General features: G+C 36.5%; 7 protein-coding genes across 17 annotated transcripts; 5 read left to right on the top strand and 2 right to left on the bottom strand.

The window, feature by feature from the left end:
* The first annotated feature begins 1,637 nt into the window (after positions 1–1,637).
* Positions 1,638–43,843, top strand: col19a1 (collagen, type XIX, alpha 1). Of its 3 annotated transcripts, XM_026277700.1 has the most exons (15): positions 1,638–1,859; positions 3,472–3,596; positions 5,576–5,584; positions 5,824–5,895; positions 8,101–8,200; positions 14,945–15,068; positions 15,223–15,498; positions 15,724–15,804; positions 17,295–17,414; positions 17,784–17,846; positions 37,643–37,696; positions 40,326–40,361; positions 41,646–41,675; positions 42,571–42,597; positions 42,928–43,843. In XM_026277700.1, coding segments are annotated over exons 1-15 (1,239 nt in total). In that variant the 5' UTR covers positions 1,638–1,857; the 3' UTR covers positions 43,048–43,843. The 3 variants fall into 3 exon arrangements, with proteins under 3 accessions (XP_026133485.1, XP_026133486.1, XP_026133487.1); XM_026277701.1 differs by lacking the exon at positions 5,576–5,584; XM_026277702.1 differs by lacking the exon at positions 40,326–40,361.
* Positions 43,844–74,602: 30,759 nt separating this feature from the next.
* LOC113112280 (collagen alpha-1(XIX) chain-like) lies at positions 74,603–141,452 on the top strand. Its single transcript, XM_026277698.1, has 37 exons — positions 74,603–74,642; positions 80,752–80,787; positions 88,908–88,970; positions 89,086–89,121; positions 95,687–95,722; positions 96,166–96,210; positions 96,571–96,606; positions 97,123–97,167; positions 97,670–97,723; positions 98,615–98,668; positions 99,989–100,078; positions 101,845–101,886; positions 102,460–102,537; positions 103,057–103,092; positions 104,972–105,016; positions 105,155–105,208; positions 105,445–105,486; positions 110,301–110,405; positions 110,798–110,851; positions 111,170–111,223; positions 111,686–111,739; positions 111,863–111,916; positions 113,049–113,093; positions 113,903–113,953; positions 114,058–114,102; positions 116,324–116,350; positions 118,321–118,374; positions 119,189–119,233; positions 120,192–120,236; positions 120,335–120,397; positions 127,696–127,731; positions 130,078–130,122; positions 130,546–130,689; positions 133,847–133,913; positions 134,938–135,072; positions 138,720–138,797; positions 140,517–141,452. Exons 3-37 carry the CDS (start codon positions 88,911–88,913, stop codon positions 140,627–140,629), a joined length of 2,067 nt encoding a protein of 688 aa, XP_026133483.1. The 5' UTR covers positions 74,603–74,642; positions 80,752–80,787; positions 88,908–88,910; the 3' UTR covers positions 140,630–141,452.
* A 4,267-nt stretch (positions 141,453–145,719) lies between these two features.
* LOC113113207 (collagen alpha-1(IX) chain-like) lies at positions 145,720–157,150 on the bottom strand. The gene is made up of 12 exons (XM_026279377.1): positions 157,085–157,150; positions 156,709–156,762; positions 156,429–156,482; positions 155,830–155,885; positions 155,434–155,632; positions 151,902–151,973; positions 150,245–150,393; positions 150,046–150,052; positions 148,977–149,031; positions 147,248–147,436; positions 146,523–146,568; positions 145,720–145,906 (listed from the first exon to the last, which is right to left on the bottom strand). Exons 1-12 carry the CDS (start codon positions 157,148–157,150, stop codon positions 145,903–145,905), a joined length of 951 nt encoding a protein of 316 aa, XP_026135162.1. The 3' UTR covers positions 145,720–145,902.
* A 12,132-nt stretch (positions 157,151–169,282) lies between these two features.
* On the top strand, positions 169,283–192,406 carry LOC113112279 (protein FAM135A-like). Of its 2 annotated transcripts, XM_026277696.1 has the most exons (22): positions 169,283–169,591; positions 169,992–170,047; positions 172,447–172,573; positions 178,514–178,593; positions 179,458–179,597; positions 179,708–179,778; positions 179,945–180,118; positions 180,369–180,495; positions 181,022–181,175; positions 182,198–182,275; positions 182,673–182,722; positions 183,410–183,568; positions 186,238–186,311; positions 186,409–186,563; positions 186,709–188,455; positions 189,591–189,751; positions 189,846–189,937; positions 190,106–190,203; positions 190,402–190,553; positions 190,660–190,770; positions 190,853–190,966; positions 191,192–192,406. In XM_026277696.1, exons 3-22 carry the CDS (start codon positions 172,497–172,499, stop codon positions 191,395–191,397), a joined length of 4,020 nt encoding a protein of 1,339 aa, XP_026133481.1. In that variant the 5' UTR covers positions 169,283–169,591; positions 169,992–170,047; positions 172,447–172,496; the 3' UTR covers positions 191,398–192,406. The 2 variants fall into 2 exon arrangements, with proteins under 2 accessions (XP_026133481.1, XP_026133482.1); XM_026277697.1 differs by lacking the exon at positions 182,198–182,275.
* A 2,425-nt stretch (positions 192,407–194,831) lies between these two features.
* LOC113112278 (FERM domain-containing protein 6-like) lies at positions 194,832–211,188 on the top strand. Of its 2 annotated transcripts, none has more exons than XM_026277695.1 (14): positions 194,832–194,978; positions 200,909–201,106; positions 201,359–201,449; positions 203,235–203,314; positions 203,641–203,717; positions 204,581–204,776; positions 205,131–205,286; positions 205,802–205,867; positions 206,897–206,965; positions 207,165–207,339; positions 207,938–208,201; positions 208,524–208,655; positions 209,501–209,568; positions 209,649–211,188. In XM_026277695.1, the coding sequence occupies exons 2-14, from the start codon at positions 201,029–201,031 to the stop codon at positions 209,898–209,900; spliced, it is 1,704 nt and encodes a 567-aa protein (XP_026133480.1). In that variant the 5' UTR covers positions 194,832–194,978; positions 200,909–201,028; the 3' UTR covers positions 209,901–211,188. The 2 variants fall into 2 exon arrangements, with proteins under 2 accessions (XP_026133480.1, XP_026133479.1); XM_026277694.1 differs by having other exon boundaries at positions 203,638–203,717.
* A 1,059-nt stretch (positions 211,189–212,247) lies between these two features.
* Positions 212,248–228,086, top strand: LOC113112277 (probable methyltransferase TARBP1). The gene is given in 30 exon segments (XM_026277693.1): positions 212,248–213,011; positions 213,013–213,277; positions 213,356–213,453; positions 213,738–213,807; positions 213,912–214,057; positions 214,205–214,257; positions 214,339–214,436; positions 214,574–214,709; positions 215,125–215,221; positions 216,110–216,199; positions 216,309–216,474; positions 216,676–216,933; positions 217,006–217,103; positions 217,302–217,460; positions 217,557–217,756; positions 217,903–218,122; positions 218,403–218,591; positions 218,675–218,874; positions 219,382–219,453; positions 219,728–219,848; positions 220,027–220,137; positions 220,895–221,047; positions 221,282–221,368; positions 221,462–221,664; positions 222,319–222,400; positions 222,538–222,709; positions 223,613–223,792; positions 224,922–225,046; positions 225,532–225,668; positions 227,616–228,086. Coding segments are annotated over 30 exon segments (4,761 nt in total). The 5' UTR covers positions 212,248–212,399; the 3' UTR covers positions 227,779–228,086.
* Positions 228,087–232,052: 3,966 nt separating this feature from the next.
* Positions 232,053–281,745, bottom strand: LOC113112276 (putative thiamine transporter SLC35F3). Of its 7 annotated transcripts, none has more exons than XM_026277686.1 (9): positions 281,580–281,745; positions 279,899–280,113; positions 240,203–240,545; positions 237,579–237,621; positions 237,402–237,512; positions 235,980–236,105; positions 235,455–235,647; positions 235,157–235,246; positions 232,053–234,347 (listed from the first exon to the last, which is right to left on the bottom strand). In XM_026277686.1, the coding sequence occupies exons 1-9, from the start codon at positions 281,669–281,671 to the stop codon at positions 234,109–234,111; spliced, it is 1,452 nt and encodes a 483-aa protein (XP_026133471.1). In that variant the 5' UTR covers positions 281,672–281,745; the 3' UTR covers positions 232,053–234,108. The 7 variants fall into 7 exon arrangements, with proteins under 7 accessions (XP_026133471.1, XP_026133473.1, XP_026133470.1 ...); XM_026277688.1 differs by lacking the exons at positions 279,899–280,113; positions 281,580–281,745 and adding exons at positions 249,180–249,353; positions 252,668–252,774; positions 253,616–253,751 and having other exon boundaries at positions 237,402–237,621; XM_026277685.1 differs by having other exon boundaries at positions 237,402–237,621.
* Positions 281,746–283,348: the final 1,603 nt, after the last annotated feature.

Raw genomic sequence — 283,348 nt, 5'->3', positions numbered from 1 at the left:
TCTCATTAGCCGGCTTAAGGTGGTTGTTTCTCAGTGGTGGGACATTCTTCAACAGAACACAGGGGACGGTATGGTGCTATTGTTGCAGAAATGCAAGTCAGTATTGAATCACAGCTGAGACGTCTCATTGATTCCTTGAAACAGCTGTTCTGCAAGCAGCTGGGTTGGGGGATGCATGGTAATGTAGAGACACACTAATAAGGTCAATACAAACACAATCCTAAAAATGTGTCTCATTATTCATCAGTGTTGAGAGCCTTGGGTAAACACAAAAGTGGTGGTCAGAAGAGTCAGAAGGTCAGGTGAGATATCACAAAGTGCTGCAACACCATGCTTCAAATGAACTGTGCTTACAAAAGTATTAGATTTAAAGCATCCACAGGAATAAACATGTTGTAGACATTTGGATAACTCTACAGAGACTCACATTTGGAGCAACACATGTAGCATTAATACCTCAACAAATCTCCCATATATTGAAGATTTGTGGTATAGGGTGATTTGCCCTAAAGTGGGACACTGCCTAATGTGGGACAATTAAGGTTTCGTGTTTGTAGCTCCCCCATAAATACATGAATGCCAGTGAAACTCTGTGTTACCAAAGCTGGGGACACATCCTGTTTTTTTTTTTATTTTTTTATTTTTTTATTTTTTTTAAATGGTATTAGTTGTTGATTTGGAAAATCTGAAATGCAAAAAATCCCTATCCCACATTAGGGCAATTCACCCTATGCATTGGAGATCTGTAGTGTCAAAATCAATAATTTCAATAAATTTTGACTCAGATCATATTTATTTTTTATTTGTTGCAAGTATTGTGTATGCTTTCAATTCATAATTTATTGAAATGCATATCATTTTTATTTTTATTTTGTTAAATAATAATTCTATGATATTTGTATTTAAAAAGAATTGCGGCATGCATAGAGTGCAACATTCAAAACACATTCAAAAAGTGAACAGACAAGAAATTGCATGCAAAAAAAGAGCCATAAAAATAGGGCAAAATGTACTGTAATCTCGAAGAATTGTCTGCATAAATTGTCACAGGTGTTTTATTTGTATTTTGAATTTTACTCTGGATTGCACTGTGCATAAAATTAATGGATAATGCCCCAGTAATAAGCAGTTATTTTACAGATGTATCATTTATACAGTGCAATATACAAAAGAAAAACTATACACACTTCAGAAATAAAAGACAAGACTCAAATATGACACAAAACCCCGTCAAAGTTTTTACATTTAGTTCAAATATTTGTCAGCCAGAACCCCGGTTCCTTTTTCTGTTGGCTTAGAAATGTCTGTGTCTTGTGTATCAAAAATGGTTTCACTAGCTAAATATTTTTATTTTAAGACTTTTATAGTATGCGCTATGAATCATCCTGAGAAATATTTAATAAAGTAGTCAGCATGATAATAGTATAATATTTACATTATAATATTATATTGACAATATTAATATCATATTTACTGAAATATATAGACATACAGTATATAGACAAAAAAGTGCCTTCTTTTTATATGAAAGTTTATCTTTATATTTTGTCCTCTAATTTGAAAGAAAAGTTAATGCCCGTGCGATTGGTGAAGTACCCTGTGTAGGCTACTGTAGCGTGTTCCACAGGGAGCCCCTCAGAGTGTCCTGTCCGTCCTGGTGTGTGCTGCTCTAATGAGTGAGTGGGTGGGAGGGTCAGGCAGTGCGACAAATAAGGACACGGTTCCTGCACGAGCTTTCATTCTCACTTTTATTTGCAAGTGTGTTTTGGACCCACAGCTGCCTAAAATGCGCTAATTAGCCAAACGGGATTTGCTTTTGCGGTGTTTTTACGCTGGAATAATAAACTTTCTCAGCAAATGTAAGTAGCCGGTGTTCACCTGTCTTGGTTGCTGTGACTTTGTAGCTGTTTTTGCAGCGTAGCCTATGTGTTCGGTGTCATTTTTTTAATGATCATGTTTGATGTCATTTGAGTTGAACGCGCCACTGCGTGTGAATCCTGTGCTGCTGTCGTCGTTCGTGTACTTTAGAGAGAGAGAGAGACTGTTCAGAGAATGTTCAGCACTGCTGATTTATCATCACAGAAATTGCATTAAACAGTACCTCCTGACTATGTACATGACACATTTGGCAAGCAAATGTGGAAATTAAATATTTGTATGTATGCTTTTTATGCACACTAATGAGGCCATGTGGTGTTTTATTGTTTTATAAGTTTTAAGAAGCGCTTTTGGTTATATTGTATTTAAAGGGATAATTCACTTACATTTGCTAGTCCCCATTGACTTGCATAGTGTTTTGGTCTTTTTTTTTTTTCATACTATTGAAGTCAATGGGGACCAGCAACTGATGGTGTTTTAGCACTGTTATTGATGCATTAATATGCTGATATCAAATATTGAACACTCAAGTTTAGCTTCACATCACATCGAACACATAAAGAAAATGATGTACTGCTTCTTTTATTTGGATTAAGTGCAGATTAACTTTTCATAATCATGTTTTTAAGTCTAAATGTGTATGAAGAAAGCAAAGTGTTGTCTTTGACCACTTCAAGTAAACTTAATCTTGAGGAAAATGTCTTTCTTAAAACTACAAACATTAGACAGCACAATTCGAATTGGCACGTGTGACTTTTATTAATCAGTAAAGCCTTTAAAAGTGGGTGAAAAGTGCAATGAACTCATGACTGCTGGATGAAACTTTGATTTGACTTCATTTTTATTTAATTTGTGTTCTTTTTTCTTTTCTTTTTTTTGGTGTTCAGTCACTACCTGAAATTGTGTAAAACACAATAAAACATGCCTAGAATAATAAATTCTATTTACTAAAATATTTTTTTTTTTTTGCCTTAGAGATCTTCAAAATATATATTTGATGTTCATTTGAAAGTTCAAACTTTGAACTTGAGTGTGATGTTCCCAGCAAACCAATTTAGCACATGATTATATGCAGAGATGCACTAATGATTGTAGCCTACACAACTGCATGAGTTGCAAAACTCCATAGCACTAGTGTTTAATTATTTAGCGCAATTTGTTTGCCCTGTTACTTAAGAGCTCAATAACAACAGTCAGCGGTGGGTAACGGATCATATTGGTTTACAGGAATCTGGCACTGGGTCCCCAGAAGCACCTCATGCTGGAAACTTCCTCTGGCCTGCAGTTTATTCTGAGGAGTGAAATGTCACACCTGACATTTTGCTTTAAGACGTTTCACCACATAATTAAAGCGCCACCCAGATTTGACAAAACTTGATATTTTCCTACATGTTCTTACATAAAGTAAACCGTATTCATTTGATACTGAGTGTGCTTGAATATAGGACTTTAAAGTTAGTTTAAATCAGCTGTTCATGAGTAAAACATATTAAAATTGTGAGGTCAGTCATCATTCAGACAGTGACAAGTGTTATTGTGTTACACAGAAGAGCATCAAAGAGTTGTAAAAGTGACGTTGTTTTCTATTTCTAGGTTTTCAAGGGGCCCTCTCTCATGTGCCAAAGACGACATGATTCACTGTCTCAGATGGACTGTTTTCCTGTGGATTGTAAATACCATTCCTTTTACTTCAGGAATGACAGTGAATGAGCGAATAGGTTTGTATGCTGTCACCGAAAGGTCCGCTCCAAGATGTTTGCTTATTCTTGTCCGTTTACAAAAGGATTGATTAGAAGCGATTACATCTGTTTGGTTTTTCGAGCCTTGTTGGTCTCGGTGGTGACTTCACCACTCTGGTGCAGAGCGCCGCTGTCCTCACCTTTAATTAGCGCTCTGTTTTAGATTTCTTGTTTGGAATCCTTGTATGCAAATAAACTGTTTGTGATGAAAGACTTTGCACCCTTCTTTAAGAAGCAGGGACTCTTGCACAGCTATTTGAAATTCCCGCTGGCAAGGACATGGCGACAAACCCTTGACCTGGGTGGCATTAGCAAGAAGGCACAAGGACACATCCGGCTCTGGTGTTATGTGTCCGATAGAATTGCTTTATTGGCCCCATTCAGATTAACCTTAAGGAATATTATTGCACAGTGCAAATGCCCACGAATGAGAGCCTGAAGAAGAAGAGGACAGGCAGGCAATATACTTGCCAGCTGAGTGAATTGCTATCTCCTGTGATCCACTGTGCAAGCGTGACATCCAGGAAGAGATTTAGAGAGGATTTGCAGCATGTGTCCCGTATCCTTAAGGGTCGGCAGTTTGCCAGCAGATGTACTGATTTTTGGAATTTTCTGATAATGCTGTGCGGGTGTTCGGCTGTGGAAGCAGATATGTTTGTGTGTTTTTGCATTTTTGTCTGTGTGAGCATCCTTTTTTAGTGGGGGGATAATTGTTGTTGATAAGGCAGAATTCATCCTTCAGAAATATTTGGCTGCAAATGTCATGGGAGGGGAAAATCATAATGGTCGATTATTCCCTTGAAATTATAATTGCAATTATTAATTACGATTTTTATATGAAAAGAAACAAGCTGAAAACGCTCTAACTTAAAGTGCTATTCAATAGTATTAAGCCAAATAAACATCGGATTGGTTTCTTCTTTAAATGATAAAAAAAAAGTACAATATATGAATGGTATTATAATGTTATACTAAAACAATAGAAAAACCCTTAAGATGACATGTAGAAATAATATATATATATATATTTTAAGCTTGCAGAATAACTTAAGTGGACTTTAAACGATTAATTGCCGCTTTGAACGATTACGTAAATGTGGCATCCATAACTGAAATCGTGAGTAGAAATTCGATTAATTGTGCAGCCCTACTCCAGTGTCATTTTTGCTCGATATTACTTGTTTTGAGGTGGATTTTTACTGACATTTTGAATTGTGTTCTCCTGGCAAATGAATAGGTGTTTTAAAGATCAGACTGGGGCAAGTTGTCACATTTGATTAAAATTAAGTTTTATAAGGTTTATTAATTTACAACATCTGTCAACCAAAGCAGTGGGAAGTAAAAATCCTATTAATTTTCTCTATAGGGGAATTGATTTTTAACTACGACTTACAAACTGTTAAAGATAGAACTACTGTGAGTTATGAGGTTGTTAATTAATTAATGGTATATGCTTTCGCTTAAGCTATAAGCCTGTATTGTTTTAATTAATTTTTTGTTGATTCATAACAGCATAATTTCAGGTGAAAAAAAGGCATTACCCATAATTCTGCAAAAAAACCTCCACCACTCAAAGAATTGAAACAAGCAAATCATGCCAAAAGCTATTCAGATTATGTAATACTTTCTACGCTCTGAATACTTAAATATTTGTATATATATATGTATATATATATATATATATATATATATATATATATATATATATATATATATATGCATGTTTTACAATAAATGTAAAATATATTGTTTCTATATACATAATCTTTGATCATTTTTGTTCCGACTGTTATTCACAATGCTTGTAGGTGATTGTATTTATTTGCCTCCACTAAAAGAAAAGCCCTACACAAACTTACACCTGTTTTCTTTTTGCTTCAAATTCTTTCTTTCTTTTTTTGTGCCTTTATATGTGCCTGGATGGTTTGGTAATTATTTTTTTTTTTTTTAATTTCCAGAAAACAAAGGTGAAGAAAAAATTGAATGGGCGCAATTGCGCTTGAAGTCATGTGTCACAGCTTCCAAATCCAAATGCTTCATCAGATCACAAAAGCAAACAAAATACTGTCCTGTACTGTACAAAAAACCTAACCTTATTCAGTGGAGGAATAAGTGTGACACTAGCTGTTGTCTTCTTTATACATAACCAGTTTTTAAAAATCAATTCAGTTGCTTCATTGACACATAATATTCCTTTCCTCTGCAGATCATACATGTCCACCCATGAAGCTGGAAGACAAGTGGGATACCAATGTGAACATTCACAGAGAATTCACAGGTATAAACAAAGAATACTGTATATACAAATAGAAATCAAGCACAGCTTGTCCTCACGCAGTGCTGTTAAACATCAAACTGGTTGTTTAAAACATCCCTAACGTTGCACATGGCTGAAGCTGACAGAGCAATTTATCCAGCTAATTTAGCATTTCCTGAAGGAAATGCCAGTTCTTGTAAATCAGCTAAAGAATACTGTCAAATTGTAGGTAAAAATGTGTTTCTGTGAAATACAGCGTGTTTGCTTTGTGTTGGCAGCACACAAGAATCATCATCACTTGTGACAGGTGTAAAGATGGATGTACCATATCAAAAATTTGGGGTTAAGATGTTTTTAAATGTTTTTGAAAGTCTCTTATGCTGACCAAGGCTGCATTTATTATAAATATTATCTTTTTGTAACCTTATAAATGTCTTTATCCTTCCTGAGTAAATATGGATTTTTAAAAGAATAATCCCAAACCTTTGCACTGTAGTGTTAATAGTTAAATGGATAGCAAGAAAGAAAAGGCTATTCTCTATAGAGCATCACAGTCCCGCCCACAGCCCGAGAGAGCTTTGTTGCCGGAAGTAAATTTCCCATTCATTTCTCCTATTGACTTTCGGAAAAATCTGTATCTAAAGAGTTTTAGAGCATGTGTGAGGATAACCAGCTACGGCTGAACTCATAAGCATATAACATATCATTTCGAGTGAAAAAATGTCAAAGGTACAAGACTGTGTACATATTTTCATTTCGAGCGCAGGAACTACTCATCCCATAAACCACCGCACCTCACTGAATTCGACTGAAGCCACAACCGCGAACGAGCCTTTTGAGCGACTTCCAAATCTGATGACGGCCGCTCGTGCGAACTTTTTCCTCCAGTGAATTTTATTTTATATAGTGAATGTGCAGTAATAGCAGTTCTTTCATTATTAATCGTGTAAATAATTTGTGTTTTATATAGTTATTGTGTATTGATTTTTATATTTATCATCGTGTATTTTATATATTGTGTGCGTGTGTGAAAACGGTTAACGATAACGTCAGCAACATGGGGCAGTGCTTTGTACCTGACTGCAATCACCACTCAGTCGTCAACACATGTCGTTGCCATTACAGAAATGTTCAGTAAATGCACAAAAGGGTATGCCTAGGCTAAATATTGTTTTGACAGTGGCATTATAAAATGCTTGATATGACTCATACCATATGAAGACTACATTAGCCTTGCTAAAGTGGACGATAATGCTAACTAACGTTACCAACCTCCCTGCAAAACTCTCATAGCAGCCAAGGAGATCATGATTGCACTGATAAGTCTACCATGCAAAAACGCAACACAGGTTTTTATTTTATTTTTTAATTAATGATCTTCAGTCTTCACGGACCTTCGCGGGGTTTTACCAGACGGTTACACGAGCTCCACCAATCAGATGCATCACTGTGGGATTGTGGGTAATGAAGTAATTAGCCAAGACATCGCGAATAAAAGGCATTTATATCAAAACAAGGTTAGTGCCACATGATCCTTTTGCGCTTATATGAGCATATACTATCGCTTAGTACAGCCGTAGCTGGTTTTAAGTCTAACATGTATGGTTACATTTTTATGCCTTATACCCCAAATGTCAATGCAGAAATTGCATTGAATTTTTACTTAAGGCACCAGCTGTGGGCGGGACTGTGATGCTCTATTTCATACACAAATGGATGAAGGAAAATGACCAACCACAATTTGATATGTAAATACCACAATGCCATCATCAGTGTACTGTAGGTTAGATTTGAATGCTAATTCCTGTCAGTGCTAATTCTGTCAGACACTAGGAGATTGTCACTTTAGTTTAAAAAGGTATTTATGAAGTGTATTAAAAACAGTTCACCTAAGGCTAATAAAAAAAATAAAAATAATAATAATTCTTATTCTAAGTGCAGAAGTTTAGAACAAGCCCCAAACCAACAATAGTGTTGCCTTGCTAAAACTAATCATTCCACATAAAAGACTACACGTGTGTTCAACAGTTTGTAGGGGACAACATTTAATGAAAATTTCTTTAGCCTAAAGCTAATGTTGTTCCTTTAGCAGGAGGTAACAGCGCTAAGGTCATGTTCTCAATTCCCCAAATGTTTACGCAATGTAATGTAAGCTGCTTTGGATAAAAGTGTCTGGCGAATGCACCAATGTAATGTATGTTTGTCTTTTTCTTCTCTTGTTTACAGGGTTTGATTTAGCTGAGAAGTTTCTTCTCAGAAAAGGCACGGTGACAGACAACAGGCTGTTGTTGAGACTGGGGAGTAAACCGTTGTTTAAACCAACAGAGTAAGTTCCGCAAGTGTTGATGTGGTTTTGATATGGTGCCATTTATTTTCCACTCGCACATCACTCAGAGGATTGCTTTGTCTGAAAACAATGTTAACTAAGCTGAAAGTTGTTGCAGCAAACGTGGGCATCCATATGGATGTTTATGTAGTTTGGACGTGATCTACGATGTGCAGAATTTTCTAGCATCTGGAGAGCAGAAAGTAGGGCAGTTCCTTGCAGAATCACTGCTGTGATTAGCATGTTATTATTGTAGTTTAAATTAATGCCTACATCCACATGTTGCGTGTTTGGGTTAGCATTCCTGTCAGCTTCTCATATAAATTTCTGTACGGGACAGAGCGTGGGTTACCTCACCGAACAACTGCATTCTCAGAGAGGTTTGCATGAGTTTATACCACTCAAAATTTGAAAATATGCCAGCCCGTTATTGGGTTTCTTGTGATGCAAACCAATATTTTCCCATGCTTTTTATCTTGCTTTCACTTTAACTGACATCCGGTCAAAAACTCAGGAGATGTCTTGTATGCTTTTAATGGTGTGTTGACATGGAATGACTCAGAAATCACAAGCTTGCTGGGATAATTCCACTCGCATTGGCTAATAAGGATAAACTGTGAGGTGAGACATGTTGAATAATTTGGACAAAATTAATTTGCTGACCATGGGCAGTGGGCTCGACCAAGGACAAGAGAGGTGACTGTAATGGAGTACTGCCTAGAAGACAAATCAAAAAGTAATGGGGAATCATGTCCTGTATGTTAATTGCCTTAAAATGACATTAATAATTTACAGCTCAAGGGTGACACTGAGTTCAAAGAAGGCTTCTGTGTTAGTTAGACTTTTCAAATATGTTTTATCTACGTCTAACAGCCTTGGACATGTACCGTTATGTAGGCCGTGTTCTGTCAAGGTCAGCTGTCCAAGCCGCATGAACCCACAGCATATTCATGAGTCCAAAGAGCTCAAATTGATGCTCAAAAGAACTCTTTTGTATTTTGCTGAAAAGTGGGATTGTGGCAAGTTTCAGACTAAATCAAGGGTGGGAAGACTAGAGTTGAAATTCCCCACTTCCGACCTCAAAGCATTCCGATCAGTCGTACGTCACAGTAAAATGTAAACAAAATAGGGTGGTGCCATGACTTATGATAATTATGTCACAAACATAAAAGTGTGGTGTTTGTACTAAAAACATCTGACAAAAAATAAATAATAATAAAATAAAACAAGTTGTCATTACATTCCTGTACCTCAGACGTGGTGCTAGCAACGCCTAGGGTTGGATTTTCAGGAAATGTATGAACTGATAGTTTAATGTAATGCAGGTCTTCAGATACAAGCGTCTGCTAAATGCATAGCCCAAATGTAAATTACATCAAACACAATGACTTCTCTTCATTGTGATGCTGTGAACATTACTAATTTCATATTTTTTGGCTATAATTATTTTTAATATGTCCATATTATATAATATATAATATATATTATATATTATTATTGTTATTATTATTATTACTAAAAAGACTAAAAAGTGTTTTGACACAATATATCAAACCTAGTGACATTAATTTAAGAAATACAGCACAGGCACGTTTCACATGCAGAATGTAAATGTTGTAAACACTCAAAATTCAGAAAAATTTGCTAAATTTAAAAATAATGGCATAAAATACAATCTATTAAACATTTGGGACAAGAATTGTATTGTATTGTATTGTATTTTTTCCATGTTTTTGATGAACCTTGTTATTTGATGAAAAATACAGTGACACCACTAAAATAAAAGTATTTGTAAAATGTATGTTTGAATATATTAAAATAAAACAGTAATAAAAAAAAAAAAATGAAGATTGTAAAATCTAAATGTATACTTGTGGTGCCACAGCTGAATTTTTAGCAGCCATTACTCCAGTCTTTCGTGTCATACGATCATTAGGAAATCATTATAATGTGCTAATTTGGTTCTCAAGGAACATTTCTTATTATAATCAGTGTTGAAAAGAAAAACGTTATGCTGCTTAATATTTTATTAATATTTATATTTTTATTTTATTATTTTTGTGGAAACCGTGATGCATTTTTCAGGATTCTTTAAATGGGAAGTTTCATAGAGGCAGTTCCAAAGTGCAGAATTTATTTGAAAAAATAATTATTTAATAACATTAAACTGTTAATGTCTTTACTGTCTCTTTTTATTGATTAAATGCATCCTTGGTGAATAAAAGTATTAATGGATTTGAACAGGGTTTTTTTTTTTTTTTTTTTTTTTTACCTTTTCCTGTGATTAAAATCACTGTCCCACACAGCATCTCATTACTTATTGCTTTTAAGATGCTACTGTAAGCTTTTGGACACTTTCAGTATGTTTCTAGTTAATGTGATGGGCTACATCTGTGTAAACTTGAGGAGAACTGACTACATAAATCCATTTAAAATGTCCCTGAGACCAGTTAGTTAAATGTAATCACCAGAAGAGGCTCTGAGAAAAGTTCCACCGTAATTTGTTTTTGCAAATGTAGCTTGGTTTGATCATTTGTTAATAAAATTAATCCATTTTTTAAACGTCCAATATTTCGGGGCCACTATTTACACTGTATAAGTACACTGAAGTAATACATTGTTAAACGTTTGTAGGTCATTTATTCCTTTGTGTTTCATCCTAGTCTTTAGTTCAGTCTAACTGATTATTCTCTGTGGTTTCAAGCACACCTGCTGGTTTGGCCGTAAAGATTCGGCCTCCACGCATTTCACCAGTGAAAAATAACACCTAGTCATCAGCACTGGGAAAGGGAGGATATTTTTAGCTTTTTTTATACAACTGTAAACACACTGTTTGCTCCACGGGAGGGACGGGATGGGTCACAGATGATTTGTGATCTGTTGCTCTATCTGACTCTTGTTGGTCAGCGGCCTACTTTGGGGCCTTCTATCTTCTGCTCAAACCTGCCCTCAGGGACAAACTGTGAGTCTCTTTGGCTGGAGATGGAGTGCACTTCTTAGAGATGAGAATGACTAGTTGTCTACATGGACCCCCATTCAGACACACACTCGTACTAACCACTGCCAGACCTCAATTAAGCCGAACTCTGACAGGTGATGGCATTAGTCAGCTGGATGTGATGGGGGGTGGAGAAGAGGTCATAGAGCCCCCAGCACAAACTCCAGACATCTCTCACTTTACTCGCAGGAAATGCAGCCGGGCCCCATCGTCATGTTGATAAGGTCACATGGAAAGAGAAGGCTCCATTCCTCCAGACTATTTTCCATTCGTTGTTTCACAGATGACTCTGCTAAGATGTGCTAATTGCATGTTTGGTATTGATTTTTGTGAGAGGCAAGAGTGTGGGGACAGTCTGAAAAGTGTTGGGGGAAGCACAATATAAAGTTGGGATATTAATTGTGTGACATAATGTTTGCCTGGTAGTCCTAACTGAGTTGTTGAAATTAAAGGTTGATAAACAGGCACTAATAGGTCTATCTACTGTATAAATTCTGCCTTTTCTATTTGGCTGAATTATTTATATATATGTTTGCACTATGGACAAAATAAAACTCTGTGCACCACTACTGGCACAAAACCACCAAACACAATTGCAGTCAGTTTGTTTGGAGAAAATAATGCTGGCTAAAGTTTGGGGTAGCATTTCCTGTTTTCATATTGCTATTTGTTGTTTGCAATGCTGTGATGTGCTACTAGAGGTGCACAAATTTCAGGCTTGACTGAATAATTATATTTTAATATCAAATCTTTTTTTTTTTTTTTTTTATCAAGTCACATCACATCACACCACCAAATTGTGGGGGACAAACTTTAATTTATTTGTTAATTTTAAACTAAATATATAATATAATATAATATAATATAATGTAAAGCATGGGGGAACAAGCTTAGGCCACTGTGGGAATGCAAAAAAAAAAAAAAAATGGAAAATCAGAAATGGCACCATTTGTTTTCTTATTAATCTGTATGTTTGAGATTAGTTTAATATGGGCTGCATTAGAGTGTTACATCCCATCCTATTTGGCATATGGCTTCTGATGTCCCTATTTAACAGCTCAGTGATGAAGTGAATTGATATCATGGTGCCCAGGTTGGTGTGCTCCGAAACACTGCACTCACTTATGAGGTCTCACTCCACACAAGTCCATTCCAGCGCCTGGTCATATCAAGTCTAATTTAAGGCTTCATTCATTAAATATGTTACTCAGCAATTCCAATAAAGTCTTTATTCTCTCATTTTCTACCTGTTATTGCCTCTTTCCTTATAAAGATAAATGTTAGATTGAATTTTTATAGTATTGTCAAGCCCTTCCAAGAAGACTGACTTTCTTGTATGGAATGCAAAGGAGATGCTTTAAGAATATTCTTTAATTTTATGAACATGCCATATCTTCGGAAGCCAGATAATATTTTTTGGAGAAATTCACTAAATATTTTCACCATCTACTGAATTATTTGTTCCACTGTCTCTTGAGCATGAGTAAGTGATGACTTGTTTTTTTGACCAAATATGTTTGAAAACTGTGTGGTCAATATTCCGGCCATCACCCTGTAATACATCTATTTTAATTTCCCATAAGCCTTCATCTTATCCAAAAGCATTTGATTTTGCCAGTATGTACATGTACATATACTCTGACTATATATCATTTTAATAATGTGCATTTTCCCCACTGTGCCTGTGAAGGCAGGGGACCTGCTATGCAGGCGTTCCTAGAGAGAATAGAGAACGATATATGTGAAAAGAAGCTTATTTTCAACATGTCTCTTGCAAGTCTGATCTCTCTCTTTCTTTTTCCCTTCTTTTCTGTCCTTTTAATGTATTTATAATCGAGATTTTCCCATTGTCCGTTTTGCTGATTGTGTTTGATGAAATGCCAGTAAATTACCAAATAGCGTGTCAAAGAAATGTAAAAGGAAAATGGGAGTAATTATTTCTGTAACACTTACAGTGTTAGGAGATTCACTTAAAAATGTAATATTACTCCAATATTACTTCAAGTCACTGATGCAGTATTTCATTCAGATGAGTGAAAACATCTTATTGGTTTCAAACAATAGCCAATGAGCTCTATTTATGAAAGGACACATTTACAGTGTTTTCTGATAAACTCATCTGATGAATCTTACAGGAAAGACTAAAGAGGGAAAAATACAGAGGAAAATAATGATGCAAATGCACTTGGCTTGTTGAAGTGTTTAAATGAAAATAGCACTTCTAGCTGAATTAAAGCAGTAATTGAACATGTTTTTCTAGAACATTCTTGTTATTCTCAAATGTAGCGTTAATGGGGTCATATGATGCAATTTAAAGTTTTCCTTTCTCTTTGGAGTGTTACAAGCTGTTTGTGAGTGGAAAAGATCCCTAAAGTTGCAAAGGCTAAAGTCTCAAACCCAAAGATATATTCTTTATAAAAGTTAAGACTCATCCACGCCCTCCTAAAACACCTCGTTTAAACATGCCCCCACATGTCTATGTCACTATGTGGGAAGATTTGCATAACGCTGCCCAAAAGTTCACGCAAAGAAAGAAGGCATAACTCTTATTTTAGTTGTTGCCGCTGCCGCCATGTTGTGGAGACGCTGAAAGACTTTGTTTGGCCTTCCAAAAGAGGACACAACTACAAATCAGTGTTTTAGTTGTATTTACAACACCGTTCCAGAACAGTTCAACCCATATATTCAGATATGTGCAGCACATTTTATGAAGGACTGTTTCCTGATACTGGGAAAGAAGACTACAGTGCCAGCTGTTCTGACTTACAGTATGTAAGTATTTTAACATGTGTAAAGAATTTGTCACTGATGATTCAATGCAGCACGTAAAAAGACAATTAAAGTTATTATAATCCGGAATTACATCCCCACTGGATGCTGCAAATGCCTTGCTTTTAATAGGTTTTATTGCCGTTGTCGCGGCGGTGTCGTCAAGGGGCCGTCACATGCATGAGGTATTCAGCCAATCACAATATAATGAATAGCTGGCCAATCAGAGCGCACCTTGTTATTCAGACTGATGAGTTTTGTAAAAAATCAATGCATTTCAGAAAGGTGGGGCATAGATGAGAAACAATAATGTACAGTATGTAGGAAATAATGTGAACCTTAAACCGCATAAACACATTTCATTACACCAAATACACAAAATAATGTTCTTTTAAGCAACATCATATGACCCCTTTAAGAAGTTTGATTTGTTTATCGAGTCATTTTGTTTGGACTAGTCATGTGCCAGTTCTAAAACAATTCACTTATTCATTTATTGTCATTCATTTACTATTATTCATTTATCCATTTCTTTCTATATACATTATTGTTCAAAAGTTGGGGTTAGTTGGACCCCAATGAGGATACTTTTATTTATCAAGGAATCTTAATAAAATGGATTATAGTTTCTACAAAAAAATAAAAATTAAACAGCACAGCAGATTTCCTCATTCTCAGTAATGAGAAATGTTTCTCAAGCAGCAAGTTGGCATATTAGAATGATTTCTGAAGGATCATGTGACATTGAAGACTGGAGTATTGATACTGAAAATTCAGCTTTGCTTTACAGGAATAAATAACATTTTAAAATATATTTAAAAAGAAAAATGCAGTTTGAATGTTTTTACCTTTTACTGTGACTTATTCAAATTAGTGCTGCCTCAACTGGTAAACGGTCATGCACTTGTTCTATTGTTCTACTTTTTATTTTGATCAACTTTAATTGTAGATGTTGATGTCGTGTCTCTTTTCTAAAGATCTGTGTTCCCAAATGGAATTTCTCATGAGTACTCCATTATTGCCACGTTCCGGCTCAGAAAAACCACAAAGAAAGATCGCTGGTTTGTTCTGCAGATCTTTGATCAAGATGGAGATACGCAGGTATGTGAAAAATCGATGATTTTATTTAGATCTGTATGTTCAAAACCAAGAACTCCTGCAAGACTGGAAAAATGATCATTATATAAATGGTACTCTCTTGCACACAGTGATAGCTTCAGACTTCAAGTCCATCCCTTCTCTCTCCTTCATTTAGGTCTCACTTATAGTGGATGGAGCTAAAAAAACTGTTGAGTTTTTGGCTCAGGGTTTTCTGAGAAACAGCCTCCTCTACGTGTTCAAGAACCGAGACCTGCATGCCCTTTTCGATCGACAGTTCCACAAGCTGGGTGTTTCTGTTGAGAGCAATGCGGTCTCTATCTACCTGGACTGCAAACTGATTGAGCGTCAGGTGACAGCTGAAAGGTCTGGCATGAACGTGAGCGGACGCACATTCATCACCACTCGAGTGGAGGATGGCCGTCCAGTGGATGTGAGTTGTGGGCGCAGGTTCTCATCACTTGCTAAATCAGAGTATGAATGCAAAGCTTAGGACTTTTAGTGATGATTAAAGCCCTGTCAAACTATGGTGGAAACCACTTATAGTTTGAGGGAACTTCACTAACTTCATGTCTGAACCTGATGCAAGTGAAACTTGAATGGTGTACTCATTCATTTACAAGTGTTCATGTTCATAAATGTCAATTTACCGTCACAGATTGAACTTCAGGAGATTCTGATCTTCTGTGATGCTAGAATAGCCGACCTGGACAGATGCTGTGATTCTCCTGGAGTTACGGTAAGATGTTCGGGTTTATGTTAATGAAGACGCGATGATTCTTCCTAACCAGCCCGTAATTTTACACTAAAATTAGAGGCTAGACATAATTATCAAATAAAATCTGGACAAATAGTACTCCTGACACAACTGAACAATTACAAACTCAACTCGTAATTGATTTTGATAGAATTTGTTGTTAACATATTGCTCAGCAGATCATTTGATATATACGAATAAGCATAAAAATACATTGTGCACAGAATTGGATTAAGTACATTTTGTATATTCAAGTTTCCAAAAGAACGTAGAAAAACACTATAAAAGTAGTCTATTTGCGTTCTATTCCATATTTTCTGAAGCCGTATGATAGTTTTGTTTGAGAAACAGACTTAAGTTTTAAGTTGAATCATCTCACTGCAGTGCATCATGGGATTTCCTTCTCTGCAAAGGATACTTGCAATTCTGCCTTTGAATTTGGCCTTTTATTCTACCTTTTGAACCTATATTAAAATGCCATCCACGTAAGCAAAGATGTAGATTTTGGAATAGAGCCATAGCATGTATTGTTCTTGGATCAATCTTTTTCACTGTGGACAAAGCCCTTGAGGCCATCCTTTAAGCTCGAGTTGCTCTGGTCAATAATTTCTGATTAATTAAAGGCAACATTCTGTCTTAAACGAATGGATTAGAGAAAATCCACATTCCTGCTCAGTGCTGTAATTGATACATGGTCTCTACAGTTGTGTGCTAATCCCCCTCTTAGCATTTGAGATAATGTTTCCTTAGTATTTTCCACATGGAAGTGGAATGGTCCAAATGGCCATTGGGGTGGTCGCGTAATGCCACCCCAATCTTCAGGGGCTGCAGTTTATAGTTTGCAATCAACTTTTTTCAACATTGATGATAGTAAGAAATGGTTCTTGATCAATACATCAGCATATTAGAATGAGTTGTGAAAGATCGTGTGACACTTAAGAAATGGCTGCTGAATTTTTTTTTTTTTCAAAAAAACGAAATTAATTACATTTTGAAAAGTATTAAAACAAAAACTTATTTTAAATTGTGATGTTTCACAATAATACAGTTTTTACTTAAATAAATGAACCCAAACTTTTGAACGGTTGTGTATTTTTGCAATTCTTGACAGACTTTTAAATTAATTTTCTTGCACTTTTGGTTCACCAAAAGTATTTAAACAAATTATGCTGAAGAAAGTTTGCAAATGCTGCTGCCAAAGTCATTAAAGTTGAGCTCTAATGCAGTTATTTTTTTGCCCACATCTTTGATCATATTAATAACTTACAGAACCAAATGATATATGTTATGTAGCTCAGTTTGCCAGAGTTATGGATTTCACAAGAAGATTTGTATGCGTATATTATGCATGCATAATGTAGAAAATCTCCATAAATCCCATCTTCAAGGAATTCCAAGTGGATAATTGATTATCTTGGTCTATATTTTAAGACTTTAACAGTAGTCCATGTTTTTATTTTTAATCTGACCAGTGTGAACCTGTAGTGACCCACAACCCCACAGCGGCCCCAATGGTCACAGGATACCTCCACAGAATGCTGTCAATGCCAGCCCAGCTGCCCACCGACCAATGCCACTGTCCTACTCTGAAGGTAAAGTTAAACCATATAGGCATTTTTTAAATGAGCGAGTTAGTGCTCCACAATGGATCCTGAGGTAATGCCGCATGCAAAATGAATGGCCAATTAAAGCACATTTATGGCAGTCTGTATACCTGGATGACAGCCAGAGGCAGAAATAAAAGCTTATTAGAAGCAATTTAGCACAAATAAGGGGGTGTTTGGGCACAGACATGCACTTCATCAGTGGGCGACGTTCAGCTAATCTCTTCTGAAGTACAAAGAGCCAGAGTTCAGGCTTTAGACTGCTCTTTGAATTTTGATCACAGCATTTTAGACCTGATACAGAGAGCTGATTTAACATATTAACATTGCATAATGTGACTTATGTGTATTTGAAAGGGGGATCAAGGGCTTCCGGGTTTGGCAGGACATTCTGGACAAAAGGGAGATAAAGGAGACATGGTAAGGAATTGGTTTCATCAACGTCACACATTGATTTTATTTTATTATTATTTTTTGTTCTTTAATAACACAAAATTGCTTAGTTCTTTGTTTATTGACATTTCATAGATTTTTCCGAGTGCATGTGCATTACAACGTACACTCTGTTTTTTTTAGAACAGGTTTCTAAAATTGCTTTATGGCAGTTTTCTTCTCATGATTTTTCAATAACTTTAAATGTTCGCCTATATATAATTTGTAGTAGGCTTTAGTTTTTGTTGTTGTTTTTTGGAAATTATAATATAATGTTATTATCCAGATTTTTGGCTTCTCTGTAAAGCATGCCATGTTCCCTTCCTTGTGTCACATAGAGATTCAAGCCACTGCAAGAATGTTTGGAATCCATACAGATGAACAGCTGATGATATGTTTGTTGAGGACAAATGGTCATTAGCCTAATTAGTTTGTTGTGTTTTGGAATAGAGACATTTCTTGACAAGAAGCTGTTGCTTAGTTTGGGGTGGAAACTTCAGAATACCTTTTGAGAAAAAGCAGCCAATAAATGAAACTCCTATAGGACTATCTTCTGCTTTTCTTTCTACATAATTAATGCAGCTGCTGCCAAAATAGTGCCCCCCCCCCAAATCCAGCAGGAAATGAGACTGTGGTTTTATTGATTTTTTTATTTTTATTATTATTCTGCACAGCAGTTGCATTACCGTAGCCTTTGTTGAAACTGGAATAGTAGACTGCATATAAAAATTGATCAGACAAATTTCTTTTCTTCACTTAATTGCTCTGTTTGAGCAACAAAGCTTATTGCAGTAGGTGTTAACCCATGAATTCGTGTTGTGGCATTTGGTGTTGCCTGCTGCTTCAGATGTCAAATTGATTCCCGTGGAAATGACTGGTCAATGTCAAACTAAATGTGTCTTGCATTAATTTATTGACCTCAAATATGATGCAGTATTTTCTTTATCTAATAGAAAATGGAACTAGTAATTACTTTTGGAACAAGAACATGACATTTTATTTCAAGGACATATTGAATTTATGATGCATTTCCAAGTCATCGTATCAGTGCTACGAATGCAACATTTTAATAGAGGTCTGCTGAAGGTGAAAGTGTATTGTATTGTTTCGTAGGGGCCTCTGAGTTTGATAAAATCATTTTTTGGGGCTAGTGGAATCTCAAGTATTGTTACAGTTGACAGGCTGGATAATTGGCTAATTCAGCATTTCATGACACTCTAGGCTGTTGTTTTCCTTCTTTGTGGCTCACTATAGATGTTCATGCTCAGGTTCTCATGTTGTCAGGGTTGGAATGCTACACAGCTCCTGTGGAATAAGTGGGCAATCCCATGGGATATTCTAGGATCAGGTTTAACGCTTGTCGGAGACTCAAATCTCCATTTGCAGTAGTTTAAAGTCAATAGGTCATCACAGGGAATTTTGTTTTCCATTGTACTATTTTAGAATGAAACATTCTTACATATCTGTCTTCTGACTTTCGTCTTGTCATGGTAGGGCGGTTGTTAATCAGTGCTTAGTGTCAGAACTGTCTGGACACACTTAATTTGTTGCCTATGTAAGTGATAGTATAAGGCAAAGGGACATTTTCATTCTAGAAAGCATTTAATTGGACAAAGAAACTACATTGTTTGCAGTGAATAAGTCATTTTGGTCTTATAAAAGCTTATGTCAACCAGAGATGGGGACTCGAGTTTGAGACTCGGACTCGAGTGCGACTTAAGTCGCACAAACAGTGACTTGAGACTCGACTTGAGACTCGTCCTCGAAAGACTTCAGACTCGACTCGGACTCGAGCGCCGGGACTCGTGAACAATGTTAATTTTTAGTAAACGTCAGATGAGCTCGCTGAGTTGTGACGTTCGCGAACGAACCGATTCTTTTGAACCGCTCATAAACATGAATGATGGGAGCCGAGTCACGGCTGGAGGGGAGCCGTTCTTTCTGTCGCTCTTTTTTCCTATGCGTGTTTCAGAGCGCGTGTTTCACACAGATGCACACAAATGAGCTCCTCCGCGAGACAGAACAGTTATAGGGGGAGGGGCGCACCCAGCGCAGGCCAACCCTTTATAGCGTGATGATATTAGTTATTAGTTGTGCACGCATCCTTCACGTGAGTACTCCAGTGGAAAAAACCCTGCGTGCCTCTGTCATTGGGTAGGAGCGGAGCCATGACGTTTTGCACAGATATTCATTGCAGCCCACTTTGTTATTGTTCATTGACTTGAAGGGGCTGATGTCCTATTTGCAAAGTTTACAGTAGTAATAGTATGTAGACATTTCCATTTTATTTATTCTAATTTTATCTACTTTAAATATTTTTGGTTCTCTATCAAAATGTTCTTGTGTGATAACAATGTTCTTGTGTGGAAGAGTTAGTAGTAAAAGCTGTTTTGCACAGAAATTCATTGCAGCCGGCTTTGTTTTTGATGTTTATTTGTGAGTAGGTATTGTATGAATAACATAAGTCAGCGTAGCTTTGTTCATTCTTAAGCCAGACAAGAGGTGTGCAGCTATACAGCCAGGACAGACAGAAGGCCATTACTGAATCCATAAATGCAAAATACAGATATTAACTTAAAAGTAAAGCATTCTTGGTGTTTTTGTCATGTTGCAATAGCCTGTTTACACTGATTATATACCAAAATCAAAGTTGATATTGTATGCTAATAAATAGAGTTGTCATAATAACATATTACATGCTTTGAATTCCTTATATATAGCTATGCAGTGTTCTAAGCAGCTTGGATGGGTCGCTGTACGTGATGCAACATTTATTATAACCAGAGACTTGACTTGGACTCTAGCTCAGAGACTTGAGACTTGACTTGGACTCTAGCTCAGAGACTTGAGACTTGACTTGGACTCTAGCTCAGAGACTTGAGACTTGACTTGGACTCTAGCTCAGAGACTTGAGACTTGACTTGGACTCTAGCTCAGAGACTTGAGACTTGACTTGGACTCTAGCTCAGAGACTTGTGAGCATCTCTGATGTCAACTTTTTGGAGTGTTTTAATCATGCTAAAGACTTTTAGACAATTATTTTGATGGCATTTTCTCATCTAAAATCAAATATTCTTGCATATTTGTCCATGGACACAGTAAAGTGCTTACTCTGGACAAACTTAAATGGCCTCAGAGCTCACAGATATGGACTAAATACATTAAAACTTGATTTCTAATCACATGGGGTCACATGGGGTTTTATTTTGTTAGCATTTATCATCTAGAATCAATTGTTTTTACATTTTTGTATTCTAGCTGTTGTCTTAGCTCATTCATCAGTGTTCATTGTCAAAGCAGACTGGACTAGGGCTGTGCATTGCCAAGAATCTGGCGATATGATACGTATCACGATACAGGGGTTGAAATACGATATATTGTGATACATTGCGATACTGTAAGCAATGTGATATATTGGGATATTTCTTATTTTAGGAATAGTATATTTTGTAAGGAATGCTGTCATTACACCACCATATGCAAACCTTGGCAATAAATAAATAAAAATTGTTTAACCAGAACACAGTGGGATCTGCATTTGCAGTAGTCAGTCCCTGTAACATTCAATGTTATTGAACCACTTTTTTGTGCAGTATGGCTCAAGGCGATAAATTAAAGTGCTTGCAGGATCCTTTAATAAAATAAACAATGTAAAAACAATAAAAGCATAATCTAAAAAACCAAGCCTTGTGCATTATGAAGAATATAATACAGTTGGCTTGATACCTTTATCTCAAACGATGTCAGATTAATTAATTTAAGTGGGTACAGTATATAAAACAGTTGAAAAATATGGATTCAATAATGTATATAAAAACGAAGCCTTGTGCATTATACTGAATAATATTCTGTATATGTTACAGTTGGTATGATAACATTAGTGGCATGCTCTAATACTAGAATTTACTGTCACTCAGGTTTTTTTAGCGATGAAGGCCATCTAGCGGTCGGGAGATAAACTTGAAACTAAGCAAATGCCATGAATCTTGAATTATATATATTTTTTAAATATCGATATTCGATACATTTTTGAGAATCGATACAGTATCGGCAAACAAAATATTGCGGTACTAACGTGTATCGATATTTTCTTACACCCCTAGACTGGACACTTCATTTATTGTCCTTATTGGTATTCAATTTGCTTGTAAGACTTTGCTGAATGTTTACTGTGATTAAACACCAATGAAAGTGAAAATACCATGAAGGTTTGTTGATATAATTAGTCTAATATTTAGTAGCTGTGCACTACCACTACCACAAGACTACGTGGGCATTTAGTTTTGTACACATTGTAATGAATATCTGTGCAAGCTCATTTTAACAACTTATTTTTCATTTTAAGACCCCATAAAACTGTTTGACAAATGCATTTTTTCTGATTATATAGTCAATATCCTTTGTTTAGTAGTGAACTATTTGCTATTTGCTAATGCTAGCCAGTTTCAGATTAATCATTTTATTTGAAAATAATAATAATAATAATAATAATTGTTTAGGCTCCAGTAAAGTCATTTTATTTTAGATTTTTTTTAAAGCTAATTGATGGCATAAAAAAAAAAACATGAGCTATAAGTCACAAAACTTAAATTTTCATCATGTGTCTTCTTTGTATAAAAAGTTGTGGTCACATAAGCCTGTTTTGTGCATTTGCCACATTTACATTAAACTCGTAATACAAAAGCTTCTGAGAATCTAATCCCCATGTTTCTGACATTACATTTAAGCCAAAAGGCTCATCTCCAGCACTGAGAGAAGAAACTGACCCACATTTTTTGGATGTTGGAAACTAAAAACGCATTACAGATAAACGAAGCACATGCATTTTAAGGCTGGTGATTTTTTTGGAGTCTCCCGCTGGTTCTGTTCTGTTATTGCTTTCTCAAAGAGAAACATCTGAATATCATAGACAAGCAAGCTGGGTATCAAACAGACATTTTAAGCTTTATGTTGGCAATGTAATGTGTCAACAGCACACTGTTCTTGGTGATGGTTTTTTTTTCTTCGAATAAAAGAAATGCAAAATTATGGAGGCATGGAGGATCGGTGAGTCAGCAGCACAGTGAATGGAAAAGGGGGGAAATGATATATTCTATTTATAGACTGCATTCAAACTTATTTACTTACTAAAGTTACCAAAAAACTGATAAATTTAATAAATTGTCTGGTAGTGTTTCTTACTATATTGAATTACTTGGCTTGCACTGCTTCTTGTATATTGTTCCTTTGTACTAAAGGGTCTGTATTTAGTTGATAAAAAATAATATTTATTTATTTCATGCACTCTGGAAGTTATATATTATCTTATAATAATAATTGTGCTGTTAATAATAATAATAGCTAACATAGCTTATATATATATATATATATATATATATATATATATATATATATATATATATATATATATATATATATATATATATATTTAAATATATTATTATTATTATTATTATTATTATTTTTATAAAACAGTTATGCTTATCTTGAATTTTCATAATATGTTGCATAATAAAACTTGACAAATGTGATCCAATTGTTTGTGAACTATGTATTTCAACCTAATTATCTTAATTGAAATGTGGTTCAATATAACATAAGGTGTATAAATCTGGCCAAATCTTAATGTTGTAATACTACTAACCAACAACCATTCAAGTGTAATTACAAAAAGCTTTAAATAAAAAAATAATAATTACAAACTTTGGTGATTCTAGCCAGGTGATTAAATAGATAAATTAGTAATGTGAATTATATCTGTTTGAAACAGAAAGAGAGTCATAGTCTCTGACTGTGAACATGTTGACCTTTTAACCCCAAAAGAGAAAGAGAGTATTAAATGCTTCCAATTTGCAAGGTCGGGGCCGACCATTACAGTGTTCTGAGCTATTAAGCTTACAGAATGTCACCCAAAGGTTAATTGCAGTGACTTACACAAGAAGCCTTTTTGTGGATCAGTTCGAACATGTCTCTTGAAAGAGTTTGTACCAAGCGATGAAAATTGCAAGTCGCAATCATGTTTCATGGATTGAGGGAAGGGGATTAATCGCATGAGGTGTTCTGTATAGAGTGAACCAGCGTTTCTAGATCCTTAATACTAGTTGATGCACAGCATGTACAAAATGCAATTACCTGGGCTGGTTTTATTCTTATGGAGATGTAGACCTAGACAACATCTAGAGATTTCTAGATCACATTGCCTTCCTAAGAGCTTGCTTTCCTTGTAATCCAAGATTCAAGTAGATACCGAAATGACATGAGTGATTTTTGGCCAGCAAACCTGAATTTGGGGATCACCAGCATGCCTGAATTATTTATGAACTGGAGTAGTTATTTTAATGGCCTCACAATTCATTTAGTCTTACTAATATTCTTTGTAAACTGATTACAATCTAGGAAGTTTCAATGTTGATTTTTGGTGAAAGCGTCAGTCTGGTTTGATTAATAGACCCCATAGTTTAAAAAGGAAATAGGAAGTTGTTTTTTTGTATTATTTAAATGTATTAAATTGATTACATTTCTTTATTATTTTATATCATTTCTTTCCTGCCCCACCTCAGTTCAACACTCAAGCCAAATACTTCCACTGTAAAATACTGTATGTTTGGCACATTACAAAGTTAAAAGAAAACACTAGATTATCTTAATTTTTTTATTAATTATTTAATTATAATGTTATTGTTATATTGAATATATTTGTATTTTAAGTGTGTATATTCTTTTGTTGATCTTCTTAGATTATTTGTTTGTTTACTTATTTTAGTTTGCATTTATTTGTTTAATAAATAAAACCATAAACTAATAAATAAAATCATAGTTTTAGATTTCATACTAGTTTGTATTATTTATTACATTTTATTTTAATTTGTAAAGTAGTTTTGATTGATTTTAGTTTGTGTATATTAGTTAATAAATAAAACCATAAACAGATAAATAGTCATAGTTTGTTTATTCTAGTTTGCATATTAGTTTATGTATTACTTTCTTTATTTATTAGTTTATCTTAGTTTGTGTATGTTTAGTAAATACATTTTGTATAGAAAATAATCAGCCCCCTTTAATATTATAAATGTTTATTTAAAAAAAAAATATCCAGCTGTATTTACTCTACTGTTTGCAACTTACAATATCCAAGTGCAAGATATAACACCAACTGTCAGAAAAAAGAAAAATTAAAAAAAGAATTGAGTTGGAAAAAGTATCATCTCCCTCCTAAAAATGACTTGTAAACTCAGTTGTAGCTACTGTACTCACCTTCTCATTGGCTCACAAAAAGCCATTTGACTTTCAACCATGATCAGCTTGGTCATTAATCATTTTGATTAGTTTAGCATGAAAATAGATTTTCTGAAGCATTTCAGGGCCTTTGTAGTGCAACTGAAGCAAACTAAAGCAAACAATCAACTATGAGTGGCAACGCACTGTCAAAAGACCCTGAGATAAAGTTGTGGACAGGCAAAAGATGGATACAAAAACATTTCAAAGACTTCATCAATGCCTTGAAACACAGTGAAGTCTGTTTTTAAGAAGTGGAAGGTATTTGGCACAACACTGACCCTCCCTGGATTAGGACCTTGCTCCAGACTCCATCAAAAAATTCTCCACAGTTGTATGGGAGGGTTGCAAGAAAAAAAAAAATCTACAAGAAAGACCACATGCAGTCATGACTTGAAGGTTCTGAGGCAGAAGTCATGTTCAGAAGTCATTTAGTCATGAGACTAAAATTGCATTATTTGGTCTCAGGACCAGACAATGTGTCTGTTAGAAATCCAGTACAGCTCACCATCCAAATAACAGCATTCCTCCACTAAAGCATGGAGGTGGTGATATTCTGTTATGGTGGTGTTTCTCTGCAGCAGGGACTGGAGCACTTGTTAGGATAGAAGGAAACATGGATGGAGCAAAAAAATTGTCAAATTCTTGATAAAGTTGTCAATGGGAAGAAGGTTTACTTTCCAACATGACAATGACCCAAAGCACTCAGCAAAACTGAGCACACAGTGATTGAAGGAGAAAGATGTGTATGTCCTTGCATGGCCTAGTCAGAGCCCAGACTTTAACCCCACTGAAAATCTGTGGAATGACTTGAAGACTGCAGTCCACAAATGCTCACCATCAAATTTAAATGAACTTGAGCAGTTCTGCAAAGAAGAGAGGGTAAATATTGCAGTCTAGATGTACAAAGTTAGTAGAGACATCTCCCAACAGACTAAAGTCTGTAATTAAAGCAAAAGGTGATTCAACAAAATACTGACACCAGGGGGTGAACCTTTGTCCAACTCAGTGATTCTGTTTTTTTAATTATTATTATTATTATTGTTACATATTGTTGTTATGTCTTTCACTTAAGTTGCGCTGAGGAAATACAGCTTGATAAAACAAACACTGTGTCAGTCTTCATTTCAGGCTGCAAAGCAACAAAATGTGATTATTTTAAAGGGGAGTAATTCTTTTCTATACTGCAAAATCATAAACAATTAAATAAAGCCATGTTTTCTGTTCATAATTTAGTTTTGTATAGTAGTTTGTATTATCTATTCGATTTCATTTATTTATTCTAGATTCTATATTAGTTTTTTTTCAATAGTTTGTATTATTTATTTTATTTTAGTTTGTATATTAGTTTGTGCTTTTCTTTATTTTTTATGTATTTATTTGTGTTCTTTATTGTAGTGGGTCCCGTCCTTGCTCAAAGACAATATCCCACAGCATCCTCTGAATATTCCTGCTAGTACTACACGTGGACCACAGACTTGCAGTAGTTTTACTCTATTAACCTTGACTCTAATGTTCTCAGGCAAGTAAAACAAGGTTACTGTGGGTCTTGAGCTTGTAGCCTCCCAATTATCAAGTAATTTTATCCGGCTCTGCAGCTGCTGGCCAGTGTGTTACAAAGAGCCCCAGACAGCTGCAATGGTGTTGCGGGAGTTCGGAGCACTAGACCTCAAAATCCACTACTTAATATGTCAATACGGGATTGTCCTCCAACACACCTACCTGCCATGTCTTCTCTGGGGGGATTCAGGAAAAGACAGAATGGCCGTTAAGAGAGAAGGTATGGTATTTTGAGTGGCATGGCTGTGGTGTGAGTATGTTAACGGAGGCTTTCAGCTCTATCCCGCTCTAAGATTGATGTCACACTAACAGATTTGTATCATCTCAATGTACTTGAGAAATCATTAGTCTATCATTAGTTCATTTCCAGTGTCTTCATGGGTAATAATAGGTCCACAATCTGCAATCGTCACCGTTAGACTTTTAGCGTAACATGCAGGGTGTCATAAATGTATTTCAGCAGGATAGCTGCAGAAATTGCGAAAGCATTCCTGTGAATTTCACTGTACTGTGTGACAGGTGGTAAACGAATTCTGGTATTACGCTGCAGATGTTTTGTAGCCTTGTAGATCTCTCATGAAATAATTTTGGTGAGCTGTAAAACAAGTGAGCTGTAACACCCTACAGGATAAGTCAAACCACTTGAAAATAGCATCTCTAGAAGTGTAAGTAATCAGTGATATTTCACTACAAAACGGTTTTAAAAACCCAGTGAAACAGTTATTTAAAGATATCATCTTCATGTCAGTGCTGCCTTCAAAAATACCTTATTTTGACTAATATTCTTTGCATATAGCAGTCCCAGGTTAGGGGCTCAGTGAGATTTAAAAAAAAAAAAAATCGTTTTTGAAAGTGTCTTATGCTCACCAAGGCTGCATTTTTGTTTAATAAAAAAAAACGGTAATATTATAAAATATTATTACAAGTTATATGGATTTTGGCTATATTTATTCAAAGGAGGCATATGCATGTATATTTACAGAAACCACACAGAGAGCCACTTCAGAAATGTGCGTGGCGTGGCTGGAATAAACAAGCATTGACTAGAGAGACCGCAAACAACTTCAGTGGTCATATCAGAGCCACACTGCAACACAGATGTGTGCAGTGTAAACTGTCTAAGCATGAATGGTAGGGAAAGCCTCTTATACTGGAGAGTGGCAACGTATGAAGTGTTTCTTGGAGGTTATATTACATTGAAGAATGATCACATAACTTTTTGCATACGCCATGTGACCTGTAAATGCAAAAAATAATATATATATATATATATGTTTTTTTTTCTATTGCAGTTTTGCTAATTATTCCTTTTTCGCATCCTCATGCAAGCGAAAAACTTTTTTTTTTTTGCGAAATTGATGCATTTCCATTTCAGCGTATTTTCAATTCGCATTTTCAATTTGCAGAATTTGAAGTGTTATGGAAACAAGCCTACTGATGAACCGTGAGAGCTGTATTTGTCCAATATTGCCACAGCATTTGGTGTTTTTTCTGCTGAAAATGAAGTCAGTTGCTTTCTTCTGGGTGATGGGGGTATAGCTGGATCTCCTGATCTTGATGGTCTTTCTGGCAGCAAGATGAGTCTGTGTGGATAAATGTTGTTTTTGAAATTTTTGAAGAGAGTGTAGGTTGTCTAGAAGACTTTGAATAGCATCTTAGAACTAGTAAGTGGCTTCCAAATAGAGTTTCTGTTACTGTTCTAATAGGTTCTTCACATATATTATAGGTCTGATAGCTCACTTCACAGTGCTATTCCATTCAGTTTGAGGAGACATTTCATGAAAGCATGTTTTTTGTCTGCCAGTGGATCTTCACAGGATGCATATAATCTGCTTGAAAGGTTTATTTTATTCTAGGGTGTCTCAAGAGACCTGAAATTAGATTACTGTGATAGTTTTTTTTTTTCCATCAGTCATTTGGGATTAGATGCTGACAGACCACAGGGGACAAAGTGTGCAGATTTGTGGCGTCACATGCTTTGTATCGGACTGAGCTGTTCACTTCTAGAGTCTTAATCGAAGTGGTGCTTTGTGAGAGAAAAAGTTTTGATTGAAGGGAATTACTTACTGGAATTGCTACAGCTGCTGGAGATGGGCTATGCAGGTTGTTTGAAGTTTAACCGACTCTGACTGAAGACATCTGGGAGTTTAGGCTGTCAAAATATTAAGGTACTAAACTGATATGATCTTTTGTTTAGTAGAAATCGTTTTTTGGGGGGGGTTTAATAGTTCATGCAAGGCAATACTGAATTGAAAATCTTTTTTTCTTCACTGCCTTTATTTAGCTCGAACTGTTTAAGTTTTTTTTTTTAGATCATTTCAGTCTTTGAACTCTCTGTATTTTATATATTATATTTTAAGGCTGTCGAGTGATTGAACGTTTTTAAGCGAGTGAATTAGACAATATGCTTAGTTCTAACAAATCGTAAAACCAGCCTAGATAATTAAACATTATGTACATTTTTATAGTAGCATAAAATGGGACATTTGAATTTGTTTACTGTGAGAAAAAAAAAAAATCTGTTGAAAAATTTATAATTTCCATGCAGAAAATTACTGGTTTTCCATAAAGTTTATGGACATCTGTGAAAATGAAATACAGAAAAGGTCCTAAATATTAACATGGCACATTGTGCTGTATTTATTATTTATTTATTTATTTTTTACAAACTTTTCTTAGTGTTTTTTTCTTTCTTTCATATTTCTGATCATAGTCATTAGGTTACAGTTCACTGCAATCCACTGAAAAATAGTATTTTTCTCTTTTTTTAAAGACGTCATAAAACGTAAAACTATTAAAAACAGTAAAATTTATCTCAAAACATCTTTAAAAACCATGAGCATGGCATTTTAAGGATTCAGTCACTGTCAGTCACTCTTACTTAATTTAAAAAAAAATTTTTTGCAGATCCAGAACCTAAAATATAAGCTTTCCTTAAGCCTTAGCACTATTATTTTACTGCACTGCCAGCACTGGAAAATGTATTTTCTCAAAAGTGAATCTAGTTTAGTTTTCGTCTGCTGAATGGGTAAACCTGGCCTGATGGGAGGGCACTGCAGGCGAAAAGGTAAACAGCTTCAGTTTATCACCTTGAACGCAAGGAGAATTCACAATTTGATTTCCATTTCGTGCTATTAATATATGGTTTACTTGCAAAGTCACGGTTACAGTGGAGTCTGGGTCCATGCTGTCAGTACTTCTAAAAAGCAAACACTTCCTTTTCTCCTACGTTCTCTTTGATTGTGTTACGCGTAAATAAACAAACACATTTGCATAGACTTGCTGTAGCTTGGAAACCAATGCAGCTTTGTTAGGAGTTTGCAGTAGCAATGAACTGCATGCATAATTATCTGCGTCCCTTTATGCAGATGAGCAATTTAACACGCTGTAATTACGAATGTCCAATTCTTAAGCATCTCACCATGATTAGACCAAAGAAAACACAACTGACTTGAAGAGAGAAAGAGAGAGAGTTTGTGTTGCTTTGGCCCCTAGAGAGCATAGGGTGGCACTTTGTGCATCACAGAGAGTGAACTGTAATTATGAGCTGATGCAGAACCTCTAAAACAGTTTATCTGAATCTCATTAGTGAACAATGGGCTGTCTTGGTAAACCCTCACACAGAGTAGCTTACAGTAAAGAACCAGAATTATGCACTGTGAACTAGATGTTGCTAGAATCATGCATTATTTGTTGTAGCTGAAACATGTAACATATGGTGTGTTTTTGGATATATTATTGATAATATCTAATTGGTAATACATCCTTATGAATATTTAATGTTTGAAATAACACTTATTTGTGTAAATGTTTTTAATTACAATTAAAACTTTTAATTGATTGAACTATGCTATACAATTTTGTAAATAATTAATTATTATAAGAAAATATTTAACTATTTTTACTTGAGAAATTGATATTTAATTCAGTGTATTATTTTTAATTTTAATTAGTGATGGAATTGTGTTTCTTTGAACGTTCAAATTTTTTTTATGTCCATTTAGTTTAAGGAAGTTATCTGAAAAGATTGTGGTGAAGATTTTGTGGTGGAATTAGGTGATTGATGTTAGTTGTTTGTCAATGTGTGTACAAAAATCATATTTAACAATATCAGAGTTTTATAAAAAAGCAGACTTGATGCTTTTATATGGATTTGTCGCTCAACTTCATTAGTTTTGTACTTGGTTGTCACTCCTAGAATATTTTTTGAATTTCACTGAATTCAACCTCATGAAATTCAAATTTGGCATTGCGTGCAGCTTTGCAAATTCACTTTAAATTCACAGTCTTCAATTGAAAGGCAGCCAGTTCTCACATTCTATTTGTCCGTCCCGGTACAGAATAGCATTGTTACACAACAGTGAGGAACCAGAAATGAAATAGTTTGGATCGGATCCCCAATGAATCAAACGTAACTAAGAGTTGTCGTGACATGTTGTCGAAACCAAATGCTCAGCAAGGTGCACATATTCTCAGTCATTCTCACTGCTGTCACATATTAGCGTCTTCTGAGGTCAGGCATGCATCTGTCAGCCTCACCTGCTAAACCGTAAAGCATATCTGATCCTTGGTTCACGCTGGTATGTCCAGTTCAATTGTAAGTTCACAGAAATATTGCCAAAAGACACGATTATCGAAGAGTTTTTTAGAATGAAGCAAATGAGACTATTGCCATAATGTAAGAATGCAAAACTCTTAATGTATGTAGTATTGCTCTGATCATGTCGTCTTAGAACATTTAGAAAAATATTAAAGTTTATATTGCTTTGGTTTGGCAGATATTACCACAGCATGTGAGTTTTGAGATCTGTTCTGAAACCTTATTGGAGACATATATTTTATTCAGTCAGAGACAGGAATTCTGTTACATCATGAAAAGACTCCAGGCTATCATGATTTTTTTATATTTTTTATATATTATACATTTAAAATAATAATAATAATAAAAACACCTTCTGACTTATTTTAGAAAGTCTGCTAAGACTTGTTCTTGGGAGGTTTCTTATAAGTATCGGTTTTATTTTTTCTGTTAATATTTTAAGACTTTAACAGCTGGATTAACAAACATCCTATGAATTATAAAGAGATGTGTTTTTTATTTAATTATTTTTTTTTTTACCTTTTTTCTAGAGAATACTACATTTAAAACCAAAATGTGTTTCAATTTATTTTTTTTGTTAAATGTGTGCAGGAGTTTCAGCATAAGACTGAAGTATAAGTAAAATCCCATAGTCGATGAAAAGAGGAACTCAATGAATCATTAAATGGCTCATAATACAATAAAACTTAATGCATTCTCATTTTCGAAACGCATTTACTGCAGGACATAAGTATAAATATTGTACCATGGTGTTTTTTGAAAAGGGGTTACTTGTTTTTTTGTTTATAATTGTATTTTTATTCAAGAGCATAGTTCAGGACCGAGCACTTTACTTTTATAATACTTGCATATGCCTGTTTTCTGGACAGCTTGTATATAATGGATCCGATGAGAAACTGAGAAAGTGCTTGTGATTTTTTTATTTTGTAGACTGTCAGGTTTTTTTTTTTTTTCTACAGTCAGGGACATTGGCAAGGGTACAGTGGCCCCATCCTTGATTATATTGCAGTGGTGACAGGCAGTTTTACAGCCCGTCTGATAGATTTAGCCATACTTTTGGGAATGTGTTTAGACTGAACAGCCTCCCATGTCATTCAACTGGCAATTGAAGTGTCTCAGAAACACCCATCATGGCCAATTCTGATCAAGATTTGATATGAAAATAAACTTTTACCAGACTGCTGTTCTCACTGATTGATGTAATGGTGGGAAGAGATTTTCGCTCATTGTAAGCAACAACTTTATGATTTCTGCTTCTGTACTAAAACAGGGCTGAATGTATAGATCGTCAGATCTGGTTTACATCTTCTCATGATGAAAGTATATTGCTTTCTTTAGGAGGCCCTTCTCCATTGGTTGTTTGTCCTGAATGTAATGTAGGAATATACGTAACTGTCTGTTACGTGACTCTGTTCCCCTTAAAAAAGTATCATATGACCCCTTTAAGTGCACAACTGGTTTGAATCTGGCAGAACACACATTTCTGTACATAATTATTAGTTCCATTGTTATCAGTGAAATCTGTCTCATTAGAGAGTCATTTATCTTTGTAAATGCATTCATAATTTTTTTCCACTCAGAAATGCTTTATGACAGATGTAAACTTCTCAGCTTCGCTTACTTGACGTTGGAAATAGACATGTATCATCGGTTAGTTCACAGCTGTGAGATGATCAGTTTGTGCCAGTGTTTTGAACGGTTTGTTGAGAAATCAAGGGCAGAGGCGTGGATTCGATGCAGTGGTATTTATATGACGTCAGTGTGAGAGTTGCAGTTGTTTAAGAATGCGAGTGTGCGATATCAGATGTGAGACACAAAGAATACTTTTGACATTTCATTGGGAAAATCCTTACTGTAGTAATGAATGGCTATTTCATAAATATGATTGGCAGATAGACTGTAGATAGCATCGGCCAAGACTTTCAAGTTACTTTCACTGAAAAAGGCGCACTTGAATGGATACGGAAGAACAGATAACTCTCTTTAACAAAGCTACTGTCAGCTGCTGTTTGAAAATGTGCTGCATTTTCTCAACACAATGGAGACATTTTTCAAACTTCAAACTTCCCTCAATATGATTGCTGAAAAGTCAGAACTTTCTAGTTTCCACGCTTTCCTTAACTATAAAGTGCTTTCAAATCACACATTAATTGAGCAGTAGCCTTTTTTTGTACAGTATGTTGACTGCAGATAGCCAGACCGCTAATGTGCACTAATTTGTTATTGTCTGCAAGTGATGAAGGCACTGCACACGAAAAATTGATCTGATTCTTCGATTAATCTCAGAAATAGTCTGTTAATTGTCTTGGTAGTATCTTGTGGCACTCAGTCTTTGTGTCTCATCACTCTCCATTCAGACTGCAAAGCCACAACTCTGCTAAAACGTCACTTCTTTTTCCATGGAACTGTTGTTTCAGTATGCTGTGTATCATTACTCTGATTGTAAGGGTGAAAAGGCAGCAGCTGGAGAGCCCGTTCCTGCGGGAACACCTGGAAAAGATGTAAGAAATTTGATTACTCTTCTGTACCTCAAGACATATGGCATTATTCAGAGTCACCACCCTGAGTCAATACATTCTTATTGCTGACTAATTTAAGTCTTTTAAATTCAATACCTGATATCTAAGGCCCATAGGGGTTACATGAGAGCGTTCAGAATGGAATGTGCATGAAGCCGTGTATCACTTGTCTGTTGAGACACTCAGAGCAAAACATGGCATGTTAGTTTCACTATCCTTCTGAATATGACAGGTTACCTGTAGCGTTAATTTAAATGTCCTGTGCTATGAAAAGAGGCAAATTTGTTTTCGATATTTGACTGCAAAAAAATTCATATGACATACTTAAAAATGTTTATTTGAAAGGTAGAGTTCAGGTGATATTAATGATAGACAGATTCCAGTGGCAGTGGTGAAGAAGCCCAGCATGTTTTCCTAAATGAAAGTTTGATTCAGATAGTATCATCCTGAGTGCTACTACTTCAGACGCTTGTAGCAATGAATCGCTGAGCAAATGGAAACTCACAAGAAGCATTTCCTGGCGTAACCCCATTGGCATTTGTGGGCAGCACTTGAGATATCTCTGTTACTCCACTGGATCTTGTTCCAGAGGTCTTTGAAGGCCTGCCATTCAGCATATCAACAGGTCTCTCTGCTTAAAACATGCATGCCTCTGAGATGGGCTGTGTTCATTTGAATTAAAATTTGATCTCAATCAAAAGCTGGAAAAATGCTGTCGAAGTCTGTTGCTGCACATTAAATGTTAAATGTTAAAAACTGAATCAAGTGGCAGCTCCATACACATTTATGCTAAAGCTAGTGTAAGAACTAAATTTTATTTTTAAACAATTGGTGTCAATGTGAAGGTTTGGTTGGAATTTCCATGTTGGGTTTTGGTTTGCTTAGTATTTGTTTTGTTTGGTTCCATTTTGTTTTGTTTTTATTTTTCATTCAGTTTCATTTGTTTATGTTTGCTTGGTTTCGTTTGGTTTTGACTGGTTTTGTTTTGTTTGGTTTCAGTTGATATTGTTTTTTTTGTTTTTTTTTTTTTTTTTGGTTGACAGTGTCAATGTATGTAAAGTCTTGCAGGTGTCCTAGCAGAATAACCACATTTATACTGAATTTTCAATCTACTGTTTTATAATTTTAAGCCTGTGTAAGCCTTTTTATTTTAGCCAATTGGTGACAATGTTATTTTGTTTTAAATTAAAATAATAATAAACAAGTGTAAGAAATAAATGTTGAAAATTTGAAAGAATAAACAGTCACCATTTGATTTTTATTTTTTTTATTTTTTTTACTACGAGGTAGAAACATGCATCCATATGAAAACCTTTTTGTGAAATGTTTTAATTGTGTTTTAATATTTCTTTAAAACAAAATCTTAGCCTCTTGATTTAGTATTTCTAATGTGATGATATTCATATATTAAGTGCTGCTACAGTGTCCAAACACTTTTTGGGACTGCTCTGCGTGTGTGCCTCTGTATTGGGAAGATGCCAGATTGTATTGTGACCTGGCCCGTTCTGCAGCCAGGATGTTCTGTGCAGCACATAATTATCAGGCAAGTGAGCATAGATCCCTGCGGCATTTTGACCTCACACTGGTGTGACGTGACTGAGAGAGGGACACAGCCCTGATTTTAACCCATCCTTCACCTCCCCGCTTGTGCTGAAATGCCCCGGGGCGAGCAGAGGCTAACTATGTAGTCAGTCTCTCCATCCTCATTCCCGAGGTCGGAGCAGCCTGTAGGCCTGGAGCTCAAATCAAGTCCCTCTGAAAAGGGCAAATGGAGCTGTTCTTAACTGGGGCTGCTCTCGGGATGTGGGACAACAAAGGAAAGGTGCACTGGTTCCCTCAAGGAGTCATTAGATTGTGCTGAAAGCTGGAAAGGAGTGCTCTCTCCAAAGACCCCTCTGAACATGCATCATTTAAGAGCAGCCGAGGTCTAACCTCCATCATGCTGTCCAATGCGAGCTTCCCTTCACTGCAATCCTGATCAAGTTCAAGTGCATATTGTTTCTTATATTTATGTTTGATAGCTTCACCCGAAGTTTATCGCTTGCTGGATTGAGGATATATTGAGAATGGAAAACTAACTTATTGAACACTGCACGGTATACACTGTATATGGCCTATTTTCTTTATGCATTATGCAATGGTGAATGCTTCAGATTGTGGGATACAACATTGTCACTTAAAGGGGACAATGGATGTGCATTTTCCTCACTTTGGTACAATTCTTTTGAGGTTTTCATGAAATGTCTGTAAGATATTTTGGTTACAATTTCTCAATAGTCGTGTAAAATAACACCCATTTTTACCGTGTCAAAAATAGCTCTGTTTATAGCGACGCGTTTTGGTGCATGTGTCTTTAAATGATAATGAGCTACTCCCTTTTTAATTATATTTAAAATTACATATTGTAATTTGTCAAATATTTTATTTATTTTCATTCATATTAAGAATATATATATATATATATATATATATATATATATATATATATATATATATATATATATATAAAGAGAGGAGAATATCTCAGTGTGTGTGTGTGTGTATGATTTTTTCTATTTTATTATGTGTTTCATATTTTAATATGTTCTATTATTTCATATTTTATATTTTAATTGAATTTTAATGTTATTTTCTGTCATTATTATTATTATTATTATTATTATTATTATTATTATTATTATATTTATTTAGTTTTTTTCCCCATTATTTATTATTTGTATTTTTATCTATTTTTTTACATTTTTGTTTTGGTTTTTTATTTGATTTTCATTGAAATCTGCCTGACCAATTGGCAGGTTTGTGCATGGTCCCAAATAGCATGCATGTAACAATGCTCTCTTGCAATTTCATTGCCTATTTTTAAAGAGAATGTGCAAGAGAATGAGAAGTGCTGAAATCACAGGTTTGCCAGATTTACACATCTTACTGTATTTGTATTGATCTTGTTTTATGGAGAAGGTCTCCAGATTAGTGCTCTCTTAACCGAGCTTTCACTCAACTGTCGTGACAAGCTCCACCATCATAAGAGTAAATAAGTTGCATCTCTATCCATGAGCTTGGAAACATGATTTAAAAAAGGGCAAGGTGCTCATCTGGCCCTGATATAATTCAGTATTAATAGTCTCACTCAAAAGCCTAACTAAGACAAATTGCTCTATTTTGAGGGCCAGCGTTTCTGTCTCTCTAGTACCCTCTGACTTATTTCAGAGTTCTCTCTCTGCCGGTCTTGATGTGTCACACCTAACAAGAGCTGCTGTAAATGTAGTCTGTCAATACTTGTCAGGCCTCGTTTATCAGCCACCTCTTCTCTGCCGGTTTTTCCTCATCCACCTTCCCCCCCCAATCATACCTGTCCTTTTCAGCACAAGGAGTTTTGACGTTGCCTGTGGTTTTGCCTTATCTCCAATCAGATTCCCTCTCACAAAGCCCTGGCAGGCAGGTGATGGGAATTCTAATCCCGGCTTCAGCCAGAAGGCTTGAGAAAGAGTGTGTGTGGTTTTGTGTTTATATTAAGGGAGTGCTATTTGTGCAAATCATTCTCTAAAGAGCACAGAAGTGAGAAAACAGATTTGTCATTTAAATGAGGCCATCTCAAAACCTTGAGACACTCATTCTTCCCATCAGTGTGATAAGCCGCTGCGCTTCACCAACATAATTTTTACTAAAATATGGCTGGAGCGGCTTCCAACTCGAACTCCTAGCTTGGGGGACATCAAACTGATACACTGTCTGCTGACTGGAAAGATTTTCACCCTAAGTTGTTCTGTCAGGATGCTGTGAGGAGACCAACTCTGTGATTAAACTGGTTCCTGTTCTTTGTGTCTCCTCAGGGTTTGAAAGGTGATCCTGGACCTCAAGGCCTACCTGGTCTCAAAGGTGATAAAGTAAGTCACCATGCAAGTTTGATTTCTTTACCAACCTTTACAAACTACAGCTCAGAGAAAGATAGAGGCAGAGTCTCTGTTTTTCAGCGGTGAGCTTTCCATACATTTTTATATACCTGTACATTGCAAGCCACAGAGGTCTATATGTGAGTCATTCTTAGGAGACTCTGCCATTTGCTCATTTTAACATTTAAAAGTTAAAAAATGTCACTACTAAACTTTCTAGAACTCATATTTTCCCTCCTAAGGCCCATTGTACCAGGGCCATACTACCAGAGACGCCTCCAACCAATATTCAGATTAGCGGCTAACGGACAGCCTTGCAAAATATCAATAGTTATTTGTTAGAATTTAGGAAATGTCTGCATAATAAGGTTGAACAGAAAATGAAATAGAGTATGAACATTCTTTTTTTTTTTTTTTTTTATCAGAAGCTGGAATTTTAGAAAAAAAAAAAATATTTATGTCCGTATAACTCATTAAAGTGCCACTTTTATGCCATTTTGGGTGGCCAATCAAAACAGACTTGGCCAGCTGACCAATCAGAGAAAAGTAGGGTCACAGAAGGAGGAGTTTAGAGAGACAAGCTTAGAACTGCTTCGAACAGATAATTTGAGGGTAGTTGGAAAATGAGATGATATTCAATGCATATTTAGAGAAATTTAAAGCATGTTTTGACCATGCATGCGTGTAAACTTATTGCAGAATGCTTCCAAAACAATATAAGGAACCTTCAAAAACAATGACATAATAGGAGCAAATTATGTATATTACATTTTGTATGTTACAAATGCAGTGATGATGAATGGACATGCTTTGGCTGATGTTTTGAGTAAAAAAGTCATACTTTCAAAAGCTTGGGATCTTTATGATTTGGGGATGACTTTATTTTTTTTAAACTTTAAGTAGTTAAATTCAACATTATGTCATACATTTTATGTATAATGTAGTTCAATATTTCAGCCAAGACTGAACACAAACCTTTTCTCTGCAGTAACTGTTTGAATCAGTTATTAGTTGCGGATTGTAAAGACATCCTTTTTATATTATATTAATTTACTAAAAAGAAGCACAATCACTGCTGGTACAAAGAAACATGTCTATTTCCAGTCTCTGATCATGCAGCTTATATTGCTTGTGCTGAGTGTATCATGCAGTAAATGTCTCTGTAAATCAGACTGATGAAATGCTGCTCAATTTTGTGGGATGTGGGAATCAATTTTATTACTTGAAGTCACATATGTAGTGACCGGGAAAACCATAATGTACACTATGTGAGAACAAATAAGAAAATAGAAAATGCAGTGTGACTAGTATGTGATTATTGAAGGAATATTTCCAGATCACAAACAGGTTAAGGTCTATTGGCAGCATACGTGGCATGCTTCCGATTACTGCAGACACTAATTTCAATTCGTTTGTAAAAAGAATGAACAATATGATTTTTATTAAAGCATCTACCATGGGAGTCTATAGAGCAAGGCATTCCAGAGGGTTTCAGAACAGAGATGTGAAGCTCATATTTTTGTAAGACATATATTGTAATGACAAATAGTTTCAATATTCTCAGAGAACATGTCTTCATAAATCCCCCTAAAATATTAATGTATAAAACAAGACAAAAAAACATTTTGCCAGTCTGTTAAAATAAACATTAAATTAAATTAAATTAAATTGTTACATTCAAAATAAATTATTTTGCTAAATTATTTTAAATGGGTAAATATTATGTGTGTTTTTTTTTTTTTTGAAATTTTGTAGAGGATGTTTTCAATGGAAGTTCCAGTGCAATGCTTTTAAGCGCATCACCATACTATAAACACTATTTTTGTTTGTTTTCCACAAACACGTTATTTTCTGTGGTAACAGAAGGCATGTCACAGATGTGGTTAGTAGAACACAAATCGCCTTTAATCTAGAACTTTCCTTTAAAATGCCTTCCAGAATTTCCAGCTCATCCAGACAGACCTTCACAGCAGGGAAGATGTGGCTTCAATGAAACAGAATGTAGAAAGAGCTTCATACTCTGATATCTGATTCCCCAACACCCCGTGCACACAGACCACAGCGGGACTGCCTTTCAAACAATAGATCAAATGTTATTCTCTAATTAGCTGCCATATTACCCATTGTCTTTTACAGTATTGGGGTTCTTTGTTTGCACGTAATTGTCAATGCAGTGTTTTCAAGCCTTGAAGTTCTAATGAGCTCCTCTGCGTTAGAGCAGAGAATAACCAGCTTCTTTTCATCTCATCTCCCAGTCAGACAGAGGGAGGGAGGAAACCGTTAGTTTGGATTGAATCTGACAGTCGGAAAGACACGTCATGCTCTTCAAACCTAGAACGACTCTGTATATCTTCAAACAGGCCAGCTTTAGGTGTTCACAACTTTATATTCCTGCAAACTTTGATGTGGAGTTTCTGTGGACTTAAATTGAATTTGAGGAAGGCTGTGTCTGTTTTTGTCAAGGGCTTTTGACTTAAACTGATATCTCTGCTTGTATTTCATAACCCTGAATATATGAAAGTCGTTCATTTAAGAGCAGATAAGCACAGATATAGGGACAACCTGGTCGATTTATTTATTTTTTCAGATATGCCTCACAGACAATTTCTTGTCTCTGCTGCAGGGGGAACCAGGTCTGCCAGGTCTGGGAACACTATCGGTACGCATCTCACTGCATGCTTTTTCAGAGCTCAAAGTAGAAACGCACTCTTTTTAATCAAAACCTTTAGTGAAGCATGATCTGCATTATTAATAATATGCAATAAGCACTGAAATTAGGTTTATGGAAAGTCATTGCTTAGGTTTTAGGAAAAGGTTTACATGACCAATCGCTGGCACAGATGTGAGAAAGGTGCTCTAACGGTGTGCAATGATACGTACAGTCTTTATACGATAGTAAACAGAATTTCAAAGCTTAGAGAGAATTCACAGTTTTATCACCGCTTCGACAAGAAATATTAAGCAACACAACAGTTTTCAACTCTGATAATATAAAATGCTTCTTGACCACCAAATCATAATATTAGAATGATTTCTGCAGAATAATGTGACACTGAAGACTGCTGAAAATCTAGCTTTTTTTTTTTTTTTTTTTTTTTGCTGTATTACATCTGAGTAAATGCAGTCTTGTTGAGACTTCTTGTAAAAACAAAAACAAATTAAATACAGTATGAAATGTGTTGTGATGCTTCATGTTAATTTTAATACTAAAAATACTGCATTGACTCTCTTTATCTTCGACTAAAGAAAATCTATTAAAATCAAAGAAGAGCCCAGATATGCTCAGTCAGGGGCAACCAACAGCAGTGTGGAACGACTGTGGAGGTTAGACGTGTCCTGCAAGTAAAGCGCATGTGATTCCACACATCATATCAGGGACACGTCCACTACATCTCATAAGACACCAGAATGGGGTGTATGCTTTTGTGTGAGGATATAGTAATACAGCTCTGCCTCTTTATATATCATGAACATTAAACTACCCCCAGCGGAACTATATCAGGGTGTAACAGTTATTTACTCATGCTAATTTTACATTTTATGAGGACAAGCAGGAATACCAGGGATTCACACGTGAGAGCCGACAACACACTTGCCACATCACCACTCCCTCTTGTAGTCAAGTTGTAAATCTCTCAAGACTAAAACATTTAACAAGCTTTAGCAGCTGAAATTCTTGAAGTAAAAAAAAAACAAAAAACATTTAGCCAGTATTTTTGAGGATGCCAGCTGAAAGATGACACCACAGTGTTTTACTCTGCATCTGAAAGGCTGTCTGTGTGTGTCTTGTGTATATGTGACCGGTGTGTTTCGTCCTTCCGGAGGGTCATGTGATGTAATGATATGTTTTCCTGACCTTTGTTCTAACAGTGTTAACAGCTGAAGTTAATTGCTGTCTTTCTTTGATGAGACACATGGTAATTTGTCCTCCACTTTCTCCTAGGTTGAACAGCAAGCTCAAAAAGGGGACCAGGTAAACATTTCATTTTTTATTTATTTTGCCATGTAGCAGTGCATATTTGACAGATTTGTCTTGGTAATTTTATTGAAGTGCTTGTAAGGCAGCACTACTGAAATCCACCTTTTTCTTGATTTTATTTGAACTTTGATGATTCATAGCGAAAGCCTGTTTTTAATTAAACACAGCTATAAAGATCTGATGGTGCACCTTCTGAAATTTCTGTAGCTATTACAACTAAAACTCCTCAAAATCTTATGTAGCTAATTTCAGCTAAGCTGTTTTAATTGTTAGAATGTTCAGCAGTCAAAATGTATTCAGAAATGATGGCATCATTGTAACCGTTACGTTCAATATTGTGATTGGTCTCTCCTATCTATTTCTAAAAAGACAGTATTGTGTTATGCATTTTCTTACAGAATTATTCTTTAAGAAATGATTCAACAAGGATGCAATAAGTTGATCAAAAGTGAAAGTGGAGGGATTTATAATGCTACAAAAGATGTATATTTAATAAAAAAATGCTTTTGAACAAAAAATTGTTATGAAAATTATTAAGAAATGTTTCTTGTGCACCAAAAGGATCATGTTACATCGAAGACTGCTTGAAAATTCAGCTTTGCATCACAGGAATAAATTATGTTTTAAAATATTTAATATTAAAACAGAAATCTTATATTTGAATAATATTTCACAATGTTACTGCTTTCACTGGATTTTTTTTTTTTAACAAATGCAGTCTCTAAGCTTAAGACTTATTATTCAAAAAATATTATGAATCTCAAACTTCAACAACAATACAGATAAATAAAGCTTAGCCTGAAAATGTTACTTGGAGACAAATGTAAGTGATTTAAAATATTCTGAGAATCTGTATTTCTTTTGTGTTTGTGTGTGTGTGTGTGTGCAGGGTCCCCCAGGAATTCCAGGAGAAAGGGTAAGCTTATCAACAACATTTTCTTGAATTTATTTCATCATTTTATTTGGTTGTCTTCCATAATGAAGTTCACCCATGAGCTGCAACATGCTGTTTGAACATCTGTCTCTCAGCACTTTAGTAAGTGCGGGCATGTAAACCCGTCCAGGCAGAGCCAGCTGCTATGTCCTCATATTTAACATAAATGCTGCTTCTGGATGTAATCATGTCTTGGGGGGCATTAATGACCATGGACATGTGGAAACCTAGATCTGGACCAGCCTGCTTTAAAGTATGTGCTGCAATTCCTTCTGAAAACTGAAACCCTGATCTTTTACCCATCATCCCCAGGGAGATGCTGGCCTACCCGGTCAGCCAGGAGCACCAGGGAAAGAGGGCAAAAGGGTGAGTAAACCAAAGCAGGTCGCTGCCTGTGTGGGCTGGATCCATGTTGCATATATGTATTTGTGAGAACGACCCATCAGCGAGACAAGCCGAAGCCTTCGGGAGTGACCCTGCAGCAGCTGGATCGAGAAAAAGATCATGGAGCTCTGTGTGGGCTTGGTCTTATGGGAATGATTCTGAATATTCAACTGTAAGGTCAGTCGCGTGTGGCCGACCCCAACAGGAAACAATCTTAAGGGTGATTTACAGTTCAATCGTGACATGCTCGAACATATTGAGAAAACGATACCGTTTCATTATTGATTTTATCTTTAGTTTCTCAACCCCTCCTGCCAAGGGTTAATTTGTTGGTCTGCCGATGGCATGAAAGCTTTATGTGAAATTTGACTGCCTGCAACAAACTGCAGTTGCGCGTTCTGCTTATTTGAATTACCTAAGCCGTTGAGCCGTTTCACTAGAGGCACGCTAACACCTGTTAACGTGAATGTTATCTCGGCTCCTCGAGTGGTTAATGGTCCTGAATGCCGTACAGTTGTTTCTCGACACCCTTGAATGTGATAAAAAGTATAAAAAATGCATGCCACTTAGATGGAGGAGAATACTTGGGTCCGCCGCAGGGACTGTAAGAACAGCATTAAGCCCATTCAACAGAATGAATGAATATTTATTATCCTCTGCAGTGATGTTCACTGGAGTGTTATCATGACACTTTTCATGACTTTATCATGGCATTTTCAGTTCAATGATGGATTGAGTGATGCACCGTGCCATAGACATCTGGATTTTGTCCACACTGGTTGGACGCGTTTCCACTCAGAATGGTAGTACAATTCCTTCATCAAGTTCACAATTGGTGTTTGTATTCAGGATGCAACTAAAATAATTACTATATATATATAAATATATATATATATATATAAGAAGTGTACTTTCGAGGCACAATGATATATGCATTTTCTACAGTCAGTTAAGCATTTTATTAAACTTTTCTCCGAAACGAGCACAATGTTGTAGCCCTACCTTCAGTGAGATCAAAAGGCCACTACAAGCCCAAGACCTTTTGTGGAAAATTCTGAACATAATGTCAGCTTCTACCATCATGATTCCTCTTTAATTGGTTGTTGTTATAGAAAAAAGCTGTTTAGAATCCATACACTGTGTTCTAATGATCTTGTGGTTGGCTCCCCACGAATTCATTAAATTCTCTGTGCTCGCAAGGGATCGCGCTAAAGTTTACCACCCACATGAGTTAGTTTGCCCAAAGACTTGCTAAGACTGAATTCTTTTCCGTCTGCCATTCAAATCAGTGTCAAGTATGTTGTTTTGTTGCTGTTTGGCCCTATATATAACTTTTGCTTTGATGACTGCAGAGCTTCCCACAGTGAGCAGGGATGTGGTACGGTTTCGGGTTTTACTTGGCGAGTCACATGCAGCCGGGTAACTTGTTGAGCAGGACTGTGGTGATCTGCAGTCTTGGAGGCTATTTGGGGAAAGGAGGGACAAAGGTCATTATTACTGGTCTTTTAGATGAAGACAAGGCTCTGTTGGCAAGAGATTCACCCAATTAGCAGCTCTCATTTTCCCCACCAGAGTCAGTTTTACACGGCTGTCATCTTTGCGGCAGTGATTTTTTTTTTGCTGCAAGCAAGGGTAAACTTTTGCCCTTTGTCACGTCAAGTATTAGCATTTATTTGCATGTATTTTTTTCGCCAGTCAACCAAGACTTTACGTTATTGACAATGTACATGCAAGCAGTGCAGTGTTGTGGAAAAGAAACACAGTTAGCATGATTTTTATTACGTTTTGTGAAAACGGCATTTATAATGGATAATGTATTGACGCTTGTGCAGGCTGTGTGTGTGTGTAAGATAAACCAAAGACTTAAACTACTTCAGTCTTTGTGCATTGAATTTATTAAATACACGGGTTTCACAATTTGAATAAGTGAAGTAAATGAACTTTTCCATGACATTCTAATTTATTGAGATGCACCTGTATATATGTTTATAACACCAACCTCGTAACATTATTTATGCTGTTGTAATTGTGCAGCGTAAATGCATTCATGTTACATTTCAGCTTCATTAAACTTAGGGATGCACCGAATCCAGGATTCGGATTCAGATTCGGCCGAATACTGGGCTTTTTGACGGGGTTCAGTTTCGGCCGAACCTTAGGTTTTTTTTTTCACCGAACCGAACCCTAGGCTTGCACTAAGCTGGTCGACGTCATGCGGCCGTTGATTGCGTGAAGGTGTTTATATGAGGAGGAACAAGGCCCGACAGTTCGCTCTAAACTAAACTGTTCAGGAATCTTGAGCGCCTGGGACGATTTAGGGGCCGTTCACATATCGCGCCTAAAAACGCGTGGAAAACGCTAGCCGCGCCGCTTTTCTCCTCCTTTCCAAAGCACTCGGGCAGTTGCGCCCCTGAGGCATCTGCCTTTGCTACGCAACCATGACCTGCTCTCTCCATGAAGACGCGGAAATTTCAGCAAAGGATAAATGGATTTGCAGCTGTAAAAATCGCTTGCAGTAGCTCTGCTACTAAATTTATTTCAAAATGGCAATCCATATACAACTATGATCAGCTGTTTCTTCATCTTGGCTGATCTTTCAACGTTGTTACGGGAAAGGATGAATCTGATTGGTTAGTTCTTGTCTCATGACCGCTGTGCGCTTGCAACATTCTGAAAAGTTTAAATGTTTTTAACTCGATGCGGTGCGGATGCGCCTGGAAAAAATGGGCGCGTCGCACCGCGTGAGCGTCGCTTCCATTATGAGTGCGAATGCCGCACGCTTACATGGGAAATAACGAACTTGAGCGTGCAAAAGACGCGATATCAGAGCCAGCCAGTCACATAGGGTGCTGACGTGGAGAAAAGGGTTTTTTTCAGTGAGCCTTTGATTCCTCTTAGAGAGGATCCTCTTCAGTGGTGGAAGACAAACCAGCAGCGATTTCCAATGCTGGCAAAAATCTACCTCTGTGCCCAGTGAAAGACTTTTCAGTACTGCTGGGGACATTCATTCCAACACTCGCAACCGGCTGTCACCTGTTAATGTTTTTTTTTTTTTGTTTTTTTTTTATTAAACAAAAAAGTTTTTCTCACTTGTCATCCTGGCATGATCTTGCCTATTCTTTTTCTCTTTTTTACAGTTAAAATAAAATAAAAAAAAAAATACATTGCTGTGGACGTTATTTGCTACATTAATGTGTTTTACTGTGTTAATGGAATAAGGATACGAGTAGGATTCGGTATTCGGTTTCGGATTCGGTATTCGGCCGAACCCCAAAAATCTGGATTCGGTGCATCCCTAATTAAACTGTCTGTAAATGCATCTAAATGCCACTTCAGCTGCTTCTGTTACTTCTGTAATGCAAAGACCACTTTTTGTTGTTACTGATTTAATTTGCTTGGTAACAGCCCTATAGTGTAATATTATATTAAGTTAAGTTATTAATAAAATGTAAGATCTTTATTTGAAAGGTGATGCATGCATTTAATAAGGAATAAGAAAAAAATCCCTTTATATAGGCAAAAATGAACTGAAAATCAATTGAAACAATTTTTTATTTGTATTTTAATTAAATGTGTTAAATTAATAATTTAATGTAATGAAACGTAATCTATTTGACATCCAAATAACAGCATTCCCCCAGTAAAGCATGGAGGTGGTGATATCCTGTTATGGTGGTGTTTCTCTGCAGCAGGGACTGGAGCACTTATCAGGATAGAGGGTGAAATGGATGGGGCAAAATACCGTCAAATTCTTGAGAAAAATCTGCTGCCCTCTGCCAGAAAGTAGTCAATGGGAAGAAGGTTTACCTTCCAACATGACAATGGCCCAAAGCACACAGCAAAACTGAGCACACAGTGATTGAAGGAGAAAGATGTGAATGTCCTTGCATGGCCTAGTAAGAGCCAGACTTAAACCCCATTGAAAATCTGTTGAATGGCTTGAAGACTGCAGTCCACTGATGCTCACCATCAAATTTAACTGAACTTGAGCAGTATGAGTAGGCAAATAAAGTCTAGATGTTCAGTTAGTAGAGACATTTCCCAACAGACTAAAGGCTGTAATTAAAGCAAGATGGTTCAGCAAAATACTGCCATAAGGGAGTGATCATTTTTCCATCTCAGTGATTTCTGACATGTTGGTGTTATATCTTTCATTTGGGTGTTATAAGTTGCACTGAGTAAATACAGCTGGATGAAACAAAAACTGTGTCTTCATTACAGGCTGCAAAACAACAAAATGTGATTATTTTAAAGGGATTATTTTCTATATCTGCTGTGCCCGTGTATATATACAGTATATATGTATGTATGTACGTATGTATGTATGTAAGTAGCTTTTTTCACTGATGGGCTGTTTATGCATACAGAGTATAACAGGCCTTAGCCTTTAAAAGTTCAGAGTTATTGGAAGAGATCACATTATGGTTACCTGCCTTCCTCACTGATTAAGCAAATACAATATCTCTTATAATATATTCAGGAAATTTGAGACGTGCGGACTAAATCAATGTTCATGGAAGCAAGCCGGAAAGCCTTTCTCATAGATTTCTTGGTTTAGGGGTCAAAAGAGTCAGCCCTCCTGCCATCTGACTGATGAAGTTTAGTTAATAATGTCTGAATGTCAATATCTTTAATAACTCAAGCATATAGCAATAAAAGACACCAAAATAACAATGGAATGGATCTGAGCACCCATGGGATAAAAGCTCATGTTAATTATGAGATGGAAGATCAGAGAAAAGGCGAGAGTGTTCTCACACTGCAGAAAAATCATTTAATTAATTGCTATTTTCCTCAAGTCTTCTAGTAGAAAATATCCAAGCACCCTTTAAATAGGATTAATTAACTTGAGAAGCAAAGTTGCATAAGACTTGCTTTCAGACAATATAATTTTCTTTTTTTCCTAACCTCTTAGGTAAATTTTATTTTAAGAATAAACCTTACACAATTGTGTTTTTATACTTAAAATAAACAGTTAAACACAAAGGTTAGAACTTGCCTGGTTTCTATTTATATAGTGTCATGCTGGGTAGTCCTGCCCACCACACGGTTTAATGTGTCCAAAATCTGTATGTTAAATTTCATATATGTTCTGATTGGCTGTTATTGTTCCTTATTAACTACCAAATTGTGTCAGACGACAGCTTTCCACTGGGAACACTAGTTTTTAATGTATTTTTAAATGTAAATATCTATAAATACTAATAATACATTTCTTTTTTTTTAGGGATAGCCCTAAATATATAACTGTTGTTATGTTTGTAACATTTCTCACAGAATTGTGAGCACATATGGCTGGGCGTCTTTGCACAAAGACTTGCACTCTTTGTCTTTGTGGCCCTTCTGTGCCAATTTCATGGCATTGTTCCCACTTTCCGTTCTGCCTGCCCGCTTTTTTCATCGAAAATGAATTTCTACCTACGGGGAACTTTTTTTGAGCTCCCAGCTCTGTACTTCACCAACCTCTTACACCTTTGATGAAATCTGTCTATCTGCCCATTGGATGAAAAAAAGTTTTCACCTACTGGAAATCGCATTAGCGTCATTCAGTCTTGTTAAAGGGGTAAGTGATGCCCATTTACCACAAGTTGGTATGATTCTTTAGGCTCTTAATGAAGAGTCTCTAACATAGTTTGGTTAAAATTTCTCAATGGTTGTGTACAACAACTCGCTTTATACCCTGTCAAAAACAGCTCTTTTCAGAGCAAGCTGTTTTGTAACATTTTCCTTTAAATGCAAATGAGCTCTGCTGACAGACCCCCAATATATATATATATATATATATATATATATATATATATATATATATATATATATATATATATATATATATATATATTACATTTACATTTTAAGTTCAGAAAACTGTTTTTTGTTGTTCAAAGTAATTTTTGAATGTTCAAGGACAAATCTGAAAAAATTATTAAAATGCTGTATCTTTGAAATAAAACTTTTAAGATGTCATCCATACCACATCCTGAAATGTATTTATAAATTTAAGTTGGACCCATTACTGTCACGTTCACAACACGCCATAAGTAAAAACTGGCTCAGCTCACCCCTCTCTCCCCTACATTTTTATATACATATATATATATATATATATGTGTGTGTGCGTGTGTGTGTGTGTGTGTTCATTCATTAATTTAATCATTCATTCAATCAATCAACAAATTCATCAATCAATCATTCAGTTAATAATTCATACCATAAGTATTTAATAAAAATTTATAGTAGTTGTAGTTTGAATTATTTACTTGCAGGCAGCTTTGCATTGAATGGCACTAATGGGCTAAGCCTCTGAAGTTATTTAAGTTTAGTGATGCCCCTGCTAATGAGACCACTTTGGTATGTGTTTACATGTGATTGCATGTCTGAGTGCATTTAAATGACAGTCTGTTTGTGTTGGAGTGTGGCATCGGGATCGGTTTAATTTAAATAATAATGTGTTGCTGAATTGGAGAAAAGGCATGAATAGTAATGCAAAGTGCTTGCTTTTATCCATTATGGATTGCACTAACACCACATGATGAGCAAAACTGGAGGACTTTGGGACCATGTGACATTCTACAAGAGATCAATCTGGAAGCATAGAAGCACCAGCAGAAGAAAATCTCTCTCCTTCTCGATGGTGGCACACTGAAATATTCATCAGTGCTTGAAATGGGGTGCAAAGCTCTGTGCTGCTTGCTTTCTGCACAACAGGACGTAGAAAAGCACAGGCACGCATGCCATGGAAACGAGACTGCCAGTTTATGTTACACGTATTCAACTGGCAACTTCAGCTGACATACATTTGCGTAATTAATAAGAATTGAGTTGGAGAAAGGCTACTTGTGCTGCATGTGTATGTAGGAGTTTGTTTGTGTTTGGGTGTTTGTGTGTGCGCACACTTGGGTAAACAGAAAGGGCACAAACCTCTGTAATACACCCACAGTAAATAGACGGTTTTATTATGGTTTTATTAGGAGACAGAAAAGCAACAGCCCACACTTAGGTATCACAGTGCACTTGCCCCGAAGCCAGAACATACACGGAGCATGTTATTGTTTAATGTTCTGCCAAGTTCTTCAGCGCTCAACGTTGCCCTGGCTGGCGTACAGTCATGTGTGGGTTCAATATGTGTGTTCACCTCACACTCTCATAATGGTGTTCGTCGCCCGTTTAGCTGGTGGGATGCAGAGTATTATCAAATAGGAGCTTCAAACTCTTCACTGAGCGGCTAAGGACATGGAGAGCTCACTTGTATCTGTAATGGACAAATCTGATTTTTGCAGCACTGAAGACCTGTACGACTATGAACATGAACAAAATTAAATCATAAAATGTTTACATTAAATTATTCTTTTTTTATGGAGCAACTAGCATTGCAGTTATATCTCATTGCTAGCATGTTTGTTTATTTTCTTAGTGTGATCTAAAATAAAGACCCCAAGAAACCAAGAACTTATACTTATACGAATAATACTACAACACATGAATTTATATAGATGGGTATACGTAGATATAGATGTAGATATTAGGGATGACCCCGAATAGTCGACGAACCGATGCTTTGATTCGAGGAGCTTGATCAATCTAACAGAAGTTTTGCTTCTGAAACAGCAAGTTTTGAAGTTTTGAAGTTTTGCTTCAGAAACAGCATTTTTGATATCACCCCACAAGTTCTCAATTGGATTAAGGTCTGGAGATTGGGCTGGCCACTACATAACATTATTTTTGTTGGTTTGGAACCAAGACTTTGCCCGTTTACTAGTGTGTTTTGGGTCATTGTCTTGTTGAAACAACCATTTCAAGGGCATGACCTCTTCAAGTATTTTAACATATGCAAACTGATCCATGATCCCTGGTATGCGATAAATAGGCCCAACACCATAGTAGGAGAAACATGCCCATATCATGATGCTTGCACCTCCATGCTTCACTGTCTTCACTGTGTACTGTGGCTTGAATTCAGAGTTTGGGGGTCGTCTCACAAACTGCCTGTGGCCCTTGGACCCAAAAAGAACAATTTTACTCTCATCAGTCCACAAAATGTTCCTCCATTTCTCTTTAGGCCAGCTGATGTGTTCTTTGGCAAATTGTAACCTCTTCTGCACATGCCTTTTTTTTAACAGAGGGACTTTGCGGGGGATTCTTGAAAATAGATTAGCTTCACACAGACGTCTTCTAACTGTCACAGTACTTACAGGTAACTCCAGACTGTCTTTGATCATCCTGGAGGTGATCATTGGCTGAGCCTTTGCCATTCTGGTTATTCTTCTATCCATTTTGATGGTTGTCTTCCGTTTTCTTCCACGTCTCTCTGGTTTTGCTCTCCATTTTAAGGCATTGGAGATCATTTTAGCTGAACAGCCTATCATTTTTTGCACCTCTTTATAGGTTTTCCCCTCTCTAATCAACTTTTTAATCAAAGTACGCTGTTCTTCTGAACAATGTCTTGAACGACCCATTTTCCTCAGCTTTCAAATGCATGTTCAACAAGTGTTGGCTTCATCCTTAAATAGGGGCCACCTGATTCACACCTGTTTCTTCACAAAATTGATGACCTCAGTGATTGAATGCCACACTGCTATTTTTTTGAACACACCCCTTTCAACTAATTCAACTAATTGCCCAATTGCACAGCCTTAAGAGCGTGCATATCATGAATGCTGGGTCTCATTTGTTTTCTGAGAATCTACTGAACCTACTGGTAACTTGTTTGCCACGTAGCAATAAAAAAATATACGAAAAACCTTGATTATTCTGGTTAGTCACATTGTACTGCTATTATTTTGAACAATACTGTATAAATCTGTCTTATCAGTTATACCCATAGCTTCTGCATTCTAAGTCTTGCATTTAATTAGGACACACACAAACCAGGATGAAGATGAGGAAGCCGACTCTAACAGAAAAGCAAGCAATTTGGATGTTAAAAGAAAAGGGGAAGTCAATTAGAACTATAGGAAAAACAAAGGGCATGGAGAAATCAAGAGTTTGGAAACTAGCGACATCAGCAACCAACGACGACCTGATCAGCTGAGAAAAACAACAGTTGTTGATGACTGACAAATCATAAAAGCTGTGAAAATTAACCCTAAAATACATGTGTGTAAAATCACCAACAACCTCCAGAAAGCTGTGGTGATGCTCTTTCAATCTACAGTCCACAGGAAAATTTGACACAGAATTACAGAAGCTACACCACAAGATGCAAACCTCTGATCAGCACCAAAAATAGAAAGGCAAGATTCTTCACAAATGTGAGCCAGTAGAGGTTTGTAACTGATTTGATGGACCGATGAGACAAAGATGAACCTTTATCTAAGTGATTGGAAAGCAAAAGTGTGGAGAAAAAAGGGAACTGCAAATGATCCTAAGCATACAGCCTCATCTGTAAAGCTTGGTGGAGGTGGTGTCATGGCATGGGCATGCATGGCTGTCTTTAGAACAGGACCTCTTAATTTTAATGATGATTTAATGTATGATTGCAGTAGCAGAATGAATTTGGAAGGGTTCAAAATTATCTTGGCTACCAATATTCAAGAAAATGGCGCCAAACTCATTAGAAAGCACTTCATATTGGATCAGGACAATGACCCAAAACACCCTGCCAGTTCAGTCAAGGACTTTATCAGGGCAAAGAAATGTAAAGTCTTCAATTGTCCAAATCAGACTCCAGATTTAAATCCACTTGAACATTAATTTCACCAGATGAAAAGGATTCTAAAGACAGAAACTCACAAAAGCAAGCAACAGTTGGAATTGGCTGCATTAAAGGCTGAAGAAAAAAAAATGCATAAAACAAATTGCATTAAAGGCTGAGAAAAGCATTTCAAAGCATAAGTCAGAGAGTCGGTTGATGTCTATGGGTTGCAGACTCACTGCTCTGATTGCATGCAAGGGATCCGCAACTAAATATTAGCTTTTAATCTTTTACATCTGCCTTAAATTCAACTGTTCCAATACTTATGCTCACATCAAATACTGGGATGAACTCTAAAAGTGCTGTCCTTTTTATTTGTTAAACGTGTGTCGAAATACCTAATAATCAAATGTGACATTCTGTAGTTTTGTCACATGTTCATACTTTAATCATATTTGCAAATGTCTTGACTCTACATCAGAGAAAGCAATTTTGTCTTTACTGTTCCTATACTTATGGAGGGCACTGTAGATGAGTAACTACATGCAGATGATTAGATATAGATGTATAGGAAGGAACCAATATAGATATATGGATGGATAACTATGGATAATGATTGATAGAAATAGATATAGATTTAGATATAGATAGGTAGGTGTAAATATACAGTAGATAGGTAACCAGTATAGATATATGTGAGTATTAATGGATAGCTATATACAGTAGTTGTAGATATATAGATAGGTACAAATAGATGTAGATGGGTATAGATAGGTGCAGATATACTGTAGAACGATATACATTAATAGATAGAAATGTAGATTTAGAGAGATGGATGAATGTAGGGCTGGACGATTATGGCCTAAAATCAAACCCTCGATTAATTGAACATTTTACTTTTTATAAATATAGATCAAATAAAGATAAATTAGCACAGTACCAGTACGAGTGATTGCGTGTGTGAATTAGTCATACTGTCTCTATATTATTGTGAAGCTGTGGGTTGTAAAAAGCATAGTTACTTCAAAAGTAAAAAAAATATGCTATAACAAGTTTTGAGATTCTAAGCTACTTTAGTGATAAATCACAGGACTGCGCTGACAACTAGTTTCTGCGTTCCTCTGTGCCCACGATCTTCACAGCTACTGTTTATATGAGTGTCCATGCCACAATGCAACTGTGCGGACATGGGAGCTCGAAATAATAATACACATCCGACCGTCTAATCGCTTGAATGTCCAAACCATAAAACAAATTCAACTGACAAAGTTTAGTGAAGATGCAAGGCTCACCGCTCACGCGCCATCAGTATGTGTTGAACCGGCGTTCATCTCTGTGTTTTGCTTTTATGCCACTGAATGGAGAGCAGAGTCCTGTGGCTACACACGAGCTAGTATGCTTTTAAGGGGGAAGTATTCACAGGATTAAAAAACTGAAATAACCGACATGGGAAAATTAAGTCGATTAGAGGTTCTGAATTTCAGTTTCAGTTACTTTTTGATTAATCATCCAGCCCTAGATGGATGATAGATAGATAGATAGATAGATAGATAGATAGATAGATAGATAGATAGATAGATAGATAGATAGATAGATAGATAGATAGATAGATAGATAGAGGTAAATATATAGAGATAGGTACAGTATAGATAAATGTGATTATAGATATATTGAGAGATATAAATGTGTAGGTAGTGATGGATAGAAGTGTGGATGGATAGATAGGGTTAAAATGATAAGTAAAGATGGTAGCTATATTTATCAAGATCTTTATATAGAGCTAGATATAGATGGGTATATATGGATGGGGATAGTTATATATACATATATTATAGCGGTAGAGATTTTGTACATGTTCAAGTATGATCAGTTTGTGTGGTTGCACCATGTTCTTCCGATTGAGTTACTGGAAGGTTTTAAGGTTTATTCCCCTCTTCACAGCAGATGAACTGTGCGACTCCGGCTGCTATGTGCACATAAAAAGCCGAGATACTGACATGTTGTATTTTCCGCTGTGAGACTAGAGCGGTGGGTGCAGGCATCATAATTGCTCCTTTTATCTTAGCAAAAGTGTAACTCAGAGAAAAAGGATTATAATGAATCCGCTAATTGTGGTGATGTATGTAATTAGTGACTCTTGGGCTAATTGTAGTCGAGTCAGAATGTTAATGAAGATTGAAGACTGCAGCAGTAAAAAACGAGCCGTTACAGTAGCTTGCCATGTTGCCAGTGCTGTAATACCTCATCCGTACTGTTCAATGGCAGATCCATTTCGGCATCCATCTCCAGTCGTCTCTAAAATGTCCCGACATGCTCAGCCACAAGAGCAAAGCACTATGTGAAGTTACCGTATACCACATATTCAACCCCTATATAGACGCTGTAAAACTACCTTTACTGCTTGAAATTCTACATCCAAGTCATTCTTTTTCTTTCTCCTGGTAACCACTGGATGGGTTTAGTTTCAAACCACTGATCTGTTTAGCTTGTTCTCTCTAGAGATGTGGATCAGATATTAGTTTGCAGTATACTTCATTACTCAGATGCTTCACCGAACACTTAATTAATCCCCGGATACTGATATCTTGTTCACTCAGGCAGAAGTGTAAAGAACATATCCACCTGTCCGGCCATCCATTTATTTACTAATCAACGGGATTAATATACATGTAAACCCTTCAAACCTCAGCATTTTAGCTTATTATTTATTTATTGGTGTTTTTGTCAAGCCAACATTTAAAGTTTATCTTGACAGTCTTTAAGCCTTTCCATGTTAAAAAACAAAAACAAAACAATTAATAGTAAAATTAATATTGAATTTCGGTTCCTTTTTTATGTTGTTAAAGTCAAATTGTAATTCTGCATTCAATTTGCTAGCTCAATTCAAGTTTAATTAAATGTGATGACATTCCAGATATTCATGTTACGGAAGGATTTTAACCAAATGTAAGTATTTATCTAAAACCAAAACCATGGGATTTTACGCTTAGTTATATTAATGACAATATTTTATGTTACCTTCTAATGACACCCAAAATCTTGCCATTACATTATTTACTTATATAATTAGTTACCCTTTTCTTGCCAAATTAACTATGGTTTGAATTAGTGAATTACATTTTATTTATTTACTCCTAAAACATTTGGATCTTATGCTTCATTATGTTAAGGGCAGTAATTTATGTCACACCAAATATCATACTATTAGCTCCGACATATGGTATGTGTCTGGGTCTCCATGGACCTCAGCCGACATCAGCAGGTGCCTAGAAATGGTTAGCCATGTGATACATGCTATAAAACATGAGGGAATGAAATCGGAGTGAGTACTAGTATATAAACGAGTGAGCGTGTTACTAGGTCACTCTGTGTCATGTCATGGAAGTTTTCCCCAGCTGTTGGAGGTGGATGACCGCAGTAAGAGAATATAACCTCGTAACCAGAGGATCCAGCAGCAGTGATATCAATTTGTGCCCTTTAAATAATTGATGGGAACCTCGTGCTGCAACGTGCAGAGCGGATGGCCACAGTCAGATAGTCTCGGTTTCGCATAAGTCATTTGACCTGCAAATTTAACAGTTTAGTATGCTGTGAAAATGGATTGCAATCATCCGGACATTTCCGTAAAGCATCACAGATTTTGTATTGTCATCGTATAACATATTGCATGTGTTTTCTAAACAATAGAAAGTAATTGCATTCTATTCTCAGCAAGTGATTACAATATAAGCAGACAGTAGATTGTGAAGCTCGGTGGAAAAACAATTTTCTCTTATTTAACATACAAAGCTGTCTCGAGTGGTACTAAAAAATACATTTGCATACGGCAAGGAAACTGTAGGTTAATTTAAAGTGGACACCCTGCTGTTTGTGTAAGAGAGGGAATGAATGGTAATTGTGTATATGTACACTGACACAAACGATTTCCAGGGGACCGTTTCTCTAGTGACAGCTCTTGCTTGCGACTGCAGTTAAAGTTTCCACGCAAGGCTAAGTTTAAGTTAAATTGTCGTTTTTATTTTCAAGTTTCCACTTTTCCAAATGACTCCCACTGTTAGCATCAAATAAATAACTGCATATTGTCCTGAAGTGTTTCTACAACCATATACCTTGTTCCTTTAGACCCTTTAAACCCTAACCCTAAAATATGGAGTTTTGTGGATTCTACTTTGTGTCTGTTATTTTTGAGGGAGTTTTACATAATTACTTAGTAGGTGAGCCAAGTAGTATGTCTGAATTCATAATATTCGTAAAACATTAAGTGTATATCTGATGGTCACTTTACTATCCCATAAGGCTACAGGAGAGGATTTGTGAATGGCAGTGAAGTGATGCAACTGGCAGATGTATTGCGTCTGAATTTCATTCATACTACTCTCATTCATACTTTATAGAACATACTTTTTTTTCATGGACACAAAGCAAGTTTCAAACAAAATGTAATACCTACTATGCAGTATAAGATTAGTGTATGCTAAGCTTTTGCATAAATTCCTTTTTCATTTAAAGTCCTTATTGATGACTTTGAATTGAATAAACTGAATGAATTTTTGTCCAATTAGATAATCACATCTTTATAATAAAATGTTCTACTTCATCCGGCTGCATTGAAAAAATACAAAAGCATTTATTGCGAATGAAGGTAAATTTATAAAATAAAATAATTGAAGCTGAAAAAGAAAAACATGCAAGTAAAAGTAAATAAGTTGCTGGACAACTTCAGGAAATGCCTAAAAATTTTGTAATAACTTAATTGTTAAGTAAGGGAAAAATGTAATGATTTTTGTTTTTGTAATATTAAAAAGTTAAGGAGTTTGACTCCTAACCCTAGGGTTGTGGGTTCGAGTCTTGGGCTAGCAATATCGTAACTTAGGTGCCCTTGAGCAAGGCACTGAACCCCCAACTGCTCCCTGGGCGCCGCAGCATAAATGGCTGCCCACTGCTCCGGGTGTGTGTTCACTGCTGTGTGTGTGCACTTTGGATGGGTTAAATGCAGAGCATGAATTCTGAGTATGGGTCACCGTCATCGTACTTGGTTGAATGTCATGTCACTTTCTTTCATTTTCTTAAAGACCGTAAAAAAAGTAAATAATTAGCTGAACAACTAATTAGTTCAATCATTTTGAAATAAGAACCGTTTTATTTTCCTGTGTTAGCATATTTCCTATTAAAACAGAAACATCACAGCTCATCAAACACAAATTTGACAGCTTAAGGAATAGATGACAGCAACTTTAAAAATGAAAAAATTCCAGCCACTTTAATGCAATAAAATATGAACATTGCTGTACAACCAAAGACACTAATGAACTATGATTTTCTACTTGTAGAAAGTCGCATGGTGATATTTGCAATATTTTTTTTTTTTCGTTTTGCTAAATTAGAAATGTCAACTTTTATTAGTACACTAGCATATAAACAAGCTTCACTTATTGGATAATGCATTCGGTGTTGGATTTTTTCCAATATTTTCATCAACTACATCTAAGTGTAAGTGGACATTTATACATGTTTCTGTAAGCACGGTTCTTTAAATCAAACTTTATTTCCCTTCATCAAATGATGGCTACAGCCTTGCGTCGCAGAGTAACAAGCGTTATGCATGTTTTTCCTTTCCTTTCTCCATAACCTCTGAACTCTCTGCGTGCGGTCAAGGTGACACAAGGTCACCGTCCCCCTTCTCTGTAAGTCTCCTCACACCTTTGCAGATTCTGCGACTACGCAGGCAGAACAGTGATGAGCTTTTCTGAAACCTCATGTCATGACGATCTCTTAACACTCAGTGTCTCCCAACTGGGCTATGTGGTCAGGAGCCAGATCTCGTTTTACAGAAAACCTCAGGTTAAATTCTATATACTACTAGCAATCCTTGTTTTTGTGTTTTTTTTACCCAGGCTTTGACAGTAAATAAAGGAACGGTATTTGTCTTAGCACTGATGTTGCTAATAATGGATGCCCTGTGAATCATTCCGTGTGTGCATTGCTGGTGTGTCCTGTCAAAGACAGACAGCAGGAGAATGAGATGTACCAGCGGGATGTGGACCAGTTGGCAGTGTTTTTCATTGGCTCGCTGTGTTAGATTAGGCTGCACACATCCCGGTGACCTCTCGATGGGCACCTGTAGGGTGAGGTTATTGGCCAGCAGACTCCTGATGTGTGTTCACCTCTCTCTGTTTGGGCTTGCAGTGGAGGATTGCCAGAAGAGTCTATGTAAATGCCGGTTAATTTTACCTTGGTATGAGTGGTATGAATTTTAAAGTGTAATATTGAAGGAATATTCTGGGTTTAGTAAAAAGTTAAACTCTATCAACAGTACAGTATATGCAGCGCTGATGTAGTGAAATGTAGTCTTCCATATAAAAAATGTAATTTATTTGAGTTGCAAAATTGTTCTCTGACTACTTTCTTTGTCTGAGACTTTTTTGCCTTGATGTTAACGTGATGGACGTCTTTGTATTGCAATTATCATCACAATTTCCGTGAGTGGAGTTTGCTCCATGTAAATAGTACTTTGCTAATAGTTATGTCACGTAACTTTCTTTTGCATACAGTATTTGACAGTTGAAAGACTGAAAATAACATACTTATTTATAATGTTGTGGAGTCTTATTTTAACCTTTTTAGTATACTGTTTTAAGTGCATATCAGTTCAGTGCATGTTTCTCATTTTGAAGTGTTTATGATGTTTAATCCAGTTTGTTAGTATTATTATGTCACTTTGTATTATATTTATGTATCTATATAACTTTTAAACACAAAGAAAAATTGGTCACACTTTATTTTAAGGTCTAATTCTCACTATTAACAAACCATTAACCATGACTTTCGCCTCAATAAACTCCTAATGTGCTACTTATTAATAGTTAGTAAGGTAGTTGTTAAATTTAGGTATTGGGGATTAGGGATGTAGAATATGGTCATGCATAATATGTGCTTTATGAGTTCTAATAAACAGCCAAAATGTTAATAATAGGCCTGCTAATAAGCACCAATTTAATAGTGAAAATTGGTCTCGAAACACTAAGAACTATTTTATTTTTTTAAATGTATTTTTATTTTATTTTTGCTGCATTGGATAAAATCATCTCAGCGGTTGTATCAGTGAAGTATCTTGTAATGGAACTAATGCATGAAAAAAAAAAGCATGAAATGGCATGTGTGTTTGCCACCTTTATCTTTGTTTCAAAACTTTATTTAGTGGATATGACATTGTCTGAGTCCTTCTCTATTTATATCCATGTAGGAATACCCCAAGCACGTTTAGTTTTCCGGGCATCTATTTTTTACTGTGTAAGAAGCACACACATCTGTTTCTGGTGTTTATGTCTCTGTCCTTCAAATTAGCATCTCAAACTCTCTTTTTTTTCAAGTTTCTATATTTGATTGTGATTGTGTATTTATACGTGTGGATGCTAGCAAGTGGAGAAAAATTCTACTTTCTGATTATTACATTATGGTACTGAATTATTAACATATTCATATATAGTATAGTAATTTTGGCACTGCAAGTTACTTATAAATTATACATTACTCCTAGTACATTACACACTATAGCATTGCCTAAGAAACCTGGTAATGTCTTATAGTACATATAGGTGTTTTTTTTTGTTGGCGAAACTAAGTAAAACATCTGTGTTTATCTACCATCTCACATTCTCCTGTGATATTTGCATTGTCCTAAAAAAAGAAAAAAAAGGAAAAAGATATTGCTATGATACATGTACAAAAAACATGGTTGCACCATAGCATTTTATCCAAAAACTCCTACACCATTACTGTATACCATGGCCTTAATTTTGCCCTTGAAATACGTAGGTGGCTTATATTTATATGCAGTTACTTCCATAGCTCTTCTTTGTTTTAGCATAATTTTCATTTCAGGGAAATAAAACACTGGAACAAATTCAATCTGGCCTTATGGAGATTTCAAGAGTTGATGCTCTCACAGCGGGAGTTTACTCCCTAGATTTATGCCCTTCACAGGTAGGCTGGCTTCAGTTAACTATTTGTGGTCTAACATTGCGGAACCCAGTGCAGTGACCTTGTCGTACGGCGCTATTATCTGAGCAATAGATCTGAGTATGTAATATTAACCTATGGCAGCAGCCTGTGGAAGAGTTAGACAGAGACAAACGTCCTCACCCAAAGGAAAAGAATGGAGTCTCCGATGAGGAGAAATGAAGGGAAAAAGAGGGAAAAGTGGAGAGAGAGGGAGGATGGATGGGCGCGACTGGGGACAGATGTGCCGAGTGATGATTTATCTGACTGTCTCAGCCTGTTCCCAGGGTGCCTCGGTGTAGCAGGAGCCACGCTTGCATGGGATAAACACATTAAGCGGCCAGTTAATTAAAGGGGCCACTCGGGCAACCTGAGACCTTGAGGTTTTGATTCTGCTGGTTACGGACTAGATACAGTATGCAATCAGGATGTGTGTGTATGTGTGAAGGATGGCGTGGTGAAATGAACTCTCTCTGTGATACTGTAGATGGGTAATGTAGGTCAGAGCATTTAGCTTGAATGAGAAGGAGACTTGCTCAATGGCCATGATGGAGTCTGGAGTCTTGGACTAGTTCTCCTAAAAATTCTATTAATTCACCAACAGATCTGTAGGGCTTTTTTTTTTCTTCTGTGAATCACAAAGATATATTTTGAAGAGTGTGCTCCTCCAAATTGACAAAAAACACCATGAGTGAAACATCAAACTAATTCTTCACTCATATGCTGTATTTCGAGTCTTTGTGTGAGGCGCAAACAGGAATTCAAATCATAAGTAGTGTTCCCTAAACTGTAGCTTTCGTTTGGTTTGGTTTACATTCATTAATAATAGTTGTAATGCTGCCAAAATATCCGACCTAGCATGTAGTTTGTAAAAGCACTATATTTAAATCCGTGCACACAATGAAGGGCATTATTTTCAGGGATTTCTGGTCTAATGTCATGGCGCTTGTCATGGCACTTGTATACTGTTGTTGTTGTTCTCTTGTTGACCTGACTGCTTCTATTGTTCTCATTTGTAAGTCGCTTTGGATAAAAGCATCTGCTAAATTATTAAATATAAATGTAATGTTCTTTCCAAGCTCTCTTCTGATTTCGGAAGAAGTGAATTTAGCCATATGAACTACTTTCACAGTGCTTTTTTGTAGCAGTTGACAAAATATTGGCACTTTATTGGTTATTGGCTAATAATAGCTCTCAATTAGTTCTCAGTCTTTTTTCTATTCAAAGACTGAACTGCAAGTTCTTTAATAAAAACAGTTGTCATTGCTTTTATATATATATATATATATATATATATATATATATATATATATATATATATATATATATATATATATATATATATATATATATATATATATATATATATATATATCAATGATAATTTATTAATTTAAATGCTTTTGAGTCATCATGTGGTTACCTTGTTTTCTGCAGCCCCCTATTTGAGAACCGCTTGTTTATGATACAGTGTATTTAATTCTGCACACTCATTTCCAACTTTTAATGACATTGCTAATTAAAAAAAAAAAATAATACTAATAAAAATTGCTTAAATGTAATATTTTGCATAACTAACCAATACAATCTGTCTTTCTTAGTTTATTTAATTAGTAACAGTCTTGCAGACTTTTAATATTGGCCATGACCAGTAATTTTTGGCTTTTTATCGTTGCCCACAATGTTGATGTCGGTGCATCCCTACTTTTTTAGAGCTCTGATCCACCATTTTCATTATACTGGAAAAGGTACATTTGGATGTAGCTTCTAAAAAAACTCTTCGAGGTCCTCGGAGGAAAAGAAGTGAAATGGGTCTGGCATGACCCATTGGTTAGCTCTCTCTTTAAACACCAACCCAGAATGAAATGAGGCATTGCTAAAGAGAACAACAATTTTAAAGAGCAGCAATTTTTACGCTTCTCCTGTCATGCACATTTGCTGACTGATGTTTGTATACAGTGAAGTTAATTGGCTAGATGACAGCAAATTGCCTGATTTGCATTTCGTCTTCTTTCATTGAGCATTTGGACCTTCTTTGATTACAAACTACAAGAGCAGTTGCCACACTAGTCTGCTGTGTGACTCCACTGCCAGACCTGGTTTGTTCAAGCTGCCCGAGGCAGGAATCCTGGACCGGGTGCTTCAGTGGCACCAGGCTTTGTTCTGTGGGGTCAGCCCAGTTGCTGTCCAGTAAGGACAAGGGGTAAAATGATGTGACCTCATTATGGTTTCCATGCTAACATGGGGTTTGAAGACTTTTGAACCCCATGCTTTCAGATGTCTACAGACACGTGTGGAGTCTGGGCATGTGGCGTTGGACTGGTGAAGGTCAATCAGGAGGAAGACCCTCTAGCCGAGGGCAGGATTGGTGTAGACGGTGTTATTCGTGTAGTTCTTTCCTTAAACTTTCTGTGAGGTCAGTGAATATAGAAGTTTACACTTCTATATGGTGACATGTTTATAAAGATGTAAAGTAGCCAGTATAATCATTTATTCATGCATTAATGTCATTTTATTAGTGAAAGTAATATACTGTAGAATAAATGTTGGATTGGATTTAGACCTGCTAGTTTTGCTAGTTTTTTTATACCACATACTTCACTGGTTCAATGCCAGTGTACATTTGTGCCTTTGTGCTTTAAACAGTATGCCACTGACTGGCATGAGACGTTCCCCAGATGGTGTGTGTGCTCTGCTCTAATCTACCCTGCCCATCCACTCGTTTAAGACCTGGAATACAATACATCCGGAGCTTTGAGAAAATCTCTAGTAATTTGAACTGAATCTGGATTCATAAAAAGTGGTCTTTTAAATGCACAGTGAGCTTTGCTGGATGTCACTCATCTACGTTTTTAGTGCAAAGTGCATTAAAGGGTTAAGCTCCAAGGCCCCTTGTAAGTTGAGAAGACAGCCAATCTCAAAAAAAGGGCACAACAGATCCACCTGTGAAATCTCTAAGAGCCATGACTGATTATGACATGCTATAAGGTAGGAAAACATTTTCAAGACGCTCACGTTCGTGCATGGACACGTGCACACATGTATTTCTACACGTTTACTTAGACGTGTTATGCCATCATTGCATGGAGGCGTTATGAATACGATTACTCAGGAATGCATAAATTATGATGTAAATGTAAATGGAGGTTTTGCCATTTTACTCACCTTTGAGGACAGTTCTGTCCCCAAAATATAACTAAGCAGGGAGGAGCAGGGAAAATCGACTCAACACTAAATATAACATTTTTTGTTATATATTTTCGTACCACATAAAAAAAATATAACATTTGCATAATGACATCAGCACAAGTTGTTAACTTTGAGTTTTTAAATGAGATACTGTAATGTCCTTCTTAAAAGTGGCATTAAAACCCATTCTGGGTGCGAGAAAACAGTATGCATTGCCATGTTTTGAAAGGAGGTGTGTTTTGGTGTTGTAATAAGAAATGTGGCTCATTAATTTATTTTTTTATATCCTCCATGACTCATTGCCAGCACAGAAAAGGCTCACCCATGCTGGCCCGCTCTCTACATCTATTTACCATTTGTATATTTAGTGTTTTTTGTGTTTTTAACCTTTCCACGGTTAAAGGAAAGCTTGTACACAACCTGTTTCTCATTTATCTCTAATTCTACACTCGTGTCCATTTCTTCGGCTTGCCATAGTGTGCTTCATTCACTCTTCCCAGAACTTATTCATGGAACCAGATCGCCATCCAGTGGTCAACGGCAGAACAGTTTTCCAGTTCGTCCTGAAGTGATCTCTGTAGATTGGATCCAAGGGTGACAATGACAAAATCATCCATATTGAGCCTGAAGACGCAGAGAGCGAAATGTTGGAGCTCCATTTTGGCCAGAGTGAGCTGAAGCTGTACTCTTGACTGGCAGGCGTCTCTTTCTGTGTGTGGGGATAGTTAGATGTTTGGAGGCTTGAATAGTTGCATTGTGTGCCACTCAGAACAGGGTGAAAGTTAAGCCAGGCAGCTGTCAGCTTTGTGCTAACTATCTCTCTCTCTCTCCTTCTCTCCCTATACCCTCAGTAAACAACTGGAACAAATCCTGTTTTACTGAAGTTTTGCATTGTGACAATACTGTGGGCGAGCTTTGCTGATTTGCATGTTTTTAGACCATAAGTACTTCTAATGTTTGTTAAAGTTTATTGCATCAAAATATAGTAATTCATCTTTAGGATGTTTTGTTTGTGTAAATGACCACTGTTCTGATTGTGAATTAAGCTGATAGTTTAAGGTAAGCCAATTGTTCATCAGAAAAGTCTATAAGGTGCTGAATACTGAGTAGGAATTGATATGTAAATGTTAATGCATTCATGAACTTGATGTCACAACCATGATAACATTGTATATTTTTGCATTGTGGCTCTGTTCCAATCTTTCTCTGTTACTGTGTGAGCTGCCTTGTTTTCTACTGCATGCATAGGCAGCATCCCTGCATCCTAACCAACCTGGAACCCTTATTAGTGAAAGATTTGTAAGCTCTACACAGGGAGCATTGTTATAAGAGTCAATGTGTTGACAACTTTAAGGTTAAATATTCTATTTCAAATGTACTGTTAGGTTATGTTTTTATTAAGAATATTGTATTTAGTGAACTTTCTTGCTGTAATTTACTGTTATTTTATCTCTGTGTGAGAAGAAAGCAAACCCCAAAAATGTAAGAAAAAAAAACATCACACATATTGTGAATGAGTCTTAAAATGTTTTGATTATAAATGTTACGTATGTTTTATCTAATAAAGAAAAGTATAGTAAAACAAATTCACTATTTTATATGCATTTTTATGCAAAATAAACTATTACATGTTTAGCTTTGTAGCATGCTAATGTCATATTAGGGAGACCTTACATCCTGGCAGGGATTACTAAATTGTCTAAAATGTCATGGTTTGGCTTTGTTTTCCTATTGTTTTCAGACTTGCTGAATGTAATAACTGAAATGTAGTTTGACCAAAAGCTTGCAGGCAAAAAATTAATTAGTCTTAGTGTGTGAGAAGGTACGATGTACAGAGATCAGTCAAAGCAATGCAAATGCATGCACTTATAATGTATGAGAACTGTAAAGAGCATGTTAATAGGAAAACAAAACCAGAACCGGGACATTTTAAGCATTTTAGAAATTCCAGCCTGGGCTTGTCAAGTCAGCTTTATTTATATAGCCTTTTATACAATACTGATTGACTCAAAGCAGTTTTACAGTGTCAGGAAAATAGTTTGTCAATAATGCGATAGGAAAATAACAGAAAGTCATTTATTCCCAGCTAAAGTCAGTTCATTGATAATTCAGTGATGTCATCCTCCAGATCAGCTCCCTTCCAATGGTGTGTCTGTGCAATCAGTCAAGCATCCCCAACTAAGCAAGCCAAAGGTGACAGTGGCAAGGAACCAAAACCTTGCGAGAAACCATGATCAGTTGGGGGCCAGTTCTCCTCTTGCCAGACAAAACCAGCATGGTGTAGTTTAATTCCAGGCTGCAAAACAGGTCAGATTTTGCAGAGGACTCATCTGGTTCCTGTGGTCTTGTGCCGATCTGTCTCTGGGGCACATGTAGTTAACATGGTCTCCACCGACATTCAGGGCTGTAGAGGTCATCTCTAGATGCTGATCCACCATCTGGTCTGGATACGGACTGGATCTGGGTGGCTACAGTGAACACAGAATTATAATGATACAGACTAATTTTAGCGTAGATGCCATTCTTCATACAATATTGCGAGTACATTGTGTGTAATGGGAAGTGTTCCTGGTTCTGGTTGACCTTATTAATGCAGCCTAAAAATCCTTTAAAGGATATATATATATATATTTATATAACTGTTAATAGTGTATTATGTGTATGCCAGGTTAAAGAGATGGGTCTTTAATCTAGATTTAAACTGACAGCGTGTCTGCCTCAAGAACAAAACTAGGTAGATTGTTCCAGAGTCTGGACGCATGTCTGGGAAAAAGAGGATGCATTGTCACCATATAGTCGTACTATATTAGTTACTATAAGTCCCTATAGATAATATCTTCTGTATTGTGGGGCAAATCCAAGTGAAGCAGATTATTTAAAAAGAAAATAATGTAGGGCAGGATTTGGTTCTATCCAGCATTTGTTGATGCGGATATTACCTTTATAGTTTGGATAAGATGACGCTAATTGAAGAAAGTCAGAGCCAGTCTGCAGATTTGAGTTGGAAGATTTCATTAAAAATCAGAAAGTGTGTGACGGTCACAAATTCAGATTTTTTGGCCTTCACACTTTGATTCCATCCAGATTTTGGGGTGTCCGAAATTACTTGAAAGTCTACTAGTGTGTGATCTTTCGTCATTTAGTGTACGATGCCCAGTTTTTCCTCTGTAATTATGAAGTCGGCAAGGGTATGAAATTTAGAATTAAGGTTTTATCATATCACAAATTTAGGTAACGCATATAGTTGTTGTTTATTAGCGTGGGTAGTTCAGTGCTTCAAGTTGTGGTGTTGTAATCAGTACGCTGTCAGTTCTTTTTGAATGCTAAATGCTTTTTTTTTTTTTTTTTGGTTCATGAGCTAAAGCAGTACTGTTATTATCACTGTGCCTGAAGCAAGTCACTTCTGCTCAGTTTTCTCCAGGGTGACTGAACCTTCCAGTTGCTTTAGATAAGAATGTATCTGCTAAAACACTTTACTGTATTTGAAATAACAAGATCTTATTTGACTGTAATTCAGAGTTTCAGAAAAGAGCACATTCAAGGCCTTATCAGATCGAAATCCTCTGCTCTCCTTGTCAAAAACCACACTACCCCCAAAGGTTTGTGCACAGCAGCGCTCAAATGTTCTCTGGGATGAAAACATCTGCAGAAGGGGGGAAAGACGACATTTCGGAATTAATCTTAATTACAGAATTAATTAGCTATGTTTGGCTGCTGCTGGTAGACAGTTGAGGTAATTGCAAGTGTCTGGCAATTATGAATGTTGAGCTGGGAAAGGTTAGCGTCTTGTATTCTGGTTTGACCGAGAGGCTGAGGAAAGGTGTGTGTTGGGAATGTCTCACTCTTGCCAGCTTTTCATCAGTCAAAGGCCAGACATCAGTCGCATCAGTTCCAGATAGGGAGGGTGCCATGGCAGCCTCTGGGATGCTGTGAAATGATGCTTTATTCTTTGCTCACGTATGTGTATGTCCATATCAACTGCATAATTTCCAGTGATATAAGGGGTGTTGGTGTGTTGGTGTAGGTGTGTGCCAATGATTTTGTACACTTCAAAATGTGCTCTAGAATCCTATTGGAAACCCTGTCCTGATTTGGAGTCCATCCTAATAGGAATTTTCTTTCAGGATTTCACAACGAGATTAAAAAGACATTAAAAAAAGCTCGTTTCCAAACAGCACTGTTAAGATTCCCAATAGGATAAAAGCCATCGTTGGATATCAAAATGAATTTAAAGGAATGACTTTCAGCATTTTTAAATCGGCAGCAGCTCCTAGAGCAATTTCTTTGAATGTCCCATGATGGGACCTTGTTGCTGTGTCTTGTGTTACAATACCAGTAGGGTTCTGATTAAGATTGCATAATATAGCATCATAAAATATTGTAGGAATTTCCATTATATCCAGTGGGATTTTGTTTAATTCATACAGGATTCTTTCTTACTTCCTTTAGAATTGTTTCCAAAATACATCAATTCCAATAATCCTGTGCACATCCATTGATTGATTGATTGATTGATTGATTTGCTTACCTACTTACATTACTTACCAAGATAATCAACTATAGAATCCACATTTATTTGGGGTGTGACAAGACACTTATCCCACAAGACGAGACATGAGACTGGGTTCACAAGAACGAGACAAGACGAGATTTTAATCTTTTATTTTTAAGAAATCCTCAATGATAATAGTCTTTTGTTCAACTGAGAAACACTAAAGGCAAAAAAATGTAGGTGCATTTTGTAATCAAATTGTACTTTATAAAATTAAACAACATGTAAACACTGCAAAGGGTTTTGCCACAAACTCAATGGACAGGCCAGACAGGTAAATTGCACAAAATTATAAATAGTGCAAATAAAAATAAATAATAACACAAATAGTATAATTCCGTGGCATTCCACGCTAAACTGTGAATTCTGTGTTTATGACTGGATAAAGACTTCAATGCGTAATTTCCCGCTTATCTTTGGGTTGAGTTACACTAAATATTGCAAAAACAGTAGTATAGTGAAATATAACATTTCAAAATAAATTTTATTAATTTTTAAATTACTTACTATAGAAAAATTAACTATAACTATATTAACTATATATGCTAATTTGAATGAATGGCCAGCAAACAAAAGCACTTGTGCTGTTTCAGGATGACTCCCAGTGACACCAGTAGTGGAGCACAGGATCAATTGGGACAAAAGAGACTTCAGTTCATCAGACATCACTAGACGAGCAACCTGTAGCCATGGAGACAAGACACTGGCTGGTGGCTGTCATGCCCTGTAGCGTCTGTTTCACGAGGGTTTCGCATCGCATTTGAGCACTGCAAAAATATCCCTTTCCTCACCCAAGCCTGTACAGGCAGGCCTCTTCAATTGTGCCTATACACACACACTTACAAAATATTGTGGGTAGGTTAACTATAATGAGGGACAAGTGCAAAACTGCACGAGGTTTTATTGTTTGCTGCTTGTTCTGCAAATTTTATCTACACCAACTACAGAAAAGACACTTTATTTCCAGGATGTTCTGAGCTTGACTGTGAGTGGAAAGAGAGAGTACAGGAACAAGACTCCATGGAAATACAATGAAGAAAACAGACCATTACTGATTGCTGGCAGATCTTTAATGCTGTGAGCTGCATACATAGACAGTACATATATATATGTGTGTGTGTGTGTGTGTGTGTGTAGAGGATTATATGCTTTAATGACAGACATTACAGGCTCTCTCTGGCTTATCATATGAACTCTTCTTGGTAGGAGAGTGCGTGCGTGTTCACAGAAGATTACTGGAGCTTTTGAAATGCTAGATCTGCCTTTATGTCCGTCATACCCTCCTCCTCGCACCCCCATACGTCCCTTTAACACATTTACTGTAATCCATGGCACCTGACCCACGCGGGGTATCAGTGAACTGTTGACATTTCAGATCAGGATTAGAGCGCTGCTTTAAAGATTACCCAGGTCGATGTTTGTTTGCTTTGCTCCTGGCGAGACAGAAGTGGGTTAGATGCAAGCTCATTTCATCTTAGTGTACTCCATCCAGCGGGTACACTGGCATTCTCCAGGCCCGTCTGTGGAGGGCAGAGTTCAAATGAAAGATTAAAGCACATGGTAAAACCATCAGAGACGGCTTTGCAAACTTCTGTCCTGTGTGTGGAGATATCTTGTGTTTGATTTAATTAGCAGTTCAGTGATGTCTGAATTCCTCCACCAAAATTTGAGGTTTGGTTGTTATGAATCACATAAGGTTGGTGTAATGAATCTGTGTTGAATCTGTGAGTTATCATTTAAACAAACTCCTATTGTTATATTGTGTTTAATGCTTGTAAGAATGTCAGTGTGTGTGTGTGTGTGTGAGTGTATACATGTATATTGATCGTGTTACTGACTTTACACATTGCTTCCAAATGCAAATTTTTAACTACCACATTCCTATTGACGATCATTCTGGTTGCACATGAAGGCAGCATTAGTGAAAACAGGCTTAGTCGATGTTAGCTTTAGCAACATTAGCCTTACAGTGAGCCAAGAATTTCTTTTGGAAAACAAAATATGATGCGTGATGCTCACTTTTTCTATAGTCTGGACATTTGCGCACGAAGCGTTGGTATCGATTCTTCTTTCAGAAACAATCTTCATACAACTCCGGCGCTGAACTGACCATCGTTTGTGAGGCGGTCAAGTCCGGTGTAATATGTTAGCACAACGTATAGGACTTTTCCATTATTTCTGGCATATTTCCTTCGAAAATAAAGTTAAACACCGTGTCCTCAGCATTCTATGGAGACTCCTATGTTCGATGGTGCATTCCAACACACAACACTTTTAATGGCGCTTTTGCACTGACATTGTATCTCCAGCAGCAAGAGAACAGTAATGGTGGACCGCAGCTTCTCACTCAGGGCTGTGTATAAGCTAATAGAGCACAGAGCTTCACAAATGGGCGCCACTTTCACCAACTATGTCATCATAGTCTGGAACTGCTCATGTGGAGAGACAGTTTATGATTTTTTGAATTATAAAACAAAGAGTGAGTGGATTTTTACCATTATATGCTGTTTGTTTTCACACACTGCGGCTACACAACTATGTTCAAACACCTTATAAAAGTGATCTCTGACATCTTCCTGCTCTCTAATGTATATTTGTGACCAAAACTTTGCCTTCACAGAACTCAAAAAATAATCAATGCCTCGGATGTTGTCAGATTTACAGGCCACTCTGTTGCATAGCAACAGACAGAGCAGCAGTGAGTGAGGAGAGCATGTGCATTTATTGAATGAGCACTGTGCTATGTCCGAACTGATTGCACTATATTTTCACTGTTTTATTTTATATAAAATCATTTTCTAACTGTTTTTAAATTGATTTTAAGTAAACGTTTTAATCATTTTAAAAGTTTTAAAATTGCTTGTTTTATTTTTTTCTTATTTTTCATGATTATTTTACTTTCTTTGATGTAAAGCACTTTGAATTAACATTGTGTATGAAATGTGCTATATAAATAAACTTGCCTTGCCTTGCCTCTGACCAGGTCATCCACATACATTTCTATTTATACATTTATTTATATATTTATATGTATCATAATTTATATAAATACCCGGTCTGGAAATAAAATAATTATTTTAATCAAGCTCTAAGCAATCAAGTTGTTGTCAGTTTATTTAGATAATCAGCTAAAGTTTTATATTTTAGCTTTTTTGTAGCAATTCCCATAGCTTTTCAGAACCTTATAATCAACAGCTCAAACTTAATTTCATCCATCCATAAAAATGGTCCACCATTGAATCTATAAGTACTTTTACCTATTTGAACCATTTTCTTTGCCAGTGTCAGATGTGATTTCTCTTAGAAACTCTGTCTGAAGGCCAGCAGCATCTTAGAGTCATCTCTGGGTCAGATAATGCTGACGGTAGGCTTGTAGTTTTCAGTGAAGCTTCTAGCTGAGCACCAATGAAACATCTGTTTCTCAAACTCTTTTTTTCAACCACTCTGATGTACTCGTGTTGTTGTGCATCTGGGATGTCCACGTCTCTCTCTATCAAAATCCTGGTTGGATCAAGTTTGCTTGCTTTTGTCAAGACAGTAGTGTACCTTCATCTATCAAGAAGCAGGGCAATGTGTTCCCAGAATAAAAAATAAAAAAAGAAAAACAATTGTGTTTGGCCAGATTTTTACTTAAAGTGTAAAGTGCCTTGCAAGAATACTTGCAAAGTGTACTCAGTACTTCAGAAATGTCAGGTTTCACACTTAAAGTACCAAATCAGCACTTTATAAAGATCTTTTTTTTTTTCATTGCAGACTATTGGCTGCTGAAAACAGACCATTTACATAATTATATTATATTATATTATATTATATTATATTATATTATATTATATTATATTATATTATATTATATTATATTATATTATATTATATTATATTATATTATAATTATTTGTTTTGATTTGATTTGAAAATTTAAATTATAATATTTTAATTGATTAGATTTTTTAATAAAAAGAAATAAATATTATTTGTACTAATTTACAGTAATATTAATCTACAAATTCTGTTTATCTATTTTATTGTATGTATTTTTATCCAAAAACAAAACTCAGACCACCCCTATAATGATATTAGTAGGGTTTGCAGCACCAATTATTGATAATTATTTAATGGTTTTCCGACTTCTGCATTAGTGCAATATGAAACCATGCAGAGTGTTCAACATTCCGAGTCATGGTATTGTAATCTGCAACTTTTTACTCACATTTAAATATTTTTCTGTAATGCGTGAGGTTCATTAGGGCATATCTTAAGGCCACCAATATATTAGTATTCACAGAAGAGCTTAATATATTTTAAAGTCAAAAGGAAAATGATAAAAAATACATTATTCATCATCAGTCTGATTTAATAGGATTAAGAAAAATAGTCCTATTTTTATTTTTTCATATAGCTTTTGTTGTCTTAAGACACCACAGGAACCGGAACAAACCGTTAATTGACCTGTTTTGCAAACTCTAAGCCGTGTTAACATATCATTACTGCTGATAACAACCTGCTTGATTTTCACTGAGCAGCATAATCAGATGATGAATCAGATGACAATTTTCACAGTCATGAGAATTACACATTACAATTTTCTCTTTACTAGAGGGACAGGCAATAAACAACCACCTAGAAACAGCCAAGCAACTATCCACTGCCATCCACCATATCATATCATTTTAATACATTTCTCAAGTTCATAAGAGTGTTCCTGCATGTGCTTCTTGAAAAATACAGTTGTCAGATATACTCTTAAAAACCTTGTTTGTTATGAACTAAATTACAGGCTTTGGTTATCTGATTGATCCCAGACTGATAAACCCAATGATAAGCTCAGTAATAGCCTTTTTTGTTTTGCATTTGCTGCAAATTACTGTAATAGTCATAAGTATGTACTATATATAACTAGTGTTTCATTGTAATACTTAATATTTAAAACAACCTAATATATTAATTAATCATATTACCTTTTTGGGGATTTTAGACAAATTGATGGTAATCCTAACCATAAAGGCTATTTGCAATGATTATTAGGACGATTCTTTTTAAGGTTTTGCAATCTTAAGAAAAAATAACATTCTTAAGAAGTATTTTTTTTTTTTTTTTTTTTTTGGAAATAAGAATAGCAGTTAAGAAGAATTTTATTCTTGAGAGTGTTTTGTAAATCTTGCCCGAGGCCTTAAAGAGAAAAAAAAAATCTGTGCAGGGAATTTCAGTCAATGTCCTACTCAAGGATCTGCTGAGATTCCTTCTAGTTATTGTGTCATCATTAAGGTTAATGTTCCCTTATTGCTCTGAAATTGACAGCAAACACATGCACACACACATTCAAACAGGGCCTGCTGATGAAAGCGGTTCATTCATCGGGAGTTCTTTATGTTGCAGGTAATGAAAATGATAAACCCCGGCGAGCTCGACATCATCAAATCAAAGACTATGTAAATGAACCGTTCTGAGGATAAAGACAAGACACTGGCTCTTGTGTGCACGTTCCACTTCCTCTTTCATCCAACCATGAACAGCGATCTCGCAAACACTTTCCACATAGACAAAAAAGACAAAAATCAGTCTGGTCCTCCACCTCCCCCTGCTGAATTCTTAATAATGGTGTACATATTGCTGAAATTGCACCATGCGCTTTTATATAAAACATATCCATAAAATGTATTTAGCAAAGAAGATGCAGCCGTCAAAGAAACGTCCGGCTTATTCATCGAGGGACAATGTGGAAACTAATTTCCCCGAGGTTGCCACACCGGCTGTCTTTATGTCAGTTTTTCCAATATACGTGTGTCATCATGCCGTGCCGAAAAATTAAAAAGGTGACTGGCAGTATTGACGGCTTTCATTGAGCTCACTTCGTGCACTTTACCTTTTCATGTGTTTCGAACATATGAAGTGAAGGCGCTTATTATATTTGTGTATAGTCCATTATGTCCAGACGAGCAGTTGGGGCCGTGCTCAGGACCCGTTCTGTTTGTCACAGAGGGTCTGTTTTTGATTGATGTGGCTGTGGTTTGTCACAGCTGGAAGGCAGGTGATAGACCTGGGTGGTGGAGAGAAAGGGATGCACCACACAGAGCTCTGCAATTAAGCTGTTTTCTTTCTGTTAATTAAAAGCAAATTAGTCACTGCAACAAGAGGAGCTGTCGTCTTCTAATTACCACCCAGCTTTGACAAACATGAACCTGTTGTTGAAATGGTCTGTCTTTTTTTACTTTCTTATTTTCTGTGTGGCAGGGTCGACGGGGGAAAACAGGAGAACGAGGGGCTCCAGGGCCACCGGTAAGAATTATAGTTTGTTTGTGGAGCTTTACACCAACAAGACAAAAAAGTGACCACGTATTCAGTATTGAGGGAGACCAAAAGTGAAAAAAACTGGAAGGCCTGCAGCCAATCATGAGCTTAGCGATGCAACAAGAGAAGACATTAAACTTCATCCACAATTTGTTCTGTTCAGTCAAGCTTTATTATTAGGGGACATGGGGCTAAAGGACCACCTTAAGAAAAAAATTGCCTGCAAAGATTCACTGCACTTTAAATGTATAATTGCAGAAAACTTTAATAATTTATAAATATATTTTATTTTTCAATAAATATACTGTCATTAAAAATGTTAATGTAAAAAAAGTTGACGAAAAAAAACAGAAATAAAAAAGTAAAGATTCTGAAAGTATTGAAGGAGATCCAATAATAATTGAATATATATATATATATATATATATATATATATATATATATATATATATTCTAGACATGGTGATTATCTCTAATATGGACACCCAACATAATATATGATATTAATCTGAATCTAATGTCATGTCTACAAATGGTCAGCTTTCTATTTATTATGAAGTGCACCATTAGCCCTAACAGCAGGGATGCTTTTTACCCCAAAATACCATACTTTTACATATTCTTTCATTATTTAAAAACTGTTGCTTTAATTATCTTAAACAAAACTGAATATCATAAAGAAGACCTTTGTCTCAAAATATATGCATTAATGTAAGTGATTCTCATTTGCTACTTAAATCTAAAACATTTTAAAAAACATAAAATATTAGAACAAGTAAGCACAGAATCAACTTTGCACTGCTGCGTGCAACTGCGTCAAGGTTCAGACAAAAATGGACGTGCATCTTTAAAGGTTACACCAAATACACAAAATAATGGTTTTTTTTTAGCAACATCATATGACCCCTTTAAAAATGTCTCACTTTTTTGAGGGTATTGCCTTAAAATCAAGTTTTTTTATCAATGCCTTTATAACTGCTTAGCAACGTTATTTTATAAATGAGTTAATAATGAACACTTTTAAAATCCCTGTACAAAGGTTACCTTAATGTAAAGTGTTACCATTTTATTTAATTAGTGAATAAAGTGCATTATAAAATAAATTAAAACTTTGTTTTATACCTGTTGATGTCAAATCTGGTATATTATATATTTGGTATATTAATATGATCAGACATTCTCAGGCCACATACTGTAGCATCTGTGCCCATAAAGCTTTGCAGGAATCTCTACACCTGCCATTCACAAAGATTTAAACCCTGAGTATCTGTCTATTACACATTTATTTTAGTGAGATATTTCAACTACTAGCGAGTGTAGATGTTCAGTTTTACCAAATTTGAATCCATGCTCCAGCTTTCTGCAAAATTTCTTCTAAAGATGTAAATGTAATGTTTACATGGACAAAAGTATATCAACTTTAGAAAAGTATTTGTTCCCAAAATACTATGTAAAACAGTTCATTTTAATTAAATGAAACAAGTTTTTTATTTTGAATTAGACAATAAATAAATATTATATTTAGGAAAAATAAATGTATATATTTGAATATAATTTTTGAGCTGCAAATTTCATTTATATCACTTCTACCTAATTTCGTCCCCCTGCAATTCATAGTCTTTTCAGATTTAGATATTCATCCCCTCCAGATGAGTTTTCTTGGTTTTTGCATTGGCTCAAGTAAAATCTCAATCACATGCGCTGTGTGGATCAATGTTTCAAATTACGAGTTCAAGCAGCCCAGAGGGCCATATTAAGAGCAGTCACATGCATAAGTGTTATTGAAGATCCTGATGAGACACTCAAAGGGGCCCTATAGTTTACTGCTTGATAAATAGTCATCTCATCACAGCCGTGGCATCAGTATGGAAATGTGTGTGAAGTAAAAATCACGCACACTTCAGGCTTTGAAATGTTTGTTGCATCAGAAATTTCTGGCATATTTACATTGCCTTTGGCTTGGTTGTACCCACATAGAGCTGGATAAACATTGGCAGCTTTACTGAATCTCTTATAAGTGGGAAATTAGTGATTAATACATAAATTGAATGGAAAAAAAGAAGGACATTACTTGCTCTCTTTTTTGTTCAAAAACAGTTTTACATTTTTTTGTTCAAGATTGTGTTGGTTACTTTTTTCTATGCAATTACTATAAATAGGAATTTGAGTAGTAATATGATAGCTTTGTGTATGCAACAGACTGACACTGAAGTAGTTTTTCACTACTAAACTTTACCTGTGATTGTGTTAACTACTTTAATGTATGGTGGTACATTGCTGCCACACACATATTATTTTTTCCCACTCAATTATGTTGTAATAATGAGATCTTATGTCATTTTGACAACATCTTTTTTCATAATAACGAAATGTTATGTTGTTAAAACTACATCTTTTTCCTCGTTAAAATGACGTCTTTTTGCATAATAACGAGAAGTTTTCTCATTAAAATGACATCTTTTCTTGTTAAACCAATGTAATTATCTTATTAAAATGATTTTTTTTCTCGTAATAACATATTATGTCATAAAAATGATATGTTGTTTCCCATAATAGAAGATGGTTACATTATGTGAGCAAGCTACTCAATTGTTCATGCTGCTGTCTGTATATCCAATAATTGCACTCTGGTCTTGGAATATTTATTTATTTGAATGACTTGATGTACTACTGAGAAATAAAGATAAATGACGAACTAGGGCTGGACAATATATCAAACAATATAATCATGTGCATCTCGTCAGTAAAGTCGGTTCTGTGATTAGCAGTAAATTCCTTTCTCCTTCTTTCAAATGGAGCGGCAGTTAATACACAGATGAGAAGCTACACTATATTGAGTTCATTATTGAAGATTCGCTAATGAACTGGATATAATCTAGCTTGTTAGTGAACTATCACTCTGTGTATAAATTACCGCTCCATTTGAAAGCAGGTGATGGGGATTTACCGCTGCGAGATGGGATGCACATGATCATATCGTTCGATATATTATCAAGCCCCATGACAAACGGTTTGATATACTGTATTTTCCGGACTATAAGTCACACTTTTTTTCATAGTTTGGCTGATCCTGCGACTTATAGTCAGGTGCGACTTATTTATCAAAATTAATTTGACATGAACCAAGAGAAATGAACTAAGACAAATGAACCAAGAGAAAACATTACCATCTACAGCCGCGAGAGGGCGCTCTATACTGCTCAGTGCTCCTGTAGCCTACACTGAGAACATAGAGCGCCCTCTTGCGGCTGCAGACGGTAATGTTTTCTCTTGGTTCTTGGGTCTAAATAAATGCGACTTATAGTCCAGTGCGACTTATATATATGTTTTTTTTCCTTGTCATGACGTATTTTTGGACTTGCGACTTATACTCAGGTGCGACTTATAGTCCGAAAAATATTATTATTATTATTATTATTATTCATATTTCGTTTTGTTTGAGAAACAGAAACCCTGAAATTAAGTTGTTATTTTTTGTATTTTTTGTTTGTGGGTAAATAAAAAAAAAGTTTAAGTTGTTTTAATAGCCTATTTGTTTCAAATGGGTGGGTAGCCCTGAAATGCCACTTTTCAACTCAGCCTGTCTTTACTGTTTGTCCCATCACGTAGAATAAGAGTTCATCTGATGTACTGCTCTGCTCATTAGTCACAATAATGTTTATTCAAACTGTTTGGCTGTTGCATAGGCTACCTATCTTGCAAATATATATCCAACATTGTGTAAAACTGTACTTCTCGGGTCGGCGGCGCTGACGCAATATCTTGCATTGTGATATCAGTGGAAATAAATTTTAATGTCTGCTTTATTTTGTTTACACCCACAAAATGTTACAAATTGCTTTTCTAAAATAAGGGTGCGCTTTTGCCATCTTGTGAACTTCTTTCTCAAACGCGCCTCCAAAATTAACAGAAAAGTTAGTAAAAATGATTATAGAAAGCTCGAAAGGTGTACTTCTAAATGAAACAATCAAAAACAAATATGTTGTGTTTATTTAATTCATATAAATGCAATGAGCTGTAAAGTATTTGCCATCTGAGCTCATTATCTATATTGTGCAAGCCTATTCATACAGTAGAGCCTGGAACGTACTCCAGTAGAATAAAGCTTTGGAACTCCTGGCTTCATTCAGCTAAAGATGTAATTTCTAAAAGTAGCCTAGATAATTAATTCATATAATCAGAAAAAAATGCATCAAGGCCACCTATGCATGTAAAACAAATATTAAAGCATGATCTAATTTTTTAACCAACAAAATGTTGATTTTTTTTTTACCCACAAACAAAAATAAAAAATCTACAAAATGAAATAATAATAATAGGAATGAAAATGGCTCTACGATCAACTCAAGCTTACAATGCTTTTGGGAAACGCAGCCTTGAAATGTTAGCAGATTCGATTATAAAAAAATAACTGGTTTGATCTGATCATCTGAAACCATTCATATTCTGGGTCTGAGTGGAATTATTGAATATCATTATATTGTAGACAGACTGGAGATTAATCTTAAACATGCCATTACAATAAAAACAAAAACATTAGAATACATTTTATTATCCACTTCAGCAGTGCGCAGACCCTTATTATCGCAGGACTGTGGCGAACGCAGTGCTGACAATCGCTTAGCTTGCTCACATAATTTAACCATCTTCTATAACGGGAAACGACACCATTTTTATGACAATATGCCGTTATTACGGAAAAAAAAAATATGTTGTTTTAACAAGATAATCATGTTGTTCTAATGAGAAAAGATTACGTTTTAACAAGATAATTATGATGTTTTAACGAGAAAAGATGTAGTTTTAATGACATAACATATCCGCTACGAGAAAAGATGTCGTTTTAACTAGATAATTATGTTTTTTTAACGAGGAAAGATGGCATTTTAATGACATATCTCGTTATTACAACATAATTGAGTGGTAAAAAAATGTGTGTGACAGCAATGCGTCAACGTATTAGTGAGTCTGATTTTTGAACGAATCATTTAGAGTTGTTTTGTACATTAAATCAACTGATTCATTGAAAAGATTCAAGTAAAGTCACCTTAATTTATAAAATGTGTAAAAAATACAGAATGTTCAAAAGCATCTTCTAAGTAATAAACAGGAAAGCAACAGAATTAATGACGCAAACTATATCAAATATGAGACAAATTGAAATTCTGCTCTAGAGCAGCTCTAAAAAGTCAGGACAGTGTTTGTTCAGATTTAGTTCTGTAACTGTGTAACAGAGTTATGAAACTTGATTCAGCTTTCAAGCATCTCTACAGACATTCTGTGCCAGATAAGAATAAGGGGCTCTTTTTCACACAATATATATTACACACAATATATTATATATTACACACAACATATTACTTCAGAAGATGGAAATATGGGTCATATGGACCAAATTTATAACATTTATGATATCTTTTCAACCTTTTGAACACCCCATTCATTGTAATCGAATTTCCTAAAAAAGTAAATGTTGTCTAAGTTTTCATTTTTGGTTCAAATGTTTCTTTAACGATCCACAAAGTGGCAAAATGAACTGCAAATGTTGCCTGATCTGCTCTGCATACTAACATTGACTGCCACTTTAGTTTCACACATGCTGCTGTACATTTCTGTCACATTCCATTACAGGAAAGTCATGAAATAGTGAACACAAAGTCACAAGAGTCGGGAGGGAAGTGGTTTCGAAGAGTGACATTTTTAAATGGCAGTGTCCCAATAATTTCCGTGGAATGTGCCAACCTTGCTTCTGTCCTCGGGAGCTGGCATTTACGAGTGGCCTGTCGTCAATGGTGGGGAGGAGAAGGGCCAGGAGCCCTTATCTGTCTGGATATTTAGTTGAGCTGATGTGTCTAGTGACCTTTGTCAAGGATGTTTGCAGGTGTTGGCGACAGAGGCTAATATGCAGTGAATGCTTTCCTGGTTGCAGGGTTCAGGCAGTTAAAGCTAAATTTACATTTTATTTTGCCTTTTACAAAATCAGGTTTTGGGTTTTGATTATATAAGCTTCCTTGGCCAATACATTTTAAAATGAGCTTCCAAATGCAAGTGTAATTGATTTGATTTACTCATATTGAGAATTTTTTTTTTAACACAGGGTCCACCTGGAACATGTGATGCTGAAGCTGTCAAGGTAAGATTTCTCATTTTTTTTTAATTTTTAAACATTTTGTGTATTTTTATATATATAAAAAGAGGAAACATTCATAGGTTGGTAAGTGTAAATATTGTGGCAATTTTAAAACATACACCACAATGTTTAAGAAGCCCGATCGGCCTGGCAAAGCAACATTAGCTCAACCAATGGCATTGGAGTGACGCTTTTTTTGTTGACCAATGGTAGGCAGGAAAGTGTTCAGGATGTAAAAAATGTTTCATTCTTTTTGTAGTTCTGTTTGGTGACTTTAATGCCAGTTTTAATTAGACAACTAGATGCTTTTTTTATTGACATTTATTTGTTTATTTTTTACTTTTATTGCAAGTTGAATGTTGTTTATTACCAATGGCCCTGTGCTTTAATGTGCCCTTTATTTGTTGAAATCTAAAAGAACATAGGTTTGTACCAAGCGGCAACCTCCCGCTCTTTCTTGTGAAGCCCATACGGATGTGACTTAAACTGTAATTCATCAACTGGACGCTAGAGGCTGGCTGCAAAAAGGAGTCAATCCCATAGACTCCACATGTTAAAAAAAAATTATAATAAAAAAATAAAATTTACAGCCTGGTTCTAAAAATTATTTTGGTCTATATAGCTAATTTTACCCCTCATGACAACTGTGAGGGAGGTGAATTTTTTTTATAACTCATCCTTTTAAATAATATTAAGCCTTAAAGTTCTACATAATTAAGGGTGTGGCCACTAGAGTGACAGGTGGATTGCCACTCCTGTCATGGTCGTCGAGCTAGGTGGGCATGGTTTCAGCAACCAGCTGCCACTTTGCCCATTTTCGAATTATCCAGGAGTGACGCATGGTGACGCGCTGCCAAGATGGCGATGGCCGCTTTTGGCTTCAAAAATGCTCTTTGGAAACCTATTGGTGACGTTACAGTCACAACGTCAATGTTTTTATACAGTCTACGGTTTGTAACACTTGTTTCAAGATTTTGAAGGATGCTCCAACCAGCTCCAAATCACACCTGCTTGGAAGTTTCTAGTAATCCTGAAGACCTTGATTAGCTGAATCAGGTGTGTTTGATAAGAGTTAGAGCTTAGAGCCAGGAATTGAGTTTGAGACCAATGACATACAGTAAGGGAGATATTGACAAACTCTCAACTGTAGTAGAACAACCTTTGGAACATGTAAATAAAATGTTTAGTACATTACTATACTTTTTTTTTTTTTTTTTTTTTTTACATACTGTACAGTGAAGGATGTATTGGCAAAATTTCACTGTATTATTATCGTTGGAGCATTTAAAAATATTCTGTACACTGTTACACTGTACAAAGCTTTCTCTGGTTTAAATCTGCTTCTACAATACATGTAGGCGGTTTATATATTTTTTTTTTCATGTCTATATTAAGTGGTTGCATATTGTTAAAACCAATTGTGTTATGTATATCTTTGAACAGTGGCAATGTCCATTGAAAATCAAACCTAATTCTAAGTTTACCACGCTATCATATAGACAATCTGTGTCTGTTAACGCACAGTCACAGTTAATGAGTTCTGATGTAGCCAATAAATTATTGCATGATCAATTGAATCATATTCTTACACACAATGCGGTAGCACTGGTTCCGCTGCTGGCTGTACGTAGGCTAATCCAACCACCCCGTCTCTTCCCCGGGCGGTAATGGGATTGACCAACCGCGAGCACAAAAAACAAAAAAAAATTACTAATCAGAATATTGAGTCATGTTTTGGGTTTGTTAAAATAAAAATCTTATTCGGATGCAACAACCTAAACTTGTAGAATCGAAAATTAAATGGAGAGACAATTATCCGTTTGTGAGATATAAAAATAAAACGGAAATTGAACCTTTTGAAGTCAATTTTTATCTGGTTAAGTTTGATGGTGCAAATTGAACAAAAAACTGCTAAGGGTCACATGGACCGATACAGTGTATACTGCACTAAGTAGTAAGCTAGCATCACATTCTGAACATAGACATAGATATCTGAGTAGATATCCTGTGAGGTCAGTGGAAACACATGCACCATTGTCAGTGACCTTGAAGGCTGTTTTGACACATGTGCTGTCTGTCCGTCAGTAAGGTGAGATGAAGCATTTATTCAGTGCTGTCCTCCAGAGAACAGAGAGGGAAGGACACGCTTGCATCCTACAGATTGGCTTCCCTCAGTCAAAGCTAGCTGTCTGCTCAGCATGTTAAAAAGCTGCACACACACTCACACACACATATCCTGCATCACTCCTCAGACTCCAGCCTGACAGATGGTAATTATGAACAGTGCTTTTGCAAAAGGTCTGCAATAATTCTCATGAAGCCCAGGGGTGTCAGATCTCACCAGGGGCAATGGCAGTGGATGAATATAAATTTACAGTATATAAATATATATATTAAACAGAGCAAGAGCGAGTGTTTACATGCAGCTCCTTAACTTGCCAGTTCACACTCACGGCAGACACACACAGTCGGGTCTCAGGGTAAACCGTGTGCCTGTCTGACCTTTAACCTTCTTCTCATATGTTAACCATATTAGTTACCCTGTTTGCTTACTGTTTGACTTCTGGTTACCTGTTTTTTCTGGTGAATTAATTACAAAGCATATATAGCTTATTTTTTTATTATTTTTTTAACCTGTTGTCAATTTTTCTCTTTATTGATAAACCTTGCGATTTTTGAAATGGTTTTTTTTTTTAATTATATATAAATTTATATTAAAAATACATTTATTTGGTTATGGGATAAGAAAAAACATATTAAAATCTTTATCTTATGCAGTCTTAAGTAAATTGTTCTTGTTTTGTAGATATCTATTGATATCATTTTTGTTTTATTTTTTAATATGCAACTAGTGATTTAGTAAATGATCTTTTGCTGTGCTCTTGCATACCCAGTGTTCTGGATCTGTTTTTTCTCATGCTCATGAGTTTATATCACACCAGAACTATGCTTGGATTCCTTCATTAATTAAAAAAAATTATAATTATAACCTACATTTTTCTTTTCCAGTCAGTTTGATACAACCTGTTTCAATTCCCTCCGTTTGACAAGAACAGTAATTCAAGTGAGTTAATTGTATATTTCAGATAGTGTGATGTCTGAACACTAGATTATTTTTGAGTTGTTCTGCTTTTCATGGCCAGTTTAGATCAAATTAATCTATCTTTATTTCCTCTTAGTGACGGTAATTACTGTTTCAATTTAGTCAAATGAACAAAAAGTAACCAGATGCGATGTTTATCTGATCCCAGACAAACCCACCTGACATCTAACTCGGGGCAAATGATTCAGGCTCGGGTGTGATTAAATGAATGTTCGGGGTTAAAAGCAGGTTAAGGGCTATCAGCAGTAATTTTGACGTACTTTTGACTGCCACAGAAACAAATTTCATCTCACCTGCCGGTTTTGTAAAAACAAAGAAAAACTGCATTTACAGCCATACAGTTAAATTATGGGAGTCTATGGGGCAAGTCCTTTCAGTCCTTTTCAATGCAGAAATTGCAAGCTTATTTTAAGGAAGTTTAAGTGAAAAAGTAATTGAGAAAACAGCGGCGCATTTCTGCTTTTAAACCCTCCGAAATGCCTTAGCATATAGAATTTAATTTTAACTGGAAACTGGCTGGAGTCAAAACTATTTTCTTGGTTTTAAACCTGGAGCATTAAAAAAAGCTAAACGGTTTATCAAGGAATCTGTGCTTTAATTTTGGAAGGCCTTGAAGCTGTGTATGTGTTCAAGTACAGGACATGCCATGATTCAACTGTGCTAAGGCTCGAAGGGACACAAGGACAAGGACAAACAATGTAGGCCGATTTATTGTTAATAAATATAGAATCTGAGAAGTAGTTTATGACGTAAAATGAGTCACAGTTGTATTCTCTATTTTTGTACTATTGTTCAGTTTTAAGTGTATTGTCTTAGCAACTAATGACAGCCAGCATGCCTGCATGCATTAACCAGTTAGAAAACATTGACGTCATGTCATTTTTAATGATTTGGGTTTTGTAGAGATGTGTAGTCAATACATTAGATATATTTCTATACAGTAAGGCATGCTGTGATCCTGAGACACTCAATTAAAGTGAGTTTTATGTATGAAGATGCAAACAAACCAGACCATTGTGGAGAGAAGTTTATTTTAACCCTGAGCTGTATTCAGAGATGAAAGGTGGTGCTCTGACCCTTTGGCTTTGTATTTAATGTCAGTCTGTATCATAGAGTATCAGGTCCGTCTGTCAATGTTTGACCTTCTTGTGGTCCTTTCATAGAACAAAATGCCTCGGGGTCTTTGGTATTTTTGCGGTGCTCATTAGGAAAACAAACACATCAAGAGAGCCAATCAAAAAGGCTGCTCACTTGTTTCAAAACTACTGCAGAAACACTTGTTTGTTGGTTAAATCCTTTGCACACCCCAAAGACCCTTTGCATCACACTAGACTTAAAGCATGTGAATTTTGTAATAAAAACCAACTATTCCATGTAAATATTTTTACATATTTGTAAAAAATACAAGAAAATTCTTAACATTTTAAAATCATTTTAAACTTTGAAACTTTCAAAATGTCAGTGCTTATTTAGTAAAAATACCATCAATATTACGCAAATTAAAATTATAACTATCAGTTTTGCTGTGTTTTTCACCATGACCATGATTTTTTTTTTCAAAAATACTCTCTGTGGGTAAAAATTATTAATTTATCTTTTATGCCAAAAATCATTAGGATATTAAGTAAAGATCATGTTCCATGAAGATATATAGTTAATTTCCTACCGTAAATATATCAAAAATGTATCATCATTAGTAATATGCATTGCTAGGAACTTAATTTGGACAACTTTAAAAGCAATTTTCTCAATATTTCTATTTTTATGCACCCTCAGATTCCAGATTTTCAAATAGTTGCATCTCGGCCAAATATTGTCCCATCCTAGCAATTTGTATATATGTTTAATTCTAGAGGGGTTTTGAGAACTTGCAGCTGGTTGGATTTGTCTGCACAGTTTGAAATCTCTTTATAAACGATTTTATTTTTGGCAAAATATATTACTTTTACATGAATGGTAACTGCCAGTTGTGGCATCATTTCCACCATGGAAATTATTTTTTAAGTTAAAAAATTGATTTCCAGCATGAAATGTTCGTCAAACAAAAGTTGTGATAGAAATAACATTTGTTGGACAAAAAAAAAAAAGAAGAGCAATTGTGCTTTCGAGCTCTTAGTAGAGCTATTCAGACTGTCCGTTCTGTGTGGCTTTTATTACTGATCACGAATGACCGTCTATCATCAGCTGGCCGTAAAAGACACTCTCTTCCCTCAGCGAGAACATTTCCTGTAAATCTTCATGCAGGGATTCAGGATTACACAGGAGTTTGGTGAGGGAGCTGATGCTTGACTTTTGCTTCGCTGCACCTTTGAGCTTAGACAGAAGGAGAGTGTGTATGCAGTGTTCCCATTTGCTCTTGTGATGGCAGTGTGTATGTGTGTCATCTCCACTCGTTCACACAGGCACTAGACTGTGACCGGGATCTGAGAAGAGTGAGAGGGCTGTGTAGCATCTGCATACGTTTGTCCTGACAGTGCAAAGAGACTCACACTACAAGAGTTCAGAGCGGAGTAAATGCTGCTGTTTATTAGAGAGTTGTTCATGGTCAATACACAATACACTGTAGTGTGCTTAACATACTTTTGATCTTAGTGTCCTGCTGCAGGTACATAAGTCAGAATAGAGGGATACCTACAGTACATCATAACCACTCACATTTCTAAAATAGGTTACTTTGTTTGACTGAGGACACTTTTATTTAAATTCTATCATTTGTCACCATTTATAATCACCGGTTTATCAACCTCCATTGGTCACCCCCAAGTGTATCACTCTTTCGAATCACTAGTTCATTTTAAATGACCCTGTGGAGTGGCGAATACATTTTTCAAAGTACAAATATTTAATGAAGTATTAATATGGGGCTATGAATATTGCATGTGCAATAATTATAATAACATTTGAAAAGTGCTGCATTGAATTGATTCAGCGTGCCACACAACAGGACCATTTAAATAAACTTTTATAGCGGTTTAAAATGCCCCCCCCCCCCATTGTTTATTTTAAAATGTCTTTAATCTTAAATGTTAGTTAGTTAGTTAGTTAAGATGATCCTGGATTTCTCTGATTAGATCTCAAGTTATATTAGCTGTGCCAGAAAAAAAATACTTAAAAATAGTTAAAAAAATTTATGAATTATATTTTTTATACAATAAAGTTCAAAGATATAACACTTTTTATTATTTATTTGAACTCAACACCAAAATTATTAATTAAATTAAGTTCTTATGTGCTATATAACACTCTGGACATAATGTAATTTCAATATTTCATTCAAAATTGCATCATGAAATTCGAACTTACTCAGAAAGTTGATCATAAAAATACACCAAAATTTGTATTAATTCCAAAATATTATTGTTATTTTCATGAAACACAATGAAAACATATGTCAAGTTGTCAAATACAGCTTAGAGCTTTTGATGTTTTTTTTTTTTTGAATTGCTGTAGTTCAGAGTTTCCAAGATGCAATCCAAACGGATAGCAATCTGATCACTCAGGAGGTGGTTTGGGAGGTGGCAATCACAGAGAGGAACGACACTGTATGCCTTGGCATTAGACCAAACACTGCTGTCTTTTGTGTGTGCTTTGTTGTGCTTGTAAGCAATATTATGAAAAAGAAAAAAACTGAACATCTTTGGGGGAAACGTCTTTTCCAGGTTGGGTAGGCAAATTGTATAACCTTTCCACAGAGTTCCTCTCAGGAATTTTAATGTACATACAGTGTTCAGTCAAGTCTGACACCGCTAAAGTCAGCAGAGGGATGTTTTGTGATGGTCCCTTCTCTCCTCATCACTTCCTCCAACTCTCTCATCTCATCTCATTGAGAGGATGTTTGTTTTGAAAGAAAATAGAGCATTCAATTCTAAATCCGTCATATCTTTGCATCATTTAACTATGAATCCTATGTGTTGGAGTTTCTGAAACTACAAATAAATTCCAGAGTCAGTATATAGACAGTAAATGCTCAGCGTCCGTCTGCCAGCATAAAAGATGCTCAGTTTGCATTGTCTTGACAGAGGACAGCATCTTAAAATGGACGTGAGTGAGTGAGACAGGAATTTATCTTCAGTGACAAAGTGCCATCTATCGGCCGATAAATTCCTGTCCTATCTGTGCGACATGATGTATGTACTATGGTGACTTACAGAACATTGATTTCATGTTTAGTGGCTGTAATTAAGTGGCACACCAGCATGCGTGATGTATGCAAACCCGGGCACATTTGTGTAATGGAAGTTAGATTAAATAAGGCTACAGAGACCAGTTTGACATTTAACACTTAAATATTCTAGTACACCACCACATCACATCAACACTACCAAAGAAAAATAAGTGTGAGATGTGCGGTGCTGGATGCTAGACTCCCAACATGCATCACAGCATGGATGAATAATGTTTATTACAGCCTCATTGCTTTTTCAGTGTTTGAAACAGTGTTGTTAAAATATATATATATATATATATATATATATATATATATATATATATATATATATATATATATATATATATATATATATATATATTATAAAATAAAAAATAAATCAATAATTAAATAATATATTTTTTATTTATTTTATTTTTTTATACACAAAACCAGGATAAGACATGTGTAATGATATCTTAAAACTCAGCTTTGGCACTACACATATATTATTATTATTGTATTTACATTTAAATTTAAATGTTATTTAAATGTAAAGTTTTTATTATTTTTATTATTTATTTTTATTAACATTTTATGATTTTTACTGCTTTTTTATCACGTAATTGCAGGCTTGGTGAGCATAAGAGACTTCTTTCAAAAATGTAACCACTAATAAAATAATTATAAACAATAATAAAATAAAAAAATTGAATAACATAAAATAACAATAAAATAAATACATTTTTAAATGAATCTCTTGTGCCAGTGGTTTCCCGCTTTGCCCTGTTACAGGTTATTCATCCCTAGACAATAATATCTATGTGTTCATATGTTGTAAGCATATGTGTGACTATTTATCATTTTTTCCAGGGGATGAAGGGTGACCCGGGTGTTGCAGGAAAGGATGGACTGAAGGGCGATAAAGGGGATCCTGTATGTAACATCTCAGAGCTCTGTTTGAAAATCTCATCACAGACACAGCCATCAGATTTTTGGGTGATCATTTACCTCATGATACATTCTTCTCTTCTAACATCTCACTTCACAGGGTTTGCCTGGCCTGGAGGGAGCCAGTGGAATAAAGGTGTGTAATGCATGTTTTATTTGCTAGTTCTGTGCATGTGTGCTGGGAGGAGGTGGGTCTGTTCACCTGTCTACCAGTTCTGTCTAATAAATCTTGTGTAAAAAACCTTCAGTCAGAGATTTTGATGCATACAGATATTCTGCATCACATAGTAACACACACAAGGCACTACATTTTACAGAGCGTCAATTTAAACAGAAAACTTGCAGGTCTTTGATAGACACATTTATCTTCATTTCATGAAAGACTCCACAGAGATGATTCAAGTCTAATAAATGATTCAGAGTCATTGCTGTAGGATTCATTTTAAACCTCATTTTGAATTTTGCATTTATATGCTCAAATCATAATATTGTAAAATAAAATTACAGTTAAAATAACTCTTTTCTATCATAACATATTCTAAAAAGGGAATTTTATTTATGACCACAATGCTGATTTGGTGCTTAAGAATCATATCTTGTTATTATCAATGTTGAAAGCAATTGTGCTATTTCAGAATGTTTTGAAAACTTTTTTTCAGGATTCTTTGATTAATAGAAAGCTCAAAATAACAACATTTGTTTGAAATGAAAATAGCAATGTTTATATATGTTAAATTTGTAACATTATAAATGTTTACTGTCATTTTTTGTCAACCCTGCTGAATAAAAGTGTTAATTTCCTAAAAAAATAATTGATTTGAACAGTAGCATACTTGGAAAACAGCAAATTGAGTTAATGTATATTCTGCTTATCAATTAGAATTTTGCTTATTAATACACATAGCACCTACCCACATTTCATTAGAAGGTCAACATCACCTGAATTACTTTTTTTTTAACCCTGTAGTAATCAGTGATAAAAGTTTATAACAATTATAACAATGATTACACATTTTAATCGCAATTAATCACATTATTGTCTGTGATTAATCGCAATTAATTGCATTATAATGCACAAAACGAATAATGCATTCAAAAGCAGTGTATTATGCACTTTTTTCATTTAAAAGTAGGCCCACTGCTATTTGAACAAAAGTATAATAACATTTGGTTTACAAACAGTTTAAACAAATACGGTGCATTTTACAGCAGTATTCCTTTTACATAGTAGCAGTTAACATATTTATTGTAGCCTAAATCTCAACTTATAACAGTAATGTCATTAAATTAAATTTAAAACAAGCCAATTTGTCTCTGCCAGGACATTAACGTTTTTTTAGAAAATATTGTATGGTTTGTTATAGAAAAACAAGTTATGCTCAGAGTGCAGTGCGGGTCAACACTTGATGTGCGTGTAAAGACTGGTGTGTGCGAGATTCGGGAAAATAATGAAGGTGTGCTCACACTAGGCAATCTTAACCCAAAGCCTGGTTTGTTTGACTAGTGTGTTCCCGGAGTGCAGATCTTCTGATACGTGCTGCATGATTGCATGAATATTTCTAAGCGCCAAAAGCTATAGATGTGTACAGCAAAATACTATGAGAGGAACGTATGTGTTACCGCGTCTCATATGACTCAAAATAATAAACCATCAAGTTAACAAACAATTCACTCCAATGTGTTGAGCGAAAGCACTTCTTTGCTGTCTTCATGTGCTATCGGAAACTTCCTATTTCCAACATGATTTCCAGTCATGATTACGAGCTTGTTGCATTGTTTTCTGTTAAAAATAACAGTGGAAAGTGGTTTATGAATGCTGATGCTTAGCCTAAATAATTTGATCAGGAGCATCTCCTCCTGTGACCCATGAATTACCTATATGTGTATTCAGAGCCAGTGAGCAACGGACTTTCATAATAATAAAAACTGCGTTAACACCAGTGGTGGACGAAGTACACAAATCAAGTACTTGAGTAAAAGTACAGATACGTATAGTAAAATATTACTCCAGTAAAAGTAAAAGTACTCCTTTTTCAATCTTACTCAAGTGAAAGTACAAAAGTACTCAATTTTTTATGTACTTAAGTAAAAAAGTACTGAAAGATAGATATTTGCTATTTTACATAGGCTACTTAATTTAATGTTATATTAGCACATATTTTTTTATAATCCTACTGCTCAAAATACCTGGGATTTTTTCCAAAATAACCACTATATGGAGTCAAGATATATTTTTGTTGTTGATATGGACTACACTGATGAGAGTGATGTTCACTGTGAAGCTTACACTGTGATGTACCTGAGAGAAAACAAAGTTGACCATCTGTTTTTGAAAACAGAGATGACCATCTGTTTTTCACCAGTAAGAACAAAGTATTTTAAAGTTTGTTGTACAGAACATCAAAGTTACAGTACAGACCAAAAGTTTGGACACACCTTCTCATTCAAAGAGTTTTCTTTATTTTCATGACTATGAAAATTGTCGAGTCACACTGAAGTCATCAAGGGCTATTTGATCAAGAAGGAGAGTGATGGGGTGCTGCACCAGATGACCTGGCCTCCACAGTCACCGGACCTGAACCCAATCGAGATGGTTTAGGGGTGAGCTGGACCGCAAAAGGCAAAAGGGCCAACAAGTGCTAAGCATCTCTCGTGGAACTCCTTCAAGACTGTTGGAAGACCATTTCAGGTGACTACCTCTTGAAGCTCATCAAGAGAATGTCAAGACTGTGCAAAGCAGTAATCAAAGCAAAAGGCGGCTACTTTGAAGAACCTGCAATATGACATATTTTCAGTTGTTTCAAGCTTTTTTGTTATGTAATTCCATATATAATTCCACATGTGTTAATTCATGGTTTTGATGCCTTCAGTGTGAATCTACAATTTTCTTAGTCATAAAAATAAAGAAAACTCTTTGAATGAGAAGGTGTGTCCAAACTTTTGGTCTGTACTGTAACTTTATATATGACATTATAATAAGGCCTGAAGTTAGGAAGAACATTAAGGAAACTATAATTATATTTTCATAATGATTTTTTCCTTCTCAAACCTTGTCTATGGTTTAAAAACTACCCTGGCCAAACGGGGTGCATCTCTTCCCACTTTAATAATTGCTGTAGTTACCATGTTCTGAACATCACATCCTTTCTTTTCTACCCAGATGTAATCTATATATATATATATATATATATATATATATATATATATATATATATAGGTGGTTGAATAAAAATATTTGGACATTATTTATAAAAATTACCTCAACTTAGCACCAACAAGCTTGTTAGCTAGACAGTTAGCATCAGCTAACAATATTTACTTTTTTCAGTACGGTTATGAATAAACATTCATGTCTGTCTACTCGTCTAGTTAATCCAAACAATATAGATATGTATAACGTTACTGTTGATAAACAATATAAAAACAGACGTCACATAGGACATTTTAATAAAACTGTTAACATTATGGCAGCGTTGAATTTGAACGTGCATGAGTTATTGTATTTAATCTGTCTTATTTAAAGGTTTTTTTTTTTTTTTTTACCTAAAATTGATGTGTCTGCACTCGAGCATTTCAGTGGGCTTAAATAGATCACTCTTTACAACGGATTTAGTTCCCAAACAACTGAAAATTTTGACCTAAATGTGATTTTCAGTTACAATAATTAATCCAATATTTCGACATAAATAACTTACTTTTAGCAACATCAGACGCACGCGCGTTCACAAGATCTCCCGGTTCTTACTTCTGTAGACTCGCACTAAACGGTTCATTTGAATCAGTGAGTGGTCGACTCCAGAACAGCTGCAATCGGATCATTCTAATTCATAAACGAATCGTTTGGTGCGATTTGCGATCCGATTTAAAGGTTTATTTTGAAAAGACTCAGTTAATTCATGATGCATCAGACACCGCTTCTCCGTTTCGGAGCACGTGATATATTATAGGGAGTAACGATATGTTTTATGAAATGTAGTGAAGTAAAAAGTACGATTTTATGCTTTGGAATGTAGTGAAGTAAAAGTAAAAGTTACTCAAAATAAAATTACTCAAGTAAAGTACAGATACTTGAAAAATGTACTTAAGTACAGTAACGAAGTAAAGCTACTCCGTTACTGTCCACCACTGGTTAACACGCAAGAAAATAATTGTCACCATTAATCAATTAACGTGATAATAAATCGTTTACTTGCCCAGCCCATATATATGTGTGTGTGTGTGTGTGTGTGTGTGTGTGTGTGTGTGTGTGTGTGTGTGTGCGCTCTTGTTTTTTGTGTCATATCAGGACACAACTCTGTATAATGGCATGGCTATGACACAGGTATTACAAGGAGAGGGGACATGAGGACATGTCCCCATTTTTCAAAACGCTTATAAATCATACAGGATGAGTTTTTTTGTTTTTTTTTTGAGAAAGTAAAAATGTATAAGGTTTCCTGTGAGGGTTAGGGTTAGATGTAGGGTTGGTGAAGGGCCATAGAATATACAGTTTGTACAGTATAAAAACCATTACACCTATGGGATGTCCCCACTTTTCACAAAAACAAATGTGTGTGTGTGTGTGTGTGTGTGTGTATAAATATATAAATTATTCTACATTTAATTTAAAGTCAGTGTAGTCTTCAAAAGACATTATTGAGGAGAGAATTTAGGGGGAAAATGAGAAAAAAAAAATTATTGTTTGTTTTGCATTTTATGTTCATCAAAGCTGAAGTTACAGTAACTAGCACCACCAACATCTTCTGTCATATTGAGAGTAGAGTACACTGTATCAGCTTCATCTCTGCTGACTGGATATTAATAAGAGAAACTTTGAGAGCCCAGAAGCCAAAAGCTTTTTGGTTGCACTAAATTTGCAGGTTTGGAATAGCATTCCATGTGTCAATTAAATCAAAAGGTGGAGAAGAAAGGTGCGATTTGACAGCAGGGCACAAAATCAATGATGATGCCTGCTGGGTGAAGCTCTAGCTAAATAGGAGAAGGTAGATGACTGTTGCCCCTTTAAACCAGTTTACAATGATTCATGAAGCCTGGAACACCTAACAATTTGATTTTGCCGGTTCTGAAACAGCTAATTATGATGATGGGTGAAACAAATATAAACTGGCTTTTAAGAGTTCTATTATTCTCTCATGGTTTCCTCTTTAGTTTGTGATTTGATTGTAGCCGGCTCTGAACGGAGCATGGTGTTTAGAGCTAGCTCTGTTTTAATTAAGAATGTATAATTAATGGGGGGTTTTCTGTCCAAAGAAAAAGAAAATGTTTGAACAAGTGTAACATAAATCCCATTTCAAGATTTTAATTACATTCTAGCTTATATAATGGTAAGTAGTTGTTTATCTGAGCTCAGACCAGAAATCAACTGATTTCAGTGCTTTGTGTATTTTTATATATATATATATATATATATATATATATATATATATATATATATATATATATATATATATATATATTTGCTTTTGATTGTAAAGCACCCAATTTTTCTTTCTTTCTTTTTTAATATTTAGCAGAGATAATTCTGAAACAAAATATCTTGGTTCCCACAAAAATATTAAACAGCGCAACTGTTTTCTACATTGATAATGATAAGAAATGTTTCATGAGTACAAAATCAGCATATTAGAAGGATTCCTGAATAGTCATGTGACACTGAAGACTGGAATAATGACTTCTGAAAATTCAGTTTTGCCATCACAGGAATAAATGACATTTTAAAATGCATTGAAATAAAGACAGTTATTTTAAACGGAAGAATATATATTATAATATATAATAAAAAATAATGTATGATGCCTAAAACTTAGTTTAAAATATTTATTTAATATTTAAAAATAAACTAAAAGTTTATACTCCAAGATCAATTTATCCAGTATTATGCAATATATAATTGTGCAAAGTATTGTGCCATTAGCAACATTCTAACACTAAACTAAATGTTCACAAAATGTTTCAATTCATATTCCATTTCACCTAGGATGACGTATTAATCGGAAACTCCCTGTGAAGGAAATATAAAGTTTTGGAGCAGAGCTCATATATTTTACATGCATTTATTCAGCGCAATGAATAAATGTACAAAACAGGAAAAAAATCTACAATTCATTCTCTAGACCAACTTTGTCTTGAAGTTACATCAGGCCTCCTGTTTCATCTTGATTCATGAACTTCTGTTTTACAGCACATGAAATGCTTTAGATGAATTCAGGGATACATCAACAAAATGATCTGTCTTTCACCACAGACTGAAAGCCTCCAGAATGATTGACAGGCTATTAAACCTGCTGGTAGTTAATGGGTAAATGGAAAGCTGTAAAGCAGATTCAGAATCCACCTCTGTGTGGCAGACCGTGATGCCCTCTTACTGCAGTGAAAGGCTCTTGCCGTTTTAAATGTCATAAACCCTGGATTAATGTTAATCTCTCGCATCGAGGCTGTCCAGTCAGCTAAGAACGAGACAGGAAGCTTCTGTTTCATGCTTTTGTGGAGATGTTGAGGTTATCACTGAACTGAGAACTAAGCGCATGAGAAAAGATTAAATCATAAATGATAAGGTCTTTCTAAGGATAATTCCATAAGAGCATGCAGGTCCTGGGTTCCTTCATGTACCCTGCAAATGCAAATGTCTCTCATGGTAGTTTTCTGTAACAGTATAAATTAACGACAATATTAAATAGTCTTTTTATTTTTTCTTTATTAAGGTGATGACAGCACATGGACTTAGACTTTCTGGAACTGTAAGTTTAGAGTCCATTTGAAATATATTGAAGTACTGATACATCTGAGACCATTGTTTTTTTTTTTTTCATTTAATTTACAATTACAATTAAATTTTAGCTTGAGACTGTTTATTTTTATTTTATTTTTCCAAATGCAAATCCATGATTCAAAACAAATCAGACGGAAAATGTTTTCATTTATTCCGTGTTTATTCATTTACATCATAACATTGCTTTTTGTTATTATTATGATTATCAGTATTTCATCACTTTAATACATTTGCAATGTATTTGGAAATTATTTTCACTCAGATGTGCTGTTTAAATAACATACAGTACATAGTAAACTGACTCCCTCAGTGTGCTTTTTTTTTTTTTTGTGTGTATTGTAATCATGCATTTCCTCGATGAATAATCTCCGTCCATTATTGTGTTTGTTTCCTCTTTCTATAATCCATGAGGGGGAAGGAGGTGATAAAGGCCAGAAAGGAGAGAAAGGAGACCAGGTTAGTAGCCACACATTAGCATTGTTTGTCATGCATCCACAACAGATTGTACAATCATTAAAATTTAGAATTTATGCCGAGAAGTTTTTAAAAGTCTGTTTTGGCAGCCTTGTCTTGAAATAAAAAGGAAAATATGAAAGCTGTGCTGAATCAGTACAATGGACAGTCAATCAAAATGCTCAATCTGGCTCTCTTTAATCTGTAGATGTTTTTAGAGACACAGAGGTTTTAAAAGGAAACATTTTGAAAGCACAGGCACATAAAAATATATTTTTCGACCTTGGTCTCTTGTTTTACTGTAGGTCCTCTTGAAAATGTGATTTCATGCATTGCAGTCAGCATTTTCTCTTCTTTCACCAGGGTGAAAAAGGTTCTGAAGGCTCAAAAGGTCTACAGGTAAATAAAGTGCACAAAATGTTGTGCAATTTTTGGCGTAATGCAAAAAAAAAAAAAACCCTGATTGTACAGTGCTCAGCATGTTACAGTATCCATGTTGAAAGGCTATCAGCTTTAAAAAAAAAAAAAAAAAAAAAAAGTGACCTGTCTTTATTCTGGCCATTCCAAGAAAATAAATAGTGATAGTGATACCATTAACAATTTCTGGATTTTGTCAAATCGTTTGATAGATTTAACTATATTTAGTGTGTGTGTGTGTGTGTGTGTGTGTCTATTATAATAAATATAATATAATAATATATTATGGTTATAAAATATCTTTATTTATTTTTACACTTTGGATGTGAAGTAGGTTAAATCGTATAGTTAGCTCTAACTTTTTCAGATGAAATGATACAAATGTATTCTGAAATGCTCTGGTAAATGCTACCATTTTCCGAGAAAGATAATTTTCTCTCTTTCTTCTCTTTTTCTTAATGCTTTCTTTATTTCTTTCTTTCTCTAACTCTGATAAAGGGCAATAGTGGATTGCCTGGACTGACAGGGGCTCCAGGACTTGAGGTATCAACTTCCTGTCTCCATCAACCTTCCACTCTGGCATTGTATGATTTGACCAAGTTAGAAAGAACATTAAAGTCATCCTACATTAGTGTGATGGAATTATTGCTGACCTTGTCAACGTGGTTGACCAGCAGAATAGCAGCTCTGTCGTGTTCACTCTGATTTACTGACCAGTGGCAAACGCTTTCTTACGGATGGCTTGTTCCAGTCAGTTCTTGCTGGGTTAAATGGGTTGTGAGTATGTTACCAGGTCACAGAAAGCATCTGACTGTGAACTTCATTTTAGTTAAGGACACCGATATGGACTTCTCAGAATAGCAAGCTGTTAAAATGCTACACAGCTGGTAAAGAATCAGTACCTGAAGCAATAGTTTTCAAAGCATGTTTTCATTAGAGTTAGGCACAAACTGATTTTACATTTAGCTAATGACATAGTTTCAAACCTGAAATAAGGTCATGCTGATTAATTAAAAAAGATCTGAACCTGTTTGTGTTCTTATAGGGAAAGCAGGGTCCAACTGGTCCCACTGGCATTCGTGGACTTCCAGGAGATCCGGTAAGCAGAAAAAAGTATATATTTGCAAGACAATACATGATGAAATACTGTAAATGAGAGATAATTAGGGACCAGAATATCATACGCTATGAACTAAATGGTATGAACTAAAAATGAAAATGCCATCCAAGATATAGATGAGTTTGTTTCTTCATCAGAACAAGTGTAGAATCAGTTTCTTATTTCTTCATTGGAAAAAATTGGAGAAAGCATTACATCACTTGCTTACCAAAGGATTCTCTGCAGGTATTGGGTGCCGTCAGAATGAGAGTAGATTTTCAGCAATTTATTTTTTAGGTTTTGGGTGAGCTATTCCTTTATGAATTAAGGTTCCAAAATGGAGTTTTTGCAGTAGTGCTATATAAGAACAGTTTTGTGTTCCTTAGTTTGAAGAACATTTTGATATCCTTAAGAACAACATGAAGAGCCTATTGTGAAATTGAAAGATCCTTCACAGTACCACAGAGATTTCCATGGGCAAAAACCACATGAAAATGTCAAAATCTTGATTTAATTTAATCACACTCTCCCCATCCTTTTAATTTTTACCACTCACTCACTCACTCACAAACACAAGAAAGACAATACACATATAAATAACAGAGGCAAGGAAAACGAAGAATGCAGAGATGTAAATTGTTGCACAGACAATCAGCAATCAATCGGTAATCTGAAAATTAATTTACAGGGACGTGTACATCTGAGTTCTCTACATGTGGGAAGAGACAGCATCAGCATCACAATCTGTTCTCGGCACCTGCTTCTGCTAACGAGCATCTGCCTTTATTCCAAAAAGATGGGAGCACAGGGATGGGGGGTGTTATGGATCAAATCAAAAATGAAAAGCGGAACAGCTAAAGCATGTGTCTTATCTCTCCTGTTTTTTTCCAGGGCTCTCGTGGTCAGCCAGGACTGCCTGGAAAAGATGGAATGAAAGGAGAAAAGGTACACAAGAGCACTCCGTGACTGGGGCTGCATGTTTCTAATATGATGTTTACTTGGTTTTTCCATATGTTGAAGCACTAGACCATGTTCAGAAGAATTTGTTCACAGTTTGCACCAGCTGTAAGCAGATAAAAAGCTGTATGCTGAAATAGTTTCAGAGTTAAGATAGATAGTAGGGTCACTTGAGGTATCCCAAGGAATTACTTCTTCCTGTTTGTAATTTATTGTGGTCCTTTGGACGGCAACATGTGACATGCCTGTAGAGATACTGGAAAGTATAATGAAACTGGAAATCTTGTCTAAAGCACACTACTACCTCTGATCTGAAACTAGACCTACAGCAAATTTGATCTTTAGATGATTTATAGAACTAAAAAATGGCTATACACTTACAGATTTAATTTAAAAATTCTCCTCATCAAGTAACAACCTGAGGACTTAATATTAATAATAATCAAAATATGAGTGATTAAGTAAAAATATTTATATATACATTTTATACATTTTACATTTCATTATATATTTTCATTTTAGTTTTAGTTTAAGTATTTTTGTGCTTTTGTCATTTTATTTATTTATTTATTTACAATTATATATTTTTAATTTTACTTGTTTATATAAAATATCACACTGTTCTTTTAACACAGTGTTACAGTAGTAGCATCACTGCTTTAGTTTTCCAGTTTCTCAGTTCTTGTTTCTTCTTATCTGGCTGAAATTGAGTCTTATGTAAGTTCTGGGAACATGATTTAAAGATTTATATTTATTTTATTTTTAATTTATTTTATTTTAACACTTATTTTTAACAAAATCATCTATTTTTATAATATTTTAATTGCCAAAATATTCTAATGTTAAATTCATTTTTTTTTTATCTTAATTTTATTTTATTTCTAATATGTACAGTATATATTCCAATATTATTAATGTTGTTTTTAATTTTAGTAAGACATTGCATCACAGTAGGAAATATATATTGTTAGACAAATAGCAATATATTGTTAGACAAATAAATTAAAATTATTGTGAGAAAGTCGACTGGCAAAAATGCATTGCAATATTCACAGATCGCTCCGTCACTACAGCATCTTTAATAAAGTGAGCATGTTCAGCATAGTGGATGTTTCGAGTTCTTTTTTAGTCTCTCGCCTCATCTCTGAAGCTGCATGATGCGATATCTAGGTTGGTGGCATTTGCCCCAGATGTCTGTGATATTTACGTCCAGCTTTTATTTTGTATGTGCGGTGCTCCTCAACCTGTCAAATGACAAACCTGAGGTGACAGCAACTCTAAATGCCAGCTGTCGGTGTGTGTTTGCAGGGTGATGCAGGCGGAGCGCCGGGACCGATAGGACCCCCGGGCCTCAAGGGTGAACCTGGTGAGCCCTGCTCTGTCGGAATTTGCAATGGGGTAGGTACACTACACCATTCCTGTCTTTCTCTTTCCCTTCACCTCCATTTCCCCCACTTAATATCTGCTCTTTGGGCACCACTTATAGACAAACAGAATATCACTCAACACGTATCCAACATCCCGCCGCTTTGATGACAGCTCAGATTTAAGAGGCACACTGACAATGATGTTATGCACCTGTAAATCTGTGACACATTGCCACACATGCATTCTTCCTCTGCCAGCAGCCGGGGTTATTGATGACAGCTCCTTGTTTTCAGCTTTGACAATGAAATACTGTTCATGCTAATTCACCGCTTTGGTTAAACTATCTTTAAAAACGCCTTTGCTGTACCATCCTGACGGTACACCTGTCAGCTGTCCTGGAATGTTATAGATTGGGTTACATTTCTAGTATGTAATGTAATAGTATAAACAATATATAAACAATAGTTTAAAGACCGCATGAAATTGAAGTTGTGGTCATCTTTTCTTCCCTGTTGTGATACATTTCTTAGAAAAAAGAAAAAACTGCAGAGCAGGACATGATTTGGTCCATCGGGAGAGGATTGGATCATTGAATAATTATTTGCTATTGTGTCTTATTTCTTGCTGACTTGCCTGCGGTTTCCATGTTAGTTAGGTGCCAGCTGAACTCTGACCTTTTATGTTTTGTTTGCGAGGGAAGGAGAGAAACTGCACATTAACTGTAAAGTCGGTGAGTCATCCAGAATGTAGGTATATAGACAGATGGGTGGTGGGCAGACCGGGCACTTGTTGATCAGCTGAATGATTTGCTGGATGGAAATCTGTATAGCGTGAAGTCAGCCACCTTTATTTCCTCGCTTTTAGTGGGAAAAAAAAGAGAGGGACATTTATTTAAGTGAATGAAAGAACTCAAAACTGACAATTTGTATACACTCCTGGGGCTCGTTTTGCTCTTTATAGTAGCTCAAGTGGTAGAGCATCGTGTTAGCAAGTGCAAGGTTGGGGGTTTGAATCCCAGGGAACAGATGTCAGGAGAAAGTTGTTGTAATTTGCTTTGTATAAAAGCGTCTGCTAAATGCATTGATTTAATTTAATTTAATTTAAATGCCTATTATTTTTATTATTATTATCCAATACTTAATTTGACATAAAAATGTGGGGGGAGAATTTATATAATAATAATATTAATAATAATGTAATTATTTAAATTGAAGAAAAAAAAAACTTTGTTGTTGTTGATATCACTTTAAACACCCAATTTTTTTTTCGTTCAATTTCTTTCTAAGGCCTTACTGTATTTAATCAATTCAATATAATAAATGATTCTATATTTTGAAGTCATAGGGTTCAAAAAGGATGTTTACCTTCCGTCTATGGCTGTTTCTGCAATGCGAAAACTACTTGCTAATCTAATTCTTGCTGACCACAAAAATCTCACAGAAAAAAAAATAAAAATAAAAAATAAAAAATTTGCTGTGAATTGCACCGAACTCAAGTGCTTGCAGTATTTGGCAGTGTTGAGGGAGCTTCTTGAAATTGTGTCTTGTCAAGCTGCAAGCCACTGATTCAAAGTGGTTAAGAAAAAGTGGATTATTTTTTTACCTGTTTATATAATATATGACACTGTTCTTTTAAAACGGTTTTCATAGCATCATCACTACTTTAGTATTCCCAAAACACTGTTCCTATAAAAGTTTCTAATTTCTTGACTTGTGTCTTCTTATCTGGCTGAAACTGAGTCTTATGTAAGTACGGTATTCATTTGAGTTGGTGTTTCATCTCTTGCTTTGCACTAGGAGGAGGTCGTGTCTGGTCTTCGGGGGTCGCGGGGCCCTAAGGTAGGTCACTGCGAGAGATTCTTTTTGAAGTATTTAGTTTAATTTTCTATAAAGGAACACCCCCACTCATATTTCCCTGTGCTGTGCTTTGTCTTTTAGTCTTTTTTTTTAATGGTGTGATAAGAAATGTCAGCATTATGAATAATGTTGCTAAACTACAGAAAACAGTTTTGACTCATTCCCAAAGTTTAAAACAAAGCAAATTGTGTGGAATACAGTTTTCAAACTGGGTTAAAAGTCGAAATTGTCTGTGGTAATAGAGCTTAACTTGTTTTAAACCCTGAACAATTATTTAAGCCAGTTACATGCTGTCATAAATGACTAGCTTATGCAGAATGCTCTGTTAAAGCTCTTATTTTACTGCTGTGTAAGCATCTGTTTTTAAGGGTTTGGTTTTAAATGTATTACTACATACTCCCTGAAGATGTTCGTGATGTTGATATGGCAACCATTTTCAAACCACAATAATTGTTCAGCAAAGCCTCATTGTCTAAACTTGCACTACTTGACAGTGCTCTATGTATTTTGTAGTTAATTTAGTTTGACTGAATGAACTTTTTTGCCCTCTACCAGGGTGAGCGAGGTGTACCTGGAGTACCTGGAGATGCTGGAGAGAAAGGAGAACCTGGCTTTGGAATCACTGGACCCCCTGTAAGTACCTGTTCAAGAATTATAACTTCATTTAAAGGGTTAGTTCACACAAAACAGAAAATTCTCTCATTTACTCACTGTCATGTTGTTTCAAACTTTCTTTTGTGGAACACAAAGTTTGACATTTCAGTTTGTTCCTCACACAGTAATATGGTACAGCATCAAAAGAGTTGGAATATATTGTACAAGTCAAATTAATAACTGTTATGATACATTTTGTCAGAATTGGAGCTCGACAACTGCTTTATTCTTTTCCACTGAGTCATACAGGTTTGCAATGACAATGACTTTTCACACAGATATACACAGTCTTCATTATCGTTTCTTCATCCCACATACTTCCCGCAGACAACCACAGAACTTATATCATAAGTTCACACTATATAATATATAAGCATTTCAAGTAGCTTTAGATCTTAGCATTTATAATTTTTTTGTATATCAGACTGAAAACAATATTTATATGACAAGTGTCATAATTAATAGAAAATTAATTAATTGTTAATTTATTTTCTGTAGGGTTTGATGGGAGCTAAAGGTGAACCAGGAATTCAGGTAAAAGATCAATTAACATGCAGAAATCAACAAATTACATGTAGACCTAGCATGTAAACGAGATATAATTCATGTACTAAGGGTGGGAGAAGATATTGATTTTCCGATGCATCGCATTCTCTCTTCAACGATTCTGAGCTTAGTGTTTCACACGTATGGCAAGTGTGTGTGTGTGTGTGTGTGTGTGTGCACTAGACTAGTGACAATCGCGGTGGGCTTCATTGCAAGGGATATCTGCTGAGACACTTCCACCCGCCGTTATTTCAGTTTTACTTTAGATATGCTTTCATTTATGCAGTTTTTTTTTGTGCAGTATGTATTAGATGCAGGAAACTCATGTACTGACAGATTTTCACTTGCGCTTTGTTTTTGTTAATACAATAATTTTGTTGTGTATTTAAGGCGAGACACTGCAGGTGAATAGGGTAAAAAAATAACCAATAGTTATTACCTTACTTACCCAGTTGATTGATTACATTGATTATTGCATTTTTTTTTTTTTTTTTGTATTACAAGTTTTCAAAAATGTTATGTGTAAATATGCAAATGAGGCATTTTTTATTGAAATATGCGCTAATTTGCATAAATGTCTAGTACAAAAATCTGAACACTAGATGAAGTCAGTTTTAAAAAATTTTTTATATTTTTCTGACATACAGTATTAGAGTCAAATGTTTTTACAGAGGGAATTCTGGGTATCTTTTTTTTGTCACTCCATAATTCAGAAAATACTTTGAACAGCCAGAAAACAATATATTTTCACAATTTTGGGGGGATTAAAATGTTATATATAATCAAGGAAAATATATATGAACAAATCCCTCTGTGAAAACCTTCAGAATATAGACAGGAATAAAAATGTAAAGTTTAGTGTGTGTAAGTGCTACTGAAGTGGAAATTTATGGCTCAGTGTTGGAGAAAAAACTGTGTTTTTGCCTGCAGTGTCTCACATTAAAGGACTAATCCCCCTATGGAGTCAATATAATGTCGCATATACTGTATATTCAAAAGAATAAATGCAAATGAAAATTAAAGTATTGAGAAAAATAAATGTGCTTTTTGCAAACAAAAATAAAGAGTTGCGAAATATAAATGAAACAGTGCAGTGTTTATCACTTGTTACTTTATTACTTTATATTTGCTTGTTTAAAATCTATATTTAGTTATATTTATATTTAGTTGATTATCAATTTAGTTGACTGAAATTTTTTTATTAAAATATAAATGAAAATGTAGCCATGTGCAGTAATGTTTAAAATTGAGGATGTGACGCATCACAATGCATGTGAAATCGAATGAAATCGAATCGTTGACATGATAACCGTAATCGAATCGTGATTCGAAAGATTTACACCCCAGTAGTGTACTTATTCATTGATATTATATATTTTTTAAGATGGTAAAAAAGTTAACACAGAAATTGAATCTAGATTGTGTTTAAAATGTTGAACCAAGTGAATTTATAGTATGGTGTTATTGTAGGGCTGCACAATTAATCAAATTTCTAATTGTGCTTACAATTATGGATGCCACAATCGTTCAAAGCGGCAGTTAATAGTTCAAAGTCCACTAATGTTAGTCTGCATGCTTAAGATATGTTTTTTTTCTACATGTTATCTTAAGGGTTATATATTTGTATATTTGACTTTTGAGGCTTAATACTTTTAATTAAAGCACTAAAGGATTTTCAGTTAGAATGTTTTCAGCTTGTTTATTTTCATATAAAAATATGGCATACAGTTGCATGAAACAGTGGTATAAACACCATGCAATGTAAATTGGGATAATCGTAATTGATAATCATAATTACAATTTCAAGGGAATAATCGACAATTAAGATTTTTTTCATAATCATGCAGCCCTAGTGTTATTTTCACAGGGTCCTCGTGGACCTGCAGGATCAGTTGGAGTGCAAGGAATTATGGTGAGAAATGCTTTTATTACTTTAAATCCCAAATAAATATCAAAATAATTATATGTGAGAATTTTTTTATATAAATAATACTTAAATACCTTAAATATTCTTAAATGCATATATTTTTTTTATGTCTTTATCTGAAAGGGACCTCCAGGCCCACAAGGCAGACCAGGACCCCCTGGACCCCCTGGAGAACCGGTTTGTAATTATTTATTTTTTTAACTAACATGCTGATATTGCCTTTTTCTGGACATTCCTAGAAACAAAGTTTATATCCAGGTACACACGATGTGTTTGTTTTTGATCTGCAAATGAAAATAGTTGAATTACGATATTGACATAGCACTCCATGGGGAATAAAATAAATATTTGTTTGTACAGCGTCTCATTTTCTAATGTTGTGTCTAATGCTGCTCTAAATGGTTCTTTTTCAGACAGCACTACCTATTGTTGGAGATATGGGGACATTAATGAAGGTACTGTTTCATCCAGCTATCTAGTCTAATGGATGCTAACATTAATAGTATGAATTATAATGAACAGAACTAAATAAAATAAAGAAAAAATGCAGAATTTACAGCAAGGTCTTATGCACCCAAAAAGTTTCCTTTGAGATGCATATCAGCAAGACTTTTGCAGACTTTGAAACCTTTCATCTCAAACTAAAGGTGTTTAAAAATCTATTTTAAACTGTTCGCTTCAGTCAGATCATGGGTGGATCTTAAGACAGATCTTACCCCATGTAACCTAGAAGAAGCTTTTTTCCCCTCTATTAAACCAGAAGATTTCAGAAACATTGCCTTTCCTATTATACACAATATTTTAGTAACAAAACACAAGCGGAGTTTATACAGTGGAGATATAAAGCCCATTTTGATCTGAAATTGCTTTGAAGAACTTTAAAGCATTTATAATTTATTTAATTGTCCGCTATTTTGCTCTCTTTCAAACTCTTTAAATTAATGTATATTCAGCACTTAGAAAAAGAAACATTCTTTGAACTTTCTCTCACTGCTCTCCCTTTAATTTTTCTATACAAGTACTTTTTGTTCTGTCATCTCTATTCATCTGAAGTTTCTCTATGCGACTAGAGAAACTTCAGACAAGATAAATGTTCAAAATACTGTTCAAATACTGTTCAAATACTGATGCAGTGAGATTCTTAGGACTGAACTGTCAAACACAACAACACAGAGAGCTACTTAAAGTAGCTTATGCACTGTAATTCATCTCCAGTTTAGACTTGATGTGTTTTCATATACAAAGAAAAGGGGAATGCATTAAAACATACTTAAATGTCAAAAGAACAAGCAAGTTAATGACTTTTGTCTACAGATTTTGAATTGGGTCATGTCACGCAATAAAAAATAAATATTCTTTTGAGGGCATTCTCTCTTCTACCTAATAAAAAAAAAATAAGGAAAAATATTACCAAAATAATTAGCTGTGTACAATAATTATTTTGTGTAATTACAATAATAACCCCCCCCCCCAAAAAAAAAAGAATAAAAACAAAATAAAAATAAAATGTAATCATATTCAAGCCATTCCTTGAATATGATTTTTTTCTTCTGTGAAACACAAAAGAGGATATGCAAATATCAACTTGCTCTTTTGTTTTACACAACAAAAGTACTGTAGATGATTTATGTACTTGCAATTTCAAAAAACTCCAAAAAATACTACAAAATCACAGCTTGTCTATGATTTACAATTAATGAAAAGAAAAAAAAATGTGTGTGTATATATATATATATATATATATATATATATATATATATATATATATATATATATATACAGTATTGTTCAAAATAATAGCAGTACAATGTGACTAACCAGGATAATCAAGGTTTTTCGTATATTTTTTTATTGCTACGTGGCAAACAAGTTACCAGTAGGTTCAGTAGATTCTCAGAAAACAAATGAGACCCAGCATTCATGATATGCACGCTCTTAAGGCTGTGCAATTGGGCAATTAGTTGAATTAGTTGAAAGGGGTGTGTTCAAAAAAATAGCAGTGTGGCATTCAATCACTGAGGTCATCAATTTTGTGAAGAAACAGGTGTGAATCAGGTGGCCCCTATTTAAGGATGAAGCCAACACTTGTTGAACATGCATTTGAAAGCTGAGGAAAATGGGTCGTTCAAGACATTGTTCAGAAGAACAGCGTACTTTGATTAAAAAGTTGATTAGAGAGGGGAAAACCTATAAAGAGGTGCAAAAAATGATAGGCTGTTCAGCTAAAATGATCTCCAATGCCTTAAAATGGAGAGCAAAACCAGAGAGACGTGGAAGAAAACGGAAGACAACCATCAAAATGGATAGAAGAATAACCAGAATGGCAAAGGCTCAGCCAATGATCACCTCCAGGATGATCAAAGACAGTCTGGAGTTACCTGTAAGTACTGTGACAGTTAGAAGACGTCTGTGTGAAGCTAATCTATTTTCAAGAATCCCCCACAAAGTCCCTCTGTTAAAAAAAAGGCATGTGCAGAAGAGGTTACAATTTGCCAAAGAACACATCAACTGGCCTAAAGAGAAATGGAGGAACATTTTGTGGACTGATGAGAGTAAAATTGTTCTTTTTGGGTCCAAGGGCCACAGGCAGTTTGTGAGACGACCCCCAAACTCTGAATTCAAGCCACAGTACACAGTGAAGACAGTGAAGCATGGAGGTGCAAGCATCATGATATGGGCATGTTTCTCCTACTATGGTGTTGGGCCTATTTATCGCATACCAGGGATCATGGATCAGTTTGCATATGTTAAAATACTTGAAGAGGTCATGTTGCCCTATGCTGAAGAGGACATGCCCTTGAAATGGTTGTTTCAACAAGACAATGACCCAAAACACACTAGTAAACGGGCAAAGTCTTGGTTCCAAACCAACAAAATTAATGTTATGGAGTGGCCAGCCCAATCTCCAGACCTTAATCCAATTGAGAACTTGTGGGGTGATATCAAAAATGCCAAAACCAAGAAATGTGAATGAATTGTGGAATGTTGTTAAAGAATCATGGAGTGGAATAACAGCTGAGAGGTGCCACAAGTTGGTTGACTCCATGCCACACAGATGTCAAGCAGTTTTAAAAAAGCTGTGGTCATACAACTAAATATTAGTTTAGTGATTCACAGGATTGCTAAATCACAGAAAAAAAAAATGTTTGTACAAAATATTTTTGAGTTTGTATAGTCAAAGGTAGACACTGCTATTTTTTTGAACACACCCCTTTCAACTAATTGCCCAATTGCACAGCCTTAAGAGCGTGCATATCATGAATGCTGGGTCTTGTTTGTTTTCTGACAATCTACTGAACCTACTGGTAACTTGTTTGCCACGTAGCAATAAAAAAATATACTAAAAACCTTGATTATTCTGGTTAGTCACATTGTACTGCTATTATTTTGAACAATACTGTATATATATATATATATATATATATATATATATATGTGTATATTACATTTACATTTATTCATTTAGCTGACGCTTTTATCCAAAGCGACTTACAATTGCTAATTATGTCAGAGGTCGAACGCCTCTGGAGCAACTAGGGGTTAAGCATCTTGCTCAGGGACACATTGGTGCCTCACAGTGGATTCGGACCCTGGTCTCCCACACCACAGACATGTGTCTTATCCACTGCGCTAACACCACCACCCCAATATAATTGTCTATAATTGTTATTTATAATGAAGATCTGATTCACAGTTTAATGCCAAAATCAAAAAATGCCAACGCTCTTTTTGTTTAGTTTTGTAGGTGTTGAAAGCCTTTTTGAATGTGTACGAATTTCCTCTTTTCTCCTCTAATGTTATACCTCCACTGCTATGTCGGTTACATTCAATTTGCTAATTGTTAGTCTTGCACAAACGACACAAATATAAATGTGGTTCCTGAATCACCCTGCACTTATTGAGCAGGTCGGACTAATGCACTAGCAAATTACTACCTTCAGATACACGCTGGTTCCACGTACGAAAAGAGAATCCAATGTGAAATGTCAACGCAATCCTTACAACCCATTACGCTAAACCACTGATTACGCTTTGCAAGTATACAGTTTCCCTCTTAAAGAGCACAAGAGAAAAATGCTGCTTATGTAGCTCCGGAGTTTCAAAACCGCTTTTGAAAGCACCTTTGCTTCTGCTTTTTCTGTTTGTCTCTGTATCAATGGGTAAATCTATTGAGGTGAATGCATCAGGCTGGCAAGGTTAAAATCTCGGGGGAAAAGGCTTTGAAAAAAAAAGTGCTTCCATCATGCATGCCTTTTATCATTTTCTCCATGTGAATTGTTTTTAACTTTGGGTTTGACCTTTAGCGTTTTTAGCTATGTGCAAAGCTAGATTGCCGTGCCAAATGTGTCTATGAAAGCTGGTAAAAGCATAAATCTAGATTGGTAAATATGAATCTTACACTAATGCAATAAAGGTCAGAAGCAGATAAACCTGTCTAGAGCTCATGGGCACACAAAAAAGACATTGGAGTCCGTAAACTGTGCCATGTTTTACTTAAGATGTGTTTTAGAAGAAATGAGATGGAGGTAAAATTCATCCTTATATTTCAGAATATCTACTATAAAAATTATAAGGAAGCATTAATGACATAATCATAGAAATATAACTTCTCGAAATGTCTAAACATCGTCCGAGTCAAGGTGCAAGTGGAATCATTGGTGAATTTTTAAACCATTAAAAAATAACCATGAATTAGATCATTTACAAATGCACAGTATATCAGAACTTCAGTTTGTTGCAGATTATTCAGGACTTTCAAATTCAGCTAAATAGGTTTTATGTTTTATATTAATATTTCCTGCATTCTAAGGCATACCATTACTCTTAGTTGAGCAACTGACACAACTTTAGCATTTGACACAGTTTAGTCCCCTAAAAATATTTCTGTGCTACCATTTTGCTTCATTTTACTTGTTTTTAGAACAAAAATGTTCTGTTTTATACATAAGCAAATCACAAGATGTATGATATGTATTTTAAAACTGGAAAAGTCTGCATTTTAAAATAGAACTAATTTTACCTGCCAAATTCTTAGTTTTATATGCTGATTGTTTCAGCATTAGAGAAAATCCTTAATTTTTTCTCATCTGCATAATTTAATCACATGCAGCTGTATTTGATGGATCCTTTCTGAATATGTTGACCTTAAAAAAGCTTAATTTTGAGATGTGTTGCATCCTGAGCTTATCTGACCAGAAGGAGAGTGAGATTAAAAGAGAGAAAGTGGGATTTCTGCACCTTATATTGTGTGTGTTTGTGATGTTGGCAGAACGCCTGCAGTGTGTGTCAGAACAGAGTGCCAGGATTGCCAGGGCAGAAGGGAGAAAAAGGTTCCCTTGGAACTCCAGGTATCCCAGGAATGGATGGAGTAAAGGTACAATTTGAATCTCCTCACTAATTAATATTCTGTTCTTCCACCTGAGATTCCCTAGCACTGCTTTCTGTCATTTCTGGCTGATGCAATTAACTGATTGTTTATAGGTGGCACCATCGTAGACACAAATACACCAGACATTCCTGCAGTCCAGTCATTTGATATGAATGTGTATATAATATGAAACAGTGGTTTTTAATCCTGGTCCTTTTTTGAGTTTGTGCTCTCATTCTGTAAAATGCATCCTGCTTTGTTTGATATTTAATTATTTGACATGATTACATTCATACATTAACTCTGGCCAAAGTGTTCAAATACTAGGCTGCACTACTGCATATTCTTGTTTCTGTCTCGTGGATCTGGCTCCTTATGTTCTGGGTTGGCTTTGACAGGGGGATCAGGGACTTCGGGGCCCAGCTGGTAATCCCGGAAAAGAGGGTCCGAAGGTAAGTCGCCCTAAATCAGAGATTAGAGAAGAGAGTCGTGTGATTGGCAGACACATGAGCTTTAGCTGTAATTCTGGAAGTAAATTGCCTCTGTTACAACAAGGTGAATATATTACACATGGTGCAACAATTGTAGGAAATAATGGTTTGTATTCTTGTTCAGTCGAGTGCCTGAATGTGAGACATTCAGTGACAGGCAAGAATTGAAGCCAAAGATAAACATTAATAATAAATGAGAGCATTCTTAGTGAGAAACTAAATCAAAAGATTGTACTTACTGTCTCAACTATTTTCCATCTGTCCATCGTTGTGTTGTAGGGAGTGAAGGGTGAGAGAGGCTTCCCTGGTCCGATGGGGGACAAGGGTGATGAGGTGAGTTATCAGAATTACATGGTGCAATGCAACAAATCGAACTAATCCTGTTACAGTTAGTGGAGTTGTCTGATGCGTCATAGTTGACTACTGTACTGCTGCTTGTGTAACTAAATCTTTCAGACTCTGGATCTGAAATGAAGTGATTTTATTTGTTTGACCAGTTTGCTGTTTGCATAGGTATTTAAATGTACTTCTGGCATATATATCGTCAATGTCAGGTTGTTTTGTATACTTTTGCATTTGAAGTAATGCTAACATTGTATAGAAATGTATTTGCTACTCTACAGTTGGGCCAAAGGATTTTTATTAAAAAAAATAAATACATAAAAGGTAATTTTCAATTTTATGCTGTTGAAGTTTAGCCTCAAGCTTACAGTTAATTGGTCCAAGGTTAAAGAATGCATTTGCATACAATACAATTATTACTACAATGGTATTTGTCTGTTTCTCTATTCCCAGGGGTCCCAAGGTGTGCCAGGATTGCCTGGGTCCACAGGCCGCATGGGTCCACAGGTGAGAATTTTCCAATAAAAATAAATGTTATCATGACTTCTTAATTACTACGTGGCTACTACATTTTTTTTCTTGCGATGTATATAATCATAAATAACCTCATGCATAATCCTCTGCATTTAGGGACTTATTGGCAGACCAGGACCTGCAGGGCCCCTAGGACCAAAGGGAGAACGGGTAAGTGTAATCAAGTGATAATATCTGCTTTAAGAATTTAAAATAATATTTAGTACCTTAAAAAAGATAGAGTTATTTCAAACCCAGACATACAGTACTATTAATTATTTGTGGAACAAAGTGAGATGTTTGCAGACTGTTCACGCTATATTTTTCTATAGAATATACATTACAGACATATGGATAATGTCAAGTACATAAGTGAACACTAGATTTGAGGGCTGCTGTTGAGAAGATATAAAAAAGAATAATGTATTTAAATTTGGACCATTTCTTTCACAAAATGATCATATGTTCTCAGAAGGCCTGAAATATAATGCCAATGGACTACTTTCGTGTATTTTTTTTTACATCTTTAAAATGGTTAATTTTGCCCGTGCCGATAGCCTTGTGGAGAGCATGCTGGCATAACAGCGCCATTGCGCTATGGGCGATCCGAGTTTCGAGTCCCAACTCAAGGACCTTTCCTGATCCTACCCCCCATCTCTCTCCCATTTTGCTTCCTGTCAGTTATGATCTGTCCTATTGTAATAAAGGTTTTTTTTTTTTTTATGGTTCATTTTGTATTCCACTTATATACGTTTTAGCATACAGGTTTAGCACAACACGAGAGTGAGTGTTCATTAGTTATGTATATCATTTTAAATGTTATGTTTACACATTCCAGAGTTAAACAGAATTTTAGAGTGGGATAAAATCAAAATGTAAGGCACATCTTTTTCTCACTTTTCTGTGACCCATCTGCTTCTGTATGAGTCACACACACTGCCTGATAAATGGCTGGACTAATACTCGGTTAGCGGGAGATGAGTGAATATGCTGCTTAATGTGTTCAGCAAGCCAGTGGTGTGCCCTGCAGTGTGCAGATATACACTAGAAAGGGGATAGAGGCATTTTTCATCGGTTTTCATCAGCTGGTCAGCTCCACTGAGAGCCAACCCAATAGAGCCAAGGGGCACCAAGTGTATCCTCAAAACTTCCAAATGCTCTATCTGACACCTGTTATTATTCACAACATTTGCTAACACTGCAGTGTGGTGTTTCGCCCTGACTCTCAATGCAATCACATACTTTGTTTGAAGAGGCAGTTTGTGTTATGCATGTAAAGGAAATAAATTTATTTCTTTTCCAGGGCAGCGAAGGACCGCAAGGCAGACCCGGACCCCCTGGACCCCCTGTAAGTTCTGAATTAAAGTGTGCATTTTCTACACCACTAGGAATTGCAAACATAATTGCATAAATGACGAATACTTTCCTACAGGTTTCCCACTGTCTGTCATTGGTCGCCAAATAGATATCTCCGCCCCAATCTAGCATTAAATGGTTGGAGTTTTGAATACAACAAGCAATGTTTTGATAGTGCAACAGTATTTATCCTTTTTGGGAAAATCAGCATACATGTGGTTTATTAATAGTTCTGTGTAAAAATGGAATGGGAACAACAATTTTACATAGAAAAAAAAATCAGCTTTCAAAATCAAAGTGTGCTTTAATCAAATAAAAAAACTGTATTTGAATACTTGTAATTGTAGTTTCATACAAGCTCAGACCTGAATATTAGCTTCAGCATCCCACGTAACCATGTGGTTGTCATTTCGGTGAACAAGAAATATGCCAAATCTATTTTCTTCAACACTCTAGCTCATTTCAAACAAGCATAAGAAATGAAGAACTGAAATGTATACAGTATGCAGTGCTCTGATACATTAAATTGACAGCCATAATTTCATTACCACTTTAGTGACCCGAGAAATCCAAGCGAAATGACAATAATAGACTCATATTTAGTTTGTTTCCCTTAAGATTGCATAGCTTGCTGAATGATAAATAAGGAGAACAATCTCATTGACTTTTGTTTGAAGGAAGAAACTGTGTCATATCTCGAAAACATAATATCCTATTGATTTGGGTGGATTATTCTGACTTGAGCTAATAAGCAATCACCTAGCAGCATACTTAAAAACCTAGTAAACTTGTTCTTTTCAGGGTGTCCCATATGCAGAGGGCAATGGGATGAGCAGTCTCTATAAGCTTCAGGTAAAACTTTAACCTGATACTAAAACACACTCACAGTATTATGTAACATATTTGTCATATTGTTCACACTTCATAAACGGCAATAATCCTTTTATTATTTCTAGAATGGCGCAGCTAATACAGGTCAACCCGGACCACCAGGGCCCACGGTATGTGTCATATTTTTTAAATGATGTACCAAATTAAATAAATAGCTCTTTGACAGTGAAGTTGAATGTCAATACACAAAGTTACATTGATTTGGGAATCTGTATTCGGTTTCGCCACTGATTTCAAGAGGTTTACACAGCATGAATTGAAGGACGGATCACGGCCACACAGACAAAAATCTGAAACCCAGACAATGAAAGTAGCCCACAGGGAGGAGGTCAAAACAAACCCATCACACATACTCAACAAAGTAGCTGTTGTAAAGAAGGGGTAACTGAAAAGCAGCGCTTTTACAGGAAAAAAAGAGAGAGAAATATGTATAAAAGAGCTTTTCTGCCCTAGTGGAATCATCCGATTAGCTTATCAACACAGTGACACGCACACTTATCTAGTCTGTATGTAATGTGTCCTTCCTTTCCATGAAGAACAAGAGTGTATTCCCTCCTGGGCCATCTTTACCAGACCGCCCAGAACTCTGGAATTGCTAAAACCTTATCAGTAGGTCTGAAAGAGGACACTCTCCAATCTCCCTCCTTACTGCGATAGACTCAAGGAGTTGCTTACAAGTCCCTGGGGATGCTTTGTTTCGGTTTATCCTCAACTGAACTTGTTCTAAGTGGGACGTGGCACCTCCTGTTAATGTGCCGCAGCTGGAGAAGACCACACTCAGACAAAGCACACTTAAAATTCAATTGAACTTCATTTGAACAATCAAGAGGCTTGTGATTGGAAGAGCGGATCATGTCATAGTGTTGTGTTAGCATGCAGAGTCATGATATATTAGCTCTCTTGTGTGCTAAAGGGTAAAATGATCTTTTGAATGTAGTATTTAATCTCATTTTATTGGGGGAAATAAGGAAAATTGGAGGCACTCTTGAACTGAAAAAACGGGTTAAATTTGCCTCAATTTACTTTAGTGTTTTTATTTTATGTCTAATGCAGCTCTGTTTGGCTTTGTTGCTGAACCTAGCATGCTTCATCACTAAGTATGGTCTACGAAGGGAGCATCCTAAGCATTAGTTGGTTTGAAACTCTACATAGGCATAAACAGTGACACATGCACAGCACACATCATGCCTTAAATTCTTAGATAGATAGAGCACCATTCAGAATTCAGTTAAAGATGCCTTGAAAAAGCTATTTAATTTGCTGAATTTGAATTGAGGTACTGTATTTAAATAATTGGGTCAGCAAATGGGTATTCAGAATTGTAATTCAAGTTCACAAATTTTAATTTAACTTAACCACGTTTCAGCTAACAAAAAAAAGAGAAAGGCATGACCAAACTAAAATATTTAATGAAGCCTTTGTTACATGTTATATTCTTGTAGTCTTATTTGAATGAAGACATTTGTCAGTGGAAGGGGAATTATGAATTAATACAGAAAAAAAATATATGTTTTTAAGGGCAGCTTTTGTATTATGCGTTTAAATGTGAATAATAAAGTTTTGCATTTTTTTCTCATTCAGCTTCTTTTTAGTTTCTATTTGCTGAAATTAAAATTACAATACGTAGTATATATTCATCGAATATATATTAATTCATGATATCATTATTTGTTTAACTGTGTTGGAAGAACCCCTCCCAAAACATTTCCCAAAATACCTCAACATCTTAACACAATTATATAATCAGTAGATTCAAATGATGTCAAATATTTATCTGATAACATTGTAGTGGACATTTTGTGGTGCTCTGTTGCAAAATTATAATCTCTGAGTTGGCTGAATAAATCATACTGAACTGAGTTAATATTTCTAATCACTCGAGTAAAAATGTATTCTAAATGTGAATTGTTAATTACATGATGCAATGGTTTATTGTAAACTTCCTAGCCTTCCTTTCTTCTGTGATTCAAATTTCTTTGAATTACAACCCACTAAATTCTACTTCCTGTCATACCCATTAAACTTCCTGGGGTGTGTTGTCAGTTTAATTCAAATTCACATATGCAATGCAAACGATCCAATTCTTAAATTCTGAGTTGTCCTCTACCCTGTTAGACTGACAGCTCACTCAGCTTTGGAACAGAAATCTGTCAGCATAATTCCCTTGTGGGTCTTTTGTTTGACAGTCACTTGATTGTGTTACTGTTTGACAGCAAATCTAAGCAGATGTCATCCAGCTAATTACACAGATTGGATTAATTGCTAGCACACATAGCAGTAAGGTCAAATAAGGTCAGTCTCACAGGCTAATTTTGTGCTTTTGATTTCCAGGGGCCCAAAGGAGATGAAGGAAGGATGGTGAGTTTTGCGTCTCTGTGATTTGTATTCAATGGTCTTCTGTCTTTCTATGTCTATAGATTTGAGGGAAACAGGTCTGACCAGCACTTGCTTTCTGGCTGGTCTCCATTAATCACAGCTCCTGGCTCGGAAGTAGCCCGCGAGCAGCCGACCATGACAGTTTAGTCACACAGCATTCTCAACAACAAAAGAAGTGATCAGGAACGGCGCCTAAATCAAATTGTCGCTGCATATTTTTCTGCCTGTGGGAGATTTGGGGAACGCAGTACATGCACAGTCTCCAACAAAAACACATGCACGAAACACCAGACAGATCCCTACAATAGCAACAATGCAGCTACAGCAGCCAAAAAGCGGGCACTTCCTGTTCTCTCGGGTGCAATTTTGATATTTTTATTGTTTCTTTCTTTGCAAAATGATTTTTCAGGGGCATGCTAATTTGACATTTGAATAAATGGTCCCAGCAGTCTCCGGCACCGCACTAGAATTGCCCCCATCTGTCTCGAGTCAATCCTCTTTCTGGTCCCATGTAGGTCTGTGCTCTGTTATACACAGCAGTCTACATGTGCGACAATTACTGCTACAATCCGTCTCGGTTGCGGGGAACGTTAACATGGCGCATGCTACCGTTCGTCAATAGCGACTGAGCCATGAGACGAATGTAATATACGATGCATTTTTCAGCACTCCGTGGACGTCTTCAGTGTGGAGAAGCGGCCAATCACTTTTGATGTATTATGAGCTCTGTTTGCGGCAAAGTACGTATGATTTATTAACACGGCAGGATAAATGAAAATGGAAGGAGGAAAGTAAATGCTTTGTCAGGAAGGTAATGCGACAGAATTAGAGTCAACTTGCCGCACTTGTCAGGATGAAGATAAATATGTGGGTTTTAATTGAAATAATCAGTGACATGCTGGAAAAATGGCATTTGGTGTTTGTTGAGCTGCTAAAATACATTACACAACCAGTCTGGTAGCTACGCTGTTGTGATCTGCTCCATCAGTTGACCTGGAAATACATTTTGAGTTCCACTGAAGGAAACAGGAAAGTCACAGCTTTCTAAAGATATCATTTTTTCTACTCCAAACCATTGCTGTGATATAATCTTTTAAGAGTACTTATTTAAACTTTGGCTACTTTTATGGCCCAAGGGTTGATTTTTATTATATATGTGTTTAATTCTTATATGTGTGTGTGTATGTGTGTGTGTGTTTGAAGGTAACATTAAATTTGACTCGGAAACTTTTTACCATGCTTTCGTCATTTAGCTTTACTGCTTTTCAAATGCCATATGTATAGATTTGATTGTTTTACTTTTGTCCCAGAGCCAGAAAATCCAATTTTCAGAATATCCAGCTAATCCATCATAAAAATATATATAAATATTACATTTTGAAACTATTCAATTATAAATGAAAAGTAAAAATGAACCATTTTAATATTTGTGTGAAAATGCTGGATCATGCAACGCATTGTAAAATTCATGAAAAAATGTACATATAAAAGTTGTGAAAAAAATTACATATTAAAATATTTTAAAGTAGAAACAGTTACTTTTAACTGTAATAATATTTATAATTTATGTTAGTCTTATTTACTGTATATTTTAATATGAAAAACTTAGAACATAGAATATTTGAGATGCATTGAAAATTACACTGTGATGAAAATTGTCGTTACATTTCTAAAAGTCCATAGGGCTAAAAAAAAAAAAAAAACTGTTTTTTGTTTTTGGAATTTTGAGAAAAATTTGAGTCCGTATTTGTTTACTCAAAATTACCATTTGTGCACTTCTCTTTAAACAACTACATTTTCAATCCCAAATTCTTCAATTTGCATTGAAAAATGTAGTGAAGTTAGTTGCACTGCCACTTTTACTCACTCTCTCCTCAACTCTAACACACATACACAGACTTTCACACATGAAGGTGTCCGTGCTGAGCTGGAATGTGTTTCTTTTATTCCAGGGTGAGCCGGGGCTGATGGGATTACCAGGTCTAGAGGGGATGCCAGGTGCTAAGGTAAGTGCATTTAAATGAATCGTGTCACTGGACGCTCTCTCACCCTGTCTGAGTGTCCCAGATTACACACAGCTTTCACCAGCTCAGCCAGCCGTTCCACTCTGTACCTTCACGATTTGACATGACATTGCAGTTTTGGTGTGTACGTGTGTGTGTGTGTGTGTGTGTGTGTGTGTGTTTGACAGACAGAGAGAGAGATGGAGGATGGTGGATAGACATTCATAACTGATTCAAGCATTGTTAGTATTCTAATTTCAACGCAGTGCTTAGTCAAATCACTAGAGAATTCAAAAGAAAGACCATGAATATGAGAATACTAGAGAGGGTAGATATAATAGGCTTCATTAAATCGAGCCCGTAGAATGGTCCAGACCCAACCACCCCCCCTCAAACTGTTTCCTCCAGCACGTATTAGAGCGCTGGTGCATGGAGACTCTCTTTCCTCTGTCTGCCAGAGCAGCTTCCTCCTTTGAGCGGCATTAAACTCGCCCACTCTTCTCAGGAAGGACTTGTCAAGATGTAGTCGCAGCATTTTGTGAGCTCGTCGACTCCACAACAGCCACGAGGCTGCCTGATCTCAAGCTGTTTATTTGCTTGCTGTGCCCCAAAACTTAAAAGCAGCTCATTAATTCCTAAAGCCAACAGAGCGCATATGGAGGAAATAGAGCAACTCAAACACACACAGAGATACTCAGAGAATGATTTTGGAGGACATGTCAAGCACAGTTGGTTTGGAGAACAGAAAGAAAAGATGTTCTCAGGTGCTTCTGCAGTAGATTCGTCACCTTACGTGTGTATGTTTGTGTGTTTGAAGGGTGATCCTGGCCTACCTGGTCCACCTGGTGTTCCTGGCCCTATTGTAAGTTATTCTGTTGTTATTTTCCTGCTTTCAAATCACTCTACAACACATAAAACTATTTATTATAAGTAAGTAAATAGCACAAAGCACAGCAGATGACCTGCCACCCCTTCAGCCTTCACCGTAGTCACAATTTTCACAATATTAATGACAACAATTGTCGTGAAAACACTGTTTTATTAAATAAAGTACATTTATGAAGTGCCAGCCTTCTACTAGAATAAGGATTTTCAATTGAGAGTGCGTCAGTTATGGTTTGATCTCAGACTAATTTATGTGAATGAATATATGCTGAAGCAAAATACATTATTAAGAGATTATTAAGATCGCTTATGCTTGTTTTCAATATTTTTATGTTTAGTTTACCTTTGCCGTCATCTATATTTAAATTAATAACACTATTAAATGTAATCTTTAGCTAACCTCAAAATAAATATCCAGTTTTCACTCTATACATTAAATTCACATTTTAATTATTTTCTTTTTTTATCTGTTTATTCTTTATTTACTATTTTATAGAAATGTATACTTTATGTACTAGTTTATAATAATTTATTTTCTAGTGTTTTATTTATTTCCCAGTGGTCATTTATTTTCTAGTGTTTTTTATTCTATTTTATGTTTTATTTATTTATTACCAGCTTATTTGTATCGATGCAACCCTACAGTATATTATAAACTAGAAGATATACTTCTGTCTCTGACATGTACAATACTAGGCTAAAGAATAACTGATATCTTCTTTTTAGTTGAGTTGGATAAGCATATTTAATTCAGTAGTTCACGTGGTATTTTGGTATGGTATTGTTTAGTGGTCACAAGATAAAGGTTTCATATGACATATGAATTTTTAGATAAAAGTAGTGGATGTTTTAGCCATGTTTCCAGCCTTCAGGTGGTTTAGATGGACATCAGGTTTGAGGTCTAACTCTCTTCTTCCTTTTCCTGTAACTGATAGGGAAAGCCTGGTCTGCGTGGTGAGTCAGGGATCCCTGGAGAGCCGGTGAGATTTGCTTTGTTGCTTGTTAGCAGCTGTCAATCATACAGCAGGTTTTGGCAACTGGATAATGTGAGACTGACGGTGTCCCACTTTCCACACAGGGAGAACGAGGGCCTGTGGGAGAGACTGGCTTCCCTGGACCTGAAGGGCCTCCTGGATTCCCTGTAAGCATTTGAAGCATTCACTACACCTGTAATCTGCAGTGTACAGTAATGAACACCTGCCTGTAATCTAAAGCATGTGTTTTCAATCCTCTTTATGATAGGACCCCCAAATATCATAATCCTCTTGTGAAGAACATATTAAAATATAAATGCTTTTGTATATTTTCATTACCCTGTTACCCAGTTAAAAATGTATTTTATAGAGAGAGAGAGACAGAGAGAGAGAGTAAATAGAATAAACCTATATGCACATTGTTGTTAAAATATATTCTGGAAATGTATTTAGTTATTTATTGTTTTAAGAACAACAACATATATATATATAAAGAGAGAGAGAGAGAAACATTAACTCATATTAATAATATAATAATGTGTGTGTGTGTGTGTGTGTGTGTGTGTGTGTGTGTGTATATATATATATATATATAAAGAACAACAACACTCATAATAATGGAAATATAATAGTGTGTGTATGTGTGTATTTGTGTATTTACACTCACCGGCCACTTTATTAGGTACACCTGTTGAATTGCTCATTAACATAAATTGCTAATCAGCCAATCACATGGCAGCAACTCCATGTATTTAGTCATCTAGATGTGGTGAAGACGACTTGCTGAAGTTCAAACCGAGCGTCAAAATGGGAAAGAAAGGTGATTTAAGTGACTTTGAACGTGGAAAGGTTTTCGGCCAAAAATAGAAAATATTCAGTAAACGACAATTGTGTGGATGAAAATGCCTTGTTGATGTCAGAGGTCAGAGGATAATGGGCAGAATGGTTAGAGATGATAGAAAGGCAACAGTAACTCAAAAAACCGCTCCTTACAACCAAGGTATGCAGAATACCATCTCTGAATGCACAACACGTTGAACCCTGAAGCAGATGTGCTACAGCAGCAGAAGAACACACCGTGTGATGCTCCTATCAGCTAAGAACAGGAAACAGAGGCTGAAAGTGACAGTCCAGATCTCAATGAGATGACAGTCCAGATTTCAATAGAGCAGCTTTGGGATGGGGTGGAGCAGGAGATTTGCATCATGGATGTGCAACCGACAAATCTGCAGTAACTGTGTGATGCTATCATGTCAATATGGACCAAAAACTCAGAAGAATGTTTCCAACACCTTCTTGAATCTATACCATGAAAAATTAAGGCAGTTCTGAAAACAAGGGGGATCCAACCCGGTACTAGCAAGGTATACCTAATAAAGTGGCCAGTTAGTGTGTATGTATGTGTATATATATATATATATATATATATATATATAGAGAGAGAGAGAGAGAGAGAGAGAGAGAGAGAGAGAGAGAGAGAAAACCTGAAGAGAATTAAACTATGGAATTTTTAGTCAGAAACTGAAGCTGTCAATGTAATAGTGTAATTGCAATTTTTTTTTCCAATAATTGCTCATATTTTCTGTGGATCTCTTTGTGGGCCCTGGGGGGTCACTGGATCTACCTGTTCTATTTATGCTGCACCTGGCTTTGATCTACACCCTCTATAATACCATTTGGTTCTCATTTGTTTCTTTCCTCTGTTCTCAAATCTTTGATATTATAACAGATTGATCCATGGTTTGATCCATCCTTGAATTGCAGACCAGACTGATTAATTAACTGATTAGTCTGCTGATTGATTCACAGTTCGACTCGCTGTTGTTGTTTTTTTTTCCTCTGATTCTTGATTTCTGTTCACTGGCCTATAGCTTGAGTCAGAGTCTGGGCTGTTTCTAATTAGAGATCCCAAAATGCTAAACAAATCACTGTTAACAAACTTCAGATACACTACAGAACAGGAACTATACAGGATTAGATTGGCTGAATTACTCTGATTGACACAAATTTGGTGTGATATAGCAGCATAAAGCAGAGCTCTGTGTCAGATTGTTCTCTTCAAACCACAGTGACAGTTTTTGCCTGTAATATCTCACTTCATAGCACAGAGTAATCTCCTCAAATTCTTCACTGTGCTGTGGTGTTGAACCCGGCTGATGTGTGCTGTGGTAATGAGTGCAGTCACTGAGGTAAATGCTTGATTGGCTGTCTCAGTGACGGAGTACTGCCGCTGTACAGGTCTCATATAATTGCTTTGTTATTCGTACAGCAGTAATGCCTTCAGCAACTTCCTTGAATACACAGAATTTCCTGGAGGAATTCCTGTTTCTTCCAGGTGATATTTTCTGATTTATTACTAGTTTATCCAGCATGAGTCCTAATTGTTCTCACTTAACCTTTGTGGAACAATGTGCGCTAAACTAACTACAAGTACAGACTAGACTACATCAAAGTGCATGTAGTATTTGCATCACATTTTACCTTTGTAATGTGATGTATACTAGCACCAAGAAGTGTGTGTACTGTAGTAGACACACTTAAAAATATATGAATGTCATTACAGTTTATAGCAAAATCGCAAAGAAGCTAGCATTTATTTCTAAACAAAACAAGGCATTTCACAAGAATTTGAAAACTTTACATTTTTTAGAGATGGATGGATGGAACGATAAAATCACAGCTTGAATCTCGTCATGGGATTGCGCATAATTCTACTGATTCACACAGTTTCTGCGCTTGTAATGCAGGAAAATCCCACAAACATTTTAACGTAAAAGACGCTCCGGACAGATGACGGAATGTATAATTTGCACATGCTTTTGAGTCTTAACATTTTAAACATTGAAGTGCTCAAAAAAAAAAAACCTTTCTGTGAGCTCACACCCAAAGTGCACGCACACACATCTGGGAGTGTGCAACTATAAAATTGAGTTTTTATTGTTTGATTAATTGTGCGTAAACGGCCCCCTAATAACACCCACCAAAACGGGGGGAATTCCACCCATTTTCCAAAACAAAATTTAAGCCTTGAGGATGATGGATGGATAGAATGATGGATGGATGGATGGATGTAAGGATGGATTGATAGAATAATGTATGGATAAATGTATAGATTATTGTCACATCCACACAAGGAGAGGAGAAGACGGGTAAGTACTTTCGTGAAGCTTTATTAACATAGGATTTCAACAGAGCTGGTAAGTGTGGTCACAGACGGTGAATCTTCAAGCACTGATCAATAGGTGAGTTCAAGTACAAAGCTAGGCCTGACAACAAAGAGTCACTTCCCTTAATCGCTGTATCTGAATCTCCACAGAGTCACAATACGGTCCACAAGAAGCAGGCAGAAGATCCACAAAGAGCGTCCATGTAATCTTGATTCCAGCCGGTGAGTGAATGAGTGAGGTGAGTATTTAAAGGTGTGGTGATTGCTGGTGCAGGTGCAGGTAATCAGTATTCAGGTGACGGTTCACGTGAGCGGTGCATGGGAGATTGAGTGGATGGTGACTGGCAATGGTGACTGGGGCTAAGGGAACGAGCTGAGGGTGTGACACTACCCCCCGCCCCACGGGTGACTCCAGGCATCCTAGAGCGGCGACGGGGACGACCACGACCTCTGGGAGCCGGGCGGTCCGGGTGTTGTCGGTGGAAATCTTCGAGGAGAGCCGGATCCAGGATGTCATTGCGTGGTATCCACGACCTCTCCTCGGGACCGAACCCCTCCCAATCTATGAGGTATTCCAGGTGGCCGTTCCGCCGCCGGGAGTCGAGGATCTCTTGGACCTGGTAGATGTTGTCTCCGAGGATTTCGGGTTGGTCTGGAGGGGGAGGCGGTTCTGGTTCTGTGGAGGAAGGAGAAACTGGATCAGTGTGACGTTTTAGCAGTGAGACGTGAAACGTGGGTGAGATCCGGTAGTGTGGTGGTAGGTCCAGGCGGTAGGTGACGGGATTTATCTGAGAATGGATGGTGAACGGCCCTATGTAGTGGGGACTCAGCTTTTTGCAGGGCAGTCGGAGGCGGATATCCCGAGTGGAGAGCCAAACCTTGTCTCCAGGTAGATAGACGGGATTAGGCGATCTGCGTCGGTTAGCGGTCTCTGTATGTCTCCGAACTGCCCGCTGGAGATGGACGTGAGCTGAGTCCCACACCCTCTCGCTCTCCTGGAACCAGTGATCTACCGCGGGCACTTCAGAGACTTCTCCTGACCAGGGAAACAGCGGAGGTTGATAGCCTAAAACACATTGAAAAGGGGTTAAGCCTGTAGTGGTTTGGCGAAGGGAGTTTTGGGCATACTCAGCCCACGGCAGATACTGGCTCCAGGTATCCTGGTGTTGGGAGCAGTAAGTACGGAGGTACCGTGAGATCTCTTGAATCTTCCGCTCGGTCTGGCCGTTGGTCTGAGGGTGATATCCAGAAGATAAACTGACGGATGTTCCGAGGAGTTGGAAGAACGCTCGCCAGACCCTGGAGACAAACTGAGGTCCTCTGTCCGAGACAATGTCCTCTGGAGTGCCATAATTCCGGAACACGTTGGTGAAGAGGGCTTCGGCGGTCTCGAACGCTGTGGGAAGACCCTTTAATGGGATTAGTTTGCAGAATTTAGAAAAACGATCAACAACAACTAGAATGGTAGTGTACCCCCCTGAGGGGGGAAGGTCAGTGGCGAAATCCACCCCTAGATGGGTCCAGGGTCGGCGAGGAATGGGTAGTGGTTGTAATTTACCCACGGGAAGTTGACGAGGTGTGGTGGTAACGGCGCAGACCGAGCATCCGAGGATGTACCGGGTAACGTCACGAACCATGTTAGGCCACCAGTACTTCTGCTGGATGAGCGAGAGGGTTCGCCTGCTGCCAGGGTGTCCTGAGCCAGGTGACGTGTGCGTACTTTCCAGTAGGGGGAGTCGCTGGTTGGTGGGCACGTACATTAGACCCGTGGGTACCTCCGGAGGTGCAGGCTCCTCGAGGGTGGCGGCTCGAATTTCCTCGTCGATCTGCCAGAGGATAGGCGCGAGGAAAACGGAGGGTGGTAGAATTGAATCAGGCTTGTTGGTGTCTGGATCTGGTGAGTACATACGGGACAGAGCATCTGCTTTAGTGTTCTTGTGACCGGGTTGATACGTGATCTGGAAATTAAAGCGAGCAAAGAAGAGTGACCACCGAGCCTGACGAGCATTGAGTCTTTTGGCATTCTGCAGATATTGGAGATTTTTGTGGTCGGTGACAACAGTGAATGGGAACTGAGCTCCCTCTAGCCAGTGCCGCCACTCCTCAAGGGCGAGTTTAATGGCCAACAACTCACGGTCTCCGATTCCATAATTGCATTCGGCAGGAGAGAGTTTCTTAGAGAAGTACGCACACGGATGGAGTGAGCAAGGTTCACCAGACCTTTGAGACAACACGGCTCCAATGCCGTGATTGGCCGCATCAACCTCTACGACGAACGGCTTGGACGGGTCAGGATGTCGAAGAATGGGTGCCGAGGTGAAGAGGTGTTTAAGATGGCTGAAGGCCTCTCGAGCTTGGGGTGTCCAGCGCAGCCGGCGTTGACCTCCTTTTAGAAGGGATGTTAGAGGAGCCGAGTGCAGGCTGTAGTTCTTGATAAAGCGCCGATAGAAATTGGCAAAGCCAAGGAAACGTTGGAGTTCTTTCACCGTTGTGGGCTCCGCCCAGTTGGCCACAGCATCTACCTTGGCTGACTCCATCTGAACTCCCTCTGCAGAGATCACGTATCCGAGGAAGGAGACGGTAGTGCAGTGAAACTCACACTTCTCAGCTTTTAGGTAGAGGTGGTGGTCTCGGAGTCGTTGTAAGACGTGGCGGACATGGGTTTGGTGTTCTTCTATGTTCCGGGAGTAGATCAGGATATCGTCTATGTAGACAATGACGAATTGGTGGAGATAATCACGGAATATTTCGTTCATGAAACTCTGGAAGATGGATGGACTGTTAGCAAGCCCATAGGGCATAACCTGATATTCGTAGTGCCCGGCAGGGGTGATGAAGGCAGTCTTCCACTCGTCTCCCTCTCGGATACGGATCAGATTGTAGGCACTGCGGAGGTCGAGTTTGGTGAACACCTTGGCTTCCCGCAGTTCCTCCAGAGCCGCCGGAACGAGTGGTAACGGGTAGGCGAACTTGACGGTGGCGTCATTTAGCACTCGGTAGTCGATGCATGGTCGAAGTCCGCCATCCTTTTTGGGGACGAAGAAGAAACTGGATGCAGCTGGAGATGTGGACGGCCTGATGAACCCCTGATCGAGAGCCTCCTGGATGTATTCCTCCATTGCCACCTGCTCAGGACGGGAGAGTGGATATATTTTCCCATGTGGTAGCTTGGCACCTGGCAGCAGGTCGATACAACAGTCCCAGGGCCGGTGTGGTGGTAATCGGGTGGCTTGTTCCTTGCTGAACACATCGGAGTAGGAGGAGTAAAGGGCAGGTCTACCCATGGAGGTGGAGTGCAATTGAAGGTGCGGCGGCGCAGACTGTGAATTCTGGACTCTGATATGAGGTATGTGAGATACAGATGGGGTAATGGAAACTGTACTCACCATTGGGCGAGGCGGACGGACCGGGCAGGCGTGGATCAGGTGAGTGGCCTCGCCACAGTATAAACATAGCCGCTGCTGAATGCGGCGTCTCCGTTCAGAGGCATCTAGGCGGTAGGAGTCGGTGTTCATGGGTTCCTCCTGGTCTCGTTGGGGCGAGGGCGTTAACATCCATGGGAGATATGAAGTTCTGTTTTCGGGGCTGGAATCCTGTCACATCCACACAAGGAGAGGAGAAGACGGGTAAGTACTTTCGTGAAGCTTTATTAACATAGGATTTCAACAGAGCTGGTAAGTGTGGTCACAGACGGTGAATCTTCAAGCACTGATCAATAGGTGAGTTCAAGTACAAAGCTAGGCCTGACAACAAAGAGTCACTTCCCTTAATCGCTGTATCTGAATCTCCACAGAGTCACAATACGGTCCACAAGAAGCAGGCAGAAGATCCACAAAGAGCGTCCATGTAATCTTGATTCCAGCCGGTGAGTGAATGAGTGAGGTGAGTATTTAAAGGTGTGGTGATTGCTGGTGCAGGTGCAGGTAATCAGTATTCAGGTGACGGTTCACGTGAGCGGTGCATGGGAGATTGAGTGGATGGTGACTGGCAATGGTGACTGGGGCTAAGGGAACGAGCTGAGGGTGTGACAATTATCTAATTCTCAACCATTCTGATCTGTTTTTCATATTTACAACATTATATCTCACAACTGCAGAAAATTTGATTAAGAAAAATTGCTTCCATTTTTACGTCTGTGAAACTTTTAAAAGAACATTATGAAAGTGGTTTTCTAATAGCATCTCAACATTTCTGCTCATTGGGCTCACTGTGGCTCATGTATTTATAAATGGAAATTATGATCAATGCAGAGTTGCTTTGAACGTGAAGACTGATGAGAATGTTCTGTCTCTTCCACAGGGAAGGCCAGGAAAAGATGGAATTCCAGGCTATACGGTATGTTTGTATACAGTTTATGAATGAGAGAGCTTTGGCTTTGGCTGTACTCTGTGTCTAATATGATAATGTTAGTAAAATGTTTTTAAGACATGCATCATGTGATAACTTGTGCTCTAATATTTTGTCAGCGAGTTAGGGGATAGTGGTTAGACTCGGATCCGTGCAGGTCTACATTTATCTCTGTCTCACTCGATTTCTTTCTTCCCCAAGCAAATAAAAACCCAACACCAGTCATTATTCTTTTAAAATGTTAAACTCCCTGCTATTGCTCTACAGTGTGGATCAAATCCTGCCCATGAGCCATTAAATCATGAATAATGCATGTGATCTCTAATTAAATGTCCCTTACAAACAGGGTTTGTAGTTTCGAAAGCCTTGCCACGTCAAACAAACAATGTTTCATTCTCTGATGCCTTGTCACAACAGAACGCATATCTACAGCAGAACTGAACTGTGTAACAAACCGCACTTCTACACTTTACAGCAGTGAGCAGACACATCAGAGAACACACAAACTCACATATAGTCCTCCGTCACAGACAGACAAACATGGTAAATACAGCAAACATCTGCAGATCTTAATGAGGTGAGCGAGAACAAACAGAGTCAGAAGTCATTACAACAAGGTTACGATGGTTAGCTGGCCCAGTTTGCCTCTAATGGCTGATGTTGTAACTACAACATATGGCTATAATAATCAATGTTATGATTGTTACAATGCTTATTAATATTTTGAATTAGTTAAAAAAATTATTTATACACATTTCATTCTTATTTTTAGTAATTTTGTTATATGCTTTTTTGTCTTTTTTCAGTTTTATTAATTTTAGTACTTATTTTGCTTCAGTTATCTTCTAAGTCAACATTTTTTTATTTCAACTTTTTCAATTCATATTTATTATAGTTAAATAAAACTAAAATCATTTCAAACAAAAATTGTTACTTGAAATAAAAATAAAATATTTTATTTTCTCATTTCTCATTTTTGTTTAGTTTTACATAAACTAAAACTAATAAATACAATAAAAACAAATATAAAAATACAGTCTAATTCAATATATTGACACAAACTGTAACAGTATAGTAATGATGCTTAACACCGTTTCAGTTAAAAACATTTATAGCTAACTTGCATTTTATTGGTTTAGCTTGATTGGCTCAAGCAGAACTGAGCAGCCATGAGTCAAGAAGGTGGATATTAAACCAACGAGGAGTTCACCTTTTCCCACTTTATACCGTCTCTGGATGAGTCAAGGTTCAAATGGGTGCGGATCATCGGGAGGAAGTTCACTGGCTTTATTTTCGCTTTCATTCACGTCACCATCTTCTGAAATAGCACGACTGCGTGTTTGCGGGTGTTGGACCACTCTGAGATGTCCTCTATTTTCTTTTCTTTCCCCCCTCCCTGCTTCTTTCACGGATGGCCGCCTATCTCTTTCAGTGGAGCAACAGTGCCATCTAGCAGGAAGTTTCCCAATCCTCTCCGTTTCATACTTTTCCATCTCTTTATGGCAGGGGCTGAGGGAAACACAATTCAGTGGGCACGGTGATGGCTTTAAACTCTCCTCATCAGGAGTCTGGGAAAAGAGAGGAGGAGAGAGAGTGTTCAACATTGATGGGGGTTTGGATGAAAGCAGATGGTTGAGGATGCTTTCACAAAGTGCCGCTCGCTTTAGAAACGCAGGCTAGATTGCGTTTCTCTTTTGCTCGGCTGCTGTAATCCAGCAAGAGAATTTGATACCGAGATGTTCCCCGAGGAGCTAGTGGGAGCCATGATGCGAGAGAGGAGCTGAGATAGATGGGAAAGTGAGGGGAGAGAGAAATGCAAGAGTGGTTTTGGAGTACAATGAGAGGTGTTTTTCTAGAGAGCCCTCTCAGAGGAGATGAAGAGAGAGGTATAAGAGAAAGAGAGATCCAGAGGTTCATGGCTTTGATGAGTTTGGGGAGGAAATGGTCATTTGTAAATCCTCTGAGCTTTTCTGTTTTGCTCTCGACTGAATAACTGGAAAAGTTGGGCCATTAAAGCAGCCAAATAATTCCATTGCACTAATGCAGCTTGGGAGCTGCTATGAAAAATAGTGCAATTTAGCCATCTATATGTAGGGGATATATGGAGGGATAACTTCATGGACCAAAAATAAAAAAATGTGCCTGGACGTTTGCTAGATCTGACAAATCACCCTTTGGATCCATTCAGGTGGCTCCTCAATGATAAAAATTCAAAAAAATAAAAATAAAAATAAATGATAATAAATTATATATATATATATAATCCAAATATCTGATGTATATGTCCTGGGATACCTTCATTTCTTGGATTTCTCTCTTTTTGTATTTTCACAGGGAGCCACGGGCAGACCTGGAGACAGAGGTACTAAAGGAGAACGGGTAAGATATTCATATTTTGATTTTAACTTAAAAGGGTCAGTGTGAGTTTTTGTACACCTGTTGTAAGAGGAACATGTTTTCAATTTATAAATATGTTATTGGTGCTTTAAAACTTTGTTCATTAAATCAAAGTCCCTGTTGTGTAATCAGCATGCAAGAAGCCATTTTGTTGTTGTGACTAGAAAAATATAAAAAGGAAAATGAAGTAGAAAACATATTATTAGACATATCAATAATCAAAAATAAACAAATGTAAAATGCATTGGTCTTTTACCAACTACACTTATCTAACCGCCATGTAGTTACTTTGATTATTTGCGTGGTGCATTTAATGTAATACAGCCAGAAAGGCTGATGCAGCTCATAATAGCCAGATTGTGTCGTTTATATTCTGGTATTTATATTCCGGCTTTGCCTTTGCAGGGAGATCCGGGGATTCCAGGAGAGAGAGGAGTACAGGGAGAAAGAGGCAAGGCTGGAGAAAGAGGGGTCATTGGTCCTCAAGGGCCACCTGGACAGAAAGGAGAACCTGGATCTTTAACAACACCAGGGACCGTCAATCTGTTGGTATGTATATAATCCTACAGTTCCGAGCCATAGAGACGAGTCAGAATATAGAACTTATTAAATCAATGTTCTGAAAGGCTTTCCATCTTCAAGACTTCACCAAACTCACAGAAATATTTGAGGTTGTGTTGGCTTTCTTTAGGCTTGGTTATACTGACACCAACATACATACACTACCATTCAAAAGTCTGGGGTCAATCTTTTTTCTTTTCTTTTTTTATGCTGAATAAAAATATTAATTTCATTCAAAAAAGGACACATTCAGTGGATCAAAATTGACAAATATGTTGTAACATAAATTACTTTATTACTAAAATGGTAAATGTATTTTTTAACTTTCTATTCAAGAATCCTGAAAAAGAGTTTCCACAAAAATACTATTAATAGTAATCATTTAACATTTGAAAATAATGAGCACAAAATCAATAGATTTGTTTTTTTTTTGTTTTTTTTTTGTGTTTTTTTCTGAAGGATCATGTGACACTGAAATGGAATAATGGCTACTGAAAATTCAGCTCTGCCTTCACAGGCATACATTACATTCTCTAATATATTAAAATAGAAAACAGTCCTTTAAATTATGATAATATTTGACAATATTGCTGTCTTTACAGTGTTTTTGGTCATATGAATGCAGCCTCGGTGATCATAATGTTATTCTTTTAAAAGCATTAAAGAAATCTTACTGGCAACTTAATAATAGTGGCAGTATTAATACTGGGAATTTTAATAATTTCATAAAACCTTATAATGATAATGCATCAAATGCATTTAATTTTCCTGACTATTATTTCATATATTCCTGTGTCAGGCTTTAAAGGGTTAAGGAATGATCACACCAGCAGAGATTTACTGCATTAAAGCAACCGGCAATCATCGGTTTGGAATTGATGGTTGAAGTTGATGGTTTGAGTTGATTGTTGAAGTAATTTGAGGCAACATCAGTGATACGTGAGCATATTTTTTTGTGTCAAATAAACAGATTCAGTGTCAAACAGTACACCAATGCCACTGCCTGTAAAATAAACCATAGGGCATTCATCAGCATGAACACCCACTACAATCAACTGCCACTCGATAACCTCTAGCAATAAAACCACTGTCAACATGAACCCTTTCCAGATTACAGTGACTGCATACTCCTCTGGAGGTGGATCACATCTTTGACCTCAGTAATGATCCAGTTGCTGGCTTTCTACCAATCTGCACCAGCCTCCTGGCCCCCAGCCCGAATCCATAACCGCAGGTCGCCCCACGCTATTCAGAGGGCAGCCGTCATTGATTGCTTTGTTGTGCATAACACATGCGTGAACACTTCAGAATAAATAATTAGTAGCACTGCATAACAATAATTACCCACACGTGTTCACAAACCCCATCAGCCTCTGAAAAGCACAAGCTGCAGCAATGAGCCGCCCGCTGCGAGGACTGTATCCAACACTCTCGCTCCCAATCAAACAAACTCACAACCGTGTCACTCACGAGGGGACCATTAGAAGTGGATTGTGTGTTTCACAAGGGTGGAGCTTTAAACCACACACAGACAGAAAATGGACAAGGGATAGTTAGCCCAAAAATGAACATTATGTCATCATTTACTAACCTTCAAGTTGTTCCGAGTTTCTTTTGCCTGTCGAATGCAAATGGTGGTATTTTGAAGATTTTTAATAACCAAACAGCGTTTATTCTTTCCATACTATGGAAGTGAATGGCTATTATTAACTGTTTAGGTGAACTATTGCTAAATTCCTAAAGGATGACAGTTTTTTATGGATTGAGAGAGATTAAAAGGGATATTTCACCCCAAAATTAAAAAATAGTCCTGAAGTTATATGCGACCATTCAAAAAAAAAAAAAAAAAATATATATATATATATATAAATAATGTTATTCACAAAGTATGCATTAAATTGGTCAAAATTTGTAATGTTACAAAAGAGTTATATTTCAAATAAATGCTCTTCTTTTCAACTATCTATTCATCAAGGAATCCTGAAAGCAGCACAAGTGTTTTCAGCACTGATAATGTTTTTTTGTGCAGCAAATCAGCATATTCGAATGATTTCTGAAGGATCGTGTGATATTGAAGATTGGAGTAATGATGCTGAAAATTCAGCTTTGCTGTCACAGGAATAAATTATGTTTCATGTATATTAAAATAGAAAACTGTTGTTTTAAATAGCAGTAACTTTTTAATAATATTATTGTTTTTGTACTGTATTTTTGAACAAATAAATGCAGGGTCGGTGAACCTAACGTTTGAAAAGTCATTTACAACAGCTTTCTATGCGGAACAGATTAATTTTTGAGACTTGATTTTGTGAACTGGATAAACTCATTCATTGAAATGATACGACTCAAAAGTACTTTATGTCATGAATCAAGCATCACAACTTCCTCAAAATGTTTTATGAATGTGCCATGATAATGGTCCAGACTTGTTTTAGTTTATAGACAGAAAATGATGCTAGACTCACCAAGACCATCTCAAAGCAACTATAAGGGCTTCTTATTTCAAGTTTGAATGCATGCAGGCATTCGCTTTCACTTTTCTGTACATTTTGCACTTTGCTGCTACCTAGCAACCTTGTAAAGCCGTCCTTCCGTGATACTGTCTGAAAAGCTTTTCATGTGGATCTCAAAGTGGTCTTTGACGCTTGTGTTAGTAGGTATGTTGGAGCCCCGACACAAGTCATGTTATAGGGCTTTAGACTGATAGCTGAATTTCCACACCCTGAATATGCATTAGCCCATGTCCTTTTAACCCTCCACAAGCATTCAGGAGAAGATGCTGTGCATGCAGCCCGAGGCACAGAGCTTCGCAGGAGCCTCTGAGCATCTGACAGAATGGCCTTGAACTGCTAAATGTATCTTTTTGATTGGAAGGAGGTTTGTTTTCCTGCGAGATGTTCTTCAAAAATTCAGGCCTCGTCCTGTGTAGAGCAGTGATCATGAACGGCAAGATACTTTGAGGAGAGATGGTGATTACGCCATTGTGTCATCCATCCCTTTATCTCTGAGAACTCCATTTCTTAGCATGAATAAAACATGAATCGCTGCCATTTTGTAGCTGCACTTTTTAATCTGCAAATCGTGTGGTGCTGATGTTTGTTTCCCCTGTCTGCCTTCTTTTTTCTCCTTTCATTTCTTTTTGCAGGGCGATACAGCTGCCTTGGAGGAAATTAAAACATTCATCCGAAATGAAGTATTGCGTGTATTTGAAGGTACATCTCCTGCCGCTACCGAGGTGTTTTTCTTGTGTCTCCACCAGTAGATGAGGATTTTTTTTAGCTTTCAGTTCTTTGTGTTTGTGTGTTTGTGTGTGTTCTTGTTTTTGTGACATATCAGGACACAACTCTGTATAATGACATGGGTATGACACAGGTATTACAAGGAGAGAGTGACTTATGAGGACATAACCCATGTCCCCATTTTTCAAAACGCTTATAAATCATAGAGAATGAGGTTTTTTTTTGAGAAAGTAAAAATGCACAAAGTTTCCTGTGAGGGTTAGGGTTAGGTGTAGGGTTGGTGTAGGGCCATAGAATTACGCCTATGGGATGTCATCACTTTTCACAAAAACAAACGTATGTGTGTGTGTGTGTTTGAGACAGGATAAGTTAGGATAAAGTGTTGTGACTTTTAATGTTACCAGCTTGTGTTTTATTGTTCACAACCAGGAGAAAGATTTTATTTTATTATAAAGATATATTTTTCTCCTTATTTTTGTTATTATTAGTATTAATAATATTTTATTATTATTATTATTATTATTATTTTAATAAAATTATTTTTATTTTTTACAAATTGAAGGACAAATAGATTTTTTGTTAACTGACTGTTCTATGTTCTGTTTGTTTTATGTTTTTTTTAAGTTATAATATAATACATTATAATACAGATTCTTAATTCTCCTTTTTTACATATTTTCTTAAGGATATATATATATAAAACAGCTGTCAATATTAACAGTATTGCAAATGAGCTCTTTACCAGAGAAATTGAGGAACAAATTGATTTTTCTTTTTACTGTAACTGTTTAGAGTTTTTAACTTATTTTTCTGTTTTTTATATTATATCTATATTTAAATTTTTATTTATTTACTTTTTATTATATATATATATTTTTTTTTTTTTACAAACTGAGTGACAAATTGAATTTTTTTTAACTAACAGCTCTGTTCTATGACTTCATAATAATATATTCAATAGTAATGTAATGCGGATTCTTAATTCTGCTTTTTTCAGAGAGGTATTCAGACAGTTACGCCTCACTACAGAAGACACCAGCAGCTATATTAGCTGCGCAGGGTCGACAAGGCCCTCCAGGGCCACCCGGTAATGATGGCTCCCCAGGACCCCCCGGAGAGCCAGGTCCACAAGGTAGGAGCCAAAACCCAAAAGACTGAACATGTTATAGACGTGTTTACACCGCTCCTACAATGGTCTCTGCTCACACAAACACCCAGATGCACAAGACTGGTTTATTTATATGACTCCTCTGTTTCCCCAGTATTAAGCTAAGTTTTTTTTTTCTAAAAGGATTCCATTTTTTCCCTCTCTCTTTTGGTGGAAAATAGTGTGTTTATGTGTATGTATTTTTAGTTAGATTGACTGTGTCAGTTGCTCCTCAGACTGTTGGTTGAATTACACTGAACAGAGAAGGTTGAGGTCATTCTGCTCTTTTGGACGAGTCATGTTTGGAAACTCAAGTTCAAAGTAATCTAGCTCAGAAAACTAGGAAATGAGCAAGACGGTCCAAACTAAAGGCATGCAAAAATGGCTGTTGAATGCGATATTGTGTGTAAGGGGTTCACAGGAATCTTGCTAGCTATGTCAGACAAGAAAGAAAGCAGATAGCTGCGTGACAAAGTGGCATATGGTGCCGAGAGCCTGGCGGGACATATGAAGACGGATGAAGAACCGACCCAGAATAGGAGAATGTAATATCACCCTGGACAGAATTGTGAGAGCAAGAAAGATAAAGAGAAGAGAAGAAGTTAGCAGATGGAAAAAAGCCACACAATATCTCACTTTGTTGGATTAAGCCCAGCAATAAAACTGAAGGGGAGTGAGAAAATAAGCAACTCTGAACATTCATCAAAGACTGGCAACTAACATACTGCTCCTCTAGCGTTTCTTATCAATTATGACTTGCAGTTCAGTTCTGCTTCTTCCGTCTGAGTTCTTATGAACCCTTAACCAATAGGACAATATGTTTTTCATGCTATAACACTATGTTGTGTACATTTGAACTCTAATAATTGCTGTCCATTCAAAGAAAATGAGTACTTTGAGTAAGTTTGCTTTTATGTTTGGTTGTGGAGATTATTATTTTTATTGATATCCAGGTTGTTTTGATGCATTTTCAACAGAAAAGCCAGTTTGGATCACTTTGATGTGTACAAGATGTGTGTTGTGTGTCACATTTTACTCTGGATTGTACTTTGGAGATTGCTGGTGAGGAATGTTTTTCTACAGGGACAAATCCAGGGTGAGGAGAAAATTACAACCTCCTGCTAAATCAGAAATTCAGCAGCGTTTATTTATTTATTTTTTTACTTTGTCAATGTTGATATTGATATGGAAGCCCGTTTCCACCACTGAAAAAAAAACGTTATTGCAACTTTTTATCTAACAATAATTTTTTTTGCAAATCTGACTTTTTAATCTAAATTGTGTGATATAAACTCACAATTGGGTAAAGTCCAGGTTTTTGTTTTTGGTTGGGGGGGGGTGCTGATATATTCTAACAATTGTGAGTTTTTATTTCACAATTCTGACTTTACAACTTGCAATTGCGTGGTATATTGCGAAAAGGTCATAATTGCGAGATATAAACACACAATTCTGAAAAAATCCCCCCTCTCTCTTTTGGTGGAATTGGTGTCCGATCTGTGAGTTTATATCTTGCAGTTCTGACTTTATTTCTCAGAATTGTGACTTTACTGTATGTGTATGCAATTCTGACTTTTTAATTCAAGTTTATATTACGCAGTTCTTTAAAAAAAATAAAAAAGTCAGAATTGCGAGTTTGTATCATGCAATTATGAGAAAAAATTCAGAATTGTGAGATAAAAATTTAAAAAAGAAATTACCTTTTTGATTTTTTTTATTCAGTTGCAGAAACTGACTTCCATATGTTTATGATAAAGATTGCAGGTAATATTTCCTCATTATTTTGCTCCACTGGAATCTGTCCTCTTTTGGAATCCTCAATGCAAAAATGAATAGTTTATGAAGAAAAATATCTCTATAATCTTGGTTGTTTTACATGCCCGAGTCACATTAATTCCACTCGGGGTGAGTTTTTTTTTTTTTTTTTTTTTTTTGCAAGATATATCAAGTTTGATATTGTTTCTTAAATGACTTATGCACATGAACCACACATATATGGTTCATGCGATTTGAGAGTCGTATAACATCATAACATCTAAAACTACTTGGGCAACTGTTTTACAAAGCTAAAGTGTAATCAGCCATGCTTTTGTATAACAAATTTTTGCAATAACATTTTTTTCATTTATTTAAAGCTCCTAGGTTGATGAAATCCTCTAACTTGGTTTTATTAAAATGTATCTAATTATTTTTTTTTAAGTTGTACTTTCCTGCATGCAAAGAACATACCCAATTATACTTATTGCTGAGTGTGCAGTTATTATATTAATGTTAAATAATGTAATTTAATGCAGAGAAATATACCATGCTTTTTTTTAATAATCTCAATGCAACATTTTAGAATATATTTTACATTTACTGCTGGTTTATATGAGAAAATCTGCAAGCTTATGGAAATACAAATCCATTTTAAGATTAAATTTACATTTAAATGTAAATATATTTATATATAATATTTAATGTTTTCATTCTCATTTTTCTTTCTCCACAAGGTTTTTATTTTTTTCTTAGTATGAAAAATGACTTTAAATGTAAGGTCTTAGAAAGATGACAGTTTGTAGATGTTGCTACAGGCTGCATTTCGCTAGTATTGTATTGCAGCTCCCCCTGCCGCTATTTTTTTTCCTGTTATAACTGTGCAGTATGAACTCCCCCTCAAGCAGGGGGTGGTAATGCAGTGATTGTGAGCGGCCACAGGAAACCATGATGTGATGCCGCAGGTAGAGTGCCGTCCTTCCATGGAATGCCATTGCACTGGATGAATGCATCTGAAGGTGTCCGGATGCACTTTAGTTAATTAGTGTGTTTGCTTGTGTAAGTTGCACATGTAAAAATTGGTACTGGTGACACTGACGATTACTGCATTATTTGGCATCTCTTGGGTATTTTCTTTTTCATTAACTCCTACAGTGTTTCTCTCTTAGGTTAGACTTGATCTGCCTCGGAGGAAGTGCATCACTAATGCATGTTTATTTTGACTGGAGGCAGTTTTCTGCATGCCATTATAAAGATAATCTCCGGAGTGTTTTTTTTTTTTTTTTTTTTTTTTTTTTTTGTGTGTGTGTGTGAAAACAAGACTAAAAGATCAGCTTCAGCTAATGTGTTTTTATTTGTTTGTTTGCCTGCCCGCTTCGTGCAACATGCCGTCCAGCACTGTCAGCATTTATGGTGCTCCTTAAATACTTTGAAAGCGTCTTTCTGATGGATTTGGCATTACTCTTGAAGGGCTTAGAAAACTTTCTGAGTTCTGAAGGATCTGAGACTAATTGTGTAACACAGCTGATTTTTGGTAGGGCTTCATGTTGCATTTCAACCTGGTACTTTTGGGAAGTGCACCACTTTACTGGAAATGTAAAGTCTGAGATCAACTGAATCTAGAAATGAATCGTTTGGAAATGAGGTCTCAGCTAATCTGTTAAGATAAAGTATGTCAATGATTATTTATTTTACCAGTAGTGTAGTGATAACTAAATTCTGCCTATTAGTCAAAGATGGTAAAGATGGAATACAGAACAAAGAATTATAAGTAAATTATCACATGACCATTACATGTTACGTCTGCATAGATTAATGAAGAATAATATATGTTCTGCATATCTCACACTGTGTTTTTGTGTGATTTACTCCTGCAGGGTATCGAGGGCAGAAAGGGGAACGGGGTCATATGGGGATGGGACTTCCAGGACCTTCAGGCCCCACTGGCCCACCAGGTACAAAACTCAATTTCATTTTTTGCCATTTTGCCATCGCAGCTTTGCTATCACAGGAATAAATTACATTTTAAAATAAAAATGTCAAAATAAAAAATAAATAAATAACACTTTTTTTTTTTAAATGGTAGTAATATTTCACAATAGTACAGTTTTTACTGTATTTGTAATCAAATAAATGCAGCCTTGGTTAGCATAAGAGACTTCTTTCAAAAACATCCCAAAAAAACTTTCTTCTTTCAAAAAATCTTACCGACACAAAACATTTAGACTGTAAGTCGTTGGGCTGGGATGATAAATTGATGCAGAATTGATTCGTGGATCGATTCTGAGATTTTCGGAATGCATCGCGATTCTGCTGGAATCGATTCTGAGATTCGTTTTAGCAGCAGATGGAGATATAATCTAGTTTTTATCTGCAAACTCAAATGCTCATGAAGAACAATGCTAAAGAGCGCTTGTGCGTCCAGCTATGTAACATTAATTTCACCTCGGCTCAGAATGCTTTTATGACGCACTATTAATGTAATTAACACCCTTGTAATTCACTTCAACCTTTTCGAATTTTATGAATGATTATTTAAGTGTGTGTAAGGATTTGGAAACAAGCAGAGTACGGCTGTTTCTAAAGCATGCAGTGCCATCTGCTGTTCAAAACTAAGCTCACAATCGACTCCAGAAAGAATCACGATGCATTCTCAAAATCTCAGAATCGATGCTGAATCATTTCTCAATTCGCGATACAGAATTTTTTTTTCTAGCCCTTGTAAGTTGTTTTTGCTATAAACCTTCAATGGTGTCTTTCCCTGTAGGTTTCCATAGAAGAGCATAGTTTGTTTTTTACAAAATGAGGGTTAAATTGATTCATTTTGGGACAGTATGCCTCAGATGCTGCCAGTGGACCTTAAGATGTATTTAACCCAGAATATTCCTTTAATACATGAGCCGTGCCACCACTTAATGAGTAGAGATAATAAAAAAAATAATGAAAAAAGATCTTGTTGGTTATTGCTTTTAAGACTGAGAGCTACATTATCTGTTATATACTGTAATAGCATCTGTTTTTAGATCAACCTCATATGTAAAACAATAGGAAAATGTTGCTTTTTGGCAGGGTCTAGAAAGGCCTTCTGTGCTTGTAAATACATTTCTGTAATAGGCGTACTTTACACTTTGCTTGCTCTTGAAACACACAGAGTGCAGTCATTTTTTCAATTGGTGCTTTAATGTTTTGCTTTCTAAAAGCACAAGCAGATAATGGCACTAAACTAATGACATTCTTTAATAAACGCCTCTTTTATAGAGGTACAAAAGTGCTCACTGATTGTTCTTCAAATGCAAAAACACAAAAGAGACTTTAACTGGGGGTTCTTTATAATTACACGGCACACTGTTATCGTTGTATGCTGTGATTTCCTTCTTCAACTCATCCTCTGCAGTTATAGGGTAACAAGCCCATACAAAAAAGTTTTATGGATTTTATACACTGCACCATTCTGTCGTGATCACTCAATGGTAAAAGTGCCTTTAAATAACAGTGTATACAAAGGCAAACATCATTATCATTATTATTATTACTGCTCAGACAAACTAAACACCAGAAATCACCAGAATACTAGTAAATCCTCAGTATCATGTTTCACACAGGCGTTTTCTTCAGAAAATCTAACATTTCTAGTTTATTCTGGTTTTTACTATTTGTTCTTGATTCGTCTACAGGTTCACCCGGAATAGGATCGCAGGGGCCCCAAGGTCCCCCGGGGTCCCAAGGTCCAGAGGGAAGATGTAACCCCAGTGACTGCTTCCATCCACACACCAGACGGGATGGGTAGAATCTGACACATCCTCATCAAACCTGGACACCAGTGAACCAGCTCATCTTCACAAGCATTAAATGCTATTAAAACAAACCTAGGATCCCTGCCGGAGGAGAAGACACGCAAACGTCTTCCCCATAGAGCAGCCATTACTGGTGATGTCATTTCATCATTTAGCTCCGTTTCATTTCCCATACTTGTGACCAATGCATTTACTCATTTCCAAAGTTTTGTGAGTATAACACGAGAATTCAAATCTCATCATTACACTAATCGCACCGGACAGGTTTATCAGAGGCGGCACGGTCAAGGCGAATACTGGTGAAATGAGAATTTACATTTACTTATTTTCTTATGCTGAGTTTTAATTCAATTGTGATGGCTCTATGCAATCTAAAATAGAAAAGGAGTATGTTAACAAATATTAAGTTTGTGTAAATAACAGAAAATGTAATTGTAAAAGGGAGTTAATGTCATGTTGATCACCTCAGATGCACTGGTGTGTGTGTGTGTGTGTGTGTGTGTGTGTGTGTGTGTGTGTGTGTGTGTGTGTGTGTGTGTCTGTGTGTGTGTACCTACTTAACCATATTTTGTGGACAGATTTGTACCCAAAAGTGAGCTAAACCTGACAAAATCTCCAAAAACCTCCCTTTGGGGATGTTCTTATTTGTAAAACTGGGATAAAAATAAAGTAAACAAAGGTGTTTTTTTTTTGTTTTTTTTTACAAATTCTGAAAGTTTTCTGTAAGGTCTAGGGTGATAGAATATACAGTTTGTACAGTATAAAAACTATTATGCCTATGGAATGTCCCCATTTAGATAGCTAAGTAAGTGTGTGTGTGTGTGTGTGTGTGTGTGTGTGTGTGTGTGTGTGTGTGTGTGTATAAAGAATGAAAACATCTGAAACCACTAGTTAAATAAGTAAAAAAAAAAACGAATTAAATATTTTTTTATTTCAATTTAATAATTCATACTAATTAAAATAATCATAAAATATAAATAATTTAAAATAGTTTTGTAGTATTTATTTCTTATATATTTTTTTGATAATTATAAATATAGTCAAAAATAATTGTTACAATTTGTCATTTAAAAAATAATAAGAAAAAAAAAAATTTAATTCCGAAAATCTCTTTGATGTTTCTTGTTCATTTAGTCTTTGTTTGTATTCCAGAATCGGAAAACTTTTAGTTCCATGTTATATAGATTTTGAATCCCAAATTTTAAAAGTGATATCAGACTTTTATCTTAAGTTTTGACCAAACACCGCAAGAAATGATAAAAGAAATGATTGTACTGATCTTGCTGTGTTGGCCAGTGTTGGCGAGGTGAAAACTGCTCATGACATTAATAAGCTTTAATTGTTTACAGGGAAATAAGTGCTGTTCCTCTTTTCTGACTGTTTAATAAACACCATCATACCGGTGTTGTATGTATATTTTGTTATATACCTAGTTTGTTTTTCCAGAGAAAAGATGTGGAGTGCTTTTTATTTGCATTTGAACATATTTATCTCTAATTTCTTTTGCTTTGTATGGAAAGCATCCTTCCGTGTTACTTGAATATTTTTATAAGACGACAACTTTGTCAATATCATATTCAGTTTAACAAGCAGCAAGCCAGTTAACATCAAACCTTGTAGATTTTACTTTTCATGGGCAGCAGCGTGTCTTAAGACCACGTTTCCGTGTAATTTACTTCTTTATTTATTGGTGTACAATTTTAGGATTGCTGTTTGGATTAAGGTTTTATTTATTTTATAGATATCTGTAATATCCTGATCCAGCATCAGTAGGTGAGATTTACTGAAGGCGCATAAGGGTCATTGAATCTTTCGACTACATCCATCTGTCTCGTTTGTGAAGATGAAGGTTGCTGGAGTCATGTGGGCGGATGAAAGTTTGGGACATTCTGCTTTTGGTGCATTTGTGCTGCTTTTTCTTTTTCATCTCTATCTTCCCAGTCTCCTCCATTACATCTTTCTTGCTTTCTATCTTTCCCTCTTTCCTTCTATCCATTCATCCATCCTTTCTTTCTTTCCATTATCTGTTCCAACTACGGTAAAGTGTGACAAAGCAAAACCTTAAAAGTTTTTTGCTGTTTTACTCTTATTAATTTCAAGCTTTAATTTTTTGATGTAATGTACCAGAATACCTCTTCTGAGAGTTAAAATATTGATGGTTCAGGTCATTAGACTCTTTTGTGAGAGATCGGTGAACTGCTTGTCTAACACAAACTAGAGAGAATCCTTCTTACTAAGCATCTCAGAGTCGGCACAGCTTTGTCCCCTTTATATTTTGTTACAGCTGCTTTTGTCAGTTTTATCATGAAATATGTTTGTTTTTCAGTCAACCACAGATGTTTCATTTACAGATACGGGCTATTAAGGACATGTAGCATGGATACAATATTATTCTCAAGGGCTAATCATGTGGACTTACTTGAAGGACAGTCTTAAGACAAACACCACATCTACCTGATATGCATTGCATCACCATCTGATGGACTTTCTGGAAGATGATTCTGTTTCGATATGTTTCTGTTCTCAATAGAATGAATGCTCATTGTGGTCAGATAACATGAGCATTTTTGTGCTTGTGTAAATGCATTTGCATTGTACATTGTTTTAATAAATGTATTTAATGTAACGTTCATTGTGAAACAGTAGTGTCTTGCATGGCTCTCAGTATGCAATTGTATTTTTCTGACTTATAATTCATGAGGGACAATAAGAGCATGGAGATGAGTTTAATTTGTTGGCAAAATTTGAGAATTATTACCATTGCAGACTTATAGATTAAACTATGAATGTACTAACATTTGATTCATTACCATTATTTTAGAGATACATGTAGATACCTTATTTTAGAATTTTTTTTGTACATTTTTGGGTGTAATGTGTAATATTTTGATAATATTAATTTAACTGTTTTGGGTGTTTCTCATACATGTGTGACTCTATGCAATATTGCAATACATTTCATATTTACTGTGGATTATGTACAGCACAATCTGTTAAATCTTTCAGCATTTAAATGATATTGTTGTCATTTAAACTGTTGAGTGCATGAGATTTGAATATGAACAGTGACCTCAGAAAAAAAAATGTGGAAAGAATAGTACACCCAAAAATAAACATTTCCTGAAAAAAAAATAATAAAATGAACAAAAAATAAAAAAGCTCATTTTCAGCCCATCCAAGATGTAGATGTTTTTTCATCAGAACAAATTTGGATTTAAAAAATGGATCCTCTGCAGTGAATGGGTGCCGTCAAAATAAAAGTTCAAACAATGATGAAAAACATCACAATAATCCACACGTAATCTACACAACTCCAGTCCATAAATTAACATCTAGTGAAGTGAAAACCTGCATGTTTGTAATGAACAAATCCATCAAGACTTTTTTTTTTTTTACTTCAAACTATTGCTTCCGGTTAAGTATAGTCATATATATTGTCTTAATCAGGAGAGAAATATACTGAAATTAAGCATCATTTACAGGTAAGAACAGTCAGTTGGTGGATTTTTGATGTTTGAAGACAACATTGCATGGATTTTTTTCTTCGTTTCTTTCACTAGAGAAAGCATTATTATGGATTATGATTTTAGCCCGAAGTGACCGATTACCATGGATTTATTTATTTGTTGCAAACACACAGCTTTTCACTTCTCATGATAGTGATTACTTGTAGATTATTGTGATGTTTTTTAACAGCTGTTTGGACTCTCATTCTGACGGCACCTATTCACTGCAGAGGATCCATTGGTGAGCATGTGATATAATGTTAACGTCTCCAAATTTGTTCTGATGAAGAAACAAACTCATCTATATCTTGGACGACCCTGACGATGAGTGCATTTTCAGCCCTTTTTTTGGGTGAGCTATTCCTTTAAAGTCTTGTTTTCTCTCTCTCTCTCTCTCTCTCTCTCTAATGCTAATGCATGTGTCTAAATATTGTCTAAAGTATCCAAATGCTCTTTGAGGCCACTTTATGTATTAAATTTCTCTTTTTAATTAACATTTAAATAACTTAATTTTTAAACTTGCTTTCACTTCATGCTTAAACATTGTCTAGTCTGTACTGATGTTCAAAGTTTTAATTGAAGTGAATGCCATTTTATGTAATTCTAACTTAAAATCTTCCTGGCTTGATTTTGTTACTGAATAATTGCAAAGTTCAGTTTGCCAGCATTTAAATTAGCATCTACACCAAGGGTGTCAAACTCAATTCCTGGAGGGCCAGAGCCCTGCAGAGTTCAGATTTGCCTCTAATTAAACACACCTGATCCAACTAATCAAGTCCTTCAGGCTTATTTGAAAACTACATGGTATGTGTGTTGGAGCAGGATTGGAACAAAACTCTGCAGGGCTCCGGCCCTCCAGGAATTGAGTTTGCCACCCCTGATACAGTGAAAGAGCAAACGAAATGTGTTTGTACAAAGTTTATCGTCATCCAACACCTATGTAAAATAAATAAAAATACCATGAAACGACACATCTGCATTTCTCTCGTGTGTATGCAACGCCTTCCCGCCCACAGTCCTAGAATAATAAATCACCAATACTCTTTAGCGGGGAGTGAATTTCTTACAAAACCACTTTTAAATCATTTACATAGATGTACAGAATATATTGCAGCATATCTACATATATCCTCTCTCCTTTTGGTTTCTGACAGCGGGTCTCTGGCAGCCGTTTCAGTTATGAACTTCCAGCACCATCAATATTTCTGGCAGGTTTATCTTTGGCACACAGAAATTAAAAAGGCCTCCGGTCTGAAGGCCACATTGATGTTTGTGCACTTCCTAGAGCAGATTTAGTACGAGTTGAGAAAAAACAGCTTCTAAAGTCTACAGGAAATGGCTTTCAGAAGAACATTAGATGCAAAAGTTGATTTGCACCAACAGATAACTTAAGGTAAATGAAAAACGTGTCTTATTGGTTTGGATCAAGAGATTTTGCAGTTTTCTGTACATACTGTAGGAAGTTGGCAAAGTGTTATCTGCGAAGCCAATAATGTTTTGTGCTTTCTGCAGAGCTGTATAGCGGAGTCTCTCTGAATGTCCGGAACAGTGATGTTTTTAGTTGATACTTGGTCCCTTCATGCTAGAGTCTTTGAGGGACTGGTGGGCAGCACCTGCGCTCCGATTACAGGCTGAAGGATCACAGTAACCGGGTGGTCCGGCTGACCCAGGAGGTCCAGGAACACCTGGTTGACCCGGGGACACCAGGTGGACCCCATTCTCCATCACGCCCATCTTGACCATATTCTGGTTTTCCAGGTTCACCTGCAAAACAGAAGAAGGTCAGTCATCTCTAATTTTTTATTGCAAAATGCCAAAGCTTAAGGTCATTCTCATTTGCATTTCCACAAGGACAAAAACCATGGAGTCAAGGAAGGCAAATAACCAATTTTTATGTTGTTTTTACATTACATATGGCCTGTAAACTTGTTTCATCCTGTGGTGGAAGCAAGCTTTCATAGAATTAAATGGTTGAAAATATAAACCTGAAAAAAAATGTATGACACCAGCAGATCTGTCTGTTACAATTAGAGCACTAAGTAACAACTGCAAGAAATCCCATTTAAACAGACAGCTTCATTCGACTGACAGTAAGCGTCAGTGACAGATATAGAAAGACAACAGAAGGCTTCATATACCTCCAATTCATCAGACATCTGACAGCTTCATTTAACACCAATTTAACTTTGTTCTCAGAAGTCTATTAACAGGATGGAGCTAAATATATCTCCAGTATCATTTTAGAAATTAATTGAGTTATTTCAGAATGAATTGGTTTGCAGATGATATTATTTTAAACCCCTTCCATTTATGCATTTTTTTTTTTTTTTTTTTTTTTTTGACAAGAGGAAGTAGGACATGAGATTGAGTCAGAACGCACCTGGTAGTCCAGGAGGTCCCGACAGGTCCCCTGTCTCCCATCTCACCTGTAACACACACTAGTTCAAATACTGCCATGACCGTGTCTTTACACACATGACTCTAGTTCAGAGGTTCCCAAATTTTTTGTCAGCAGACCGTTAAGTAAAATATTTACTTGAAGTACACCGAGATTTTTTTGCATGTTCTCAGTAGCATTAGGTAACTTAAACAAAAACAAAATCTAAACCTAAAAAAATAAATAAACAAAACTCCTTTTCATGTTTTTCTAAATAATACTTGCAGCTAGCTACATTTCTCAGAATTGAGTTTAACTTGATATACTAAACTGACAAACTAAAACAAATTTAATAAAAAATTACATGTAAAAAATTTAAATGAACCGATGACAAATCACAATAAAATTACTAGAACTTTAACTGGTACTAAAATGATAATGGAAAGTCTAAAAATAAACACTGATTCAAAATATTAATAAAAACTATATTAGTTTTTCAATGATACTAAAATAACACTTATGATGGTTAAATGTCAAATTAAAAAAAAAATATTTAATCCTGTTTATTTAGTTTTATCTTAAATTCATTTAAAATTTACATTCAATTTAATTATTCACTTTTTATCAACCCATAAACTCCTATTTGGGAAACCATGCTCTAGTTGTTGTTCAAAGACCAAAAAAGATCCTGTTAAGCAGTTTGAACTCATAGTCCTATATTAACTCACCTTTCGGCCCCTTGAGACCAATAAGACCCGGAGGCCCTTTGAGTCCCGGGAGCCCTCTAGCACCAGCATGCCCAGGAAAGACACTGTAACCTTGGGGTCCAGAAGGACCAGGGGGACCGGGTCTGCCTGGCAGTCCGACCGCGCCAGACTCTGGTCTCCTCAGACTGGCAGCCGGTTGGGCCAACTGCTCTAAAATGGCAAAGACCAAAGGCACTAATGAGTGTAAATGGTCCACTGCTATTTATCCACTGATTTTGCAGTTGCACTCATTAATTAATGAGTGCATCTAACACTGCACACTGACTGCTTTGTGTTTTGTCTATTGTGTTTCTATACTAGTGTTAGGGTGCCTCCTTGAGGATGATACATCTTCCTGCTCTGTCCTCACATGTTTCCTTCACTGTATTGTCCACTTATACTTAAAGTTGCAATGAAACGGAGATAGCAACAGACCTTTTCTGCCATATTATGATGCACATTTGAGAGGTTCTATGCATCAGTTACTAATTGGGTTTCAAGATGTGGGTGTTGCTCTCAAAAATGAGGCAGATGAATGTGAGGTTAGAGGGGTGAAGTTTAAGTGGATTAAATGATTGGAGAAGTCTTGGATGCATCACCAGAGAGAAGTCTGATGTTTCACTGGAATATCCTGTTATGATATTATAAGAAATCATGTACAGATGAATTGTTCAAAATAAGATATTTAAAATGCATTTCAAAAATAGACTCCAATGCACTGAAAACAACCGTTTTTCTGTCACTAGTACAAAGCACATGACTATGCCTTATTGATGGTTAAAGTTGTGCACACCTTGTTACACACCTTCCGTCTTGCAATTCAAGCTAAAATGTGTATCTTCTTGTATGCCACTTTGGATAAATGCTAAATGTGTAGATCTGTCAGGCCTGGTGGAATTCTAAAGAAGCCACATCTCTGACTCTTAAATGCACATTCTGTAAGTTTTGGATGTAAAATAAGACCCTAGACTAATTTAATATTTTTATAGCTCTGATATTTTTATGTGAATATGCAGATCATTCAAAAAAGGGTTGCAGAATGCTGTTAAAGCCAATTCCTTTCATTTGTCCTCATTCATCCTCTTAATAGTATTCTTGTACGTTTTCAATTTGCAATGGGAAATTGAGCATTACAGAACAGCATTGCTGCTGTTTTTAAAACTTCCTTTTCCATTGTGTGATGGGATAAAAGTGCAGACCGATTTATTCCTGATGTAAAGAATCCAACCCCTGAGCCATTGAGCAAGTGAATTTCAACTTTCAGTCGGAAAACGTCCTGAAATTGTATGCAGCACGATGCTTGACTGAGCTTTTTCAGAGAAGGTTTGGTGGAGGAAAGCAGAGGCGGAAGGAGGAAACTCATCACTATGAGGCAAAAGTGCAGATCAACTAAAACGAACATGAATTTTTCAGTGAAATGTGAATGAAAAAGTCATGAGGGTATCGGCAACATGCGCTCGATAGGGCTTAGAGAGAGGCAGAATGAATGGCTAACTTTCTCTGCTCATCAGAGTAGAATCAAAAAGATTCTTTGAAACAAAACACCAATTTTTCCTTCCTTTCATCCCACTCCTTCCGTCAGTGGTCCGTGCTTGTGTTCTCCTGCCTGGAAAGTTCTGATGCAATGGTGGCAAAAGAGTGGCTCTGCATGCATAAAAGGGAAATTACGTTTAATTCTGAAATGCTTAAAAGTCTTTGCTTCCAGACTCACCTTGCATAACACATATGCACACTTGTCTGATGTGTTGATCACTTGGTTCTTTACCCTGTGAACACAGGAGGAGTTATTTGGAAGAAAATCACACAATCATGTGACTGTTCATTTCATCTCATTTCAAACCACTAATCTGCTTTACCTCAGAAAATATCTAACAAAAACATTGGAATTGGATGCAAGTGTTCTTAAAAGCTGCAGAATGTTTCAGTTTTTTTTCCTTGATGTTCTTTTCCAAACAAAATGAGTGTGTGCAACAAAACGCAGACAACTATGGGGTTTCCGAACATTTTGGCAATTGAATTTTCAGTTTCTAGTTCTTGTTCAGTTTCCTAGTATTCATGATTATTGGATAAGGATGAAAAAAAATTCATTTTTTAGCCAATTAAGTATATATTGATTCAAGCATAACTGAAAAAATGTATAGTCACTATAGACACCTACAAGACTGGAAATTAGTTTTAAATTTTACATTATTTAATGGTTTTCAATGTCCATAGGAGCGCTCAATAGGTTCAAAATAATATTTTCTCTAGTTTTGATGTCACAGTGTGGACACGTGAATAATACAGAATAATTGGGAAAAAATGTATGACGTTGTTTAATGCTGATAGTTAACAAAAATCTGCTAATTTTAAAAGCATTTAAATGCATTGAATAAGTTGACAGAATATCAATAAATAGCTATAAATATATAGCAATATAAACCACTACCGTTCAAAAGTTTGGGGTCTGTAAGAATTTATTATTCATTTATTCATTTATCTATTTATTTATATTATCTTATGCTCACCAAGGCTGCATTTATATCTAATATATCAAATATACAGTATAAAATAGTCAAATGTTTTACTACAATCTGGCTAAAATATTCAGAGTTCTTTGATGAATACAAATGTACATAAACATTTATTTATTTGAAATACATTTTTGATAGTATTATAAATGTCTTTACTGTCACTTTGGATCAATTTAAGGCATTATTGCTAAATAACAATATATATATATATATATATATATATATATATATATATATATATATATATATATATATATATATAAATACCCTTGAACTGTGTACATGCAAAGCAACATCATGTGCAACAAAACAATGAAAACTACCAAGAAAATGGTCTTAAAAAGCAGATAGAACATTGATAATGCATATTTACATGTGAAGGGAAATTTGTGTCCGTCTTTTTTAATAACCTTGCTCCTGAAGTGTTAGTGTTAATCAGTCTCTCTTTCAAAGGTTGGTAACATACCGCTGGTCCCACGAGGGTGCCACGAGGTCCTGGAGCTCCTCTGTTCCCCTGCATGCCACGTGGTCCAGGACTACCAGGAGGCCCTCAATGCCAGGCTGGCCACGGGCACCCTCTGGTCCTCTGTTACCCGGATCCCCCTGGTTACCTCCCTGAAAACCAACCAGAGACATTAGTATACAAATAGATGTAACACTAGCATCTTCATACAGTAAATCATCACAATATAGCATTTAATTGTCATATCTATGGACTAGTGTGAGCTGAGATAAAGCCAAAGAAAACTCTTCATGGATTATCTAAAATCAGAGCCAAGTGCCGAATAGACAGTACTCAAAAATATTCATAAAAGAATACTGATCCAAAACTCACTTCTCCTTTTGCTCCAGGTTGGCCAGGGTCACCCTAAGTACAGAAACAACTTGAGATTTACAGTGCACTACAATATCTCAAAACTCAGTGTACATTAGCATGCTGTATTCATATGATTTTCAGCTCAGTATTTGAGAGCTACTCACAACATCTCCCTTGTCTCGGCACCTTGAGCTCCCTACAATAAAACGCATCACTGTGAGGGATATCATTTCATAGATGTCTATGTTCTGTTATCTGTGGAGTTCTGTTACTGTAAGACTTTGAGAATGGATTGTTTTGGTGATAAAATGTAATTGGACGAGCTGCATTCACTGCCTACAGGAACCACATCACTTGGTGAGAGAATTGGTTTGTGATTTTTATTCTTAATAAATCATTATATAGATGTATACTGTATTTAATTCTACATGCAATAAACCATTTGATTTTGTCTGTTACAGTCATTTTAATGTGTTTTAAAGGGTTTGGCGCCCTTTGACTATAGTAACAGCCCTTTATCACAGGTCATATTTTTGTTATTTTTGATTTGGTTACCCTGATAAATAATGTTCAATTAAAAACTTGAATAAACTTATTTAAATACATGTATACATTCGTTTTCTGCATTCATTTTAAAAGTATCTGGGGTAGTTTAGTTTTGCAGTGCTGTATCTGATGAGAATGTGAATCATGCTCTTACCTGTTCTCCCTTTGGTCCAGGTTCTCCTGCTTCACCCGGTGTAATATCCCATTCAGAAATTCATTCCCATGAATGTTTACCAGTAAGCATGTGTTTGAAGAGTTCACTATAACAACAGTTGCTCAATATTGAACACTCAGAATTTAGCTCTGTCTATAAATCCCACATCTGTTTGAGGTTCTTTTTTCAAATGCATTAAGGAAAACATTGAATCTAAAATGGACCATTGTACTTTCAAAGCTTTTTAAACTTTAAAACACCAATGGAAGCACATAATAATTGCAGTGCTTTAAATGCTAGAAAAGTGGAACCCTCAATGTCTAATTAAGTAGGAACAGTGAATATAAAGAGGTTAGCTATTTTTTAAATAGCTGCAGATGACTTTTTGCTATAGTTACAGGGATGCTGATGTAGCAGATCTCCATGTACACTTTAATAAAATATAGAATTAAGTATAAAAGCACCAATCAAAATTCCTGACTTCAATTTCCAGAGGGTGCACAGGTTTTATCAATTCACCAGGGAACAAAAACAAAAGTAGGAAATTCTGAGATATTTGGCATAAAAAAATATATATCTGAATATGCTGGGCAGAGATATCTTCACCCTATCTCCTTTTATTCCTGACAGGCCTGGTGGTCCTGGAAGTCCAAGAAAGCCCAAGTCACCTTTAGGACCCTGAAAAGACAATCAATGTAAGATGACACACAGTCAGAGTCTGGGATTTACTGTCAAATTCTAGTAGATGTCTTTTTAGATTCCTTCCTGTCTCACTGCGGGATTTCCAAACAGATGGGAAAAGTTCAAAACCTTTGTCAATAAAGAGAAAAGACTGCAGAATCCTTTAGTTCCCCTGCAAAAACACTCTCATGCCTTTTTAAAAAGAGAATGCAGTCTGAGAAAATGCTGATAAATTTGGTATGTCAATGTACATCAGTGTTTTCTACAATGCTGATTTAATCTACAGTTCCATACTTATATATTCCAACCCTATATATTTTAACTGAAATTCACTCTTAAACTGAGGCATTTAATTGATGCATTTATTTTTTTATTTATTTTTCTTTATTCTACAGTTTTGCGTTTCAGAGTTTTGTGATTGCAAATGGTATTGTACTATCAGTCAATTGATCAAACAATCAATAAATAAATTAATTTTATAAGTTAAATTAATTAATAAGTTAAATTTATTCCTTAATTATTTTATTTTATTTTTACTTGGTCTTGAAAAGTCTGGAATTTTCCTTCATAAAACCTACTGAAACCCGTATATTTTTAATTTAAATAAAATTATAATGTTGCAATTTATTCACAATACTTCCATAATATATTCATGTTTAAAGGTGAGTGTTTGTGTGTTTAGATAAGTGTGTGCTCATGGGAATGGCAGGGGAACAGAGGGCTGTTTGAGAGACACTGCTGTGAGACAGTTCACTCTTTACTATGAAAACAGTGAGGTGAGATCCCATTCAAGAGAGAGACCGCTGGCTCCAGTCTCTTCCACACTTTCCAGCAGTGTCTGCATTTCAAAACTATGTATATCTGCCTTGTTAGACCCTCAAATTACCACAATATAAAGTAACAAATTACCCTAAAAGACTATCAGTGAAAAGTTTTTGAATTCACTGTGCACCAGATGGTCTAAATAAGTAAAAGCGATCAAGCTCAGTGGATGTCAAAATGACTTGTTTTCTCTTCGAACACTGGGATAATAGAATTATTCAAACGTAGTGCTGCCTATGACTTGTTTTGAACTTTGGGTTCGCTGCCAGCTTATAGGAAAGAAAAACTGAGACCTCTTTGTAGTTTCTCCAACACAGCACAAAATCACTTTCTCTTCAGTATGTTTGCCTCATTTTCCAGTAACTAAATATCTAAACATCCTTAAAAAGAGATTTTCTTGTCAAGCTAAACTAAGTTAAGAACTAAGTAAAGATTTTTCCCCCTTTAAAATAGATAAATGAATACATGATGTAAATAAAGAAATAAATATATGAAAGTCTTTAATTAAAAAAATAAATAGTACTATTTCACTTGTATTTCAGCGAATTGCAGTCAAAATGAATTTGTTTTAAGGATGTTATTATATTTGTTCTGGACAAAGGACAGACAACTCTAATTAAGATCAGTTATTTTTGCAGTGTAGACCAAATGGAGAACAAATGAATTAAAATTAAACCTGAAGTTTGCTGCTTCTTGGATATTTCTGCACATAAAATCTTCAATTTCAATTTGAAAGCAAACATTTCTCATTATACTCTTCCAGGAGCAAATAATCTGAACTACACTATCGTATAGCTAGCCAACATTTGTTATAATTTTTTCTGTCTATTTATATGTCTTTTTTTCTCTACAGGCAAAGGTTTTTACTTTGTTCATTAATTTGCATGATGAAAGTATGGCAGATGCTTGCTTTGATATCACAGCTATATCATTATTCAGATTATGCACTTCCTCTGGCCCAGGTGGCCCTTGCTCTCCCTGTTCTCCCTAAGCACAAGGAAACCATTATAATTTGCCAAGGAAATATTCCTTGGTAAGTAAAGGAATATTTATTTACCAAATCCAGCCTGTCTATTAGACGTATACTGCTTTGTGTACTTACAATGGGCCAATGGGCCCGACTTCTCCTTGTTCTCCACGCTCACCCTGAACAGAGACATTTACTATCTGTTCCTGCACAATAATTACAGACCTGTAATTAGCGATTGGGTGGCTTACCTAACGATTTACCTGCAGATCCCATAGTACCAATGAGGCCTGATTGTCCATTATTACCGATGAGAAAAATTAATAATAATTGATATATATATATATATATATATATATATATATATATATATATATATATATATATATATATATATATATATATATATATATATATACGCACACACACACACACACACACATTTAGAATTTGCCTTAAAATCTATATTCTTAGTAACAGTAATTTTTTTATAAAAAAAAGGGGGGTTTTAATTATACAATAACACTGTAAAATGTAGTCTTTTTTTGCTTCAAATTTTTAGACCGTACATTATAATAATGTGATGCCTAAATTCACTAGCAACTGATTGATTTGATTGATTGAATTTATTTAGTCAAAATAGTATAGATTTGAATATTGGCCATTTTTATTTATCAGCCATAACATTAAAATAATGGGAATATGTATCAGCCAGAATGTCAATGTTGGCAAAATGCTAAAACCAACCGACATGGTTAGATAGTTACTTAGTCTATGAATAGCAATAGGCCTTTCAGCTTTATAAGTCAGTGGATCTGAAACATATGGAAAATGATGTTTGCTTCACTGTCCTGATAAAAGCTTTTGTCAGATCAGGGTGAGAAAAAAATGTGATGACTTTGCACCGAAGACAGATAAATTCAGCAACATCTCTCACCTTCTCTCCAGCTTCACCTTTTGGACCCGGGCTTCCCGGTTAACCCTGCAGATATGGAAGAGAAAGTCACTAAATATCAAAATGCAGTTGCTTTAAAGCTACGTCTCCTGAAGGAAGTAAAATGCCTTCTCTTTGTTCTATAAGATCAAAGTCAAATCCAAGGGGTGGATCTAAACCCTCTCAAAATGAATGACGATGTGAATTAGTCATGAGGGGCTGACATCATGCTCGATAAAGTCAGAGGTATTTTATAATCTTGCCCCTGCCATGGAATAGAGAAGACACAACATGCACAAATTTGAAATTGAAATAAATTATTGACATTTTTATGCTCTGCTATTGTGAGCTATCGGCTTAACAAATTTAAAGTAGACAGGTTGAACATAATATTGTAACAAAAGGTTCGAATTCAGCAATGCATGTCTGATGAGGATCAAATGAAAGTGACTCGTGGTGCTAGATCTTGTAGAAAGAAGCTGAGAGTTAGGATACAAACGCGTTTAAATGTGTTTGTTAATGTTCTTATGCTTTCGAAAGAAGTCACTGACAGCATGCTAACCAAGGCTGCATTTATTTGATCAACAACAAAAAAAAACCTTCCCCAAACCGTTCAATATTAGCTTCAGGTATTTGAACTTTCTTATTCTCTGAAAAAGATTTTTGACCTTCTTTACAGTCGATATGGCAGTTCCTATATTGAATGGATTTTTTGTTTTATCATTAAGACTTACAGGGAGTAATTGAAGGCCAGCTTCCCCGGGGCTTCCAGGTTTTCCGGCGGCACCCTGTAAAAGGTAAAAAAAATAAAACTCATTTACCACTGTCACACTTTTTACATGGCCATGGTTGAATAACGAAAGCCAGAATCTGCTGTAACTTGGCACCTGGCATGCCAGGGATTCCCTCACGTCCATCCACACCTGGCAACCCCTGGAAAAAGACACAGATTGGTGCTGTTTGGATGCTTACAAACGCCTTTAAGCAAATTATTTTATCTGCCCTAACAAAAAAGTACCACAAATTACCATACTGCAATGTTTTTCATGTTATTACCATCATCACTGCACCACCAGGGTACCAGAAGCATTTTCATTAAAGGAAGTGAAAGTTAATGGTAAACCACATACACTGCCTCCCTCTTCGGCCCTGGAAGACCAGTATTGCCTCTCAGCCCTTGAGGTCCCTGCAGAAAGAGATAAATTCATTACAATCAGAATCAGATGTACTTTATCACCCTTAGCATGAAATTATGTTCCTGGAACAACATTGTTTAGTTGTTTGAATGTTGTTCCAGGACTAATCCTGTCCTATACGGCTAAATCCCATTTAAAAGTGAAAAAAGTGACATGGCATACAGCCAAGTATGGTGACCAATACTCAGAATTCATGCTCTGCATTTAACACATCTAAAGTGCACACACACAGCAGTGAACACACGCAAACTGTGAACACACACCCGGAGCAGTGGGCAGCCATTTATGCTCCGGCGCCCGGGGAGCAGTTGGGGGTTCAGTGCCTTACTCAAGTGCACCTCATTCATGGTATTGCCGGCCCAAGACTCGAACCCACAACCTTTGGGTTAGGAGTCAAACTCTCTTACCACTAGGACCCAACTTCCCCCAGGATCCAGGTTATAATGGGCAACTTCTCACAGGCTAATTTAATAATCAAAAAAACGTATACTGTGTGTAATGTTTTTGTCATAATGATGGTTGTTGTAGTGTACCTGTTCACCTTTATGGCCAGTTTCTCCCATTCCTCCTCTTTGGCCTCGATCCCCCTCAGATAAAAAAAAAAAAAAACTCATCTCAGATATCTGCTAATATTGATTTGTTGATATACACCCAAGGCTCAGGACATCAACTTCTAGTCATGCCCACTTCTGAAACAGACTGTCTCCAAAGCCTTCAACTGTGATAGAGTGGCTTTCCAGTTTCAGGATTATTTACAGCTTTAGATTAGATTGGTTTTCGTTTGAAGAAGATAGATGAAGTAAAAGAACTTACTATCGCCCCTGCAACACCCTGAGAGCCTGGGTCTCCGTCAACACCTCGAGTCCCCTGTAAAAAAAATAACATATTGTTTTCAGATTTTTTTTTCTTTCATAATACACTTTATTTTATTATTAATTAGTAACATTCTGATTCTTTAAACAGTAGTTGTATGCCTTTTAGTTTATATAAATGCATTTACAATATAGTCTTCCTCTTCCATGAAAATGGAAAAAAATATTGAATTCTCAATTTGTATTCAGGGGTGTATAGAAATATTTGTCCAATCAAATGCTGTCTAGAATGAGAATGTCCCTCCCCCTGAAACTACATGTTTTTACAACATTATGAAATAAACCAAACAACATCACATTTCAGTCAACAATCTTACAGTTTTTCCTTTGGTACCAATCATACCAGTGGCACCTCGAATTCCCTGTGGACCCTGAGAGCACATCAGTAAAACAAGGCTTTAAGACTAGATCTAGATATAGTCACTGATTTAATTCAGATAGATAGATAGATAGATAGATTTTTAAAATGGGATGGCATCCTAAACTGATCAAAACACATCTTGCTTTTAGCGTAATGCTGAAAAATTTACAGCAAAATTAAGATTTAGGTAAATGATGTGCTGATTCTGTGCCAAGCGTCTTGAGGACAGTATAGCAAGCATCCCCGTGTAAATTAAATGTCACCACACTAACTTATTATTACCACACTCAAATCCCTCATTATTCTTCATGCACCGGTGGACTGTAATTCTAATGCAGAACTTTAATAGACAGCATTTAAATACATCCTGTACTTTAATTCAGCCCGAGCGTCAGTGCTTAATTATAAATGAAGCTCTTTAATGATCTCAAAAATGTCACAGCTGGAGAAAAAAAGGTCTCAAACACAATATTTCTCATTACAACAGACCTATTTTAATTCAGATTCAGATTCACTCTGCAGAACCTCATGACACATGCTGACCTCAAACACACATTAACACACACACACGTAGACAAACCCAAGATGCCTCTGGTCACTGTACATTTATCACTTAATGCACTTAATGTCCAAATAATGCACGGTTGAATTAACTGAAAAAAACAAATTGTGAAATGTTGGCCACTTCATGCACACAAATGACATACTGGAGGGCAGTAGCACCTCACTGCAGAACACAAGATCCGGGGGGCGTGGTTGGTTCCACATCTAGGGGGTGGAGATTGGTAGGTTTAAGAGTGGATATGGGTGGGTTTAGGGATCAGAAGGTGGAGAAGGGGAAGGTTTAGGTATAAATAAGGTGGGGGGAGATGGATCTGGATCTTGTGTTATTCAGTGAGGACCAGTGCTTTAAGTGGGCCGGTACGCACTGGTACTCAGTACCGCCACTTCCAAATATAGCTTTTGAGCGTACCGCCACCTCTCCGTGCGCACAGAACGGGCTTTTAACGTAACGGTACGTTCATTTGGACATCTGTTTTAATAGAGGTTTTAATCCTTTGCCTTCGCTGCCGCTTTTCAGGGCGCTCTCTTCACAGTGCACGCTTCCTAAATCTTCCTAGTTCGGAGTATGGAGCATGAATCATTTGAACCAGTTTGGGAGTTCGGAGCAGGATCGCGAATCATTTGAGTCAGTTTGGGGATCGCAAATCATTTGAATCAATTCGGGAGTTCGGAGTGGCTTCGCGGATCATTTGAACAAATTCGAGAGTTCGTAAAGGGTTCGCGAATCATTTGAATCAGTTCGGTAGTTCGTAGCGGATTTGTGAATCATTTGAGTCAGTTTGGGAGTTCAAAGGGGGTTCGTGAATCATTTGAATCAGTTCGGGAGTTCAAAGCGGATTCGCGAATCATTTGAGTAAGTTTGGGGAACGCGAATCATTTGAATCAGTTCGGGAGTTCAAAGCAGGTTCACGAATCATTTGAGTCAGTTTGGGGATCGCAAATCATTTGAATCAGTTCGTGAGTTCGTAGCGGGTTCGCGAATCATTTGAGTCAGTTTGGGAGTTCAAAGCGGGTTCGCGAATCATTTGAGTCATTTTGGGGATCGCGAATTATTTGAATCAGTTCGGGAGTTCGGAGCGTGATTCATTTGAGTCAGTTCGGGAGTTCGAAGCTGGTTCGCGAATCATTTGAGTCAGTTTGGAAGTTTGAATGCAGTAATGCAGTAGCTCTTTCTAAGGGTATTTTTTCAAAATCCTTTTTTACATTTTTTTGTGGCTATAATAGAGTACCGGCACCTCTTTTGGGCCACTTAAAGCACTGGTGAGGACCATCTCCTGGAAGGGGTAGGCTATCAAACTCTGATGTTGGATGACAAAATAACCTTATAAAAATTAATATACTAGACAGTTAAGTACAAAGTGCATAGAATAGCTGTATAGTGCATAATTTAGGACAGAGCTTAATATATTTATGTGTGTGTGTGTGCAGAAGTGTTTGTGTGTAAATACATATGTGTATACTGTTCTGAAAATCACACTGCTGCACAATTACTGTAAGGAAAATCACATAAAGCCATAGAATAACAGACCACGTGAAGTGCTGTGTTTGAACACCGGTGAGTTTAACAGGATCTGATGATTCTGACTTGGCTGCACAGATCAGTGAGCACACAGACAAGATTAGGAACTAGTGGTCATGTGAAAATACTTATAATTCCCTCTGTAAGGCCAGTCAGTACACTGATTTGAGCTCTGGTCCCTACTGAAGCAGAAAACTGAGAAGCTCATTAGTCGCTCACCTTTTGTCCTGGGGGGCCATCGAGGCCGAATTCTCCTATGGGGCCAGTCAATCCCTAAAGAACATGGAGGGGAAATGTTACATTATTACCTCTTACAATAACAAACGATGGAGGACTGTAACTGAAAAGGATGTTTAAAGGCAGGGTTTGTTGCATGAAACTAAGCTGAAGTTTCAAACATTTAACCAATCAATGACTACTCAACAATTAGCCACAGAATTTGATGCCAAAACAAAATAATCTGTCATTTCACAGGGAATCCTCTTTAATTAAAGCTGCGGTAGGTAACTTTTGACGCTCTAGCAGTTAATAAACAGAACTGCTTGCGTCTTGTGGAAGAACATCGTAGCCAGGGGCGGAGCCAAAAGATGCAAACATTCGGGGCTTAGCCCAAACCTAGGGGGCTGCAGGGGTGTACTCCGCAGGGGAGATTTTTTTTCCCACGTTTATGTCAGCTAAATGCACTATTTTTCAGGCTGTTTGAGATAACAGAATGCCTAAAAATCTATACACTATCTGGGAAAATGATGGTTGCTTCTTGGATATTTCTGCAACAAAAAAAATATTCACCCAGTAGAGCCTACAAACTATTTTGTATTTAATTGTTCTCCAGCTATATTTCTCAATTAATCTATCTTCTTATCCCACTAATGTGCCGAGAACAGTTGTAAAACATGCCCTGAAATAACTTAGCATTTGATACATTGGGATATATTGCTTTTGAATCTCTCTCTGGCCGGTGAGGTTTGCTGTTACGAGTTCCTTTTAAAAAAAATTGTTATGTCCATAATGCTAATTTCAGGCGGTTAGTCAGTGAGCTCGCTACGACGGCGGTGAAATAAAAAGCCCACCAGCCCCTAATGACAACGACGAAGAAGATGATTTATATTCTTCTTCGTTAGTTTTTATCGGCAGTTGGCAAACAAGCGAAGTGATGCGTGATGCTTTACCGTCCGCCACAACGCACAGTAATAGAGCTTTTGTTTCTTTTTTTTTCCGCTCCAGTCTGAGAGACTGAGAGGAAATGAAACAAAGTTGAAGTTATTTTAAAAAAGCTAAAAGATTCGGGGCTTTTGACAAAACATTCGGGGCTTAAGCCCCATTAGCCACCCCCCCGCTCCGCCCCTGATCGTAGCCGGAACTACTTCTCTCTGTTTATGTCTATGAAGAATCACAAAGGTACTGGGTTACTCCGCCGCGGTACCCCCGAAGCAATCTAAAATAGTCCGAATATAAACACTTATTATAGGTGCACCCTAGTGATTCAGGACAAGCTAAAAACATGATTTGGAAAATGGATTCATGGTGTCCTCGCTTATTATATACATTTTTCTACATTTTGAACACAAACAAAGTTACGGACCGCAGCTCTGATTGGTTATTTTTTACCAGGAGCGATGGAGTTTCTGCAAATGGCAATAGGACACTGGGAGGAGCCAGAGGAGCTTGATTTTTTCACAGATTATCTGTCTCATATTCTACTGTCAGGACATAATGACAGGTTTAACAAATATGTAAAAAAATATATATTTACAAAAGTTACCTACTGCAGCTTTAAGTCTAGGCTTCGGGTATCTGTGCTTAAACAAAAACCCTTTTCCTGTGTTCTTTGCTCCAGTCTGGAATGAGAAATTCCTGACATTTTTGACCCATCTAAGAGTGCCGACCACCACTGACTGAACTCTGTGAAACTGAGGTTTGCTTTCCCATATAAAAGAGAATCCAGAAGATGTTTTTAATGCGTTTCCTTACATCAGCTCCAGGTGATCCAGCAAGGCCAGCAGAACCAGGTTTTCCAGGGTCCCCATCAGGGCTCTTCAGTAGAAATAACAATATGTAATATGCAACAAATTCCTATATAGCAAGTTATAATCTTAATGTATGACACACTGATAATTACAGCCGAACGTCTCTCCCCCTGCAAGAAAAACATACTTTTAACTCTTCTGTAATGCATAATGGTTTGGTCATTGAATTGTTTTATATTTTAATTTATGTTCAGATTTTAAAAAATCAACTCACATCAATGCCGTCTATTCCAGGCCCACCCTCGGAGGACCAGGAGGGCCGGCTTCAGCCCTCTGTTCAAAAATAGAAACTACACAATGCTCTCCTATAGTAAGTTCATATGTATATGTTTATAGATGCATTAATACAAAGCTTGTGTAATATGAAAACTAAAATGATCCCTCGGGTAAAAATATACAACAAATCATTCATGCAAAAAAAGCACTTGAATGCTACAGGTGTGCACATACAAGATATGGACCATACAGATGGATTCAAAATTGCAGTGCAGCCTATAATATCTCACAGAATTTTGATTATGTTTAAGAATGCAAAGTTTATTTTTCTTTACATATGCTGAAAATGTAAGCGCTCACCTGAAACTCTGCCTCAGATATCTAAAAGGAAAAGAACAAAGAAGAGGTTGCATTTTCCTGTGCGGTGCAGATGACAGATATCTCCAGCAAAATCAGTAAAAAGGGCCCGCGCACACCAGCAGCGCGAGCCATGCCTTCCCAAAGACACTAAAGCCCCTCCTTTCTGGGATCAGTTGGATTGACGGACCCCCCTACCAAGAAACCCAACTAAATCCCCTGAACACAAGGGAGACCTTAACCACAGAGCCCTCAAACATACGCATGAGGTGGTTTGTTCTGGGTCTGTGATTGGAGGACAGTAGAACAGTTAGAGGTGGAGTCCGGTAGACTTTCGAACAGATGGCGGGAAATATTACTAGACTGTGACATTTGACCTCTGTAAACAAACACTACACTCTTAAAATTAAAAGTTCGTTATGATGCCATAGATGCCTTTTTGTCTAAATGGCTCCTTAAAGAATCTTTAACATCTGAAGAACCTTTCTGTTTCACAAAAGGTTCTTTGTGGCGAAAGAAGTTTCTTCAGATTATTAAAAGGTAAGAAACAAATGGTTCTTTGTGAAACCAGAGATGGTTCTTCTACTGCATCGCTATGAAGAACCTTTTGAAGCACCTTTATTTTTAAGAGTGTAATTGGTCTTTTGGAGACAAAGTGAGAATGCTGGAAATAGTAGAGCTGTACCATTAGATGCAGTTTTTGAAGTTTGGACTTTTAGTTTCTTAGATTAAAATTGTGATGTTAGACATGTCTCACCTCCCTCTTTGCAGGAAGGTCACCGCATGTGTCTCTCTGTGGGATGTTTAAGTCACAGTGGATCAGCATTGACTGCAGCTCAAACTGAAACAACAGACCAACAACCATCAAAAAGCATCATGATAATGTGTGCCTGTGGGGTGTATTGAATTGTTTATCATTATATTCAAAAATGTTCAAAAAGAGATTGATTAGTTTTTTCTTGTTTAAGAATGAGCTTTTTTATGTTGCACTTTTTGTAGTATATTATTTTTGCAGAACAATGAATTTAAATTAGTTTTCTTGTTGATGGTAGTGATAGACTGAGCTCATAATATGTGCATATATCATTTGGTGTCACTTAATTTAAAAAATTATTCAAAAGTTACTGACATAATTACTTAGAGGAAGACACAAACCTCATGTCTGATCGTATAAATTTACACACTAAGACTTTACACTACCGTTCAAAGTTTAGGGTTTTATTTTATTATATTTAGAATGAAATGAATACTTTCATTCAGCAAGAATGTATTAAATTAATAAGAGTTGAGAGTAAAAAACCTATTTAAGATTTCTATTTCACAAATAAATGCTGTTCTCTTGAAGTTTCTGTTGAGCCAAGAATCCTGAAAAAAATTTATCACAGATTAAACAAAAAATATTAAGAAGCACAGCTGTTTTCACTGTTAATAATAATAAGACATGTAAATTAAAATTATTTCTGAATGCCACTGAAAACTGAAGTAATGGCTGCTGAAAATTCAGCTTTATCATCACATCAAATTACTTATTAAAATATATTAAAATATAATTATTCTAACATTTCAAAATAATAATGTTTTTATTGTATTTTAGTTTAAATAAATGCAGCCTTGGTGGAAAAAAATCTTACCAGCCTTAAACTTTTGAATGGTAGAATATATATGGACATATTATGCTTTAATACAAATCTGTAAATAATAACCTATTATGTTTTTACACAAATTAAAAATTAAAAAGCTACATAACTAATTCTCCAAACATTTAGATCAAAATCTATATTTACACAAAAATTGCCCTTAATGATCCTTGATTTTATCGCATTCAGCTTCTGATTAGACTAAAAGACAGATGAGTGCAGATGTTTGGTTTGTGTCTAAATCAACTTTGCAAATGTTATTCCTGCAAGTATTGTTGTGAGTTTTTTATGCAGGTCAGTTGTTGGACTAGAACCTCACTGCTAGAATTCCCACATATCCGCTGAAATGTATTTTGTAAAATCCAAATCTATTTAAATAGACAGTCTGCTGCTGATCCTTTAAACTGCCTCCATACTCACATCTCATAATGACACAAAAACATTGTGACGACAAGAAAAAAGAAAAGAAAAGAAAGTGTACATATAACATGATGTTTTGGACATAGTGTATGTAAGTACTTTTGTTAGTTTTTAATTGCTTTGAGGGGCATTTAAATATCAGGGTACTAAAACAGTAATGACCTTATGGATTAAGATAGAAAAATATGGAATAAGAAATATGTGTAAGAAACAAAATTTTACCGGCACAGCTATTGTTGAATTGTACTTCAGTTTTCCAATAGCCTATGTTTGAATCCATCTAGGTTTACTTCCTCTGGGTGCCAGCTGCTGTGAATCTGTTGCTGTACAGTCTGTTATCAGACTCACACAGCCTTTTTTGACAAGCAATAAAATCTTGTGCCACTGAGAATTGAAGAGGAGTGTTTGGAAAGGGAATAAAGCTGTCTTCCGTTTGTTCTCTTGGGTTCTGTAGGAGAACTCCACAGACAGGGCCTCCCCGTTGAGTCTGACTGCAAGCTGTTCATTTCCATTCAGATCTTGCATTTGCCATAAATTCCAACTCTTATTCAGTGCACTTCCACTTATTCGATAGGTTGCAGAAAATGCTAATTCCTCAGGCAGCCCCATGGGAAACACACAATCTGATCGAAGGATGGAATACCAAGACTCAATTAGACATGATTACAAACAGAAATATTGTCTACACTTATCCTAATGTATGTTACAATACTTAAATGACATAAAAAATATGCCATACTGAACATTATTAGCATAATTTCCGTCTACAAAAAAATATTGTAGTGGTTCTAAGGGTACAGAAATGATATTAGATGGTAGTAACATAAAATTCAGAAACGTACTATGCCACTGATTGATTATAGTGTTTACGTACCATGACACATCTACAAATACTATTTGAAAAATACTTTTGCATTGTTCAAAAACATGGTGTAACCATGGAATTATGTAATATTATAATATTTTTTATTTTGTTACCAATGCATTTAAATAATAATAATAATAACTGCCTATAATTTGGTTTTCTAATTCAGCACCATGGATAGAGGAATTCCATCAGTGACCAGTAGATGTCATCACATGCCAGTAGTACAAGTCATTATCTAGTATTGACCCTGGTTACTGGGTTAGAGATTTACTGACAAGGGAGAGATTGCAAACACTTTGTCTGTATCATTGGAGAAATCATTAAACTCGTTGTTCTCATTCAGGGGCCCATGGACCACTAGGTGGCCTCAGCACACTTCCAAGGGCTTAAAACTAAAGACAACACCAGATGTAAAATAAGCTAACACAACTAAACAGCCGGAATCATTTAATCGGTTGCTTTAGAGAGGCTGTGAACCACTGACTAAACCTTCAGTTTGATGAGACTTACAAGCTTCATATTAAAGGGGTCATATGACGTTGCTAAAAATAACATTATGTTGTGTATTTGGTGTAATGTATTGTGAAAAAAAAAAACATTATTTTCCACATATTATACATTATTGTTGCTTCTTTACATCCCCACCTTTCTGATAAGCGTTTGATTTTAACAAAGCACATTATTCTGAAAAGCGAGGTGTACGCTGATTAGCCAGCTATGTGCTTTGTGATTGGCTGAATACCTCAGGGGTCACTGTAATTTTGCAAAGTGAGACATAAATTTGTGATATTTTAAAAATCCAATGGAAAAAAAAGAATTACCTTAAAAATAGAAACTATCTTTTTATCTTTTGTATCTTTTTGCCAATAGTAGGTAAAAAATATATATATATATCTGGAAAATAAACACTTTTCAATAGTTTACAATCAATTGCTTTAAAAATACAGCAGTTCCTTTGGTAACATCCAGTGTGAACACAACGTCACAGACAGTGCTTTAAGTGAGCCGGTACGCACTGGTACTCAGTACCGCCACTTCCAAATATAGCTCTTGAGCGTACCGCCACCTCTCCGTGCCCACAGAACGGGCTTTTAACGTAACGGTACGTTCATTTGGACATCTGTTTTAATAGAGGTTTTAATCCTTTGCCTTTGCTCTCTTCACAATGCACGCTTCCTAAATCTTCCTAGTTCGGCCCTTACGAAAAAATTAAAAAATTAAACCATGAAAATTAACCATGGTTTTACTACAAATAAAACCAAAAAACCATGGTTTTGCTATATTAACCATAGTTTAACCATGGTATTTGTAGTAAATCTGTGGTTTTACAAATGGCAGTCAATACGCCAAAAAACCATGGGTTACTACAGTTTTACTATAATAAAACCATGGTTATTTTTCGTAAGGGGGACTATGGAGCGTGAATCATTTGAACCAGTTTGGGAGTTCGGAGCAGTATCGCGAATCATTTGAGTCAGTTTGGGGATCGCAAATCATTTGAATCAATTCGGGAGTTCGGAGCATAGGTTCGGAGTGGCTTCGCGGATCATTTGAACAAATTCGAGAGTTCGTATAGGGTTCGCGAATCATTTGAATCAGTTCGGTAGTTCAAAGCGGGTTTGTGAATCATTTGAGTCAGTTTGGGAGTTCAAAGCGGGTTCGTGAATCATTTGAATCAGTTCGGGAGTTCAAAGCGGATTCGCGAATCATTTGAGTAAGTTTGGGGAACGCGAATCATTTGAATCAGTTCGGGAGTTCAAAGCAGGTTCACGAATCATTTGAGTCAGTTTAGGGATCGCAAATCATTTGAATCAGTTCGTGAGTTCGTAGCGGGTTCGCGAATCATTTGAGTCAGTTCGGGAGTTCAAAGCGGGTTCGCGAATCATTTGAGTCATTTTGGGGATCGCGAATTATTTGAATCAGTTCGGGAGTTCGGAGCGTGATTCATTTGAGTCAGTTCGGGAGTTCGAAGCTGGTTCGCGAATCATTTGAGTCAGTTTGGAAGTTTGAATGCAGTAATGCAGTAGCTCTTTCTAATGGTATTTTTTCAAAATCCTTTTTTACATTTTTTTGTGGCTATAATAGAGTACCGGCACCTCTTTTGGGCCACTTAAAGCACTGGTCACAGATGTCAAAGTTGAGGATGGAAAAGCTTCATGTTGGTTAATTTTCACAAATCTCCATCAGATATGTATATAAGACACCACACCACACAAGTGTCCTGTCTTCATCCTGTAATACACGCTTCACTGCACTGACAATAAATTCTGTAAAATAATATACATAATTGATAACTTGAAAAATAGGAGATATGTGCAATAATTTATGACCACAGAAATTAAATTCTAATTTTGTACTGGGATCCCTATTTTGCTCTGGCATCCAAAAAACATATTTTATAGAATGCATAACTGAATGCAAGTTTGTCTGCCCACAACTTTTGTTGGAAATTACCACCACAGACTTAAACAACACAAACTAGGAGGATCACAGTTCAACATGATTTGCTCTGTTTCAGCATTTCAAATTAAACCTGATTGTCTTGAATATGCTTATAGAAATGTCCTTAGAGAGAGAGAGAGAGAGAGAGAGAGAGAGAGAGTCATATGGTAGCACATATGGTGTACCCACAGGCTCCTTAACGAACTTATGACTTTCTGTGGGGACAGTTTTTATGCTTTATGACATTTGCTTCCTTTTTATAGTAGATAAGTAAAATCATCTGTTAAATGACTAAATGTAGATGTAAATCAGACATGTAAATTTAAACCAGATGAACCAGTTGGTGATACTGTAAGTCATTTGAATGGCAGTGGAGCTGCTGTTAAATGTTATCCCCAAGCCTTAAAGTAACACAATAATTTTGTTTGTCCTGTGTGGGAGATTTATAAACAGAAACAAACTCAGATTCACTTGCATGTCCGTATGCTTTGAGATTTACTCTTCATATACAACAAGAAATGCATATAATATTGATACACTCTAAATATTCTGGGTGAATGCATTGGGTTTGTTTTTTGTTATCCTGTTTTATCTATGGGGGACAATTTATTGTTTAGAACACCTAATTATTATTATTTATTTGACAATATAACCCAGATAGCAAAATGCACTCGGATCAGTTCCGGTTAGATTATAACCTGCCGGAGACTTACCCCTCAGTTCAGCTCCATCTGCCACACTTGGGCAGGATACCTGTGTAGGTAATCACTGCCCAATTCCAGCCCGGATCAAATGTGCCAGATGCAGGAACCAGTAACTCGACAACCTGCTACATCCAAGCTGAAATCAGGCCGTCACTCATTTGCACGATATACTGTAGCATGTCAGACGTGGCCCAGTTTCATTTCAATATCTACTGTACTGTTTATTAAAAGTTCATTTAATATAGATACTTTATACAGATTTTAATACATAAATGACATGACTTAACAAATCTATAAACATCTTATTATTGTGAATGCAAAGTCCATTAAAAAAACTCACTTGCTCAAGCTGGCATTAGGAGAAATTTATTTACACAACAATGCATTTTCAAAACAATTGAATTAAATTAGTAGTTATACAGTAAGTTTAAATAAAACATTTAACACATTTTTCTAAATTTCCCATGCATTTACTTATACATGGATTTTACAACTGAATGGCCTGGTTTCACTTAGAGGGCTTAGATTAAGCCAGGGTTAAGCCTTAGTTGAATTAGGACATTTTGTGTGTTTATTAATTAATTAATTTATTTATTTTTATTATGCGCCTTAGAAAAAAAAAATACTGGTGTGTTTAATTAAACGCATTTTGTACCCTGATGAAATAATTTAAATCATTATCTAATGCTTACTAAGGACCATTTTTGAGTGAAACAGTGACTATACTGTTCCGTGGTTGTTCCTCATTTTCCAATTGTCTTATCAGGATTTGTGGTTGATGTGTATATGATGTGTATTTCTGTATACATCTTAATCCAGTGAGTTTCTTGTTTGGGAACTTCCATTTCTGCACCTGTAAAGAGCAATTAATATAGAAGTTACTGAAGGTCTAACTTAAAGCACCAAACTAAATCCTATACTGTAATAGGGGAGGGAACAATTTAGGTGTGGTATGGTAAATAAATAAACAAACCTAAACTTAAACCAGCCAGTTATGATTTGCTAGTTTAGCTGGTTTAAGGTAGGCTACTGTCTGGTCACAGTCAGCTGAAATGTGCCAAATCCTCTTTAAACCAGGACTCACATGACCAAACTGAAAGACCAGAAATAGACAAAAAAACAACAACAATAACAACCAAAAAAACAACAATCATTTATGTATTTATATATATTGGTTCTTATTAGAATTATGAGTTTTGCTGTTTTGTTTTGGAAACAATTTAACATTATAGGTTATATAATATTTATCTTTATTGGACATGGCTGTAATTTTCAACACCTTCATAAAACTAAAATGCCTGAAGTGGATCATTATAATTAGGAAGGGACTGAATAACGTTTTCAATAATAAGGGAAGGAATCAGATATTAACGCCTTTGATTGGAACCGGTGTTGTACCGGCTTGTGTGTGAGCGCCTCCCTTAAACTCACTCTTACAACAGAACGCACTAAACACAAGTTTGGACAATATTTATGATCTACGACTCTAACCGCTTGAACATATCAAGATGTTATTCCCTTTTTTCTCTCTCTTTATTTTAAACCAGTCTAAATGATCTGTGCTTTTAAGTGTTCTGCGAAGACCGAACATAGGCGAATTTTCAACGGCATGCAGAGGAATTAAGCACTCGGGTGATCGGAGCGTCGAGGCTGTATCGCTCTGAAATCCAACCCGTGGATTGAGGCCTAAATCCCCACAGCGGATACATGTACGTGTTTTTAATTACTTAACTGCCAAAAATTTGGTAAACTATAACTGTTTGTTGCGTTTCAGGTTGTAGGTTTGATAACGCATCCGTTAACCCACGCAAATAGTGCGCCGTTTGTGAAGGCTGGTTATTTGACAAGCAAAACAGGCTAACGCTAGAGCTAACGTTAACTCTCTTTGAGGACGCAAATTCACACGACATGAATGAAAAACGAAGGCTTTGTTAACAAATCATGTTTAAACCTATGATATTACAGAAATCGATAATATAATACATTAGATAAATACGCTTACTTGTATTATAAAATGGTATCAAATGCTTGTTTAAATGTTTTATTTGAGAAACTTAATAAAATAGCTGTTTTTATGTATTTTATATGTGTTCATGTATTTTTATATAGGATTGTGGTTTATCAGTTGACATGAGGAAAGAAGATACTGAACCGAGTCAGGACGGGTGAGTCAAATAAATAACGTTTACTTTACACTATGTAACGTTACTCAAATCACTGATAAAAATATGTTATTGTGTGTGTATTAATTTTGTGTAAATTAAATCAATCATAGTGGATTAAATAATGTTCCATCATCATTCAGTGAAAACGGATATATTTGTATAAAAATCAAACAACATATTATTCTGAACTGTATTTGATTATTCTAAACATATTTCAATATATTTCAAATGATTCGAAACTTATTGCTGTCAAATGAGTAAAACCTAGTTGAGCTGAAGGATAAAGTCAAAGCTTGATAAAAATGTACTATTAGAAGTTAGTTTTTAGGAGCTGCACTGTCTGTGATCCGTAAATATAGTCTTTTAATGTTATCTAATTATTCTTGTTCTAAATACGCCTACCAAGATTTTTTGTTATATGTTACCATGAATGTTTTTTTCTGTAAACCATGGTAAAAATGCATGGTAGTCATATTTTTTTTGCCCAGGAGAATTAAACAGACACATTCTAATATACGAGAAAAAAAACTGAAGCTTTCATTAAACTTTCATTGTTTTGATTGCTTGAAAACCCGTTTCATCTTTGACCCATGTACATGCCCATAACAGTACAATGTCTGTCCATAAAGTATTTGTCCCATTCTTTTTCTCCGTATTCATCTTAAAATAAACCATTTGGCTTTTGAATGAATCATATAGATGAAAAGAAGCCACAGCATTTGATTTGAAGACCAAAAAGTCAGAACAAAGGTACAACAACGTGAACATTAATTATTGCTATGAATTGTGATCTTTAAGAATTATAGGTAACATAGTATTTCACTGGGAATTTAGCAATCAAGCACAATTTTAAAAGTTGAAATAACAGATATTTGGATTGTACTTAAACATATGGCATACTAAGCTCAACATGAGTTAACTAAAAACCGTGTCCAACAGATTTAACACTTATGTATTAAAGTCTTTAATTTTGAGAGAGAGTGAGCAGATAAAAGCATAAAACAGTAGGACATTCAAGGATATGAACATATCCCAAGCAGTAGGGTCACACTGATATCATAACCTAATTTTCACCGGAACAACTCGGAGGAAGGAAAGTAGCTGCCCTTGCACAAATAAGGCCTGTTTTCTGTTGTTCATTTTTGTGTATGCAATGCTTGACACTGGGGACGGGGCTGTTGTGCTCTTATCACCAGCTCGACACATGTTGGGAAGGAAAATCTAACTGTGGTTGATCTGATTTGACTTGTGGTTTGCATGTGACAGGCAGCTGCAGTTCGCCTCTCATTTAAGGTAGCTAATCTGTATTAATGAAAGCTAAAGCCCCTGATAATGCCACTAAGCGCGTGAAATCCTCCAGAGACCCCCGCAGGCTAGTCTAGCCAGCGTTAGCGGAGGTATTTGCATTGAACCATCTGAAGTGTGCTGGACTTGTCAGGATCTTGCATCACACCTCAGTACTGTACTGTGACTTGCAAATAAGGGTGAATCATTCTGAAGACCTGTGGGGTGTGTGAAAGCATTCTGTGGTGATTCAGAACAAGCACAGGCAGGGCTTAAAGCTGTCATGGTGAAGAGCATCAAGAATACACTGTAGGAATTATATCTTGTATGCAAATCCATGCCTGTTTGCAGACGAGAATGCTGTTGCTATATTTGTGGGGTTTAAATGTCAAGAGGTAGTCAGACTCGTCTGATGAACTTGGGTCAGAGTTGCTTAGTGAAGTGGAAGTTCATGAGGTTTCACTTGTTACTTCAGGTTTTTTACCCAGTTGTCTTGTTTACAGACGACTTACAAGCAATTTTCAGATTCTGTTCTCTTTCTAGTGTGAGATTTGTTCGTTAAAGTGAGTTGCACATTTTAGAAATGGTTCAGTTTTATGTTATAAATTTGTGTTGTGTAACGAGACATTCAAGTTAGTACATTTAAAGGGATAGTACACGAAAAAAAAAAACTGTAATTCTTTCAATCCTGTGTGCTTTTATTATTATACTTTTTTATTATTTGTGTTTCAGTGGAGGGGATGATTATCACTGAACTTGCACTATTATTAAAAAAAATGGGGTCAGTAGGATTGTAATAATATTTGATTAGCATTGTATAAATAATGCATCATGAGAGACTTTTAAAAGGTGAAAATTCTCACTGGCCTCAAACTTTTGAACAGTAATATTTTAGTCTGTTTCTCACACAGAGAAAAAATTAGTATGCTATTTTGTTAGTAAGCACAGTCGCACATAATATTGAATTCACACGTATGTGCATTTTTTTTTCTTTCACACATATTAATGCATCTTTTGGCTAAATTTCAGTGTAGAAATGTGTATTCCAACTTCTTCTCTGGTCCTTCTGCATGTGATGACACAACTGTTCAAATCGTTGATCTGTTCTTCCGCAGTTTTGCTGCCGATCGTTTGAGACAGGCCCTCCTCCAGTCCTGAATCGAGCATGACGGAGGTCCAGGCCACAGTTGAGTTCTCTGTGGAGCTCCACAAGTTCTATAATGTGGATCTCTTCCAAAGAGGGTAAGAACATGTTTTAATACCCTTCTGTTCCACTAAAGATCTCATCCCAGAGAAAGTGTCATTCCAGGTTGGGTTGCACACAGGCAAAATATTTTCAAGGTTGATCTTGCTTGGAATCCACGACTAAAACAACAAAGAAATAGGGATGAACTGCATTTGAGCAAAGTTTGTTTAGTTTATGCAAAAAGAAGATGGTGAACGATGGAACGTGTTTGTAATAAGATGTTTGGCAAATTTGGAAGGAAGTTAATAGTCAATGATATTGTTCCACATCCCTTTTTAAGTTAGATTTATTTGAATGACACTTCTTGGTCTTCGAGTTGGTCATTTTGAACCTAATTGGTAAAGCCTAGTTTGTTCTTGATATTGAAAATAAAGCTGTTTGTTGTAAAATGCAATGCAGAGCACAAAGCTAAAACTCACCTTAGAAACTTGCAGCCAGCAACTCTCTTCTCCATTTAGGCACTCCCTATTAGGGATGTAACGATTAACCTTGAGCTGGTTGAAAATCGATTAAAATATGTGACGATTCAAATCGGTTGAAATGCTAAACAAATCGTGATTCATTTAGAGGTATGAGTTTATCTGAATGCATGTCTGAGGGGAACTTACTGTCTTTAGAAAAGTTTAGATAGTATTTTTTCTGTTCATCTTGCCTCTGGACAATGCATATTAAAGTTCATAAGTGCAGCACTGCTTCGTTTACAGTGGAGACCAAGGAAACACTTTAAGCGCCACCTGCTGGCAGAGTGAATATGGTCTCATCAGCTGTCTGCTGTTTAATGCAGATATTTTTATGTATAGTTTCACAAAACTGAAGTCAATCCATTCTGTTTTTGCTTCTGAATTTTTTAATTATACAAAATATTTTAAATGTTGTCATTTAGCAGACACTTTTATCCAAAGCGACATACAAATGAGAACCATAGAAGCAATTAAAACCAACAAAAGAGCAATACTATGCAAGTGTATAATAGTATATTATTATAGTTATATTTGAATTTCACAAATAAATGTACAGCAATAATAAAAGGACACACTTTTTTCATAATTTGGCTTAAAGGTATAGTTCACTTTCAAATTAAATTTTGGTATGTTTTAGCTTCCCTCAAAGGCATCCAAGATGTAAGTGTCTTTGTTTCCGCAGTAGTTTCCATTTTAATAATATTAGGTCAAACGGTTCTTGTCTGTGACTTACATAATGCAGGTCTATGGTCACCACCTCAAAGAGCATGCACAGAGAAGTCCAAATTAAACAATTCCCCATCGTAAGTACACATTGATGGCCTAAGACACGAAACGAGCGGTTTGTGTAAGAAAATGAAAAGTAATTATATAGTTTTTACTCTTGTACACAACCACGTCCAAGTGATCTGAGGGCGCACGTGCTTCCTGGTCTGACATGCGCAACTTCTGGCTTAGTCTGCGCAAGCGCGGAAAGTGCCGGAAGTGATCTCTTGCACGTGCACGTCACTCATTGTTTACCGTTTACCACACAATATGCCACCAATCGGCACTGTCTGAAATATAATGCAGTAATTGTAATGAATTAATTGGTTTATAATGCACCCTATAATCATTGCGATAATAATAAAAATAGAACACATTACTCGCTCTATTGACAGCGTGCCATTGGGTCCCTCTCGCCTCCAGTTTACACGTGGCAAGTCAAGTCACTTTTATTGTCACATCACCACAGCACATATGCCTTGGTAAACACAACGTGCAAAACGCTGCGGCTCAACAGCGGAGTAAACTCAGGATCTTTAGTCAGATACTGTCAATGTCCTCGTCATCGTCTTTTAGTTCTGGCATTGCTATGTTCCATTCGTGACAACATATGATCTCCACTTCTGTTAACATCTCACAGCACTTGCTACTAAAGCACCACCAATTTTGAAGAGATCTGTCTCTCTGAGACGTGCTGCTGCAGCGGATGCTTCCTCCATCACTCTGAGTACTTGATCTGTGTATTCTGGTTCAAATAACTATGGTTTTGAAGAAAATTTCAACGTTGTCTGTTGATATATCGAAATCGTCTTCCATTGTGATTTCCTGTATGTCTAAATATGTTTAGATCTTCACAGTAAAAGGTAACACTTCCGATATCTGTGTAAACAATGAGTGACATACACGTGCGAGAGATCACTTCCGCCACTTTCCGCGCTTGCGCAGACTAAAGGCCCGTTCACACCAAGAATGACGATAACTATAAAGAGAACTATAAAGATAACGATATTAGCGTCCACACCAGCGAAGGATATTGTCTGTGGATTCTAAGCGGACGCGCCTCTGCTGCTTTAAATTCTTTGTTTTCTCAGACAAATCGCTCGTTTCGTGTCTTAGGTCATCAATGTGTACTAACGATGGGGAATTGTTTAATTTGGACTTCTCTGTGCATGCCAAAATTAAATTTGAAAGTGAACTTTCCCTTTAAATATCATTTTGTTAAAAAAATAAAATTGTGAATTGAATCGAATCGAATCTGGAAATCAATCAGCAAATCGAAACGTGAGTTGAGTTAATCGTTACATCCCTACTCCCTACGATATCATATTCACTGATATTAATAACGTGCTCTCTTACAGTGCTGTACAGTCTCTCTTTCATTCCTGCCATTGCTTGCCGGCAAGAGTCTCAGCTTCTCAATCTACATGTGTACCAGCTTTTCTTAGAATTCGTAATTTAAGAGTCTTCTCACAACTATTTCTGTTCAGGCACGTCTCACATGTCTGGTTGGACTGTTTTGTTTAATGTTACACAGTTTTATTCTCAATGAGTTTTGAGGGACACCTCAAAATACCTACCTAAGTTTTATTAATTTTTTTTTTTTTTAAATCAGGACCCTATATTAACCCTGACCCAATTGCCAAATGAGGGTAAATATATCAGCCTTACTTGCCAGTTGGCTGTTAGATGGCAATTGGAATATGTACAATATGGTGCAGTTTAAAGGTACTGTGGCTTGCTTGGTGAAATTTCATGGGCAAAGTCCAGTCATTTCGATATCTGCATATGTGAGGTTGAGAATATTGTATGAAGGAAAACAGTTCCCCATCCAGATTTCAATTGTGTGTTGCAAATTGGTGACTAGAATTCGCCAGTGACCCTTTAATTTGTCAACTTGATAATGATAACCTTTAAGTCTTAACCTGTTTGTTGTAAGTGATATGAGCGAATCAAAGACATTCTGGTGCAGGATGGTTGGCTTTGGGTAAGCAGTTTCAAGCAATTAAGGATGCACTTATGTATGAGCTTCACTAATGTATAGATCATCTAGACAAACTGAATGCATATTCATATTTAATGTGAGGATGACATGACAAATGGAGGCTAACTGCAGATAGTGCCAAAGAACTGAAATGACCCAGCATGCTATTCAGGTATTTCCTAAACCTAATCTCTCCTAGTCTTATGCTAAGCTTTGAAACATGGGCATTTCAACACACAAGAGCCTAATGGCCCATTCTTGTAACGTGATCTCTAGAGGCTATTGTTCACTATGAAAAGCCACAGTTTTATTCAGCACGGGTAAGAGTTAAGTCACAATGATATATACAGTTCTATTTGCTGGATATCCAAAGCAAAAAATGTGTTATTTGTTATAAAATAGTTTAAAGGGATAGTTAACCAAAAATAAAAATAGTCATCATTTGCTTACCGTCCTTTCATTCCAAACTTGTATGACTTTTTTTTATGTTCTGAAGAAAAAAATAAGATATTTTGTAGATTGTTGATACCCAAACAGTCTCAGTTCCCATTTCCTTCCATTAGATGGAAACAAAAAATTATTATATGGTCAGTGGGAATCAAAAATGTTTGATTACCGACATTATTTAAAATACAGGTGAGTAAATGATAACAGAATTTTCATTCTTAGGTGAACTATCTCTTTAAGTTAGTCATAAGTTTATGTAGCATCACACTTTCTATGTCGCAATGTAAATGTCTAAAGAGTCCATTTTCAGAGCAAAGGAAGAAACTCTATAATGTGTTTATTGTCATTGCTCAGTAGGGTTGTTTGGTGTCAACACAGCAGTTTGCAAGCTCAGGTTAACATTCCACATCTGCTGACATTGTCGCTGTGGGTCTAACTAAAACAGCAAGCCATTGGGTTTGCTCAGTTGTTTGACAGGAAGCATAATGCAACCGTCATTCTCCTCTTCAGCTCCTGCAAGGGGACTGGTTGTTTGTTCCTGTTCTCAGATCTGTTTTCCGGCCAGTTGGTTATATTCTTACCTATCTCCTCGCTTCCACATAAGTGCCTCTGTGTGCTTTTGGTGTCATGATATTATTGTCAGAAGGATAATTGCAGCTCTATTTTGGTTGCCTGAACTTCCTCTTTAATTGCAAATGCATGGGAAGATGGAGAACAGGAAATAAACACGAGCTGTGTGGATACAGCCACGTTCAGGAGCTTTCTGATATGCTCCGTGTGTCCCGATTATTCAACCGAGCTCTGATGAGTAGAAATGAGGAACTGAGAGGGTGTGAGATGTATTTGACAGTCATAGTGGCTTTTTCCATTCTAAGAACCACAGAAAGAAGAAAAGCTGACCGATTTCTTTTAAAGGGGGGGTGAAATGCTATTTCATGCATACTGAGTTTTTTACACTGTTAAAGAGTTGGATTCCCATGCTAAACATGGACAAAGTTTCAAAAATTAAGTTGTACGTTTGAAGGAGTATTTTGTTCCAAAAAAAACCTCTTCCGGTTTGTCACAAGTTTCGGAAAGTTTTTTTCGAGTATGGCTCTGTGTGACGTTAGATGGAGCGGAATTTCCCTATATGGGTCTTAAGGGCACGTCTACCGGAAGAGCGCGCGCTCCCGTATAGTAGAGCAGAGAGAGGCTGAGCACAGCCTGATCAGAGCGAGAGCGTCGCGAAAAGTCACAAAAGAAGTGTGTTTTTGGTTGCCAGGGCAAGACAACCCTGCACAGATTACCAAAAGAGAAACAGCATTAAGGGACCAGTGGATGGAGTTTATTTTTACAGAGCATCAACGGAGTTGTGCAAGTGTTTTTGTTTGTTCCCTGCATTTCGGATTGCACATCGTTTATTTCTTAAGGATAATGCAGTCCCAACGAAAAAGGGTCACGCTCGTGTGTTGGAACCGCATGCGGTGAGTAAAACTGCTTCAAATATCTCTGTGTTGTTAACTTCGCTATCAGCGCGTAAGCACATGAAGTAAACAACATGTGATGTTGTCATCAAACTGCACTTTCCACATGTACAGCTTAAAAAAAAAAAAAAAAAAAAACGACGACATAAAGTGGAACTTAGTCATTTTCCAAAACCGCTAAGCAAATATATACAGTTTCAGTACATACCACATAGAGACGTCGTTGCTGATGCTGCTCTTGTTAAATTTCAGCCTCTGGATCTGTGTCACAGCTTCCAAACGCTCTCAACACAAAAGCCTACTGGCGCTCGTGATTCTTTAGCTCTGCCCACACTTCACGCCTCTAGGCGCTCGTGTTTTTCCGGGAAAAATCGGTACAGACTATCTTTCTCTTATAAATATATTTATTTAGGATGCAGTACTACTCTATAGGTACTCAAGATTAACAGGATATTGAGTGAAAACGAGCATTTCACCCCCCTTTAAAATACAATGCAGAAACAATTTGGTTTCAAGAGGTTTGTTTGTGTTATTGGTTCATAAACTGCACTTTTCTGTTGAAAACTGTATCAGTATTTTCTGTATTTAATATATTCAGAGTCTGACAGTCTTTCTTTTTTTTTTTGCATCACTAAATCATTCAAGGCATCAAAAAAGGGTATTTTAGATCTGCATTTCAGTCCATAATAAAATCTAGTATTTAATTTTGTGTTTTTTAATAGTTAAAAAGTAGGTATACATTTTTAAACATGTATAATGCTTTGCTTGAATTCTTAAGCTTATTTTGAACACTCTTTGTTTTCTTGCATGTGGTGACAGGTTTTATCAGATCCGAGCCAGTATGAAAGTGCCCCCACGGATCCCGCAGAGGGTGGAAGCCAGTCTGCTGCATCCCACAGGTAAAATCACTCATCCATCTCAAATGAACATGTCATGTCAAGATGCCATAGAAATATAAATCAAGGGACCAAAAAAACATTAAGCAAGAAACTATGCTGCTAGCAGTTTGCAATGTCAGTCTTAGTTTTAATGTATGTATGTGTTCTGGATCATTGTTTGGTCAATTAGATTTTTACTGATGTCTCATTCCATTTTGCCATTAATTTGAGTGTGCTGAAGCTGTATTACTAAAGACAAATAAAATGTGTCAGCCAGGTAAATTATTAGTTTTACCTCCCTAGAGGTTTCTTCAGGCTGTGTATTTCAAAAGAATGCAGATTATCTTCAGTTATGAGAGATAATCATCTAACTTCTAACATCTAACAAATTTAGCCTACGGCTCTCTTAATATTACATCAACATTCACCTCAGGGCCTACAGTGTTTGACAGTGGGTTGAAAGAATCTTTGCCTGCACTTTAACAGACTCTGTGTTTGAGTTTGTAATGTCTTTCCCTGTGTTGAGAAGCTTTATTATCTGTCCAGGGATTTCTCGTAGAAGTATCAGGGCAGTCTGGATGATGGATGTTTGTTTAAATTTTATCTATTAGCTTTACATTTGAAAAGAATGTTGGTTCACATTGATAACAGTTAGATGCAAGATGCACAAACACATTGTTGGTGCACTTTTTCGCACTATGCGAGAAATACAACAAGGCGGAAAGATTTTCTGAGAACAGAACAATTTAAATTTTAAGGAATAACAGCAGTTATTTCCATTCAATCATTGTGCGGGTTAATTGATTTTATATAGTTTTACATGGAAGAGTAGCACCTGTATTTCTGTGCTTTGTAATGCCCTTCTAATATGTTATCATCCCACAGGTTCAGATCTGGCTTTCCCAGCATCAGTTCAAGATGATGTGGTCTGCAGCAAAACCTTTCAGATCCTTTATAAAAACGAGGAAATTGTAGTCAACGATGTCCTCGTATTCAAAGTGATGATGCTGCTAGATGCAAAGAGGGTGAGCCAATCTCATGACTCAAACAACATGCACACTAAGGGTTCAGTGATAAAATCTGCCTCTGTATGCATCACTAGCGATGGTGGTGATAGTATTTTCTTCCCCTGCAGGTGGAAGAGTCCTTAAATGAAATGGACTTTCAGATGTCATTGGACCTGTTCTTCACCGATGGCGACTACTCGTATGTAGAAGAATAACTGAATGTTTTTTATAGAGATTATCCTATAACATTTAATGAAGATTTTGCTATTGCTCATATTTAGAGTTTGGGATTTGAACAAACAAAAACTATTACCTAAAACAGTTGTTTCACATGATTCACAGTGTTTGTATTTGTCTGGGTTCAGGCCCGAGGACCAGAGTCCTCTCCAGAGCATCAGCAGTCGAATGCTGCATTTGCACTTTAGCCTTCACAGAGGCATCCATCAGCACGTCAACGTCATGTTTGACTATTTCCATCTGTCTGTCATCTCTGCCACTATCCACGCATCACTGGTGGCTCTGCATCAACCTCTAATCAGGTCAGAAGTACACTGAGAACTGGACATACTGAACATAATAGTCATTTTGAATATGTCACATGCGAAGACAGTAGATTGAGTTCTATAGAGTTGTGAGATGTGCTTCTCAGGACAGACAAACACATAAAAAGCCTTTACAATAAAGGGGCAAATACATTCAAATGGTGCAAATTATCAAAATTGTGCTTTTTATTTTAAAAGCAGCAGAAATGTGTGTACTGTATTTGACTGTCCGTGTTTGTCCCCATAGTTTCCCACGGCCAGTCAAAAGCACCTGGCTGAATCGGAATGCTCCGGCACAAAGCAAAGACTCTCTCATCCCAACGCTGGAGTGTGTGGTGTTCAGTAACACCTACGTCAAGCAGCTGTCCCCAGATGTAAGAATACATGCACACACACACACACACAAATATCCTTACTAAAACCAGTACAACATCTAATGTGCAAGAGAGCTAAAATGTCTACACACATAAATAATAGGTATGCTCTCTATTTAGTGTTTTTATTTTTTTTTAGCTAAATGACATGTGTATTTTTCATTTTATTACAGTTAGTCTAAAACACTTTGCTGACATTGCATCTGCTAAGCAAAGTACAGACGCAGTGATTTTCTCATATCAGTGAGAGCTTTAAATCTGTCCGTAAATACACATCATGTAACTGAAAGGCTTGAGCTGTTACTGTAAATGAGATGATGTAACATTTGCATTACAGAAATTCCATTGGACCATAGTGAGCTCTAGAGTTCACTTTTATAGCTTTATTAAATACAAAACTTTTCTCGAATGTAAAAGATTCTATCACTGAGGGGAATTGGTTATTATGAAAGTGCAAAAACTCTTAATGCTCTTGCTGTTCACACAACGTTCAGTGATGCATTAAGATCTCTTTCGTGATTTGCAGGGCAAAACCTTCCTGGTATCGGATCAGTGCCTACAGCATGCCTTCAGCCTTCACCAGAACATGTGTGCCAACTTGCTGCGTGCATATCAGGGTCTGTTCTGCTATTTAACCTCCCTGACCAAGAATCTGCCCGCATCTCAGCGCATAGAGCTAGGTATGTAGTCCATCAGGGCTGAAATGATAAAAGTCTTGTTTCCAAATGAGTTGGAAGGCTAAAATTATTTATTTTTACACTGCACTTCAGTTATTGACCCTGTATAAAGCATTTTTGTAGCTGATTGTTTTGCTTAAATTAGTTTTGAAGGAAGTCGTTTTAACCAAAATTTACTAATAATTGTCATTAAACCAAACCTACTAATTGCTAACACCAGTTTAATTACTGAGCTTCGGTATGGATCATGTAATTTTTATTTTTATTTTATTTTGATAAAAAAAAAAAATGCAGCCTTGGTGAGCATTAAAAAATGTCCACAAATGACCAAAAGACTACAGGAAATTGGTGTGGAGAATTTAGGGAGAATATTTAGAAGATCTTATTAGGGCGAAAAATAGTTTTTGAATTTTTGCGAATTTTGTGATTTTATTTTCTTTCAAATTATATGTGTTTGTTGATTACATTTAAAAATGTATATATTAATGTTTTATGTTATTTTGTTATATATTTTTTCATAATATATATATTTTTGCATATTTCCTTCCTCATACTGTTATATATATATATATATATATATGTTTTTACTGTAAATGCATTGGCTCATTTGCTTTCACATATTAATATATATGTTTTTATATTATCATAGCCCATCAGATCACTGAATACTCACTCACACTAATCCACTCATTCACTTGAATAACTTTTTAGAGACTTTTGGAGACCTGCTGTTATTTACCTGCATATTGTATGCCACGTTCTTATGTATAGTATGTATCAGCATGCGGATGCTTTTATCTCCTGTTTTTGTGTGTTTGCACCTCAGACCTAGTCTTTAATACGACTTTCCCTCCAGAACTTTCGCTGTAAGCCCTCACTTACTCATTCAAAGCTAAACTACTCACCCCTTGCTGCTTCTGACAGTGACTGAACTTGCATGTATTTGAGGGTTCATTTTGAGCTCAAACAGCTAAAGGTGAGAGTGAAAGTTTTAAACGTGCCTATATGTGCAATCCCACCACTAGCCAAGCCCAGCATGCAGGTCCTTTATGAACGAGTTCTCAGAAGACCTTACCCTCGAGGCCAAAGTCACGTCTACATAGGTATGTCCCTTCAAAACCGACCCTCAAAATAGCTCCACATACCTCTTGCCTTTCATTCGTGACTTTTTTTTTTAGCTCTCTTTCTTTCTTTCTTTCTTCCGTTTCCCCTAACGTGGATGTTTGTCAATGGCAAGTGTCCTTCAGTGAGGGACCTTTTAGATCAACTTAGTCCTACTTTCCTTTAGTAGTATCTCAGGTTGACTTGGGATCAGTCTTATTGCTTGAAATTTGCTGGTATTCTGTGTCCTCTGACTCCTACTTCCTGTGCTGTTGATCCTCTAGATCCCTCTCATGTGCTGTCAATCACAGGCTCTTCAGACAGACCCTTCTCTCTCATTCACTCTATGCTGCTCCTGTTGGAACAATATTTGAACTGCTCTTTTTTTTCTTTCATTAGAGGAACTTGATGTGGAGGCCCGGCTTGATGAGCTTTGTGAACAAGTCAAGGTATGTCATAGTTGAAAATCATTTAATGCAAAAGAAATGGAAAAATACTGAGCAGGATGTGTCCCAAACAAGTAAACACAAACTTTATTAGAGGGTGCTTTTACCGTCTGGCAACATCTGAAAAAAACGGGATTTTGTTATTTTTCCGTTTTTTATCAGTGATGCAACATGGTCATATATAAGTTGTTATTATCCAAAAGTTTGGAAAGTGAATAATCCAATAAGAGTTTTATCATTTATTTCTTTTATAATATGTTCTATTTTACATGTTTTGTGAAGATGTTTTTTGTTTAGAAAAATATTTCTTTACATTTATTTTACCTGAAGTATTAAATAATCTAAAGTGTGTGTGTGTGTGTGTGTGTGTTTTTTTTTTTATCAATTCCAGACATATCATGAACTTATTGTGAATAATGTGTTTTGGTTATGCATCACATTTTTAAAAGTGTTTAATTCACTGAATTATTCAAGTAGTGAATAATGACTTATTCAGGTCATTACAGCTTGGTTATTTAATGTACAAAGGACACATGTAGCCGCAACGCGTAGATGTACCTCTCACCAAAAGAGTTTTAACGTATGAAGCCAGTGATGCAATAAAGGCTTTTTTACTTTTCACTATACAATTCGAGTGCCTTGGAGTTCTAGTTCTTAAATATATGGCTCTTTGTGTATGTGATCTTGTAGCAGAAGGCAGAGAGCCCAGATGAGTTGGCTGAACTGGTGAACATGAATTTGGCACAGCTATGCTCTCTGCTCATGGCATTGTGGGGGAATTTCCTGGAAGTGGTGTCCCTGAATGAGCGTGTCTCTGAGCTGTTGGCTCAGGAGCACCATACATTACGGGTGAGTTCTCTGAGATTTCTTATTACCATTGCAAATTCTACTTGCATACTTTAATTGGAGCAGCACACCAGCGTCAAGCAGGAGCATCATGTGAGCAGCACTGAAGTGATGATTTTATGGAGCCAGAAGAGTCTCAATAAAGATAAATGCACACACTACAGTCACATATGCACACACAGGATTCATAGATGCACACACATGATTCATAAATACACACACAGGATACACAAATGCACACAAAATTCACAAATGCACACACAAAATTTAAAAAGCACAGAAGATTCACAAATGCATACAAAATTCAGAAATGCACACAAAAATCAGAAATACACACACAATTCAGAAATGCAAACAACCTTTACAAATGCACTCAAGATTCACAAATGCACAGAACAAGATTCACAAATGCACAGGACAAGATTCAGAAATGTATTTCTGATGCACACACACATATATCTTGATTTACAAACTGCTTGCGGTCTGTGAACTTCACTGCATTTGTGTGTGAATTTTGAGACTCCCCTGACTTGGCTCAACACACAAATGCTTTTTTTTTTTAAACAGGGAATGATCAGCAACCAATCAGATATCTGCCTTCTTTTAGCCAATCACAAGAATGCACCCCATGTGGGGGGATTGTTTACTTATAAGCCAATCACATGAACTTGTTCACACAGCAATTGTATTAAATTGTATGAAAATACAGATGTTTAGATTACAATTCAGGTTTATTTTTTATTATTTTTTACAAAATATAAATTAAAAAATGTCTCAATACATATAGCCCAGTGACTGCAGAAAAAAAAGTTAACCATGGATTCATAAATTTGCAATAGGCAATTATTTCATTTTATTTAAATATTTTAATGAAAGTAAAAAAAAATGTTTAAACCTTTTGAATATTTAAATATATCTAAATATTCTTTTGGATGCAATATAGAAGTCACTTTAATTATAATATTCAGTCCCTACATGAAGAGAGAGTCAGTGGTCCGCTGCGAGAGGAAAGTGGCTCTCTGGCTTCGAAAAGTGGGTCTGCGGCTGTCGTTCGCTTAGGAAAGTGAGTTGATCGCTGCGTGAGGAAAGTGAATCGTTCGCTCAACTTCGCTGCTTGAGGAATCGTTCGCTGAGGAAAGTGAGTCGCTCGCTGGGTGAGGAAAGTGAGTCGTTCGCTGCGTGACTCCTGAGGAAAGTGAATCGTTCGCTGAGGAAAGTGAGTCGCTCGCTGGGTGAGGAAAGTGAGTCGTTCGCTGCGTGACTCCTGAGGAAAGTGAATCGTTCGCTGAGGAAAGTGAGTCGCTCGCTGCGTGACTCGTGAGGAAAGTGAGTCGCTCGCTGGGTGAGGAAAGTGAGTCGTTCGCTGCGTGACTTGTGAGGAAAGTGAGTCGTTCGCTGTGCAAAGTGGGTCGCTGGCTGCGCAAAGTGAGTCGCCGGCTGTGTGAGGTAAGTGAGTCGTTCGCTGAGGAAAGTGAGTTGTTCGCTGATTGGCTTATAAGTAAACAATCCCCCACGTGGGGTGCATTCTTGTGATTGGCTAAAACAAGGGAGATATCTGATTGGTTGCAGATCATTCCCTGTTTAAAAAAAGGCATTTGTGTGTTGAGTCAAGTCAAGGGAGTCTCAAAATTCACACACAAATGCAGTGAAGTTCACAGACCGCAAGCAGTTTGTAAATCAAGATATATGTGTGTGTGCATCAGAAATACATTTCTGAATCTTGTCCTGTGCATTTGTGAATCTTGAGTGCATTTGTAAATGTTGTTTGCATTTCTGAATTGTGTGTGTATTTCTGAATTTTGTGTGCATTTCTGAATTTTGTATGCATTTGTGAATCTTCTGTGCTTTTTAAATTTTGTGTGTGCATTTGTGAATTTTGTGTGCATTTGTGTATCCTGTGTGTGTATTTATGAATTATGTGTGTGCATGTATGGATCATGTGTGTGCAAATGTGAATGTAGTGTGTGCATTTATCTTTATTGAGATTCTTCTGGCTCCATATGATTTTGGCACCTAATCTATATTTGCTGCTCAAGCTCAATTAAAGTGACCGCGCACTGTTGATGGACAAAATAAATGTGATTTCACTCAAAAAAAGTGCTAAAAATGCACAGAATAAGCATGTCTAGTGTGATTTAACATTAATTTGAGTATGTCAGAAATTAAAATGAAGAATCAAAAATATGTGTAGAAGATTTACCCTTTTAATGATTCCATTTGGGTTAAAGTATGGTATATATATATATATATATATATATATATATATATATAAGATGTGTAGCACGGTCTTTATCAAAATTTGAAAAGACATGATCAGAGCTGTTTTTATTGTTTACCATTTACATGTGTATCCCAGGGTTAACAAACTTTCACGTTTATAACTGATCAACTTCTAAAACAAATGTATAGTTATCTCTGTAAAGAAATACGTAGCTTTGGAGCAGTTACTGTGATGCTGTACACGTGTTTCCTGTGTGAATACTCTCACTGGTCTGCAGCTGCAGTGAAGATGAAGTTACACTGACACAAATCTCAAGCTTTAGTTGTGAAACAGGCATTACATTCTGACACATATTGTAATGCAAAGATACATGAAATTGATGCTGCATAGTTGGAGGTGTTTGTGCATAGTATATTTCTGGCTTTATGTATGTTGTATTTATAATTTTTAGGTGCAAAGATTTGCAGAAGCTTTCTTTTGTCTTGAACACCCAAGACAGAGTGCACTAGCCTACCAGGAACTACAGTACGTCTTAAAATATAATTTCTGTGATGTAGTTATTTTGCGCACAGAAAAGATGTGAATACTCATTATAATTCAAATGAACTACTTAATTTAACAGTGCTCACAGTCACCAGCAGATGACCACAGCTATTAAGAACTCCTCCTACTTCTTGTCCTTGCCACCACTTCCTGTTGAATGTGCAGATCTTGATGGTGATGTGAACTCCCTACCAATCATCTTTGAGGACAGATATTTGGAATCGGTTACCGAAGGTGTGTATAACGGCTCCTCTGGATTGATAACGTGATAATCTTTGATTATCATTTTATCCATCAGCTCATATAAAAAAGATTTGTTCCAGCCTTTGGATAAATAGTCTGTTAAATGACTACTTACCATATTTTTTCTACCCTGAAGATCGCGATGGTCCATGGCTTGGTCTCCACAACAACAGGAGTGGCTCTGTGTCCACTAAAGCAGACAGGTCCAACTCAAAGGACTCTATTGCTAGTGGATTGGGAGGCCTTGGTCCGTACCCAGATAAGCAGCAAACTGCCCTCGCCACGGCTTGGCCTGAGCAAAATGAGCCTCCCCTCAAATCCAAAGCCAAATCTATCAAGCTGAAGAAGAACGCCAAGACTGAAAATTCAAAGAAGCTGATCAGGCAAAGCTCCAAAGACTCTGTGATCCTCACAGGCTACAAGAACTTGAAGGTTCCTCATGGTGAACCAACCACCAAGTCCAAAGAAGTAGACACTCAGTGCACTCCAAAAGGCGAGCTCGATGACATAGGCAAATACATCTTCCAGAATGAAACTGCAACCACACATTGTGCTCCAAATACAAGTGACATTCAAGGCAACGTCGGTATCCAGAGCGACAGCTTTTCCAATCTTTTGAGTTTGCAAATGCAGGCTAGGCCCCAGGCTGGTACTGGAGCAGAAGCCACACAAAGCGCAGCTGCCAGAATTGATTTGACACATCCACCTGCTGGGCTCAGACATATAGATGTAAAGCCGAGCGACAAGGACCCCTACCAGGGTGAAAAGGTCACCATTCTCTTACCGCACCACTCGGATCCAACCGCCAAGACGGACGTTCCAGAGTTCAAGAGTCGAGTCGGGGACGGTGCCATGTTCATCGGAGCTTGTGGAGCTGTGTTGAGGAGTGATTGTGTTCCTCAAGGCTCCTCCAGGCTCTCAGACTCGGGAATCGAAAGCGAGCCCAGCTCTGCAACACAGCTAGCCCCATTCTCTCCGTCTCCTTTTGCTTCTACTAGCCTGGAGCCGCCAACAGAGCCGATTCTACCAAGTGCCCACCAGAGACCATCTCCTCTTAGCCCTGCCTCCAGGGGAGCCACAGCATTGGAGTGTGTGAATCCAGAGAGCACCAGCGGCATTAGTGGAGTCCAGTCTTCCCTCACCTCCATTAATTCACTCCCCTCGGATGATGAGGTGGAGACGGAGGTCACTAGCAGAAAGTCCAGCATCCTGGTGCAGGAACAGAGCCTCATATTTTCAGGAGAATCTCACAACCTCGTGTTATCGAGCTCTAGAGTTTTGACTCCACAAAAAGCTTCCATCAGTCAAGGAGATGAGGACTCTGCTACCCAGTCCCGCTGTGAAAATAATGCTCCTGACAGGCCGTCAGGAGCTAGTGGGACCGATCTTCCAGGTGGTGCAGCTTCAGGGCCAGAAGCATGTAGTGAGCCTCAGACGACTGCCATATCCAGTACATCGGTCACCAGCAGCACGGACCTGGTGAAGAAAGGCTTTGTGGAGAACTACTTTGGCTCGCGTTCCAGCACTGATATATCTGAGATCAGCCCACTGGAGACTGCAGCTGTAACGCTGGGGATCCAGACTTGCACAAATGCTCCTGACAAAGAGGATGAAGAGGAGGAGCAGGATCATGATATGATTGAGAACGGTTACTACGAGGAAACCGATGGGTTGGTTTATGTTAATGGACTCCCAGAGGAGGAAGGAAGGTGTAAGGATGGGGGAGCAGAGGGAAAGACCCTTTTTTATAATCAACTGGGATTGGAACAGCTCCAGGAAACCTACACCCCCTCAGCCAGCCTGCAGTCACTGCCTCCTGGACCAGCACCATCCAGCAATGACCTCTGCTGGTACAAGATCGCTCCCACTGCTCAGATGACAGCGTGAGTTTTCTTTTTTCCCTTCCTTTTTGAAGTTTGTCATGCATGAGAAATGAAAAAAAAATATTGCCATTGTTTTTCCACTGCGAGACAAATTTTCAGGATTGTTTGATGAATAAAGGTTCAAAGGGACTGCATTTTTAAATTAAAAACTTTAACTTTATTTTTTAACTTTAATGTTATAAATGTCTTAAATGTCAATTTTGATTACATTAATGCATCCTTACTGAAAAAAATATAGTTCTCGCATAGCCAGACCTTCAGACTGAAGGTCTTGAATTCATGGCAGCTTTCATTGGCCAAGGGCTGCCTATGAGGCTTTTTGACCGACATGTGCAACAACCAATCACAGTTTGTTTCATTCATCGTCACATTTCGAGTCATGGAAATACTGCCACAATACCACATCGGTGTGTAAAAATCTAGAACGTATTTTAAAGATGCTATGCTTTGAACTTTAAATATTTCACATACTTTTGAAACTTCAGTGTTTAGCTGATCCTGATAAGCGCTCATCGTCACCGTTGTAAATACGGCGGCTTTCTTCTTTCGTGAGAGGGTTTGGCGTCACAGTATCTTTGTTTCCAGGCATAACGTTACAGAATGTGGCACATGTCTCGGGGAAATCCTTTTAGAATTCAACCGTAACAACTTCGACACTTCTGAAGTGTTTCCACTTTTGTGTCCCATATGCATCAGACGTTTAGCAAACGGTCCATGGCTGAGACTACACTCGGTCTATTATATCGATGTTTATATTCATTTTAATGTGAAACAACAGCCATATAGCTTTAGGGATTGTTTAGGCTACTCCCCCAGGTAATGGCATCTTTTATTTAAATTTTTCTAAATATTTTGCAGTAATTTAATGCAAATTAATATAATAAATGTTACATCAATAATGGCAAATAACAGTAGATTTAAAAGATATTGCAAATGCTGTTTCACGTTGCGTTTAAGTTTGGATCCTGTTACTACATTAAGACATTGTTAGAACTATATTAAAGAAAGCAGCATTAAAAGCTTCATTTTGCTTATGCATAATACATAGAAACTGCACATTGTAGATACAAGAACAAATACTTGAGAGTAGATTCCGGTTTTGTCTCAGATTTTGAATGTGTCTTTGAATCTTTAGGTTTGCCCAAGCAAAAGAGGATTTGAAGCAACTTAATTTACCAGGCTTCCTGTACAGTGAGGTGGCAGATCTGGCGTCCACTGTGCCATATTTCAGCATGGACGAGGATGAAAACTGTGACGAGGGCATACATCTAATAGTGTGTGTACATGGTCTGGATGGTAAGCATCTCTAGATATCGGTATATACTATTTATAACTGAGTCCCGATCTACAGATTCAGATTATTTTATAACGATTAAAACGATTTCTTTAGGTAACAGTGCAGATCTGCGTCTAGTGAAGACTTATCTGGAGCTCGGTTTGCCTGGAGCTCGTATAGATTTCCTTATGTCAGAACGCAATCAGGTAAGCTGCAGAACAGTCCCATGAACAAGCACTGGGTTTAGGGCACTTTCTAGAATTAATGAAGTGTGTGTGTGTGTGTGTGTGTGTGTACTGCATGTATGAAGTATATGTAAAATCGCTGATAAAGAGTTGATAAATGATAAAAACCAATTTCTTTGGTTATTCAAGAATGACACATTTGCTGATTTTGAGTCCATGACTGACAGACTTTTGGACGAAATTGTGCAGTACATACAAATCTACAACCTCACGGTTTCCAAGATAAGGTAAGACCTTTTCCTCAAACTCAAATATATGAGAAAGTAAAACTCAGCTATGAAAAAATAAAAAGCATCACAGTATCACTCTACTAATTGAATTTTAATTTGACCTTGTTGATAAATCGGAGTTGAAAAATACGAGCTTGTCAAAGCTAAAACACATCTTGCCTCGGAATGACAGAATTGCCATGTTGTCTTTGACAGTTTTGTGGGTCATTCTCTGGGAAATCTGATTGTACGCTCAGTGCTGACGAGGCCCAGGTTTAAGTGTTATCTCAGCAGACTGCACACATTTCTATCTCTGTCTGGACCACATCTCGGCACTCTGTACAACAGCTCAGCCCTCGTCAATACCGGTAACCCATCCGCATCAACTCAGCAGTTTTCTGAAGACACTCATTTATGAGCTATTCCTTTTAAACCGCTTTTAGGAACCACTTTCTCATTTTTCCTCTGCGTCAGGGTTGTGGTTTATGCAGAAGTGGAAGAAATCTGGCTCTCTGCTGCAGCTGACCTGTCGCGACCACTCTGACCCACGCCAGACCTTCCTCTATAAGCTAAGCAAGAAAGCAGGTGAGTGTGACGTTGTTATGCTTCCACCAAGCTGATGTTAGTTTGGGTTTCTCCCTTTCCAAACCCTCAAACTCTGTTTCAGGTCTTCAGTTCTTTAAGAACGTGGTGCTGGTGGGGTCTCTTCAGGACAGATATGTCCCGTATCACTCTGCTCGAATCGAGATGTGCAAAACAGCCTTAAAGGACAAACAGACTGGTGAGAATTAAAGGAACAGTAGTTTTAAAACCATTTATTTACCCTCTATTTACTTAAAATGTTTAGGGTCAGGAGTTTATTTTTTATTTTTTTTAAGCAAGGATCGAGATCTTAGGGACAATGTCCAAGCTTTTAGTATTTTAATTGAATTTCACTGCGTCTGACAACATATTTCTCTCCTTTTCTCTCTCCTTTTTATAAATCTTTATCATCTTGTGTGATCAGGTCCCGTGTATGCTGAGATGATCGAGAACCTTCTACTTCCTGTGCTTCAGAAGAAAGACTGTACCCTGGTGCGTTACGATGTCATCCATGCGCTGCCCAACACCGCCAACTCCCTGATTGGCCGGGCAGCCCACATCGCCGTCCTGGACTCTGAGATTTTCCTGGAAAAGTTCTTCCTGGTGGCAGGGCTCAAGTTTTTTCAGTAGCCTTGCTAGACCAGAGGCGAATACCTCACTGCAAACGGATGTTTTTCTGGTTCTTTTTTTTTTTTTTTTACGGTTTTAAGTATGCTCTTGGAGGTAAAGCAAAATATATCAGTGTTATTTTTGTTGTCGATTTAGTTTCTATTCAAGTCGGTTGTGAATGTAGAACTTCTCGTTTTTATTTTTCTTCTGGCATTTTTCTTGTAATATAATTTTAATGGTTTATTCATTTTAAAGAAAATCAAACCTCCCAAGTTTTTTGTTTGTTTGTTTGTTTTTTTTCCAGTTTTATTTATGTACAACATTAATTTTTACCATTCTACCTTATGCTGAACTGGAAATGTAGCTGCTAAAAAACAATGAACTATTTATTTGGGCTGGAAATCCAGGTCATTTTCATGGTAAAAACATGTTCACTTGAACGTTTTGGTATCTAAGGTTGGCTGGCATCCGAACTGCATAAAACATATTTTCTATTAAGAAAATGCCATTTGACTATACATTTTTTACAAAATTATCATTTTTATTATTTTTTTTATTTTTTATTTACAATGTCAAAGGCTTCCTGAACCTAGACGAACGTGATTGTAGCTGAAACGAAGCAGCCTTGGACCGCGTGTAGGTTTTATACTAAGTCTCTGGTGCCCAATGCATTTTCATGCACAATCTTGACCCAGCCTGGTGTTGGGTGGAGAAAACCAACGCTTAGCATGTTAGTATATATATATTTTTAACTATTACAGGGGATACAGATAACTAATTAACAATGGGCCAAGTGTGTGGGATAGATGGTTAGTCAGTTGAAAACAGCACATATACTAGTAATCAGATCACATAGTTGTGGGAAAGTATGTTCAGTTTCCTATGAAGGAATTTGTTGATGCTTGTGTGTAAAAATACTTATAAGACATTTAAATTATCCAGTTTTTGTTTAAAGGGTTTTGTAACATGGACTCCACATTTCATTAAATGTATTCGCAATAAATGTTTTTTGTTCTTTTTTTTTTTTTTTTTAAATAGAAGCTTTGTTTTCATGGATTACTGTATTTATTTTAAATTAAAGGAATAGTTCCAAACCTGTGGAAGCCAAGTTCCTTAATGTTAGGTAATTACAATCCCCCTTGTACGTTTATTTGTCCCGTTTTGTACATTTTGTATCTTTCAGTTGTGACTTGATTTCAAGAGATGACTTGTGGGCTTACCGTATATCATGTTTTTGTGTGTGTGTGTGTGTGAAGTCATACAAAAGCATTGTGTCTTAAGTTACATTGAACACTAATACAAGATAATGTAATACTTATTATACAACACACCACTTTTATGATACTTTTATTGGGTTTTTGGTCTTTCTATAAACTGTACTTGTATGTATAAAAAAAAAAGTTGCATGTTATTGACATTTTCTTCTCTAGATGGCACTGTTTACTAGCTCTCGGACATTTGGTACTGTTCTGATGAATTTCGTAATACTTAGTAGTGTTATTTTAGTTTAATTGAGATGCTATTTTTGTTAATTATGAATTAGTTTTTATTATTTTCCATTTTTAATGCTTTTATTATGATTTATTTACATTTTATTATTTTTATTTTTTTATTTGTCTATATAATTTTTACTAATTTAAATTTACTAAATGAAAAATGAGAAATGTTGCCTTGGCAACTAGCTAAATTAAGTCCATCTCTATTGTATTTATTATCTTAGTTTCACTTAACTGTAATAACTTGGTTTTATATTTTGTGATTAAAAAGGTAAGATTTAAATGCAACTTGAAACATCAGTGAATTATCGAACACATTTTGATGATCATGATCATGTATAATAGAAATGTTTACTCCCTCTGTAGTGTTTTTGCTGCATGTGGCCTCTTGAAACCTACTGATCTTTGGAATGTGGGGTCACCATGGAAACCTTAAAGACCTGAATGAGAGCAGTACCACCCCCAGTTCTCCAGACTCCCTCTCGAGTGCCGGATGGTGATGGAGGATGATGTCATGCGGTCCGGCCAGAAAGAAAAAGCCAGAGATCGAAGGTCATGTGAATATGATCACAGCAGGGGTCAGTGGTTGAAAACAGCACACAGCTATTTTCCTCGAGACCATTAGGAGGCTGAAATTGGCCAGACAGCGGACATCTTTTCAGCACAATGGAAACAGAGGATAACTCCTATTGGCCTGTCATGAACCTTAACGGACCCTTAATCACCCCACATACACAAACAGCATGGCTCCTCTTATTCTGCACACTGATCAGACCTCCAGGGGGTTAACTGTGGGATGGGGGTGGTCTCCGCCTCCCTGAATCAGTGTAATCTCAGACAGGTTCATGCTGATCTTGATTAGTAATCTTGATTGTTATGGGTTTAATCTGACCCAGGCAGGTCCAGAGATTTCATTGTTATTGCTTAAAGAAGAGAAAACCCTGCTAAAGTGAAGAAAAAATATTTCTGCACAGTTTTGCACATATGGTGAACAGCACACAGCTGATTCGTTAATTCAGGAGCCTATACTGCAGCACAATATATAATATAATAATTTCCACCAAAATAATGTAGCTACTACAGATATTGTAGTTTTAAAATCATGAACTAATATGGGCTTTCTTTCAATCAATGTTACGTTTCAGAATGGTTTTAATACATTTAATTATTTAGCATTATTTAGCATTTATATGTAGTTCTATAACCGAGATAAAAGGTTTCAGAGGATCCATGTCAGCTTGTAACCTTATTACAGTCATACACATTTTATTATATTATGTCAGACCTCTAACAATAGGCTAGCTATAATAAGGCTACAAGAGCTGTGTTAACTTTTAATTAAACTTTTGAAACTTGAAACTTTTAACTTTTTTAATTAAACTGTGTTAACGTTTGATGTATTTATTTGAGATTGCAAGAGGTTTCATGTTCTTTGATTGTAATTTATTTATTTATGACTGGTGAAAAGAAGGTTTCAGGATCCTTGACCGGTTGTAAACTACTTTTGTAGTCGTAAATTTTTTTTATTTTTGACGATAATAAGAAGCTTACAAAAACAATAATAGTCCGATCTGATCACCTATGTTTTTAGACGAAAGCAGTTTATTCATGGTGAATATTTGTAGTTTTTGCAACGTGTTTTACAAGGCCCGCATGACAAGTAAACAAGCTTAATGCATTTTAAACTTAATCGATTTATACAAAACTTTACTGCATTTTTTCATCACATCAACAAAATGCAATGTGTACAGCTAAACTCACACACACAACTGTTGTTGTATATCAATTTAAAAGGAGGATCATACATATGCATGAATTTGGCGGAGGGGTATTTGTTTATATAGGTTTTTACCACGGACAACCAAAGTTTTACAGTTTCCCCTCAGTATTTCAGTTTTATTGTGCATTGGTTGTTGTCGCTGACAAATTTACCTATTGAAATTTAGTAGTAATGTGTTAGTTTTTAGTGCGGTGTAATGAAACCTCCCCCCCTCGCAGCGGTGATTTGGTTCGGTCCTATCGACAGCTCCGATTCTCTCATCAGTGAGTTGTACTACAACAGCATCAAACTGGAAAACAAACGTGCACTCGCGATTTTAATAAGCGGTAAGTGCATTTTTCAGCTCCTAAGAGCATATTTTTTTTTGTATTTGAAAGTAATGTACTAGCTGTACCTGTGGCAAGAATGTATTCTGGATCTAGGCTAATTCAGCATGTGCACAGAATTATTTTAACTACAGTCATGGGACTTAAAAAATCATGTAACTGTTTGTTTGTTGTTGTTGTTTTCCATCTGCAGTATTTTGTCAGAGAAACTAATTGATTTATGGTCGTTTTGAATGTTTTGAGCAATTATTTTCTCTTTATAGTCAATAAATGTGATGTGACCTCATTTATCTCTATTTTTATTTATTATTTTTTGCAAATAATAATACATTTATTAAGCATTTTTTTCTTTACAATATGTTTTAAACACATTTGTTAGATATGTGAATCTGTTTTCTCTGGAATTGTTCTGTTGTTTGTCATATATTCCACAATTAAGCTTAAGCATTTTATATTGAGCATTTTGTCTTGTACAGTCGTTACAGTTACAGCTGAGCTCATTTTCTTTCTATAGAGTCCACTTCACTGTTGTTTACAATATAAAACGAATGCAAAACCTTTGGCTAACTTTTCATTAGCCATTAAAAGAATTCAGATTTGATATATCTATTCTAAATCTGGAAATTAGGCTGATTTGTGTGTTTTCATGAGTGATATTGAAACTTCTACAGTTACTTTCCCACCCATGAAGTTGCTCTGCAGGTTGTTTCTTTATATAAACACTGAGATTGTAGTGTATGAGGACACTAGTACAGACAGTGAGCTGGATTTAATGCACAAGAATATAAAATATGGTTAAATACAGCCTTTGGACAGATTTTTAACAGTTTGGACACATAGGAACTTTTAGGCTGTGTGAACGGTACAGAAAGGAAATCGGTTGGAAGTAAATTGCGGATATAACAGACTCACCCTTTGACAGGTCTAAACATGAACGCACATTCAACGGACACAGAGTTATGCAGGTTCATGACAAGATGATGAGTGTTTTTTCACAGCCACAGATGGGTGCAAAACCGGCTTTTGACTTGTTCTCAGATCTTAGTGGTTGGTAAAGCCTTGTGATTGGCATTGTGCAATAACTCAAAAGGTGCTTTCCTGTAGGAACCGCATTTCGCTTGAAGTGCCTGATTTATGCTTGGACATCATTGCTCTCAGTATTTCCTTAACAAACAAGCTCACCAAGTAGCCTGCCTGTTATCGTGAGGCTCATCTGAATCTGTTTACACTGGAATTGCTCTGGAATGGACAGACACAGTGATATTTGCATGTGTTCAGAGGTGCTGGGATTGTGAGAGAAACATAGCCGCAAACTGTTGGTGTGGTTGTGCTGAAGATTTGTTCTTGCTTCGAGACTTGAGTCATCCTTCTTTATCGGTCCTTGCAGAGAAAGTTGCTTTTTCAGAATGAAGAATGTTAGAAGCTAAATTTACTGTTGTTTTTCTCAGAGAGGCGTGTGTGCCTGAAAGTTTGATTTGATTTAGAGTGACAGTTTCCAACCAAACCAACTAAACATTCAACTCTATAAAAACAAAATGAATCAAATCTAAATTAGAGAACATTTTGTCACCATTTATTCACCCACTGTTTGAGTTCCTTTTTTCCCCATAGAAAACAAAAAAGTGATTTTTTTTGTTCTTGCAAATACAGTGAACTTTAACTGAAGCTTTCAAGCTTGAATGTAAGGATACAATATGATTCTAAATGAAGCCTAAAATACTTGTTTGCTTTACTGTAAGGCTTACGATATCAGATTATGTACGATACGGTACGATATCTTTGTGTGATGGACAGGCAGTTATTCAATAAACTTCCTTATTTAACGAAAGAAGTACCAATTTTGAATCTGATATGTTCAATTCATCTTTTGAATTTTGTTTCATCTGGTTCACAAACCCAATCGGAATAATTCTTTCACAAATTGACTGATATGGTTCTTGAATTCAGCTCATTGATTAAATCATTTGATCCCAGTGGTTAACAGCTCAACTAGAGGGAAAGTTTATCAGTGAATAATGACTTCATATTCTGTATCTTGCACAAAATCAATACTTTAGTTAGTATGATACTTTTGTATCCTTTTATGAAGACTGAAATTGAAGTTCAGTCTTATGGTGTTGGAGTATATGTTCTCTCTGACCTTCTGGGACTGTTTGCGGAGGTGTTCAGGTCTCATTCACTTTCAGATTGAACAAACAGGACTGTGGGTTGAGTTGGTTTAAGTGTTAAACTGCCAACTTCCTCTTGTTTATCAGTTTCTTGACATCTCTCTAAATAAATTATGAGCAGTTTGACATTGTTTGTTGCAGATTTCCTGGGGATATGTACATGATATTGGCAAATACAATTGGGATGTAAATGTATCAGGGCTTATAAATAAGTATGCCCAGATGATCTGGGCAAAAACGTGTAGGTTTCAAGGCAAATGTTGCTTTCTTACAACTAGATCATGTCCTTGGTTTTTTATGGTATTCAGACTTATCAGAGATGTATAGTAACGAAGTAGAACTACTTCGCTACTGTACTTAAATACTAAAAGGCGGTATCTGTACTTTTCTAGAGTATTATTTTTTTCTCCTACTTCCACTTTTACTTCGGTACATATTTTCGCTGAGTTTAATACTTTTACTCCGATATTTTTTTTATGTGCTGCATCGTTACTCGTTACAATTATAATAATGTTACGAATCATTCCATTACAAACCACTGCCAGAACTGTAGATGGCAGGTTTGATGAAGCTGGCACATCATTGAGCGAATCAAGCGATTAAGAAGACTGCGCGTGCTGACTGAACTGCTGTGAAGAGAGAGATGAACACCGAACCGAGCCAGATAATGACTCGTTCACGAGTCAAGAACCGGTTGCATCGGTTCTCGGATGACCAGTAACGTTAGTTCTTTCTGACAGTTCGATTCAATAAACCAGTTGAAGAAAACAGTTCACCGATTCTTTTGCGCTCGATGCAATGGCGTCATTGGCGTTGACTGCACATGGGCTCATAACATTAACACAGAATCAGTTCAGAATCAATCACCAAAAGAATCAGTTCGTTTCAGACGCTCTGTGTGTGTCGGTTTGCTTCACGCTAAATCACACATGCGCAGTATCATCAGCTCCTCGGTTCACGAATCGGACGCGTCTGACACAAACGGTTCTTGACTCGTGAACGAGTCATTATCTGGCTCGGCTCGGTGTTCATCTTCAGTTCTCTCTTCACATCAGTTCAGTCAGTGTACTGTTTGAGTCAATGAATTACTCCGGGATATTGGTTTGTTTTAACTCCGAGGGAGTGTCAGACACATTAAACAAGTTAACAGCTTAATTCATCTGTGGATTAATGCGTATTGGAGACGCAAACTGTTTAAAACGATTCAGTTCGATTTGGTGGACTGTTTCAAAAAGATCCGGTTACATCGAATGATTCGTTCGCGAACCAGATATCACAAACTGCTTTGTTTTTAACTGTCTTAAAACAGACACGGAAGAGAAGACAATGCTGAATAAAGTCATAGTTTTTGCTATTTTTGGACCAAAATGTATTTTCGATGCTTCAAAAAATTCTAAATGACCCTCTGAGGTCTTATGGGTTTGAAACAACATGAGGGTAAGTTAATAATGACATCATTTTGCAAATTGGGCTAACTAACCCTAGTAACCCTTTTTTGTTTACAAGAAGTTACAGTCAAAGGAATTGTGATTGTCCTTTAGGTTAATCATTTGAAATAGTAAAAACAATATGTTCAAACTTTTGACTACTTTCTTTAATAGCTACATAACACAATACTTCTACTTTTACTTTCAGTACTTGAGTAGTAAATTTTAAAATAGACTACTTGCAATACTTAAGTACAAAAAATGTTGAATACTTTAGTACTTCTACTTAAGTGTGGTGCTTAAAGAGCACTTCTACTTCTACTCAAGTCACTTTTTTGATAGAGCACTTGTACTTTTACTCAAGTATGGTTCTCTAGTACTTTATACATCTCTGAGACTTATACAATTGGTTTAGTTTGAAGTACTGGGCATTGATCTGCAGTTTTTGATTTTAAAATGGTACCATGGTTGACTAGCTGTTTGTTGGCTAGTTTAGATTAGACTTTGTCAAAAATATGAGAAGAGTTGTGATAGTCTTGGAAGAATCAAACAAAGAAGTAATGTTTTGCACTGGATGCCATCCAACAAAAGTGTGTATGTAGGGATAGATGATGAAATGAATTTAATTGAAGAAATGAATTTCAAAATGCTGAATTGTTGGCGTGGATAATATATTGGTCTATACAGTTCTTGGATGTTGTATTTTATTTCATAACACCTTTGGAATAACATCATTAGTGGTGTGTATTACACTCAATGTTTGTTTCTGGTGCTGTTCCCAGTAAGTCAAAAGCGATGATGACTGTCATACTTTTGTGAAACACAAAAGGCAGAACAACAACTTTAGTCTACCTTCATTGGTACTGTATGAAGAAAAAATATGCAATAGAAGGAAATGTCATTAATTGTCTGCCTAACATCTCCTGTAGTGTTCCATAGAAGTCAAACCGGTTTAGAACAGCATGAGTAGGTTACAACAGAATCTTAATTTTTAGGTTAACTATTCCTTTAACATCATATCTCAGTCTTTAACTGTCCTTCCATTATCTTTTACTCTCAGGGATGTGTTTATTTTTTTCTGTATGCCATGTATAAAATGAGACTATATAAAATAAAGAAATCAGGACTAGCAGCTGGATTCCCCTGAGGCTGTAGTGGTTAACCGTAGCCTAACGTCTTGATTCACAGGTGTGGATGACATTACTGTGGCTCTGAATCACCCGAAGTTAAACACGTCACTGTAAACACAGTGTGAGAGAGCAACAGCATTAGAACAGCCAAAAAAACATTGTCTGATCTGTGCATATTTCTCCTCTGTTTCACTGGAGAAAGCAATATTATGTATAGAAGAAGACTGGTCGTTTAACTTGGAGCCTTGGTTTAAACTTAAAAGCGTCTTAATTATGATTTATTTATTTTTTAATTGTAATGGACTGAAGTCATGTGGATTACCATGTTGTTTTTATGGCATCCATTAACTACAAAAAGATCCATTGTTGAAAAGTGATGTAATGCTAAGAGGGCACTTTGCTGGAACTCCTGTGTAAGAATAAGTTTTGGTTAAAAGTAATGACAAAGATTTCAATTACATTCATACATTTTAAGTGTGACTTAAAGGGGTCATATGATGCGATCTCAAGTTTTTCTTTCTCTTTGGAGTGTTACAAGTTGTTCGTGAATGGATCCCTAAAGCTGCAAAGATTAAAGTCTCGAACCCAAAGAGATATTCTGTATAAAAGTTGAGACTCGTGAATTGTGATATTATATTTTTTCCATGTCGTCCACCTCTATATCAAATACACAAAATAATGTTCTCTGTACAGCATTGTAGATGAACGGGCTTAGTTTTGTATCAACAGGACAATGCTGATGTTTTTTGTTCAGTAAAAAATGAGAGCAGGTGGAAATTGAAGGTCCACAAACACAAGATCACCCAATAATATTCAACACAGAATTTGCGAGACTCATTGTTTTCAAGTTTAGCATTAATTTCATTATTATGTAATTGTGTTTATATAATCAACTCAACTGGACAGATTGTGCAAAGTAATGAGCTTTTATTGCATGATTGAACTGTTTGTATGGACAAGTTTGTATGAAATATGAGCGCAGGATAAAACCTCATATTCCACCACAGACCTCCTCACCATTTCTGGACAGTCTAGACATTTTAATTACCACAGTATTTTTATTTTTTTGGCCTTGTTTTGTGTTTTGAAATATGAAAAATATGAGTGCTGCTACTTTCAAATGTATGATCTCCACCCGGCAGATGATAAAAATCCTATACACTTACATTGAAGGAGAGTCTGGTTTGTTTTGTGCTGTTTTGCAGATAATCACAATGAAGGAGCCAATATCTGTGAGCAAAGCAACTTGAAGAGAAAGAGGCCAGTGTGAGTGTGTGACTGTATGTCTGTGTACACATATGTATGTGGATGAGCTTGCATAGGCCATGTCTGTCCCCACAAAACAAGAGAGGACAGTATGTGTCCTCCTTCCCACAAAGGAGACACTGGACATCACAGTGGGGGTAAATATTCAGCTCTTGTCATTTTTCATAGTTTGATTTGCAGCATGTCTTCTTATTGTTTCCATGTTGGTCTGTCAATGACAAATTACAAAAAAGCAATAACCTACGTCTGGCTGTATTGTCTATACAGTATATGCAATTTACATATTTGTGTTTATTGCATTGAATGCTTGCATTTAGAATCAGAATGCATTTCAAAATAATGTTTTTATACCGCATTCACTGTCAAATCTGTTTTTCTTTCCCTCCAAGTTGAAAGCAACAGGTCAAGATGTGTTTCACCGTGTCTGTGAGCTTCTCGGGGTTAAAGAGTTGCACTACTTTGGATTGACTTTAGTCAAAGGTAAGGATTGATTCTTCCCAATTACAGTGTACACTTTTAAAGGTTGCAGAGAATGAATGTTTCAGTGAACAGTTCTTAAAAGAACCAGTGTTTTCTTATTGTAAAGACCATTTTAATAATCTAAAGAACCTTTTCCACTGTAAAAACCTTTCGTGCAATAGAAAGGTTACATGGATGTTGAAGGTTCTTTATGGAACCATAGATGCGAAAGAACTTTTTTAGTTGTAGTTGAGTTTATTTGTCTTTCAATGAAGACTTCCAAATGCAAATGCTTACAGCTCAAGGCCTTTTGGTCTTTTGCAAATTCAAGCAATGTATGCACTACATCCGAATGACATAATCTGCAGAACATGGTTAAATACACAAACTTGGTTTTATTCGCAGGAAATGTAGCTAATGTAGCATCTGATATTTGTCTTTTGCAATTCCAATCAGGTTCTTTCTACTGATCTTTCTTGTTCTTTCCTGTCTCTTTTTTCTCTCCTGTTCAACCTCTCATTGGAAAAGCCTCATTCCAGCTTCTTCCTCCCTTTGAATACCTTTTTATGATTTTGTGTCACCCTCCTCTTGGACAAGAGCGTCTTTGTTTTTGTTTATTTGAGGGCTGGTGACCCCAGGGGATTGGAATCAAGCTATATTAACTTTGTTAAGCCTGGAATTCACCATGATTCACCAGAGAGTAATTGATATTGGCTGAGCGTTTAGCAGGGTCACAACCTTCTTGTCATGAACCTCGGATAAAGAGACAGGGAGTCAGAATGAATTTGAGTCATCTAGTAAGGGAGTTAGTGATGCAAAGTTAGCAGTGATAAAGGATGGATAAACAGAACGGAATGTGAACTTTCGCTTGTAAAAACATAACATAAAGTGTTCACATACATTTTTATATAGATACTGAAACATACAGTATCAGAATTTTCAGCATCTAAAACTTAATTCGAATTACTCTGAATTGTCAATATCACACATCATTTATTGAATAATTAATAATAATAACTGAAAAAAGCTTTTGCCGTTTAATATTTTAGTGTTAACAGCGATACGCTACCATGCTGAAGTATGTAATCTTTAAATGTAAAATATTTTATTCAGCAAGGATGCATTAAATAGATCAAAAGTAATCAAAATGTTACAAGATTTCGATTTCAAATAAATGCTGTTCTTTTGAACTTTCTATTCATCAAAGAATCCTGAAAAAATGTATCATGGTTTCCAAACAAATATTACAGTACTGTAGCACAACTGTTTTCAACATTGATAATAATAAGAAGTGTTTCCTGAGCAGCAAATCATTATATGAGAATATATTAGAATATACAAATACTAAATAGGTCACATTGACAAATCAAATAAATCACATGGACCAGTTGGATGAAAAGGACGTGCGAACACTCTGGGAAATAAAATCCATTTCTTGGTTTTAGCTAAATCTTCTTACATTTTTCTATTGTGACATTTCTTTAAACCATCTTAATTCCATTCTTGCACAAGCTCCCTTTTAGAAGTGTTTCCATGATTTACTCAAAGTGCTAGAATTCTTTTGCAATCGCAGTCGCTCTGGCATCAGACTGCTAGTTTTTCCTGGGGTGAGTTTGTCTGCGGTTAGGGCTGTTGCATACCGGGGGCCTGCGTCCACCAATGGCTCAGCGGGTCTTTTCATTCCAGCCGTCTCCCTAATTGAGGTCATTGTTGGGCAGATTTCATGCATGAATTCATGATGCCATTGTTTGCACTCCGAGAGCATTTACGCTTGTTTCCTGTGTGTCCTTTTCTGGGCTGTTTTAGACAATGAGTACATCTTTCTGGACCTGGAAGAGAAACTTGCCAAGTACTTCCCTAAGGAATGGAAACAGGACTCAGGGAAGGTGAGCATAACACACGGTCCTCCATCATTAACACTATAAAAAAGTACCGAAAATTATAAACAACTATGGGATGATCATCATGGTGGTACCATGGTGTTCTTTTACATAGCTGTAATTGCCATGTCTCATCAGTGATAAATTATATAAATAGTATTCATTCCATCATAGTATCACTGTACCATGTCCTGCATGTTCCCTGTGGTAATCAGGGCGGTTACAGTATGGTAGTTAAGATAAACACTAGTAGTCCGGTCGGGATGTGGGAGTGACTTCATAATGAGGGGGTTGCCACAGTAACCTAGTCAAGCCTTTCTTTCTCTCAGCAGGGGTCACAGAGGAGGTCAATCCCTCCCCTGCTCTGTCTGAAGGTCCAGTACTATGTGGAGAACGGCAGACTTCTCTGGTAAGAAACAGGCCAGAGATTCCCAGTGTTTAAAGGGAGGAACCCTCTCATTGGCCTCTTTCCTTCATTAGTTTTAATCCTCCGGGGGGTGTGGCCAGTTTGAGTGGGCTTGTGGTCTTGGTTTTTTATGTGGTCTATCTTTGAAAGCTGTTTAGGAAGAATTTTCCTCCTCCATCTGGGAGTGGTGTAACCGTAAACTGCTCATAATGAAACTCAGACTAACTTTAGATTTGATTAAATGTCGGAAATGAGTGGAGGATTTTGAACTTGGGCTGAAGACTCAAAAACAGTCTGCTTTTTAAATGATTTTTTATGTGTCATATATCGTTTTGCGTGATTAATATAGTTCACCTAAGATTAGAAGATTATGCTCGAATTGTCTTTATTTTGTTCTATTTTAAATTCTTAAATTAGGCTTGATGTGAATTCTTAGACACATTTAATTTGAAATACAGTCTTTTAAAAGTTTAGGGGCCGTTTTAATGCTCATGCTAACCAAGGCTGCATTTATTTAACAGTAATAATTAATAACTCTGTAATATTATTACAATAAAAAAACATTCTATTTTTATATATTTTTAAATGTAATTTATTTCTGTAATGGTAAAGGTGAATTTTCAGCATCATTACTTCAGAAATAGATCTAATATGCTTATTTGCTGCTCAAGAAACATTTCTTATTATTATCAATGTTGAAAACCGTTATGCTGCCTAATATATTTGTGGAAGCAGGAATACATTTTTTAAAGATTCTTTAATCAATAATAAGTTCAAAAGAACAGGATTTATTTGGAATAGATTTATAAATTCTTGCTAAAAATCGATATTCATATTTTATCTTGTACATTTTTTTATGTTCCCAGTGAGCGTAGAGCAAGAAAACTGTACTACTTTGATCTGCGGGAACGTGTCCTGCGCTCAGAATGCAGACAGCAGGAGGAAGTGTATTTCCAGCTGGCAGGATACGCCCTGCAGGCCGATCACTCTGACCACCGCTCGGACGGCCACAGTCGGGGACACGCTGCGTATTTCCAACCCAAAGAATACTTTCCACCCTGGGTGAGTCTTCATTAGAGTGTATGAAATGCAATCACTTACATTTGCATCCAAGCAGGTAGTGCTTACTTTGTTTTGAATCCTAGTAAGATTCGTTTGAAGTTGAAAAGTCCCGAATTTGTTGTATGCTGGTGTCCTCACCAGTGTTTTTTAACTAACAAGACTTTCTTGGACAACCAGCTTCACAAGAAGGCCATGCTGATTGACTAGCATTTTTTGAAAAGCACCAAACCAGCAAATTCTTATTGTGTTTTTACAGCAGGGGTTTGATTAAAGTTTTTGTAACTCTAATAAAGCATGGTTGAGAGCCCACAGTCACTTCATAATCACGCATGACCTGTGTCTGCTCTCTTATAGATAATTGCGAAGCGTGGCATTGACTACCTGCTGTGTCACGGGCCCAAGGTTCATAAAGAGCTGTGGGGGATGTCCTCACGTGACGCCATCCTGCTCTTTATCAGAGAATCTTGCCGTCTGGAGGATGTCCCAGTCACCTTTTATCGCCTACAAAAGGTCAGAGGTCAAGCACGGTTATCGGATTGTCTTTCTGTAGGTCAAAACGTTCTCAGCTGTGGAATGTAGGGAGGTTTCCAAAGTATTTTCATCAAAGTAGAGGTTAAAGGTGAAGTAATTTCTGCACTACTAGTGGCACCTGATGGAACTGCATTCTGCTTGATTGAGTCATGTTACGACAGCAGCTCAACCAATGCTAGAATGATTTCTAAAGGATCAAGAGACACTGAAGACTGTAATGGCTTCTGAAAAACGTACTATCACAGGAATTTTAAATTGTAACAGATATTTTACATTGTAGTTATATTTCAATATCACTGTGTATTTGATCAAATAAATGCAGCCTTGGTGTGCATAAGAAACTTGTGTGCGCATATAATAAAGATGTGAATATTGTCATTTTTTCAGTTTTTAATATAAAAATTATTGTTATGTGTTTTAATTATGCAATATTATATATATATTTATATTAATTTATTATGAAGTGTATATAAGCCTGTGTCTGTTTCCTGTAGGACAAGAAAGAAGAGAAAGGTTCAGCACTCCTTGGACTCACTCTGCGAGGAATGCAAGTGTATCAGGTGTGTGTATCAGAATGAATGAGGCTCTACAAATAGGGAAAGACCACTTCTTGTATTTAATTTGCTGCAGTGCAAAAAACTGGACACCGCAACATCACAACAGTTTTGTTGCTCATCACATGAAATCGACAGCCCCCATTGAAAACGAAAAAGGACTTCTGATTGCTTTCTGCTGCAAAACGTGTGTGAACAGCCTACTTTGTTGTGCAGTCCTTGTGTTTTCTCTTTGAGCCGGTGCCAATCACAATGATGGAGCTCTCCAGATAGGCCTGACTGGAATGCATATATTAGACGGTTCAGTCCATAAACAGGGATTTGGAGTGCATGCCTTTCCCCTGAGCCCTCTGATCTGCCCGTTAAAGCGTCTGGGGTTGGATTAAACTAAGGGCCCTGTGTCTAGGAGATCAAAGACCCAGTGTGGTGAGGCCCTGACCCCAACCTTAAATGGGCTCCCCTTCTGCATTGCTAAAGAACAGGATTTCTATTTTACTCCTTTCTCACACTGCCAAATAAGCTTATATTACAAACGATCTAACAAATGATTTGTGGAAGTGAGCTTTGCAGCAAGTAGAGTTTAGCGATCTGATTGTTTGTCTATTTGAAAACAACTACTGAAACTGTAACCTGAATAATTTTGGTTGGAATGAACTGTGTATTATTTGTATTAGAATAACAAAATGTATAAAAATGTTATGCTTACTTAAGGCACGGTTTTTCTCATATAAATCTTAATATTTGTTATCTAATATAAATGTTATTGCAAAATCTTGTTTAAAATGTTTAAAAAAATCTAAATGCTCTATTTTTTTAAATAAAAATAGCGAATATTTTTATTGATTTTATTAAGTACATAATTAGCAATTATTATTTGGATTTCTCAAAAGTAATACATTAATCTGTAATGGAATCATTAAGGAACCCGAACCATTTAGTGAAATCAGAAACAGCCATTTAATTTTCTAACGATTTTTAACTATGAGTTGACCATTTTATGTGACAGAGGCCTTTTCTTTCTTCTTTATTTTGCAGGAGGTGAACAATGTGCGTGATCTGCTGTATGACTTCCCCTGGTTTCACGTGGGACGACTCACTTTTCTGGTAACAATTAATGTTACTGCTTTTTACGTTATTAGATCACACCAGACCTCACTGGTTCTCCCTCCTTCCAAGTCATTTTGGGTTGATTTATCTTGAACTCCATGAAGTGCTTTGAATTGTGGTGCTCGATCACCTGCTCTGACATTAAAAGCTACTTCTTACAAATCCAGAGGTTCTGTTTTCTGTCTTCTCTGCACAGGGGAAGAAGTTTGAGATCCAGCCGGATGGTTTGCCCTCTGCGAGGAAGCTGGTGTATTACACGGGTTCAGCCTTTCGTTCCCGACATCTTCTGCTGCATTTAAGTTCCTGTCACAGATTGTACCTCAGTTTGCAACCTGCACTCAAACACCTGCGGCAACTTGAGGACTCAGAGGGTGTGTGTCCACACAATATTCCTCTACAAGCCCTTCATGCTTGCTTTTGTAGTATGATATTGTTCCCCCCAGATTTTGCCATTTACATCACTCTGTTTCTAATGCAATACTTCAGAAACAGAGTGATGGAAACATAGATATTGACCTCTGGCTTCTCGATCGCAATATTTGAATCAAGCTTTTTTTTCTCAAGCTGCTTTGAAATGATTTGTATAGTGAAAAGCACTAAACAAGTAAATTAAATTGAAAAATAAAGTGACCAGATTTTTTAAATGAAAACTGGGGACACAATAAAATAAGAAATAATAACATGTATTATATAATAAACATAAAATAGTAAACAGTTACTGTTGCAAATAGAAAATAATTCAAAACGGTATTATAACAAAATTATAACTTTAGAAAAACACCAAAAACCGAGACAGAGATGTCTGGTCACCCTATTGAAATATACAGTTTATAAAATCCATTAATTGGGTTGAAATAAGAACTGGATATGTTAAAGTGTTTGTGAGAATCACCCTTATTTGTCACTGAATTATTGTACCATATCAGACTGTTTTTGACAAAATATAATTTCCTCCGTCTTCGGATCCAGAGAAGAAGAGGTACCGTGAATCGTACATTAGTGATGAGCTCGACCTGGATCAGCCATGCAGCGAGGGCAGTCCCCGTCTGTCTAGACACTCCACCAGCAGCTCTGGCATTGTGGCAGACGCCAGGCAAGTCTCCACAGAGATGGTTTCTATGGTGGAGAAGGAAAAGCCCTTCATCTCCGCTGTCAGTCATGGCTCCTCACAAACCTTTGGCATTGACACCAGCAGCAAAGCTCAGACTGATGAAGATGAGTGGCAGGAGGAAGGTGAGGTTCAAACACTTTAGTGATATTTGGTATAATACTATTGCAGTCGTTTTGCAACAGTAAAACATGTCCTGCTTATCAGTTTGACATGGTCTGCTGACAGATAGGCATTGCTGGGATTCCTCACAAATGTAATGCTAGAAAGCTGCAGCGGTTGTTCTGAAGTTATTTAGTCTATTTGCTCAGTCAGCTTGACTTGCAAAATGTCACGTTCGCACTGACAATGGAAAGACCAAATGTTTTGTCAGGTCTGTTAGGTTTTTGACAAGGTTAAGCATGGATTAGCCCATGATGGACAGTTTGTGATGAAATCTCAATGTAGGTTTGCAGGAGGTGGTGAAGGAGCCCGGGGAGGTCTCTGTGGATGACCCTGTGGATATCTTGCGATTGGCTGAGCTGCTGGAGGGCGTGTCCATCGACTGTCCCACCATCCAATCAGATACCGAATCTAAAGGTGACTCACAAAACAAACCGAATTAGGTCCCTTTCAAACATTATTCTGCATCTGACACATCCAGTCTGAAAACTGATCTCCATTAATTGATCTGTTTCTAATTCATTTGTAACCAGTTGTTTAATTTTTTTATTTTTTTTTTATTGTTGTTAACATAAAAATAAAGTTACTGAAAGCATGGTAAAATATTTTAAATCATAGAGAAAGTGAATGCATACAACCACTGGCAAGATTAATATAATTATATAGAAATATAGGTGCTGATTATTATTTTATATTATCATATTATTTATCATATTATTTCAGTTGTATGTTTGATATATAATATTTAGCAGTTTTTTTATTTAAAAAAAAAATACAGTAAAAACGGTGTGAAATATTATTAAAATTAAAATAGCTGTATTCCTTTTGTGATATGTTTTAAAATGTAATTTATTTCTGTAATGGCAAAGCTAAATTTCCTGCAGCCATTACTCCAGTCTTCAGTGTCACATGATGCTTCAGAAATCTTTTTTTTTTAGTTAATTAAAACAAATGTGCTGCTAAATATTTTTGTGGATAATTTTTTTTTTTTTTTGTAACGATATATAAGTCTTATCTGTCACTTGATCAATTTATTTCATCCTTGCTGAATTAAACTGTTAATTTATTTCCTAAACTTTTGAATGGCAATGTTTAAGTTGAATGTAAACAAATCAATATGTCAGAATATTGTATTGTGCATTAGGCCTTAAAGCATAAATTTAGTTTTTTGACAATTCGTAAATACAGTAAACCAATATTTTGCCCGCAGTCTTTGATTAGAATATATATCTCACCCTGTTTACTGTAACATCTGTTTCCAGGTCCACAAATGAGATCAGTTACAGGCAATGATCAAATGGACCTTTGTGATCCAGATAACATGAAACAGGTTTGCCGTCTATGTCTTCTTCAGTCTTTCCCTTTTCATTTCTTCATCATGTCACTAATTGCTCTCATCACCTATTACAGGTTTCGAATCAGAAGGCTCGTAACCCGGCCGACCGCTACAGTCTGAGTCTGGATGACGTGCGACTGTATTCCCCCCTTCTCCCTCTGGGAACGGCATCGGTTCCAGTCACATCCGTCAGCTACACGTTTGGGCTTCCGCACTCCCCGACCAGCCCGTGTCCAGACAGTACTTCATTCTGTGTCCAGCGCTCCACGAACTGCCTATCTCTGGACCTGCTGGATGATAACCAGTTGCTGGAGCTTGTCCTTTAAGAAACTGAGAAGACTGCTGTTGTCTTGCCATTAAACTGGACAGAAAAATAAAGACAAAACTGAGGCATTAAAAGGACACATTTTTATCAGGAATTTCATTAAAACTCAACCAATGTGTTTCTATGCTGTATGACAGTATGAACAAATGTGGGTTTTTTTGTTATCAATTTTTTTTTTACAAATCTTCGGTCATGTAGAATTTTGTGTTGAACTTTTTTTAAAGAACATTGTTAATTAAGTAACATTAAGAGAAGCAAAGCATTACTACTCTAACACTGGGCCTTGAGAAAATGACTTGATAAAACCGTCTCTTCCAAGTAAATTCCACAATAAGCAACAGGAGTTCTCGCCCACACTGAACTTTCATTGGTACAAATCCTGTTCTGCATGGCAGAAGTGTATATTAAACAACTAAACAAAACATTTCCACATTCTTTGTGGACAGAATAATTACTTGTTGGATCACATCTACTTAGGACATGTTGAAACATGTTATGCTACAAATATGGTTTAGGGAAAGAAACTTTGGACCGCTGAATTTCACATTTGCTCTAAGATAGCTTGAGAATGTCAAAATCTGAGGAACATTCTCTGAATTACATTATGAGAACACATAGAAGCTACCAGAAAATCCACTGAGTGCACAAAAACAAGTCCTATACTCGTGCAATAAAATGCCATGCATTCCTTTAAACAAAGACTTTTAACTTGGGAGATTGTCTGGCTAATCAGTCCTTAATATCAAATATGATAGAAGAATTCACTTCTTTTTCAGTCATGATAAGGCACTGAACATGCTCCACATTTTCCCGTTTAAAACTATAATTGTGTACAAACAATACTTATGTTCCTGAATTACAAAGCATGTGTGAAGTGAACCCGCTTGAAACAGCAACTGGAACTAGGTTAAAAGGTCAAACCAAAATATTCCATGTCTGTTTTCTATGAGATCTAACCACTGGTTTAATATAACATCACTTAGTTCTTTTATAACACATGTAACGTTGAACTGAGATGAACTTTTAAGAACAATAGGAAAAGTCTCGTTCGTTGCATTTAGATCATTGTTTGTTTTGTTCAGGATACATGGAACTCTTTTTTTCCCCCCAATAATTACAAAACACACATCAAGCCCTCAGAGGTTGTGTATATAGTGGAGGGTGTCATTTCTTCATTTATGTATTGTAGACACTCATCCTATTAAAATCATTCTCATATAAGTGTTCCTTTCAGTGAAAGGAAAAGCACCAAGAATGAAAAGTATGAATAAACACATTTTGAAGTTCCATAGTATATGTGTACTTTCATTACTTAGAAATACAATAAACTGCTAAAAGCAATTAGCATAAATGCAGGGCCATATTACGGCTTATTTCTGCATTTCCAGTAAAATTATCTCCCCCAATTCACCCCATGGTTTCGACCCATCCTACATAGGCTAAAGTCACTGAATGAGATCAGATAGAAATGTTGGATACTACTGGAAATGCTGCTATTATTTATTTATTTATTTTGCTTGCCCCAGTGAAGCATTTCTATAAATATAACTAGTTAAGTAGTCAAACTCATTCTATATCAGCAGAATAGTGTGGCACAGAAAGTCTATGTCCATATAAAGATTCTGAATGAATTATGTAGCTAACTGATGCAATAGCAAAAGTAATAGGTCAGTGTTATTATATTGCAGATGAATATTTTGAATAGTTGGATTGTGTATTGTGTATTGCCATATGTATGTGCAAGTCATTGGTGTTTGGTGATGTTTTTAGTGTAAACAGTGTATGTTTGGTGCTGCAGGGGACCCAACCTCATATTCTTTTATAGAACCCAAAAATGCACCCCAGTTGAGAATAGCCACACATGTATCAGTGAATTTAACGTTACAGACAAAATGTGCAAACTTTTCGTTCTCTCCCACAAACACAACATTTAGCCTAGACCTTTCTTGAATACTGTGCAGGTGCATTGGAATCCTAATCTACCAATCACTCGTTAAGAAACTCATACGCTCAAATATTTTGTTACTAGCTGCAAAGAATATGGGGCAAAACACATTCATACAGCTGCATAAATAAAATATGAAGTCACTGACAGATTGTGCAATTTTTTATTTTTCATTTATTTAATTTTTTTTTACTTGCAAAGCCTTTTCAGTCGAAATTAACTAAATAATAAGTAGGCAATATTAATGCAAATGGAGATAACTAAATAAAGATGTTTTAATGATCCGAACAGCTATATCGATGTTCAAAAGAAAAGTCGGACCTCCCATTCAAATAGCAAAAAATAAACAATCAACCAATAAATAAATAACAGTCGCCATGAGCCCCCTGCTGGCAACAACCATTATCACTCAGCGCATGCGTCGATCGGTCACGTAATATTTCAGGAAGTAGACGCGGTTCCCACGTGTCTAGCAGGCAAAATCATCGAACCGGATTTTAGCTATTTTAAAGCTGTGGATGTTTTTAACTCAAAAGGGCTAACGTTAGTAAGAAAATGTCTAATTTTTTGATAAACACTCTTTTGTCCCACCATCCCGATCCCGAGGATTTGTTCAGTACGTTGTGCTGGCCAAGCACATCACGCCCCGACATAGATAAGGTTGAAGCTCTAACTGTTTTGATCAAGGAGCTTTCCAGTAAATCACAAGAGGAGCGCTTTATTTGTAAAGTGCAGTCAGTGTTATGGAACCAGTGCATGCCACTAATGCAAACGATCTCCGGTGCAGATGATGGAGGGAAAGATATGCTCAGTGCTCTCTGTGGACTCTTTGCAGCGTGTGTCAGTACCTGTCAGACCCATGATGTACCTGAGAAGGTAAGTCACGTTCTTCTGCCTGTGTTGTTGACGAGAGATGATGGCAACCCTGAAACCAGCAGGTTTGACGTGGATGTTGCCATTGAAGTCACTGCAGTGCTGTTATCCAGCATCTCATATGACAGAGACATCATCTCCAGGACCTTGTCCTGCACCCTTTGCTGTGTCAAAGACCTCTCTGACTCCATAATCTCAAAAATCATAGTCCGGATCTGGTTCACCATACTCAAGTCCTGCGATAAAGACGCTGAATCCGAAGTCCTACATCAGATATGGGATGATTTACTGTCATTGGCATCAGAGAGATCATACAGAATCAGTATCAGCTCGGGTTCTGTTGTGTCTCACTGCTCTCTCCGATTACCTTTACTCATCTGAAACCTCTCCGACCCGGCCGGACCCTAGAAGATCTCAAATGTTTTTTAGGGCAATTCAGGCCGGATTGACCCACAAGGACAGTGTGACCCGAAAACGGGCGCTTTACCTGCTCACTAGGTGTGTGGCACTGGCAGAGATCAAGAAAGAAGATGTGTTTACTAGCGAGGAACCTAACACGGGTAAGACAACATGCATGGTGTGGAAGAGGTTTAGGATTTCTAGCAATGTTCACATATGCATCTCTCGGATCCCTGCAGATGAGATCCTGTTCAGATGGTCTCCAGAAAAAAAGCAGTCGCTGAGGGAATTCTGGGAAGATTATGCTCTAGTATTGGAGACTCTAGAGGAAAACCAGGTAAGAATACTTTATTTTGGTTTTCAGATTCACACAACCCCACTGGTTTTGTTCAGAATAGAAAAATTCATTTTGAATGAATGAATCTGTATATTCGCCTTATTAGCGAGAGCATTGCGTTAGCAGCGCAAGGTTGTGGGTTTGATTCCCAGGGAACACGTTAGATAAAAACTGTTAGCTTGAATGCACTGTAAGTCACTTTGGATAAAAGCGTTTGCTAATAATTTATAAATGTTAAATGTATAGTGGAAATAAATGTGATTTTTTTTTTTTTTTTAATAAAGATTCACGTGATTCGACCTGTACTCAACAGGATCGACATGCTTGTTGAGACAACGGCGACTGACATCCAAGGTTGGCCACATTACTTTCATGGCGGGATTTACCACTATACAGTTTTCTGCTGACTGGCCTTTAATCTCTGCTTAATCTTGTTCTCCAACTCTCTCCATCCTCAGGTGGGCTGTTTTCTCCGTCCTGGTTGCTGTGTGTGTATCAGCGCATGTTTCACAGTGAGAACAAGGCAGTTATGAAGGAGGGAGTCAATCACCTGTTAGAACTGAAAGCACTGCGTCGTCCTGCGTTTGCATTGGCATTCTCACAGGTATCCATCCATCCATGAATCTGAAGATAATAGGATGTTATACCTTATGAGATACTGTAACGTAATACTCCGTTTAACCCAGAGATATGTCACATTATGAGATAAATAAATACAAATCTTAATCATGAACATTCTTGTGGTTGTCAGTTTGTAATCGGTCCTCTCATGGATGTTCTTGCAGAGAGCTCTCTCTATCACAGGTAACTGTTGTCTGGTATTACATTTCATTCTGGATAAAGTTGTATTGTTTGCTCTGAATCCTAAAATGCTTGTTTCCACAGAGCACCACAGCAGAACATTAGAGATTGTCCAGAGCTTGGAGTGAAACTCCAGATGTTCATGGTGAATTTCTTCAAAAGTCTGCCAGAAGAGAACCGAGGTAAAGAGATCCAGTTTTTGTTTGTGGAGATGTTTCGGTCTTTGTGTTTTAGTTTATTCCATAAGACCATGAAAAGGTTTCTCCAGGATGTTTTATGCTGATCTGAAATGTGCGGTTGATGTTGTTGTCGTGACCAGGTTCGGTGTTGCTGCAGCTCGTTCAGCGGTTGGGTTCACGGCACTGGTGCGCGGTTCCTCTGCTCTTTCTGTCCCAGGCCCTGTCCTGTCTGTCCCCCTGTCCTTTACTAGGATCTGATGGACTTCATGCATTCAGGTACAAACTACTAGCTGCTGGAATCCAGTGATCCTGCCATTGGAGAAATGTAGTGAGTGTTAAGTTCAAATTAAAGGGAGAGGTGCTACTGTTTGTATCTATTGTAAAGCACACATGATTTTAGAATATTTTGTTTTGCATTATCATTACTTCTAAACAGACAGATATAAACTGCCTATGGATTACAATTTGACCAAAAAACTAAATGTAACAATTTTACAAGTTGGATCCAGCATACATGTGAATTCTTCAGTGCTGTTTCAAATGCATGCTGTGATGTGAATTGTGTAATTGACTGATTTAATTGGTTGAGAGAATGTCCAGAGACTGATCTATGAGATCCGACTAGACAAAAGAATGTATTTGTTGCGATAAATTTGTAAGTCACATAATCTGCTCGTGTTTTTGTGTTCAGAGAAGTTCTGCGCTGCACCATGATCACTCACCAGGTTCTTCTGAGAGGAGCTTCACAGTGTTTTCTGCTCCGTGCTGCTCTGTGTCTGACAGATGTGGTACTGTAGCTTTTCTACTTCAAATCCCTAACCCTGTATAAAGCCTGCCATATGAAATAATAGTCAGATTATTTGCTTTTTTAAAGTGCCCCTGTTATGGATTTTTTAAATTGACTTTTTTGTGTAGTGTGTAACACAGCTCTAAGTGAATGAAAACATCTTGCAAAGGGTTAAATCTGAAAGTGCACCTTGTATAAAGTTACTGTCTCTTAAAAGAAAGAGTCGACTCTCAATCATTGAAACGATTAATTTTTTAAACGAATCCCAAGCCATTTTATGGTGACGTCCACAATAAACATTAGTTTAGGAAAATAAATCGTTGAGCGAATAAGCCGTAACTTTATACACAGGAGTTGTTGAGCAAATAAGGAAAAAATAAATGCATATTATAAGACAATGTAAGTGTTATTTTTTTTTTTTACATTGCATGCATGTCAACCTGTTGTTGGGGACAAAACCAAAAAATCAACCTTTCATCACCCATAATAGGGGCACTTTAATGGAAAAAGTAAAAAAAAAAAAAACATTCAGGCTAAAGTTTTCGTATGTGTTTTGTATCATATAAGTTAATTTTGTATGATATGAGTGAGAATATAGAACGAAGGAGAAAAAAATACACCTCAATTTTATTTTTATTTGATTGAAAACTGAGCAAAAATATGTCATCTGGTGAAGATGTTATTTATGTGGGCGAAATGTAAGAAGTTTTAATGCACCCAGTTTGAATATGCCCTAATCAAAAATTAGTTTTTAGTGTCATTTTCTAAAAGTTTTGTTTGGAATTCAAGATTATACAGGTTTCAATCTTTTTATTATGATTGTTTTAAGTCATAATGGCTCATTTAACTGTCAGAAGTGATATCTGAATGGGTTTCTTGTTTTTGACAGTCAACGGTGTCTCTCGATGAGTTATTTGGTTTTCTTTTACATTTTCGAGCTGACGAGTCTCTATGTCGGGGTACAGCACTTTGGAACGAGGTAAACTCAAAGTCTTTGAACTAAACCAGAATTTATAAATCTTGCCCAATCCCAAAGTATTTAATCAGAACTAAGGTTCACAAGACATTTAACTTTACTCCCATCACAGCTATGTAATTGGCTCCAGGCTAACGAAGGCTGTTTTCGTTTGACCAATGGCGATCCGGGCTCCTCTGAGGAGCTTCACGCTGAAACCCAAAACAGAGACGGAGCTTCTATTTTCAGCTACATCCAGCAGCGCCTGAAGACCTTTCTCACAGTTCCAGCCAGCTCAGGTGAAATACAGCACAACAATTGAACAATATTGGACATGTTGCTACATTAACATCTTTTATTAATTCTGGAACAACATAACTGTCGACATCTGCAACTGAAACATCCCCAGTTGGCATACGTTTGATTCTTAAATTTTAAGGTCAATATCATCTACCTAATTTATAAAACATGGCTCCAAAACATTTTCCACCATCTCACAGTTTCAGATCAGACAGGAAGTCTACCTGATCCAAGTGAGGCCGAGTTGCTGGTGCGGACTGTACTGCTGACAGCCGACCTTCAGCAGACCAGGAGTGAGGAACCCGGTCTAGAACTGCTTCTCCAGCCCCTTCTGGACGTCTTGCAGAGACTCAGCACTAATGTCTATCTGGTGCTGCAGAAGACGGACAAGAGTCTGCAGTTACTGCTTCGCCTGCTGCAGCTGCATCGCAGACGCTCGGACACGGAGAAGGAGAATGGTGCGTGTTGTGTTTGAGAAAATAAGACTAACATGCCAAAGTATTGAAGCTAGTGTGTCTGAATGTTTGTAGAGGATGTTGTGGCTGTTACGTTAAAGACGCTCTTGCTGTCGGTGGTGGAATCAGTGCAGGAGTTTCTGCTCAGGAGGTTGAGCGGGGAACTGAGAGAGGTGAGTGTTTTCATGCATCACATATAATCCTGCTGGAAAAGAATTAGGCCCGGGAGGCTAAAACTGGGTTATTGCTGATCCAGGTTGGTCTACCATCACTAAGATGGTCTGCCAGGTCGAAACCTGGTCCGTCGACCACTACCATTTGGTTTGGCTGGATTATCGGGGGATTTATCTCTTTTCTCTCTCTTTCTGTAGTTATGTGATGTGGAGAGGTCTGGTCTTTATCTCTCAGTATTAAGGGAGCTGGTTCTCACCTATTCCACTGTGTCGTGGTATGGCTCAAATCTGCAGCAAAACTACATCCCAAAAATCACCACGAACTGCCTGAGGATCCTCGGTGAACCCTCTGAACAGGTGCAGCAGCGCATAGTCTAGTCTCCTCAGACTCTGTTCATCATGATTGCATGTTTGATACAATTCCCATTTGTATCTCGACTGTGTGTGTTCTAGAATCCATCTGTGTCAGGGCAGGTTCAGAGAGTGGTCAGTATGGCCACACTTGCACTGTTGTGTGACATGGCTGATCGAGGTGTCCTGAACGACCGTTCTGAGGCCATGAGAGCCCTTCACTCGCTGAGCGACTACTTCTACCCTTCATCATCTCCGCATCTCAACCATACATTACTGAAACCCACAACTGTGACAATCAGGTCTGGTCAAGCTCTAAAAATATATTTATACATTTTAGGTTGCTGTTGATCTTAGAATTAAAATAGAGGATACATTTAGTTCAAAGTAAGTTTACTTGTGGAACATTATCACTTCTTCATTTATGAGTTATGTGTGTTTCTAACAGTGATCCGGTGGACAGTGGCGTCCTGAAAGACTGGGGGCGAATCGTGGCCCAGTTTATTCGAGATCAGTGGACGTGTCTGAGTTTTCTGCAGAAGTCTGCTGGGACCCCTGGGGATCCTGTGGCGTCTGTGGTCCTGAGGGCTGCTGTGGATGCTCTAGCATTACTTCCTGGTCATCTGATTGTGCCGGTGCTGGACTTCATGGCATCCGTCGTACCACAGGTGGGCCGCAGTTGCATCTCCTTTAAGTTAGGATCTTATTAGCTTTGTTTTATTAGCATTTCATATTTAAAAGTATTAAAAATATGTTCTACTCTCTTCTAGGTGTTATTTAGCTTGAAGTCCGTGGATAATTTTAGTCTAGGTTTTTTGTGCCAAACAATTTTCAGTAACATATTATTATATTACCAAATTTCATTTATACATAATTAGTTTATTTTTGATCATGTGGTGATGTGAGTTCAAACTGGTGTTTAGTTGCTGTGTCTGTTTTCTCCACCAGGTGGTGCAGTGTGATGAATCTCTGTGCATTGAGGCCATATGTGCATCGTGGAAGGCAGTTCAGGCTCTGAGCACAAACCCTCATGATTTCTGGTCCACGCTGCAGGGATTCGTGCGCTTAGCTTTTCACCGGGGCCTTCTGCAGCTCACAGAGGAACAGAATCCCAGAATCACAGCCTGCATACAACAGGTCAGGAAAATGTGCCATTTGTAATCCAGAAAACAGCATCATGTAGCTAGTTTATATAATAAAAGCGTTCTGGCTTTTGGCAGATTCTGACTGAGCTCATGGAGTTGGCACAAGTCCGATCAGGAGTGTTTAATGTTCTGATCCAGCATTGCTGTGAGACATGGCTTCCCTGTGGGGCAGCAGAGGGTCTCCAGGCAGACCCTGTGTTCAGTTCGGCTCTCTTACACCTCGACATCCTGACCGAGGCCTGTGTGTACGGCCCAGTGTTCAGAAGAGACCAAAGGTGAGTGCACAGTAAAAACAACACATGAAAAAAATCTCTCTCAACAGTGTTTAGCAGCAGCGTTCCTACTAATAAAGAAACTGTAAGTTCATCTACTTCAAAAACAGCCTCGCTAGTAAAAAATGACAAGTTGCTTTAAAGTTGCTAAACTATTTTACTGCTAAACTCATCAGAGCAGTACTAACAACCTGTTTCTGTGCATAGATGTTTTCCTGTGTGTCTGTACTATATGTGTGTGCATTTGTAAGGGAGAGTAGGAGAAAGAGAGATTATTTTGTAACAAAAACATGGAAATAATTCGTCGTTTTATCCTATTGTTTACTGTATTATTTATTTGATTGGCCATGTGTTGTTATGGGCTTTGGTTATATTGCTGTTTTAGGCTGTTAGGACATTTGAAATAACTGAAATCATTTGGCAAAGTGATCTGGACATGTGATATGGTCAAAACCTATTTGGAACTATACTTGAAATTATAAAATAAAACACTTTCTCTTTTGCTTTCAGGCTTGTTCAGGAGGTTCAAAGTTATGTTGAGCAACTTGGTGATAGTTGTGCAGCGAACACAGCTGTCAACAGGTAAACCACAACACTGACTGTTTGTAATGCGTCTAAAAGAAAGGTTTTGGGGGGAGAAAAATCATAAAATATTCTTGAAAAAAAATATTGTTGCTGGGGTAACCGACAAGTAAATGACTATACAGCTGAAATGAATGATGCACATTTTAGGAGCTGACACAATTAACTGTGGACTTTTACAAATGTGGTGCATAACTGCTTGAATCAAAATCTATTATTTTGCTCACATACTTTGGCGCTGATTTACATCTATTATTCTGAATCTCATTTCCAGTGATAACAGGGATGATCAGTTTCCTCGAGTGTGTGTTCTGGCTTTCCTCTGCCGCTTGAATCCATCTGATCAGCTCCACCAGCGTCTGATGGAAGAGCTCGTGCAGCGACTACTGAGAAAGGTTCGTGTTCAATTCATAACTGCGGCTCTTATTGGAAATTGGACGTTTAATTCTTAAAGACAGCACTTCCTGGAAACAATAAGTGTGTGTTTGATTGTGTTTTGAAAGGCCCATCTCATGGTTATTGCATGTGTTTTTTGATTAAAGTTCACTCCTTTGTCTCTATTCTTTCCCTCAGGATGCCGAGATTTCGAAATCCAAAGTACGTTACTATAGCAACTCCATCCAGCACCGAGTGAAGAACCGCGTGTGGCAGACGCTGCTGCTGTTACTGCATAAACTCAGACCGGTTAGATCTCTACACCAACACACCACACGCATGCATATTAATCCACTTTGTCCTAGAGATGCTTTGATTTCAAGCTTTTTGGCCAGTAGCAATTCTGCTATTATTAAATCACTATGTTGCTTCTGAATTATGCTTTTAATTAAACAGAATTTCCTCTAAATATTGCTAATTTGAATCTGATGGATGTGTAACAAGCCTGCATTGTAAGACAAATTATATAAATGATAATTATTACAAATAATAATTAAAACGAATAGGAATATTTTATAGAGGTTATGTTTGAACTGCTAAAGTAATGTTTTCACCAGTTGCAACAGAACATTAGAAATACAAATGAATTACAATAACCTAAAAAAAAAATCTTGCTACTTGATACGACCAAAATATTGCCTGTTCAACAAAAAGTATGCACATCCAGCAGCAACAAGTTCAATAATGCTGCTCAACCACAAAACCATTCGCAAAATGGAAGAAGTTGCAACACAATATATTTATTGCAAGTTCTCACTAACAGGGATGTTTTGAGCCATATGGCTCTTAATCAGACAAATATTGTTTGCTAAAATGTCATTATTGTTGTTGATAAAATGCAATGTGTTTAATCAATCATTTATTTTATTAAGTGTTAAAATAGCTATGATATAGCTGTAATAAAGTAGAAAAAGTAATAAATTCTGTTAGTAAAATGATTGTTATATTCAAATTCTGTGTACACCGTTTCAAGTTCAGCAGGCTATTTTGATGTTATCTGTCACAGGAGTTTGTGTCGGAGTGTGTGTTGAGTCAGGTGTGTGAGGCCGGGTTCTGCAGTAACCAAGCGTCCGTCAAGTACCTGATCGAGTGGACCCTGATCCTGGTCCTCCACCAGAACCCATCACACATCCAGAACCTGTGGAACTGCTTCAGTCAGGTGAGTCTGAACTCATCAGCACACAAACTTGAATCTACAACCAGATGCAGCATACATAAAAATCAAATCCACTCCTGAATGTTTCACGATTATTACTCACTATTAGTGGCATTCAGAAGAGTAGGAAAAATAGCTAGATTAAACTAGGACAGGAGAAGTTTTTTTTTAACGTCTTTTAATTATCTAGATACGTCTGTCATTTTCTTGTAAACCGTGCAGTTATTTGTTTCGCAGGATCACGAGAAGACAAAAACAAGCATATGCACTTTTCTCTCTGTCCTTGTGCACCTGAATGTCCTCCTCCCAAAACTGCAAGATAAGGTGGAGTTTCATCATTTGAATCTGATATCTTCTTCCTGTGAGGCCAGTGTGAACATTTGAAAAGGTTAACTGTATTGCTGGTGTCTTTCTCAGGAGGTGCAGTGGCGTAGAGCTGTGGAGGTGAGCCTGCAGTGGTGTTTCAGTCATAATTTCAGCATCCGTCTGTACGCCCTGCTCGCCCTTAAAAGGGTGTGGGAGCTGGAGGACGCCTGTGTCCTCCTGGAGGAACACCTGGGCGGACTGACCACAGTGGTTCAGGCCTGTTTACAGCAGGCTGAAGCTATGCAGAACACCGGGTGAGAAAAGATTCAACCCTATAAACCCTAGATTTTTTTTGTTTTACTTCCTTCGCAAGTAAAAGGTAGTAGAATTCTAAAAATGTCCCCCTTCAGGTCATCGTTCACATGTCTTTTTGATGTGAAATTTTTACCGCTTTTTATAAAGTAAACATGGCATTGATTTGATCATAATCTTACAAATATTATTAGGAGTAATTTATGTAATAAAAACATTTTTATATTTTATATTTACATTTTTTATATTAAGATGTAATTGATTTGCATTTATTTACATTAATATGTCAGAATTTCATCTTATTTTTTTGTAAGATTACCTGCACCAAATTGTCTTTTTTTCCTCCGTTTGTGCCACTGATATAGAAAAATATAGAGCTCCTTCAAAAACAGGGGGAAAAAAAACTTTTTTATTCATAATATATGAGCCATAAAAGCCTGATGTATCAAATTTGTTACTTAAAAAAACTTTTTTTACTTTTTTTCCCCCCCCCAATAAACCAAACTGTTATAGCATATGTCAGGCTTTATAATGTTAATAGAGCTGTGATCCTGAGTTATAGTGACTTGTAGTACTGATTTTCCAGGGTTCTCTTAGATTCTCATGAGAAACCTGGAGGTATCAGAGATTTTTAAATATATTTTTTTCCCCCACAGAAATGCGATGAAAAATTGGTCTAGAATCCAGGACCATTTCTTCTTCAGTGCTTTTAACCCAATCAGGGACTACAGTGTTGAGGTGAGAGCTTTCATTCACACTCTCTCTCTCTCTCTCTCTCTCTCTCTCTCTCTCTCACTTTCTTCCACCCTGAGTGTATAATCTGGTCTGTTCCGTGCTGTTATGAACCAGAGGCATCACATTCTCTGCTTCCCCAGACAATATTCCAGAGCTTTCCTCTCCTCTCGGAGCTGGCAGAAGATGAGTGGCTTCCACTGTGGAAATTTGAATGTTTTGTTGACTTCCCGATCGATGCTGCCCTGCCCTTGAAGAACCCTGTGACAGATCTCTGTGAACTCCAGCCCGGTGACTGGATCCAGCAGGACAAAGGTGCTCACCACATGAGGGTGGCAGAGAGCTGGAACCACACCACACTTCTGAAAACACTCACTATGTTTACATGTGCACAATTAATGCCATTGTTTTCAATAATGAGTCAATCCATATAAAGAACCTGCTGCATTCTTTCAATCACTAAAAACAGCGGTACGTTCTAAAACGTTTAATGTGGAAACACTTAAAGTGCACAGGCAAGCAAATGAGCCCAGAACATAAACGTGATGCGCTAAATGGTTAAGTGTTTAAATAATAGTTTTCTATGGGAAAATATTTAATATTAAACTTGCCGCATTGTGTTTATATTCTGGGTTCATCCGCTTGGCTGTACAAAATATGCCTCATCAACACAGTCTGAATTTGGCCTTTTAAATATCAATGTCTTCCATTACTACTTACTACATTACTACATTACTACTACCTCATAAAAAGAACTGGCGGTCATGGGAGGAAAGCCTTGTTTTTCCCTTCATGTGGGTGTAACATGAAAACGATAAATATCCTACTTTTGCAGCCTTAACTAAGGGAGCTTTTGCCTTCGTTTGAGGGTGCTTAGGACCCTATAACACCCCCATAAACCAAGACTGCTTTAGAATAATGTCACTGAGTTCATTCATAATGTGAAGAATATGTGGCATCTGTGTGCATCTGAGAACATGCGCACTTTGGCTAGAGCAGTAATAATGTGATTAAGGCATTTACATGCCTGTTTATTGCAATTAAAATTGGTTTTCTCCACATAGTTTAACACGATAATTGTTACTACTGTACTTCTATAAACTATAGAGCTCTCATGTTCAGTTTGTTGTGGCTCCAGGTAATTTGTTAAGAGAAAGGCGAAAGCATTCCGATATTTGAAATGTTAATTCAAATTGTAAAAAGTTTTATGTCTGACAGGTGGTTTGGAGCAGGAAGAGCGCTGGGCAGAAGTTCAGAAGAAAATCACTCCGTGGAAGCTGAGTGTCCAGGAGCAGGAGCCTGAGCTCATGGCCCAGCAGAGAGCAGCCCGCCTGGGCAAACTCACCAGCAACCTCCTGGTGGTCGCATCTCTCATTGACAAGCCCACCAATCTGGGCGGTAAGACAAATAAATAGACAAATTATTATTATAGTGAATTATAGTGACTTTTATTAAAATTGGCATCTTAAATTTTTACATTAAAGTGACATTAATATTATTGTTGTAATTATTCCTTTCAATATAAATTTGCGCAAGATTCCAGTTTTTAAAGTTGCCTTTTTACTGTCCTTCTGTGTACACGTGCCAGACATACTTATAAATATACTTCTGTTCTTTTGCATTGTGCTCCATCGACCTATTTTTAACAGAAGAACACATCCTGCGATGGCCTTTATTCTCCTTGAAATGACAAATATTGCAGCATCTCAAACTGTTTACATTAAATTTGGTCTTTGTTTTTTTCCTGAATGTCATCATTAACTATAACAGTAACTATAACAGGCATTCAGCTCAATCGTCATCTCTGAGTCACCAAGCAAAGCAGTTTTAACACAAGCTCATTATAAAAGGCTCATTCATCTCATTCAAACATTCTGCACACACCGGTTATTGTTGGTTTGATAGGCATATGGTTTTCATTCATTCAGTTTTATCTCAGTCACATTTCATGAATAAATATTGATGCACGCGGTTGCATTTAATAAGACTGATAGAAGAAACCACTGATGGGTTTAATATTTAAACAGTCAGCTACGACTCTCAAATGTGAATTTTTTTTTTTTTTTTTTTTACGTGGTTTTGAAAGAAGTCTCTTATGCTCACCAAGGCTGCATGTATTTGATTTAAAAAATACAGTAAAAACCATACCATCGTGAAATTAAACCGCAATTTAAAATAACTGTTTTCAATTTTAATATATATTATCATGTAATTTATTCCTGTGATGGCAAAGCTGAATTTTCAACATCATTACTTTAGTCTTCAGTGTCACGTGTCCTTCAGAAATCATTCCAATATGCTGATTTGTTGCACAAGAAACATTTCTTCTGAAACAGTTGTGCTGCTTAATATTTTTTGTGGAAACCATGAGACTTTGCTTTGCATGAGACAGCGTCTATTTGAAATAGAAATGCCTTGACCGTCAGCTTTTATCAATCTAAGGCATCCGTTTTTTTATGCATTATGTGCACGCTACTGTTAAGATCATCATGGCACTAAACTGCAAGTGTTTGTGTGTCTGTTCCAGGTCTGTGCAGGACATGTGAGATTTTCGGAGCCAAAGCTCTGGTTCTGGACAGTCTGCGACATGTTAATGACAAACAGTTCCAGGTCCTCAGTGTGTCCTCAGAGTTGTGGCTGCCGATGCTGGAGGTGTGTGTGTGTGTGTGATCAAATCCTATTCAAATCCCTAGAGTGAATATATCTATTGCTTAAAATCTGATCTGACACCAATCAGAATTGTAAAAATAGTGACTCTCTACATACAAGTTTCAATGCTACACATTGTTTGGTAAAGCACCCATAAACTGACACCACTGGTAGAGTCATGTTGCTGAAACAAACAGAGCGCAATTCCATTTGGTGTCACCAGTGGTGCTGAAATTACACACTGCACCTTTTGAGACATACTCATATTTTCATAGTTGTTCTGAGTGTGGGCTTAAACAAGCCTAGAGATGCTATTCATCATAATCATACGTTACATCAGCCGAATACACACACTATACAGAAGCATCAGAAGCTGTAAGCCTGGTTCTGTGGAGCAAGACGTAGAATCTGATTCATTGCACTGATTGAATCTGTCATGATTAATGAAGCCTTTCAGAAATGTCAAGTTCTATGCCTTCGTTTTCCAGGTGAAGCCTGCCGAGTTGTCAGATTTCCTGCAGCTGAAGAGGAGAGAGGGATACTGGGTAATAGGTGTGGAGCAAACATCCAACAGCCAGAGTTTACGAGATTACACGTTTCCTGAGAAAAGCCTCCTACTATTGGGGTAAACCAACACCTGTCTGTACACTCAAAAATATACATTACAATCATATTAGGAGATGCCCGTCCTAAGTACACTGTAAACAAATCATTATAATTAAATTGTTTGTACAATTGAGCTGAATCTTGTATAAAAAATAGCTTTAATTAAAAAAAAAAAAAACTGTTATTTTGATTTTGTTAAAATAATGGGAGAAAAACAAATTCTGACATGATTTACTGATATAATTTTTAACTTTAACTATAGTAATGTTTGCCAACCACATTTTGAATTTGTAACTTTTTGGTTTGATATATTGTTATCTAATGCAAAGATATTTATACATTTTTAAAGATCAATGACCCTTATTATTAAGACTATGATAAGGAAGCAGTTTAAAATACATGATTTTAAATGTCAGGTTTTTAGAAATACTAATACTTAATATTTGTATTTTTTAAATAATATTTTAATACATTTTGAAAAATTCAATTGACCCTTAATTGTTAAATTACTTGTTGATATCATTTTACATGAATGCAGCACACAAACAAGTGATCTTTGATTTGATGACTTGTTTAGGCCAGGATAGTCTTTGTGAAGGAATGTGAAAATAGAAGCCTCTCGGTGTCCGCTGACAGTGCAGTTTAAAGGGTTAAAATTTAAAATTAGCCCATAAATTACTCACCCTCAAGTCATCCTAGGTACATATGACAATTTTCGTTTTTGGATGAACTAACCCTTTAATGTTATAAGGGTAATTGATGTGTCTCTCCCTGTGAGATTTGAATGCTGCTGGAAAAAGAGACAAGCACGAGCGCTCATCAGCAAAATCACCCAACATATATGCACAGTATACACCTACAACAAGCATCAACTATCATTCAGTCTTGAGACAAGTGTCTCTGTGTGTGTGTGTGTGTGTGTGTGTGTGTGTGTGTGTTTGGTTTTCATGATTGCTCTTGCTGTGTCACTTGTCTTAGAGGCAGTAAAGCCACCTGATGTTTTGTGCGCAGCAGATGTGTGAATTACTGAATTAATATGCCTGATTATCCCTCTGATTCAAAGCTATTGAGCAGCAGTTCAAGTCAGACTTATTATTTAAAAGCTTGGTTTATTAGTTCAATCAGCATCCGTACACTGAGCAGCAGGTCTAAACAGTTGACTGACATTCATATTGTCTACACTGTTACAGAATACATTTTAAAACCCTGTACTATCAAAACAATTTTATTTTTTACTTTAGTTTCTTTTACTTTTAATGTAAGCTTTTAGGTCAGCTATGTAGTGTACTCCTAAAACTTAACAAAACAAACTTTTTGTAGATATATTAGCCTTTCTCTTCCAGGATGAGAGTGGCAGTTTAAGTCAGATTTATTATTGAAAAAATTGTAACATGTTCTGCATTTTTAAAGAATGCATAGAATTGTAATAATATATTTTTTTAATGAAAAACAAAGAAAATAATAGTGTTATTTAGTCATTTGTATTTAAGATATTTGGTTATCCATATGCTAGTGTACTTAACTAAAAGTTATTAAAATGAACATAGATTATACATATTATACATTATAATGTACAGTCTTTTCTTTAAGGAAGTGATTTTTATTATTTTATTCAAATATATGCTAGAGTAATTTTTAAAGTTTAACTTTTGGTAGATTTACAGGTTAAAATGGAAAATGTATGTCTTTCTCGTCCAGGAAAATATCTCCTCTCATCTTGTTTACAGAGTTGTATTCTAAATTTTGCCTAAAAATCAAGGTTCATGTTTGTACTTCAAACAGTTGTTGGTCTGAAGTTATTACACGTGTTCCATATTTCCTTTGAAGCAAATACAGGAACCAAAACTGCACATTCAGTCATTTCATGGCCAAATAAGCAGAGACTGCTGTGCTCTTCTTGGTAGCAGAAAGCATAATTAAATTAGCCTGATGCATGACTCTGGTGTTTGTGTCTGTGTCTGTACAGTAATGAAAGAGAAGGCATTCCTGCAAACCTGCTGCAGCTGGTGGATGTGTGCGTGGAGATTCCTCAGCACGGCATCACCCGCTCCCTCAACGTGCACGTGAGCGCCGCCCTGCTGGTGTGGGAATATACCCGACAACATTTAAGACAGAACACTGGGTCATAAAACAGCAGAAAATATCTGTCTGTATTTTTGAGATGTTGCATTGTACTCGTTTTTTTCTAAGGAAGAGTCATGTTTATGCAAATCAAGTAAGCCTTAAAGGGGTATTTGCTTGACCAGATTCCCCAAATGTGATTAAAATGGCAGAAAACCGCACAATATCATCTTTTGTTCCTTTTCCTCTCCTTTGAGTCTCTTTTTACTCTGTATTTTATTTAAAAGTGATGTTGGACATATTTGTATATTATATTTTAAATGAAATATTTCAGTATTGCTTTAAATTTAGGTAAAATAAACTTGTTTCAAATGCATTTCAAGTCAAGTCACTTTTATTGTCACAGCACGTGCCTTGGTGATTGAAACTCTTGGAAGCATGCTCCAGAAATTGCAGAAACAATTTACATTTAATCATACAGACTTCAAAAGATGAAAATGTGCAATATGCACATACATATAGTCAGTACACACAGTGTACTATTTGACATACAGTTAGCACTGCACATTATATGCAATATGTACATACATAAAGTTATCACTACACATTATTATACACTATACACATTATGTACACATTCTACAATATATATGTATACGCATAAAATGCATAAATTGAGACAAACGCTTATAAGTATGTATTGTAAATGAGTGACTTGTTAATAAAATGAGTAACTTGGAAAATGTAATGCAAAATTGACAATTAATTACATCCGTAACCACTGTTAACCCTTGAGAAACTAACCATTTGTGTAAATCATTTAACCATTTTCCTAATTGAGGTTGTAGATAGAGTGTCAATGGTCCATTTGAGAGATAAGTGGCGGTTATGCATTTATAAGTCTGTGATCTGCCGTAAAGCAATAAGAAGAAGACAAGTCAGGTGCCGTCTGTTGAGGAAGCGATCCGGACAGTTCTGACATTACGGTGAAAAGCAGAGGTAAAAAACTGTATAAATACTGTTCAATTTCTTGCACCAACCGATCGTTTTGGGTCTTTACACATCAATGTATAATCACGAGCCGCAGGGTTTAATTTGGTTTTGTCTGTATATGTTTTTTTTTTTTTTTACTGTCAAAGTCATGATTCCTACCTATCCACTTGCATTATATAACTGACAGACTGCAACCGTTTGAGTTTGTGTTCTACTGAAGAAACAAAGTCACCTACATCTTGGATGCCCTGGGGGTAGCAGATAAACATCTTAATTTAAATTTTTGGGTGAACTATCCCTTTACATTGTATAAGTATTTTACAATATTGCTTTTTTTTTACTTTATTTTCCATCAAATAAATGCAGCTGTGCTATATATTACATCTTTTTAAAAATGCATTTAAAAATCTTAAGTATTCCAAACGTTTGACCGGTAATGTAGTACATTATAATAGATATTTTATATAAAATGTTTTTAAAAAACTTATATAGTCTGTATATACAGTTAAATTTATAATTTTATGTTCTTTTGAAACAAATGTTCAGAAATGATTATTTTGTTTATGCGTTTCAAGGTTTTAAGGTAGATATAAAGTACTTTACCGTATTTTCCGGACTAGAAGTCACACTTTTTTTTCATAGTTTGGCTGGTCCTGCGACTTATAGTCAGGTGCGACTTATTTATCAAAATTAATTTGACATGAACGAAGAGAAAACATTACCGTCTCCAGCCATGAGAGGGCGCTCTATGCTGCTCAGTGCTCCTGTAGTCTACCCCTGTAAACATAGAGCGCCCTCTCGCGGCTGGAGACAGTAATGTTTTCTCTTGGTTCTTGTTTCTAAATAAATGCGACTTATATTTTTTTTCCTCATCATGACATATTTTTGGACTGGTGCGACTTATAGTCAGAAAAATACGGTATATGAATTATTCAGTAAAACCGGTTTTATTTTTATCTTTTAATCGCTCTCTCTCTTCTTTTCCTTTTAGGTATGCCTTCTTACTATGTGGATGAACTTGAGGTTATACTTTGCTTTCTGTTGATAATGGCTTGTCATGTGAAAGCTACTTGGTTTTACATATGTTAAATGTTTGTGATATGTAAGACAACAAATTACGTATACAGGTCCTTCTAAAAAATTAGCATATTATGAAAAAGTTCATTATTTTCCATAATGTAATGATAAAAATTCAACTTTCATATATTTTAGATTCATTGCACACCAACGGAAATATTTCAGGTCTTTTATTGTTTTACTACTGATGATTTTGGCATACAGCTCATGAAAACCCAAAATTCTCAAAATCTCAGCATATTTCATCCGACCAATAAAAGAAAAGTGTTTTTAATACAAAAAACGTCAACCTTCAAATAATTATGTTCAGTTATGCACTTAATACTTGGTCGGGAATCCTTTTGCAGAAATGACTGCTTCAATGCGGCGTGGCATGGAGGCAATCAGCCTGTGGCACTGCTGAGGAGTTATGGAGGCCCAGGATGCTTCGATAGCGGCCTTAAGCTCATCCAGAGTGTTGGGTCTTGCAGCTCTCAACTTTCTCTTCACAATATCCCACAGATTCTCTATGGGGTTCAGGTCAGGAGAGTTGGCAGGCCAATTGAGCACAGTAATACCACGGTCAGTAAACCATTTACCAGTGGTTTTGGCACTGTGAGCAGGTGCCAGGTCGTGCCCGAAAACGAAATCTTCATCTCCATAAAGCTTTTCAGCAGATGGAAGCATGAAGTGCTCCAAAATCTCCCGATAGCTAGCTGCATTGACCCTGCCCTTGATAAAACACAGTGGACCAACACCAGCAGCTGACATGGCACACCAGACCATCACTGACTGTGGGTACTTGACACTGGACTTCAGGCATTTTGGCATTTCCTTCTCCCCAGTCTTCCTCCAGACTCTGGCACCTTGATTTCCGAATGACATGCAAAATTTGCTTTAATCCGAAAAAAGTACTTTGGACCACTGAACAACAGTCCAGTGCTGCTTCTCTGTTGCCCATTTCCTGCACACGCCTGTGCACGGTGGCTCTGGATGTTTCTACTCCAGACTCAGTCCACTGCTTCCGCAGGTCCCCCAAGGTCTGGAATTGGTCCTTCTCCACAATCTTCCTCAGGGTCCGGTTACCTCTTCTCGTTGTGCAGCGTTTTTTGCCACACTTTTTCCTTCCCACAGACTTCCCACTGAGGTGCCTTGATACAGCACTCTGGGAACAGCCTATTCGTTCAGAAATTTATTTCTGTGTCTTACCTTCTCGCTTAAGGGTGATGATGGCCTTCAGGACAGCAGTCAGGTCGGCAGTCTTACCCATGATTGTTTTGAGTAATGAACCAGGCTGGGAGTTTTTAAAAGCCTCAGGAATCTTTTGCAGGTGTTTAGAGTTAATTAGTTGATTCAGATGATTAGGTTAATAGCTAGTTTAGAGAACCTTTTCGTGATATGCTAATTTTTTGAGATAGGAATTTTGGGTTTTCATGAGCTGTATGCCAAAGTCATCAGTATTAAAACAACAAAAGACCTGAAAAATTTCAGTTGGTGTGCAATGAATCTAAAATATATGAAAGTTGAATTTTTATCATTACATTTTTTGAGAAGAACCTGTATTATCACATATAACTTTTAAACAGGCAAGGTCAGGAAAAGCTTCTGTTAGGTTAGTCTTCTGCCAACATCTACTGCCTGGTCTATCTTCTTCCATTATAAGTGCTTTACAGGAACCACATTTCTTCGTACTGTCAGTAATGTGTATGAATCCGATGACCCTTTTGTGTTTTCAGTGCTGCCAAAATGTTCATCTTTATTCCTCCTATACCATCTTTACACATGGATTGGAACATGGATTTGTACAAAAAAAAAAAACGTTTTTTTTTATCAATTTCTTCCCTGATGCACTAAATTCTGGGTATGACAGAAAATGATTGTCATACCCAGAAACTGACTCTATCAGCATAATTAGCTTTTCTCATGAATCAAATTTTGTCTGAACATATCTTCTATTTACTTAAACATTATTTTACAAATTCTTTTGAACCCATTCAGTTGGTCTCTGTGAATTAATCATGTTCAAACAATCTATTAATTAAAACAATCGTTTGATATTCTTAAACAGTAGAAAATGTGAAGTTTTACAAGGCAGATGTGAAAACAGTCAAAGCAGATCTATTAAATTGAAGTTTTCATTTATTTTTGTTGTCATTTTCCTCAAATGTGATCAGAATGCGTTTCAGTGTAAAAATCATTCCTTACAAAGGTTTACAATAATATCAATATAATAGCTATAGCAGTAATTCCAGAGGAATACATTATTATATTTATTGTCATTGTAACAATGACAATGGGAGACAGTGCTGATGAGATCCTATTGCAAATAAAAAAAAAGGCAGTGAAGCCATCATAGCATTTATTGGCATTTCCGGCATGCATTTTTCTGTAGAAATAATTCCTTTCTAAAGGAACAGTCCATAAGGATAAAAAAAATGCAATGCCGTTTTCAAGAAAAGCAGTCTTATGAAATGCTGGATGTTTTGTGTATGTAAAGGTGGCGTATCAGTTCCAGTCACCACCATTTGCAAAGAACATAGTGTGGGTGCACTTTTCAGAAATGGTCATACATTCACAGGATGCTCACGGCAGCCTTTATGTTAACACAACTCACAGATGATTGCCTTTTCGAGTTGCCAGTACTGCCGCTGAAGTGTCCTCACAGTGGTTAGCATGTGACTCAGAAACAAATGTGATGGAAACAAAGCATACATGTAGCTTCAATATAAACAGACTGGATGCTGTTGTTAACCCCACAAATATCTCCGTTTACATTTTAGGAGAACTTTGTATGAGGCATTTGCACTGTACCAGCATTCCAGCCAACCTCAGCACCACTGTCTTCTGATGCTATTCCTGGTTCACCTTTCCACCAAGACCTTCGAGATTGCTATTATTCAGAACATCTTCAGTCACAGATTGGGAGGGGAAATCCCTCAGATGCACCTGTTGTAATGTAGATCTTTGTTGTGCAAGAAGACGGCACAAGTAGCAGTTCTTAATGTCTGTATTAATGTATGGCACATGTTCTACTGGCCACTCGCAGTGATTTGTGCCAGTGAGATACACAATGTAAGCTGTAAAGTCACAGATGTGATTCTCTGAGCTCCGAAGAGAAGTTAAACAATCTCAAGACCAGAAACTAATCTTTATTGTGGAGACATTGGTTATGTGGGTCTCTTGAGCAGAGGTCTCAAACTCTTCAACTACCTGATGGTTTATGACCTTACATTTTAACTACATACAGTTATTGAGGCATGGATACATCTTTCCTTCATACCTAGCATGATGCTCATGGTTAGTGGAGTAATGATGTCTGAAATTGCATTATTGCATTACTTTCCTCCTTGCAGAGGCAGGTAGCAGTGCCATTTAAAAGATTGGAAATAACACAACCTGGCCTTGACGTAACAATCAGACATTTTTCAATATAAAAAGACTTAGATAGCAATCAGTCTACATATATATATATAAAAATATTTTTATATATATCAGGCAAAATAAAAAGGTTGGAGTAGCTGTAGTGCACGAAAAATAGAATCTTCCATCCACTTGAAGATGCCACAACAAGTGCTCCCAGTGTAAACCACTCCATTGATTGTAATAATAGCCATCTAGTGTTATATAGATGCATGTAATCCAAAGTTTTCTGACTTTTCTGTCATTTTACATTCAAGTTTTAGGCCTATAAAAGCCATGTGGAGAATAAGAAATATATAAAAATAAATTATAATACATCATTTACATTAAATTACAACAGTATATAAAATAAAATTGAAATATTATTAAAGTTTACATTTTTTTTAAATAAAGTGTAAAAAATGAAAGCTGGGCTGGATTTAAGGGTAGCCTATTAACACTTAATGACTTAATTCATGGGTCAAATTTGAAGGTGAAAGTGACAAAGTCACACTGCACACACACTGCAGTGCCAAGGGAACTTTTCGGGGGTTCAGTGCCTTGCTCAAGGGCACTTCAGTCCTGGAATTGAAGGTAGAGAGAGCGCTGTAAATTCACTCCCACACCTACAATCCCTGCTGGCCCAAGACTCGAACTCACAACCTATGGATTAAAAGTCCAACTCTCCAACCATTAGGCCATGACTTCCCCTATAAACCCATGGATTGGTAGTTTGAGACCCCTGCTCTTGAGTTTCAAATAAAGACCTAAGTCATTGTTCAAATTCACTTACAGTTGGGAAAAATGCAAACAATGCTTTCAGACAGTTTTTGATATAATGTGCATTATGGTACATTATGGTCTATGGAACCTTGTTGACTGAGAAATATTATGAATGAATGCTCGTCCTAGCATCATTCAGTCACTGCATGGGAGAAGGTGAGTGTGTGTCAGTGGGAAAACGTGGACATGGAGGTCCTGGCGCGTCGGGTCCAATTGAGTCCTGAACTGGTTCCAGTCTCAGCCGGCTCAGCAGTCTGTTCCCGCTTTCTGAGTTTGGTGCCGAGCTCAATCAAACACTGATCCCAGTCTTCCGGTAACAGCAGCATCAGGAAGCCCAGACAGATGATGAACACAGCGATGAGCCGCACTGTGTTGAAGTGGATATCACAGGTGTACAGGTCCACCACTGCAACACCAACCATACACACATTAAGAGCCACTAACATCCACCACAAACTGTCTAGATGAAGCTACAATGACTGTCCACTTGCTGCTTCAAAAACAGGTTTCCAAAAGTTAGAATCTTTTTCATTTTCTCCTTAAATAAAATTATTTTTAACATAAACATTTTAAAACAGTCATACAATGAGCTATGAGTGTAATATAATGCCTATATTAAAGGGTTAGTTAACAAAAACATGAAAATTCCATCATTACCCTCATGTCGTTCCAAACCTATAAGACCTTCGTTCATCTTCAGAACACAAATTAAGATATTTTTGATGAAATCTGAGAGCTTTCTGAACCTAAATAGACAGTAATGCAACTGAAACATTCAAATGCCTAGAAAGGAAGTAAAGACACTGTTAAAATAGTCCATGTGACATCAGTGGTTCCACCGCAATTTTATTAAGAATTCTTCACTTCCTTATCAGCATCTGCTGCCATTCATGAGAGTACCACAATGCAAGCTCTGAGATTGCACCAAAAATATCTTAATTTGTGTTCTGAAGATGAACGAAAGGTCAGGGTTTGGAACGACATGAGGTTGAGTAATTACTGACAGAATTTAAAATGTCATGGTCAACTATATATATTATTAATATATATATTTAAATTTACATTTATTCATTTAGCAGACGCTTTTATCCAAAGCAACTTACAGATGAAGACAGTGGAAGCAATCAAAAACAACAAAAGGAGCAATAATATATATACATATATTAAATCAGTCAGTGGCACAAAAATAAAAAAATACTTTGAAAATGACCTCACCTGCATTGACTGGGACACTCAGCACAATGCCAAGTGAAATGAGTGTAGGGTATGTAATGGCAATGCCAAAATTCACCAGAATATTGAATGCTGTAAATGAAGAAAAAATGCACAGTAAATGACAGACCTAATTGTGTGTGTGTGTGTATATACATATATATATATATATATATATATATATATATGTAATGTATGTATGTATATATATATATATATATATATATATATATATATATATATATATATATATATATATATATATATATAATATACTGTTTTCTGTCAGTATTTTATCTACCTAGTAAGAGTCCAGCTACTCCACACAGGTAGGCCCAGGGAAGATCAGCTATGGATGTGAAGTACTCAACATGTGTGAAGTACAGTATAACTGGCACAAAGCTCAATAAGACAAAGTTTGCACCTCCGACAATGGTCAGAAACAGAGCCGCCTCTCCAAACTTGGCACTGCCCAAGACAAGCTTGAAGAGCACCTGAAGAATGAAAAACAAGACTAGGTCAGGTCAGAATTATTATTATTATTATTATTATTTTTTTTGGTGAATAGGTTCATTTAGATGGTTAATTTCAATGGCCTAATCCACATGGTGTTATCACAATATTCATATTTTGCTTATTCTATTTTGTAAAATTAGTTTTATTTCAATGTAAGTTTATATGCTTGAAATGCTTATATGCTTGTCCAAAACAAGTTTAACTATATAATTTGGGGCATTTTCAAAGCATGTAGACACACAAACCCCCGAATTACAGGACTGAACAGAAAAACATTTGAGAAGAGTCATGACTGTTGATGCGGGATTACCTTATAGAGGGCAGAGGCAGATGCAGAGGCCACTACAAACGTTATGCCGATAACAGAGTGACTGTGAAAGCCATCAGCGTAGGTCAGCATCACGATTCCAGCGATGGCCAGAATGGCAGCAACAATCTGGTAAAAGAACAAAATAAAGGTCACCAGCATCACACTGTTACGTCAAATAGCGCAAAGATGGCCTGAAGACTACAATGTCTATTTCAATAGCTAAAACATCTAAAAGAATGAATGCAACATTTAAAGAATGAATTAATAAATATCTAAAAATTATAGAGAAGGTTGGTGCAAAATGTGATTTGAAGCAGAAAATCGTGTAACTAGGGCAAAATGATCAAAAAGTATTGTATCATTTTTTGGGGAAATTATTTTACAATGTGATCAATACAGTCATATATATATATATATATATATATCTATCTATCTATCTATCTATCTATCTATCTATATATATCTATATATATATATATATATATATATATATATATATATATATATATATATATATATATATATATATATATATTAGAGTTCAAGGAAGTATTACTCTGGCATTATATATGATGGAACAGGCCTGCTTCATACGCAGTGTGTGTGTGTGTGTGTGTGTGTGTGTGTGTGTGAGTGTGTGAATCCGAATGAAAAATGTTTCCAGAGCGTAGCTGAATTGAGTGCAGTACAGAAACATTATGAGGATGTCAGAGAGACTGATTGCTCTCACCCAGCAGCCCTCCTGAACAGCTTTCCTCTAACACTCTTTTCCTGCTCTGCCTTTTGTTTTGGTCCGACTCTCACTGTCTTATCTCCTTTGTTTGAAAGACTGTTGAAATATTGTCATTCTGCATTATCATAGATGTTGCAATATTCGTATTACTATCATCTTTCCAGGAGAACTTAGAAATAAACTTGGGTAAATATGAAACCTGTACAGGGGAAATTTCAGCATAAATATCACAAGCGAGAAATAAGATTGTGTTTTCTATAAATGGAAACCAGCTTAACTTCTACTGCGCCATGAACGTCCAAACACCCTGACTCACCAAAATCTGCACTGCAGTGCCTTTGTGTGTGTGATGTGTGTGTGTGTGTGTGTGTGTGTGTGTGTGTTCTAGAGAGAGATGGAAGAACGGGAACACATAGAGACAAAGGAAATGTTACACAGCACTTTAGGTCCTTTGAATCGAGAAAAAAACAGGAAATATGAGAAAGGAGGAGCACAAAGGAAGAAGACAGGAAAAGGTTGTAAAAGCAAAGGATTGTATTGTGATGGTACTGCTGTGATTAACCAGCAGAAGATATCCAGAGAAAACAACATTGGATATATCCATCCATCCAGTCTTTTAGCAACACTCATGTCAAATAAAATCTTTTCGAATTTCATCCATCTATCTAATGATCCATCCATCCACTCACCCTGACACCCATGAAGCGATCCCGCAGTACGATCCAGGACAGGAGAAAGACAAAGGCTTTGTTACAGCAGAAGAGGGCTGATACATCGGTGCTGTTGATCTTTCTCAAAGCCTGAAGGTACAGGTAGTTTGTCATAATCCACAGCAGGCCGAAAGGGGCCACTTTAGTAAAGAATACCTTCGCCGTCAGTCCATCGTCCCCGAAGAACCGACAGCACTCTCTGAAATACCACAGAGATAAATCAGTGATGTTAATTAACTGTCCACTGCACATAATGCACATTTGATTTGCTTTATGTACACCACCATTCAAAACTATGGGGTCAGTGCATTTATTGTTTAAAGAAATAAACACTTTCATTCAGCAAGGATGAATTAAATTGATCAAAAGTGACGGTTGTAGAGTCACTTTCAAGTTTGGGTCCACTACTAGGAGTGTTGCTGTCAACATTAAAGTGTTTTCTAATTTAAGGTTTTTTCATTTCTATATTTCTATATAGAAATTTATATGGATTTATATTTCGGAATCACTCACACCTGTTCATATGGAAAGCGTTATTTTCATTGTCTTTGTAACTATTTCATAGTTACAAAGGTTTTAATAGTTTAGAGTGAACAAACAGAAAATGTATTTTGTTTCTTTGATAAAAATGTTTCTGTGGACCAATTAGATGATCTCAAAATGCTTGTGGTGTCACATGGCATTTTTCCACCCATCGGTTTCTGTGCTTGACAAATATATGACTGTCTGAACAGATCAGTTCAAAGATATTTTGCAATCTTCAGTGTCCCAGACTCACAAGCGTTATTGCAACACTTTCAGGTAAAATCAGGCCAACAGAGAAATTAAGCATAGCTTCCATACAGTGTATGCTGTCTTTTACAGGAAATTAAACCATTTTATTTAAGAAACGGTCTTGTTTGCATTCACCTGTTCACATCTATTTTTTAGTAATTTCAGCTATTTAATTGCCTTTTAGTTTAATTATGATTATTATTAACATTATGAGTATTATTTGTAAGTTAATTTTGCCGGAGTTGCTTATTTGCTCAGGATTGTTATTCCCTTCATTTTAGACATTGTTTATAAATTGTGAATTCAGTAAAAATACACTTCCTTTCGTTTTTTTTTTCTTTTCATTTAAGCAGCCTTTGTACTGTGACGAAAATGAACTACAAAGCCCAAAATGCAATGCATCAAGTGGGAGGAGTCAGTCAGCTGGAGGAAATTGAGTAATCAAATCCATTTAAAACAGGTGTTTGTGCCGTGAGTATTGAGTGTGTGTCTGCTGCATCGATGGTCAGAAGTTTGAACTGCCTGGAGATAGGTGTTTAAAATGCAAAATATAAAGCAACAAAATGGGAGATGACTGTCTTAAGTAAGCATCATTTGCTGTTCTGTGGAGGAGTGCCTGGGTTCTACAATTTCTGCAAGCTACTCCTTTCCCCGTGGTGTCTGGGCCATATGAAAGTTGAATTAGCAGACAGTAGGTGCTGTGAAGTGAAGCCGCTGACAATGAAACCACAAGCTTGAAGTCTACGGTGTTACAGAAGTTTCGCTGGCTGCACAGTGGACGAGTGTTCACATGTTTGGTATGCCATTCGTTTATGAGCTGTGTTTGAACTACGCGGGATTGGAACGCTGTAACTTAGAGTGAGTTTGTGGTGTTTTGGCTGGACTGCAAATCCCCTGATTGTGCATTGGACTCCAGGTAGGCCTTAAAGTTCATTATCTCCACTAAGCTAATTAATCATCAATGACTCTCGAAAAAGATGGGTCTACTGGACATCTAACTCTTTCACACACACACACACAAACATCAATCATTTCCACTTTAAACTCTTCATTTAAGAACACGATCATTTAAAAGAGTCATCAGAACTGTTGAAAGAACCTTATGTATATGAATGAACGTGATTATAAGTTGATGGGTTATGTTTGGTTCACTTATGGACTTGATGCACTGAAGTAGTGTTTTTGTTTGAATATTTACTGATGTTGTCTTGAGTCATTGACCCGGGTATTATTCTCACTCCCATGGAAGACAAACGATCCACTGATGTTGTCCTATATGGTGTACTAATTCATAAGTTGGTTTATTTTTGGTTGTTTATTGGTTGTGTACTTTAACATGCTTTGAAGCAAGAGATATTGTGAAAGAAATAAGCACATTTGGGTTGCATTAAAGCATAAGAGTAAAAACTGTTTTGCAATTTGTAAATGGGTGGCTTATTTACTGTTCTGTGAAGTGTGATTTGAGTTAACTGCCATAGCCAGAATCACTACCTCACAGTACACCACAGCTGGTGTTTACTCTGCAGTGCTTCTGATATAGTTTTTCTCACGCGTGACAAATTGCTTGGGCTTTTATGCATTTTACACAATCGTTTGCTAAATGGTTGGATAAAAAAAGCATTTGAATCTACAGTATATTGGGTACTTCCAACACCTTTTACTTTGGTCTTCCTGGACAGAGCGGAGGGATATTTTCCTTCAACTCGGTTTAAATAAGCAATGAGCCTGCTTCGTATTCAGCACACAGATGATAAAAGGAAAAACCCGGAAAGGACAAGCTGTTCGTGCATTACAGCATGGAATTTCCTCCGTGTACCCCTTAACAGAAAGGGATTTCACTAAAAAGATTCACCAGATGTCTGTGATGCACAAAACCGCTGGATATTTCAGCTGTACTACATCTTAATCTTTTGCTCTGCACCAGAACCTAATAAGCTTCATCTTCTTCAAGGCAATCCCAGAGTGCATTGCTGGATAAACACAATCTCACAGGACCAGATTCTTACCTAAACCTCTGTTTTGGTGTCTGTCTCTCAGGACTCTTGCACAGGTGGCCGATGTAATACAGAGGGAAGAAGAGGCAGTTCCACGTGGTGGTGAACCATGTGAGAGTGAACGGTGCGTCGTACTGTTTGAAGGTCAGCTTGGCCAGCTGGGTGGAGCCTGCCCATGATGAGCACACGCACATCACCATGGCCACGCCCCATATTGCTTTTCGCACTTGAACGGCTGTGACTCGAATGCAGCAGTGTAACCGCTGCCTTCCTGCCCCTGACTCCACCCCTGCTCCGCCCACCATCGCCTGTCCATCTGCGTTGCCCATGGGGTTCTCCCTCGGCCGGTCCTCCCCTAAAAGCAAACAAAACTGATATCAGTTGCTGATTTATGAGCTGTTTTATTCACATTTTTTTATTATGGATTTGAGCAAACCGTGAACAGACAATCAAATCACTTGACACTGTAAAAAAAATACTCCCTTCAGATATATTAAGTGCCATAAAACAGCAGTAGAATTGCCCTATTACTACTCTGTGCAGTGCAAGTTTTCAGTGATGCAGTACACATTTGGATGCAGTGTTTACTACTTGTAGAAAATCTTTTTTTATTTCTTTTAATATAAATGCGAATGTAAAATAAAAATGTAGGTTTCTTCGTTGAACAAATTTGAAATGACAGCATTTATTTTTGTAACATTATAATTGTCTTTGCTCTCAATTTTCAGCAGTTTAATGCATCATGCTAAATAAAAGTATTATTTTTATGTACTTTTTATGTACTTATGTACATGTTAAAAACATGTTCTAGTACTACATGCGTTTTTCAGCCTCAAATGACATGATGGATGTTTAATTTTATGCCTCTCACCAAAGGTGACGCATCACTTTCTCACCAGCATTTCCTAAAACATTCAAAAGGAAATCAATAGCATGGTTTACTCATTTATTTTATAATACAGAAACTTTGAATGACATCTGTCTGGAGTCTCTCAAGAACTGCAGTGCTATTGTTCAGATCAGATAAACACATCTCAAGCTCACCATCCATACATAAATGCTCTTAATGGCTCTTAACAGCCCTTCATCTATTCAGTAATTAGTGCAGTAATTACCCTGCCTGCGCCTGGTGGAGGATTCAATCTGTTTATCCATAAAGAGAAAAAAGTAGCGCTGAAACATGAGTACTCTATGAAACCCAATAAAGAACGATAGATGACTCTTTTATTTACAAGAAAGTATACACTTAGTGTATTTTAAAATGTAATGTATTGCAAAGCTGAATAATAAGCATCATTACTGCAGTCTTCAGTGTCACATGATTCTTCAGGAATCATTCTAATATGCTGATTTGCTGCTCATGAACCATTATTAAAGTCGAAAACAGTGCTGCTTCATATTTTTGTGGAAACAGTGATGCCTTTTTAGAAAGCTTAAAAGAACAGCCTTTATTTGAAATGGAAATCTTTCCTAACATCCATTTTCATTGCATATATTACATACTATCTAATATTAATTAACTGGTCTTTTAACAGTAGATCATTCTAATTTTCTAGACTTTTAAAGACGCATGGCATAGCAGACACTAGCAGAGTACAATTTCAAATGAAAGACAGTGAGAGCTCGATCATCATATCCATGCGCAGGCCTAATAATATCACAATATAGCCTGAATCCTAATCTTTCTAGCAAGTGATTCAAAGTGAAAGATGATTTTTCTCTTGACACCCTCAACAGCCTAGAGATATTCCACACAGACAGATCCTTAGTAAAGACTGTAAGACGATAGCACCTGCTAAAACACAAGAATTATATAATAAAACATTTTGTTATACCATAAACTAGGAGTTTAGGTAGTTTAAGAGATCATAATAATGCTTTCTCCCAAAGTACAGAAGCTTTCTTAGAATCCATATCCCAAAGAGATTCTCTGAACGAACTCAATAATTTGCTGGTGTTATGTAAGATTTTCTTTTTTTCTGCAGAGAGCCCTGATTTTGCTTTCATAGTTCATCAGTCCACCAAACTCTTAGCCTTCATGTACCTGCGCCCCTAGAGATGTGCCTAGAGAAGCCATCAACATCCAGAGCTCAACATAACCGCACGTTCACTGATAGATCAGTTTCTGTTGACAGAAGCTACAGTTTCCATTCAGAAGGAATCAAATAACCCACAGTAAAATTACACCACCCACATGAGGTTGTATGTGTAAACTGATACTAAAGCGTACACTAATCTGTATTTACACACGTTCGCTGTGGAGGCTGTTGTCATATCATACACCGCAGTAAATTAAAAGTATTTCTTCATTGCTCAATTCAACCTTACATTTTAGTCTAATGCCAAACATAAACAATACTTTTTATTGCTATAGTATTTTTTATGTCAGAATGTTCAAGGGACTCAGTCTCAAACCTCTATAAATGACCCATGAAATGCAAACTGTTCAAGGTGTGTGCATTAGGCTTTGTGAAGCTGCCCTTGAATATAAAACTGTCACTGCACTCTGCCAGCACTGTATATGCTTTCAAACCTACCACCGCTTCACAGTCCCCTCATAATGAACTGCTTCTATCATTGTGTATTTAACACGTGGGTAATTATCTAAAAGCAGTGGACGTGTGTAGTAACCATGGAAACTGATAATCAGTATGATGTGGATAAAAAAATCTCTGAAGACACATGATCACAAATACAGTCCTCGATACACAAGCTCAGCAGAAATTGTAAAGGAATTTGCACTGTGTTAGAAAACAGAAAATAAATAAATAATTATAAATAAATACCCAAAGTAAAATATGAGGAATTAATATTATTTTTATTCAGAGGAACCACTGGTTTAGGGCGTCCAAATTCAGTTCCAGTGAAATTCATCTCAATCTCACCTAAGTCTTTTTCTTATGTTCCAGAGATTGGTCAGCTAGCTAGATCATCAAACTCTAATCAACCAATCAACTCCTACACCAAAGAAGACCAAGCTAAGCACTTTTCAGCCAAAACCAGAGCTATATTGATTAACACTGTTGAGCTGAATCTCAGGAATGAGTCCAAGAACTACATTTCCCAGAGTGCACCAGCAGCAGCAATCTGGCTGCTTGTCACCTGTTGTCATTTTCACTGATAACCTGTTAAAAACCTGGAGTTCCTCAGTCATTCAGATAAACAAACTTCACTGAGAAGACACTCCAACTTCAATTGTAGGTTCAGTTCAAAGACGCCAATGGTCAGTGAAATGTTATATTTACTTTCATGGTGTTTGGAATGCTGTATAACATGTTGAAGCTATGTTTTAATTGTAATTTAATTGCTGTGTAGATTGTTTAAGTGACACATTGCAGCATTGACTTGTTGAATGGGTTCTTTATTCCACGTAAAGGCTGAAATGACTAATTCACCATAGAATACATATGTTTAATTAAACATGTAAACAATTAAATTCATTATAAATGTTAATTAAAATGTTTAATTGAAATGGTAACATTTGTTCTCTGTTTTTGAAGGTTTACAACCTAATTTAACGAACAGACCAATCAACTGACAAAGCCACAATAAAAATAAATTGAGCTGGAAATTTGAGTCGTCCATGTGTCCTTTGGAACTTGAACAAGAGTAGGACTTGACAAACACAATGCATTCAAAACAATGCTGAATGTGGAGAAAATAAGCACATGATTCGGCTGCCAGAAGGAGATGCTAATGTGACTTTTATCATGTTGTCATCAATGAAGTTTCTGCAAGGATACTCTGTGTAATTAACAGTAAGAGAAGGTCTTCAGAAGGAAGTCTTCAGTCACTGATGGAGTCTGAATCAGAATTTCACTAAGTCTTTGACCGTCAAAGCAAATTTAAAATGATTAAAAGGTTGTAAAGAAAACCTTGTGTAATTTCTGAAAGACTAAGTTAAGAGAATAGCCATTTATTTTTTATTTTTTTACCATCAGAATGAGATCATCCAATGGACCACAAGAAACAACAATAACGAATGATATCAGAATCGTGGACTTTTTAGTTCGCACTGCCTCACAAACACAGAATCTTTCAGTTTGTCTTTATATTCAAAACATTTTGAACTTTTTTTTTTAATTTGAATTACTGTTATAGACATGTAATAACAAGTAAGCCTGCTGGTTGGCCAGAGACAGTTAACAGGATAAATGCTGATCCTTCAGAATCACAGATTTCAGGGGTCTTTGGTATCAAGAAGTTTGTAAACGTAATAATTACTATTGGAATGTGACTCGATAGGGTCCCCAATTTTAAAAGTAGCATTAGCATTTGTTTCTCTATGCATGAATAATTCTGAAAAGGCTATTTTGAAGGCACCATAGCTTCAAATAACAGTTCTTTTTGACAGGGAAGATTAAAATCGGCCTGCGACAGAGGCTTGATGCTGAATCAGGCCAGTGAGTGTTTCTCACAAAAAGCATTTCAAAATGAATCGACGTGTCAAGAGGAGCTCAGACAAAGTGCATCGGCAATGAGGGCAGCGGTCAGAGCTCAAAGTCTGAAAATGCCACGAAAGTTCAGCCTCGAGGACGTGACTGATTTCAATCAGAACTTCTGCGACCCAGACTCAGCAAAAACTGTGACAGTGAGTGTCAGGGAATGCCATTCGGTAGGTTCTGGTTTAATGAGGACACAATCTGAACCCATAACCTATGGAAAAAAAATATTAAGATTTAATGAGTTGTCTTTCACCCTATTTCCTATATTAGCCAAAATATGCCTAGAGGCTCTAATTGAGAGTCTTAATGTATGACCCATGATAGGATCTGCAGCTACGATTAGTTAACTAAAACGCTCTTAAAAAGTGTCTTTATTGGCATCATTTTATTGTTCCAAAAAGAACTTTTTAACATCCGTGAAACCGTTCCATTGCTCAAAAGTTTTGTTTTTTAGGGGAAGTTTCCCTTTTTTTTTATGTTTTTTTTATTAAAATAAAAAAAATCTTTAAGAGTTTAGAACTTAAACGATTAACAATGAATTTAGTAAAAAACGTAATTGCAACTTTTTATTACAATTCAGACTGTTTTCTTGCTATTTTTCTTGCTTTTTCTAATTTCAGACTTTTTCATTGCAGAACTGCACGTTAACACAGTTTATTTCTTGCAATCCTCTGATTATATCCTGTAAGTCAAAATTGTTTGAAAAGTCTGAATTATAAAAAGTTGTGGTTAATTTTTTAAAACCTGTGGCAGAGCTTCTATAAAAAAAAAACTATAGACAATTACTACTACTACTACTACTAATAATTACAATAACACACAAAAATAAACTTTAACTGGAATGAAAATGGGCGGGGGGGGGGGGGTGCACTATGTTTGCATCTTGATACTAAAGCACTGCAGCTGTCTTGTGGAAGACATTAGGTCTGATGATTGTTTGGTACAGCTGTATGACTGCCACAGAATATGAGCCTATTGTAGAACAGATGCACAGGATTATCCCAATAATTCCCTATTCTAGCATAATGATGTGACCATATGCATTGCTAAACTCATAGCGGATAATTAATTATTAAAATTGTGTTATTTTAAAGTCACATATGCCTCATAACTGCACACAAATCCAGAGCCTTTTCCTTGCCCATGTCTATCTCTTTTTGAATGCATACATAGTCTTTGGTAGCTTTCTTCCCTCCTCTGTTTGTCTCTGCAGTGCAGATCTCTCTTGCTGATAAGTGCCAGTTCTTTGTAGTGCCAACTCTGCACTGAGCTCAAGCAGCATGAAAGAGCACAGTCTCCTCGATCACACTCGCACTACGGAGCAGGTCCATGTTATTTTGTAATGGCATCGTGAGCGTGTCTGGGACATCGGTGCATGACTTCAAACTGTTAGAGATAAAATATGAATGTGTTGCCATCTGGGTGATGGTGGTACAGCTTTACAGTGCAGCATCCCATGGATTCTGGCTCAGTTTTTAGTGGATTTCCCTAGATGCATAACTAGGGCTGGGACAATGCATTGGGGTCATCGATGACGTCGACGCAAAAAATATGTTGACGCACAATATGCGGATCGATTCGTCGACCTGTTTATATCTCTCTAAAAAACATTTGCAAAACGTTTACCTTATGTGCGCTGAATATATGCGATGTCCGGATCAACATTCTGTCCAACGTTATATAACCAATCCAGGGTTTTTCTGCATTGATCTTTTTTGGCGGCTGTCCAAGCCTTATTTGATCGGTGAGTGATGTAGAATAGAATGACTGCTGCGCCTGTCAGGGCGCGTACAAGAGAGAACCCCGGCTGCGCGCGCACTCAGTCTTCAAACAACACGAGTGCTTCTTGATCTCTCTCTCTCCCTTGTGCATTTTAATCAAAATCATTAAACATGATAGAAAAAGGGCGAAACACCAAAGTTTCACGCGCGCTCGTGCACTCACAGTCTTCAAACTACACGAACGCTGTCTTGGGCTCTTTCTCTCTCTCTCTCTCTCTCTCTCTCTCTCTCTCTCTCTCTCTCTCGTGCATATTAACAAAAATCATTAGACACGATAGAAAAAGGGTGGAACGCCAAAGTTTCACGTGGTGCATTCTGAGATTATTTTTTTTATATATATATATATTTTTTTTTTTCAATGACAGGCTGCTGGCTCCCACTGTTATTTTTATTTTTTTTGGAAAAGCACTCTCTGTATTAGCTTAAAGCCCTCAAGTTTACATTGGTTACTGTATTCTTTCAATTGCTCTAAACAAGTATTTTGGGTGACCTTTTTTATTGAATGCTAGACATCAAGTTGTTGTTATTTTCATCTGAAAGCAGAACTTTTTTCAGTAAGCTAGGCCCTATGTGTTCAGTAAGCTTGTTTCAGTAAGCTATGTGTTTTCAAGGTTTTATTGAATGCTATCTCTATACAAGTGCAAAGTAATGCATTCTTAGTCTGTCTTTTATTTTGTAATTTTAAGAGCAATAAACATATATTGCAATGTTAAAGGTGCCATATGCAAAAATTGAAGTAAAATTATCCATAACATGACCTACACGCATCAAAAGAATGAGAAGAAATAAGGGCGATGATGTCATTAAAAAATGGCAAGTTATAGTGCTGCAGAGATATCAACCTTAATTAGCATTACTAGCCCCGGCCCGACAGGTGTCGTAATACTAGTTTCGGCCATGGGAGGCGGTATGCGGCAACATAACCACCAGCCAACCTGCAATAAACTAATAACTCGCACAGATGTGGGCGTGAACTTGAACCTGATGTCAATCGTGTGGAAAGTATAGCACATTACTTCATTTCAGTTCAGGGAAGAGAGCGTCACCCGCTACAGGGAAACAACCGCACTCGGAAACACAAATCAAATCCGATAAGAAAAGGACCAGAGTAAACATCAGCACTGCTTTCAGTCGCTGGATAAAACTGATGAACCTGAAAGAAATGAGGTTCCACCCCGAACTTGCAACATTTCTTTTGGATTGGTAAGCTAACGTTAGATGCTGTTAGTATTTCGCTAGAAGTTTGTTTTATATGTTTGTGTATTTGTTTTCGGGAAGTTATAACATAGAAATGTATCGAAGGCTGTTCGATAAACGTGCTAATGTTAGCGATGGCTAATCGTAGCTGCGTTTGATAATTAGGTATCTATAACTTACCCGTTGTTCTATTTCATAACTAACCTGCTCTGTCTAGTCTGTTGGTCTCCGTGTCCTCTTTGCTTCGTGGTTTTTCTGTGCGTGAGAAAATTGATGTGTGGTGTGAAAGCGTGTGAAAAGTCAATTGCGTGTGTCTCACGGTGAATGCTTGAGAGTTGGCAGGTCTGGTTACGTTGGTTGGAGCTAGCTTTGATCAGCTGTCTGATGTTTACCAATGATGTTGACAGAATGCTGTCTGTCAAATTAATTTAATTCAAATAATGTGTATATACAACTCAAAATGTAATATGAACAAAACGAATAGGAACATATTGACTGGGAAAGGTGAAGGGGAGTAGCTTGAAGATGTCATGTTTCAATATCACTTGACATCACCAAACGTTCCTCTGGAGGCAAAACGTCCTCTTAGGCTTCGGCTATGGCTGTAGGGTTGTTGTGAAGGTAGGGGCGGAGCATAGAGACTATGCCGTTTCTCATTTGTTACTCTAGAGTAGACCAATTCACTTTATTGAGGCATACTGCCCCCATCTGGTATGGAATGTGGAGTATGACTTGATTTTTTTTTTTTTTTTTTTTTTTTTGCCAGACATGACAGATGGCACCTTTTAAGGAATTCATGTTTTTTTTTTTTTCGTTCAGATATGTAAATCAACATGTATAAATTGTTAGTAGTCAAATAATGGGGAGATAATCGAAATCGGATCGGTCTGAAAAAATTAATCCTTAGATTAATCGATGCATCGAAAAAATAATCGCTAGATTAATAGTGTAAAAAATAATCATTTATCCCAGCCATATGCGTAACATATCCTTGAAGGAATATACCATGATTAGAGGCATGCTGTCAGTTACAATGCCATCAATGATTTTAATGGACTTTTTTTATTTTGCCTTGTCTTGACGATTGGTTCGATTCATTTCCTTGAATCAATTTAAAACTCTGATTGAATGATTTTTGTTAACTCAAAAATGGAAAAATCAGTGTTGATGTGATGGTTCCTCTGACTACAAAGAAATTTAGAGAAAATAGGATACATTAATACAAAATATTGTCAAATGGCTGAACAAATTATTATTAGTGAATAAAATTATTTTAAAACAAATTATTATTACTTTTATTCAGCCATTTGACAATAAAGACATTTATAATGTTACAAAATATTTAGATTTTAAATAAATGCTTTTCTTTTGGATTTTCTTTTTATTAAAAAATCCTGAAAAAGTTGAAAATTCAGCTTTGCATTCACAGAAATTGTATATTTTACTATAATTTTACTATTATTATTATTATTATTTTTTTTAAATATTATTTTACTGATTTTCTTTAAATGCAGTATTGGTGAGCAGAAAAGACTTATTTGAAATAAATAAATGCATAAATCTTACCAATGCCAAACTCCCAAGCTGTCCAGAACTGATAAGAGTGGCAGATGTTTTTCTGTTGCATGATAAAGTCCTTCAGAAATTACCATTCATTAATGCTGACAGCACCATATGTTTTCTAGCTCGTTGTTTGGGCTCTGTGGCAGTGCTGTTCCAAGTTTGTATAGAAGACAATCTCTCCATATGCAATTAAAGAAAGACATTATTCAGCAATATACAGCAAGACACACTCATTTAAACACATTGTTACAGTATGTCCAAACATTCTAATCACATTAAGACCATATGCAGATATTTCATTTTGATATTTACTTGGCAAATTCATTCTGCGAAGCTGGGAAGACATTTGCATGTGCTTGTGTCAAAAGATGTCCATGAAAACAAGTGGCTTTAGAGTGTGTGTGTGTGTGTGTGTGTGTATTGGTGCTGCAGGTCAGTGAATCCTGCAGTGTCCAGCTAGAAGAACAGATGCCTGAGATGTCACACTCTGTTGTGACCCTGCTCACGGCTCATGGACATGACAGAGAGAAGTATAACCGTGCCAGCTGCCCACTGTTTGCTTGTGTGTGTGTGTGTGTGTGTGTGTGTGTGGCTGCGTACTAGTACAGAGCATCAGAGGCATCCAGTCGTGTGGATTTTTTTTTTACAGATTGGTTCAGTGGGTCTTTCTGTAGGTTACATCATTACACCAGTTGGTGGGCATACATTATGAATGAGCCGTTCTATTATTCACTGATTAGTTCAAAAACATGAATTACTTTGTTTGAAAGGTTATTCACCCGTTCGTTCACCAACATAATGTAAAAATGAACTGTAGTCCGATCAGATTTTGAATCATCCCTGTATATTTGATTAATTGACTGACTGATTCCTTTTTAAATCTGTTTACCACAGATACTTGTTCATTGATTAATTCAGTGACTCATCTAACAACTCTTTGTAAATCAGTGACAACTATCTATACAACTAACAATATTTTCTGGAAACTGCCATACAACTACCAACAGTTTGGGGTAACCAAATAATATTTTCATATACACCTTAAAGTCTATCCCAACCCCTCTATGTCCCATTCTCCACCGCAGCCTGTAGATCCTGCAGAAGAAAGAGCAGACTGGAGTCACGCCAGCATTCCTGCTCAAGATCAATACAAAATAGTCCCTGCTGAATCTAATTGATGAGCTAGTGCTGCAGGTGTCTCCCCAAACAGAGCTTTCCACACTACTAATGTACTGACAGTGTGAAGTGTCCAAGTAATCTGACAGATAGACTTCGACTTAAGTGTACAATACTAATCCAGCTCAGTCTGCAAACACTGAGACAAGTGTGCCATCAATAAAATGCTGTCTTGCTAGATGCATAAAGTCCTGTTCTTGTAAATAAGAAACACTTCAGGAGAGTCAACGCTATCCCACGACCAATTCGTACATATTTTACGAGGTGGCTTATTCGTACGAATTTGTACGACCTCACTCGTACGATTTTATATGACCCCACTGACGTTAAGTTTAGGGGCGGGGTTAGGTGTAGGTCATTCGTACAAATTCATACGAATTGTGCAACTCGTATAATACGTACGGTTTGGCAACAATCGTATGAATTTGTACGAGTGTGGTCATACGAATAAGCCACCTTGTGAATAAATGTACGAAATGCCGTGAGATCGGGAGAATTCATTCAAAGAGAAAAAATTATGGCAAAAACAACTAAAAATGAATTCCTTGAATAAACAAATCAAGGTTGCATTTAAAAAGAAAGAAAGAAATTTGCAGTAATAGACTCAAGATTGATATAGTAAAACTCCAGTAGTTGGTGACTGTATTTTTGACAGAATCAATTATCAAATTCAAATAGGCCTTTACTGATTCCTTCATGAACACTACAAGTGGTTAGTGAGCCACTGAATCATTCGCTCAAACGATGAATGAATCACTCCTACTCTGTATCGATCGGAGATGTTTAAAGCATTATACAAAATAAATACTGTCTGTAATAAAAATGTAGTATTTAAATATATTCTGTACATAAGCTTATAATTTACTGTTGGAATGAAAATATATCAGACAATATGAAATGAATAATAATTTCCCCAAGCAAAGACTTTCTTAATATCTTTAAATCAAGAAAGAAAATGTAAACATCTGAAGTGAAGCTGAGATCTCTCCCACTAACTAGTGTAGAGCTGAACAAGAGACAGAAGCACCCGTTTCCCACTCATGCAAAATGTCTCTTAGTCAGGATTATGTGCATCCAGACACAAACGTATCACAAGCAACACGCAAGTTATTCTTAGACTGAAGCTCTGTATCTAACTGACTAATGTCAGACAGAAAAACAACTCACAACAACATAGATGTTTTGTGCCCCGACTGCTGTGAAATATTTGATTAAAACGCTTCAATTAAATAGCTGGATATGTACCAAAAACCAATTTAAACAGCCCACTGGCTTCCAAACAGGGACGCAGAGTTCTTATGAAAGCCAAGATGTGAACAGACAGAGTTTGGCAGTGAAGGCATCTGAGTCACATCGGTGTAATGACTCACTGCAGGTTTATTACAGCCTCTTACTTCTGCCACCCTGTATTACATTTAGTGTTTGATGGAGAAACGGCTCATGTTCTCAGATTCCTCTGGCTTAACGTTCAAGCTGTACTTCTAAGTAGGCTAATAACTAAACACGGTATATCTCCATATAGCAATTTGCTTTTTAAATAAAATGGATTCTGCTTTGACTAAAACTGAACTTGGGGATTTCTGGACATACAGGGCTCCAAATGTGAAGATGAAAAGAACAAATGTACAACAGTGATCTAACATGCAGTCGGGGAAACTGTTTGTGACCAGTGTTTTCCTGCAAACAAAAACAAACACAGCGCAAGCCATGACGCCTGATTTGCGAACAAACACCTTTTCACAGTTTCTTACTAATTGACTCGGTCAAAAGAATTCAATGGGTTATTCAGTTAATTTGTGGATTGAATCTGACTCAATCAGTCAGTGAATCATTCACAGATGTTCACAAATAACTCACTCACTGAACTGCGAGTCATATTTCTTTTATGTACAATTAGAAATAAATCAATAACTGTGCTCGTTAGACTTGCATCTGTGTATTTACTGACTGGTTGTTCATAACAAATGTGTAACATTCAGGTTTCTATTGGATGGACGAAGAAACAGCCCTTGAATTTCAGTATCTCACCTCAAAGGAAGCCCAAAAGGCCCAACAAATCTCTGAATTGCCAGCATAAAGCTTTTAGTAATCTTAGGCCTAAACCACTGACCGCTGGGTCTGAGCCAAGGCTGAAACCAAAGATCAATGAGTGTCAAACATCCCACCTCAAACATACAGTAGTCCAGAGTATAGCAGATTCTTTATATTCTACATCCGCCTCTGAGCCAGACACTTTGATCAACAGTCCATATACTGTGAATTTACAATATGTGTGAAAAGAAATCAATTAAACTATCCAAAGAAATAGTGATTACCAATAACAAGCGCGCATCTGTCTCAGAAGAATGAGTTCATCAGTGAGTCAGAGTTGATTTGTAGTCCATTTCTCCAGCTGGTGCTGGTCATCACTTCAGATTGGACCCTTGGAGAAGATGGTTACTCATACTATGAAGTGTGCATAAATGAAATGTCAGGGTATGACAAAACTGCCTGCCACAATGTTCTGAGTCAAATCTTCACAATAACTGCTGATATTTCTCCTGTGCTCATACAAGTTTGATACAGACCACAAAACCTGAGGAAAATGTAAAGTAATAAATGTAGCAGTTTAGTGAAGTAGGGGGTCAATTAATGACAGTTCTATGCATACAAACAGCATGTGAAATGTACAAAAATATTGGAGTTTCAAAAAAATATATAAGTTTCTGTCTGCATTAACAAGTAGAGGCACTTTTTACATCATCGTCTAGAATTAAGGACTTGTTTGCTGTGTCTCAGTAGAAACAGCAGATTATATCCTCAAGAAAATAACAGATAATCAGATAATCTTAGCCTTAACACCTCATCAGAAATATATATTCGTGGTAATTTTGAAGCAATTACAATCAGAAATCCACTAGGATTTTAAATGCTTTGAGATATAAAACTATTTGGATTGATTCTAAATTATGATAGCAACAAAAAATCATATGTCTTTAGGATTTTTCGAATTCAGATGTTTTAGCATCTGATGCACTGTAACCTCAACAATGATCTGTTTATATTAATATTCCAACCTTAAAAGGCGCAGAGAACAACGAAACATCTGTACTGGTGATGCGCATAGGAGACCGGTATTTCTCGGTGTTTATTTTTATGCAATTTTTTCGCATGCACTATAGTTCGATTTAAATTTCATAGACTGTTTTAAAGCAACAGAGCAGACTAAGTGCGCGTAAGGAAAGCAAATCGCCCTACAATCGCGAGTCGTGTTGCGCACGTACCTCTCACTTTGGTCAGGGTGAGCACCGGGCTGTTACAGGCGGACAGCGGCGCGACCCGGGCCGAATGTTTCTTCATATTGACGAGCTCGGACAGACGGAGCTCAAGCCGCATCGACTACATCCCTAAAGCTGATAGTGACCGACTGCTCTCGATGTGTCGTGCGCCTCCTCTACCCCTGAACTGTGCTCTCCCCTCCCACTAAACACTCTGCGGTATCCTCCCGCATTGTCCACGCGGGACAGCCACGGTGCTGCAGTTCATTTATTTTGCCCTATAGAGATTTGTACTCTAGTTTTCACATTGGTACTGTACATAAATCTCAGCAATGATGTTGATTCTGACAGCTGCGTCGCTGTACTCCAACATATTAACCCCCTTTATCTGTAAATGTAACCGAAGCAATATGAAAGTTTATCCAAGAGATAACGAACTAAAAATGATTTTAAATGAGGAAAAACATAGAAATGGCAACCTCAGAAAATAATTGTGAATTATTTAATTATATTAGTATTATTAATAATTTAATATTAATAGAATTATATTAAGTTAATGAAATTGTATTTTATTTCAAAAATAATTTCTTTTAAAATACTGCTATTTCTTCATCTGTCAAAATACCACAACAATTAGTTAATCGTTGCATGTGGAGATAGGTTTACAAAAAAAACAACTACCTTAGGGTGCCCCTATTATGGATTTATAAAAAAAATAGCTACATTTAATGAGCTCCAAGTGAATAAAAACATCATGCAAAGTTTAAATCAGAAAGTGCACAGTGTATAAAGTTATTGTCTCACAAAAGGAGTCGACTCTGAATCATTGAAACGAGTCGATTTTAAAACTAATCCCAAGATGTTTCATGGCGACATCAACACAAAACATTAGAATATTCCCCGCCCACATGTTGGTCTTTTCAGTTGTTATGAATGAAAATGCATATTCATTCTTTGACACTAGTTGCCACTTTTTGGAGCGGTTAAAACAGCCGTTTCTTCAGTAATGATGTGCTCACAAACGCTGCTTTATCAGGCATTACAGTCATGATGCAGACCAATCACCGTAGATTAGAGGCACATGGAGGGGTTTAGAAAAATTAATCGTTGAGCTAATCGTTCAGGAAATATGATAAAAATAAATGAATATTATAAAACAATGAGTGTTTTTTGACATTGCATGCATGTCAACCTGTTGTTGGGGAGTCCGGACTCTCAAAACCAAAATATGAACCATTCATTACCCATAATATATAATATAGGCTAATAAATTTATTTTAAACTATTTTTTTATTAACTTTAAAATTCAACAACAACAAGAATACATTTATTTAAAATATTATTTTAATGTTCAGTGTTAACAATCTGAATCTGTCACAGAAAATAACACTACTATAATAATCTGTCAAAGAAAATATCAACAATTTGTTTACCCTTAAATGAGGAGCTACCGAAAACATTTTTATTTTTGTTTTTATTTTCTAATTTAATAATAAAAAAATACATTTCTGTGAAATGCTGCTTTAAACTCAATTTTATAAAAATGTTTGAAACACCTTGGACAACAAAGTGATCAAGGAACTTCCCATCCCATCTTAAAGTAATATTTATGCACAAGAGCAATAGGGAGAGAAGGGGATCAGGAGAGAGTGTGGTACTGTTTTCTTCCTCCTCTGAGAAATCACCTGAATTATTCACCTTCCAGAACCTTAAAAGAAGATTTAATGATTCTGGCCCTTAACTGAAACTAACAAGAGCTAACCTTATCCCATTCACCTTTCTGCTATCGCTCTCTTCTGTGTCATTTACTGGATTTCTGACCATTTTCCACTCCTATTCTCCACACAGCTAGGCATGTGTTTAAAGTTGAAAGACTGCACATAATTTAACACGAACATGGACTATCATGATGGAAACCAGAACAGGATCTCTGGAGTGGAATATATATACCTGTGATCAATCATGAGTCACCTATAGGTCACGCATTGCTTTGGCCTTCACATGTAAAATACTGCAGATAGCGTCGTGACAGGGTATTTTATAAGGCATTCTTTTTTTGACATTGTGCAATTCATAATTTTTTCTTTGAATGTCATGATATGGTATTGACATTGGATTAAAGTTTAGTGAATTAGAGAACATTGACACAAGTCATATGACAGGGCCTTAAAGGTGAAGTGGGCAATTGTTTCAACACTGTGTCAAAACAGACATTCAGCCCTCTGTCACTCATTGTTTAGAAAAACAGACAGTTCACCCAAAACTCACACCATTATATGTGCCGATATTGTTTCTGACCCAGTCAGATCCATCAAATTAAAGAGGTAATTTGATGAAATTTCATTGCATTGGTTTTTGAAACACAGCAGCTGCTTTTGCTTGTGTTAAACCAAGTCTCTGCCTTTCCCACACAGAACATCCTCCTTGACAGCAACCAGTCTGGTTTCAGAAGTGGACATTCAACCAAGACTGCCTTGCTCTAAGTTGTTGAAGAGCAAGGCAAGAGTGGATTCCAAATCTTCAGTACTTATCTTCCTGAATCTGTCCACTGCTTTTGACATGGTTAGCCACCAGATCCTCCTGTCAACCCTATTGGCAAAAGGCATCTCAGGAACTGCACTCCAGTGGTTTGAGTCATACTGTACCTATCAGATAGGTCTTTCAAAGTATCTTGGAGTGGTTAGGTGTCAAAGTCGCAGCATCTAACTACTGGGGTGCCTCAGGGCTCAGTTCTCGGACCACTTCTCTTCTCTGTCTACATAGCATAATTAGGTTCTGTCATTCAGAAACATGGCTTTTCCTATCACTGCTCTGCTGATGACACTCAACTCTACCTCTCATTCCATCCTGATGATCCGACGGTAGCTGCTTACATCTCATTTTGTCTAACAGACATTTCTTGCTGGATAAAGGACCATTACCTTCAACTCAACCTGGCCAAGACAGAACTGCTTGTGGTTCCAGCAAACTCATCGTTTAATCACAGTTTCACCATCAAGTTAGGCACATCAACCATAATTCCTTAAAAAACAACCAGAAATCTAGGAGTTATGATTGATGATCACCTGACTTTCCCAGACCACATAACTAAAAATGTTCTGTCCTGCAGATTTTCTTTATTCAACATCAAGAAGATCAGGCTCTTTCTTTCGGAACATGCTGCACAACTCCTTGTTCAAGCTCTTATTCTGTCCAGGCTGGACTATTGCAATGTTCTCTTGGCAGGTCTTCCAGCCAGTTCTATCAAACGTAAAATTAATCCAGAATGCAGCAGCAAGATTAATTTTTAATGAGCCATAAAGAATTCACGTCACACATCTTTTTATCAATTTGCAATTGGCTACCAATAGCTGCTTGCATAAATTTCAAGGCATTGATGTTTGACTACAAAACCACCACTGGCTCTGCACCCCTTTATCATTTATTAGACAATTATCAAAAGCAGACCTCTAACCCTAGCTTGCTCTGTTCTTTTCTATGCTATCGGTTTTCTTTTTATAAGCACACAGCAGAAACTACCATTATTTGAGTGGGTAGAGGGAAGCCTTGCTTGGTCACGACAGCTTATCTATTATTTACAACACAGAAAAGAAAAGAACAAACTCAATTCATGAACATGCATGTGTAGGTCAAAGGGTTCATTCTCACAGGTCCAGATGTCTTTAAACCAATACTTTTAACATTTATTCTTTATTGAAAAAACATTCAAGCATAACTAATGAATCCAGTGAAGAAGAGGGAAAGAGATAGTAATATGGATGAGTATGCAAAACATCAAACATACAGCATCAACCTCCTACACTTCAGTACCAGAAAACCCCTCCTAAACTCAAATGTGTGGGCATAAATCTGCATCCCTATCATCTCTTTGCTGTGTTTGGTGATGGTTGGTGGTGGCTTTTATCCACATAATGTCAAAGAAACAGTTCACAAAAAAAAAAAAGTTATGAAAAAAAAAATTGGTATTGTGGTATTAGTATTAACCAACTGTTTTCAATATTGATAAAGTTTCTCAAGCAGCAAATAAAAAATAAAATGTCCATATAAATATTAAATCAATCAATTTAATCACTGAAATGCTGTCATTAACATTTGAGGTGAGAAAAACTAAACAGTCCTTGGGACAGTTATTGTACAGTAATGGCAGCAATTGTACAAGCAATCAATTGTATTTCTAAGCTTGAAAAATATGGTTAGTCTCACCAAATGTCAAAATGGGAGTCACTGTAGTGCAAAACAATTAAAGAAACATTTAAAAGAAAATCACCCTGAAGCTGACAGTGACGATCATGGACAATCAAACTCATCTGTAGTGCTGCTCTTCCTGATTTAACATGATACAGAAGTGGCCACTGATCTTTGTTATAATTATCCCTTCAGGACTGGTCAAAGATGAAACACTCCAGAAGAGGAAGTTTTTCCAACCTGGATGAAAACATGTGACTTAAAACAACAGAGAAACAAAATTCTATCAAAACTGATTGATGATGCATGCTTTAATATTCATAATTAAAATATTAAGGTAATGCTCTGCCACATGTCGAGTGGAAAATAAATGAAAGAAGTCCAATAAATGATGCCCTGAATGATACTCTCACTAATAACAACAACAACACTAGGCTGGATATCTGCTGTAAGACAACAAGAAATGAACAGTGTCAAGCTCATTTAAATCAATATAGTTATAACAATGGTTTATATAAGTAAAGGAAGTGAAGTGACATGTATCCAAGTATGGTGACCCATACTTGGATTTTGTGCTCTGCATTTAACCCATCCAAGTGCATGCACACAGTAGTGAACACACACCCGGAGCATGGGCATTGCTGCACCACCCATTGAGCAGTTGAAGGTACGGTGCCTTAGTTGTTCAAGGTCTCACCTCTGTCCTTGTATTGAGGGTGAAATGGAGCGCTGGTTATTTGACAATTCCTGCTGGACCTTAGAGTCAAACCCACAACCAAAGTCTAAATATCTAACCATTAGGCCACGACTTGCATCTTTTCTTCAAACACAACACTACTAGACACAGTTTTAAGAAATCTCTGACACGTTAATCTTCAAATGTTTCAGCTTTTATTGCATAAAAACTATAGGAGGAGGTGAATCATAATTGCACTGTCTCCATTACTGCGGTTATGCGCAGGCAAACAAGTAAAGCTCTCAAACATGGAGCATAATCTAATACAAACACCCCCATATGCATTAATACAGAATAGCATTGTGCTTTCTGAGCGCAACAATACAGTTATCATCTGACATTTGAAAGGAAATGTAATAGGTACCATATTTCTAGTGTTAGTCATTTTTGGTGTAATATTTTTATTTTGATCTTCTGTATACCAGTGTTCTCACTTTGTGAAAAAAAAAAAAAAAAACCTAGTGGGATCATCATTATATAACATAATGCACAGCAGATACAGACTGGTTAAAGACCGTAAACACAAGGGGGATATCTAATGGGTGATATCAATAGATGGTGTGTAATGTGATTCTATACTAAAACAAAAGATAGATTTTAGTTCAGTCCAAATCAGTGAATCATTGAGTGAATCACTTGAAAGCTGCAAGAACATGTCCAGGTCATATTTTAGGTCATAAATAACAAGAAAACAATAAGAAAGTATACTTTTGCTCAAAGTAAAGTAAAGCCTAATTCAAACTTTTAGCAGTTTTGGCATTAAATCACTTTCTCGCCGATGGATGCACTGCAGTGAATGGGTGCCGTCAGAATGAGAGTCCAAGCAGCTAATACAAAAATAAAAAATAAAAATATCACAATAATCCACAAGTAATCCACATGACTCCAGTCCATCAACTGACTTCTGGTGAAGTAAAAAGGTGTTTGTCTGAAAGGAACAAATACATCATTAACACTTTTTTTTTTTTTTTTTTTTACTTAAAACTATTGTTGCCCGGTAAAATATGAGTCCTCTATCCATAAAATTGCGTTCACCAGGGTAACCCATTCACTGCAGAGGATCCATTGGTGAGCAAGTGATTTAATGCTACATTTCACCAAATGTGCTGCGAAGGACAAACTTACACATCTACATCATGCATGGCCTGAGGGTGAATACATTTTCAGCAAACTTTCATTTTTGGATCAACACCTCATACAGCATTCAAATGGCACAAGAACATTGTAATCTTTCAGAACCATATAATCTTTCAGAACCATATCAAAACACCATGAGTGATGATTTCAATGCAATCACACACACACACACACACACACACAAAAGCACAAACAAAGAACCACTACTAGATTTTATATTGACTGATAGAGCAGTAGGGGGCGCTGTGGACTCACTGTATTGAGTCTCAAGAACAATGATTGTACACTAGGAGATTAATAGAAAAAAGTTGTCTCCGCTTTACTGTAACAGGACAGAGGACTCGCACTGTGCTTTGATATGGAGTAGGGCAGCTTCTGAGAAACAGTATAGAGTATAAGAATATTTATAGCAGGTTCCCCTGAGAGAGAAGATGTATTTGTATGTTATCTACTTTTTACAGACATATCATTTTCACACACACACACACCACACACAATTTTCTCATGAAAAACAATAAATGAGAAAAAGACAGAATACCAAGAATCAAATCCGCACAAAAAGAGACATGGGTAGTTTTTGGGGATGATTCTTGTGTTCTGTTTTTTTGCACACATTTTATAGTGGACATCGGATGCGGTCTCAGACAGCCCATAACAAACTGGCTGCATGTTTTCTTTTTAAGCATTTCTGAGCTGGCAGACACCTAGTGCCAGAAACCTAAAAGAAAAAGTGAAAACGTCCCCCTTTAACAAGCTATTAGCAGCTATCTGCGTCCTGCTGCTGCTGCGGTTTTCCATTGAGACACACTGTTACCACACGCAGTGGGAGAATCACTGGGTCTAATCAGTCAACCTGACCTTGGATGTCGGTTCACAGGAACAAATGCAGGGATCACAAGAGGGTTTTTTAGAAATATTTTTAACTTGAAACATCTTACTCAACCCATCAAAAGATGTCAAAAGAGCAGAAGAGACAACACAAGACAGTGGCACAGTACTATATAAATAATGAAATTCATAAACGTTTAAAAACATTTAACATTTATTACATGCAAATGTATTGCTCAAAAAAAAGTGTTAAATTATGTGTTAATTTTGTTTATTTTTTTTTTGTTTATTTTTTATCTGGATTCTGTATTTTATGATTTTAAGGCGACATACCATTTAAGACTTTTTTTCGGTTTTAAGTGCTATAATCGGGGCCCTGGTGCATCTACCAACCCAGGAAACGTGAAAAAGATTAACCCAGTAACTTTGTTTTTGTAAGCCTTTTTCTGCAAGTTTCTGAAAAAAAACCAGCGTGTCAGATTTCTCTGCCTTTGTGACGTGGGAAAGGGATCTTATTATAATATCACCGCCACTTTATCTGCACTTTTCACTCACGGTGACATCATTCCTGTTTTCACAAACTACAACAGTGTACCAGTTCTAGCGCCATGGCAACAGTTCGAGCAAAGCATGCTAACTGTTCTATCATTAGCAGCACAGACGAGCACAGAACACTATTTAGAGTCCCAGACTCAGAAGAGACAAGAGAGCAAGTGGATTTATTTATTTACTGTGTATTACGCTGCTGATCTTGACACAGATCAGCAGCATAATATAAACATACACTCCAAAAAACATACACAGACAAACCAAATTAAACCCTGCAGCTTATGACAATACACTGATGTGTAAAGACACAAAACGATTGGTCTGTGCAAGAAACTGAACAGTAGTCACTAGTCCATATAATGATTTGATAAAGTGTGCAGTTGTGCTTTAATTTATGTATCCAAAATTTGCCAAATTCTGGATTCCATGGGGTCTTGTTTTTTTCAAAAACAAAACATAGGCTAATGCTTCTGATTGGATATCCCAAAATCCTTTCATCTTATGTTTTTGTAGCTTCCATTACATATCCCAAATACAGAATGTGAATAAATTATAAATCACTTTGAACTAAATTCAATAACTGTGCACCAGATAACAGAATTTTTGATCACTGGAATCATTTGGACATGAAAGCATGGTCATTTTGATGGAGTGACATTAGCCAGAAGACTGTACTCTTGGCCGGTGCTGATGTGCAATCTGCTGTTGACAGTTTAGAGCCCATCCATAAACGTAAGAAGAAATCAGATGTGACCACAAACTAAAATAACAATGGCAAATCAAAGTCCTAATCTATAATTTCGACCCCCTTGCAATATGTCTTCAGGAGATACAACTCTCAACTGATTATAACTTTTCTTTTAAAAATTTTACAGTATTTGCCACCTTTGGTCCCAATGACAAGCGAGCTTCTGGTGGTACGGCAATACTAGTAAGAAACAATGTAATTCATAGTCCTATTAGTATTAATAGCAGATTACAAGTGACAGCAGTACGATTAACTTTGCATAAAACCATTACTATATGCTCCATTTATATTCCTCCAGACTTAAACTTGATGCGCACAGACTTGGATGATCTGGTAAATCAACTTCCATCTCCTTTTATACTCATGGGAGATTTTAATAGTCATAATTTGCTGTGGGGCAGTGATCATTGCAATACAAAAGGAAAGAAGATTGAAGACTTTATAAATAATAACACCTTATGTCTTTTAAATAATGGGTCAAATACTTATTTACATCCAGGGCATGGAACTTATTCTGCAATTGATCTAACAATATGTCAACCAGAAGTTTTTTTAGATTTATCATGGAAAGTATTGGATGACCTTTGTGGAAGTGACCATTTTCCAATAATCATTACTTTTAAAGGAAAAGAAGAAGAAGCAAAAACACAAAGATGGAAAATCAAAAAAGCTAACTGGTATCAATTTCAAGCTCTATGTTATGAGAGATTTACACATTTTGTGGAGAACAGGCCAGATGCCTTGGAAAATTTTACAGATACACTAATGTCTATTGCAAATGATACAGTCCCAAAAACATCATTAAACAAAAAATCTAAACAACTCCCATGGTTTGATGATAAATGTAAAGAAGTTATTAAAGAAAGGAAAAAAGCTGAAAGATATTTCTACAAACGTCCATCAACTGAAAATCTTATTAAACTCAAAATTGCTAGAGCAAAAGCAAGAAGAACTATCAATGAAGTTAAGAAGGAAAGCTGGAGAAATTTTGTTGCCAGTATATCACCTAATACTCCTTCAACCAAAATCTGGAACTTGATACGGAAAATGAAGGGTGAAACCATTGGTTCGCAAATACAACACATCAAGCAACATGGTTTACTCTTGACTTCAAAACAAGATATTGCAAATATTCTAGCAAGAACTTTTGAAAAGAATTCATCTTTTGAGAACTGTTCTCCTGCTTTTAGAACATTCCAAATTCAACAAGAGAAAGAGAAAATAAATTTTATTTCAAATAATTTGGAGCCATACAATCAGAATTTTTCCATGGAAGAGCTACAACGAGCCATTAGGAAATCCCATGATACAGCGGTTGGACCAGATAAAATTCATTATCAGTTTATAAAGAACTTACCTCACCTCTTTCTGAAGAAGCTTCTGGGAACTTTTAACTCTATTTGGATATCAGGAAATATCCCATCTTCTTGGCTTGAAGCTGAAATTATTCCTATCCCAAAACCAGGAAAAGACCATAGTGATCCTGTAAATTATCGACCTATAGCTTTAACCAGTTGTCTATGTAAAACTATGGAGAGGATGGTAAATGATCGTCTAGTCTGGTGCCTGGAATCCAAACATCTTATAAGTAAGGCTCAATGTGGTTTTAGGAAAGGTCGAAGTACAACAGATCACCTTGTCAATCTTGAAAGTTATATCCGTGATGCGTTTATTAAGAAAGAACATGCTGTGGCTGTTTTTTTCGACTTGGAAAAAGCCTATGATACCACTTGGAAGTATGGAATCTTAAAGGATCTGTATCGACTAAATTTTAGAGGTCGTTTGCCAATTTTTATTGAAAGATTTCTTTCGAATAGAATCTTTAGAGTCAAGGTTGACAATACTGTGTCCGACCCGCATAAACAAGAACTTGGAGTACCTCAAGGAAGTATTTTATCAGTTACTCTTTTTAGTATAAAAATAGACAGTATTGCTCAGGTTATTGGTTCAGATGTTCTTTGCAGTTTATATGTAGATGACATCTGCATTTGTTATAGAAGCAAGCATATAAACACTATTGAACGAAAAATCCAACTAAAAATAAATAAAATGCTCTCATGGTCAGTACAGAATGGCTTTAAATTTTCACAAACAAAAACTGTCTGTATGCATTTTTGTCAACTTCATTCATTGCATAATGAACCAGAATTATTTTTGGATGGTATTCCCATTGAAGTCGCAAAGGAGACTAAATTCCTTGGCATAATCTTTGACAATAAGCTGTCATTTATTCCACATATCAAAATGCTTAAAAAGAAGTGTTCTAAAGACCTGAACATCTTAAAGGTTTTGTCCAAAACTAAATGGGGAGCAGATATGACATCACTTATGAACTTATATAGAACTTTGATCCGATCGAAGCTGGACTATGGGAGTATTGTTTATGGATCTGCCAGGAAATCATATATACAAGCATTGGATACTATACATCATCAAGGCATACGATTAGCTTTGGGAGCATATAGAACATCACCAATTCAAAGTTTATATGTAGAAGCCAATGAACCTTCCTTGGAAAACAGACGATTAAAGTTGGCCTTACAATATGCAATCAAATTAAAAACAAATAAAGGAAATCCAGCACATCCGGCAGTTTTTACAGTCCAGTATTCAATAATGTATGAAAGAAAACCAAATCATATTCGTCCATTTGGTCTACGTATAAAACCTCATCTGGAAAATCTCAAAGTAGATTTAAACATCTTGGAACAAACCCACTTTTGCAAAATTCCCCCTTGGGATATCAAAAAAACCTTTATTTTGTTGGATTTATCAAAGAATCAAAAATCGGAAACACATCCAAATGATTATCAGCTACAATTTTTAGAAATAAGAGATATGTATCCTCAGTATACTCTAATATACACAGATGGATCCAAATCTGGAAACCAGGTAGCGGCAGCTTTTGCAACGAATGAAGTACATCAAGGTATACGTATTCCAGATCAAAGTTCAATCTTCACTGCAGAAGCAAATGCTTTATTGCTGGCATTAAAATTTATTGAAACTTCTTCACAAAAGAAATTCTTAATAATGACTGACTCAAAATCATGCCTGGATTCACTGGAAAGTTTGAAAACTGATCATCCAACAGTAGTCAAGATCTTCGTTAAATTATCAATGCTCATATCAAAGGCTTTTAGCATCTACTTTTGCTGGGTACCTGGACACTCAGGAATTGCTGGAAATGAGAAAGCAGACAGTGCAGCAAAAGAAGCACTATCCGCAGAATTAGTAAATAGTTTTATACCTTTTACAGACTTAAAACAAACGATAAATGAATACATCAGAAATAAATGGCAATCAGAATGGGATCAATGTCTAAATAATAAGTTGCATGAAATAAATCCTGATGTGAAGAAAAAACGTAACCTCTGTTTTGAGAATCGTTGGAATCAAGTCATCTATACACGATGTAGAATAGGACATTCAAAAATTACACATAAATTTTTACTCTTAGGAGAAAATCCTCCAAAATGTTCATTTTGTCAGAATTCATTGTCCATTAAACATATCCTTCTAGATTGTATTACATCTGCCCCTGTGAGAAACCTTTTTTATTCCGTTGATACTTTTGGAAAAATTTTTAATCAAGTGAATCCGAACATGGTCCTAAGATTTCTAGAGGAAATAAATGTAAAACATCTTTTATAGCCTTCCTTTGATTGGTTGTATCTTATTCTCGCCATGAATATAGCCTTAGAAGCTGGTATGGCGTTTAAAAGAAAAGAAAGAAAGAATCTATAATTTCATTTCCTTTCCTTTGAGTCATTCTAATTCTTTAGTGGCATTCTGTCATGAAGGAAAATTAAATGTTGTTTTCCTGTCATGGCTGCATTACCAGAAGGCATTGCGGAAACTTAGGGGGAGAAAAATGAGGAAATTTATGCAATGATGCAGACACAGATGAAGAGAGAAAATAAATAATATAACAAGGCACGGAAGGCCTCCGAAATCAATTTGACAGAGCTGGAGTGATGCGAAGGAGGGTTTGCATTTAAACTGAAGTTGGTTAAGTCCAACAGAACAGATACATAACTTGTTCCATTTAGCAAGGTTAAAAATTAAAACAAAGGAATTAACTTGAGTCTAGTGAAACCTGCTAATGTAACTCCAGTAAAGAACTATTTTTTTTTGGTGAACTATTCCTTTAGGAGATAATGAATCTTAATTATTATATTATTATAATGGAATATGCAATAATCTCCAGTACTGAGCTCAGCATCGATGAGATTTCAAATCTCTTTTACTGATGCTTTAAAAGTTTATGGCTCATCAGCTTTACAAATATTAGCTGGGGAGAGAAGCTTTTTTTTTTTCCTTCGCCAGAGCTTTATACATTACTGTCCCTTAGCTCTTTGATCTCTATCTGTGCTCTGTTTTTCTTTGCCGTTCAGGATGAGCTCTTTCAACAGTGATCATGCAGGGTTCTAATCATGCATCTAAGGTTGTGTATCCTCCAATGCTGCAGCTGGTGTTTTAGGACTGCTTTCAAAAGAACCGGAGTAGGTATGCCCGTAATCTAACTTGGAAAGTTGAAGAGGAGAAAATCAGAAAGATGCTACAAGCCATCATCTTGTTCTGAATAACAAGCTACAATGGCAAGAGCAATCTGAAACTAGACTAAAATTTCGCTGTAGTAGCCTGATTTTACCTTGAACATCAATAGAGACCAAACACAGCACTAGACATGCTTGCTGTACAAAAGTAAACAAATTGCCCTTAAAATGCAACATTAAAGGGGGGGGGGGGGGGGTGAAATGCTTGTTTTCACTCAATATCTTGTTAATCTTGAGTACCTATAGTCTAGTACTGCATCCTTCATAACTCCAAAAAGTCTTTAGTTTTATTATATTTATAAGAGAAAGATAGTCTGTACCTTTTTTCCTGGAAAAACCAGAGCGACTGGAGGTGTGACGTGTGGGCGGAGCTAAGGAATCATGAGCGCCAGTAGGCTTTTGCCTTGAGAGCGTTTGGAAGCTGTGACATAACTGTGAGGAAAAAAAAACATCATCCAAAACAAACCATGGCTAACAGTCAGATTCAGCGTATATTTATGATCCAGAATCAGATCCAGAGGCTGAAATTTAACAAGAGCAGCAACGACGTCTCTATGTGGTATGTACTGCGGTTTTGGAAAATGACTACGTTCCACTTTATGTCGTCTTTTTTTTTTTTTTTTAGGTGTATATGTGGAAAGTGCAGTTTGATGCCAACATCGCATGTTGTTTACTTGATGTGCTTATGCGCCGATAGCTATGTTAACAACACAGAGATATTTGAAGCAGTTTTACTCACCGCCTGCGGTTCCAACACACGATCGTGACCCTTTTTCGTTGGGACTGCATCATCCTTAAGAAATAAACGATGTGCAAATCCGTCGTCAAACTGGGCCTTGTTTGTAAAACAAGCATCTTCGAAATGCAGGGAACAAACAAAAACACTTGCAAAACTCCGTTGATGCTCTGTAAAAATAAACTTCATCCACTGGTTCCCTAATGCTGTTTTTTTTTTTTTTTTTTGGTAATCTGTGCAGGGTTGTCTTGCCCTGGCAACCAAAAACACACTTCTTTTGTGACAATTCGGTCTCTCGCTCTGATCAGTGAAGTCTGTTGTGCTCTCATTGCTCTGCTATACGGTAGCGTGCGCTCTTCCGGCAGACGTGACTTAGGACCCATATAAGGAAATTCCGCTCCATCTAACGTCACACAGAGCCATACTCGAAAAAAACTTTCCGAAACTTGTGACAAACCGGAAGGAGTATTTTTGTATCACTTTTTGCACCACTGGTGCTCGGGCCCTAAATATTGCCATGAATTGGACAAAAGGCAATTTTGTAAATTCACAAACAGCAGCACCACATTAAATAAACCTAACACATGAAACAAACTCTATAAGCCAAATATTGTATTAGCATTTGCTATGAATATGCACATGAAGGAATTACCTATAACATGTTTTTCTAACTATGCACCAATTTCCCTTTCTCTCTGCAATCCTATCAAACCCGGAACCTATGTTTGGGTTGCAATCCAGTACTTGAGAACTACAGACTAGATTGAATATCTATTCTGCAGGATTTGGAGGGGGGAAAAACTGTTCTTTTTATTTATTTTGTTAAAGCTTTTCATTTTTGTTGGACTAAGAGTCTAGGGTTTGAGGGGAAGAGACATGAGGTGACAACATCTTTAGTCTGTTCATCTAATACTTTTGACTTTTTATGCATTTAGCAGATGCTTTTATCCAAAGCAACTTACTGTGTGTGTGTGTCTATATATATATATATATATATATATATATATATATATATATGGGCCGGGACTCGATTAAAAAAATTAATCTAATTAATTAGAGGCTTTGCAATTAATTAATCGAAATTAATCACATTTTAATCGCATATCAATATTTGACCTGAGAACAGTGAGAAATAATTTTTTTCACATGGATTTATAGTATACCATTGAATAATGACTGAATACATAAGCTTAAGCAACAAAATATTGTTTATTTTTGTTCAACCAAGTCTAGCAGACCAGTGCAATTTTTGCCATGAAGTGTAGCAATAGCATATTTAGAAACAATTTAGAAATAGTACATTTCAGAAATTCAGGAAGCTTATAGGTGCTGGAATCTTCTGTAAAGTGTTTTTTTTTTAAAGTAAAACACAATACTGTCAAGTACATTAAGAACATTGGAAACACTGACTATTAGAAAACATCTCTCTGTTGCTTCAGAGGCCATAACATACTCAAGTCCAACTCTTAATAACCTTGGCCAAAACAATAAAGAGTTCAACATAAACTGTTGCACCAACAAAATAATACATAGTTCAACATAAAGTGTAAAGTCCACGCTAGCTGCTATATGTTTTGCGTTTAGGTGATACTTGAGGCTCGATGTGCTGCGGTGATATGCGAACTATGATGCGAACGCTAGTTGGTGCTCCAGTATAATCGGTCCGCCGAAATGCGTCCAGTGAGAAACGTTCCGCGGTGCAAAAATAAGTTATTAAAAATTGCGTGAATTTTTTTTTTCTGTAATTAATTAATCTTAGTTAACGCGTTATTTTTTGTGTAATTAATTAATCTCAATTAACGCGTTAAAGTCCCGGCCCTATATATTATTTATTATTATTATTATTATTATTATTATTATATATATTTTTTTTTTTACCAGCATGTGTGTTGCCTGGGAATTGATGCCATGACATTTTGCACTGCTAACAGAATGCTCTACCACTGAGCCACGGGAACAATACTAATACTTTCACTTCTGCAACAAGTTCAGAACAGGTTCACTTAATCCTTAATGATGATTATGACAAAGATAAGCACCATTTTTCAGAAGTTCAAATAATATTCAGTGCTTTTCCCTTACAAGAAACTCATAAACTATTCATTGTACATTCAAAATGACTGAAACTGAAGATTTAAAAGATGCAAAACCTAAATCTTTTCGCCTCTGTTGTTTAAACCTCCTCCACTAAATTTATCTTAAACTCCATTGCTTCGGCATTCACATTTCAGCAGCATTCATATGTTGTGCTTAATTAAAGCTGAAATGTGTCATAGTGTCAGCAAAGTGTCTCTATAGTCTTTCTTCGGACATTTTTCGTGAACACACCTACCTGTCTACCATTGGTTGGACAAACTCAAACTACTGGTTGAGCCATTATTGCTGTTTTTGTTTGCTGGTTTGCATAATTGCTTTAGTGGATCTGGCACTAAAACAAATGCAAATAAATGGCACTATCCATGGGTGCAATTCAGTGCCACTGAATACCCCATATAATGATTTTCAAAGAAAACAAATCTACAAATGGCTCCCTTTTGAATTAATCTTTACACTGGACTTGCATATAAGAAACACATTTCAGTTCAGTTCTCAGTTTTCTCAGTTGTGCATGGCGAATCTGTGAGTCAAGATTCTGTACCTTCCATACTGACAAGAAAGTAAATGCATGACCTTTCCAATGCTGAAGAGCCAGGGAAAAAAATAAAATAAAAAGCCACTGAAAATATGCTGCTTAAATCTGGATTGACATACTGTAAAGCATGCAGTCAGTCTTAGCAACATGACTCATTCCTAGTTGATGATGATAATGATGATGAAAAAGAGGATGGAAAATCGTGGTACTAATGCAGAATAGGACTGGGTGGGCAGGGGAATGCCTGCCTGAGGGGGGCTGTGGAGGGTATTTTATTTCCGTCTCTTCTTTCTCCCTTCCCCCATTGGCTGTCGTGTTGGATATGTCACCATCATTGCTCTAATTGCATGTGTGCATGGAGCCGTGCTGTGGTGTGTATTACACACGCTGGGACCACAACGACTTTACACACACTGACTCGCTGGTCAGAGCTCGCTGAAGTGTCCTGGCAGGCTGGCATCTGATTTGTGTTTTAAAGCGCTGCTAATTTTTCATGCTAATCAGTGATCAGTTTGGCACAAGCATCTGCCCATGTGCCTGATGCTGACAGAAACAGACGTGTTGCAATTCAAGATACGAGCATACAGGAGTCAGTTGTTCTCCCAGTTCTCAAACACCCAAGAGGACAGGTTAAAATATTTACACTGTTGGTTCAATAAATAAGGTAGAAAGATGTTTTGTGAGATGTATTCACCTACTGTATATGCAGGAATCCAGACTGTGACTAAAATGGTTGACAAAATATACAAGTGTAAAAAGTCTACAAGTTTTAATATTTATAGGCCTTATGCACAGAGTTATTTAGAATGACAGAACAATATAAATTGATAGAACGAATGCTAGAACGATAGACATAGCAATACATAGATATGATGTTGTTGTTGTTGTTGTTGTTGTTGTTGTGAGCATCACTAAATCCACTAGTCTATTGCAAATTACAGTATCCTTTCAACAAAACCTTCTCGAATACTCCGAAATAGCTAGTTGCACTTTGCACTTTGTTATAGGTAATCAAGTAATCATCCATCCATCATTCTCCCATGAATGCAAGAAAAAGATGGAAACCGACAGAAAGCAAAAACAAAAAAATGCTGAAAGTAAAGCAGGTATTTATTTAAAGTTCATCCACCTTCTAAAATCCACTCAAGAACCATCTGCACAAAACTTTCTAGAACTTCTCATGTGTTTTCATCAGAGAACAGTATTTGATCAGAGACCAAATCATTAGTTTCTAATTCTTTCTGAAGTGGTTTCATTTTTAGGCAAAATTATTGCAAATGTTCCACAGTACTCCCTCTCACAGTAGTGTCAAGGAAAAAGTTGTACTATTGCGTTTTTCTTAATGCAAGCAGCAGTAATGTTTGTGCTTTACACTTTAGTGAGTATAATTTTACTTGTACCTGAGCATAAAGAATGTCGATATCTATGGAATCAACAAGTTACTAAGGCTGGGAATCTGCACTGTTTTTTACTATTATTAGAATTTCTGATTCAGTGTTATATTCCTTCATATAGATTAATAAAGAATATTTCAATGCATAACATGCTTTAAGACTAAAACGTTCCAAATTTACTAAATGTTTTTACTTTACAGAGGGCATATTCACTTACAACTGAATAGCGATAAAAAGTGTATTGTTTGTTCATTTTGTGTATGGTGTAATACAAATATTATTAAACACAAATTCCCATGCATCTACTAAAGAAAGCAGACCTTTAAATCAGATGTTGAAAGCTGAAATGAACATCGCAGTTATTTGGAAAATCTGTATTTTTAGACTGCCCTGGTATTTTTCATAATACCATAAATGGTTATTTAATTTTTGAAAGAACATTCATGGCATACATTCGTTCCTGAGGTATTTTATTTTTATTCTGAAAAGAGCAAGCAATTGATATCTATCTTTTCACAAGCAGGCAGTTGTATCTGACAAAACTATGGTTGTAACTATGACTATGGAACATTAAGTGTCTGTGCACATGAAAGAGAGATTCACTGGGACCGAAAGAGCAACTCTTTCTCATCCTCTCTTTTCTGAAATCTCTCCCACGGCTTTATCCTGATTGTACTTCCATGGGTTTGGGTTTTCTAGCACCTAGCTGACCTTTCTGAGATGACTGTCATTCTTTCCTGGTAACCATCAAACAGACTGCCCAGCAGGAGGGTTTAACCAGTGTTTTCAGGTTAGGTTATAAATCAAAAAGACACAGAGAGCCAATTTTAGCAACAGTTTTCAGCACAGACTGATGTTGGGTTCACATCTATCTGTCTGTCTGGACTTGCATATAAAATATAGATTTTTAGATACTGCAAGCTCCTTTAACTGATGATTAATCAAGATGTTTACATTTTTCTATCAAGTACAATTAACGATTCAACTACGCTCTCCTTCTTCTCCTGCTTGGCTTTCTGGCCCGATTTTTATTGCAGAGCAAGGCTGTTTTTAATAACGCTGTAGTAAAAACATGGGAAAAGCCGATGAGGAAAATGTTGGGATGAAGCGATCTTTATATAGGCAGAGCAAAATACTTCATCGCTCCGTCTATAGTGCATTGTGTACAGGAAACAAACCAATGGGCCACTGGCTGCTCATTTTCCCTGTGCGATGGTCCTCAGCAAAAACAAAAATAAAATAAATGAATAAATAAAAACATTCTGGTGGGCCCCTTAAGTGTGTCGGCCCACCAGGGAAATGCCCAGTATACCCGATTACCAATCCAGCCTTTATCACTGATAAAGCCCAGGGTTCAAACCCACACCTCTGATGCCTGTGACCTTTATTTGATCCAAAGCCTCTGTTGGGAAAAAATCCATATGTGCATATAAATAACACCATTTCCAAGCTCACAAAGCTCCCTAGAAAGATGAGAAGAGGTAAACAAGGTTTATTTTTTTCATCACTTTCTGCATCTTTTCAGCTCGTTTGTTTTAATTCTTTTCTCAGATACAAGACTCTGCATGAAATTAATCTTGGTTAACGCACACCAAACTTTTGTATTTTCACACAGTGGCAGCTAAGAATACTACAAACTTTCTTTCCTGTTTAGCACTTTGCTACTTAGAAATATAAACACAATTGACTGATAAGCAGTGTGAAAAAACAAAGGGAGGAGTGTATGTGTGATTGTGTGAGAGAGACTGACGCTCTTCATTGGGGATCAGTCTGACCTCGTTTAGAGCAGAGCTGGAACTTTTGGAGAATCCAATCAATGGATAAACACGCCATATGAGCATGAGGCATGAGTCCAAAGAGCAAGAGAGAGAGACACTGTAAATTAACAAATCAAATCGCTGTAACACATCAAGTGAGACAATCACCAACATCTATCTATCTCTCTATCTCTCTATCTATCTATCTCTCTCTCTCTCTCTCTCTCTCTCTCTCTCTATCTCTCTATATGGCAGCAGATCATGCCCCAAGATGCTGGACAGATATGAAGTCATAATCTTTTCCCAGTCTATCCCCTCCAGAACTCAGTACATAATTCATGACGGTACAAGTTAATCTTATCTGAGACAATTTTTTGCGGTTTCATTTTTAGCCATGAACCATTTAACATCATATGAGCTGAGAGATATAAGCCAGTCCTATAATGAGCACAACATGAAGATGCATTGAAATAAACTGGTTTATAATTGATCATTCAGTTCGACTGAAAACCAAGACACAAAGTTCCACAATAATTTCAGAACAAACAGATTAGTATTGTAGTTCAGAATGATTCATGTTATTAGTCATACATTGCTCTGGTGGTCCTCCTACACGTATGCTGATTTTAGGTTACCAACATTCTTCAAAATATCAGCATTTGTGTTCAGCAGAAGAAACTCATACAGGTAAGTAACAAGTAAAGTTATTTAATTTTTTGGGTGAATTATGCCTTTAATATTAGTCTCATGGGTTATTTCAAATCCCTAACCCTAATTTAAACAGTAGCATGACGTTTGCCTTAGTAACGATTAATAAGTAAAAGCAATAATAATAATAACAAAATCATTCATTTTAATTCCCAAAATTCCAAAGTTAAATAAAACTTATAATTATAAAAATAATAATTTATAAAAAATAATCATTACAATAAAATCAGCTCACACTGATGGGACCACACAGACTATAACAAATATTACAACAACCTTACTGTCTCCCATTTCAGTGATACTGGGGACCTACTGTAAGCACTACAATTTCTACTTCTAAACCTTCTGTTTGCATCTATATTTGTTTACATTACTGCTAATGACACATTTTATGGAGTTTTGCATTCAGCATTTAATCAGCTTGTTAGTTAGGCTAGTTATTAGTGAGTGAATTCTTTTTATCTAAAGTGACCAGTGATGGGAATAACGGCGTTATAAATAACGGCGTTACTAACGGCATTACTTTTTCCAGTAACGAGTAATCTAATTGATTACTCTTCTCATCTTAATAACGCCGTTACCGTTACTGCCAAAAAATGCGGCGCGTTACTATAACTGATGATGAAGCTGTTTTTTTTTTTTTTCATCAGACCAACTAGATCTCTGAGCGAGAGGCAAATACTTTTTTTTACTGTTCTTCCTTGGTTAGTGGGCAGAGCACGAGACAAGCGCATAAATGCTGACGATTGGCTGAGGTAGAGTAAAATTTCATTGTAAGCCAATCAGAGGTAGAGTTGGGCGGGTTTTCGAAAGCACGCATAGTAGTGATGGGAATTCGGCTCTTTTGACTCAGCTCACTGAAAAGAGCCGGCTCTTTGGCTCACAAACGGCTCTTTAAATGACTTTGACTATAATATTTCAATTTTTATTACATAATTATTTAATTTCTATAGGCTAAATTTGAAAAAAATAGAGTTGGCTCTTCAGATATGCGAGCCAGCTCCCGAAGTTCAACTAAAAAAGCCGGCTCTTAGAGTCGGCTCATTCGCGAATCGCGAACGACTCATCAAAAGCTCATTCGCGAACGAGTCGATCCATCATCACTAACGCTCATTCGCGAACGACCCATCATCGGACAGGACAGGACACACAACGAACAACACAAGCCAGTCAGTCAACGAGAGACAGGTATGGCGACGAGCCCAAATAATCCAAAAGTAGCCTTCTCTAAATAGAAGTATATACATTACTTTTTCCTTCAAGAAATTAAAGAAACAATAAAAGGAAATATCAAAAAGTTCCCAAAAATCTATCGTGTTATTTGCATTGATCCACTATATAAACATAATATCTACATACATGCCATTTGATTGGAGGCTAGTCTCACTTTGTCCCACAGCAACTTTTTTTTTTAGATGTGTGTACAATGTTTCATGTTTCTGTTAATAATGTATTGTATTAAGTGTCCATTTCATTATAATATTCAGATTTATCATAAATAATTGAACATGCACATGTATTTTAAGTTCCTTTAAAGAGGGGTAGAGGTGGGGTCACGTTTGAGCATCTAAAATTTAATTTTACTTGAAAGTAACGCAATAGTTACTTTCTTAAGTAACTAGTTACTTTAAAAATTTGTAACTGAGTTACTAATTTAGTTACTTTTTGGAAGAAGTAACTAGTAACTGTAACTAATTACTTTTTAAAAGTAACTTGCCCAACACTGAAAGTGACTCACAGAACACTAATTGCAATTGTTTCCTCAGGCGTAGCCTGGAGTGACAATGCTGAGCTCAAGTGCACCACAGCAACAGAGTAAGACTGTGATTACATTAGCACTTCAATTCACCTACAGGCTAATACTACTCCATCAAATCAAGAACTGATGACAGTAATCAAAAACAGTGTTTTTCGCGGCACAATAATGTCTGTTTAAAAGGGTGGAAAGAGTGCAAAAGGGCTGACTGGTTTCTGTTGCATGCTGTGATGAAAAGAATCTTTCAAGAAACTGAATAATTAAACATATGGAATATATAAATAGGGTATTAAAGGGATAGTTCACCTAAAAATGTAAATTCTGGGATCATTTACTCATGTTGTTCCAAACCTGTATGATTTCCTTCTGTTGAACACAATTGGAGATATTTTGAAAAACGTCTCAACGTCAGTGGTGTCCAAAACAATGGGCCCATTGACCTTCACTGAATAGACTCTAAAAAGAGTTTAGACATTCTACTAAATATCTTTAGTAAAAAATTAGATCATTTTAATTTTGGGATGAACTTTGCCGTTACATGTTAGTTTTAACTCCATTATGTGATCTATGACCATATTTCTATAATGTGTGTCATATGTGAGAACAATAAGACTCATTTTCTACATTTTCTGAATAAACTAAATGAAAATAATTCACATTTGAATTGCATTAGTTTTAATAAAATTCTTAGAGAACTAAGCTTTCAGTATATAATATATAATCTCTCCTCTAAAGAGAGTTTCATTAGACAGCAATTGGTAGAATTTCAATAAAATGTTCAAAGCTCCTGTATGCAGCATAGGATGAAGCAAAGTGGGAGATGCATGCCACAAATAATTCATTGAGCCTCTCTTACATAACCCACCGTTTACAGAGGGGAAAAAAGTATAAAGCTCCTCTTCCTTTGCAACTCTGTTGATGTTAATGAAAGTGTTCAACTACTTACAGACTTCTGAATGCACAAGGTAGAAAATCAAAAATCTAAAAAATAAAAAGACTTTTAGACTTTGCTTTTACCTGTAGATGCAATGTATTGCTCTGTACCAACAAAACTTGGTGTAATTTAAGTTCTTTTCAGGGTTATCAGGAGAAAATGCCTCATAATGCGTATACGCGTTAATCGACTTACAGCGTGGTGCAAGATAAAACTATTTACTTTCTGCTGGGCTTTCATGCAATTTGTTTATAATCCAGACTGGAGCAGCACCTTCCTTGCACATTTTATGCTCTTCCTATTTAGGAAGACTTCTTCTTTCTTTGAATTATTGTTATTATTTTGAATTTATACTGTGAATTAAATATGTGAGAGTCATTTTTAATGGACAGATATATTAAATAGCTCCCGTTTAACCACTTTTAACACATACGCTTCTCCTCTAGTCCAATATTAATGTCCAAATCTTAACTTGCAACATGGTAAAAAAAAAAAAAAACCTTGCCTTTTGCCTTAGTAAGCATTGATAAGTGAATGAAGTTAAATCCCAGGTTAAAAATAGATTCCAAATCAGTTAAATTCCTCAGTCCTAAAAATAATCATTGCAATAAAATCAGCTCACACTGATGGGACCACAAAGACAATAACAAATATTACAACAAACTTTACACCCTGCAGTACACAAATTTGAGTCACAGGCAGAAAGTGTTTACAGAAGTTGATTTAGGGCCGCAGTGTAACTCTACAGTGCTGTTAGGGAACCGACACAGTTTTGTATGTTTGAGAACATTTATCACAGTCTTGTAAGGTTGACAGTGACTGAAACCTCAGCACTTTATCAAATCAACTCAAGAAAGAAAACTCTGCGTTTTCGCTCAGTAGTTTGTGAAGTTAATTCTTATGCAAGAAACTACTGTGATTACAACACCGTGCCGTTAACATGATTCTATATTTTTTGATGCAAAAATATGATTTATACTTTTCTAACAGCATTAACAATCAGCATTAACAATTTCCATATATATATATATATATATATATATATATATATATATATATAATATATATATATATATATATATATATATATGATCCTCATCTCCTCTACATAGACTCATCATAGACAACCTCCAATGTACTAAAGACTCTCTTATCACAGTTCACAGTTCCTGGCCTTTGGGAACCCAACAAAAATTGTAAACACTGCAGTCCACCTATATCTGTGAGTTATATGTAAAGTTACCTCAAAAAGTATTTTCTAACTTAAAAATATGAATTTAATGCATTATAAAAAACAACAACAAAAAAAGAAAGAAAAACAAACAAACTAAAACCCAAATTATGCAAAATGCAATAAAAAATTGCTATAAAAATGCAATGAGCTACAAATCTATTATATATATATATATATATATATATATATATATATATATATATATATATATATATATATATATATTAGGGCTGTCAAAATTAACACGTTAATGACGCTTTGCGAATTCATTTTAATGGCACACATTTTATTAATGCATGATTAATGCAGTGCACATTTTCTGTTTCAGGGATTCCATGGGTCCTTAAAAAGTTTTGTAAGATGACTTAAATTTTGTTGTAGCATATTTAAAGCCATAAAAAGTCTTAAATGGTACAAGAAAGTCTTAATTATGATTTCAAGAGGTCTTAAATTTGAGGAGGGAAAGACAAGAATTGCGATTATGGCTTAATGTCATGATTTAACTTCAAAAGACAATGATTTAATTGAATAAATATGTGCACAGCACGATAATGAATTAGCATTTTCAATTAGCCCGTCTGCTGTTGTTGTTCAGACCAATGCAAACATTCACCCATGTTTTTATGCTGCAAACATGCATAAATGTAAATGTGAACAGGTAGATCAATAATAAGATAATAAATTGTAAAAATCTATATAAATGATTATAAATCAATAAATGATTATATCAATTAAATAACACCTTATAACTGTATTTTACCGGCTTAATTGTTTATATAATATATTTATATATATTAGTAAAATGTTAATTATTTTACCAAAATAAAAGGGATCATTGAAAATGCATGTTTTTTTTGTTTTTTTTTTTATTAATATTATTTAATACTGACCTGAATTTTTTAAGTGTGGTTAAGAGTCCAAGTACTTTTTGAGGCCACTGTGATGCCAAATAATGAAAAGTTAAATACAGACTTTCAATGTATCATGTAACAAAAGCATAAATTTGCCAGCGTGCCAAAATAAACAAACCACATCCTAATTACATCAAGTCTTTAGTTTCTCAGAGGTTTCTCCTTAGAATAAGACCCCGGAAATCTCACATGTGCCTATTCTAGCATTTCAGAGATCGAGTCAAGTGACCCTTGTTTATGTGGACACGTTATAAAATACACATTGTTTCAAAGCAGTTTCAAAGCACTAAACAGGAAAATGACAGAAATAATGATGCAAACTTCTTCAGATATGAGACCGATTCAAATGATACTCTAAAGCACCTCTCAAAAGACAACAGTTTCATTATTCACCTCAAGTCAGTTCAGTGTTGATTCAGATTTGGTTAAATAGTTCATCAGTAATAAAACAAGTTCATTTCAGCCGTGAGAAGCTCTACAGAAGACAGTAGTGTCACTGAGCTTGAGTCAGTTCAATGCGGTTTCAAATTCAGATCAATAACAGTGTTGATATCAATTATCAACAAATTAGGTTCAGAAAGCAGCTCTACAGAAGACAATAGTGCCATCATCAGTGCTGGGTAAATGACTCCAAAAATAGTAATAAATTACTAGCTACTAATTACATCTTCAGCAGTGTAGTTAGATTACTGTACTAATTACTCTCTCTCAAAAGTTTTGTATCACTTATTACTAATTACTTTCTAAATCCAATATCAACCTCAACCAGTTGAACAAAACAAGGATTGTATTTTTCTCAAGAAAATAGTATAAAATTATAATTATAATTATTATTTAACTAACCAAAGTATTTTAATGGATAAGGTTACGTTAAAAACAAACATTTTAGCAAACATAACATTTTAAAAATCTGTTTTTTTAATATAGAATTGTTCTGTCTATATATTATTTAATCCAATTATAACAGAAGTAATTGTTATTAAATTGCATATTAAGAGTATTTAATTACTTTTCATTCGAATTATGGTAATTAACCCAACACTGGTCATCATACAACTCAATTCAGTTCAACTTCTGTTTGTTCTCATCCGGTAGTGTCAGTGCTAGCAAATCAAAAATAATACTAAATAGCAAATAGAAATTCTCAATAATACTTAGGGGTGCTCCGATCATGATATACCCCTAATAATACTGAACTCGGACTTTCAGAGGTCTAAAAGTCTAAAATATGAACTCAAACATTCCCAAATTCTTCCAAGACCCAATGATCCGATCTATGCTACTGGCATTCATTTTGTAACGTTATTCCCGCATCTCAACAACTGTCACATTTGAGTATATTTTTTATTTTAAGACAAAGTTTAAACTCTATCTACTATGCAAGATGTAAAGATGTAAAATGTTCTTCTAGGAGACTCTCAACAGCTTGATGTTTTCCACAGCTGTTCCACACAATCAATTTATTAGTAAAAATGAGTTGCTTACTCTTATAAACTGCATTCCACGGCTGATAGCCATAATAGCCCGTGATTCTCAAGATCCTCTCCTCGATGGACGCGCTGTTGATGTCCTCAACTGATCGAGATGACTTCAGGTCCTCTTTAATCGACTCATCCACCACCAGGTACTTGAGCTGAAGCAGTTGTGGGCTGATGTCGGACAGCCTTCTGGGACTCACCTCGGGGGATTTACGCATTCCGCTGAAGACAAGAACACAAAGTTGGAATTGCGTTGGCTTCGAGCGCTTGACACAGAGGGTGAGGTGTGCCAGTGACAGCGTGGCACATAAACAGACCCTCTCATTACATTGGGACTCGGATAGACCACCTCCTTAAACAGAGGATTGGGTGTTTGTCAAACACAAACACTCCGTGTAAAACGGCTTCGGAGCACGCAGCTTTGTTTCGGTGAGTAAAGAGGGTGGATGCACGAATCCTCACCCTCCACTGGCATTATGAGCAGACGAGACAGAGGGGCTGAGAGATGATAACCAGACATGACTGCTGCTCCGTACAGTGTAACTCCGGTACAGTAGGCCATCATTTAGAAGAAAGTATAGTTATACAAATTTGAAATAAACTATTTTATATATTTTTTAGTTCACTAAATATATAAATGTATATATAATGTGTTTAATTCAATGTGTTACTTGAAATCAATTTCAAAGTAAAAGAGTTTCAAAGTAAATCATACCTAGTGTAGAGCTTTTTCTTTTCTTTTTTTTTTAAATACAAATGATAATACTGAAAACAACAGTGATAATAACGATTGGGCAATCACGTGAATATAATAGCCTAATAATAAAAAAACATTTTGCGCTATAAACAAATAAATAAATAGGCTACTAATTACAAATTTTAATTACATTTGTAAGATAACGTTGAATAAAACAGACAAACAAATTAGAAGCAGTTTTTTTGATGATGGTGTTAGGTGATGATGTTCAAATGAGGCTGGCAGTTACATTCACAATAATGTAGATAAGAACTGAGTGAATCTGCATCTACTAATGTAATAAATAAATAAATAAAAACAAGAAACAGAATCAGGACTTGACAGCATATGGCAAATAAGTTAATATAGTTTCCACTGCTGCAGTTTTTGGCCACCGGGAGGCGTGCGCGAGCCGCGCGATTCAGCTTCCTCTGACGCGTCTCCGAAACAATCAACGCCGCTGTTGGTGCTTTTCGCAAATCCCGTTTTAACAGTTTAACTTTATTTTTCAGTTTTATACAGGGAGTTACCTGAAATATATATATATATATATACATTTTTCTAACGCTTTTTGCATTGCATCTAAGATAACTGGAATTATTTCCTCCTACAGTCTCCTATGAATTTATTTGACATCTTGTTAGGCTATAAATTAAAATGCCAGTTACTTTCAGATAACTGTGCATTCTAACATCTTCCTTGTTCTTATGAAAAGAAATCGTTAAGAATACCCAGATGCGCATGAGACTTATATCGCCATTCATGAGCGTAATGAGCTCAGTAGTTTTTATTTTCTTCTAGCTGGGATTTGTTTCGATTTTTTTTTTCATTCTGTCCCTTAATAGAAACACAGCTACTACATCTGTCACGGCTCAAAAGTGATGCTGATTAAAGCTCCATATCAACACAACACATACTCTACTCATGCATATGTGTTTTTTAAAATTCTTACATGGGAATCAAGGTGGTCGGGGGTCCCAGGTAACACGTGCAGTCCCTCCGTGGGGGTCCGAGCAGGTCTCCATCTCCATACATGATCCCCATGAATGACAGCAGATCACTGCTCACGCGCACAGAGACACACGGGCTGGAATGGTCCGCTCACCCACTCTCACACACACTCCAGCCGTGGCATGTACAAATTTTCAGATCAAATCAGCTGTCACACCTCCAGAGGTTTTTCAGGACAACAGCGCCATCTGACGGTGGAAACGGCGCCGTGCTGAATGTTTTGCTGGACTGATGAGCTTTAGTTTGAAGTAGAAGTAATTCAAAAGACGAGTTTCAAATCTAAATATTTTAGAATATTAGTCAGCTTTTTGATCAAACTCGTTTAGTTCTTAGCTGGTATACACCAGATTTTTAATTCAAGTGCACTCAAAATGATTTCGTGAAGTACGTTCTTACGAGAAAACATCAACAGCAGGCCTACAATTTCAAACTTTTTAATCTTCATATTTAATGCAACATGTTACTTGTTGTTTCTCAGTGAATATTTGTGAATTTACTAGCAATTTTTAAGACATTAGACATTTTTCTCAGTGTGCAGGTGTTAACAGGATTGAAAACGTTTTATAATTATGCAAAAAAACAAACAAAAAAAAAAACAAACATTTAAAGTTAGATAAAAGGAGGCAACTATAACACCAGTAACTTTCTACTTTCTTTTTTGGACTATACTGTATATTACCTTAGCTATAATACACTTCCATGTAGGCTACACAGCCAAACACAGAACATTCCCCTTACCTTATAACAGTATTTGGTTCTCGTTTGGATATTTGAGGAAACCAAATAACAATGTACTGGTAACATTCTTTTTTATGTTTTCACAAACATAAAATAATGTTCCCAAAACGCTCTGTGAACCAAAATTGTGGTATCAGATAAATGTTTTGCTAATCTAATTATTGTTTGTATTGCATGAGATTAATTTAATGATCTAGCAAAAAGGTTTTTATTTTTTTTTTTATTTTTTTTTTATTGTACCCACAAGTATAAAACCTGAAATTAACTACTTTGTGGGAACAATCAACAGCACTCATGATAAAGCGGCTTAATGAATATACTAAACTATGTCTTAATGGAACTGTTTCTTTGTGGGTTAAGGATAGGGGGAGGATAAAAATATAATTTTCCAGTATAAATGCAGTAGATAAAAGAACAATAAGAGCTGATCTTCTGAGTATAGTCCAAAAAAGACGTTTCAGAAAGTCTCCAAACAAAATATGAGCAGCAGGAAAGACTAATTCATCATATTACTGTGCTCTGTGTTGGTTTCAGTGAACACCTCCTTCTTTACTCCACTTTACTTAGTTTACTCCCAAAAATCATTGTGCCCTTATTATACAGTACAAGCACTTTTCAGGGGCTAAAAATAGATGACATCTTAAGAGCTCACAGTTTATCCTGCTCATGTCTGTTTTTCAGCTAGAAAAACAGTGTCCCCATTATTGTATCAAATCAAATTCTGTAGTTACTGATAAAAGAAAGCAGAAAAGATCCATCATTTGAATTTGATTTAAAAAAAAAAAAGTCCCTCTCCATCTAGTAAAATTTCCAAGAATAAGGTAGCTACAGAAGTCTTTGTCTTTAAGGAAAAATTCTGCAGATCTAACCTTTCAGACACTAAATCTCATAGTTAACGCAGGTCAAATGAGTTTCATGGCTTGTCTTTTGTAGCTGGGCAGAATAATGACAGTTTAGATTTTGTGAGAAGAC

The sequence above is a fragment of the Carassius auratus genome, chromosome 13 (genome assembly GCF_003368295.1).
Source record: "Carassius auratus strain Wakin chromosome 13, ASM336829v1, whole genome shotgun sequence".
Taxonomy (NCBI): Eukaryota; Metazoa; Chordata; class Actinopteri; order Cypriniformes; family Cyprinidae; genus Carassius; species Carassius auratus.
The sequence above is the reverse complement of the archived record's forward strand: the minus strand, read 5'-3'. Positions and strand labels throughout refer to the sequence as shown.

Coding starts and splice junctions, on each gene's coding strand:
- col19a1 (XM_026277700.1), top strand. Junction 40,362..41,645: donor CAGGTCTGGGAACACTATCG/GTACGCATCTCA, acceptor ACTTTCTCCTAG/GTTGAACAGCAAGCTCAAAA. Junction 42,598..42,927: donor CAGGAATTCCAGGAGAAAGG/GTAAGCTTATCA, acceptor CATCATCCCCAG/GGAGATGCTGGCCTACCCGG.
- LOC113112280 (XM_026277698.1), top strand. CDS start 88,911: ATGAAGGGTGACCCGGGTGTTGCAGGAAAGGATGGACTGAAGGGCGAT. Junction 101,887..102,459: donor GGGGGTCGCGGGGCCCTAAG/GTAGGTCACTGC, acceptor GCCCTCTACCAG/GGTGAGCGAGGTGTACCTGG. Junction 130,690..133,846: donor CAGGGACCGTCAATCTGTTG/GTATGTATATAA, acceptor TTCTTTTTGCAG/GGCGATACAGCTGCCTTGGA.
- LOC113113207 (XM_026279377.1), bottom strand. CDS start 157,150: ATGTGCTCTCAGGGTCCACAGGGAATTCGAGGTGCCACTGGTATGATT. Junction 151,974..155,433: donor CTGGCCTTCAATTACTCCCT/GTAAGTCTTAAT, acceptor TTGTCTTTTCAG/GGTCCTAAAGGTGACTTGGG. Junction 150,394..151,901: donor CAGGAATAAAAGGAGATAGG/GTGAAGATATCT, acceptor GTTGGTTTTCAG/GGAGGTAACCAGGGGGATCC.
- LOC113112279 (XM_026277696.1), top strand. CDS start 172,497: ATGACGGAGGTCCAGGCCACAGTTGAGTTCTCTGTGGAGCTCCACAAG. Junction 179,779..179,944: donor TTCACCGATGGCGACTACTC/GTATGTAGAAGA, acceptor GTCTGGGTTCAG/GCCCGAGGACCAGAGTCCTC. Junction 180,119..180,368: donor CTGCATCAACCTCTAATCAG/GTCAGAAGTACA, acceptor TTGTCCCCATAG/TTTCCCACGGCCAGTCAAAA.
- LOC113112278 (XM_026277694.1), top strand. CDS start 201,029: ATGTCTGTCCCCACAAAACAAGAGAGGACAGTATGTGTCCTCCTTCCC. Junction 203,315..203,637: donor GGAAACAGGACTCAGGGAAG/GTGAGCATAACA, acceptor TCTTTCTCTCAG/CAGGGGTCACAGAGGAGGTC. Junction 205,287..205,801: donor CCTTTTATCGCCTACAAAAG/GTCAGAGGTCAA, acceptor TGTTTCCTGTAG/GACAAGAAAGAAGAGAAAGG.
- LOC113112276 (XM_026277685.1), bottom strand. CDS start 281,671: ATGGGGATCATGTATGGAGATGGAGACCTGCTCGGACCCCCACGGAGG. Junction 236,106..237,401: donor ATCGCTTCATGGGTGTCAGG/GTGAGTGGATGG, acceptor TTCTTTTACCAG/ATTGTTGCTGCCATTCTGGC. Junction 235,648..235,979: donor CTGCCTCTGCCCTCTATAAG/GTAATCCCGCAT, acceptor TTCATTCTTCAG/GTGCTCTTCAAGCTTGTCTT.